The sequence below is a fragment of the Tauraco erythrolophus genome, chromosome 2 (assembly GCF_009769465.1).
Source record: "Tauraco erythrolophus isolate bTauEry1 chromosome 2, bTauEry1.pri, whole genome shotgun sequence".
In the NCBI taxonomy this organism is placed as follows: domain Eukaryota; kingdom Metazoa; phylum Chordata; class Aves; order Musophagiformes; family Musophagidae; genus Tauraco; species Tauraco erythrolophus.
The window spans coordinates 126,691,084-126,979,441 of NC_141466.1; the positions used below are offsets into that span (position 1 = coordinate 126,691,084).

Below are 288,358 nucleotides of genomic sequence, written 5' to 3' on the forward strand. Positions count from 1 at the left end.
GTGAGAGATAAAATAACATGGCCTTCTGATTTTTCTGCTTTTCTCAGTCTTACAATCCATGTCTTTATTCCCCCATCCTGTAAGGACTTCTGCATATGCTTAACTTTCAGCACATCAGTAGTCCCACACATTTCAATTAGTCTAATAGGTGTAAAAAAGAAGCTCATGAAGAAGGGAATGTCCTTTTCTCCCTTTGTTTATGCAGTGCCTAACGTGGTAGGATCCCTCTCCATAGCTTGAGCTTCCTGCCACTGTGATAAAAATAATACAATACGTTCCACTTCACAAGGTTAAACGATTGGCATTCTAGATACAGGGCTGGTATAAAGTGGCACCACTATTGATCTCCATTACTGCGCCGAGCCAGACCAGCTGAGGATCAGACCCTGCCGAGGGTGCTGAGGAGTTTGCAATATGCAAAGGAACTAAACAAACACACCTCTGTAGGGAAAAAAATGTGCAACTGGACAAACGGTTTCTGAAACTCATGTCAGTTGAAATTAATTACTGAAGAATGTCCTGCATGAGAAATTCTTGTTCTATCGTTTGCTATATTACAATACAACATAGCTTTTGCAAGACAGACTTCATTACTTTTCCCCTGGGAACTCCTCCGCTCTCTTTTTGTGCGTGTGCATGTGAGCAGATCCATAATTACACAACCAAAAGTCAGATTTGCTTAAAATGAACCATTCTAGAACTTACTCCCTGACAGTACACTCCTGTGAAAAATACTTATTCCCTGCTAAGACAACAGAGTCAAGGCAAGAAAAAAATACTTTAAAATTTGTTTCTTTTCATATCTAGCATTTACTTGTGATGGACTTGGATCAAGAAGCAAACATGTCAGGCCTGAAACACAGTATGCTAGGTGCTGTACCAACACGTGAAAAAAGAGATGGAGCCTATTCCTGAAGATTTCCATCAGAAGTGTGTCTGTGTTACACTACAACGCATAACTTTTAAGGGAAGGGATTGCGTAGCAGATGTGCAAGGCTCGGTGGGAAAGGTCTGCGTGCCTGCCAGGGGCTGCAGGAATGCAGATCCTTCCCATCAGTGCTGGAAGGAGGCGATGCATATCCTGAAAGCACCTGCCTGCAGCCTTCTGCCAGCCCTCTCGATGTGGTGGGGATGGCTGACACAGCTTGGAGAGTCCTCCCGCGGAATCTCCCTGCCTGGTCAGCGGTCTGGAGAGGCTTCTGGCTGCCCTTTTAATATCGTTAGTGATTTAATCATCCAACAAAGAAACAAAATTCAAAACAAGGACTCTCACGTGTGAATTCACTACCCTTCAGCACTTGCCCAGCTGCCATTCTTATGGCAGGTAAAATATTTAGTGGAAAAGAACAGACTTTAATGACCAGGCGTCCTTGTGCTCTGGAGGGTGGGCTACAGCAACTAATAATAGATGAAGGTTTACATGTTTTTCTTGTGTTTCTGCTGGGGCTGCTGTGTCATTAATTCAGCTTGTGCGTGGCTACTTATGTTAAACATTCCCTTTGTGGCTTTCTCTAAATCTTAAATTTTGCATGTGACCACATGTAAATGTAAATGTGTATTTTTATGGTCCTGGGTGCTTTTAAATCCCAACTGCCTGAAGGCATACAGGGAGCTGAAGCAGAAAAGCTTGGTCAGTTTGTGATCATTTAAAGCTCGTTTATTTGCTCTTTCTGAGTGGATTCAGTTCCTGTAGAGGTTTTTGCCTTTAGTGTAATAGAGTAAAGATAAGATCTAGGAACCTAATTAACCCTTCAGGGCCTGTGAACAAGGCTCATTAGAAAACAGTCAAACACATTTATATTTAAATACCTTATTTACAGGAATTCATATCATATTTCTGAAGAGCAGATATACATGCCACACACTCATACCTTTAGCCACTGTAAACCATTTCCTTAAATAAAGCTGAAAAATGCACCAAGTTTGAGCTCAAAGCCATCTGGATTATATGTGTAAATAGTCTATAGTTTGTAAGACTACTCAGTAATAAATGAAAGTCCTGTCTGCAGGACGCTCTAAGCTACAGGGTCCTTTCACCTGTACTCAAAAAAAAGTGCACACATTCCACAAAACCAGCATTTTTGCAGCGCACATCCTGACCAGTAAACACCACTCTGAAGCAATTTCTCTGGGAACTTTCCCATCTATCCAAGGCATTGACAATAATATATGTGACCACAGACATCTCTGAGGACTTCTGGAAAGGCTTCATAAAGAGTCAGAATAAGGTTATTAAAAATCTCATTCCGAGGTTACTTCTTATCTCTGTAAATACTGTGGATCAAACGGTAGCAAAGCATGGGTTCCAGTACTCAGTGCCTATGAATACATAGGTACTTGTCATATAGGTTCTGGTTACTTGAGAGCAGAAATATCCTCAGCAATTCTGAATTCTCCTTCTTTCCCAACCCTTCATTCCTTCCACCCTCACCCATTATCACAGAGACACCAGAAAAGCCAAGCCAAGAGAGATCTTTGGAAATATCTGACCCAATTTACTACTCCGAAGAAAGGTATGGGGAAAAAAAATGTTTATTTGTAGGCACAATTGATAGTTCAAATCCATATCCCCAAAGTGCCAGCACATGATACGTCCTGCTGATTGAGGATTTCAGGAGCCAACAGTCTGATGCTGGTGATTAGCCCCTGCCTCATATGCTGGTGCATTACTTGGTGCTTCTCTACATACGTACTTTGTTCACAGCTGCCTAAAAGCCAGAAGAATTAGTCTTGCTTCTCGTGACATCTTGAAGGGCAGCCTGGATTCAGAATTCGGTCTGGTCAGTACTTAACTTTGTTGTAAGTGACTGCCTGACCAGTGAGTAGGATAAATGATGCCACTGGGACTGAAATGTATCTTAAAATTAATCATTTGCTTAATGGTTTTCCTGGAGAAGGATGGGTTTAAATACAAATTTAAGGGCATTTTCTGTGCAAGGCTTGTGGGAGTGAAGATCCCATCACAGAGGGATTCTAAGCAAGACAGATCTTGTCATAGATATTTGAAAATAAAAGACATTATAAATGTAATTTATTTTAAATTTGTTATCCAGACACAATTGGTAAAAGCAACCAAATCTTTACACTATAAGTTCTTCAGGAAAGGAATGAGTTTTGTTTGGGATTTATATGGCATTTAACACAACAGGAACCAGTCTAGGATAAGGGCAACTGCACAGTAATGCTATAAAAATGAATATAATTGTGGTTTTTTAAAAACCTTTAGCTTAAAATTCTGTTCAAAGGCCTGAAATTAATATTTTATTAGCCAGTTTAAAAGCATGCTGTTTAAAATAGACAAAACCTTGACTGCTTCTGTAAGTAGATTCATGATTTATATCGTGAACCACTTTGGCAAGTGCAGGAAAAACCCAAATCAAGTTACTCCTCATCCTGCACTAATAAATTCTGTGTTGACATTAATTCTTTTTTCAGTGCTTCATTTTCAAGGAGTCATGTGGTTTTTTAATAATCAGTCTTGTTGTTTCCTCTTCATCCTATTCAACAAAGTAGCGATACCTGAAAAGCATCTTAGGCAACACACAGCAACTCAAATGCAGCACTGAGAAATATCTCTGTGAAATCAAGTTTAATGAGATATCAGAATATTACATCTGCAAATCTTGGCTGCTGGACAGTGTGTTGGAAAGGAAAGCCAGTTTCCCTAGTCCTGATTAGTCAACATCAGGCTCATTGGTCTAACATTTCACAAAATAATTTCCCACATTTGTCCAACTGCAGTTTGAAGAGTGTAGCTGACAACATAAATGTGCCCTAAGGTGAAAATCCCTAAACATTTCCCTCGGCGATCTTTGGGTCTGGACATTACCAATGCAGATGTGTGTAATCAAGAGATCTCTACGGATCTGCTAATTATTCCCTAGGCTTTTCTACTGGCAATAAAAATTCCATTTGTCGCAGCTTGTTTGCAGAACTGCTTCCATTTCCACAGTGGTGGCATTAATTAGCAAAAACCTGTGAAAATTGTTGGAGTTTATAGGTTCAAAAAAACCCTACTAAGCATCGCTCCTAAATATTCCTATAAATTCAACCATGGCAACAAGTCCTGAAAGTCCAACTTTCTCAGTTGGAACAATTTTTCATGCTTGTAGCAATAAGTGGGAAATAATGGGGGTCTCAGATTCACATTAGGAAAGTGGCTTCTGTGACCTCTTCATGCAGATGGATGGTGAATTTCTCAGATAATAAATCAACGTTTCCTGATGGTACAGTGGCATCTCTTGCTGAGGCCCATAGAGCTGCTGGCTGCCCTCCATTCAAAGGCAGCAGGCCTCTACTCTGCAGGATGCTTTCTCTACAAATCCTTCAGTCATAACCAGGAGATATTAGGGCCTCTATAAACTGCCCAGGCATTTTGGTGAACAGCCAGCATCCTGCTGGGAAATAGACACTTTTCAACTTCATTGACATCTGTCACACACACAAAGAATAGAAAGTGATCAGGAAAAAAAGCCACATTATGACTTTCCCATCAGCAGGGCCAGTTAGGTCTTTGTTCTTAAAAGACATTTAAAAGGTTCATCAGAGCTACCTTGCTTAATAGTATCTTTGCTAAGAGAATCCTACCTTTGCATTTTAATGATCAAAGAATGTTTCTCTGTTTCTTGATACTTTTTGTATTCAGCTAACTTTCCTGTAGAAATTTCAAACAAAACAAAAAAATAGCTGTGATGGCTAGTTTTTCCATGCAGTTTTTATTAACCTTCTTCTGAATAAGTCCCTCTAAGGAAAATGACACCAATTTTTATTATCAGAAATATATTTATTAAGTGACAATCTAACTCCTAGAATAGCAATGTATTCATTTTTTTTGGAGTTAAGGCTTTTTCCCAAATGACCCTAAAAGAAGCATGGGAAAGCAGTATTGTAAATACAGTAATGAACTTCAAGCAAATGTATTTTTTTCCCTTAATGTGTTGCCCATATTAAACACCATTTAGGGGATAGGGCTGTCAATTCCTGTGCTTATATAACATAAGGATAAAACTTAAGGTGATGCTCTCCTGCTATTTATAATCATTTCTAAGTGTCTTAAACACAGACGACAAAACTTCAATAGGAATTTCCTCCTCTCCGAGTGCGATGCATATACACAAGTACTTTTTCAGTTCCTTCTTTATGCAAGTATTTCCCTCAAAAAGTAATAGAATCCAGCAAGTAAAGGCAACTGGTAGCGAAACAAGAATTTTCAACTGTAGCTCTGACATACTATGGGGCCATGGGCATACTTCTGGGACTCGTTTTTTTCAAAAGCTGATGATACATAATGTAAGTGCTTTTATATGGCATTGTGATACCTAATGATAAAATTGAATTTTTAATTGCTTTTGCACTTATCACAGAAGTTAACATAATCTATTCATTCTGGGTTTTCTCTATTGACTTCAGTAGAGTCAGCGTAGTTTAAGTAACGGTGACTGAAAACATGATTTGGCCGCCTGGCTTCAGTCTTATTTCTAGTTGCACCCAAGTCAACTAAATTCAACAGTGAGGTGAATGAAACAAGCAGGACTGGGCAGGAGATTAATATTTTATACAAAGACAATGTTGAGTTTGATCCAGCAGAAGTGTGGGAGATAATGTACTTACCCAAATAAAATCTCAGCGTGTCTGCGCACCTGCGGTGACAAGGAGATGGTACCGCACGGGCACCAGGGGAAAGAGATTTAGCTGCTGTTGGCCAGACAAAGAGCAGCAGTGACAGGCTGCGGTGACAGGATCATCAGTCACTGAATGCTGACCATGGTATAATATTTGCAATTTAAGATTAGATGCAGGATTAGATGAGTAAGGGATAAGGTGGGTTTAGAAACAGGCGCTGGTGAGGCTTATGGCAGACCACTAAGCCCAAAGGCAGCTGGGGGCACTGGTTTCCCAAAGCAGCATGAGAGCCAAAGTCACACAAATGAGCCACACCTGCTTAAAGCCATCGCAACAGAGCACGATGAAGGGCAACCTGGTAATGGAAAGCAGTCTGGATCCATCCATTGGGTGATAGATTTTTAATAACCTTTTCCCCCTCTCTAGTTAGAAGACTTTTTGCTAAAGGCTGAGCCAGACTGAGCAAACTTAGAAGCAATGTCAAATTTAGGAAAGTTTTAATGGAAAATACCATCAAATTCTGTTGGGCAGAAAAAGTGCTTTTCCTGAAGAAAACCTCTTTGTTAAAAATTAACATACTGAAAGCATTAACATAGTGTTTAAATTACTAGGCTCATTCCGAACACCTTAAAACAAAAGTAACTACAACATTCCAGAAAGAAGTTTTCATTCAGGCAGGAGTTTAACAGTTAAATACTTTTAAAGGCCCAAAGTTTAATGATTCAGACCCTGGAATGACTTTTTAAAACTGCCTAATTCTACTAAAGCATGTAATTTTTTTATAGCAGCTGGGCTTTTCTGAAATAAAGCTGCAACTTCCATCTTTCCTGTTCTGATTTCATGGACTGCTCACAGAACATAGTTCACTGCACACCTCAGGTCTGGGTGTATGTGAACACGGCACAAGGCTGATGGTGCTCAGTTTAGCACCATCAGTCCTACCTGTGCTCAGAGCTCAGGTTTGGAGCACAGGACCAGCCAATGAAGTATTTAAGCATACACTTCATATTCTAGGATACAAACAGTGAAACCCAAGTCAAAGAGTCTGTTTGAATGCTTAAAACTACTCACAACCTCAAGCATTTTGCTAGGTGAGCCTGAAGTGCTCCCTGTCTTGCTGGATCAAACCCTGATGTAAGGGCAAAGAGGTGTAAAATTGCAACACAGCCAAATCGAGCCAAAGACAGCACCGAAGTAAGGCAGGGTTCTTCCCGGTTAATGCCAAAGCTACTCCGTACAAAACATTTAAAATGTCAATGCATTGACTCTACTTTGAAACAGGGAAACAATTCAAAATAATTCAAAAAGATCAAGAAGATGATCCCAGGGCTGGAGCACCTCTGCTATGAAGACAGGCTGAAAGAGTTGGGGCTGTTCAGCCTGGAGAAGAGAAGGCTCTGGGGTGATCTTATTGCAGCCTTCCAGTACCTAAAGGGGGCCTACAGGAAAGCAGGAGAGGAACTTTTTACAAGGGCGTGTAGTGATAGGACAAGGGGCAATGGCTTTAAACTGAAAGAGGGCAGATTTAGATTAGATATAAGGAAGAAATTTTTCACTCTGGGGGTGGTGAGACAGTGGAACAGGTTGCCCAGAGGAGTTGTAGATGCTCCATCCCTGGAAGTGTTTGAGGCCAGGTTGGATGAGTCTTTGGGCAACCTGGTGTAGTGGAGGGTGTCCCTGCCCATGGCAGGGAGGTTGGAACTAGATGATCTTTGAGGTCCCTTCGAACCCTAACCATTCTATGATTCTATGATTCTATAAAAAGGATCCTTCTATTTTTGAACACAGCTCAAATATTGCAAAACTGAGATTTTCAAAGTGTTATGTTGTTTTCTGTTTATTTTCTGGAAACTGTCAAATAAACTATTACACGTCTACTCCTATCAGGCTGTACCTTTTTCTGAACAGCTGCATCTTCTAACGCTATAGAGGGCATTTCATCACCAAGATTTGAAACAATCTAGGTATTCTGGAATATAAGCATCCTCAGCAATCTGCAAATATCTACATATACTAAAGATTTAATACTAACAATCAATGTCTTAAGGCAAACAGTACAGATTCTGAAACACAGGCATTTACGGGTTTTGATTTTATATCATCATGTTCACTTTCTAGCATTAGAGCTTCATGATGTTATTGTTCCCTTATGCCCTGTATACAAGAAGGCACTGCCATCCTTCTTTGACCTATTGTCTTATTCCACAGAAGGACTTCTGGGTTTGTGTTTTGTTTAGGAAAATCCTATAGAATGCTGAACTTGCCTTACCGTCATTCAAGCACATTTAAAAGATAAGGGATGTCTCTCCTCTCCCTGGATTGAATTATTTCCGCTGTGTAAACTATTTTAAAACTCCTTTTACACATCACAAAATCTGGCAACCTTTTTGCCAGGATTCTTTAAAGAAAACGTGAATACTTCATACTCCTTTGCTGTAAAAGGGAACATTAATTCATCCTCTGACATTCACCCTTTGCAGTTACTGCAGAAGATAAGCTAATGACCTAAGATTTGCAAAGGGACAGCCCCATGCTGCGACTTCCAGCTTTGTAAAGGCCACACGGAAGGTTTCATTTGTCTCATTAACTTTCCCACTGTACCAACCAGAAGTTTATTATCCAGTACTTTTCTCTTTCAACTTTTACAGTTCGTATACCTCAGCAGGAGCCTGGACACAATGACCCAGGACACCCCTTCCAGTCCTAGGTTCCTATGAGATGAAGGAAAACAAATCACAAAGGTCCAAAGCAGTATTTTTAGAAACTTTAGATTAGGTGAAGCACAACAATGGAACATATAATTACAACAACAACCTTCAAGGTACCATGACAGACAGAAAACATATTGTGTTGTATATAAACTATACAAACGTTTCCACTTGATTTCCTAAGGAAATGAGGCTTATGCAGTCATGCCGTCTGGCTCTTCATGTCTCCCCCTAGTAACTTTCAAACCCACTGGCACATTTCAATGCAAGTTGTCAGGGGAGAAGCAAAAGGCTTGGAGATAATTATGTTCCTACAGGTCCTGTCGTTGCACAGGGGAGAGAGACCTAAATTAGTGCCCCCAGTTGAGGAAAATCTCCTTGAAGCCGTGGGATCAATGGCTACTTGTCCAATCAGTACAAATCAGCTTATTTCTAGCCTTTGAATCAGTTCCTGAGGAGCTCCACAGCAGATGCAGCAGAAGCTGCCTTGTGCCCTCCTGGTCATTAGCGGTTCTGGGAAGGACCTAGGGGTCTCACAGAGGTCCTTAGAAGGTGTATGGGAGACCGAGGATATGGTTCCGTAGGAAACTGGGCTTCTGCTGGTCCTGGAACAGCTCCTTATATTTTTTCACAAAACTAACAGGATAGTTTCTGATTTTAATGCCTTGGCTGGACTATTTCTGCTCTGTTAGTTCTTCCATCGGCCTCACAGGGCTAGGAATCCAGTGCATATTCATTCAAGAATGCTTGGTCATGCTACTGGCTGCAGTTTTCATTCGAAATTGAGAAATTTATTACTGGGCTCAGGATTCCCTCAGACCTTTCCAAGAGTCTTCTAGAGAGGGCATGTCCCATTCTCCTAACCTTCCAGTAATTTATTAAACCATGTGAGTCCCTGTTGACATGCAAGGTTTGTTCTTTCTCACACCAAAGTTAAATCTACCTAATTTTATTCTTTTGCCACCCTTTGCTTCAGCGTCTCCTTTGGAACCAGTTCATCTTCCACAGCTACCTTCCTTTCCCCTCCCTCCTGCCTCCCTTTTTATTCCCCTGTCACATACAATAACGCTGCCATACTCAGAGGCATTCTGAGACACCTGTTAAACTCCTGCTAAGTGGAAAGCAAAATGAGAAGACGCTCTTTGAAACTGTGCTGCTGACATGCGTCATATGGAAAAGTTTTGTGAAAGTGGCTGACTTCAGCATCCCATGGAGCATCCTAAATCCTGCTGCTACACTTGAAAACCAAAAATTTTAAATTAATATGTCTGGGTGCAAGAAAAATCACCCTGAAAAACAAGAACTAATGCTCTAAAAAAACATCTGAGACAGTTTCCAGGCTGCTAAGAAAGTCAAATAGGGCAGGCAGCGCAGCAACTTGAGAACTGAGCAGAAGAAAAAGAAAGCTTTAATCCAAATGTACCTTGAATCACAACACTTACGGATTCAGCAAGGCCTGTCCTCTTAAGTTAACAGCTATTAAGCACTTACACACAGGGAAGAAGGACGGATTCATTGCATGTGAGACAAACAGAATACTGATGCCAAGTTGAGGAGTCTTTTAAAAGTCAGATCAATTCAGTCAATAAATTAAAGACTGCAATGCTTTACACACTTGGGATGGAAAGCTTCCTCCCCTTCCAAGTTATATCTGACACTTCTTTTGAAGAATTACAGTATGCATAAAGGATTTCTAGAGATTGTGATTTTGAAAAAGGTTTACACTTGCATTCTTTGCGAAAAATGTGTTATTTGCTGGGGATGTAGTCATATTTTAAAAGGATTCACCAGCAGACCTTATTTTTAGTAACTGTTTAACCACTCTGCCAACAGAGCATTATTCTTAAGAATTAATGAATGGATAATGTTGTTAAAATAGTGTTTTTAAAGAAGGACCAAATGAAAACAAAACTGCAATCAGGGCATCTGAACAAACAACACATCATCCTCCAAATCCGGTGTTATAACTCTGTTGGGCACTGTTGCCGAAGCCAGCCTGTTATTTGCATAGGTATGAATTGTGAGAATTGGGCTTTTTTCTTTAAAATGAGTTATTGATTTTAGAAAATCACTGGAGGCAGAAAATCCATACATTAACAGGCTGGCTTCACTCACCAAGATGCGTTATTCTATAGCACTACAGAGAAAATTCAATGCATAAAGTCCTTTCAGCTACTCTAGACAAGACAGATCGATGTGCTTCTTAGACAGAGATCAACGCTTTACAGTACTGATCAATAAGGAAATACCTGAGAGGGTCCTCCCTCAGAGGGGTTAAGATGTTTACACTTTTTCAGTAAGACCTGAGATGAAGACCTGAGATACAGAATGAGGGGGTGATGTTGATATCCTATTTATTGTACACAGAGCTTTCATAGATTTCCAGCAGATTTCCTTGTGTAAGAAATTCCACATTCTAGAAAACTAAGAGCGTGTGAGAATGTAAAGAAATATACTTTTAAATTCAATAGGATGTTAAAGATGTGTTTTTAAAGGGAGAAAAAATAGAAGTCTCTTAAGATAGCTAAAGCACACAAGCTATACCTCCAATTCAGGAAGGCATCCCTATGCTGACTAGGTGTTCCTGCACACAATTACGTGTTGTCCGTAAGAAGGACAGATTGCAGTACGTGTTTAAGTGTTGTTGAGTGGCAGCCTTCTATACAATAAATATAGTCAAATACATTTAGAGAATATTCCTGAACTTAGGAAATGGCATGGTAACAAAGCTGAAAAGGACTTTTGAGGAGGATTTTTTGTCTGGGCTCGCTTGTTTTTTAGATACCCACTCTACCGCACCCAAAAAAAAAAAAATAACTTCAGTATAAATTAAATTCCTACTTCAACTACCTTAGGTGTCACTTCTTTGTGACTTGTTAACTGACAAATATTTTCAAGTTAAACATTGATTTTCCTTTGCCTCCTTTCATTCCTGTCTTGAGCAACCTCTCGGATTGTGGGATTACAAAAGGAGTACATACATGTATCACTCATTTCAGGTTTCGTGGACTTTGGAATCATTAGGACTTTATACAGTAATCCTACAACAGCCAAGTCAGACTCCATCTTTGGAGAGTGCTATTGCCTTGAAACCGAAGTAGTTAAAGTCAGCAGAGGTACGATCTGGCCCACTATCTGGCAGGAAATAGTTTTGCAGAGATAACTGAGTGGAATTCTATGGCATGCAAAATACATATGGTCATATGAGATAGTCTTGAGTTTCCTTCTCATCTAAAATCCATTAATTTAGTTATGTTTTCTTGGTAAACGGAAGAGTAAGTTTTGATGAGATGCAGATATATTTGCGTCTTCACTAAATTTCTGCTGTACCTCTTGAACTTGATATCATCTCAACCTTGGACTAACTTCGCTGAGATTTTACTGTTTTCTCTTTATGAAAGTAATCATAGAAATGACTAAAATAAGCACAACATCCTATGAAAAACATTTAAAAAGTAAAATGTCAGTGGAGTAGACAAAGACCAGAACAAAAATCTTCTGAATTTGGGGTCTGCTTTGCTACTTGCTCCCAAGAGCTGAGTTACTTGCTTCATTTTTCTGCCTCATTTTTTTTTCTTAGAAGTAAGAGAAAAGCTGCCTGCTTGCTTTTCTCTCAAGCATATTGTAAAAATTAATTGATTTTGGTGCTTGCTTGGTTTATTTGGTTTACTCAAATTTAATAAGGTCCTCATTCAGCAAAGCTCCTAAGCATATACTCCACAAACCATCACACAGCCTCCTGTAAGAACAGAACACCTTGAACCCGACCTTCACAACTGTGATTTTTTGTCTTGCTTTCTGTGCACTCACTGAAGTTTACCAGTCCATTTAGGTAAAGTGTTAAAATGGATTTCACCTTCTGTGCTTGAAATGAAGCTATCTCTAAGAGCAAACCTGCCCTCCAGCTTGACTTTTCTGGACCTAGTGGAGACTGCACTGATGAAAGCAGGGAAGAGAAAAGCTTGTTGGAGAAAGATCTAATAGAGATGAATGGGCCTTTACGTTTCTTCTGCAATGAAAAGAGGAATGATATAGAAGGGCAGAAGAAAAGATTTCATATACTACTCTGGGTTCTTCAGGTTTAGGCAGGGTTCCCCTATCCTGGTTAATAAGGCAAAAAGCAAAAGGGGCCCAGTGGCCATGCACCATAAGGAGCATGCACACTCCAGAGTTTAAGTGCCTAAATGACACATTTAAGGCATGTGAAAACTGTGCCTTCAAGAGGCTCTGATATCTGTCAGTCAGATTCTCAGCAGCAAATCGGGCTCCAGCATTAAGTGATGTTTTTATTAGGAGCGAAGGAGGCTGTTGGTTAGGCAGAGTACTGTCTCCCTTTATTCACAACAACTTCTGAGAACTGTAAAATAATAGGAACAAAGTGAACAGAGACAATATTCCATGTGGAAATAAAGAAGAATTTAAAAATCCCACCAAAGTCAGGTACGAGACACAACATACAGAAAAAGAGATCTGTGGCAAAAATATCAGAGTCGGCAAAAACAAGACATAGTTTGTGAATAAGAGAAGCCAAGACAACATCTGATATTTGGAAAAAGACACCAGAACTGCAATGGCTCACATCATTTTGGCATCTGCAAACTCTTGAAGGGAGGTACTGGAGCAAATCCAGTACAAAGTCAATGGCCACTGCATGACTAGCCCAGAAAAGGTTGTATGACATTAGATAATGCTGCAGAGGATCAACTGATTGCTGAGAAAATGGATTGTTTCATTCAAGTTGGACACAAATGAGCAAGACAGTTTGATCCCAGAAAAAGCAATATTTGTGCTATCTTGTCAATATTAGGGACAACCAAGCAGCCAACAAATAAGAAAAACTTTTATCTTTATTAAAGAAATGTAAGCTAAGCATTGAGGTAGATAAACTAGAGAGATGTATATTGTGTAGCAGTACCGAGAGAAAGTATCTGCTGTGGTAAAAACATGTTCTGGAGTCTTCTTAAGAGCGTACATTCACTGCAAGGTTATGAGACAGAAACAAATGAAGACTTTGATGTAAACTTCCAGGGGCAAGCAATTTCTCTGAGTACACAAACTCAGAAAGCCCAAGCACGTGATATTTTACACTCCTGTCCCTGAAAGCTAGTAGAATATTTGAATAAGATTATGGTTTGAGAATGAGAGTCAGTTCAATCATCAATTGAGATCAAGAAAAAAAAACTGAGTTCTTCAGCTGTGTATTGGCATCTCCATTCTTGCCCAACAAAAAAAAAAAAAAAACAACAACAAAACACAAACCTTCAAAAGTGCTCACTCAAACAGTCAAAGAGATCAGATACAGAGATCCACTGTGAGCGTAGCGTGTGATATGAAGATAACACTTAATCTAACCATCCAGTCCTGATCTGAGAGGACAATGGCAGGGAACAGACCCAAGGGCAAATCACACTAAAAAAACAGGAAAAACTGAAGGAATGAATTAGAGGTACCGGACTCAAGGTGTGACTGCAAACTTAAATCTAATTCTCTTGGAAATTTCTATGGTAGGTACCAACACAGACTTGACAGTTGGGATGCTGAGGTTTCTGGAGACTCCCAGCTTGCTGTGGTGGCACAGAGCATCCTGAACACTGAATGAATATTACTAATTAGTTAATAGCTATCTAGACCACATAAAATGCTGTATTAGGTTAACGTTTTGTGGGAAACTGTCTTTAACATAATTTATTGTAAGCAAGTTGGAATTTCATACGTCACACAGTCTCATATTACGTAAAGCTGGGTCTGTCAGACACCTTGGCTCCAAATAATTTCTACGTGGCAGAGGACTGGATGCTACTCTTGCTTTTTACATGTTTCTCAGTGATGATAGTCCTCTGCCAAAACTTGCAAGGTTGTACCTATATCAAGTTCATGGTGAATGAGGTAAGGCTCTGCTCACTCTGATGTAACCTGAAATAAACGGGATGGACAAGTGATCAGATTAAAGAAGTGGGTCAGGTCTGCCGCTGGCGCCGCTCCACTGACGTCAGTCGAACTAAGCTGATTTACACCAGCTGAAGAATATCTGGCCTGGGGGTCTCAATGTATTTAGACAAAATAAATGAAAATGCACATAAAAAGCTCCCCTTGGAAGATCCCAAGTCCAAACCCCTCACTCCTAAATAGAGTAAATAAATTACAAGAAAGCAGTTACTGTAGACATCACTCGTTACAAGTCAACAGTGAACAGAATAAAGGTCAGGCCACACTAAATCTTTAATTGCCCCTTACACTCCTGAGTGAGAAATAAACTGATAATTCAGCACAAAATCACCTTAACTCTGACCCAAACCAAATACCTTAGCAGTAACCATTCCTGGAAAGAACAGGTGCTGTCCTTTGCCTCATGAAACATTAACTTCAATCCACATCAGGCAATTGAGGCTACAAAATCAGGTTTAGCTTCTGCTCTGAACTAGGTCATACCTTGATTGCTGAAGAAAAGCAGTGTTTGTGGTCTACATATAGGAACGCAAACACTTTCTGAAAACAAATCTAGGCGCACAGATAAACCTTCAGGTGTTCCTCAGACTTAAGTTCACACCCCCACATCCTTATCCTAACTCTAATGCAATTTCCTTTGGGAAATGTCTTTATGATTGCTGTTCTTCTAAATAATACTTTGAAAATATTACAGTCAGACAATATGTGTGCATTGTGATACTGCATAACTTCCTCCTTGATGAGGAAATATTTAGCTGTTCATAGTGTCAAACAACCATAATAAAAGGAAAATCAGGCTTATTATAACGAAATTATAAATCATACACATTTATTTGCATCTAGGAAAAATAGGCTGTATGCTCAAGTTGTTGGAAATCACTGTTACCCTGCAGAAATTACAGAGCTTTTTCACTCACATCAAGTTAGTGTTTACTTTGGCTCATTTATCATACCAAAAAAACCCCATACCCTTAGTTATTTAAGGATGGTGATCTAGAGAGGCGGCACTTGAGACAAGTTTAGATACACTTATTTTCACAAATGACACCAAGCTGTATGTTTTCCATACAAAAGCACTCTAATTCGTGTTTCCAGTTGACTTCAACCTTAGTAATTCCTAGGTGCTTCTGTTTGCACTGCGTTGACTTAAAGCACAGATGTTTCTGCTGAGGCCTGGAAGAGACCTGGAGACTTTTATCCTGTTTTGAAAGTCCATCGGAAATCACACATTTAGGAAGGAGTCAAATTGTCTTGCTGGACACAGAAACTTAGCCCGGCATCTCCCAAGTCCCCACTGCTTGTGTTTGCCACAGTAAACTTAGGTGTGTTTTACATATACAAACTCCCCATAAAATATTTGCGAAGTAAATAGATCTGTTTATATTGTTGGGTTTTTTCCTCATAGAAAAATAACTATTTTCTACTTCAACGCTTCAGCCTCAGGTTTGAGGTCTTAGTGATTCCAGCTTTCTGCTGTCTTGGGATCCAGCCTACACCTGCTTTGTGCTACAGAGAGCGTGTGCAAGGATGCAAACCTGGGAAGGCTGACTTGCTAGTTTCATCTTTCCTCCTCTACATGCAATTAGTGGTCTTCTGTCCTGCTGTGTGTTTATGCACTGGAAACCCTCCTCTCCAAACACCTACCCTGGCTAGTTGTATGCAAAATAAGTCTTGTGCTGAACTTACACTGCCAGCATTCCTAAAATGCTACAGCTAAGCACAAAATTTGACCTATAGCACAGCGGAGGAAAAGTTCAAACACAAAAACGAGATATCCATTCCACAATCTGAATTCCAACAAGCAATTTCCTTTTCCCAGTGTATCACAGATTCTCATCAGATAGGCAGTAACAGACAGAAACATTGCCGGTTTTTATTTTATTTTCTTATAACCCATAAAATTTCTACCAGCAATTGTACAGATTTCAGGCTTTCCTTTGATCGGTCTTTGCAACAATGACTCAGGGCTTTGCCTAGGTATGATTCCTCAATCCCAACACATACAATGGAAGTGCCCTAGCCCTCAGAAAGCCTTCTCATTAAAGCTCTAATCTGTTCCACTACATTCTTGCAAGACAGAATTATCCAGCTTTAAAGCATGCCTCAATAGTGAGCTGTAATAAGACTGATAGAAACAGCTTAAGTAATTGGATTGCTATATGGTATTGAATGTCTGACAACAAAAGATATCAATCTCTATTCTACCACTGAATCTTTGTTCCAGCAATGAATTCATTTAGTAATGCACTTGGAGGCTTGCAGTCCCTGCAGGAGAAATAACAGACTGCGGACACAAAAGCAGGGCCATCTGATGAGCACAGAGAAAGCGACTGTGCCATTCCAAGAAGTTAATTACAGTGAACAAAAGCACAAGACTATGACTTGTTGACCATTACCATAATCACATTACTATAGTCTTCTTTTATTCCCAGCAGCAGAGGGTCTATTCTTTCTTTCCATTTGGCACTGTGCATCATATTTGTGTTTTGTCACTTGAAATGTATTGGAGAACAGACCTCCCTCTAAAGATAGCGGGAAATGTCACACTTCTGCTTTGGTGCTGTTTCTTACAGGATTTATTCCTTCAAGGCTGATTTACAAATACTGTAAGTAGATCACTTTTTTTTTTTAACTTTGAACACAGACAACAGCTCCCAAGATTTTCTGCAAATGAAAATTTGTAAGAATGATTGCCTATCAAAGCTTCTGCTTATGACATATGATATACTTCTATGATTTATGTATGTTATTGTAACTCAGACACGATAGAATGGTTCATGACATATTGTTTACACCCACACCACTTTTGGAGCTGAACATATCCCATACTTGCACATATTTAACAATGTTTTAAATCTTTATGGTTACTCCTGGTTTACTCCACTGTAAGGTCCCTTCTAGTAGCATGTGACAAATATTTCCCTTCAGACAGAAGCAACTTCTAAGATCTTTCAGATGGATGACTTGATGGAAATAGCACTGGGACCCAGTGTTTTCGTACCTATTAGACATAGAAACATATCAAGGGGACAAGGATACCTAGAATCAAGGGAGCTGGGTGGCATCTTTGTCTGAGAAAACCCTCAGCTTTCGATTCCATATGCCAGGAAATAAATTTTTAACTGGTGTGCATCAGCCAAGCACAAAGTTAATCTTTCTGGTTCCAATAACTCCACACATTTCATACAAAATATAACCAAAATAAAATATAACTAGATCTCTTCTTCTTCAAAGTAGCTTAAATGGCACAGTGAATTAATTCCCAACCACTTAGAATTACTCAAATGGTGCTGTGCCAAAAGCTGTATGAATTTGTTTTTTTAACGCTATGATCAGCTTCAGTAGAGCAGGAAGTACTTCCCAGTTTGGAGGACAGGGAGGAATGGGATTGTTTGCAGAGGAGCAGTGTCCATTCCTCCCAGAAAGCTCCAGAAACAAGATCCACAAGTGCTCGCCAAGAAAAGAGAGAAATGAACAAAATCATGGGAGAATATCAAGATCACCAACTTTCTGTGGATATTCAACCAGTGGCCAGGAAGAAAATGGGTTAAGTAGCAGGAACCTGCCTGCACTCCAACTTGGATTCATGGTTTCTGTACAAAGAGCCCAATATCTCTGTTATTTAACTTAACCTAAGGATCAGAAATGAGCTGCACCACATCTTTTAACTAACCAGTCAGGGTACCAAGAGAGCTGTCACAGCAGCAACTTAATTGCCAAGTGCTAACTGAACAATCAAGCCTCAAAAGAAGCTCTAGTCTATCCAAACCCTACCTCACCCATGGTTGGTCACGGGACACCTTAGAGTCATTACAGCCCACATCCTGCCTCTGCAGTGACCCATCTCTGTCACAGTGCAGCTCCCAAACAAAGGACATGGAGGTTTGGCAAAGCATGGTTCTCCAGACTTCAGCTGAGCAGTGTAATTTCTACTTTACTAGAATGCATCTCACTCAAACTGATCCTTTTCACACTCCAAAAAAAAGTCCCTTGTGGACCAGCCAAACCCTGGAAAATTTCAACCAAAGCAGGACATGCTATTGAACAAGAAACTCCCCAGCAGAGCCCTGGGAAGCCCACTGGATGACCACAGGGCAGTCTGATAAAAATCACCCACCATTGACTGGAATCTTTCTCTGTGGTACAGTCTGACACACCACAGCACATTTCCTGTCATACGCAACCCATATTCCAGCAACAGCCCATCAACACCAAGAAACAAAAATACTCATCTCTCCCAAAGCATTTCTCCCCTCCAGAACGGCAATGCCCTACAGAGCGCCGGCCACAGAACCCAGTGTTCAGACATGGAAAGCGAGGCACCAAACAGGAGTGTGGTTTACTGGTTAGTTAAACCTGGAGAGGACCGTGGGGTCTCTGCTCACCAGGCCTCTCCTGTGAATTTGGCTCCTCCAGCTGTGAATTTGGGAGTCCCCAAAAAAGTTTCGTTTGAATTGTGACAGGTTCTAAATCCAGGCTTGACTTTTTAATAGCAGCACTGCTGGTTTGGAAACACTAAGCAGGGTAGACACTTCCCTATGCAGAGCAATGATTAAAATCAGCAGTGCTGTAGGCTCTCTTGAAACTTGCCGAAGATTTATCCTTTAAACAAGAGAATGATTTATTTCAACAATTATCTTCAGGCGGATTAAATTATGTGCTTTCAGGGCTCTTATTCACCACAAAATTAAGAACACTGGGTGCCAGCCATGGGAGCCCCATGATCCTTTGAGACTCGGCACTGACGGAGACTCATCCCGACCCAGGAGAAGGAATTGTCTCTTTCCCATGGCCACAAAATGCCATCCCTGACCTTCTCCTTGGCTCCACCATTTGCACAAATCCTTTGGCTTCCCCCTACTTGACCTCCTGCAAGTTGCAATGGACATATAAGGCACATGGCTCCCCAGGACCACACCAGGCATGCTCTGGGTCGGTGTCGTGACAGAAGAGCTAGGCTCTGAAAGGACTGACTGATTACAAGCCAGATGCCCCAAAGCAATAGCATTTCCTAAGAGTATCTGTTTTAAAACACTCTAAAAGACCAAAGATTTTTCAGGGAAGCAGTAGCTTTCAAATGAGCAGGAAGACTCCACCAGAACACTGAAAGTATTTTTTTTTTAAGAATAAAATTTAAGAAAGCTTTTCCTGCATCTTACGAGGGAGGACTCTAGCTTCAGCTAGCAGTCTAGGAGTATATCTACCATCATGTAAGGCTACTTTTTGGCTTTGATGAATCAGGCTGGAAGTTGAGAGGGAGGGAAGGTGTTGGTGAATTCTTGCTGATAAATAATCTCTTCACCTCCAAGAAACTCAAATACAAATTTAAATAACGGGGTTCTTGGGTCAAGCAAAGTTTTGGAAGAATGACTCATGCCTTTCCCCCATTGCCAGAACCCAGATCTCTGTTTTATACAGAAGAACCACCATATGTTGATTCTCCTTTTCCCTTCCCACTCCATTATTTCTGTTTCCCTTGATTTTAGCTTTTGCTCCCTTTATGGTTTTACAGCTTTGACTCAGTAAACAGCAGCCAGTTGTTCTGTGTGTACTGGACTTGCTCCTGTTCTTTTCACCACAGACCAAAATCACTTGAAGTGAGCCATTCACACTGCCTAATCCTCAGTGTCAGCAGCAAGACACGCTGAAATATGGAGAGTGCGAGCCTTCCTAAAACACGTACTCCAGAATTAGAGTTACCCAAACGTACAGAAAACATTAAAATTGTAATGTGATCATTCTGTAGAAGACCACAGGCCCTGAACCAATGCATTTTCAGTACCACCATGCTATGAGTCACCACCAATCTACCTCCAGCATCGTATGAAAGATCATGCTCAGGCTGAAAAGTCATGCTCAGTGCTGCAGCTCTCCTGCAATTTAAATACCTTTTTTTTTTTTTTTCATTCAGCTGTAATTATTAAGTAGTAGCAGCACAGCATGTCTACCTGGTTCAGCCAAGCCATTGTTTTCTTAGCATCAGAATTCATTATACTTCTACTTTGATAATCTAAAACTTAAAAATAAGAGCCTCGGATGAGATAAGTGTTGTAAAATCTTGTCTACATGGTTGTTTACAATATATGGGCACTTAGTATAAATTTTATTACTTTCCTACTACAATAATATTGCTATGTAAGTTCCTTGTCTGAAATACTGAATCCACAGGAAGGAGAGAAGAGAGCAGAAGCAAGAGAGATAAAGAGATTGGCAAGTGAAGGGCCTAGAAGCTTAAAGAAATGTCTGGAAAAAACAGGCTGAAAACATTAGGATTATCAGTGTTAAATGAAAATGAGATGAGAGTTACATAATAGATCAAACATACAGAAAACGAGCTGTGTCCTCTTCAGCCTTTCTCATAACAAAAGACAAAGGTTCTGCCAATGAGGTAGAAAGATAATATTTAAAAGTGGCTTAAGAAAAGTTTCAAAATGAATAATTAATCTATGGAGCTCTCTGCCAGAAGACCCAGTGGGAAACAAAAAGTTGCATTTCCAAATGAATTAGTGTTATTTATGACAAGATACAACTAAATAATTGTAAAGCCTTGCGATTCTGATCTAAATTATTAACTAAAGTCTCAGGATATTTTTTTCCTTTAGGCAAATAATTAATTGCTTTCTAATTTCTTTGTCCGTTGTACTGACCAATACCAACGAATGGTATTGCACTGGGTATCTTAACTGGCATGACAGTGGTCATACCTCTCCATTGCTTCCCTCCTTATGTAACTGACTTCTCTACAACATAGTGATATTAATAGCATTTTCCTTTTTTAAAAAAAAGTCACTTTCAAGCTCAGAGTTGTTAGAAATCTCTTAAATGCAGGACTTTCATTGGGAAAGTGATGCTTACATGAAAATTACTCTGAGGATGTAAATGTATTTTGACTCAAAATGATTATTTTGAGTGAGAATACAATTCTTGCACTAATATACATAAGCGTAAGAGATACTGTGAAGGAACCACACTCTAATAAAAGCAATAGCTATAGTAACAGTTACGTAAAAGCAGCTGTTTCTAATGTTTAAGGATCTTCTTTACAGGCTTGTGATCTTCTGAAAGTTTGGGGGCAACTATTTATTTTTGAAAAGCCTTGAATTATAGACTAATCAGTTTTAATTGTGGTCAAAGTAATCAAATATTTAATCATGTTTTAGAAAGCTGTGTCCCGATGAAAAATGTGTAAAATAAAAACCCCCGGGGTCCTTTTAGATCAGTTTTCAAGCTATGTTTATCAACACTGGTTGAGTCATCGGAATGAAAGAGTAGCCCTGTAGTAGTGGGCACGCAGCAAGGTATTTCAGCAAAAGAACCTCAAGATAATTGATGTCTTCAGTTTCATTATAAAGTATATATTTCATTTCCTGCCTGAGTTGTTTTCGTGCAAGGTCTAGGCTAAGTGCTTATTCCTAAGAAGGCTTTCTTATGCACTTTAATTCACTTTGTCTTTATGTGTCTATGCCATTGTTCTGTCCCAACTACTCAAACTCAGTTTTATGGACTAGAGATTGTTTCCTGATTAATATAATTAATCTCTGATACCCATTATCAGTGCTAAGCACAACCACCACAACCGTACTGGACATTGTCTCACAGGAATCCATCTTTCACTCTTCATCTCTGTACGAGGCCTTCACCAAGCAATTTCTTGTCCTTAAAAAAAATTCCAATTCCAACACGACCTTCTATATATCTGAGGACAGTTAAACACAGTGGGAACAGTATAAAAACTCCTGGACTCACGAGAGATTTTTCTAGCAACTTTTAACTCTGTATAAATACTCAGAATTTGTTCGGCCTGCTTTAGGGCTGGTTTACTCCAAGCCTTTCATCAAGATCTCTTTAAACTTTCTCCCATCAATTAACTTCCTCTCAAAACTCTGCAAGTCCAATATCTTCTCCTCTGGTGACCAGCATCACCCAATTAGCTACTGGGCGCAGAACACTGACTGAATTTCAGATCTACTGCCCATATATCTATCAAGAACAAAGGAGGTCAGAAATTTATATTTCTTCTGTACTTGGAAGGCATCACCTTGGGAATAAATTTTGCAAAAATCCTCCTTTAGTAACAAGTTTTCCTTAGCAAAGCTAGCTTGGGCTTGGAGATAATCCTCTTTCAACAAAAAACCTCCACATTTTTTGTAACCTGAAGTCACAATAACAAAGACCGCATTTTAGCAGAGAAACAGAAGTCACTGTATGGACACACTCTTTGTAGAACATCAGCTTTGTTTTGCTGGTTTGGGTCTGACAGCTTTGCGTTTTGTCACTTGATGTGGATAGGTTGAAACAACCTAAAACCAAGCCATGCACAAACTTGTGTAGAGCAACAAATCTTCCCAATCACTTGCCATCAATGAGTGCAGTGCACTCACCCTGCCTGCAGAGCACCATCAGCACCCTTTCTAAGGGAAACATCGTGCTTAAAATCACAGCAGAGCGGACTGTCAGGTCTTATTTCCCTTCTTAACGGGTTAGCAAACAGCCGACTTTTTTTTCTACAAGCATCTAACTTGTGAATTGACGGTGTTTACTCTTGGCTATTATTTTTAAGGTAGCCTACTCTGGCCACAGAACAAACATCCCTTTTGCTGCAGGCTGCCCTTTTGTCTAACAATCTGATACATGGAGCCTATTGACTGGCCCACTGCTCACACAGAGATGAGCTTCCCCGGATAGAGAGCTCAAACTTTCACTAGTCTCCATTCAGGCTAAAAGTGGCCATGTTAAAAAAAAGTTCAAAAAACTGGCAAACAATTCCAGAATCCTAGAGAAATCAAAAATTGCTGGAGGGAATTTTTGTGTGATGCACACAAGCCTCTACTGATATAGCAGCAAGTATTGTTCTCCACCGACTCCGTAGCTATCCCAGTGAGAGTCTTCAGAAGAGTAGCATTTCTACAGTAAACTGCCCCTCACACAATGAGCAGGCACAGGCAAGGGGAAGATGGGAAGGTGCGACATATATCCTGTGACCTGCACAGGATGGGTGCAGTGGGGCCTGCCCTTCCTGATGGCAGGCTGCTCTGGAAAGCAGAGAGAAAAAGGGCTGCTCTAAGTGTAAAGAAAGAAGGAAATAAGAGTCTTTCCAACTGCCAAGACAGAGTCAATCCAGCTTGCATCTTGTCCTCACATCTGTAGAGCCTTGGGGAACCTGCTCTGCTCCAGCCTTAGGCAATGTGAGCCAGAATGCTTTCAAAGATATATGGCTGTAGAAGAGATGGGGGTGAGAGGTGAGGGACACATTCAGTGCTGCGTAAAGAATTGTGGCTCATAAAAAATGTTGCCTTCTCACTTGTTGGCCTAGATGAAATAAATTACCTTCTGCACAAGAAAAGAGTTGTTTCCTACCAAAGGTGAGGTAGGTGTCACACATGCAGCATCTTCAGCTGGAGAGGCACATGGAAGTTGCTCACAGGATGAAAGAGACAGTGAGAGGTCTGCAGGACCCACGGGAAGGAACACAGCTATCCCAGTAATCCTCAGTCTATTAATGGCTGTTGGACAAAGGACCCTTCTCCCTTCTGCAAGGCCTTTCCTCTTGTATCAAGAATTCTGTGAATCAAAACCCTGAGGAGCTCAGGAATTTTATGCCCATCACTTGAAGAGGCATTCAAGAAAGGACTAAATAAGGATAAGTCAACCTAAAGAGCGACTTCACTGCAACACTTGTAAAATCTTTATCGATTCAATTTTTACAAGCATTGATTATTGCAGCAATATATTTACTTCGACAATAAGTAAAACAATGAGTTTAAAAATATTTAGCAATAACTTTATATTTTCTGTTAAAATTAGTTCTGAGGTAGATTTGTACTCCCATATACAACACATTAAACAAATGCATTCCAACTTAACCAGCTATTACCTATACGCGTCCAGAGTGGTTCCGTTCTGAAAATATGCCAGTTAAACTACCTAAATATTGAAATTTTAGCTATGGAAGATGACTTGGTGATGTGTTTTAACAGCGTTATGGGCAAGCAGTAAAACAAACATGCTTTGCCACAGACTTGGGCAGAGGGAGGCTCAGGGAAGCTAGCGAGAGAAGGAGAGTAAGAGATAAGACAGAGGGATGAAAGGCAAAAGTTGGTATCAGCGAGATCTGATGCTAAGTATGTTCCTTATATGTTACTTTGCAAATATAATAGACATGCAAAAAGAGGCTGGAAAAAATCCTCTGAGGAGAAAAATCTATAGCCTTATGTGCCCCTCTCAAGTATCTTCTTCAGCAATCTTGCATTTGGTTTCAGTGTAATATGAACAGACCTATCTACTTACAAAAGCTCCCCTCTTCCCACCAGCCTTGTTTGTTATTTTATGTGTTTCTGCATCATTTGCAGAGTTTGCTTTGATCTACATTCCTCCTGGATGTGCAGTTTCCTTTTCGGCTACCAAAAGGAAAACTGTTTGGTTTGAGAATTTGCTTATTTTGAAGATCTGCTGGCCCAAAATACCTATTTTTAATCCAAATGAACACAGCTGAGTGCTTTCAGCTCTTCAGCACTGGTTGCCTTCCTTTCAGGAAAAACCTTTCAGGAAAACAATAAGTGACCTCTTCATACTCTAATAAAATTGCCAAACTGTAATTCTAGCTGGCATGAATGAGAGCACTCTGTTTGCTACAGCTGAGTTTGAATATTTACACTCATGCATAATTTGATCCTTGAATTGCTTTTATTTTAGCACCATCCTGAAATGGTCAATATTTTGTTCCACATCTGACACCCAACAACGTATACCGTGCTGCTCTAAAACATCATCAGGACAGGTAATCACGAATTCTCTCAGTATTTCTCTATTACAGACCCAATCTGTCTTCCACTGACGACAGAATTCCTGCTGCCTCCAAGGGTTGGCTGGGCTTTGGTGAATTTGTAACACGACGGTAAATCCTCCTGCATACAATATATGATGTGGAATGTAAAGTCTGAGCCATTTTAATCCTTCCTCCTTCTCTAATAAGGATCACAATGCCACCACACTAGGAATAGTTCATAGACAAAACACAGTTCATAAATAACAGGTAAACAATCTTCAAATGAGAAGAGAAGACAGGACACATCCTTGGAATGACTCTTTGACTGGGAAACAGGATATATTCTTCAAGGACCTTGCAGGAATAGTCCCAGAGGACAATTAGAGATTAGATCTTCTCTTCTATGGGGTTAGGCCACAGCAGTTAACTTGGGAAACAATTCAGATAAACAAAGCACTAGCAAGAGGAAGGACACTGTTAGATTTTGCTTCTGTGTCTTTACTAGACATGGGCCTTCTTGTGAAGCTCCACATGAAGAACTTAGTTTCAAACAGTAACAGAGCATTAACTGACATCACCAGTACTGGAAAGTTGCAGCAACTCCCTGTAATTCTGGAGACTAATTAACTATTGTGAGAATATTCTTAATGGCATAGCCTGGAATTAGAGTATCCTGATCCACTGAGTGAAAGTAAAGGCATATGTGGTACCATCCCTCAGTGAATACACAACTCCTTCTATAAGTTGCAAGTGCAACCAAGCTGGGACATTTATGCACTTTTTTTATCTGCAGTCTGGTGAACTACACGCAGCCAAAGGCAAGCATACTCTCTACGAATAATTTTTAGGAAAAGATTGAGGAAAATTTGTATTCAAGCGCATGTGCGCACACAGACATCACCACATGTAGAGCTGCACACGTAGTGGAAGAAACAGGGTTCCTACTCTGCAAGAAGAAAAACATTCCTCATAAAAACACAGCTATGAACACTTTACCAGAGTAAATATTAAGAAAACTGTTATCAAGGATGAGTAACTGAAATGTCTAAGAATAGATCCTTTTTTTCATACAGATATATATGAGGGAAAAAAGAAGCAAATACATGGAGCAATGTACATGCCTACTCTGGTAAGCCTATACGAATTATGAAGAAGCTTTGCTGGAAGAAGAGACATATAAATAGAAGAAATTAATTTCTAAGCTGCTCTGTACCCAGTCTAAAATTAAGACAATGGAAGTTTTTTCCTGTTAGGTGTATGTGTATTGCAGATTCTAACGTAAAACACAGTGGTTTTCTGTATGCACGCTTTTGAAACCCATTTCTCTGTATCTTTGAAATGTAAGACTTCAGTAACAACAAGGACGCGTCAGAACATAGTGATGGTGCTCTGTGTGGTTCATTCTGTGAAGGTAAGTTCCCCATCTCAGAAAGTGAGAAGATTAAAATATGACAGAAGAGCATTAGCGCTTGAGGCACCCAAATAGTTAACCTCAGTGGATGATCCAGGGAAATACCTGGTTTCTTTTCTCTAGATTTAAATTTTCTAGAAACATCTACAATTGTAAATCTCAGATAAATAAGCTAAAAGCAGGAAACACCGCATGGCTCAGTTGGCAATGCATAACAAAAGCAGCACGTCAGGGTTACCCCAAAGCAGACCCCTAAGAGCAGGGTCTGCCCCGCTGCCGGCACCGCAGTGCCTCAGCTGCGCTGCCTGCCATCTTCTGCATTGTCAGTACCACAGCTTGCATCGTTAAGTCTTGAAACTGATCCACTTCAGTGATTAGGCTGATCCAAGGACACGGACAGAAGAGCAGGATTTAATGTGCAGGCAGGCAGGAAAAGTCTTTTAACACTTTAGAAAACATTGACTTGGTGGAAGGAATTGGCTAGCTCAAGGGATTAGTAATGAGATACTGAGCCCCTTAGCTCTAGGTCACCACACTGAATCTGGTCCAGGTCAGTAGAAATCAAAAGCTGTTGCTGTTCAGTGGCCTTCAGGAAGTCAGTTGGTGGTCCTACCCCAGCTACAACTGGCAAAATATCTGTACCGTTATTACCGATTAACAGTTGGCAGCACTTACACGAAAGGTTTAGGACTGGCACGGTACAGGAAAAGACTGAGCAGAGAAAGATGTCCCAGCAAACACACTAGGCTGGGACTCCAGAAAAATGAGAAAACAAGCTCCCTGATCATCTATAGATTTCCAGTGTGACATGGGATACGAGATTAAGAACAAAGAAAACTTTGTTTTCTCACTGGTATGGTCTTCACCAGGTGTTTGTGGCCTAAATGTCTCTGAAGGGCGCAGCAATTGCTGAAGTTCAGATCCCCACCTTTAAAATGGGAGTAACTGGCTCACAGGGTTGCTGCAGGGAGATCCACCGTAAAGGGGTGATTAGATACAAAAGCTAAAGAAGAAACCACGACAGGTGAGCAAACCCTTTCTGCCTAAAATCAGCTCCCCTAACTCCAAAGCAAGGCATTTGCTGAGTATGCACAAGGCTCCTATTCGCAAAGCTCTGTGTTTAATGCCCTTAAAAAGAACAAATTTCCCTTATAGCACAAAGTACCCCCGAAAAACTCCCACATTTCCACTGTTGCCCAGCAAAGCAGCACCAAAGAATCCAGCTGCTTCTAGCTTTTATTCCACCTAGGATGAAATTCTAATGTCTGTGTTGTGCAGGAGGTCAAATAGATTATCATAATAGTCCCTTCTGGCGTTAAAAACTATGAAATTGGAGAGTGAATCGCAAGATATCGGTCACTATTGAAGGCCGGATGGTAGGCGGCATCGCTTGGTGACGGGGTGTGATATGGCAGAGTAAATCCGATGTTCTTAGGCCGTGTGAAGCTGGGAAACTGACATTTTGCCTTCTTTGTTGCCCCTCTGGGACACTGAGAGAGATGCAGGTTATTATAATAATAAGCAAAGTTCACTCTCAATGCAGCCTGAGAATATTGCCTCGTACGGGAGCGAGTGCGTGAAGGATTGAGAAACACTAGTTATTTTCAAACTGGATTAAGTCTTTCAAAAGCTAATAGGTTTCCAATGAGCTGTGGTGTTGCTGCTGCAGCTGCTCTAATTTGAGAATAAAAGAATGCAGGCTTTGTGCCTAGGGACCTGTTATTGATCTGAGCAAGGAGGATGGGCAGGAAGGGGGTAGAGGAGGGTTATCCTCCTTTCAGCTGGGGTGGGGGCGTTCTTTTCAAAGTCACATTATCTGCTAGTAACAACAAAGCCTAACCCCATGACATGCTGCTCTATACAGGATTGCACTTGTTGAGAACTAAAAGCATTAGAGAAAAGAACCTCCTCCGGCAACCTTGCGCAGCTAACTTCATAGAGGGCCCACGAGACTCAACAGATGGGTCTCGGGACTCCCTCATTAGGAAACGCGCCCATCCCTTTGCATCTGGTGCCCTGCTCTGCTCAGTGCCATGCACTCGTTAGCATTGCAGGCTCACAGATTCCTTAGCACGTGCTTTCAATAAATATTGGAAAGAAAGGAGGGGTGGGAAGCCACTGCTTGGAGCAGCAAGATGAGGGGTCACCCACTAGGCTGGGAAATCCTTCTCCACACACACACACACACTCTTCTTCAGCCCCAGAGGAGGAAGGACAATAAAAGGCAGCCAACCACAAATGTGCATTTAAAGGGACAGGTGTGGAATTGCTTCTATTCAAGTTGTGGCAGATCCTCATTCGTTCCCCTCTGCCACAGTAAATAAAAATCGTCATTACAGATATAAAAAAACCAACAACCCAGGGCAACACACAGACTGGGGATCTGCGAGAGTCGGTGGCCCTTTTCAGACATAAAGCGGATGCACACTGGGTAATGCCATTACCTTCCAAGAAATTAATTGGTTTTAAGGGTTTAGCTCTACAGCCGGGCTCTTTTTCTTTTGGGTCTTCACCGAGCGTGTCTTGCTGCCACAGTGCCACAGATCAAGGATGTCCTTCATCACACTTGGAGTGGTCCATGACTCAGGGTCGAGATGAGGAGCAAGTGAAGCAAAAATCAACTCCCGTGTGTTCGAAAACATTGTGAGACGGAACTGCTAACAGGGAGGCAGGAATGCAGAACCTTCCAGGTACTGTAGAAAGAGCAAAGAAAAACCTTTAATCAGAGAGGCAGGGTGACAGGGCACTGGATCTTGCTCATACTCCCAAGAATAAGGCCATTTTATTTGCCATCTCTCCATCATGCCCCTGGCCTATTCTTACTCCATTCCTTCTCATTCACTCCTGTTTCCACTATCCTGCTAGGAGTTGCAGGCACTTTGATCACAGCTAACTCAAGAGAGACTGGGAGAGGCTCAAGTGATTTACTGCTGAAGTTGATGCAGACCTTGTTCAAAAATGAAGTGTTTCAACAGCAGAACTCCCAAACTCGGGCAGACTGAGACTCTTCTGAATGCTGCTGGCTCTAACGTACAGTCCTGTCACGTCTCTCACTGGACGATCAGTGACAGAAAAGCCCTCAATGCACCTACAGGTAACACCTGCATGCCAGCAGCATGTTGTAACACGCAGAATGGTCAAAGACTTTTTTTAATTCCTATGTAAATGACACAGAGAAGGCCATTTTTAGTCCCTTTGTCTAGGACCTTATCTATACCAAGGATGCCAGCCACCCTCTGGGGCCTGTGCTTTATCTAAAAATATTTAGCTGATACCAAAAGGTTCCTTCTACCAGGGAGCAGGCAGTGCCAGGGGACTGGGTGAGCACAGGCTGTTGTGCCTCTATATATACCCCCTAACTCCCTGGAGAAACGTTTTCCCTGTAGATCCGCAGGGTCACTCCCATCCACCCAACTTTGAGGCTCAACTCACTGGCCATTCCAGCAAGTTACTTAAGCACATCCCTAATTTTAAGTTTTCTGTTCCTTGACTTAGGAACATTTATATTTTGGGCTGGATCTGAGTTTTAGTAATCCTAACTCCTCTAAACATTTCTTCATGCCAAATGAAGCAACTCCCTTTATATCTCCCAAGCAGGACTAAGTAAACTCAAGGCCCAGAATATGAGATCAGCCATGGAAGAAGAACAGCAGGCGATGGCAAGAAGTCGCATCCTGTACAGCCAAATTTCAATTTGCTAATCACAGCTCTCTTCTTTTTAGTAATTTCCTTAGTTAAATGACATGCCTGTGTACTTCAGTCTTGCACCCTTAGGATAGTTTGTGATTGAGAATATGTTGAACATATACTATCATACCCATTTAACAAGGAAAATAATCTACATGAAAAGAAAACTTCAGATATTTTGGTGTTTTCACAACAAGAAAATGAAACTTGATCTGAGTGCTTACTCAACAAAAGTGGCAAAAAAGAAGCACCCTTGCAGAAAGCTGTGAGGAAAACCCTACTAGAAACTTGGAGCTCTCTTGAAAGCAAGAGCAACGTTGTTTGTTGGAGACAGGGCTCAGCCCAGGTTTCTACGACTGACAAGAATAGCTGAGGTTCCTGCTTATCAAATGAAAGTGTCATCTTGTCCGTGACAGACGTGCCAGCACTGCTCAGTGTCATAGTCTTTGCACCTACTGGAAGCTACTCCAGCTTGATAAGCTGCACCCCTACTCAGACCTAAAACCGTAGTCTCAGCTCTCCCCCATTTTTAGAAAGCAGGGATTTGAGATCAAATCACTAGTGGATAGGAATCCCACCACTGGGGAGGATAACTGAAGGACAAAGCAATCAGGTTCATGAGTTAAAGTGGAGGTATCCAGTCCTTGAAGAGTTAACAGAAACAACCAGAAAGTAGGTTTTATATGCATGTAAATAAAGGAAAATGTAGGAGAAACAGTACTATTCCCTGGAATGGAGTAAGGTCTCAATTTTAAGCTGTGACAGAAAGCAATAATGTTATGGATTCAGTTAATTACAGCTGGATAAAACTTAAAAGCTCTACAATAGACATATTTTTTGGCTCTACAACTTTTAACTCTTTAAAGGACTTTACTGGTTCTCACTATAGCCATTTCCAAGTACCACACAGTCGTTATTTTTTATTGTTCTCAGAGTATCCTCTTAACTAGATTTAGTGCCTCATTTTAATTCCAGGGAGCTAAGGTACAGAAAAACTAAGGTGGGAATTTCCAAGTCACAAAACACACATGCACAATATATACAAGGGGGCTTTGAAATTTGAATTCTTTTAAGCAATATGCTCTAGGGAAAGAGGAAAGTAAGTGCTTGTAGCTGCAAAGTGAATTTGGGTCTCTCGTCGCTAGAGCATCTTCTTCTCCAAAATCTTTTGCCACATCTGGAAAGCTTGCCCAGAGATACAGCTTTAAGAAATTACTCCAAAGAACTGAAGCTTTTATGGAAGTAGGTCTGCACTGCTCAATGTTTGGTAAACTGAACTTTTTCTGCTAACCTCTGCCACTTGCTCAACTTTCTCGTCAGAGGTAGTTTTCTCTCACGATCCATTTGTGAAATAGTCTAACGCGGGGTGTGGCCTCGCCACAAAATGCTTTCTAATTAGTTTCTAAACATTAAATAATTATGGAAGTGCAATTCCCATTCCACTCAGGTGATGAAAAGCTTTACAGGAGTTCAGTCTCACTTTGTAATTAGAGAAATTAGCTTTCTAAGTTTAGATCACTCAACTGTGCAAATGGGTTCATCCGCTGGAATGTGTTGCTCTGAAATGTGTGTCAGCCGAGCCGCACGGCACAGTCCCTATCTCTGCCTCCGCGACACTCGCCCAAGTGGGGAGGCCAGTTCCAGTACAGCAAGAGGAAAATAAAGTGTTATGGGTGTATTATAGGAAAGGCCTTATCTAAAAGCTCTCCTCCGTGATTGACTGGAGCGATACGTTCTTCTCCTTGCAATAGGGAAGCTTAACTCCTAGATAAAGGATTCTCCCAGTAGGTGAAATTTTCACTCTTTCAGTCAGTTTGTTCAGAATTATATCTAAAATTGCAGCAAATGAATTTTAGAGGGTGGTTAATTTTGAGAAGCAAAGCTACTTTTATAAAAATCTACGGAGAAACAAAGGGCTCCTCTATCTTCTTCATTTGCTGTGAAACGGGGCCATCGAGCTTTATGAATTCTTTATGACTACAGATTCCACACTTCCACAGATTCTTTTCCGGTAGCCCTTTCTGCTGGTTTACTGAAGGCTGATGCAGGATCAGGCCCCCAAGATTAGGCAACCGTCCTGATCTGCATTACAGCAGTGAACAGAGGTTTAGTCACTGACTTGAAAATGAGAGGGATCAGGTCCCTGAACGAAAAATTTTTCCAGGGGCGCCATTCCAAGCTTACCTTCAGGTATCACAAATCTAAGGAAATCCTGTGGGATTGTTCACAGCCATGATTCAATGAGTCACCGAGTTTTAAAAGGAAATTACAACTTTCCTAACACAAAGAATTGACTTCATGACACCTGACCCTCGTAAGCCAGGCGCTCCCTCTAAAGGCTGTGATCCTTGTCCCACCAAAGTCCTGGGCATTCTCCCAGTGGCTTCAACGAAGCGAAGTATTGCCTGTGACACTGGACCTTGGCACACGAGATGTTTATAACGGCTCCTAATGTGGACATAATCTAATTATGTCAGAATAGGAAGATTAGCAGGAAGTAACTTTACGCAATGTAAAAAGCTGAGCGCCAGACACTGAAAAGTTCTTCGCCAGCCTCAAAGGAAGACACGTCAGCTCCACACCTCGTGAGACACGGACATAGGCAAGCAGAGCATTGCAGCAAGAATTTTACACGCACCGGTCTCGGGCTACTCAAAGCAAGTACAATTTAGGCTCCCTGTGTGCATGCAGCAATTGGTGCACTGCTGTACACGCAGTGAAATGGGCATCTTAAAAAGATCCTCGGGCTGCGTAACGCACCACGCTCAGTTGGTTTTCAGTGCCGCTGTGCAGTGGGTAAACATCTGGCTTGGAGAGCTCAGTGAAGAAAAGCAGGAGATAGGACTCCAAGGGTGAAATTCTGGCCTTCATAAGCTAAGGGGATTTTACTCCTGGCTTCCATGAGGTCAAAATTTCTTTCAGGGCTGCAAGGGAGAAGATTTGCATGCACTCCTGCACATGACTCACGCTATGCCTTGGTTTACCTATCAGTAGTACTTTGCGTCTCGAGACATTGGGAGGTTTAATTCATCAGTGCTTGCAAAGCATTTCAAGTTGTTGGACAAGTAATTCTGTTTCAGGGCAGCTACACTGCTGAGTCACAAGCACTGTGGGAACCAGAACTCTGGATTTCCTAAGCACTGGAGTCAAACAGGTGGAGTAACCTTTTGCAGAAAGGCCAACTCCAGACCTGCCCTTAAGGTACGAGGCATACCAGCAAGCAGCAGGGTATTTAAAGGCCCAGAGGAGCACATGTGTGGCACTTGTGAATGAGTAACATTTAAATAGGTTGCAGAAGCTACACCCACCAAAAAAGACATGAGAGGCACTGGTTCCCGTATCACCAAACTGCAGCCGCTTTGTGGATAAAACACAGCGAAGGTTTACCAGCCTAAGAAAAGTTAATGACTCCAAGTAAGGAACAACTGATACTGTTAAAACTTCGAGGTCGAATGGGGCTGGAAGGAGTATTCGGCAACCGTGTACCTCACAGGCATGCCAAAATTGCTGGTATGTAATCTCAATTTTCGAACTCTCACATGGGAAGTGATCTGCAGGAGTCTGATGAGAATATGAGCATGGTTCTAGTGCTGGGGCACAAACACTGCCAGCTTCACGGCCTTAGACACTCCGTAACAGGACGGACCTTACCATAGCCAAGAACAAGCATGCACTTTGCTTTTGCCATAGGAAACGAAAACAAAGGAGATAAAATTAGGTCAGAAATCTTGTTTTCCTCTATACCACTGACTGACGTATAAAATAGAGACGTTCATGCATCTACTGTATTAGATCAGGGTGGAATAGGAGATGGGGACATAAGAATAGCTGTTCTGGGTCAGACTGAACGTCATGCAGGCCACGTTCCTGGCTCCAGCGCCTGAGGAAGAAAGGGACAGTGATGCAGTGACAGCTCCCAGCATGCTCACCCAGCTTCTGGATCGTTGCTCAGGAACTTCCCGAACCAGAGACAAAGTTAAGGGTGGGGTGGATTTTTTTGTTTGTTTGTGGTGTGTTTTTTTTGTTGTTGTTGTTCAATGGCCTTTGATAAGTGACTCTTCTTCTGGGAGCTAGTCCCAACGCTTTTCGTGCAAACTGTTGTCCTTCTCAGTGTCCCGTGGAGAGGAGCCCCACTGGTAACCACCTCACTACGCGCCTCCAGGCTTTGCTCCTGAGAGGACATGGCTGACAGACCCCAGCACTCACTTGGAAGCTGGGCGGCAGGCACCTGCCTCCAGCGCTGGGAGCCCCCGCAGGCTTCCCTGAACCCATCAGCCTGGAGCTGGAGCTGGGGGATGCGCCCCGCTTCCAGCTCTTTTCCGTCCGAAACGCGGGAGATCCTCGGCAGCGCGGCCTCGCCTTAAGCAGGGGACGACGAGTCCCACGGGGACGACTGCCGCCTCCGCTTCCCTCAGGAGAGCCGCCGGACAGGGCGGCGGCGGCGGCCACCGCCTCGGAGACCGGGCCGGCCGTCCTTCTTTCCCCCTCGGGGAGGGAAAACCCCGCTCCCGGGGAGCGCCGTCCCCTCAGCGGCCCCGCCGGACCCTCAACGGTCGCGCCGCGAGCGCGCGCGCGCCCCCCGCCCCGTAACGGCCGCACTGCCGCAGGTAACGCGGCGGGATGGCGGGCGGGCGGCCGCCGGCGGGGAGCGGGGAGAAGCCGTCACTGCAAAAGCGACCCCAAAACCTTCTTCTTTTTTTTTTTTTTCTTCCCTTCAACCAGCCCCGGGGAGGAAAGGGCTGCGGCTCCCGGGCGGGGAGGACCCGCGTGCTCCCTCAGCGAGCGGCGGGCGGGAAAAGCCCTTTCCTCCGCGCGGCGCTGCCTCAACGGCGGCCACCGCTGAGGGGACGCGCCCGCCGTTCCCGGGCCGCCTCGGCGAGTCCGCGGCGCGGCCGCTGCTCCACGTTATCCCCGGAGGCACCTGCGGCGCGGGGCTTCCCGCGGGAGGCGGGGCGGCGCGGCGGGCTGCGACCCTCGGGGCGGCCTGGGGCCGGGACCGCCGCCTCCTTCGGGAGGAGCAGCCGCAGCTCGCCGCCGCCCGCGGCCGCTCAGCCCTCCTCTCCTTCTCCGCCTCCTCCTCCTCCTCTCCTGCTGGTACCTGCCTTCCCCTGCTCCTGCTATTCCCCTCCCTCCATCCTTCCCCCCTCATGCATATGGATGGGCGCATGCGCGGGCGGGCCGCCTCCCCGCCTGCCGCCGTGGGCTAGATGAAGCCGAGCGGCGGCGGCGCTCCCAGACGGGCGGCCGGCTCCCGGGCGGTGTGTGTGCTGCATGTGCGTGTGTGCGTGCGTGTGTGTGTGTGTGTGCGTGTCTCGGGGGGGCGGGGGGGCTCGCCGCGCCTCCGCCGCTCGGTGGCTGGCGACCTGAAAGAAATAAAAGGATCGGGATAATAATCGCAATAATAAAAGGAAAAGAAAAAAAAAAAGAAAAGAGAAAAGAAAAGGGAAAGAAAAGAGGGAGGCGAGAGAATAAGGAGGATAAAAGGAGGCCGGGCTGCTTTGCATTGAAGACCGGGGCGCTATTGAAAGCGCTTGAAAAGCGGCGTTGTTCGGCGCGGGTGCGCGCCGCGGCCGGCGCGGTATATTAGAGCGGGGCGGCGGCGGGCAGCGGCAGCAGCGGCGGCGCCTCCTCCTCCTCCTCCTCCCCTCCTGGCCCTCCCCGTCCCGTCCCGGAGCGAGCGGCGGCGGCGGCCTGCAGGCGGGCGGGCGGGCAGCGCGGCGGCGGCATGCGTGCGCCCCGGCGGGCAGCCGCGGCGGCGTGCTCCCTCGTCCTCCTGGCCCTGCTGGGGCTGCGGGCAAAGGTACGTACCTGCGCGTCCCGCCGGGCGGCAGCCCCCCGCGGGAGGGAGGGAGGGAAGGAAGGAAGGATGGAGGGAGAGGGGCAGCGGCTGTGAGCCCGGACGGGGCTCTGGGGTCCGCCGCGCGGAGCGGGTGCGGTGATTTTGCCGCTTTTCCGCGATCGCCGTAGGTGGCTTTTCCAAAACCCGAAGCTCGAGTGGTGCGCAAGGCGCTTTTGCAAAGCTCCTCCGTAAGAACGGAGTTGCTAACTTTTCTGCGGAGATGGCAAACGCAGAAGCCTTCCTTTCTGCAAGGCTTAATTCCCTGGGAATGAAAAATGAAATTGCTGCAAACTGCCTTTTTTTTTTTTTTCTCGAAATTACTTTTTTTTTTTTTTTTTTTTTTAAATCAGGGCTAATTGCAGTACTCTTGGAGTGCCTAATAGGCAAGGGCTGAATCCCAGCTGGGCAGCCTTGAGCGGGGAGGCTGTTTTCCCTGTCTCAGCTGCACCCCGGTGAAGGCAAAGGGGTTGCGATTCCAGGGTAGTTGAGCCACATCGTTTTATCGGGTTTGCCCTCGCGTATGCGCTCTTGGTTTGAAGTAGTTTTATTTCCTAACTATTTAGAAGCCTTCCCCACACACACTGTTTTTTGGAGTGGGCTCTTAAGGTTCTTTTTTAGCATTAATGGCATTATTTGGTTGGGATGAGTTATGAGCCTTTCTCATGGGTATCTGATAGGGAAAGGCTTGGAGTGGTTGGGTTTTTTTCATGTTATGTGTGTGCTTCTTGATAGCACACTTAAAATGACTTTCTCCTGTCTGTAGGGTTGTTGTAGCTTGTGTTTGGGGGGAAAAAAAGTGAGGTAACTGTCTGTTTTTTGTTTCTTGTTTGTTTTTTTTTTTTTGTTTTGTTTTCTGCTCCGGTTCTTTCTTGGGATTAACAGGTGACTTTAGCGTCGGGACAGTTTGAGTTGGAGATCTTATCCATGCAAAATGTGAACGGTGAACTGCAAAATGGAAATTGCTGTGATGGCATCCGAAACCCAGGAGAAAAAAAATGCACCAGAGACGAGTGTGATACCTATTTTAAAGTTTGCCTGAAGGAGTATCAATCACGGGTCACTGCTGGTGGTCCTTGCAGCTTCGGATCCAAATCCACTCCTGTCATCGGAGGAAATACCTTCAATTTAAAGTACAACCGGAATAATGAAAAGAACCGGATTGTTATCCCTTTCAGCTTCGCCTGGCCGGTGAGTTGCGTGGCCTGCTCTGGCTCTGCTTCTGTTGGACGGTGCTCTTTGAGATGGTCACAGGGAGCTGAGCTCTGACTTCTCGTGCTGGGGGAGAGGGACCAAGATTGGGGAGGGTGCAGGAGCTCTTGGCAAGAGCGTCGGGAATCCGCAGCACAGAAACAAGTAAAATGTGGTGGTGTTTTTGTTTTTGTTCCCTGGGGCTCACAATGCACAGCCTGTTAAATTTGAAAGTCAGATGTGCAGTGAGGGGGATCTAAATGGGTCAGGGAAGCAAACCCAGTATCTCTGCACTTTACAGCATGAATAAGTCTCTTGAGACTTAGAAGGTCAGAAGTTCATTTATTTTTTTTACATTTTTTTTTTGTTTATTCCCAAACCAGTGAAGTCTTGGGCTTAAGCCAGAAGAGCAGTGGGTTAGGGGCTGTAGAGGAATCCCGTGTGAAAAGTGTGTGTCATAGCTGGCCTCCTTCCCTGGAGCGTGTTTGGGAAGGCTTCCTGCTTCTCCCGAGGGGAAATCTCACTGCACTGCTCGGTGTTGATGGGAGCTGCTGTTGCTGCTCTTGATGAACTAGTTGCCAGCTTCCCTGGGAAGCTTGCTGTGTTTTGAGGTACTTGTGAACTCCAGAAGCTAAAGACCTAGAAAAGCCTGGCCTTAGCTTTTGGTCCATTTCTCCCACTCCTCCCCACAGCACACCTTTTCCTGGCTACTTGCCTCTGTGGTCCATAGATTCTGGCTTCCCTCTAGTTGTGTGCAAAACTCAATGGCTTGAGGAGGTTGGGTCTCTTTGCCAGGCACTTTCCCAGTGTTGTCCACTCTATCAAATACTGGTCAGCCTTGTAGAGCGGTGAGGTGGAGGACAGGTGACTCCTTCATTAGCTGAAGCCTGCTTTGTTGTTGGTCATGTAAAGAACACTCGCTTAGACTTCAGTGCTGCTTGTTTCTTCTGGGGTGCTCGAGAGAGTCGAGGCTTTGATATGGTCAACTCTGCAGAGGAGTCCTTTACTCGCTGCACAGAAACTGGGGACCATCTTTCCAAAATGGCCATCCCCCAGGACAGACCCACAGATGCAGAGGGTTTCTGGACATACAAGACTGCCATGGCCTTGGATGGCAGGAGATGCGTTGTGTTGTGCCCAGCAGTGCTGCGTGCAGGCAAGCAGAAACTGAGAATGACTGATGTGGGGGCTTGTACACACACAACAGTTAATCTTCTGTGGTGACTCTCTGGGATGCTATGGTATGAAAGCTGAAAACTCCCAAATTCATGCTCCTAAAACTTATATTTAGAGATCACCTAGGAAACAAAACTGTTTTTCCCCCCTCCCCTTCTCCAAAGGTGCTGAGCAGACAGTTTCCCACTGACTGCCTTGGGATATGTTGATGCTCAGCACTTTTGAAAATCCAGTCATCCTAACCTAGATGCCTAAGGTCATTTTTGCAAGGGGAGGAGGGCTTTTACGTGCACGCAGGGGAGGGGTGAATCTTGTTTCCTGTCCTCTGTCACTATCACTGCTGGTGAGGTGGAAGCATGTGTAGACTTTCTGCTCCCTCCAAAGTTTGGCCCTTCCAAGTCAGATAAAGACTGGTTGCTGGGAGGGCCTGGACTTTTTTTTTTTGGTGGTGGGGGGGGGGGGGGAACCCTCCCCAAAAGCATTCCTTCTCCAGTTGTAGTGTAGACACCCACTTTGTAGTCCTATAGCCAAGTGCTGCAGGCAGCCATGTGTTCTTGAAATGTCCTGTGCTGCCTCCTACCTGCCTCCTCTGTCAGTTGTGACTGCTGGAGAGGCAAAGAGTGAAATTAAGTCAGCGTTTTTAGGGAGGTAGTATTACAAAGTACAATAGTGGAGTTAACAAAAGTATTCTCTGTTGAGAGTACAAGTCCTTCCTTTCTTTCTTTTTCTCTCTTTTCTTTCTCTTTTTTTTTTTCCTAATGTGAAATGAGATAAAACTGTTATCAAATATGCCATCAAAGGGATAAAGGGCTTTGTAAAAATCTGAGGTATTTGAAGCTCTGCCAATGACTGCAGTGCTTGTGTTGCAGATTTTGTCTTTTTTTCAGAAAAGTCAGGTTCATCAAGGACTTTTTTTTTTTCCCAAACTAGCCCCCTACCCTGCTCCCAGTAATTTGAATGCTTTGAATCTGAAGATATATGTATGTATTTATATAAAAACCATGTGAAAACTGAACACATTCCTTCAAACAGCCCCTCCCTTCATAGGGGATTCTGTGCGTAGAGGGTGGATTTGGTGGGGAGGAGACCCTGGGAGAAGTTTCTTAAGCTTGCCTGCATCTTAGTAAAAGAAATGCTTCTATTGTCCTGCTGAATCTAATTGAGCACTGGAATCGTAGAGCAGCAGCAAAACTCCAGTGCAGCCTATGAAATGTGTAAAACTTGACAACTTCAGGCACTCTGGTTCCTAAGACTGGCATTTTTGGAATAAATTCTTGCGTGTTCCCATGCAGGAATGCACTTTTTGAGATTGTGATGATAGTCTGTTTGCAATTACCAAGCTTGCCTCCCAGCTTTAACTTCCATAGGACACAGCTTTTATGCTAGCCTTTGTGACTTCCCAATGGCATTTGAACAAAAGAATATCTAATGTGGCAAAGCTCTTGTTTGTACTAAAATTGTGTACACAAATCATTTGAGGCGTTTGGAAAGCTCTACAGATAAAGTAGTAAACTTAGTCAACTCAAATCTGACGCTGGAATTTCAGAACTTAAAAAAATTTCTTTAGGTGGGTGGATACTGTTGACTTCAGTAAAAGCTTGAGACTAACATTGCATTTACCGGTGTGGCTAATCATGAGAGTTGTCTTTGAATACATCCAACTGAAAATTACAGTAAAGGTAATAAGAGCTAGACCAAAATGTTAATTATATTGCACTTGAAAATTCATGGCATCTCTGAATATGTATTGTTTGTATTCTGCTGTCTGAGGGAGGCTTTTCTTGGATGTTCCAGCTTGAGTCAGTAACATTAAAGCAGTCAAGGCAACAAGACTTCTTTAAAAGATTTTTTTTTTCAGAAAAAAAAAAAAAATCTCTTCCTGTGTCAAGTTGCCCTTTTAAACTGTTTGTGAAAAAGTTATCTTGCATTAGAGGTCTCTATTCCTCATGCAAGAGGGGAAGAAAAGGGAATGGTGTGCTTTAAATGCATTGTTAGATTTGGCTCATAGTTGTAATGCAGATTGGAAGTGTCGGAGTCTTATTAATAACTTATGTGGTTTGCTTTTGTCAGTTTTGATATGTACCCCTGTGAGTAATGGGTGTGGAGGTGGTGGGCCATGAATTAATTTAAGTGATGGGAGGCTTGAGTAAGTTGCTAGGAAACGGGGCAGCAGACCAGCATAAAGGAACTAGAGTGCATCAGAAAGCTGCTCCTGCAGTTGCTAGCAATTCTTCAGTAAATTGAAAGAATAATAATAAAGATGATTAAAAAAAATACACATAGTCTTGCTTCTTGCATTTGTTTTGAGACTAGTGACTTTCTTGACAGGCAGGCTTGGCTTATGAAGGCACATAGAAAAGTGTAGAACAAAAGAATTTCCATGTTCCACTTGTCAAAGTCTGTCTCAACAAGTTTTGTTTCATGGTAGGCACATGTTCTTCTCAGACATAAATCAAATCTCTTGCCTGTCTTAAAGACTCCGAAGCGTGATGTGTGCTGTACCTTGAGGGAGCTGTGCATGAATTAACTGAGCCAAGCTTAGCACTAAACTTTGCTTTTATGTGAAGAAAGATCTTTTGGGGGTTTGGCGAGACTGTGAGCAAGAAGGAGGTCAAACTTGCAAATCCTTTGGTATGCATAGTTCCAATTCAAATGGCTCGTTTATCCTGAAATTAGGATCCTTGTAATTATTTAATATTGGGGCCAATTGTGCCAACACACCAGGAAACTACTGAGGTGGAAAAAACCCTCCAGCATCTAAATGACTTTAGCATAAAATACAATTAAAAAGAGTTTTGAACATCTTATTTCAACCTTACTCTAAAAAACCAAATAGTCAGCCTTTCCCCTTTTTAATGACAAATCTTAACTGCTACTGGTTCCTGAAGATGTAAGATATGTTTTCTGGGTAGGCATTGTTTTTTCTGGCTAGAAAGACATAATGAAAGCGCTTTAGTGTTTTTTAAGCTTCGTGAACTTTTTCCCCCTGTCTTGACACAAGAGGCTTCCAAAAAACTAATCTGCAGCTGATATTAAAGTAACAGCCTTTTGAATCTTAGAGAAAAGGATCACTTCATCCAACTGCTTTTTTAAAAAACAACAACAACAAACCCCACAAACAAAAAAAACCAGTAGGTCACGGTCATAAAATTAAAGCTTGGTTTTTGATTTTGTTTTTTCCCTCCAGTTATCTTTTTGAAAACTTGCAGAAGCAAATGCTAGATATTGTTCAAGCTTTTCTTAAAGAATGCCCGATAAGTCATCTTGGAGCATAGGCAGATCAGAAGAAATATTTATAATAACAAAATGCATATTAATCAAATCCACACTGTGCCATTTATTGTTGACTAATAATTTAAGAATAAATGTTCAGCACTCTAAGTGCAATGTTTTGCCTAGGATTGCTATCCAAAACGGAGCTGAGAGTATTAAGTGACATCTGAAGCATAATTAGCATCTACAAGGCTGTTTTTTCCCAGGACTGCAGAGAAGGGACGCATTCATTCGGAGGTTTTGGACTTCTTACATGTTCTTAAGAGTTATTTATGTTCCAGTCAGTTCAGAACTTCGTCTTCCTGGTAAATCCATTTGACTATATTACCATAATATGTCTAAAACTAAATCTTCATCCTGCCTGCTCCTAAAATTTGTGTTCTTGTTATAATAAAGGCCTGCTCCAATTTAACTTCAGTGGCAGCTGGATTGGGCCTGGCATTGAAGCTTATTCCTAAACTTTCTCAGACTACGCACATTTAGCACTGTCAGCTTGTTTATGCAGCTGGAATTCTGCATGCGTGAAAATGAATTGCATAAAATTGATGCTTTATGCTTAAAATTCCAGGTAGCTCAAGGAAACCTACTGCTTGGTTGCGAACTGAAGGCTGGAATAGAAGTAAAGTAGTTCTGAAGCAAGTAAAGTTGGGCCTTGGCTGATTAAGTGAGATGATGTGCCATACCAGAGGCTTCCACTCGCCTACATGGCACTTACTTCAACTTCAGTTCTTAACTCTGCTGTCCTGCAGTACGTGCAAAAACCTTAAGCTACTGTTCTTAAAAGTATTTCTCTGTAGATAATACTAAGAACAGGATTGGTTTAGAAAAGTCCCACTAAACTTGACTTTCCGTTTCTGCTGATGGATAGAAGTTTCGTATGTTAATCCACACAGCTCTAATAATTTTAGCTGGTAACGCATATGCCTTAACATGGGGAAAGACGTCGAAACTAGAAGCTGCTGGTTCATTTCTTGTTAGTCTGTGGAGCTCATGGTTCTGTGGTCACTGTTGTGCAGCATAAATTACACTCGTTACTCTTGTCGTATTCAGAAGAAACTGTAAAATGTGGGTAGAAGTGGTTGAAGTGGTTTGTAAATAGTCAAACATCCCGAGTCCTTTACCAGCTCAACCCAGTTCTTGCGCACTTAGGTAAATAAGTAGAGAGGCTTCTTGTTCAGGCTTGCTCTATGTGAACCTGACTGTTTTGCTTGGCTGGCTACTAGGTATTCTCTCTATTAACCTTGCCACCCTTTTGTAACTGGCGCATTTAATTATCAGTGGGATGCTTTAAGCAGGTAAGGAGACTGATAAGAGCAGGTAATCTGCTTGTTGGGGAAGGTTGAAAGCAACCATTGACATTTTGGCCTAGCTGCTAGTCTTTGACAAGTGGGGCTCCATGAGAAAATAACTCAGTAACGAGATAAGGTGCTGATTAAAATGCTCTTGTTGTATGAAGCACCCTTGTAGCTGAGATCACTTAAAATCATTAGTTTAAAAAGAAAGAAAAAAGGAAGGAAAGAAAGAAAAGATGCTATACGCTTTTCTTTTTTTTTTTTTTTTTAAAAGAGGGGACGATGGAGGACCCCAAGTCTCCCCGCTCCACACCAGTACAATGTTCAGTTAATGCATGCTAGTTTCATGATTGGAATACATTGTAGTCCGGCCACCCAGACAGAGGCATTGACTGCTAATATTAACCAAGAACAATGGCGTGGCCATACTGACTGCAGTGAGGATTACAGAACATAATGGGGCCTATCCAAAAATAATGCTAATACAGGACAAGCAACAGGAAGCAGCAGTAGACTCAGCATTGCTCGGCTCCCAGACAAACCATGGACTTACTTCACACAATGGCAACTTCAGCACATTATGTATTCACAGGATACTCATTATTCCAGTAGGCTTGCCAGATCAGAGATCAGCCTGGTTTACTGGATGCTTAAGCGTATGCATAGTTTGGATAGCGGTCCTTTTGCGTCCTTCATCATTTGGCAGGAGGGTGGCAGTTGTTTCGCAGCGAAGGTCTTGACTTCGGTTGCTGGTGTGGCTTGTGCCAAGGCAGAATGGAGGGGGAAGTCTCTCCTGGAAGCTGCTCATACAGTTAAATTTGTTTTTGTGTCATTGTCTTTATGTGGCACTATGAAGTGTTTACTGGCACTAACAGCAAGGAAGGAACTACTCAAAATGAAGACAAGAGGAACAGTGTGCTCTGTTTTCATGCAGGCGTATTCTGATGAGGCTCCTGCTGGAGGTTCAGCCCAGCTCTTGGCTCCGAGGTGTGAGACACTTATGGCTTAGACTTGATACACAAAGGGCTGAGAGAGTAACAGCTGTATAGGGGGTTGCCTTATGCTTGTGTAGGTTGGCCTAAAGAAGAGCTTCCTGATGACGTTGCGTTTGACAAAGGGTTAAGAGGGTTACGTTGTTTCCCTCTTTTTCCCAGATATGTTTGTATCTCCTCTGGATGAGGAACCAGTTGTCTTCAACTCCTTTGAAGGCATATTCTGTTGTCAGAGTTGACTGGCTGACCATGACATGACGTTGTGAGGCGTCTGTATAGCGTCATCGTGACTTGTCATGTGGCAAGAGAGGTACCCAAGTGAGTCCTGCAGATGTTTGCCTCAATTCTGCTCTGAGATGCCCTCCTCCCTGGTCCTTGGACACTTTGAAATATTCCTCAGCTTCTCTCTTCCCTGTCTCACCCCCTTCCAGCTGAAGGGAGGAGGGGTTGCCGGAGCTCTTGGCAATCTGCTGTGGCCTGCTGTGACGGCGTGCCAGTCTCCCAGCCTTCTCCCTAGGACACAGGCAGGGTGCGAGCACCATTCTCAAACTGGTCTTCACAGCTGTGCGTGGCTGGCGGAGCGTGAGGAGGAGGTTGCTGGGATTAACCTGCTCTCCTTGTTTGGCAGAGGAGGAGCAGGCGCAGCACTCAGAATGCAAACTTCCCACTGCGTTTGTCTAGTCATGGTTTCACAGGCTCAGCAAAGCTCCTGCATGGTTTAACCACAAGGACAGGAGGGAAAGAAGTTTGACTAGTTGCAGCCTCTTTCAAAAGGAGGCAGTCCTTTCACTAATGAGCCTGATGTTTTAATCTTGCTCTGTCCCACTGACTTGCAGAATGCCTTTAGAAGCCAAAGTACAAAACCACCTCTTTTGGGTGGATGTCTGGATGAAGGGAGGGAAGAAGGTAATCAAGCCGAGAGCTTCAAACACCTTCCGCTTACCTGGAGCTGCTAGTGTTTCATTTAAATAACCAGAAAAGAGGTTGCGTTGCCCTTTCAGACCCTTAAAAGGGAGAGTTTCTGATGGATTTCAGGGTCTTCACAGTTTTTCTTGAGTTGTATTGTCAATGGATCAAGACTAAATCGTGGTGTCTTTTCACTGACGAAAATAGCTCTTGCGCATTCGTGCTTTCTTTGTTTGTTTTTTGTTTTTTTTTTGGTTTTTTTTTTTGAGCGTGAGCTTAACCATTTCCATCCTCTTATAGCTTAACCCTCATAGGAGTTTTGCTTAAATTTGACCATGCTGCCTTTCAGTCCTCTGGGCTGATGAGACTGCGGATGTTCTGCGAAGCGTGCGGGCTTGCTGTTCCCTTCAAGCTGCCTTTCCTCTCAAGCCAGAATCCCTGCCTTCTGGTCAAGCTCACATTTACAGTGGCTAATTGGGTGTGACTCTGGAAAGTTCACTGTTGCCTTGTTGCCTAGGACATTGCTTTGATGGAATAAGGTGCATGATGTGGAATTCTTGTGTCTGGATATATATATTTATTCAAAGATGGGCAGAGGTCGTCTGTGGGCATGGGAAAACTTAAACCTCCACGCTGTAAGTAGTCATTCCTGAGATATCTGAATTGTTGATCTATAGAGTGGGGATGATATGCACTTAAAAAAAAAAAACCTCAACAGTGCAGTCTTTGCACAGAACTGCTTTTTTGAGGAGGGGTGGGAATTGGCTAGAGGTATGTGATAGTTGGATTATTGAGGCGGGCTTGCTGCTCTTGTTCTGGGGCTGTGGGTGTCTGTGTCTTTTGTGTAGAAGTGTCCCATCTCGAACACAAAGTCTTGTCCTTTCTTTGCCCCGTGCTGAGAGGGACAGAGCCAAGAGATTAAACTGCCATTCTTTGTGCCATCCCTTTTCAGGACAGGGATTCTTCATTTAAAATATTCAGATGAGGTGAGAGGGGGCACATAGATACAAGGGAATTGCTAGGGTAGGTCTATTCCCCTTGCATTTTTTTTCCATCCAGTGAAGCAGAAGCATCTCCTCTCTTTAAACAAACTCCTGTGTGGTGTTGGAAAGTGGTCACACAAGTATCTAGCAACAGTAGCACTTACAGCTGGGATTCAGCCTTTCCTTTCCTTAAGGGCTAGGTGTGTTGGTAAACAGTCCTGAGAACCAACCGGGAACTGTTGCTATGAGTTTAGACAAAATATCTTCCAAAACAATTATGCAAGGCCGAAAGGAAAACATCCTTAACTTTATTGGAAGTAGTGCTAGTTGCCATAAGTCATTCTCTATATCATAATATTTATTTTTTTTTTGTCGAGCTTGCAGTAACATGTTGTGCTTGTGCTCCTCAATGTTGGTAATTAAACCAGTGAGGAAGCACCCAAGATAGTGCAATCTCTATCTGTAATATGGCTCCGGAGTTCTATTCTGGTTTTGTTTGATTGTTTTTTTTTTTACCTCTGATTGTGTAAGGACTTCTTAAATCTACTTCAAACAGTGTTAAACAATCATGTTGTGTTTCGGTTTATTTCCAGAGTTTCTTTCAAGTTGACAGACTTGGTCTAGAATAGTAACAAATAACTTGTAACTTTCATGAAATATTAACCAAAAATGGTTTGAGCCAATGGAGCCTCTGCACAGAAGTTTGGGCGCATGTCTCAGCTTGCCCAGCTTTGCTTACTTTTGGAAGCGTTTTCCCACAGTTATCAGTGAACGAAATGGAATCCTAGTCTGCTTTGAATATGAAACATATTTAGGCTATATTCCAAGCCGGTGTCCATCACAAACTGGGTTTTCATTCAGAGGCTGCATGCTGTGTCCAGTCGTGAGAAAGCAGTCTGCTTCAGCTCTTTTTTTTTTTTTCTTTCTTTTTTTTCTCCTCTTCTCTTAAGGAATTTAAGGTCTGCCTTAGACTTGCACCTTGTAGCAGCCTACTCTCAGAACTCTGTTTTGGTTTCTGTTGCAGAAAAGGTGTTGAGCACTGCAGACCACAAATGAGCAGACTGCAACGAAGCACAGATACAATTAAGAATAAATAAACCTTACGATACACAGCTTTGATGGCAAAGCATCAAAATCCTTCGTGCAGAGTTGTCATTTGTTCTATTATTGTTCTGCTCACCAGAAAGATGTTACATTTACTACCTCATTTATAGTTACTGTTACACTTTTTGCTCTTCAAGTTGCGTTTTTTCTCATTTTTCCTCAGCTTATTTTTTTTTTTAGGGGGTGGGGGGAGATATGTGTTTTGTGTTAGAATAATTCTGTAAGTTTGGATATGGCTGGCTAAATGGCAATTTTGAAAGGTACAGCCTGCGTAATAATATCTCGGAGTAGAGTTGGCGGAGGAGAAGATGTTTTAATGGCTCTTGTTCCCAAGTTAGGACGGAAGATAAAGGTGGCTTAGATGTAATAACTGGCATCTTTCCAACGCGTGGAGTCGCTTCAGTTAGTTTGTGCTTGTGATTATTATTACTGGAGTGCTGGCGAGCTCATTGGCAGATTAGTGCATCTGTAAATGCGACACGGGGTGGATGGTGTGTCTTCCCTTTCCCTGCTTGTCCCAATAGTCTCATTTTAGCCTTTGTTTTATGATGCTTCTCTCTCACCCCACCCCCTTCCCTTAGCCACCACCACCTCTTCCCTCGGTTACCTGATACTTGTGGGAGCTGCAATGGCCCTCGTGTAGACAAAGCTTTCAAAGGGGGTGCTGAAAAGCAAAGTCCCTAGAGATCCGCTGTCAAGGCAGGGCACAGTAATCTTAGCAACACTTCTTGCTTTCACCGTGCTTGGGGGAAGGGACATAAAGGCTACTTTTCTGTACCTAAAATTCTTCTGAAGCAGTTTTTGAGGGTGGGGGTGTTGGGAGTTTTTGGTTGTTTTTTTGATGCTGCTGTGCTAGCCTGGTGCATTCTGTCTTCCATGTGCAATTCTTCCACGCGTGCTTTATTGTGGCTACAGCATAGTGTCAAAGGCTGTGCTTCCTGGTTAAGTACCTAAGATGCATTAATGATGACAAAGATGAGCTAGCCAAGGTGAAAGGTCTTCTAAGTCAGACTGGATAAGGTAGCTTACCGGGCTTCAAGAAGATCATGTTTGTCTCAAGTATAATCTATTACCTATTTATGTTTTTCAGTATTCCGTTGTAGGGCAGAGACCAGGATTATTTTATCTTTTTTTTTTCAAGTTAAATTGTGTATTTTTTTTCCTTACAGTCATATGTGGCTTTGAAACTAACTCTTATTTCTCTTTTGCAGAGATCCTACACATTGCTTGTGGAGGCATGGGATTACAATGATAACTCTACTAGTAAGTATTAATTTTTCTGGTTTACTTAGTTCAGACACCTTGATTTCTTGTCCATTGAAAGGCCTTTGGTAGTTTAACCAGTGCACTGTGAGTAGGGCATGAGGAGAGGGAAAAGCTCTCCCCCAGATGATTCAGAGCAACTACTCCAGGCTCTGCAGGAAGCCTGTCTCCCTCACATTGCCTGTAGAGGATGAGTAGCTCGCTCGCCGCTCACCTAGGCACCAACAGTTTGATGCCTAAAAATAGATGCTGTTAATTCCCTCTTTCTCCTTAGGGAAAGTAAAAGGCAAGGGATTTCTTCAGGATTTTTTGTTTAGATTTTTTTTTTTTTTTTAATTAGGAGTGATACTCAGAAGCCTAAGTCTCTTGTTGACTGGAACCTCTCTGTAAACTATGTACTTCTCAAAACTGAACATGCTGCTTTAAAAAAAAAAAACAACAAACCTCTATAAGACTTGGTATAGATATCTGTCTAATGACTGTAGATGAGAAACAGGAGTGACTACCAGCTCTTCCTTGGGAGCTGGATGTCTAGGGATTTATACTCAGAGGCTGAGACATACTAGATGCCACCTGGTAGAGCTGGCTGGAAATCAGGAGTGGAATCTTTCGCCTGGAATGTCTTTGGTTGGCTTCAGAAACTTTCTGCTAAGCTTTTCTTGTTGGCTAGAGGAAGCTGTATAGAGTCTCTTGGCATATGAACTGGTTTGCTGTTACTCAGGCAGGTGGGCAAAATTGACTCTATGTTCAATCTAAGGCTTTCGTAGTGTGTGGTAAAAGCCACAGGAGAAAGTATGAATCTGAACTCATAAACCTTTTGTTGACACAACAAGCCTTTTTCTTTAACAAGGAAGCGGCAGCACTGTGGCCCAACTTACATAAATCTTATAACAGCTTCTTGTGGTCCACTTTGGAATGCCAAGTGACAGCTGCACAGTAAGGAAATGGACATCATGCTTCATGAAGGAAAGGCCTTGTAGAAATGTGCACAGTACTGAGGCTTTATGTTTTAATTGGTGAAGGGTACGCTGCTTGGAATGGCCTTTTGAGTCTGGAAACTTTCTGCTCAGATCTGCTTTTCAATTTTTTTAAAATATACATGAGATGTCCTATTAGTCCTAAGATCTAGAAGAGGAGTTGTTCATTGCAAATGATTCATGGGACCTGTCAGTGATAGCAATGGTTTGCTTTACAACCTGCCATGTTCAACACTGTTGTAGTACCTGTGATTTCAAGCCCTACCCCAACACAGTTGTGAAGCGGTGGCTGGGAAACTTCTTGGCTCTTGACTATGGAGTGGTTTAGGGAGGAACAGAAAATAGATTGCTACAGCAGCAGAGTTGTATTAAAAATGGAAGATGCCTGAATTCAAAATGAAGGTCTTGTTTACAGTAGGGTCTGAGAGATTTTTTTCAGACTGGGTCTCTGCCACTTTTACTATTATTAGAGCTCATCTTTTTTCATGAAACAACTGCGTTTCCAAAGCTACACAATGAACCCTTTCTTTGCTTTCATGTTCTGGAAGTACAATTGTCTTCAGACAAAATTGCCTCATTTCTCAGCAGTGCGTTTGGCCAAGTGCAGACATGTTCTTACACATGTTCCTGATTTGCATTCCTGCTCTAGCTTTGCTGTCACATATCCATCTGTAGGTCACTTCAGTCACAACTGCACAATGATTTTCCTTTGTACTGCATCACTTTGCTTACAGTGAGCTTTCCCACAGCTGAAGAGTAAGCGTTGAAGAACTAGTTAAGGAAATCATTAGTACTAAGCAATTGTCATCATATGAAGCGATGAGTATTTTTTTGATGTCCAGGTTTTTGTTTTACCCTAATTACCACTGAATTGTAAGGACTCTGAGAGCTGTCAAAAAAAAAAGCGGGTTTAGTAGGCTTTGTGTAACTTTTCAGTAGCTCTAGCACCCTCTGATCAATGCAGTCGCTTGGAGATCCTCGAGTGGATGCTTCCTTCCCCCCTCTACATTCCACTCCTCCTACGTTCCCTTTACCGCATACTCTCTGTTGTCTCACTTCCAAGAGTGGCTTGCAGTTAAATTCTGGCCCTGGTGAAGTTGATGAGAATCATGCTTTCTTGGAGCCAAGATTCAACTTAAATGGTTTTCTAACTCTGGTTCTTGTCTAGATGCCATCTTGCCACTGCTGCTTCACACATAAAGCTAACGGGGCTGACGTTGCATCTCAAACTATGTCAAAGAACTATTGTAAATTACTGGTATCAGTTGCATGTGAATTCCAGTCAGGCGTAAGAGACTTCAGCACGATGTAAACCAAGCCATAGCTGGGAGTTGTCTGAAACAAAGGCTTTCAAAAATAACTGCGGTGTTCTTGGCCACCCAAACTGCTAAGAGGAGTCTGGGCTGTTGTTGTTGTTTGCTTTCTGATGATGAGTAGTTACAATTTCCAGAAATTGGACCACTGAAGAGCAAAGGTGGGCAGTCAAGATGGCTAATTTCCCTGTGCTTCAAACCTTTGATACAGTTGCCCACTGAATGAAAAGATAGATTAATAGCTCTGAAGTGTAGCCACAAAAAGTGAATGAAACCAACAAACGGACAGGGAAGTGCAGAGAGGAAGCTAAAGATGTAGAGAAAGCCTCTCTCTTCCACTTCATCAATTTCTAATTGGTTAATGTTTCCTCCAACCTTTCTTTCAAAGCATGGGATTCCGAGTCAGATGATGTCAGGGGAGTTAGGAAGATGGCTTTCTCTCAAGCCTGGCTGCCTGCTGCTTTTTATTTACTTAACCAGTCTGCTGCTTTGGGATTGCTTACTGTAAAACTGAAAACGTTGTCGGTGCGGGCTAAGAATGGAAGAGTTTTTGCAATGCCTCCCCTGTAGTCTGGGTCAGCGCGCTTGTGTAACCGTGCGTACTGACAGGTGGGAATAGGGAAGGGCGGAGAAATTTTTTTACAAGAAGGAACATGCCAATACTTCATTGTGAAAACTGTGGGTGATGGCTAATGGAAAGGGATCTTAAGTCTGTGAGGCCGTACTTGAATTTAGATGCACGGTGGTAGCTTTATGATGTGTATCAAATGAAAGGCATTTTAGCCGTGACCCGAAGTGGGATCGCAGCTGGTTTTCATCTGAGCCCTTAAAAAAAGAAAAATAAAGTCCAGTAGACTAATAAGGATGTTTCCATTTGAGTTCAGCCTGTGGTTAAGGGCTTAAAAGAGCCGGTGGCTGGATTGAGATGTCATAGGCATACAGCAAGGACATGCTTCCTAATGAGCTGGCAGATAGAGGGAGAATGACAGAGCAGAGGCAAGAGGAAAGATCTCTTTTCCAAGGCGATTGTTTTTCTGGTGCCAAGGACTGAAATAGCTGACAGTGGTATGTTCCCAACGGGGAACAGGAAAAGACTGGAAAATTGAGTGTCATTCCCCTTTTCTTCTACAACTTACAGGAGAAAAGGATAGAGTTGTTTTACTTGCAAGAAACAGGATGTCTTTAAGCACAGGCTCAGTGTTTGGAGAAATGCGTTTGCTTTCTGACTGCGCTGTAGATCATTGGGGTGTAATCCTGGCAAGAGCAGCAAAGCCATCTCCAGCACGCAGGAGTGGAGCTATAATCGCTTGACTAGTCCCATTCAAGGCGAATAGATATGCATCTGCTTAAGTACCTCTTAGAATTAGTCAGTAATCATGCTGATGAGATCTAAGAGCCTTCCACCTGCACAGTACAGGCCATGATATTGCTCTGGATATACCAGTATGGAAAAGTCCTTAGGCATCTACATTACCTGTGGATGGGATTTAAATTAATAAAGGCCTGCGTGCATTTGAAAGTCTTACCCATAGATGTGGGGTTGGGGGCTTAGTGCCAATGAATAATAAAACCTGATTTAAATGGAAAACATTATAGAACCAGAAATACCAGAAGGTGAATAACAAGTTGTTGCCCTTAATTTCACACTGTAAACACTTAATGAATGCTCTAGTCTCAAGCCAAGAATACCCCCAAAAATGGTAAATGCTTACAGTGTCTGTGTATTGACACTCTCCTGTGGTTGTGCAGCAAGTGCTTTGACTTAACTTGAGTCAAAACCGCAGACAAGCAGGCAGGATCCGGTGGGGAATTGATCATGGATATCTGAGGCTTGAGAGGACTGTTTGGAAGTTCTTTTTGAAAGCTACAAAGCGAAAGTCCTTAGCAATATGTTCAAAAGTATTTTAGATCAAAAACTGCCCATGTCTCATCTTCAGCTTTATGTGGCAGCTTCATTAGGCTTCAACACTGCCTCATATAAAATCCCCAGTTTCATTTGTAATTGTTGGAAGAACAAGCTGAACATCGGTACGTTTTAATTCTTAAATTCCTAACACTCAAGTGTGCCAGTACTTCACACGCTGCTTTCTAACACGTCATTGGCAAACTGCCCTTCTACCTAGAATTCCTCTGTCACTGGATTATGTTCCCATATACAGACCAGTGTAGCCTGGTACTTATTTTTGTTTTTGCACTGTGTCTGCAGGGATATTTTGGCTGTTTTATGATAAACTTTCACTCGGCAGTCAAGTGCTTGCTAGCAGCATGTCGTAAGGCAGTGTCAGATCATTTAAGTCACAAGACCTGGACTACAAAGTGAAATACCACAGATATATACAATGTTCCGAGCTAATGAGAAATATTATTATTTCAAGCCATAATTTAGACAGTTGTAGGGCTCTAAAAGCCAGAAGACTTTTGCTGGAACTAAATGTCAAGTACAAAGTCTAAACTTTGAAACGCTCTGTAGAGAGAAGGGGGATCTGTAGCACATGTACGCAGTAATTTTAAGTTCTCCGCTCCCAGCTCTGGTAGTCTTGAATTTTTAGTGTCAGCTAACATCTGAAGAGAGAACTTCCACAGGATTTCTCAGCCAAACCTGGTGAGATCACTGATGTCATCAATGCTAGAGTTGCTAGTTAGTTTTCAATTTAGTGTTTACACCGGAGTCCCAGAAGGCTGTAAACCTTTTGCGGTGCTTATGTTCAGTCTGTAGACATTGCTTTATTAGGCTATTGTAGTACGATGTTTTCATAAATATTCCAGTTAAAAATAAGAGTAGTACCATTAATGGAGAAGCCTGGAAAACCACATTATGTACCAATCTGTTGGAGCTAGAAGTAAAAGCAGCTGAATTTTCTTTAATCACGAACTCTCTGATTCTTGTTGGATGTCCTTGCAGTTCAGAGAGATAAGTGATTGGCAGTAACCTACCAGTACCTTTTGATTTCGAGCTTCGTTCAGTTTGATGTTGCTGCATGTGTGTGTCAGTTAATGGTTTGTAGCTCCAGGGCAGCCTTATCTTACTCTCTAAAGCAGAAAATTAATAAAAACAACCGGCTGCCTCGGAGAGTCTTGCTTGTGAAGCTAGAGAGCTGTGATGTGGGAGGTAACAACACCTAAATGAAGTTTTGACTCTGACATGTCTTCTGACTTCCAGATCCCGATCGCATTATTGAGAAGGCATCCCACTCTGGCATGATCAATCCAAGCCGTCAGTGGCAGACTTTGAAACATAATGCAGGAGTTGCCCACTTTGAGTATCAAATCCGTGTGACTTGTGCAGAACATTACTATGGCTTTGGCTGCAACAAGTTTTGTCGACCAAGAGATGACTTCTTCACTCACCATACCTGTGACCAGAATGGCAACAAAACCTGCTTGGAAGGCTGGATGGGACCAGAATGCAACAAAGGTTTGTGATGAATGCTTGATCCCCCAGCTGATCAGTGGGCTTGGATGGGGTTTGAGTGCATCATATCCAGGTTACAATTCAGTGGCCAGTTTGCGCAGACAAGAGGGCTAAGGGCTGGTGGGACAGCGACTAATTCGGGGCAGGAAAAGACTAGTTTCTGCCTTGTTTCGAAATCTTGGGAGAGGTCTGACAAGTACTGGGCACTTAGCAGATGTGTTCTTTCTTTGATTATCCACATCTTTGCCCTTGGGAAGAAAACCCAGCCCATTGACTTCAATGGGAATTCTGCTGCTGACTTCAAAAAGGATTTCCCCTTTGGTGCAGAACTTCAAGACAAGCAGGAAGGAGAGACTTGTTTTAGAGCTGACCTGGCAAGTGTGAAGCTTTGGTGTTTGAAAAGTCCCAGGCTGTTTGTTCTACCTGAGATGGTGTTTAAGATGTTTGTTAGGGAATGGCAACTTCCTAGGTAATTTCAGAAGGAGAAAACAGGACTCTGAATAGGAACAGACTATCAGTGTGTGACGTGAGTTTACCTGCAGTATGAATAGACGCTCACCTTAATGTCCTGTCTGTTCAGAGATACAGCTCAAAAGTGAATCCAGGGTAGTTAAAAGTTGCTTGGAATTATATGTAAAGCCCGGGAGAGTGGGCCAGTTCACCTGCAGAAGACAGAGAAAGGAAACTAGACTCAAAGTGACTCACAGCTCTCTAAGGAGAGATGGTTTCTCTGGTGTAGAAACAACTCTTTGAACAGCATTAGGTACGATTCCTCTGCAAAGCTAGCTGATAGATTTCCCATCACAGGGAGCCACCTTGGCTTTCCTTCCAGTAGACTCGATACGAGAGACTCGTTAAAACCTTGGATTTAGTAGGATTACAGTGCTGGTTACAGATGAAAACATTCCCATGAGTGTGAAGATGCAGGAAGCGGGCAGCATGCTGATACTCTTCTTTTTTGTTTTAACAGCTATTTGTCGTCAGGGATGTAGCCCCAAGCATGGTTCTTGCACAATTCCAGGAGAGTGCAGGTAAATGCTCCCTCTCCCTCCTTGTTTCCCCCCACCTCTACAAATAATTAAACAAGTGATGCTAAACACAATAGGATCGGGGAAGGAGGGTGGTTTTGGGAGTCATGTTTTTGACCAAGGCGCATTATTCATGCTGACTTGCCCAGAATAAGGAGGGAACAAGCTTTTAATGCACTGATAATTTTAAGAAGCTTTTGATTTGTGAAATGGTGGCACTAGGGGGGAGGGGGGCATGGGATAAATCGTGTGAATGCTGCCTAATGAGCACTAACTAATTGTTTCTGCATAAATAGTGCAAATGTTTTGTGGGTATGTTTTTTTTCCAACAGCCTGATTAATAGGCTTTTTCAACTCCAAGCTTGAAATACAGTGTGGCTTTTTTTTCCTCTTCTCCCTTTCACTGTTTCTCCCTTACTCCTTCCCACCCCCTGGTTTCTTCCATCAGTAGGCAAAAGTCAAGCGTTCTTTAGAATGGGATTAGTTAAATCTCTCGGTTCCTTTACCATTGTGAGCCAGGCTCCCAGTGCTGAGAGGTTAATAGCTGGGATGAAATCTCGTCAGTAGGCTCCGATGAATGCAGAATTTTGCCTCTGTGCTTTGAAGTCCGTTCTGTCCTGGCAAGGAGACAGTGAAAAACAGAGTTTTTCCATAACCCAACAACTAAATATTTCAAATGCTTCAAAATATACAGCGTATATTTACATCACAGGGAAGTTTTCTCCCCTACTACTAGAGGGTTAGTGGATATTAAATGTGGACATTCTTTATCAACAAACAGGTTTTAAGTCGCTTTATGTAACCCTTTATCATATCTATTTACATGTGATAGGCAACTGAGGACTCATGAGGTTAGAAACAGTTGATATTGATCCTGTGGAGGAAGGGTTAAAAGTGAAGCTTGGGTATTCATGAAGAGAACTCGGAAGTCTGAAGGAACAGAAAGGAATTTTTCTGCCTAACAAACGTATTGGTGGATTCTGTATTGCTGGAAACTTTTGCACGACGCGGACTGCTTTTCTTTCTAGATAAGAACTAAATCTGAGGTGTCTGACAGACTCTATTACATAATAAATCAGCCTAAATAGTCACAGGGGTTCGTTCTTTCTCTCTATCCCTGTAAGCTACGCTTCAAAACCAAAACAAAACAGTCATCAAGGAGCACTCTGAAAGTAAGGTGGGAAGTAACTTCTCGTCCTCCACAAGAGAGAGACATGGGAAAGTGAAAGTCAAGCCACAGGACGGAGTTTAATGCTTAGCAGCACGGATATAAGCTGGTTAACCCCCAGAACACAAAATCTAAATCTTTTTTTAATTAAAAAAAAAAAAAGAAAAAAGCCTAGCAAGTAGTAGGAAGTATTGGGGGGCCAGATGGTGAGAGGAGCGTATCAGTCAAGACTACCAGTGATTTGTGCTTCTGTCATCAGAATAAACATGCCTTGGTAGAGGTTGCTGTCTCCTAGTCAGAACAACAGGCTTTGTTTCCAGATTTTTTTTCTTTCCTTTCTCTTTCTAAGTCTTTTACCTCCCACTCACTGCCCAGACATGCACTAGTGCTCTTATTTACTTAAGGTGCAACTTTCCCACACTTGATTTGCATAGTCTTGAAACAATGCTGTCCTTCTGGTGCTTTCAGATAACTTCTGCTTGCCAAGTTAGACCAATATCTTTAAAGTGAACACAGAAACAAGATTTTATTTTCTTTTAAGTTTTGATGAGTCATATAGCCTGCATGTTACAAATGCAACAGAGGTTAAAAATAACATCCCAGCAGAAACTGCTCTGGGTTCTGGTACAATAGACAACTTGCAAACGTTCTTAAAATATCTTTTTGCCTTTTGGTGCGAGTCACTTTCTTTAATGCAGGCCAGCCAACAAAACCATATTTACTCCTGGATTGCTACACAAGGAAAGTTAACTTTAAATTTCTCATGAGAAACTGCTGCATACTTGTTATTGAACAAGAATTATTACCATGAATCTTTTTCTGGAATTGCTATCCAACTTTTTTTTAAAGTGCCCATAGCCTCATCCGATTTTGTTTGTTATACTTTGAAGCTGATGTTTGAAGAAAGTCGTATCTTTGGCTCTAAAGCTCATGGCTCTTTTTCCTATGTGGTGCTTTGTGTTTTGTTTTTTTTTTTTTTTAATTACTTGTTTCTCTTTATGCTTGCTTTAAAGAAAACAAAAAACCACCCCTTTGATTTGGCAGAAATGAGTTCAATTCTCAGTTTGGATACCTGTTTTTGCAGGTGAGGTCCCTTAGTTTTGCTTGTGTGCAAGCTCACAGGCAAGTTGCTTTGAACGCAACACAAATTAAAAGGTGTGTGCCTGAATTTTGATCTTTGTGCATTCTTAATATATTCCCTATACAGAAGGATTTTCCAAGGGCTACTTGAGAGGGGTTGTTTTGCCTGATGTAGTTTTCTTTCATGTTCTTTGCACACAAAGACACATAAGTTGGATTAGCTTTTTAGCTTTTTTTAAAAAAACACACAAACTAGTAAGAATTTCCCATTGACTTTGAATAGGCTGCTATTGAAATAGCTATTTTAAAAAGCAGTTAATTAGGATGCAGCTTGTCACCTGAGATTTTTAGAAGGGAAGTCGGACTCACCACTTGCTGTGTGTGATTACCCAATGGATAGATCCCTCTAGCTTTTTCCCATGAGAAGAAATTGCCAGTAGGAGAGTGGTGGGGGGTTTTATAAATAGAAAGCTTAGCTGACTTCTGTAGAGATGAGGTTTGTTTTCATAATTTAGTGACAGCTTAGTGCATAATTGCTGGTGATCAATTACTCTCAGGACCTGTTAATGAAATACAGTACTTCAACAAACCCTTGCTTTTCATTTTCAACTTGTTTTCCTTGTTTCTATCTATAGAGCCACTTTCATTTGAAGAATCCTTGGTCCGCCTTGCTAGTGAGAATTAAAGGAAAGCCAAAACGAGCGTCCCTTTTTAAGGGGACTTTAAAAGAACATCTTCCTTTTAAGTACAGAATTCAGGTAGTTCATTGATAGCGGCAATAAGTAATTTTAATAATAATAAATTCTTCTCCAGACATGAAGTTAAAGTTTCTCGGAGTCGGATATGTTTTAGTTATTCCCTGAAAAGAAGTTAGCATAAATCAAACTCTGAAATTCACTGACAACTGATCTTCTTTGAACACATGTAAAAAAAAAAAAAAAAAAAATCCCAATGTGTGCTGTTTTCTTTCATCTCTTACTGCGGCCCGGTCCATACTTGCTTGTATGTCTCCAGTTCAGCATGAGGTTGGCTTCCGATAGAGCAGAGAACTCCCAGTGCTTTGCTGCTGCCTGGCCCAGAGCTTGGAGTTGATGTTTACGGTTTTGTTTGTCTTCCTGCAACCCCAGCATGGCTGAAATGCCTGGAACCTTGGATTCACGAGGATCTCTGGATAACTATTGTTTCCACTGACTTTTTCTTCCCCCCCTCAGTTTATAAAGCACCCTGTCAAAGTCCAGAGATTGATTTGTAGTGCACACCCACCCTCTCGGCCACATTTGTGTGAGGTTCCAAAAGAGTATTATTGTGCTGGATGGCCTCATGCTGGTTCTCTCAGAACAGTTATTCTTTTATCAGGAGGCTGGCTACAGAGACCTTGGCAAAAATACCAAAATGTTTGTTTACAAGAAACCATCAAACAAACTTTGAATAGCTTCTCCCCTCCCCTCTTCCTGCCCTTCTCACCCACCTTCCCAGACTTTCTCTAAGCTTTGGAATTCCACACTCGTGTCCACACAGAGCAATTCTAACAGGTTTTTGGTTTGTTTCCCCATTCTGATTTTCTTTTTTTTTTTTTTTTATTTCTTTTTTAAACGAAGGTGTCAGTATGGATGGCAAGGCCAGTACTGTGATAAGTGCATTCCACACCCAGGATGTGTCCATGGCACTTGCATTGAACCATGGCAATGCCTCTGTGAAACCAACTGGGGTGGTCAGCTCTGTGACAAAGGTATGCTAATCGTATGGAGAGCCAAGTGTAACACTTGAATTTTAACACTGGCAGACTTAGCAAGGAGAGGGTGCACCAGAGCCTCCAGTGAGTGAGTGAGCCTCCATTTTTTTGTCCTTTGGCTACTTAGCGTTGTCTCCTCTGCTGTTCTGGTGGTGTCAGCATGTGTGCTTAACTCTTCCCTGTCCTGCTCTTGCGTGGGGATATATCCTGTAAAGGCTCAGAATAATGACACAAAGCATGCACATGGTGATGTTTGTGTTCTTTTTTCTTAACCGTGACTTTAATGCTCCTCACCTCTTGCAGATCTGAACTACTGTGGAACCCACCCACCCTGCTTGAATGGTGGTACCTGCAGCAACACTGGCCCTGATAAATACCAGTGTTCCTGCCCTGAGGGCTACTCGGGGCAGAACTGTGAAATTGGTAAGTGTTTGATGCAGCCACTGAGCTGCCACTTGGCAGTTAATTCTTGCCAGCTTTTAGTGGCTGGCTTTGAATGTATGTTACGAGGCTGGAGAAAAGTCAACTTTTAATATTAATTATGATGTCGGGTCTAGCTACAAAGATCCAGACGTGCTTGTTCATGCTTTATCATGAACAGCTGGTGTCTCTGAACATCAGCCGCCTTCTCACCAGAGAGATCTCTCCAAATTACCTTGTCTGGCTCTGACTCAAACAGGTGCAAGTCAGTGTGTTGATGAGTTTAGCATGGAAGATGACTTCCTGCTGGCTTGCAGCTTTTTGATTCACAGCTCTCACAGGAGTGCAGTACATCAAGAGTAACGATGGCGTGCCCAGAGCAGAAGTGTGTGGAGGGAGCAGGGGTTGGCTTCTGGTGATATAGCTGTAGTCTGTACCGTGCTGTGCTTCTGTCCCGGTGCAGCGGAGCACGCCTGCCTCTCTGATCCTTGTCACAACGGAGGAAGCTGCTTAGAGACGTCTACGGGATTTGAGTGTGTGTGTGCGCCTGGCTGGGCTGGACCAACTTGCACTGACAGTAAGTCCTTCCAGAATCGAATTTAAAATGTGCTGGTTGAGATCAGTCTTTCTAATCCCTGATAAACTCACAGGGCAGCCTGCCTAACCTTTCCCAGCTTCAGCATTGGTTCCTAGCAGCCATTTATACCTCGGTGCACCTCTTCTCCTTCGTACCAAGGTTTGTGTTAAATGCCAGGGGACAGAACGGCCAATGGCTTCTCGAAAGAAGCAGAACACTGAGTTTTTGTAGCTTTCTGGCAAGTTGTTAAAATACTGTTTTGAGAGACTTGCTGGATCAAAATCTGACTTCCACAAAGGCCACAGGTGTAAATGTCTTCCCCTGTGCCTTGAACTCCCTTTCACACTCCTATTATTTCTAAGGGAGGTTTTGCTGAAATCATTGGAGACCTCGAAATTCCCAGTAGAAGTCCTGTTGGCCTTCTCTTCCTCAGGGCAAATCCTAGTAGCAGCAGCCATTTATTTATCCAATTTGTCAGTTACTGACGTTGCCTGTTTGGTAGCAGAGCTAAGCCTCTCCTTACTTTGCATTACAGATATTGATGATTGTTCTCCAAATCCCTGTGGTCATGGAGGAACTTGCCAAGATCTAGTTGATGGATTTAAGTGTGTTTGCCCACCTCAGTGGACTGGCAAAACGTGCCAGCTAGGTGAGAGCTGCTTTTCTCTTCATCCAATGTCACTCTGGCAGGGGGAACATAAATGCAAAAGGGATCGTAGCCCAGCAGGTGAGGGCAGTTGTGCCCTTTGCGTTGGGCGCGTTTATGGTTCTGAAGCCTATGGACGTGTTCTGGCACACTGAGAACAGTAAATGTCAGTGTTTGCAGCACTGGGGCCTCAAAGCATAGAGTGGCTTCCTTCTGTCGTCGTTCTGCTGAGGCATGCTAGCAGTTGAAGGAAATGGTTAACTAAGCCAGGGAGACATACTTTAAACCATAAATGAGCCGGAGTGGTGAGGGTGCATGTGTGTGCCTTCCAGTCCCACCCCCACATGTATTTCTCCCTTTAGCCTGTGAGAAAGTTGCTGTATCTCTTCAGCCATGTCAACTCCTCCAGACCAAGGAGTTCACAGCTGGGTTCCAAAATGTGGATGATCTCACGAAGAATGAGCTGTCTGCATTCTTTACACAACACACTAATCCCAGTGACCAGGCTGCAGCACTCCTCCTTCAAAATGCTCCCTTGAGATGTGCGTGTGACGGGGGGAAAAGTTGCTCTTAATGAGTGGCTGGGTAATTATCAAACAATTAGCGTAGCCTGTATGTTCTAATTGCAGAGAAATTGAAAGAGGCTTCAGAGACTGATGTATGATTGACTTTTGTTCGTTCAAGTCACGCTAATCCGTACTGTGTAGGAAAAGTTCCTCTTGGATGTGAATGAACTGCTGAGTAGGCTTTTTTTCCCCTTCTCCCGTGCCCTACAAGCCCTGCATTTGGCCATTCACATTGTTTTTCCAGATGCGAATGAATGTGAGGGCAAACCCTGTGTCAATGCCAACTCCTGCAGGAACCTGATTGGCAGCTACTATTGTGACTGCATTACTGGCTGGTCTGGCCACAACTGTGATATAAGTAAGTGTCTACATCCTTGGGTTTACTGCGGGCCAGTTGTGTGTGTGTGTGTGTGTAAGTGTGCCACGAAGTTCGAAGCTCAGATTTAAACACCAGGCAGAGTCTCAGCAGTGGATGTTTTGAGAAAGGGAGTAGTTGGTGTGGCATGAAAATACACAATTTTATCAAACTCATTAGTCCATAACATAGCTATATTCTGATAAAGGGACTAAAACAATGATGTGAAGTTTCGCTGCCTCTAGTAGAAGAATCGCTAAAGGTTCCCACCCATTATAGCCACCTTATCTCAAGGAAGGCATGCAGGAAACTTGACAAAAGGTTTATCTAGCTGCAGTTTGAGAAAGACTTGAACTCTGTATCTAGAGTAAATAGATTTTTTTTGCCTTCTAACCACACTAATTTTATTACAGATATTAATGACTGTCGTGGACAATGTCAGAATGGAGGATCCTGTCGGGTAAGCCTTCCTTGTTTTATTTTCATTTCCCTGAGACTTGCAACAGTAACTAAACCTTTTGAGTCTAAGCACAAATAGTGTGGAAAATAGCAATTAGCTGGTATAAATTGTTATTTCTTTGAGTTGGGGGGAGGGGCTAGGCCATGCTATAGTGTGTAGGGGTATGTGTGTAGAACAGCAAGGGCAAAAAACATGACTGCAATAAATGACTCATTTTCATTGCCAGTGTCACCAATGGGCTGGTCGTTGTGCAAACTACCTACTGTAAATGCAGATACTCCAAAATGTGGAAATCAAGAACATAAGCCAGTACTGATGTGTTTCTGTGTGTGTTTATTTTCCCCCCTTAAAAATTCTTGCCTTGATTTAATTTGAGCTAGTTTCCTGTGTTGGTCGTGGTCATAGTAAGAGGATATTTTTTTTTCTTTGTACTATCATCTTTTGTTTTTTTTCCTTTTTTAATAAGAATATATCAAGGGGGAGGAAAAAACCTTAACTCTAAACTTTCTTGTTCCTTCCCAGGACTTGGTTAATGGTTATCGGTGTATCTGTTCACCTGGCTATGCAGGAGATCACTGTGAGAAAGACATCAATGAATGTGCAAGTAACCCTTGCATGAATGGGGGTCACTGCCAGGATGAAATCAATGGATTCCAATGTCTGTGTCCTGCTGGTTTCTCAGGAAACCTCTGTCAGGTAAGAAGCACGAGTGAAAGGCAGGCCCTCAGCCAGCGGCGTTCCTACCGGCACTCTGGATCTGTACACGGAATGCCTCGCACCCAGTGAACCATAGTATAAAGTTGTACTTGATATCGCTGTCAGCCTGCCAAAAAAGTGCTTGATTAATATATATTGGGGGGAGAGACCAAGAAAAAACCCTCTCGGGCTGCTGCGGATTCGTTTCGTTAAGCGGGCTGCAAGTATCTGCACGCCAGGCTTAGCTGGGCGCTAACGATTAACTTCCAGGGGCTGTTGAGTATCCAGTGCTGTCCGCTGAAACAGTTGCAAGTCGAACTAAACTCGCTGCCTTATGAACAATTCAGTGAGGCAGCAGATAAAAAGGTCAGATTCCACAATGGCTGCCTGCTGTAGTGAGGGAATACCACCATAAAACTTCTGTTTCACTCAGCCTTCCCCTCCCCCTTTTTTTTTTCCTTCCTTTCTCCCCCTTTCCCCCCCCCCCACCCCTTCTTCTCTCTGCACTACTTACAGCTGGACATAGATTATTGTGAGCCAAATCCTTGCCAGAACGGTGCCCAGTGCTTCAATCTTGCTATGGACTATTTCTGTAACTGCCCTGAGGATTACGAAGGGAAGAACTGCTCCCACCTGAAAGACCACTGCCGCACAACTCCTTGTGAAGGTCCGTGTCACTCGCAGGTGAACGGGAAGCACTGGCAGTAGGTTCTGCCTCTTCCCTGGCCGAAGCCATGATGCAGCTCCAGTAACGTAATCAGTAGAGTAGCTCTTGTGTAAAGAGGCTGAGTTTTGCCCTGTGCCTTATGCCTCTGTTTGTTTGAGAAGAAGAGTAATATTTGTAAATATCAGCTGTTTGGCAGACAGTGTTACGTCCATGTGGACAGAAAACACACGTAGCAAATAGCCTGCTTTGCTGAATTTGGTCCAGCAATCTTCAGTTAAGATGCTGTGGTTATTTTATGCACAAACACTTGGTATAGTCCTTTTATTTTAAAGCAGCAAGCACATTTGGTACCATTAGGTTTACGGTTGGACTCGATCTTAAAGGTCTTTTCCAACAGAAATAATCCTATGATGTGCATATCTCTTAAATGTCCGTCACTGGAAATAAAAACGTTGCTCTTAGCTTAAGAAATCAGGTAGAATGGGCAATCCTCACTCAGGTCTCTGCTTTTTCTGCAGTAATTGACAGCTGTACCGTGGCAGTAGCTTCTAACAGCACACCGGAAGGGGTTCGTTATATTTCTTCAAATGTCTGTGGTCCTCATGGAAAATGCAAGAGCCAATCGGGTGGAAAATTCACCTGCGAATGCAACAAAGGATTCACTGGCACCTACTGTCACGAGAGTAAGAGCTAAAAAGATAATGTGTTGTACCGTCCCTTATTCTTTTCGGAAAAAGATTCCATCTTTTCCTCCCAGACTGCTTTAAGTTTTCTTTCTTGTAACACAGTGAACCTTGGAACTGCTTTAAGTTTTCGTATCCCGCTTGGGTGAGGCAGGCTGGAATTTGCTAGGCCTTGGGGAAAGGTCACAGTAGCGAACCCTCTGGCCTTGAATTGTATGGTTTTTAAAAACCTTATGTATACAAGGGCTGAGGGAGTTAATAGTGGGGTTTAACACGGATCTTAAGGACTCCTGGTTTTTAGTTTTTAATAGTGACGATGGAGTGACAGGCTCATCACTGTGAACAGCAATTTCTCATCTTGCTAATAACCCTTCCTCTCAAAAGGGGCTTAGAAATGGAAGTAGCATCAAATAGTCTGCAGTAAGATGACTTCTCATAGCTGTACTTTAGGTTTGATGGCTTTTTCCTTCTTTTTTTTTTTCCCCCCTCCCCTCCCCTCTCCTCTCCTCCAAACTGTTGCAGATATTAATGACTGCGAGAGCAACCCCTGTAAAAACGGTGGCACTTGTATCGATGGCATCAACTCCTACAAATGCATTTGTAGTGATGGATGGGAAGGAACGTATTGTGAAACAAGTGAGTTAACCCTTCCTTGGCACGCAGAAAGATCCCTTGGAAAAACACCAGGCAGGCATGGCTGGTGCTGTCTTTAAGACGATAGCGACCAATGCCAATTCAACATAAGCTCTGCTTCAAAGGCCGCAGAGGACAAGGTCCTGTTTGTTTTTTTTCCAACTGAGCCCCAGGCTTTTGTATCGGAGCTAAACCCAAGTTACAAAGCTGGACTGGGAGCAGAACCTGGCTCTCCTACCAATCAATTTTCTGCTCTGCCCTTTGGTTAACTTCCTGTAAGAAACCCTTAGCATTGGCACGCACCGTTTTAGGAATGGCATAGCTGCATATCACGCTCGTATGTTGTCAGTCTCGGGAAGGGACGAGTGAGTACTCAGCTCCTCTCCTCCAACTGATAGGACACTTTATGTAACAGGCCTTTGCGCTTCTTGTTTACTGAAACAAGATGACGAAATGAAAACAAACTGGAGCAATGTGGTGGAATAGTCGTCTTCTCTGTGACAGCACTTAAAACTTTAAAATCCTGACTTAAGTGTTTAATCCATGACTGAAACACAGGCCAAAACTAGGGATGGGACATGCACCTCTCAAGCATTAAGTGTTTGTCAATTCTGTAAACATTGCTTAGCTTGTTTTCTCTCCTTAATGTATCTAGATATTAACGACTGCAGTAAGAACCCTTGCCACAATGGAGGAACTTGCCGGGACTTGGTCAATGACTTCTTCTGTGAATGTAAAAACGGGTGGAAAGGAAAAACGTGCCACTCCCGTAAGTCCACCATTTCCAAGGCACAGCAGGCGTGCTCTGTTAGGCTGCTTAAACTGGTTGCATTGCATTAAGAAAGCACTGGCATTAAGGATAGTCTGGGTTCTTCACAGGTGACAGCCAGTGCGATGAGGCGACGTGTAACAACGGAGGAACATGTTATGATGAGGGGGACACTTTCAAGTGCATGTGTCCTGCAGGATGGGAAGGAGCCACTTGTAACATAGGTAAATACCCGGCACGATCTCCGGGAAGCAGACACAGTGCCGAGTCGGTGACCTCAGTTTCTCCTCTTGGCTCGGTTCTGACGGCTTTCCAACAACTTAGTGGCAAATCTTGTTTCTGTTACAGCAAGGAACAGCAGCTGCCTGCCAAACCCCTGTCACAACGGCGGTACCTGCGTCGTCAGCGGGGATTCTTTCACTTGTGTCTGCAAGGAGGGCTGGGAAGGACCCACGTGTACTCAGAGTACGTCCTCTCTGCTTGAACTCTTCCAGTGTTGCATGATGAGAACATGAGCTCATCCTGTCGCCCTCGGAGTCGAGATTGAAACCAGAAGGGAAAGCTTGTTTGATGTAGGCTTTAGCATCACCTGAATCTTTGTTTTTAATGACTTTATGTGATAGAGCCTTGACCTGGGCATGAGAAAGTTGCAAATGAGCTAAGTGGAGACAGATGTTGTTTTGTTTTCTCCCGCATTCTTTTTCAACGAGCAGCTCTGTCTGCTTCCACTTTTTTTTTCTCCCCCCTGTTAGATTCTTTACAAGGCTCTCTTCCTGTGTACATGTGTTCCACAATGTAGTTAACAAATTTTGTGGTAGAAGCCTGGAATCAATTTAGTAGGGAATTTCGGCATATTTTTGTTAAAGTTGAGCTAAGTGTAGCTCGGGCATTAGGGGAAGCTGGATCGTTCTTTACTGACAGTTGAGTTGTGTTAGCCAAAATCTGCATGTTTCACGTTGTCTGTCTTTGCTTTGCAGACACAAACGACTGCAGTCCTCATCCTTGGTAAGTTTAATATGTTTATCTTTCATCTTTTGCTTTTTTGGTTGTGTTAGAATTCCAGATGCTTTTTATCTGTGGCAGAGTTTTACTATTTATAATGACTTTTCTTTATAGTTACAACAGTGGCACCTGTGTGGATGGAGACAACTGGTACCGCTGCGAATGTGCTCCAGGCTTCGCAGGTCCTGACTGCAGGATCAGTAAGTGTTTCGATGGCGCTCCGCCTCGATTTTTGGCTGGCTTGAATCTTGTTGCGAGGCAATCATCTTAATTGAGTTAAGTGGTAGATGAGATTGATGATAGCTGTCCTGTGTCTTCTGTAGCTGTACCCAGAGCTGTAGCAGATGTGAGGAGGACAGGAATCGCACTGAAAATGGAAGAAATCAAGTCCTCCAGCTAGGGCTGAAACCTCTCGGTGCAGCCCAGTGGGCAAAATGCCCTTCAGGGCAGTCTTCCCAGTTAGAATGTGTTTGTGTGGTGTAGGATTCTGCCAGCCAAAAACCTTGTCAATTAATAATCCACCTACAAGCCCTGAGGTGATGTATGCGCTTCCCTGTAATTTAATAATAATTACAGGCAGGAGGACACTAACACTTTCACTTAATAACAGCCATGGAAATAGAAGTTTCACAGCAGCAATACAAATAGCACTGGAAAGGGGTTTAACATTGTCATCGGTTGAAGAATCTAAGAGGGGACAAAACTGGAGTATGTCGAAGGAGAGGAAGCGTGTTTGTGTGAGAAGGAATGTGTCCTTGCCCTTGACAAGCTTAAGTAGCCATGAGGGTCAGGTTTTGATCTCTTAGTGCCACACAGCAGAAACTTCAAAGAACTTGCCCTGAGATTGTACTGGTGCTGCTAACGAGAATCTGTCTCCGAGCAGATGCTAGAAAATGAACGCAAAGCTCCGCTAGGCAAATCTCTCATTTGTTTTTCCTAACAAAACAGAGAATGCTATAGAGGAACTTTTTTTTTTTTAATTTCCTCTCCTTCCTATCATAGATATCAATGAATGCCAGTCGTCACCCTGTGCCTTTGGAGCTACGTGTGTAGATGAAATTAACGGATACCGGTGCATTTGCCCACCAGGTCGCAGTGGTCCAGGATGCCAAGAAGGTATTCCAGATGTCATAGGTCATAACACTTGTAGCAACATCTGTATAATTGCATGTTAACAGCTTTGTGGTTGTACAGGGTTTTTTGAGGGAGGGGCTGTTGTTTTAAGGCAACTATCTATCTTTATTATATCTATCTATCTAACTTATCACAAAGTTTAGATGAACTTAGGAAAGAGTTTTTTTACTTTTTTTTCCTATTTTAAGTTTATAATTCTGTTTAATCTCCAGTAACAGGAAGGCCTTGCATCACCAGTGTTCGAGTAATGCCCGATGGGGCCAAGTGGGACGATGACTGTAATACCTGCCAGTGTCTGAATGGAAAAGTCACCTGTTCTAAGGTATGCCCGTGCTGTGTTTTGGGTTATACCATCTTCTGTCCTGGAACCAGCAGTTACTTACTGGCATTTATTCTCCTCTAGGTTTGGTGTGGTCCTCGACCTTGTGTCATGCACGCCAAAGGTCACAACGAATGCCCGGCTGGACACGCCTGCGTTCCTGTGAAAGACGACCACTGCTTCACTCACCCTTGTGCTGCAGTGGGTGAATGTTGGCCTTCGAACCAACAGCCTGTGAAGACCAAATGCAATTCTGATTCTTACTACCAGGACAACTGTGCCAACATCACCTTTACCTTTAATAAAGAAATGATGGCACCAGTAAGTAGCAGAACTTGGCTCGCTGTGCCTGCGGCACACGCTTCCCAGAGCGTGAAACAACTTTTTTGACTGGTAAAATACAGTAGAAGCTGGCACTCCCTTATTAGCTCAGAAAATGGAAGGTATAGAAGGATTAACACAGACTTCTACCCTAAATACTTTTGTGTCCAGAAAAGAACAAAAGCTGATTTGGAAGGAATTCCACCCCCTCTTTCCTCAAGCACTCTTCCTTCAGGGCAAACAAACCCACTTTCTTACATCTGTGTGTTTGTGTGCATGTATATTTAAGGAAAAAACACAACATCTTTTTTGTATCCTCCAGGGACTTACCACAGAGCACGTTTGCAGTGAATTGAGGAATCTGAATATTCTGAAGAATGTTTCTGTGGAATATTCTATCTACATTACCTGTGAGCCTTCACACTTGGCAAACAATGAAATACATGTTGCTATTGTAAGTATTCCTGGAATATTTTAAAATATCTTAGTAGTTAATTGCTTGGATATGTGCGCAACATGTGGATTTCATAAAAATCCTAATTCCTGGCTTCATCAGCACTTCTCATGCTTTAGTTTCCATCCCAATCCCCTTTAAGAACAGGGAAGAAATCCTGGTTACACGTGCATACCTGAAAGCTACCATCTGCTTGCAACTGTAAGAGAGTAGTAAAATGTTTTTCTCTTATACTCTCTCGAGCACTGCTTTTGGGTTGGCTTGGGGTTTTTTTTCCTCTTCTTTTCAAAGATGGGGACAGAAATTCTGCATTATTAGGTTTTGCCCACAGCTGGGCTTTTTGCTTGTTTCTGTTTTGTTTCTTAAGTATTAAAAGCACCGAGAGCCTTAACTGATTGTGAAAGTTTATAAACAGCAGATTACCCACGCATCCGATCTGGCATTTGGCATTAATCTCATGCCTTCTTCTGTAGTCTGCAGAAGATATAGGGGACGACGAAAACCCTATCAAAGACATCACAGATAAGATTATTGACCTCGTCAGCAAGCGCGATGGCAACAACACTCTGATTGCGGCAGTCGCGGAGGTCAGAGTGCAGCGGCGGCCGGTTAAAAACAAAACAGGTGAGCTTTGCCTTCTCTCTGAAAACTCCTACGCCTGCCGTGACTGGGAGAGCCTTTCCAAGTGGGCAACGCTTTTCTCACTTTGGAGTTTCAGAGTGAGTCTGAGAACCTCTGCCTTGTGGCCCTGGGAACTGGGAACAACACGGAGGCTCTGAAAGCTCCCATGGATTTACCTGGCAATGCCACTGTCCCACGGTGGTGAGTTAAATAATGCCAGATGTGTCCATCATTGGCTTTCCATGTAGCACTGGGTGTGCACTGACAGCCACCAGTGGAGAGAGGAATGACCACAGTGGGTGTGGAGCCAGGTGCCCTCGGGGCAGGAGATGTTCCCTCTGGGCTGGGAGCGTAAGGAAGCCTGGGTCGCTCTTGTTGGCAATGGCTGGCTCTGTGCGTATGAGGAAGGGTTTTCCACAAGGGCTATCGGACGATATTGCCGAGTCTCAAACTCCCTTTAAACACCCTGTATTCCAAAAGAGCCAAGATTATCCTTATGTTATTTTTTCACCGAGGTCTAGACAGTCAGGCTTGAGAGCTGAGATTTGTTTTCTTTGTAGAAAGCCTTGACTGGAACACTTGGTTTGCAGCAGGGTTAACTGGTCTCGTATCTCTTCCAGATTTCTTGGTGCCCTTGCTGAGCTCGGTCCTAACAGTAGCCTGGATCTGCTGCCTGGTAACTGTTTTTTACTGGTGCATTCGAAAGCGCCGAAAGCAGAGCAGCCATACTCACACGGCGTCCGACGACAACACTACCAACAACGTAAGGGAGCAGCTGAACCAGATCAAAAACCCCATCGAGAAACACGGAGCAAATACTGTCCCCATTAAAGACTACGAGAACAAAAACTCTAAAATCGCCAAAATAAGGACACACAACTCGGAGGTGGAGGAAGACGACATGGACAAACACCAGCAGAAGGCCCGATTTGCCAAGCAGCCAGCGTACACTTTGGTAGACAGAGATGAAAAGCCCCCCAACAGCACACCCACAAAACACCCAAACTGGACAAACAAACAGGACAACAGAGACTTGGAAAGTGCACAAAGCCTCAATCGGATGGAGTACATCGTATAGCAGACAGCGGGGTGCTGCCGTGCAGGGCCTTGAAATGTCGTTAGAAAGGCACTCGAGAGCTTGTAGTTCTTCAACCGTTGTGTAATATTTGAGTCCAAGGCTATTATTTACTTAGAATCCCTGTGTTAATTTAAGTTTGGACAAGCTGGCTTACACTGGCAATGATAGTTGCTGTGGTTGGCTGGAATACCAAGTGCTGCATTTCACATCTATGCAAAACTAGTCGAAAGTGCCCTCGCGTAAATTCAGCTGTAGCTGATGCACCATGGAAATGTTTCATAAGGTATTACGTAGCCTTATTACCCTTCCTTAGTGTTAATTTTCTTCTTTTTTTTTTTTTTCCAGATGTCCCGATTTATACAGTTTCTTTAGAATAATACATTTTATTTATATTTATTGAATTTGAGTTTTTTGTATATTGGTTTTATGGTGACGTACAACTAGTTCTGTATTTGAAAGTGCCTTTGCAGCTCGGAACCACAGCAACTATCACAAATAAGTTTATTATTTATTTTTTATTGTATTTTTGTTGGGGGCGGGTGGGGGGAACTTGTCAGCAGTTGCTGGTAAATGAAGAATTTAAAGAGGAAAATGTGTCAAAAATAGAAGTTTGTATAGATATGTAAATAATTCTTTTTTATTAATCACTGTGTATATTTGATTTATTAACTTAATAATCAAGAGCCTTAAAATATCATTCCTTTTTATTTATATATATGTGTTTAGAGTTGAAGGTTTTTGATAGCATTGTAAGCTTGTGGCTTCTCTATTTCGAATTTATTTTCTTGTTACATGTTGCCTATATGCCAAAACTAAGGTGTTCTAAAATAGTTTATTTTTAATAGGATGGGCTTTCACGCCTTGATGCTGGTTTTTGTACAATGTCAAACGTTTGAAACACCTTCCATAGTATCACTTTAAGACTATTTGTAAGTACTGACTGAGGCAGTTTAGATAATTAGACTAGAAAATTTTTTTTTGCTGCTTTAGACTTGAAAAACGAGTGACAGGCAGATAATCTGCTAAGAAGCAGTTTAAGGGAACAAAACTGAGCTATTACTTTATGTAGATGAAATGTGAGTGGTTGCATGTAATTAAAATATCAAATTAGCGTGTGAAGTTGGAAACACAGCAATCTTATTTTGTAAATTCTGATTTTTTTTTTTTTCTCACCATGAATATGTAATACTGAACCACTTGTAGATTTGACTTTTTTTGTAATCTACTGCATTTAGGGAGTATTCTAATAAGCTAGTTGTTGAATACTTGAACAGTAGAATGTCCAGTAAGATCACTGTGTAGGTTTGCCATAGATTACACTGCCCGCCTTAACAAGTGAGGAAATCCAAGTGCTATTACGACGTTTAAGATCAAAAGGCTTATGAACATAGTCATCTCGCTGGTTAACCATTGAGATCATGAAGATACCTTGTATTGTGATATTAGTGTTACATGAAAATGCATCTTTGATGTGTTGTTCCTGGCAATAAATCTTGAAAAGTAATATTTATTAAATTTTTTGTATGAAAACAGAAAAGAGCGTGGAGATTATTGAGCTTGGAGGCACCCTCCACTAGGTAGCTAGTTGTGCAGAAACAGGGGCAGGTGCTGATTTACGCTTCCAGGACCTGCAGCTCGTTTTGGTGGAGGCAGATTTTTGGGAGATGATGACATGTTCCCCTCCGGCTCTAAATCAAATGGAAGGGGTTTGAAAGCAGCATGTCCCTTGTTCTCAGTGTCTTCTGGCTAATGTATCTCCGTGTGCTCCCACCTAAGAGGAGGATGATGATGGTGTGACTGGAATTGTGCAATGAGTTTCCTGTGCGTGGACCAATGAGCTACTACCAGATAGTAACCAAATCTAAGTCGCTAGGCAAGATCCAAACTGCTGACCTGGATGGGAAGGCAGCCATAGATTACACTGATCTCGAAGGGGCAAAAAGTGCTTGGTAAAGCATAAAATAAACTCCAAAATATTCAACACAAGCACTAAAAGCTGTTAGTTAACACGCTCCCAGCCGCAAGGGGCTGTGGGTGGCAGTACGGGTCAGCTGTCTGCCAGTCCTATTTCAGCACATTCTCCTGGTGAAGCTGCTAAGGAAGTGACAATTAACAGTGTGTAACAAACTCAACTGAAAAATATTCTAAAATAGGGTCAAAAATTGTACCTCAGCTTAAACCAACCCACTGCTCCGTTAGGCCTTTCCGTCCATATTTTAATTTTAGCAAATAGAGATACTTCAAGATAAAGATTGCTGTGATACGAATACCAGGAACGCTTAAAAAATCTGATAGCAAGACATCCTCTGTTCTGTGCCTTCTTCACAGCTGTCTAAAAGAAACTGATAAAGTCTATTTAGTGCTGCTTTTTATTTCAAACTCGCTTTGAAAGGCGATTTCTAACTCGTCGCTAAGTGGCCGTGAAAGGGGGACTGCTCTGGACTCCTCACACACCACTTAAGTACTGAGCATCACCAGTTCACTGCCTGCTGAACGGCCAGTCAACAAGATTAGCTTCATCTGAGCACTCCAGTAATTCCCCATCAAACAAATCCCATGAATATTTATTTCCCTTTGCTCCCTGATTTCTGCAATACAGCAAACACGTCATGTCTAAAACAGCCACTTAAGGATAACAGAATCTTCCACCTGGCTTGGAAGGACCAAGTGAGGCTACGAAGGGGATGTTTTCCTGTACTTTTAATGTGGAATTACCACTTTCCTGACGTCTACTGTCACGTAGGTCTCAAATTCGATGCTGCAGAAACCAACTGCCTCTTCTAAATGACTGATGCGTTTATGCTGGAATTTGTAGGAATAAATCTGTCTCTGTTAAGTGAAAGAGAAAAAAATGAATAGGGCTTTTGCTAGTCCTGGGAACGTGTATTTGACAGGCTACTTCAGCATCTACTGAGGCAAATTCTAATTACAGACAATCATTTAATATAGTGATGAAGCTGTTGAAGTCTCTGAAGACTGTGCAGGGCAAAACCTGAGTTCCTCAAGCTTCAAAACTTGTCAATGCCTCGAGCGGAGTATTCAGTTAGTCATTTCCAGCCTTTCCCGTGCTGCAAAGTATGCATCGACCGTGCAGGGAGTTCGTTACTGCAGAGTTTCTCCAGACACAAACGATTTTTCCCATAAAACTCATTTCTTCGCTACCTCAGGGTGTCAGAAAATCAGAGCCGCAGAAGTTAGACAGGTGAAGGGAAGAGAATTCTGTGAAATTGCTACAATTTTTTAAGTTATGTCCTCTTATCTCAGTGGTAGCTTCAAAATTTAAAACTAAAACAGTCTTCCAACGGCCAGGACCGCCACCAAGCTGGGGGCTGCTCTATGAATTGCCTTCCATTGTCATGGAAATTAACCAGAAACATGACATTTAAGGCTTTCCCATTAGAATACCGAGGCACATTTATTTGTGTGGAAATTACGCTTTGCCAGCTCACGGTTTACTACTCTGGGAAGATACATTCTGTTTAGTTGGGAGAAGTTTCCTGCTGCTAGCGTGCATTTGTTCTTTGGATCCTTATTCATCCAAGAACTGAAAAAGGTGTGCTTCCTGAGCTGCCATTTAAACGTAGGAGCTCTAAAAAAAAAAAAAAAAAAAAAATTACTCCCCTTGGCACCCTCAGCTTTGCTCTACCAACAGCTAATTGAACCTGTCAAATCTGGGCTTGGTTCAACTCGAGCTGAACGGAGCCACATCAAAGCCGCTGCACCTCCGCATGGAAAGGGCCCATCTGAGCGCAGAGGTAACGAGCGAAAAGGCGCTGATGGTGCACGTTACATCAGCCTTCACGCCAATATATTGCTGTCACGGGGCAAAAGACAGCCTTGGGAACAGCTATTTCTGCCTTGCTAACAGGAGCAAACGACAGCCAGCGAGCGCTTGTACATCTGGAGCCCAGCAAGCGACCAATGGAGACCAGTTCGGGGCCGCAACACAAGACCAGCATCTTCAAGCAATTTCGCTGATGAAGCTTCTTCCCTTTCTCCAGAAACAGCCCTTGCTTTTCCACCAGCTACACACCTGCACAGCAAGGGTTAACGTTATTCATCAGCTCTCTGTCAAGCTAGAAAACCTCCAAGGTTCCGTTCGCCCTCGCTCCTTGAAGATGGCGAGATTCAGCTTCCGCTCTGCCAGCCCCCAAGCGGCCGCCCGGCTGAAGCCACCCTTGGCCCCCTCAGCTCCCAGGAGCCCTGCCCGTGCCCTTGGCAGAGCCCCTCTGGCACAAGGCACAGGGCAGAGGCTTCACGTTTTTATCAGCGGCTGCAAAGATGAGAAGTTCTGACAAAGGAAGTACCAAATTCCGCCTTTTCCTCCCCAGAAGATAGAAGTGATTGCGTAAGCTCCCCCTCCCTTCTAAAAGGAGCAAGAATATTTAAGAATATTTAAGAATTTGTCAACTTCCTCTTTTTCAGTATTGACACCCGTGATCGTCATGGTGACTGTTTACTAGTGCACGCAAAGTTTGCTTTTAGAAGTTAACTATTGCTCCCAAAGCAGGGAAAATTAATTCCAATTTCTAGGGGTGAGGAGAAGGAGGAGGAAGAAAGCGGTGAAGATTCTCAACGGTCTGTTGGCCACCAGCTGGAAGTTCAGCAGATGGTCTACCCAGCGCTGGGGCAGCAGTGGAGTGATGTGGTATCAGATAGGGTGTCAGACAGGAGGTTCCAGCCCGGATCTTCCAGTGAGCACCTTCTCTGTGATGTGCAAATTGTTTCAACCAGTTTCTCTACAGGGTGGAGAAATAAATCTCTATTCTTTTCATTCTAGCACTCTGAGATCATATTAATATGGAAAAGAGGCATGCCCATCTCTAGAATTATAGCTCAAGACACTTTTCTTTAAAGATCTGATGCATAAATCAAAATGATAATTATTATGGCAGCAAATAAAGCAGTTATGGAGCTAGATTAGCAATTCCTACTGCTGAGGCGCTACGTCTCAGCTACACCAAAGGATTTAACTTGGACAGAATAGGAGCAAATCAGTGAAATTCTCATTCAAAAATGGTGCATCGTCAGCTCTCACAGAGTCACTTCCAGCTCTGGAATGACTGAAATAGATAGTAAAGGAGGTAGGACAGTGGAGGGTAATTCCCTGGACAATTTCCAGGTTACAGCTGAAATGCCCAGGGACACTACACCATTTTCACAACTCTCTTACGATTCCTCGGCATAAGCCGACGCCACCCAACTAACAAGTCTCCTTCTAAAAATGTCACCTTATTGCCACTGTGGAAAACACAAGGTCACGCACTACCAGGTTCCATTTTAATTACTGGGGCGGGGGGGAAGGTGAACGAGATGGGAGAATTGTGTTCAAAAATGCTTGAATGAGTGGATGAAAGAATTGGCAGCACGAGTTCCTTAACCAGCTTGCTTTACCTCGAAGGAATTGCTTACCCTCAGTGCTGCCTCAACTGTCCAAATAAGCATATTCATATCCCTCCCAGGAGAACGCTTTGATATCCCTTTGATGAAAGGCTCGGCGCGCTGCTGTTCCCCCATCCCACGTCTTCTCGTTCGCAGAGGTTTTTGGATGCTGGTTAATGCTTCTCACAGAAGGAAAAAGCAGAAAGCAAAGAAGTGAGGAGTGCCTTTTATTAAAGCTAATTTCTGAGGCCAACCCACACTTCCCACTGCTGGCTACAAGACTCTTGATACCTTTAACTCTGTCTTCTCAGGCTTGCATTAGAGTGTTTTAACACAGAATGAAACCTTTTATTCGATACTGACATAGGCAAGGAGATAACTACTCATAACATGCAATCTGGGATACTCTAACTACATTTTACATCTTTCTTATTCCAACTGCAAGCAAAAAATTACTTCCTCCATCTTTTTCCTTAAAAAGAACCCATCTTCCAGTCAAAAGCCAATGAGACGATGATATAAAAACGTCAGTTAAAACTCAGCCAATGCGACCCACGTGCAGAGCGGCACGAGGGAAGGGAGTTCCCACCAACCAAAAGCCTTCAAGAAGGCTCCTTAACACCTCACTGGGTCAGAACTTCCTGTAGGCAAGGAAAGTTCTGGCTCTTAAAATTTTCCTTCTTTGTTACAAACGAGTGCTCTTGGAATCGAACCGAGTCAAGCGCAACTCAAACGCGGCTGCGCAATCGTAATGACGCGCTGACGCACGCTGCGGACCCTGGTGTGCAGAACTGCCACCTGACAGATGACATCACGCCGAGCACAAAGCTTACCACTCAAAATAACCCTTGCGATGGTGAAGACCTTCCTACTGATCAACACCGGGCAAGGGAGATTTTACATCAGTCTGTTTCCTCTTTATAAATAAATATGTAAAAGGCTGGTCTAGCTTTTGATGTGTGTTTAAACACAAAAGTGCACTAAATAAATATTTTTAACTACTTTGATGTAAAGAATAATGGAAACGATAGTCTGCACGCATTAGAAAGTGTTTGGCTAGGAAAGGACTGTTTCATTATCAGCAAAGAGCACAGACCAAATTAACCAGATGATTCATTAAAAAAAAACCCAACAACAACAAAGTTGGCTGGTTTGGAATAGACAGTTATTTCTCTTTAAGATAAACATATATTCTTACAAGTGAGCTCTGCACTGTGGGCTTTAGCCAGTCTCAAACCTACACATATTTCAGAGGAGTTCAAAGAAGCCGTGGAAAAAAAAAAAACAAAAACATAACAAAGACACATAAAAGAAGAAAATGAACCAAAGAAATTGTTTCTGCGCTTCCATGGCAGTTTCAGAACAGAGCCTTAAATATTTATTACTTTTAACAGAAGGGTATGCTAATGCTGCTCTGAAGCAAATTGGTCATGGAAAGCCACAGCCAAGACTTGCAAACTGCTGATTTTACTGTAGCTCAGTTTCCAGCTGCTTCCCCCCATCCCCAACCCCATTCAGGAAATCAGGCTTGTAGTTCAGGAGCATGTCAGCCCACACCTCTGCCAGCCGTCGGGGTGCAGGTGGATTGTTGATAAAGAAAAAGGCAAAGACTGAGAAGACAACCCTGGGCTTAAAGCACAGAGATAACAGAGACGCAGGGTAATGACACAGCCTGGGTGTCACGTCAAGCACCCATAAGGTTTGCAAAAGGGAAACTTTTAGAGTAGTCCTGCTGTGCTGACAAAAGTAACGAAAGGTTTTGAGCAGCAACACCATCTTAAATCCAGAAATGACCACGAATTCAACACTTTTTCCCTGAATAACCTCATTTCTGAGAGCATCCAGGAGACAACTTTTTCAAGTAACTAAGCTGTAAAAATACAGAGCTAGAAAGAGCCTAGGAACCTAACAAGGGAGTAATTACAGTAAGAATGATGCAACTAACCCCTTTTGAGAAAGTCCCCTTGTCTTTCTTCTGAATCTCTAGGCTCTAACACCTTTAACCAATCTAGCCCCACGTTTCTTATTGTTACAAGATCACTATTTTAAAAAGAGGATGTTTCCATGCTATCAGTGAGGTGATGGAAAACAACACTGTAACGTAACAAAACATCCGAAAGGAAAAACCCAAGTGTTCTCAGCTACCCAGACAATGATTTAATCTACCCAAGCCCCCTGCAAATGTATGCCATCCATTTGTAAGGGTGCATGCAGGTATGTTATTTGATTAATTAAAACTAAATTGTAATTACAAGGTTGAACTATACATAACAACAGCATGCAACGATACAAACTCAACGTTGTTGCCCTCTGGTTTTTAATACTCAAGTTAAAAGATTTGGAGAGGAGGGGATAAGAAGAATGGAAGCTTCAGAATCCCAAACTGTTAGCAGTAATAGTTTGGGGCGTACTTGCTCGAGACCATCCACACTTTTCACAGATACCATCGGGGTGTTCTCCAGTTTGCAAAAGCAAGTGTAAGGTCTTTTTCTGAACTGGAATGAAATGAAAAGAAAAGAAGTAATTGAAGTGATTTTGTAAACTCAACATGTGTCTGTTACTGCATAATCACCTAAAGCTCTCCCGTAGGTATCTGTTACAACCAAGGACATCACTGGAAACTCACAAAGATCCAAGCAAAGGCAAAGTAGAAATAATGGCAAGTTAAAACTGCAGCCTAGAATATGTGCTTGTACTGCTTTTTATCGATGCATTCGCTGCAAGCACTTAAAGAAGCCATCCAGAAAACACACACTAGAAATTTAATATAAACTAGTAAAATGATTCTATTTTAATTACTTTGTTTTTTCTTACAAATACTTAAGTAAACATCCTTATCCCTCTTTTAAATCCGTCAAAAAGGTGCCTTTTACTTCCTTCCTGGCCCAGTATCTTAAGCCCATCCAAAAGACAACAGTAAACATACCTCAGGCTATTCTTCCTCCAAACTCAGGTTCATTTGCAGCCTCGGTTTTGCTTTTTACCAGGAAAGACCTTTCTGCAGAGCCTGAAGATTGGTAAGCATTAGCAACCTTACTGCAAAGCACTGTGAGAAACATCACACACACAGGCTGGGGGGTAAAAAAAAAAAAAAAATAGAATTTGTCTTCTAACAGGCACACAGAATCTTTTTCATTTATAGCAAAAGCAGAAATGATTTATAGAAGAAAGATGCTGTTCAGTTGACGGTGTCCTGCGGTCAACTGCGGAGCTGCTAACTCTCATGAGGACCTGGATTACGCTACCAACTCTAATGATTATGGATGCGAATCTTCTCCTTCACCTAAATGAGGATATCCAGAGTTCTAAGTACATGCCAGTACGATTTTTCAAAACTGCTTCACATAAAACGTCTGTGGTCACACTTATTTGGAGAGAACGATGAAAGAAAACTGCTTATAATTTTATTTTCAACATTTTAAAAAGATAAGCACGAAATAAAAAGTTACATTTCCTTAGCCCCTTCGTATACAAGTTACAAAAGCAGTATCAAAAAGCGCTGTGCTGTTAAAAATTACCTCCATCTTAAAAAAAGAAATGACTTGAGTAGCGCTAACACCTGAAAAACAGTCCTTCGTTTTTCCAAAGACTGAACGCCACGATCCCGTGTATCCACTGCTCGGATATATCCACAGAAACACGTGCTCGTATCAAAACCGCGCGCGTACGACGATAGTTATTTTGAAACCCCTCTGAAAAGGTGGGCCCTTAAATTATCAGCAGCATTAAATCCTGGTAGAAGATTTATTTGAAATAGCCTCAGTTCGCCTTGCTGTTGTAAAGTAAATATATGTGAATAAATCGTGAATTTCCTAACCTAGAGAGAGAAGGGATTAATTTTTACTGAAATAAACTGTATGTTCAGAAAAAGGAAAACACTGAATAACTGCAGCTGCTAACAGATCACGAAAGTGGTTTTAACTTTTGCTGTCACCAGCTGATATGACTTTTTAACAGTACTAAAACATACATAGATCCAACGCTACGCTTAGTAAATATTATTTTATAAGAGATTTTTCTTTCTATAAATACCACACTGGTTTGTACAGCATGTCTAATTCCTAAAGACTTAGAATTATCTTCATTACAGTTCCAAATGACTAAAATACTTAATTAACTACATGTTCTTAAAAAGTTTTATCTAATTTTGACTTTATAGTTTTATTATTTTTCATTATTTTGAATTGCTTCCTACTTTTTGCATATGCTTTCTGAACACAGACTTGGCTCTCCACCCATGCCATCAAGGTAGTATTTCAGACTTTATGACTTCTTAAGCCTTCGCAGTTTTAACTTCCTGAGACCACTTTCAGTTTCTTTTTTTCTTTTTTGGGTAAGCTGCTCTGAAGGCACAGGCTGCAGTTCTACACAAGATGATGGCATCACAGGCAATTCTTCAGTGGTTGTGCTTGGCTCATTTTCACTTGTCTGCACTATATTGCTCCTCACAGAAAGAGGCTGGGAAAGGTTTTTTCCCAAAGTTTGTGACTCCTCATCAGACACAGTCTTTGCCAAGTCTTGTTTAGAAAACAACCTGGAATTAAGTGGGGTCTTCACCTCTGGGAATGGACCTACACAATTGTCATTGCACTTACTCATTTCTGTATTGCTAGGAATTAAAGTACCACCTTGGGAGGATATTTTTTTAAAATGCTCTAACTTTTCTTCTGAACCACAGCTCTTTTGTTGAGCCTGTGTTTCGGTCACTTTTTGACTTTGTTTTGGACCCGGCAGTGCTGACTCAGAGCTACAAGGAGGGTTCTCGCTTAGAAGACTTGACTTCAACCATTCCACAGAGTGAGGTTTTTGCTGGCTGCTAACATCATCTGGCTGTCTCTGATTAACATAATTTTCCAGCTCTAAAACAGGAAGCTCCAAGTTGCTCTCAGCTGTATTTATGCAGTCCTTTAGCTGTCCCATATTCCTACATTTCACTTCAGATTGAGGATTGGGACAAGTTTGACAGTCGTTCTTTCTGCTCCCTGTCCGTGAGTCCACTGAGCCAAGACACACTTTCTTGGAGTCCTTGCTGATTGGAGGTTTGCTTGTGCCACCTTTCCTTGTTTTTGTCCTTTTCATGCTGCAATAAAAAGGAATTTTGATTTTAAATTTTAAAAAGTATCTTTATTGCCTCAATTTACCCTTCTTATAAACTCCGAAAGACCACTGGGGCAACTCTCTTTCCGAATGCAGGAAAAAAACCTTGTATATCATCTTGACAAGCAGTAATGTTTGTCTAGCGTGGATAATATCAAGTGTTATCCATCTGATTTTCCACTGCACTAGGGGAACCCTGTTTATTAATGACTAAGCCATGAAGGAGTTCACATACTATTCCAAGAGGCAGAACGGGATTCATTACAGATGTCAAAGGTCAACACTGCATAAGTATATTGAATTCCTTCCCAAAACGGCTAGATAAAACAGTATTTCATAAGTGCCTAAATGATTTCAAACCATTCCCATATAGTCACATGCATAATGTGCATCTAAAGAATAGAGGGGGACAGACGGGAAGCGGCAGCATGCGCGTCTCTGCGTGAGAGTTTCTAATCTCTATTTTAAAATATTCCTCTGGAATTTTTCCCAGGACATTTCAAAGCGTTACTTTAAAGTTAACCACTACTCGTCTAACATCAAGCCCATTCATCTGGGAAGGACTTAGGTAACGCAAGTAGATGATATTCTAAAAGGAATTATACAGGAAAATGGAATCACAAGGGACACGATGGAGTGTCAGCACATAAACGCTCCTCAGCAGCGTGTTACCTACAAATTCAGATTTAACACGGGCTGTAAGATGAACTTGACACACAAGAACTGAAGGTGCCTATGTAAGATTTCCAGTCTAAAGATATTGCTATAGATCCTGCCATGCTGAGACCGCTTTCTGCCGCTCTGCCGATGCTGAGCAGTTCCCAGGTCAGGATATCTAACTCTTCAGAAAGGGGGCCCTCCAAAATAGGTAGAGCTGGCATACCTCCAGATCTCATCTCATTTCTAAAGACAACTCAGATGAGACAACATGGATAGAAAGAAAAGCTGCCAGGGTTCACAGCAAATCCCCAAGTCTATAGTTGACTTGGGGCTACTGGCAGCTTGTGTAAGAAAGAATGGCATCCTGGTACAGCAGAAGACCAGCAAAATGTTCAGCTGTCCAACTAACCCTCCCCTTCCACTACACCAGCGACACTCTTTAATTGCGACCAAAAATCCCGACTAATGACATGGCACACTTTAGAATCTCAAAATGAACAACAACAAAAAAAATGTTGGCAAAGTGTTTTTTCATCAGATTCAAACATCACATATTTATTTTGGCTCAGAGCTTCATTCAAGTAAAAAAACACCCTGTTTTGATTCTGCCTAGCGCTATGTGAGATATCTACGTGGGTTGTAATTGCTTTGTACAGCATGAGAAAAGCTATGTTTTATGTGCTTATCCACTCTAGAGTAACAGTATCTTAGTAATTTAAAATAATCTTTTGTAAAGGAGTTTATATTATTTGAAAATTGATTACATAGGCTAGATTTTATTTACCCAGATTTTACCAGATGATAAGTTTAACACCTTAGACAGAAGAGTGACATACATTTCTTTCAAGATGTCTTGCTTTATTTGCTCATTCAGACTAATCTTAAGCATCTTGTCCTCAGCAGATTCAGTAAAATATTCAGATGTCCCATTGGAAAGTTCTTCTTTCTGCTCCAAAAGAAAATACAGGTTTAAAACATGACACATCAAGCTATGATTACTCAACATAAAACTCTAGTTCTAATACTAAGACTTACAGATGTTCTTTATTATTCCGATCTGAGCAGTCTAAGAGAAACAGAATTATTTTTAATCTTTTAATATTTGGGAGTCTAGTCAGTTCCCTCCTCTTTCAGACTCTCAACGAACATATTTCATATGCTAAAATATACCGCAAACAAACAAGACTGCAATGTAAAGGATGTAGCTTTCCAAACCGTCTGAGGAAACTGTTGGCAAATATTTGACATCTTTGTGGCTCAAACTGTGACAAATGCCAGGAATCTCTCTTGCAGACAGGAGCATGTTTGTCAGCTTTTTTTTTTTTCTGAAGAGACTGACTGGCGCAGCGGTCTATACACTTATTCTCAGAAGAATTCCCATAATTTTCCATACTTCAAAAAAAAAAATATGGAGTGTTATTTGCTCATTTAAGAAGGCAAGGGTTAAAACTTTTAATACTAACGTCCAAACGCTCACAGCTTGTAGTGGTTGGCTACTACAGGACAACAGGGGAATTCTTTCTGGTCTCAGCTAACAGCAGCACCATGGTTTTATATAATACGAGATTGGGGCGAGAGGGAGGGAAGGAAAATGCTCTTTTTCTTCAAGCTGTGAGCACTTCCTTTCACAATGAAACAATCTCAATGAGAGAAGGGCCATTTGCTGGCTTCACTATTAACTACCACATACTTCAAAAAAGTATTATCTCTGAGGCTATGGAGAGGAGAGAAGAAAAACGCCGCAAAGTCAAGAAGAGAAGAGGCTTTGTGCGTCTCTCTCTCTTTGATTGCATTTTTCTCCATCAGCATGCACGATGCAACTTCTGATGGGGGCTCACCAAACACAGGGAGTGCTGAGTTACACCATTCCCTGCGCGGCACCGCGAAGCGCGCTGGAGCCGGGCGGCAGGGAAGAACTGAAGAAAGCAGAGAAAGATTCAGGGGCGCAGGGCCAAAGGGCGTACATGACCCGCGTCCGGAACGCCCCTCTGGAACCTGTCACTTACGGGGAATTAGGCTCGGCCCGCTTTTATTTTTATTTCTGTTTTAAAGGAGAGGGGGTAAAACCTCACTGCTCTTTCCAGAAAAATAAGCCAGTGAAAACAACTTCCTGTTTTGCGAGCAGGAGGCGGGTAGTCGGGCAAAGCAAGAGCCATTTCGACAGTTTCAAAAAGCTACAGCTGTTTCCAGCCTTCCTTTCAGAGGCGAATTACGCAAATGTTTTTCCCTGTACTGACAGATGCATGAAGTTCTGTCCACTCATGCTGCAACACATGTGTTTACAGCAGGCAGAAAACACACGGGACACACGCGCAATGCGATTTCAACCTCAGAAATCGAGCCTAACTAGGTTAATCTGAGGGATTAATTGCTGCTTCTATTCCTGTTAGAGGTATGGACTCCCCTAATTTGACTAAACATGTTTTCCTATTTTGTAAACTACTAAAGAAGGGAATATTATTAAGATACTTAAGAGCTTTGCTAATTTTAAGAGAAGACAGAGACTCTTAACTGTAAAGTCTGTAGAAACTATTGTGATTTCCAGTAACATCCACATAACTCAGACTTGCACAACCATTCTGCATCAAAGCAGCTGGAGAACACTCTTACTTAGCCAGAAAACAGGAGCACAAGCAGAAGTATTTGAATTTCTGCTGTATGGTAACCAGTAAGGCTAATTCTATTACATCTTCTTCAGTCCTCAACACAGCAGATGGTGACAGGATCGCCAGCCCACTAAGGCAATTCTTGTAGATGTGGTAAGCAACGCGTGGCAAGTAGCACTTTGTACAAAATCCAGAGTAGGACTGGGGACGGCTCCTGTCCACATGTGCTCAGCTACTGGAGATAAGCAATAAACCTCAGTTCTAACTCGCATCTGATTATGAACGGTGCCTGATCGTTGCCTGGAGCGTACCGTCATGCCAGGGTGTGAAGAGCAGACCCTGGAGAGACGCGAAGATGACAAAGTCATGTCACTTGTGAGCTGAGCCAGACTGGAGTTAATGGTCCAGAGCTGAAGGGCCAACACCTTCCCTCACTATGCCATCGTCATTCTTTTATTTTGTTTTCACAAAACTTATCACATAATGCAGTGACAGAAAAGAGTTAAGGCGTTTAAAAAATTAAAAATCAAAAGGATTTATATGTGAAACACTTCTGAACATGCCCTCTAAGTACAGTAGATTTTCCCCTTGGAACCACACCCTGTAAGTGCTGTATTTTGAGAGCTGAACAATTAACATAAGGCATATGAGTCAGTCTTTGAAAGACTCTGTGGGAACCAGAGAGCCTTTTGCTATTAGGAGTGATGTAAACTCCCTAAGGCTGGAATAAGTCCACAATAGAAGGCAGAGAGAGTCATAAATAACAACAATGGGCACTCCATATACTGCTAAGACACTCAGCCATTATTGGTGATACTTCCTTTATTTTCTTTATTAGACTTAATAATTTTAGTTAATTAAAAAAAAACAAAAAACACTGTCTGTTTTGGGAATACTATTTATTTCCTATGGGAACTCCAGGACTTGTTAAAGAAAGAAAAAAAGCTAATCTGCTCTCATCCTGTCTAGTAATCCCAAATTCCTTTTAGGCAGTGAAATAATTAAAGAAAAATATTCCAGGCATAAAAAGGAGGACAGCAGAAGCAGACATCATATAAACAATGACACCACGACAGAGAAAAACGTCAAAGCACCGCCAGACTTGTGACTTGACTCTGAAAGAGCTGCAGGGAGTGGGATTGCTGCTAACAAATTAAAACCACATTTCTTGGCAAATTGTTAAAGACAGACATATTTACATTTGTATAGAGACTGGGTGGGCACAAAAGATTAAAATGCTTCTTTAGCCCTTGAACTGCCAAGTTCTATTAGAAATATGTGCTCTTAAAATCCTAGGGTAAGCTCATTCCTTTTTGTCACTAAAACTCAGCAAAGAAGGGCCTGCAGAAATGAAGCTTACAAAGTCCAACTACCCTACCTGCCTGCTCGTAATACTGGCCTCTCAAAACCTGATTTTAAGATCCTTAGTACTTATCCAAAGAGATGCCTGGGAAAAAAAATCCTCTATTAAGACCTACAGAGAAACATAGCTCTCAGAAACACAATATCCTTACTTTAAGGCTTATCAAATTGAAAATTCATTCTTTTACTATATCTTACTCAACTTACTATCTCACTCGAAATGAAAAAGAAACCCTAAAAAATGTGAAAGCGGTGACTGCCGTCTGCGGCTCTCTCCAGGACAGCTGAATTCAGCAACATGGCATCAAATACCTGTAAAAGAACTACTCGTGGATGGGTGTTTGTGAAGAATCCTTAAAACTCGTTATCCTGAAGAAGACTGAAAAGTTTGGCCTTTTCAGCCTGACCATAAGACTCTACAAATATGGATTTTTTTAATTCCCCCCCCCCCCCCCCCCCGTCTAAAGTTTGGGATGTTGGGCTGAAAGAAGAATTTCTGAAGTGAACAATGCTGCCCTCCCTTCCCACCTCTCATTTGGTTTCATACTTTCTAGTGGTCTCTTACTATGCTCAGGATAACAGTTGCACATGCTTGTGTAAAGTAACACTAAGGGATAATTAAATTTTGGATCTGGTTAACAAAAGAACCACCACAATTAAAAACACACATTATTTCTGAATTGCATTTATCAGTGTGGCTCAACTTGGTCATGAAAAAAAACTTAATAGAAAACATCAATGGGTCCAATAAATCAAATTTAGTATTAGAGTGGCATAAGGGAGGGGACTCTGAATATAATAACGTAGACAAAGCAATGAAATAAAGTATTATCCCAGGCACACACAAGTGAATAAAATTAAAAGTGGTAAAACGAATCAGACAGAAACACTTACCTAGGGGAGCTTTATGTGAGCTTGCAACTGCATGATTTCTCTTAACATCACTCTAAGCAGTATCATGAGCTCAAGCATCTAAGCATAACCTTCAGGTTTCAGAACTGTTCTAACAGATGAGTGGCAGATCAGAGGGGTCAGAGAGGACTCTCTCCGATCTGAGACACAGAAAAGGGCTCCTAAAGCAAGTGAGGAGGCTTGACAGTGAAGGATGAATCAGATACTATAATGTAACTGATAGCAACTCGACAGAGACAGGACTTTGGGTCTAGTCTTCTGCCCTCTCCCAACCCACATGAAGGAAAAGCTTCCCACAATTTCACAATGCAAATTTTTCAGTGTTTCCAATGCAGTGATGCATCTATCACAGAATCATAGAATGGCATAGGCTGGAAGGGACCTCAGGGATGATCTAATCCAACCTCCCTGTCATAGAATCATAGAATCATAGAATGGTTAGGGCTGGAAGGGACCTTCAAAGGTCATCTAGTCCAACCCCCCTGCAAGGAACAGGGATATCTCCAACTAGATCAGGTTGCTCAGGGCCTTGTCCAACCTGGCCTTGAACGTCTCCAGGGATGGAGCATCCACCACCTCTCTGAGCAACCTGTTCCAGTGTTCTACCACTCTCATGGTAAAAAATTTTTTCCTAATATCCAACCTGAACCTACCTCCCTCTATTTTAAAACCGTTACCCCTTGTCCTATCATAACTGGCCCTCCTGAACAGCCTCTCCCCATCTTTCCTGTAGGCCCCCTTGAGGTACTGGAAGACCGCTATAAGGTCACCCCGGAGCCTCCTCTTCTCCAGGCTGAACAGCCCCAACTCTTTCAGCCTGTCCTCATAGGAAAGGTGCTCCAGCCCTCTTATCATCTTCGTGGCCCTCCTCTGGACCCTCTCCAACTGGTCCATGTCCTTCTTATGTTGGGGACTCCAGAACTGGACGCAGTACTCCAAGTGAGGTCTCACGAGGGCAGAGTAGAGGGGGAGAATCACCTCCCTCGACCTGCTGGCCACGCTCCTCTTGATGCAGCCCAGGACGCGGTTGGCCTTCTGGGCCGCAAGAGCACATTGCCGGCTCATATTGAGTCATGGGCAGGGACGCCTCCCAACTAGACCAGGCTACTCAAGGCACCGTCCAACCTGGCCTTGAACACCTCCAGGGAGGGGGCATCCACAACTTCTCTGGGCAATTTATTCCAAAGTCTTACCACCCTCGTACTGAAGAATTTCTTCCTAAGATCTAATCTAAATCTGTTCTCCTTCAACTTAAACTCACTTCCCCTTGTCCTATCAGTGGACGCTCTTGCAAAAAGTCCCTCCCCAGCCTTCCTGTAGGTTCCCTTCAGGTATTGGAAGGCAGCTATTAAGTCCCTCCGAAGTCTTCTCTTTTCAAGGCTGAACAATCCCAGCTCCCGCAACCTGTCCTCGTAGCAGAGGTGCTCCAGCCCCTGGATCATCTTTGTGGCCCTCCTCTGAACACGCTCCAACAAATCTATATCCTAACAATTCTACTCACGAACTCTTACCACACCATAAAGCATTCATAGAAGTTTTCCAAGTAGAGGAATGGATATTATTCTCAACCTGAAATACAGTTCCTTGATTGGACCGGCAGAATATTGCTCTACATTTTAAAACAGACTGTCCTGCTCTATATGTCAGTAAGTTCCAGTAAAAAATATTAAGGATCATTCCATGTTACATATGGGAGTACTGATTTTTCATTTGAAATAAGTATTTTTAAGGATTGCTGGTGATTAAAAAAAATACATTCTTTTCAAGATCGAAATTGGAGAAGAAAACCAGAGAAAACTGCATCTCTCTGGTAAGGAGCAGAACCGTATAACCTACCCGTGGCCTAGCACAGAAAACAAAATCTAACTCTTAGATCAGTACAGTCTTCATTATCTTCTACCAAAACTTGTTTTGATCTTAACTATTAACTTTTTGCTTGCCAAGAGTCACTACGGTCTGTACTGTTTAATACAAGAGTTGGCCCAATCTGTTACAAATCCCTGTGATGCACATTCCACTTTCTCAAAATACAAGGTGTGAACCCAGGTTTCTCACTCAATACGTAAGTCCTGGCAATTCCAAACACTCCAAAGGTCCCCAAAGCATCATCAGATTAGCTTAAAGCTTATGACTTCTACGAGGAAAACACCTTCTTGCTTTTGAAGTCTTTTGTTTGGATTTTAATCATATTTATATATAGCAGGAATCCCAGATTATTCTGAAAGAAAAAAAATCCAGAGTTCTCTAGATTTGCATTTGAACACTTGCTAGATAATAGAAAATAGAAAAATTCTTAATAAACTGTAAATGGCATAAACTAAATACAATGTGATACTTCATAAAAAATCTCAAGTTGCAGGCAGGCCTTTAAAAAAATTGATACACATCTGTAACACAGATAGCAAGAATATCCGTAACACTTTCTAAAGCCACAGCAGGTGCTCCTGAAGCAAACAGTTTATTTACATACTGCGAAGCACATGATACATGCTGTGTGTATTTGCTTGAAGGCGAAAAGCATTAAAATTAATGTTAAGTAATTGAGCTATTAATCATTCTGATTTTATATACTGATGCTACAAGACTCAGATTCTATCTTCAGAGAAAGTGTCCACTGATAAGAAACAGAAGACAATAGCTTTTCAACCAAAATAACTTCTCTCAATGACACTAAAGAAAAATGTAAAGCAGATTAATGCTGAAGAATTTTATTTTTTTTAAGAAAACCAATGTCTTAAAATCATGCATCTTTAGCTAGCCTTTCTCATCAATTTTAAGGTTCCTACCTCCAGTAGTTATGAAACAGAACATGCACACAAGATGTATGTTCTATGCTTTAAAGACTTTTTTATAAAATAAGAGGATAGCAAATTGATGTGGTGCTCAACTTCTTTCCCCAACTTATAAACCATGAGGGAAGAAATCTACTACTCAATTGTCACTGAAAAAGCAAGGCACTCCTGTAATCCTGTCCTACAGCTTTTATCAGCGTGGCACAAGGATCCTCTGTCTACCTACCAAATCTAAATGGCTAGCAGAGTCAACCAGTGCAGATGCCTGAACACCTACCAGTAATACTGAAGTAAACTCTGCATTTATCCTTCCAGATATAGCATGGGTTATATGACATAACAGAATGCCAATTAGGGTACATGATGTATACAATAACATGATTCGTATACTTAAAACTTCAATTCTTACAGAAAAAAAAAAAATCTGGAAAAGAATACATGAATTTTAAAAACAACAACTGTTGTCTTTATACAATTATAATAGTGTTTAACAACTGCAGGAGATCGTGGAAAGAATAACTAATACTCTTGATCTTGCTGGTTATACAGAAGCAAAATATGTAAAATAGGCTGAACTTCACAGCCCAGGAGATAATTACTGTTTGACTTAGTCAACGTTTTAGCTTGGTTTCAAAACAAACACCACTGCCACCCCTCTCAAAGTCCCCAAGACTTCTGAGCTTACACTGGGCATCTGTCCCTCCAAATAATTTCAAATCATTACAAATTGTTCAAAAATCCTTCTGTGAACTTTACCATCATACATTTCAGTTTACTGTTCCGTCAAGTTATGAAATTTCTATCAGTTGTAACAGATTTCTGCTGAAGGCTGAGGAACAGATTGCTCTTTAAAACAATTTTTTTTAAAAGCCATCAAATACTCTTTGTCCAACAGGAATAATGAGAATTATTATCAAAAACTGAAGTCATTTAAACCTTTTTAAGTCCTAGAGTCATCAAAATCTCGCAGATGCACAGTAGCTAAATAAAACCTTTAGCTCACTGCAGCTTTAAGCATTATCACTGCCAGCCTTCCACCACACACCTTTGCTGGAGGTGCTCATCCTCAAAAGTCTGTCAAGAGGAAAGAACATCACTCAGTGCAAAGTCCTGAATTTTAGCTCAAATCTGCATTAACCTCCAGCATCAGCTGTGGCAGAAAAAGAGTGAGAGGGGAGAGGAAAATGAAGGAGGTGAAAGGATGATGACGGATGATAATATCTTAAATAACCACAGGGCTTTGACAAATGAGATCTTGTGAACACTGCTAAGTAGTTACATTTAAATCCACTGGATCACTCTTATAAGAAACAACTACCAAAATCAGTAAAAGATTACTCAATTTGTCCCTACATTTTGAAAATTGCTTCATATGGAAATCATTTTAAGTGCTTAATCATTTATACTGCAGTTACAGGACCTTTTGTATTTCTGCTCTCCTTGCACAATGAGAGGTACGTAATCTTTTATTATATATTATTATATATTCAACTTACTTATTGAATTTAACACAATTTAAGTATTACTTTTTCTTTCATTCCATATATACTCTAATAGTCTGTCTGCTTTTCAGATAACTAATGCCATACAGTAAAGATTTTCAAATCGGTTCCTTGTAGCAGTATCTTGGCCTTTTTCCAGAGATTGTACAGTTAATTCACTCAGTGGCATGCACGAACTCTGGAATTGCTCTTTTCAGTGCAAACACTGTGCATTTATCAACAGATGATTTTCATTTACAGTCCTAATGCCCCTCCACCCATCTCTGTGAGGTTTCTCTGAAATTCTCCACAGCCTTCTCCAGTCTTCACTAATTGAAATAATTGTGTCAGATACCATTTCATCATTTGTCCACTTCTCTGGATCATTAATGCAACAAACAGCAGACAGCTATTAGACTTTTGCCATGCAGAAAATACATCAGTCCGTTCGTAAGCTATAAGAAGAAACTAAGACAAGTTCAGACAAACCTCACTGAGGCAATTCACAGCATTACTTCTCTCAGGTATCCTCCCTCCCCTTTTGCAGGAGGTTCCTAGCCCCATTGCAGGGTTGGCAGAAGGGAGCACACACACACATGCCCCAGCTGCTCCCACCCACAATTCAATGCTTAAAACCCAGGGAAGTTTGGTGTGCATGAATCCACAAGACTGATAGGCAGCAAGATGAGATGCAGGCACACAGCCCTTTTGGCACACGCTGCTATAGGAGTGGTGATCTCCAAGGAGAAGAGGCAGACAGCTGGGACAAAAGGGAATATTGTAAAACTGCTGAAGTGTTCTTTATGACCAGGTCAAAGACGTCAGTATCACCGCTTTGTGATGCAGTTTCTCAGAGAGCAGTCTTATGATTCGAGCTAACTTAAAGCTATTCTGACACTGAAAGGGAAATCTCACCCTTAGCCAACACATGGTCCTGCCAAGCCTCTGTATCAACACTAGGGTTTATGCAGCCACACGGTGAGAGTCTGACTGCAGTGATCCATCTGAAAGCTAACCATGCAAACAACAACAACAAAAATAAATAAAAAAAACACAACCAAACAAAAAACACATCGTTTTCAGAGGGATCAATGAATTAACCCAGCTCCCCACACATGCCAGTACTGACAGACACTGAGGACAAGAATGCATGGGGAAGAGAAGGTAGGAGGGACTGCATGTTTCAATATCATTAGTCTTGCATCAGCTTGAGCAGAATATGAAGGAGAAGTAGAAAAAAGTGCCAGAAGCTTGAAGTGTCAAAAGTGAAAACTCACCAAAGAAAAAAACAACTCTTTACCTGTTGCACTTTGTGGTATTTGCATAGAGTTCATTAGTCTGCACTTTCCCCTCTCTACCTTGTTGAAAAACATGGTGAACCCTGTTCATACAGTTACCAAACTAGAGCTTAATATTAAAAGTTGTTTTCCTCTAGCTATGTTTCCTATAATGACCGAAAAGAATTAAGCATATTATCTGAAAACACATGAACACTAGATTTTATGAACTTTAAAAGAGGATAATGAACCATCAACAAGACAAACACTACAACAAATATAACACTAATGCATGTTTTGGATGTTACTTCCAAACCAGGGTAACCATCAGCTGCTACCTAAAGGGGTGGTTCTGCCCTCTTCATCCAAATCCTGGCTGCGTGCTCCTGTGACATTTTTTGTGTCACAATTGGCAACTGCGTGGGTACAGGACGAGTTGGTTCAGTGAACTGACATGACAGAAAACTAATCTTCCAATAAAAAACAGAGAAACTTCACAAATAAATCGTTTTCTGCTGGTTCAAGTCAATGACCTAATTCATTCTCGACTGAAGAATCATTTGGTCCATTGTAACCAGAAAGGAAAGGAATATGTAGCTGGAACTAGAGGGGATGTGAACTGACCTTTTCAGTCGTAGCCCACCATTACAGCAGTTTAACTGCCATATTTTATTTATATACATATATATTCATACACATACACACACACCAAGTTCCATGCCAAGATCAGCACTTACACAGTGTGAATTGTGCAATTATATTTCACCGTGTTTCCTTCTTTCTCTACCCAATCTGATATCACTTAACAATAAAAGTCTTTAAAGTATTTAAGATAACTAAATTCCACATAAAGTCTTCTATTAATCTTTACAAATTGCTGCTATCTGAAAAAAAGTTTTCATTCTACCTTCCCACAGACACTCTATTCCAGCAGCATATACTCTGATGTTGAAAGTCTCCTGTTAATTACAGCTGAGTGTACATGTTTTCACAGAAGAACCAGAAGCCTCTTCCCAGCATAATCAAAATCCAAGGAAATCGTATCATTTATGCTCTTATGAGTCTTAGGGAAGAAAATTCTCTAATGTACCTGAAGTATGCTACAATGACACAACTTATAAAATCAGACATGTATGAAGAAGATGCAATAGTTTGCTTTTATTTCTCTGTTGGAGATTGAAAAAGCACTGGGCATATCTTTAGGACTTTTATTCTCCTTGTGTACCTACGCAGTGTTTTTGTTTTGTTTTGTTTTAAAGAGTAATATTCTGTTTGGAAAAGTTCTTTAGTTTTGTATACTATTCTCTGTAACTTAACAAGGCTCAGTGGAAACGCTGAGACCTTTTTAATCGAGACAAGATCTCCTACCCCTCACTTTCTTTTCTGATTTCACACGAACGCTAATTTCAACTTCCCACTTTAATATCATCATTAGCTTAACCTTCTTCATGCTCTCCCTATAACTGCTTCCTCTCACAGATTCTAGTATAAAGCCAATGTGGTTATCAATGAATACTCCATTGTTAGTACATTTTCAAATGCTCACAAGCCTCCAATAAGCCTTCCTCCCATTTCCATTTCCACTGTTTCTTCAGATAACCCATTTCCAATTTTCCATTTTAGCTCTCCACATAATAATCATCAAGAAAATGTCGTCATTGACAAAGATGACTAATCTCGCCAGAGCTCTTATATATTTCCCTGGGTTTCCTCTTTTGCCATGTTCCCAAAACTGTCCTTTTCAAGATAAAACTATCCAAGATTACAAACATAGTTTGGCAAAACAGGAAACAATGGTTTTATGTTTAAACTTAGCATTAATCAGCCAGACTATTCTTCCATCTTTTCCTTGAGACTTCTAATTTGCCTATGTATTTTCAATAACTTGCTGTATTGTTTCTTTAATAGAGATTTTCCTTCTTCCAAAATGATTATTACTGCCTGCAGCCTGATTTTTAAATGTGACCTCAGAAACACCCATTTCTAAATAGATTCTAGAAAACAGAAAATTACATATCAATAGATTTTCTTCTAGTTTATTTCAGCTCTACTCCCGAGAAATCTTTTATTAGTTTATGCTTAAAGCTAATTTGACAGAGACTGCCTAATTCACCTTTTCCTTGGTCTTACAAAATACATCACAGAAGGCTTCAAATTGCTTCTCTCAGAAATCGATGCTAAGGTTTGTGCTTGTGAATATCTTAAAAACAATCTAATTATGATCTTTCCTCAGATGTGGTACATAAGAATTTCATTTCAAATCTGGCTACATCCCTTGAAACTTTTAGTTGAAGCACAGTCTATTTCAGAGATACAGAGAACAGCCTAAAAGGCAGTGAAAAGGCAAAGAATAAAGTGCTGAAGATAGGTGGAAGAAAGAGTTGCAATGAGTGAAAAAACTCTGTCTGTATCAGGCTGACATAAAACTGGTTCCAAGTAATGGGAAAGCAAGGCATTGAGCCTGACTTGTCTTGACAGAGCTCAGGAATGAAAGCTTGACCCAAACCATAAACCAGCATAAAAGCAGTTTAAAAAAAAAAAAAAAAAAAAAAGATTGCTAAGTCAAGTCAATCGCAGTGACATTCAGCAACACTGAAAAGTGACGAAGTCTCCATTAACATATAGTCAACTACTTTTATAAAACACAGATCGGCCCTCAAAACCAAGGGTGTGAGCTGATTAAATGTTTCAAAGAACTTGCATGCAACATTATGAAATTACTCAAACCCAAACAACACACAGAGGAAAACAAAACACATGCCTCATTTTTAGCCCGTGACAGAATACACTGGAGTATATCAACGGAAAGGTCTTCTGGGTGGTCTTTCGTAGTCTAGTTTAGAGTTCAAGCATACTCGCTGCTAAATTGCATAGAGAAAAGTACACACACAAAGTGCACATCCTTAGCTTTTAATTCTGCAGTGCCAAAAACTTGAAATTACCTCTCAGTGGCAATCAAACATTCCCTCAGTTTGGCAAAGGACTGATCTGGAGTATATGACAAATTTGGTACTAATGTGCTGTAGAAATTCTGGACCAACAAAACAGACTGGAGTGGACCTTTTAAGTTAGAGTGGTAAGAATTAAAGATATAGTCCAGAACATTTGCTGAAGGTCTGTTCACATCTTGTTAGTTCTTCAAATGAGGGAAGATGCCTTAGGGATTATCTTACTCTCTCCTACCAACATGCTACACTGACCACTCCAGCCAGTTCTATGTACACATATTACATCTGTAAGTGAAGTAAATTCCCAAGACATTATTATTGATTAGGTGATGATCCCACTAAGAGATTTATTATTTTTTTAAACATAAAAGTGTTTAAACTCCCTTTTTAAACAACAAGGTGTTTCCATAGATCAAGATCAAATTTTGAAATAGTCAAGCTAAAGTCCATAACGTTGTATTTTTCATTTGCTTTCTCCTTACCAGAGAGAATCATGTGAACGAAACTAAAGGAAACTTCTCATCTTTTATTTTATGGAAAGATTAAAAATACCAAATGGGAGAATTGGATATCTCATAGGAGATACTTAAGCAAGAAAAAAAAAAAAAAGATAATTATTTTTCAGTCAAAATGCAGACAGGATTTTCTACTTAAAGCACCTAAGTAGTTTTCAAGGCAATACTGAGACAGTAATAATTTTCAAAATAGTAAAGTACTTCTAAAGTAGTTAGGTTTTTTTTCTGAGAGAGAAAAACATTTGCTTGATCCTTTGATATTTAAGGATACTTACCAATCTAGGAATCAAGATAGTAAAATCTGCATTTAGTATAATAAATACAAACACCCTGTTTGATATTAAAAAAACCTGTAAGTTGAATAAATAGAAGAAAAACTTCTTTTTCCAAGGGTCAAATATACTTGAACACATCTAAGAAACTACTAAAATATACATAGACCTCGGAGCGTAATTCTGACTCTTGAGCACTCCTGAGACAATCAGCACTTAACTGCAGCATGAAACTCGTAAGCCTTTGACCCTGATAAAGCCTTCAGGATGAAAGTAGAATTGTTTATGGTATTTAACTACACACCAGTGCCTTTTTCTCCATAAATGTTTGGGGATTTTTTTTTTTCCCCCAGCAGGGCTAGCACTGATCCATTTGAGTTGTTCTGCAGAACAAGTGCTAAGAAAACATACAAGAAACCCATGGACATTAACGACTGCCCCATTATAATTTTGGAAAGTAAAATGTTACAAGGATAAAATATAAAGGAAAAAAAGACCCTTAAATCAAGGTGCTAAAATCATACCTAGCTTTCTAAATATATCACCTTTTTCTCTGAGCCTCATACAGCTTTTCAGACTCACTTCAGGATGTCCTTTTGAATACTTCAGCCCAACGGATAATGTGACTTTCTGGTTCCAAGATGACAGTCAAATACGTGAAAAACTACATTTCTATATAAACATTCATCTTACCGCTATAAAACAAACCAGAAAACCTATAGAATGGTTTTGTACATACCAATACACCATTTTCACATGTCCAAGCACTTGGATCAAATTCAAGTTTACTGACGCAAACAATAAATCTGTCTGGAAACACACGTAGCTCTACACAAAAATAATTGAAAAGAAGATTACAAAAAATTATAAGCATATTCAAAACCACACATAATGACAACATATATACACATTATTTTAGTAAACAAAGTAATTTATTTTTTAAATTGCACACTAAATCACTTCATGCACTCCACTAGTTTCTTACCTGCTCTCTTCAACGTCCCATTCCTCCTTTTGCTTTGCTTTTTTAAGCCATTCAAAAAAAAAAATCAATAAGTCAGAGTAAGCTTAGTTCCCAGGAGGATAGTCATGGCTGCAACCTAGTCCACCTGCACCCCTGGACAAATATCCCAGACAGATCCAACAGACAAACCACTTAATGATTTCTTTTGTGCTGTTCTGGTGATGAGTCTTTCCACCACCAAAGCCGTAAATTATGTTTGTAATACAGCACAACGTATTCAATCAAGACCTGGCATAAAAACTCAGCATAAGGCTAAGTGTTTCAAACTCTGACTAGAGTGATTTTTGAAGTCATTAAACAAATTGTTTAACTCCTGCCAAATTACATATTTTACTCAAGATCACATGGTTTGTTATGAACACAACAAAGTTTCTGTTTACAAAGGATGAAAAATCGAAGGATTCTCAGATTGGAATAGTCCAGACAAAGCTTTATGCAGTACCTAGCAATGCAATGAAAAGAGCATGGCTGGATATTTTGTTATTTTACATGTCAGATTATTTCCAGATTACCACCTTCACATTTTTCAGCTTAGGTCTTTTTTGTTGTTGGTTTTTGGTTTGGTTCTATAAAAAGAGAGTTGCTCATTTTTCGAGTCTGGTATACTCCAAAAGCAAGTCATAACACTGTTTTCTGGGACAAGAAAGGGACAAGGCATGCAGAAAAAACACAAGGCTGACCTCAGATTTTTTTGGTAGAATATCTCCTCACAATGAATTGAGTATAGGCATGATGTGCACCTGTGACAAAGCAGGTCATCCATATGGGTGACTGCCTCTCTACAAGGTACTGCTTCTTCACCAACAGCCTATCTCCATTAGCATCTGACAAACCCCTCTGAGTGCGTACCAGCTGGGACTCTTCCAGAGTTGTTACCATGAAAGATGGAGATGTTGAAATAGATTACCTTGCCTTTGCCATTGGCTGAAAAAGCCTACACAGAGACCTCAGATGCAGCTGTACTGGCACAATAGCTTGGTAAGCTACTATAACTTGATAATGAATATAAGCCTCTCATAATCCTCTCAGAAATATCAACTCTGTTAGAAAAACTGCGTCCAAGGAAGTATTCATGCTGTGCCTTAAGTCCAGACTATTCTTTCTCTGCTTGTATCCTCAGGACCTGAAAAGCCACCCGCAAAGGTCTACTACAATGGCTTTCAAACTGCGAGCAGTCTGCGGGCATCTTCCGAACGGGCTACAAAAGAAAAGCCAGACAACTGTTGCAAGGACTGAATTTGTTAGGTGGGGTTCCAATAAGAGCCTCTCAGGTACGTTTACTTTAGATATTGAACGAGCATCACCGATTAAAATATGCAAGATTCTTCTTCTATTAGGCTCAATGCCTGGTTTTGTTTGTGAAGTACTAGGTGCATCTTACAGAAAGGAAACATCGGTGCCAAATTATTTATTTTTTGAGGATATGTGCTTATTTTGGTATTTCTTGGGAGCACAACCCAGCCAAATGAAGGTCCTTTCTTGTTAGGAACTTCATGTGGAAGCAAAGCTTTGACTGTAGCATCAGAGCCTCTCTTTTTGGCAGTGCTAGCAGGGCAAGTTCATTCCAGTTAGACGTTTTTAAATTTACATTTTATAACAATCTCACTTGCTGGTTAACAGAAGGAAAGTATCTTTAGGTATTCATCAATGCTTAGGAAAAGTTCAAATTTAATACATAAAAACCAATGTTGAGATACCAATGCAGACACTCTGCTATTCTATTCTAACTATTCTTCTAGGAGGCTGGGAACAAGTTTGATGAAACATTTAAAATCAACCCTCCAGTCTCTTCAACCAATATGGACTTAGAAAACAACTAGCTAGCATTTGAAGAGACATTTAAACATTTACAAATACAATGAATTCCTATAAAAATAAGAAATTATTTTAAAATGTCCGTTCAAGTATTCAACATTTTTAAGGGTAATTGATTTATTTTGCTTTTTTTTAATACAAAAAGCTCCACGCAAAGATCAATGATCATTATAGCTCGTTTTTATTGTGGGACAGGATTGATATCACTTCCTTACAGAGCATCTTGGCTTGAGAAAACATAAAAAAAAAAGATCTGGTCCAATGACATCACCTATGCAAAGATTTTATAGCACTGAGGTGAATGAAAGCCTTTTCTTGCATACACTTGTACAGTACAGTTGATGTCACAAGACACTCGAGCAATAATGAAGTGATTCATGCTGCAACCTCTGGTTGCTTCACCCTGCAGAGACTCAGTAAAACGCTGAGTCTCATCATACTTACAGAATTTGGTGTGGCTTAGCTGATTACCCTGAGGCAAGGCATATACAAATTTAAAATTAAGTTTTAAAAAAATCCATCATATGTTAAGAAACACCTTTTTTTTTTTTTAGGAAAAAAAAAAAATCAAGTTCTGAACGGAATTTTAAGTAGACCAAAATCTGACAAAGTATTAGTTTATGTTCCTTTTTTTTCTACCAGAAATGCAAAATTCCAAGTAACACTAAAAGAAACTGATTTCTTACCACGATAACGTTTCCCTACAGCACAACGGAGGTTAACCCATCTCTTCATAAAGTAGGCAGTAATGTGAAAACCGTTGGCTGCAACATAAAACAAAGGGATAATAATAAGTGTACAGGTATCTTGGGCTTTCTGTTCTCAAAGCGCTGCACATCTGCAAAGACAGGATTGAGAGAAAGCAGCAGCAGCTCAAGAATATGAAAGAAAATGTAACTTTAAAGGTATATTTTTTAAAAAGAAACTACTTGTACCGAAATCTCAAGAAATTAGTGTCTGAAACAGGACAAAAAATCTAAACAAATTACTAACCACCAAGTTAGGGTTAGTAACCACCACAGAAATATATTTAAATCGATTAATTGCTCAGAGATGTCATCCGCTTAATAGCCTAGTGTCATGGTCACTAGTCCAATAGGCTAGGATCCTATTCACTACAATGTTTTCATACATATTTTACAAGAACACTACAGATGACCACTTACTTAACTGCATTCTAGAGAAAGGGGACATACTCAAAGCTGACAGAAACAATGCTGGCTATAAAAAAAACCCAACAAACAAACATGAAAGGTCTTAATAATCTACAATTCCATTGAATTAAGTGAGAAAAGCATATGTTTAAACCCCTCAGTATCTACAGACAGAGCTAGCCTGGCTGACCCAGCAGATACCTGTAACATACAGAGAGGCTTCTTCAGTTTCTATTCCTGAGAACGACAGAAGTCCTTGTGCACCAGGAGCATAAGAAAGAGAGAGAAAGGATTATACTACGGTGAAGAGACTATTAGACTATGGCCAAGGAAATCAGCTTTTACTTTACTTCTATTTAAACTCCCAAATGACCCTGAGTAAATCAGTCAAGACTTGATTCATAAAGGTATTTAGCAACCTAACTCCCACTGAAATCGAAAGAAGTTAGCATCTGTGACTCCTCCTCCATAGTCTCCCTGTACACCTCACTACAATGAATGTGCAAAAGAGGGTTAGTAGTATTTCCCCTAACTCTGATGGGTTTTGCAAGACTTAAATTATTGCTGCTTCCAAGACAGTCAGACACCCTAGGTGCAATTACCACAGAAAAGTCAGAAAATTAAGTGCTACTGCTGTTCTTCTAATCTAACCATTAGAAAGAAGGAAAGCTTCTTTGTTCCAGTCTCAACCTTTACTGAGTGCCAAGGCATGTCTTATTTCTAATTATAAGCCCCAAAATACATGTCCTCTCCTGCATAGTCTACAACTCTCCTACTCGTACAAGATCTCCTGGAGCTCACCATCGAGTGCTGTTTAGCATCACCTCTCATTAAGAACTATAGTTATTGATCACAATCAATCCCTTTGAAATTTATCAGCCATCTTTTTTCCTTCCCCTCAGGAAGATACCTAAAATTTTACTTCCTTTTAGAAAGCAAGTCAAGATGTGACAAGTTGAACCATCCCTTAAAAATGATGAGCGCTAGAGAAAAAATTGGATGTAATCCACCAGCTTTATTAACTGTATATTTACGAGCACAATTAAAGAAAATTACTTTTACCTATTTCCAGTTTGGCATCCACAATTCTCTAACATTGTTACTAGGGTTAGCCAAATCAGAGAATTTGCCCTGTATATAAATAAGTTATTAGTGTGATAATGGCATCTTCCACTGTGACCTCCATAAAAGCTGAAAACGTAACATTACTCAAAGTACAACTCTGCAAACAAATCTTCAAAGAGAGAGTAAATATTCAAAGAGTCTTTCCATCTCCATTTGTCGGGGATATTCCAAATGGATTTTTCTTGAGAGGAACTTAGAATGAAAAAGTGTGAATCTTTTGATTTTCACAGGGAAAAGCATGATATTTCATTCCTGAAATTCTTTTATGACTCAGTGACATGTGTATCTGTTTATTTTTCTTGCTATCCTGGTATTCTCTGAGAAGTTAAGTGTTTAATCATATTTGATTGACTAATGGCCTGAGCAAAGTTTCAAATTCCTCTTAAAGGCTCTTGATTCAGCTAGCTACTGTTCTCTGGAAGGGAACACCTACCTCAAATCTAACCAAATAAATAATTAGGGAAGAGATCGAGACACCTCTACACTATTCTGCAGTGTCAGCTCAAGTCTGAAAGTCTTATGAGGCCTTCACAGGCAGTTGCACCCGAGCTAATAAGCTCAGCCCAGAGGGACTAACACCAGAAAATAATTTTAGTTTCCATGACTATTTACTACTTGACTTTGCTGAAAAAGCTTGAACAGCTGATTTGCTGTTCCTTATTGTTAATTGCAAAAAAACGTTAAAATGCATGACATTCAAGATACCTATATTTTGAAAGTATCACACAGCTACGCTCAAACGTTTTGAAATCCTCTTGTATGTGACATCTGATCTAATCCATAGTCATCTGGAGTTTGCAAAACTTCCCTAGTTTTAAAGTTGCCAGAGTTACTGCAGAACTAAAAAAATTTGATATCCTCTTTCTGCTTCCTTCAAGAGAAATATATTATCCAATTAAGCACTCTGCTTCACGAAACAAGAAACTAAAAAATAAGCCCCACAAGAAAACCTTCTAATCTGACAACCTCATGCAACTTGCAGCGTTTTAAACTTTCTACACAGTTACTCAGCATGAGTCTAAGTCTGTTCTCAATTCCAGACTTGTCCACCATCAGCACTGTTTATATACCAGCATATACTAATGTTGGCTTTGGGCAAACTGTGGATTAGGCTCCAGGGAAGACAGCCAGTGTATACTCAGCAAGGACTAAAAGCTGCTGTTCTTAGTATCTGGAAGGAGGGACCAACTGGTATGTACCAAATGATCCAGCACTAACTCCTTTTAAGCACATCATTGAAGTTTTAACCTCTCTAAGCACACCATCGAAGTTTTAATCTCAAGCTACATAAAGTGCTTTGCAGAAAGTTCACAGATCTTAGGCTCAGCAAACCCAGTTGGCTCAGTCTTCAATTTTCTCTTCATCATGAAACTTAGACAAATGTTCATTTGTAGATTACCAGCACAGAAGCAGAAATTAAATTGTTGTTAGTGATTTGGAGTTTTGCTTTTCTTACTTCAAAACTGTGCACCTAAATCATCAGAACCAGGTTCAAAAAAAAAAAAAACAAACAACAAAAACACCAAAAACACCAAACAAGAAAGGGGAAAAAAAAAAAAAACAACTAACCACCAAAAAAATCAAACTCAACAAAATAAATAAACCCTGGAACCCAAGATGTGACTGAATAAAAGTGGTTCTAGAAAAGCCACAGTTCAGTTTCAGCTGAAATAGGAACCAGCAAGTGTTGCCTTTTAAGGGAACGGTAATTTGCCCTGTTTGTTATACTTCATAGTCCCACGACACCGAGAGGAAGTACCAGACACTGACTCTTCACCGTAAGACTATCCAGCAACACTTGTTTTCCAAAGGAGTCACAGCCAAGCTGACTTGTGCTTCCAGAAGGCTGCCAAGAAGAGGCTGTGGTACAGCGTGGAGCAGTGGGAAGCCCTCTCCCACGGCTATTACGGACCATTCATCTGGGAGCCTGGGAAAATGCCTCTGAGCTGCTGAGTTATCTGGAGCAGCCTGGCAGGTGTTCACTTCCCAACGCAATCTGGCACCTGCATGGCTCTAACTGAATCCAGTCGAGTCTTCTCCAAAGCCACAGCACGAGTTGAAGAAGGCCGATCACCCCGCAGACATTTCCATATCTGACAGGCACCAGATTTCTCATCGCACAGTATTTTTATACCATCTTTAAAAAAACCCACCTATTTTTCCTCCCAGACTAGATGTTTCACATCTCTGCCAGGTTGGTTGGGAGTAGGACTGCCTCTACGTTTGGAAAGTAACAACAAAGTAAATCATTGCAACACACAGATACTAAAAAAACAAGAGGATGAACTTCTTATGTTACAATGTGAAAGTAAATACATCGGTGAGGTAGACTTTCTAAAAGACTGTATTGCACATTTAAAAACAAAACGTACATTTTGCTTATGCTAGATTAATTATTCCACACAGATTAAGCTATACTAATAATAATGTTTACAGTATATAGAGCTTTTCATCTTCAAAGTGCTCTACAGGCATATTATTACATTGCTTTTCAGCAGTCATATTTCTCCACTCAAAATTATTCCCCACCAAATCCAAATTCCTGATTGTTTGTAAACAAAACAAAAAGGAACATTTTATTCTAAACCTGCTGTTAATTATGCAGCTTTCTTTCCCCAAAACAAACATTCACAGCATGTGCTCCAGAGTAGGCTGCCATTTCCAGTCTAGAAGAGATTCAGAACTTACTGGCATGTAAGATTAAGTCCAAGTCTCGGATAGACCAGGGACAGCAGATGCAAGATGTCAGATACAAAAAGCTGTCGAGACTTCCTGAGCCATTTCTGGTGTTCAGGATGGGTATATAATTTCTGTATCATCTCAGACACATGCACACCAAAAAAAAACCCTCAAAAACCAAAAAAAACCCCACCTCATAGTTAATGACAGCAAGCATCTCTACCTAGTGCAAATTTTTATACACCGAATAGTGGTTTTCAGAAAACTGAAACAGCTCACGATGTCATTCTTTCTTCCCTCCATTTTATCTCAGTTTTATTTTTTTTAAATTAATTTTAAATTTTTTCCAGTTTTTTTTTTTTTAAATTGTCTTTATTTGAAGTGATAATCACAAGCAAGTACACAGGAAAATGTACCGATTAAAGTAAAATAAAGCCCATAAACTTTTAAAAAATGCCTAATACTTACGAAAAAATTCAGGCCATTAAATTTAAACACATAAAGTATGGACTTTGAAAAAAAAAAAAAAAAGACTTGAGTGCAAATATTGAGTGAATATTGCTGCAGGGTCTGATCTTACAAACGCTTATACCCGTGATGTAATTTCCCTGTGTCTTTTTCCAGGGTGCCTTACAGTCAGCTTAAACCAAGTATAGACAAAAACAGATTACTGATTTTTTTTCTCCTTACTCTTTCACAATTTTATTACTATTAGTGCTATTCTTCTATCTGCTAAATCTTCTGAACACAGACCAATTGCCAACACAAATAGGTGAGAGATCTATCCCATCAAGGAAGCCGGGAAAGATTCAGTTCCTGTCAGGGAACGGGGTCCCTAACTGGAAGAAATACATTAACCTTTAAATGAATCTGATCAAGACAGGGTGAGATACGCCTAGCAGAATCCTCTTTGCTATCAGGACAACGATAGCAGGACGTGGCACAATGTCTAAAACCTTCAGAATATGAGCCATTAACAGTGAAACTGGACTGAGCCATTTTATGAAATCCAAGAGCAGGGTTGTAGGGCTCTCTCTAGCAGGAGTGGTGTGGAATTCACTCCAAAATCAGAACTATACTGGCCAAACTGGATCCGGCATTTCTTAGCCTGCTTGTCATGGGTATTCTGGAGGAAAGAAGTGAGTCAAGAAGCATGTATGAGACCATCTGGCTGCTAGATGAGAAATGCACCTGATGGAGGTCCTGAGAACACACCAGCTCCGAGAGAAAAAGCCCATCTTCCCCTCATAATACATGAGATGGAGAGGCAGGCTGATCAATCTTGGAAAACAACTCTTCTCTCAGTCCCCATTCATAATGTACAAGCAATCACAGCCAGCACCACCTGCCAGTGCATCCAAACAGATAAAAGGAGAGCGATATATTTGATGGTCAGTATCCCACTACCACAGACAACTGTTTCATAGTAGGAGACAAGATTGGATTTCACCCTTTTGTTGATCCCAGACTCAAGGACCATAGCATTAATTGCATGTGATGGGCTTTAACACAAGAACTGAGAGCTATTTAGGAATGCTCACTGTTTTGAACATGTAAACTATTCCAGAGAGAACTGGAAAACAAACCCTATTGTAAACGCCTGACAAGTCAGCGGCAGAGGAGAATCTAAAGACTCCTCGAAGTGGCTGTATCGCCATGAAGGAGCAGCTTAGTTAAAAACTGTCTGATGCCACATTTGCATACCAAGCTGAGCATCTCCCCCAAACTGGCCAGACACAGTTGTATCCAGACGGAGCAATGTCACTTACTTACACCACTGAATTCCTCGCAGGAATAAAAGTAAAAGTTCTAGCTAAAATAAAACACAGACACTGTGACGGCGACAAGTTTGACTTCCAGGGCACTAAGGAATACATACAGTTGCCTCTAAAGCACATGCTTCTTTCAAAAAAAATATGTTGTTTCAGCCTAACTGTCTCCGTGTTTTTTTCCTTGAGCTTCATGAAATTTTTTGATGCCATGAAATACTTGAAAGGGAGGATTTTGTATTTTAAACATCAGGAATCTCCACAAAGCAAAGTCCCTTCTAGCACAAAAACTCAACCAAAATGTGGAAATGAGCCTTTCAGAATTTAACGGACACGGCTGGTTCACCTCATTGATCATTAGATTATCATGGGTGTCAATACTACGATGCTGAAAGACATTCAAACAAAGTCAATCAAACCCTTCTCAGGTCTCCAGGCTCTATTTTTTTTTTTTTCCTGGTAATAGGAAATAATTTCTGCAAAACTTTTCAGAGAGTAAAGGGGTTTAACCCTACAGCTCCCACAGCTGACAAGACTTTTCATCTTCTACCAATAACAAGGTCCCTAGCCAAGGGCCACTAAAAATGACATATTGCATCATGTGGCTATAAAACCTATGGGTTTGGTGAAAAAAGCCTGACAGTGTCTCTGGAGACATGATGGGAGACAACGAGAGGGAAAGAAAAGCTAGTAGCAGGTATCTGTAGCAGAACTTTAAAAACATGGCTTGAATGTGAAAAGGTAATGTCTTCAAAGCTGATCCTGATACATGACAGCAATAAATGTTCTTGTCTTTCTTTTTTGGGGAATCCTGTTAGGACAGTCCAGTGGAGCTAAGAGGTAGATGTTGATGGTGGTGACTCCTCTTTTCTTCTACCCTGTCATCCAGAGGGCACTTCAAAAGTAAGAGACACACGTGGACTCGAACCAGCACACGTTCACGCTGTTGTCTGAATAAAGCAAGTTGTGCCAGATGTCCACGGGTTTTTGTCTTTTCACACAACAGACTCTTGTAAGGTTTAAAACAGCTCAGAATATAAGGAAATCCGGAGCTTAGCAAATAGGTGGAAAGTCACCACAATGGAGCCTTTTCTGGAGCATGGAATATTTTCTCTTTGTAAATGCTGGCAAATAAACCCTAACTAAGTCAGCTGCTGAAAGGCTCTATTTCCAAATATCTCTCAATCTCTTTCTGCTCTCTCAAACTCTGATGCAAATGGGATACCAGCAAAAAGACGAAGAACAACCCATGACTGTGATCAATTGACCAGTGCCACTCAGCTCTAGCAGCAAAGCAAGTGCCTGATGTGGTGCAAAGAGCTGGAGACTGACTGCAAAGTGGTTTGTAACCGCTCATTTTAGCTTACTCAAGAATGCAGGAGAATAAGGGACCATTGGAATTACGCAGCTCAGTATTTTGCAGCTTCTGTATCAGAAACTGTAACAGATGCTAAGTGAAAAAAAAAAAACCACCTACACAGAACATTCTCTTTCTTGATATTAAATAGCAAATTTAAGGTCATTTATACACAAGACCAAAACCCGTGAGCCTGCCTCATACCACAGGAAGACAACGGAAAAGAACAGACAGGCATTGCCCATATCCTGTGAGCCACATGCACACACACACACAAAAAAGAGAACTAAATATCTTAATCAAAAAAAATACAAGAAAGAGACTCTGTAAACAAATACAAGATTGTCACCTTCTATCCTCTCTAGAGCAAGCTTTGTTGTTTAAACAACTTGGTTTTCCATGGGTTTGTAGAGTGGATATTTCACAGGTAGAATGTTTTCCTCTGAATTAAATGTAATTTGCTCTGCATTGGAATATCTCTTATCTGTTCGAAGCTGACGGAATACATCAAGTTCTGTCACTAAGCCCACAATGCATATTCCAGATTGCACTGGACTTTTTTTGCTCCTCCTTTCAAGCAGAAGTCTTTACTATTTGCTGCACTACTAAATTTTTATTTACTTCTACATGCTTTTAATAAATTAAGGCCCAGGCCCTGCAAAGCTTTGCTGGTGTAGTTTTGTTTATGGTTTGTCATTGGTGCCTTCGTAGTCAATAGAAATACTCTGTGTAATAAACACAACATATCTAGTACCGTTGGTGGTGAATCAAACGCACAAAACTGCTCTCACTGAACTGCTTACACAAAGAAAGTATGCAGAACTTTTGTCAGGAATTGGCTCTCCATCTCCATCTGGATAGATTTCTGTAAAGCCTTCTAAAAATTTTCCAAATATAAATAAACCCACAAAAATGTTTGCAATTTAAAAAGCTGTATTTTCTCTCTACCTTTGTCATACGATAGTGAAACTTAAGAACAAAAGAACACAAAGGAGGGTATTACTGTGTAATATGGTAACATGGAAAGTTTAAAAGAAATTCCTATTCATATTTAACCATGAAATTACACCCACAATTACTTCCATTTGTAATGAAAATAGAAAGGACATCCATACCAGCACATCTCTCTCTCTATAGATATATAAAATAATTTTTTTTCTTAAAATGTAATGACAATTTTTGTTTTTTATGAGCTGCTGGTGATAGTTGGAGACTCTTATATTGAGACTTTTAGGGAACGCAAGGGTTAAAGACGTGTAAACCAGATTTTCTCACAGTTTAAAGAGAGCAAAACAACACATTTAGGAAACCAGACAGCTAAAAGGTCAAAACGTTACACTTCCAGGTCAAACTTCTGGTTGCAATTAAGTAAATTCCTCTAAACATTTCTAGGGAAATCATGTTTCTTTTAGGTTTTATTTCAAATCCGTATTCTTTCTTGCTTACATTGTAACCAAAACAATATTGCTCTCTTTAGAAACACTTAACAAAGAGTATTTACTTTTTTTTTCATGGAACTTGACATGTCATCTCCAAAAAAAAAAAAATCAAATTCTTATTTTTGCCATCTTATCTAATACACAGTTGAACTACATAAAAAGGCAAAAGAAGCTATCAGATCTACTCAATTTTTTAAAAGAAAAAAATTGATACAGTCTTTCTTTTCCCCTTAGAAATCATATTTCCCTTTTTATCCACTTTCATTAACTGTATTTTCATAGAAGGGTTTGGTTAGGTTTCCTGGAGTTTTTTACCAAATCAAACTATTTCCCCCTTCCCATGCAGTTATACGAAAACCCCTCAAACCTGGGATGCTGGCAATGGCCCTGCTGTAAACGCTGACGTGCCTGCTAAAACACACCAACGATCTCCTGACTCCTAGCACTGCCCAACGAGACCAGTCAGGTCTGAAAACACACCATCTCTGTCCCAGTAGCACACACAGATTTTCAGAGGGTTTTTTTTTCACAAGTCCCCAACACCCAGCCACCACAGCATTACCTGCACACGGACAAGCAGCACAACAGGAATGCAGCGTACGTGGTTTTTGGAACGCGCGAGAGGTAGACCTGGCGTGCATCTAAACAACCCGCTGGGTATGTGCAACCGTATGTACCCAAGCTGAAAAACTTAAATCCTAAAGGAGTATCCATACTACACTAAAAATTTAGCCAACCCCAAAAGATATGACAGATTCAGACATTATTTGCAAACACTTTCCTTCAGCAGAACGCACGTATTCCATTAAACTGCTCTCACTACTTTATCTGTAGCATATCCCAGGCAGCAGAGTCTTCGAGCTATCCCACACACATTTCTGAAAGATCAGACAGTTAAGGAAAGTGAAGTCTATCATATTGACCAAATAATTTCTTCTCTGGTATTTTAGACATTCCAATGCAAGGAATTTGAGCATCCATTAAATGCAGACCGCAGAACCTATAAATGCTTCTAGCAGAAATCCTGTTTGCCACGTTCACAAAGGATGGGAGAAGACAATTTAAAGTCAAACTTAATCTTCAGAAAATTTCAGCTGGAACAGTAAGCACTCAAAAAACCCCCCCCAAACCTGTCTGCTACCTATTCCAACTGTGCCTAGCGCTTAAACAGGTCCAAAGAAGCTGTACACTCATATCCCATCCTCTGTATTCCTGCTTCCAAGTGACTACAACTACTCAGAGCACACAAGAGGAACAGATGTTGCACAAAAGAATCAGGCAGTCAAATAAGAAATGGCAAGTGCTTAAGGGACAGATTTTCAGAATCACTCCATGTGGATTCCGAAAATGCTTAATTCCCACTTGGGACAAACCGATGCTAAGGGCTCTTTCAAGAGGTAGTTGTATGTGCCCTGGCCTAGGTGAGAGTCACTTCGATATTCTCAAGTGAATATCGAGCCAGAAATTAAAGGTGGGGTTCATCTTGCCTGACTTGCAAAACCTACATCAAGCCAATATCCTAAACTTCATTTTTAACTGACAGAGATTAATTGCCTATTAACTTCTAGCCAGCACTGATAAACTGAAAGAGGAGATATAATTTGTAAATACATGAGTAATGGATACTGACTTTTGGCCTAACTACATAATGAAAACTCTGAAGGCGAACTTTAAATTTGCATAAATATATGTGTGTCTGCAAAAACTCAAGTGCTAACAGCAAAATTACTATGCAGAAGTACGAGGATGCTACAGAAAGACCTTTATAGCTTATACAGGTGTGAAAGACAGTAGCTGTCGATGTTTGTGCATGCAAACACTTCTTTTTGCACACACGCATACTTATGAGTAATTTCTATAATATTTTTTATGTTCATAAAATGAAAAACATCATATGGAAAGAGGAGACACAAAAAATGGAAAGAAGTGGGAGCAAGAGAAACAGAACAAATTAAGGCAGATAGTAATTAAAGGGTAGAGGTCAAGGCTGTTTTCAAAACCAACACCAAACTCTTTCTTTTCACAAAAATACACCAAATTAAACAACTCTCTTGTTATTTAAATAAATGATTTTTTTATTCAATACAATACTAACTATATAAATCACTTTATTAAGGGTATCTTTAAAAGAAATACACTATTTCATTTCCTATCCAAGACCACAAATAGCTTCATATGGGAGCTGCAACTAGGGAAGAAGTAAAATATGGCCAGTGCCTTCAACCCACCTGGTGCTGCAGCTGCAAACGTCCCATGTAAGACAGGGATAGCAATTGCTGAAGCGTCTACAAAAATCAGTGCAATAAAAGGAAGACTAGGGTAGATCCTTCAATCTAGACAGTGTAGAACTTTCTCTGACAATCTTTGAAACACGCTGACTCTCTCTGACACAGCAACGCGTTTTCAGTTTGTAGAACAGGCTTCTTCCAGAAAAGTGCAACAAGCAGAAAGGCCATACTGGGAAAGATCAAAGGGCCCTGTAGCTAAATGCCTTGTATGGAAAAGTTGCTGTAAATGGCTGCAAGGGGAGACTCCATACAAGAGCAAGGTGCATGTGGTTTTCCCCCAGTACTCTCCCAAACTCCAAGCACTCCCAGCTCAGGACCTTTTTGAACCAAAGGAGATTTCCGTGAATCCGGCACCCTCTCCTGTTCTTGTCCAGTTCTGTGGACTCAGCATAAGCTTTCACCATACTCATCCTTTGGCAAAGAGTTCCACAGTTCTGCTAACTACCACAGCACTTCCAATACCTTCATTTGATTCTCTCTTGTTCTCAAATTAGAAGAGAAGGAGAGAAGAAGAAAACTTGTACATTTCTGTTGTGTTCTCCCTAATGCATATCTTTTTCGGGCTGAAGAATCCTAGTCCACTGAACTATTCCCTGTATTCTGTGTGTTCATTGTATTGCATTTCCTCATCTTGGACAATCTTTGCTGCCCTTCTTGGAGTTTTTCCTAATTCTGTTGTATTATAACCTAAGGTAAGAAAAAAATAAATCACTAAAAAGAAAATAGAGAAACAGTGCATAATTAAGAGGGGTTTTGTTGTTGCCAAATATCCTCTACCCTGAAAAAAGAACAAAAAAATTTCATGTATGTAAACTTGATTTTTTAAAATTTTGGGGTTTTTTTTCAATTCATAAAGGCAAAGAAAAATATTTTGGTGAAAAAAGGGGCCTTTATTCCCCATTAGCTGGCTGTAAAAAATGGAAAAAAGTAATCTAAAGCAAATACAGGAAATATTAAGTACAAGATACTAATCAAAACATTTTTCATAAGTTATTGCATAAGTTACTGCATACTTCAGGGAGTTATCAGGCTCTGTTGTCACAGACAGATGAATGTAAGTTTAAAGTTCACAAAGATCTGCAGGACTTGGCCACAAATCATAAATGAGTCCATTGTAAAGAAGCTGCACTATAATTCTTTCGAGAGACAGAAATTACAACGTGCCACTGCAAACATCAAAGCTCATTTCAAAGACTTCTGTCCTCCTCGGTCCCCTGTGGTAGCTTCTCTGCTAGAGCTTACTTTCTCTCCAGTTGCGCCCATCAAATTATTGTGGAGTTGTTGTTTAAGCAATATAGGTGAAATGATTCCAGTTAAAACCAAACAAAACACTGTTCCACAGCAGAGGAGTAAGAGTTAACAGCTGGGAGGGTGGGAATAAATCAGATTTGCTGCTACAGGATTGTAACATGGAACATACCCTACAAACATCTTGCACAATTCACGTTCTACAGTAAGAGTGAACACTCCTGAAGTAAACCAGAACAGTCTGAAAAGGATCTTTTCATTAAAAACATCATAACGTTCAAATTAAAATGCAAGGCCAAAACAGTTCAGAATATTTACCACCATGATTTATTGTATATTTTTAATGTGCTTACAAGAGCCAAGCAGTTTCATAAGCAACAGAAATGTATTATCTTATGAAATTGCATCTTATGCATTATTTTTATACTAAATAAGACGTGAACTTTGATTTCAGATTTTTGGAAGGCTGAACTATTCACAATAGCGCTTGTATTTCTTCCAGCTTCTTATTTTAGTAAGCTTATCAGAAGTTAATGTCTGAAAATTTAATATCTGAGACGTCTACCTGTTAATAAAGTTCAATCACATTTGCAAAAAGCAAATGGGGGAAAAGATGGATGGATAAACAGACACACACAGAGAAAACATGATCACAATAAGCCCCATTTCCTTAGAAAACTAGGTTAAAAAGATAAAAAAATATACACAATCCCAGAGAAAGCAGATAAAATCAAGCTGGGAGCTCATTGTGCCATGTGACAGCATGCTCTCTAATTATTTTCACTGTAGAAGAGACAGTACAATAAAAAGATCTGAAATCAGAGCAAAAACGTTCCACTTTCAAGCCAAGAAAAACAACAAGGATGCTAGGGAAGGAACGAGAAAAGATCTGAAAATTACTTTTAGGATAAACATAATTTGTCCCACTCCCTCAAGAGGGGGAAGAAGGTCAGTTTACAAGATATCTTCTTCCTTCCTTCCACTTCTACCGTGGATATTTCTATCAGCTGTATTTTCTTTCCGCATCCTCCTTTTTGTTTCCTCTGTGCCCATGTAAACTTTGCCTTTCTCCTTAATTTTCTACAGTCCTCCCTTTGTCATTCTCCTGTATTTAACATCTCCACTCAGACCTCTTTATAGCCTCTTGTTACTTAATTCTCATTGCTCTTAATCAAAACCAGCCACCTTCTGTGGAACACGAAAAAACAGGCTCTGCTTTTAGCTTGTTGAAGCCTACAGTAGGCGAGCGTTCTGACACACGGAGATGCTTGACATCACCACTAAAAACAAGTACGAGATACTGAGCAGCACAAGTGGTGCCAAGTGAAAACATATGGCGCAGATATATGAAAACATAAGTTCTAGTTTTAAAGACGATACATCTGTAAAGTGAAGGAGTGGGGGTTTTTCCATAAATGACAGAAATTCATTAATACACGGGTTTTGTTATTGGATGGCGCACGCTCACTGAACTTCAGGTAAAGCAAGTGAACCATGCCTGATCAATGCTGCTCTTGCATGATTTTGGCCATGAAAATTGGCTGCAGGCAAAATTAAATCTTTGAAAATCTACCTTATTTTAATTGTCTCTTAAAAAAATAAAACAACCCCAAACCAAACACGTTTAGACATTAATTAAACACAGGAAACAGAGAGTTTATACTAAAGCCTATGTCCAAAGACTAAATTAAAGCTTACTTTGGCAAATTGTTCATACTGGCCATTTGGGAGGGGTGGGGAAATTGTTCAGACAGAAGGAAGAATAGGAAGAACTTGCTTGTCTTGGCTACTTTCTCTCATTTTTCCATTCTTTCTCTCTTTCTTCTCCTGTGTGTAACACCCACAGATTTCCTAATGAGATGGTATGCGACCCACCGCACACCGCTGTGTGGGTGTAACTTAAATGGAAAAGAAATGTAAATTAACAAGTAACATGCACGGATATTTATATTAAGCGCCACAAAAGTGAAAGGTGGTATTAAATGATACTAATATTAAACATTAATACTAAAAAGAAATTGTGATAGGTGAAAATTTTCTCTTCAGAATAGTTATCGTAGTCAGTTTAACAACAGCCTTCTCTGCTCAGCAGATCTAGGCAGCAGGATGAGATCTGCTCATCGAAGAAAGGTAGCTTGGCTTCTATTTCTGAAGAAAATCCTAATACAACATGCTTTGATATTAGAGGTAGTGTAAAATCTTACTAATACTGGTCTAATATTTCTGATTCTAATAAATTTGGAATACATCCTGCAACATGAAGAGCAAACTAATGAAAACTGACCTGAAAATATGCAAGTTCAAACAGGGGTGGAGTGCTGGCCTGAGATACTTGAAGCAGTAAATAACCAGCTAACAAGCATGTTAACGTTCCTTCTGCAGATACACTATACCTTGCAATAGCAGGGGGTTACAGCAGTGAAACTCAAGACACAGACTTGCATAACTCTGAGCAAAAGCCACCACATTCTGTTCGAAGGGCTCAAAAACTTTTAATCACCTCCAAAAGCAGCAGTAGCTGCAAGCTTAAACATTCCACCAGCAGCACCTACAGTATCTTGCACTTCATCTGTCTGTGAAAAAACACAAGAACATATCATTGTACTCTACAAACAGAACCTGTGATCCCAGGGAGGAAGGCAAAATACAAGAGGTTTTGGAGCCACGTTCGAGTGATAACTGCTAAAGACTGTTAGACATGTGGCTCACCTGAAAGGGCCAGTCCCTTAGAGGTAGGTCCCTGTTGCTCTGGTGAACACCCACCTATTCTGCTATTTCCTTCTCAGGTAAGAACAGACTTGAATGTAACTTGAATAAACTTGATTTTTGGGCTTGAACAAAGCACTCCTTTCTTACAAATTACAGCCCTGAGCAAAGCAGGTTGAGAGAAGAGGAAAGAGATGGATTTGGAAATTAAGTTTGACATGAATGTTCATTATCACACTGTTTTCTTCCTTTATTTCTTTAGTGTTAATTAATGACAGCGAGATTAACTGCAGAAAACTGATGGAGCAGTAATTGTGCCTCATCCAAAGCAAATATTCTTTAATCTAAAACCGTCACAGATATTACTGATGACCTCCTCAAACACATATCCTTAAGTTTTTCATTTTCAGGAAATAAGGGGAAGAGTTAAGCAGAAGATCAGTTCACAACCCTGGCACAGCATACCAGTATTTTTACTGAAAACTTCATGATATAAAGAAACTGTAAGACCCTAAAATCTCATGAACACCCTCAAATTAGTGTTGCATCTGTCTACATATATAGAAACAATTATCATCTCTGGCAGCTGTATCTTACAGAATAATCATTGTTTTTGAAAACCTACTTTTTACTGAGGCAGGAAATTGTAAAAAAAAAAATAAAAAATACCACTCAGTAAAAGAAAACACAGAAAGACCTCAACAAATCTCAGAACTTCTGATCCCACCCTCTGTAATGTCCCTCTCCTTTCACCGTAAGAAAATTTTATTTGTTCACTCAAAACCAGAAAAATACAGGGATCTGAAAATCCATGTGTTTTACAAGCATTTATAATAATACTTTAAAGAGATAAAATGTAGTTACAACTTGCAAGGGGAAAAAAAAGGATTTGAAATTCCTTTAGTGTCCTGAAGTACTTTTTAGTTATGTGGTATTGTGTTCTTGTGGGTGGAAAAAACGCTCCTGTCATGCTATTACAATTTGGCTCCCACATATGCCTAAGATTTTGCAATAATAAGCCAACCATGCAGTATTTAACCTGTGTTTTCTTTATTAAAAACACTGATTAATATTGATAATGGTGTTTAAAGCTGCAGCTATCAACTAGAATTCTATAGGGATATACTTTTTCAAAAACTGAAAACATTTTGAGAGGCAAAGAACTTGTTCAGAATTAAAACTGTTAATATAACATACATCGAAGTAAAAAATCTCTATCTGTATCCTAATTGTATATTGTAAGTACGCAAATACATTCACTGCAGAATCCATATTTCTGTAGAGATCTATTTCAATATATTTAAGGAAATGTGAGAAACCATGGCTAACAGAGGGCTTTACTATTGCAGCCCTTCTTTTCTGTGACAAGTTTATAACATGCTCGAGGCTGGTAATAAAAATAGTCATTATTTCCTAAGAACAATTTAAAAATAAATTGGTGTGATATAACACCAACAGATAAGCCTATAAACTGCTAAAACCCACCATGATGACCAGGACAACCAGTGAAATAACATTAAACAAAAACTGGCAAGCCATTTAGCCCAAAGCTGATCTAACATTAGAGCACAAGCTGCAGTGATCATTATCAGTAGTTTCAAACATGCATGTACTGAAATTGCACCTATTAGTCTCACCACCCTCACATACACAAAAATAAATTCCACTGGGCAAATGCTTAGTGCTGTTCTCTCCTGCACAATAATTACTCCCAAGGTCATTGACACTACTGCCCAACCTGCAGTAATACCAGTGAAACGACAAATGTCTTTTATCACATCATAGCAACTTCTTAAGAACCAATAGACTGTCAGAAGAGGGAAAAGTAAAGATATTATTTCTAAACTAAACATTAAAGTGGAAATGAGAATTCCAAACCAGCAAGACTTCCATCACTTTTGGAGGACCCAGGAGTACACCATTCATTGTTTTTAAATCTAACGATAGGCTCTCACACTAATCGTACAAGTGCTATGTTGATTTTCCAATGGCATGGAAAATTAAAATCCACTTAATTTTTTTTCAAGGCTGAAGTAACTTCAGACTGAAATACCAGCTATTTCAGGCTTACTGGCTTTCCTGATGGCAAATTTCTGAGGGGAAAAAAATAAAGAACTGCAGTTTCTAACATACTTTATCTTACTTTATTTCACGATAAGTTAAATAATTTATTTTACCAGTAAGAAACAAAGGACCAGATGGTGGATGTTCCATTGACTTCCATTGACCACGTTGTTTAGGCGCTTCCAAGAAGTGCTTGACCCTTGAAGCAACAACTTCTTCTAGCAGCATGCAGACCTCCTGAAAGAGTAACCATTGGCCCATTTAGATATAAATTCACATACATGTCCACAGACACACAGCAGAAATCAATACAAAAATCACTCCCTTTCACATAAAAAAAAGAAAAACATTATCTGCAATTAAGTACTGATGTATTACATAGAGGTGAGAAACGCACCATTTAGGAAATGAATGGGAATGAGGTGGTGGGGGAATCAAACAATTTTGCTACCAAACAAAAGAGAAAGTACATTATGAAATTCATTATATGACAATACTAATAATTTCTGAACAGCAAATTAGTTTAATTTGTATGCAAAGTAAGGAAAAAACACGTGTTAAAAATTTATCATTACATTAGGTATTTAAGCAAAATGTTAGTAAAAATCCTCGCAGGAATTGTCAACACACTATTTCTCTGCAAGAATCCTTATAAACCACAACAGATATTTTGGTTTATATTCAGTGTAATTTTTGGAGGAAGACTCAGAGCTAATTAGGTCACAGAAACCTAATTTCTCCGGTTCCTTTTGTTTTTTCTGCTCCTAAACAGAACCGTTCATATTCTTCATACTTCTTTTAGCAAAGCACAATAAAAACCACATACAACTCAAGCAGAACAAACCCTTCAGCCAGAATAACCATAGAAAAAGACTTGGAGTGAGAGCAAAAAATTAATCTCTGGAATACCAGAATAAGTGTTCAGATTAATACATACACACGTTTAAGACTTTAGACCTCACTATTTTCATTCTCCATTTTGCATAACGATGTGCTCACAGAAACAATACTTTGTGGCACACAAAAATATCGTTTTACCTTTTTTACAGTGTTTGGACAATAGACAAAATTATATTAGTACCATCTAAACTAAAAGATCTTGGCTCGACATTTACTTTAGATTAATCTAGAAAGTATGCAGAGCAACAAATTTTTCAAGTATTGCTCTAAATGAAAGCAATGCCCATATATTGGTCAACCACAAACAGTATTTTCTCCTTACAGTAAGAAATACATTTTCCTTTCTGCTCCAAGAGTACAATTATAAAATACTGTATCTACTTATTCTTCTGTTTAACTCATTAAAGTGATCTCATTGCACATTCCTTCACAGGACTACGCATTCAGGTTAGAATGAAAAGGTCTAGAAAGCAGTGGAAACACAGTGTGCGTTTGGTTCCTTCTGCAACAATAAAGATGAGCATGCACTTCCTTAATTTACATGGAAAATATTCTAGTTGTTATGCTTATGGAAATATTATTCAAATGGTTCTCCACAAAGAACTAGAGAGCGCTATATCTAAGAAACTATAAACAGGAGCAGGCTGCAAGAGAATTGTCTCTGTACTTTCCACTGGTAAAAAGAACTTTTAACCAAGATCTTCTCTGTGCACATGGAGCGATCATAGCAATGACATGAAAAGAAACCAGTTAATAAATGTTTCTTGAAGTACGAAGATAAAACATTTACTTGTTATTCCAGGGGGAAAGAGACAGGACAGAAGGAACAGGGAAATTTGAAAGAAAGAGAGAAAAGCTCCCAGATGTCTCAATCTCAAGATGACTCTGTGTACCCCACGTGACAGCAGTGCGCAAACCGCGGTCTGGACAATGCCCAGCGAGACAACACGCACTGTCTTTCTTATGCCAGCCTCATGCTTACAGGCGCTCACTTCATTCCCAGTCTGCTCTACACGCTCCAGCAGGAGCTGGCAGCTGCCAGGCCAGCACTGCTCCCTCCTTCCACCTGGGATGGCATCGCCAGCGGAGTCCCTGCCAAGCAGCTCCATTTCACAGCATTCCTTTTCTGCAGCAGTGTCTCTGCCCACGCATCCACCTAACATCCTTCCAGGGCTCTTCGTCTCCCCTGGAAAGCCACCGACTTTCATCCAGGGTAAGCAGAGGATCAGCAGAAATCATGTTTGTGTTACAAGAGGTCTGAGACATATCTGCTTTTCCCACAGACAAGCAGTACCACCACTAGTATTTTCCAGAATTCGGAAACAACAAAAATGTAGAAAACTGCTTGTGATGAATACGTAAAAGCTCTCAAAAAAAAAATTACATAGGTATAATTTGTCTCTAGTATCCTACTGACCTTTTTTTCCCCCCACTTTAACAAAGGCTCCGCATAGGACTTTCAGGAAGCGAACTGTAAAGCCATTGGAATCACACTGTTCCAAAAAAATATGCAACCTTTGTACTTCACTCAAAACGTGCAGTCACAGAAATGTAATGAATGCTGCCCTGTCATGCCTTTTTATTAAATCAATCATGAGCTAATTTCCTGAAATTCATATCTTTTGTTTTGGCAGTCTTACAATATACATTTTGAAAACACTTAAAAGTCAGATAACCGGGATAGTAAAACTGGTTATAAATAGAAGGGGTAATAAGTATTCATTTAGTCAGAAAAAAGAAATCTAAAATATTTCCCCTATTTTCTTCTTTCTCTGCCTAATAAAGCACAAATCAGATGAACCACATGCTGTTAAATATTCTGCTTTCGCTCCCCCAGGATATTAATTTATCGTTTCTTTTAATTTTATTCAAATGCATTACTTTGGGACGCACGGGGATGCTCTGCAGTGACAAGTTAATTACGCCATTATTAGGAAAGCCATCCGCTGAAAATTACCGTAACGGAGACTTGCGGGAAAGTCCACAGGCATTTGAAACACGTCCTGCATTCGTTTTCAATAGGGAACTTCTCAAGTTCCCACACCAACCGAAATAGGGGAAAACTCCTGCCAGTAACTCATCACCAGATTGTAACAGAAATCATAAATAATCTGATGAAAGTTACATTCCAAATTTTACTGCTCATTGATGCACTGATTTTCCAAAATTTGGTCTGTTGTCAGGATATACAAATGATACATTTAAAAATAAAGATTGGGAGTTTCTTTCCATAAGGTACAATGGTTCTACTATACTTCACCGTGCCCACTCATTATGTTTTCCTGCACTCTCTAAATGCAGCATCATTCATGCTTCTCAGAAGGAGAAAAAAATGAATAGAAAGATATTTCACCAACAAGGTCTGCAAAAATGATACCTGTCCCAATCTGGTTTATATCACTTTGGATAATTTACAAACATTTATGAGAGACATGTTTTTAAAATTAAAAGTTAAGTCAGAAGAATCACGACAGCATGCACACATGCATGTATGAACACAAAGAGTTTAAAAATTAAAAGGCAAATTGAAAGTGGTCATTAGTGACCCAAAAAGCACATGTGGTTGACTTAGGGGTCCCACACGGACCGTTGACAGTTAGGTATAACTAACGATATTCTCATAACACCGAAAAATTGTGAACAGTTCAAGGCAATCCAAGTTTTTCCCTGCAGCCACATGCTTTTGAAGTAGAATTGATATTTGTTGTACCTCTTTCTCATGATCTGAAAACCAGCTGGTGTCTTTACTGGAGCCTTGAGGCAAAATATGAACATCCACCAAAACAGCGAAGTTCCCACACTAGAAGAAAAAAAAAAACAACAAAGAAGAAAAAGAAAACGTTCAACTGTAGCTGCTAGGAAGCACATGTCGAGCAGACATGGGGGTAAGCAATCAGGTAAGCATATGCATCTGATTCAGAGATACAGTAGGCAGAATATAAAACTGTGAAAGATTATCAAGTATGGAATTACAAATTTGCCATTGTTTGTGAGCTTAATGAGAAACACAAACACCAGATAGATATCTTGGATAGCACACTGAAAAGTTTAAACAACAACAAGAAGCACAAGTACATGGAATTATCTCCTGCTATCTATATGCCACTTTTAAATCTGAGTTCAAGCAAATTTTAACATGTGAGAAATTGGCTATTCCTTCGCCAAACTCCCATCATTCTATTTTCTGAGAATTTAGCACCATATTAGTTATGTAGTTTGCATTTTAAATTTATTAAGTCCTTACAAATTCAGCCTTCTAAGAAGTCTTTTCCTCTCTCTAAACTACCTAACACACAGAACAGTAAGTTTGAAGAACTTAACTACCTAATATTCATTGTTGTTCAGCCAATACTATGAGTGGCTAAACGATAATAAGGCTAACCTATTCAGAAACACTATATTTAGTTGTTAGGATGATGCAGGCTACATCCCAAGACACATCAACTATTTCTGAAATTCCTTGATAGGTTTTACTTGAGGGCAGCGTGACATCATGTGGTTTAATTATTTTCTTTCATCAGTACATCAGTCCTTCTAATACAAGGAAAAGTGAACGGCACTAACACATCTTAGCTCCGCCATGCACTAACTGATCCCTAGCAAGAGGACACTGCCTCTTTTCCTGCACAGAGGAATTACACTGTGCATCACAAGCTAATGCTTTCCCTTTCTTCTACAACAACACAGCATCAAATCTCACCCAGACATTCTTTATCTAAACAACTTGCAAGGTAAAAGCCAGTTTCATCGTTCTGTTTTGGCAGCTTGTGCCGTACTTGTGATGCAATAAACTCACTCATTCAGAGGACTGGACATGTGTGGTCACGGCAATTGTACATCCGGAATGTCTGATGGAATAGAAACAACATCCTGATTCCAGACAAATCTCAACCGTGTGTGTACAATCCGGCGTTAGATTGGTCTCGTTTCAAGTGGACGTTGCAGCGCACACTTCCTGTCCTAACTCGCTCTCTCCACATTTGCTCCTCACTGCCAAACATCCAAAAACCCCATGCCAGAATTCCAATTGCTAACAGAACTAGTTCTAGAAGTAGTATGACATCTATTTTTACACTATAGTTGTACATCACCTACAGTCTAAGAGGTACATCTGTATCTTAGGCTCATGGTAGAGCAGAAGTACAGTCTTTGTGTATCCTCACCTGTACAGTCAGTACAGACAAAGAACAATGAGATTCAGCATCGATTTTATTAACCATGACAACATCTTTAGTAAATTAGAAATCCCTGGGTTTACAAAACACATCTGTAAATTAGCCATGAGCAGAACTATTTAAATAATGATTTAAATATAATTAAAATATAATTAATGACTAATATTGTATTGTAACTAGAATGCAACAGTTTGGCAAATGAGACGGGCATTGTGAAATCCTTTTGAGAAACTTCTACATTACTTACAGGTATCAGTCACTGAAACAGCAGAATGCTTTGATCTATTCTATCAAAAGGCTTCTCTTTCCTCCAGAGAACCAAGAATTACCAGATGGCTGCAACAGCAAACCTCTTCAAGCTTTAAATTGATGACAAAATATCTCTCAAAAATCTCTAGTGAATCATTAGTCAGCTCTAACAAACTTTAGAGTTGACTACCGAACTTCAAAGTCAGCAGACACTGCATATTTTAAAAAGGAAGTCAATAAATTATTCATGATTCAGCACTTGTAACCACGAATATGTATTTGATACATCAAGAAAATTCAAATTGTTAAATTGCATCATTTTCCATTGACTACAGAAACTTTATATACAGACACAGATGCAATGTATAGATCTGATTTCCAGGACAGATAATGTTGGTAATTATTTTGTTTTGAATGGCAATATTTGTCTCATTTGCCGATCTTGAAACAACTGGAAAACAGAAAATAACAAACCATGTCTGAAACTATAGAGTGGAACCATTCAAAATTATTTTAAAAATATTACAAACAGATCAAATATTTGTAGTAGTTCAAAAGAAAAACAAATATATATGAATAATGCTTAAATCCTTGTAACTGACAAGCTTTTCCAATACACCTGTATTTATCCTTGACATGCCTTCACTCGGTACAGCTTCATGTAGGATATTTCCACTAAGCAGCTCAATACAGCTTTGGCTGCTCCAGCAGCAAAGGAAAATTCTCTCTAGAGACTAAATTCCTATACAAATAATTGTGGGGAACAGAGGGAAGTGGAAAAAAATGTATACTATTTATATTAACAGATTTGATGATCTTATAAACGTTTCTAAATAATTTTTATTCTGAAGATGTGCAATTCTGTGAAAATACTAGCTTTTATTTTAGAGGAAATGAAGCATTTCCAATCATTGCAGCTGCAAGAAGCAACTCATGACTCCTAAGTACTGCAACTGAAAGGCAAACAAAAAAATCAGAAATTTTTCATTTTATGTTTTCAATCTCAATCTCAAAATTTGCACCAGAAATTATTTTTAGAGGTGCGATTGCCAAAACTGAAACCTGAACGCCTGATTCGTCGGGAAATATTTTTGTTAAGAATCAATAGAAAAACATTTCACTGAAAAATTTAAGACAGAAAGAGATGCACCCATTTGATATTGTCCATAATTCTAGAATTCATAAAACTTTTCATTTTTACAAGCTGCTTTTTAACACTAATGTATTTACTGTCACAGTCTAATGACATTCATTGTGTTATTAAACAAAGAGCTCTAAATGATTTCCGAATGTTGTTAGTGTATTGTGGAACAGTAAGGGCATCTAACTGAGAACACATTTTCAGGAATCAAAGTGTTTATACAAATACATCAAACGCTTTTTAGGGTCTGCACATGGAAAGATAACCAGACATGTAACGTAAACAGAAGGAATGCCGACGCAAAGTGGTCAGTCAGGCCAGGAAAGTCATCTGCTCATAACCTGCCAAAACCTTGGCCCAGGATAAGCACATATGGATGGTGGGTTATTATCTCAAATCCCCCAATGAGTAGATAAACTGAGACAAATACTTTTTATTGCTATACTCGTTTTTACAATCAGGGAGCTCCTGCATGGGTACTCTCATTTCTTTAAACTGCATCACTTCAAATAGCATAAAGACACTCATTATAAACAAAAATACTTGGGATGTTGAGGATAATCATGGTGAGTTTGTATCCAGTTACATCATTCCAAATGTGCTGTATCATTAAACCAGACAGGACTGGAAAGCCAGCCTCCCAAGACACATATTAGCGTTTTCCATTTCTGTGATTACTCTACAGATGTGAGCTGTAGGGTCAGAATTAATTGAAGCTGAGTTGAAAAGGAAACGTCCGACAGTTTGGGTAGCTTTTGGGGGCAGGCAGGAAGGAGGCTAGCTCCAACTGTCACACATGCTTTCACTTTCCAGAAGGATAGCTGCAAACATAGGTGACACCATCAGCGTAATAGTAGTAGTTAGCTTGAAGTTTGCTATCTCTGCTTTAGATCAGAATCGTCTTTGTAGTACCAAAAGCTTGGGAAGTTTGTTATATTAATTGGTCTACAGAAAGACAATACCTTTCCCTATAAGCCTTGCTGTGTTCATAATCAATTTTCATTAAAGATAACTTTGAAACATGTTTCCCAGTTCTACTGGGAGAGAAGCATGCCCTACACTGTAAAGCTAAGTATACAGAGATTGTTTCTTTCTAATGTTACCTTGTCCCTGAAAGGCGTGATGTTTAGCTGCAGTGGTAATTTTATTCCACTCTCAGATGATGTCAATAGAAAGATAATAGAAATAGATTAGATCCTGCTGACCACTCAGAAATGTCACAATGCTGAAAAGGGCCTCCAAAGACATAACTGATAGGTGGTTTCATCAGCTCCCAGATGGCAAAAGCACGGCTGAGAGATTTTGTGGAGAAGAGAAAAAAGAAAAAAGGATAAGTGAAATATCTTCTCTTATAATAAACAGGAAAATTTTAATATACTCCATCCTTTCCAAAATCAGTAAATGGTCTAAGTTCAGTTATGCAAGTTCAAACATCTACAGCATAAGGTACACTTATATATTGTCACTGGTCAGCTATATTACGACTATATAGATATTCACTTTTTCCAGGCTTTTTAGTAGCAAAAGTTTGTTCTCCTTCTTAATCTTTCTGACTCCAAAGAAAATTACACTACTTCTTTTTGTTTATACACTTAGCACCAATGATTTTCAATATTTTGACTTTTTCTCTTCTACAGCAATAGCAACAGGCAAAAAGCATCCTAGCAAGTGAGCATACAGCACAGAAAATATATCTGTCATTATACAAATTAATTTACCTTTCATTTACAGTCATGTCTAGGAGACTATGATCTAAGGTAACATACAGAGATTCCCAAACTGTAGGATACACTTTTCCAGTAGTTAAATACCTCAAGTTGCATAAACACACGGCTCAGGATAGCTATTTATGCCATCACCACTGCTGATGGCACTCTGGGAGCAAAGGAGGTTTGGTGACACCTGACATCATACATTTCTTAATCTTTCAAGAAGTAGACGAGGTTACAATTTGATATGTGCATATATGATTTTCCATATATTTTTTTCAGAATCTCCAGGGTTTGTTTTGGGTTGGATTTTTTTTGTCCTAGAAAAAAAAAAAAAAAAAGACGGAGGAAGGAGAAAAGGAGAGAATTATTTGTCACCATACAGTCAAGTTGCAGAGAAATAGTGTCTCTATAGTTACTGTTCAAAGCAAGGTGGTTTTTCAACTTTGAATTTCAGGACAGTGTTTAAAAACAACAGGTCACCAGTGATCAGTTTTACTGTCATGAGATTAATCACACTGTCACCTGACAAGAGGAACTGGTGATAAGTAATTTCTCACCAGTTGATTCAGAAAGAGAACAGAACAGAGAGAAGGCTCTGGAAGAAGCCACAAGCAGGAACCCTCAAGGAATTTACGATTCAAGTCCATTCTTCAGAATGGTCAAGAATTAAGAAGCAAAAGTCAGGGGTGGTGGGTGGGTGTGAAATCCACTTTTGATATTTTGTCTTTTCTGGGTAAGAACTGCTTGGTTCTGGAAATTTTGAAAATCTTGTCATTTGTCATCAATATTGCATTGAGGAGATAAGTTGTAACCCAAAGCCCTCCTCAACGCTCAGCCATTCACTCTATTATTGGGGAATCCACAGCTGCTTGTATTAGATGCAAAATGGGACTGCTGGACCATGAATCACAACAAGGGGAAAAGATGGAAGATGTGCACAACTGGAAGAGTAACTAGAAACTCATACCCACAGCCTAAGCTCTGCTGTGTTTCAGAAAACTTTACCACATCTAACTTGTATATTGCAGTTTCTTGAATGTCCAGCAAACAACCAGGCTGTCCTTCAGAAATCTCAAATGGGATTCTATTTTATTTACTAGAGCTCCAAAAAAGTTTTAACAATTAGCTGGTGGTATTAAAGAAGGACTATAGCCATCAGCAGACACTGCATAAATCTTTTCAGTCCTCTGCTTTCAAAAAATCTATGGGATCACTCTGCAACCATAAAAAGGGAGCAGCAGACCAACAGCAGCAGCACAGAGGTGGGGCGGGTGATCAAACTTGAATATCTAGCCTCAAAGATAGCTGTACTAAATTATACACAAATTAAGCAGGAATCAGTCAATTTAAAATACATTCAGTCTTTAAGCTGAATGAAGTTCAGCTTAATAAGTTAAAGTTCAATAAATTCTTAGTAAGTTAAGAACTTAAAGTTCAGCTGAACACAAGTTAAATCTAAGCAGTCTTTTGCAAGTGGCTAGTTTGCTTTTTTCAGGAGTATAGTCCATGTATGAGAAATTCCTAAAGGGAAGAGTGTTCAGTTTTCTGATGTTTTAGTGCAAGGAAAGTAGTAGTGTCTGGGAATTCAACCAATGAGCTATAGCAGTATTCAGATCACATTCAGGGATTCCCATGCCAAGCAAAGAGGTGCAAGCAAAGAACAAGCCTTTAGAACAAACTCCTGAAAAAAGTAGTCTGAGAACACAAGAAGAAACTAGGATGCATCATCAAGGCATGTTAGACTCCTAGAAGATGCAGATAGACAGAATATTAAATGAAAGAAATAATGGGAAAAAGTAAACAAGAAATACAAGTGAATGATTCAACCCTAGGAAAATGTAAAGAATCGAAGTAGTTTCAAACCTCATGGAGCTGTGTATAATGGAGACTTTCAAATTAAGGACTAACATGCTGTTGTTAAAGCACTTAACTGTGAGAGAGCCACCCAAATCAACAGATTAAATTAAATTAATCAAGGCAACTCCTTCAAGAACACCCTAAGTATCTGTCATGGTAAAGGATCTACATGTTTTTTAGCCACATAAGAATGCTTCAGTGCAAACAGAGCCCTTAGTTCATCACTCACAGTCAGGCTAAGGAGTAATTACTGAATCTAAACATCTGAACTGGTCTTGGAGAACTGCTCTATCAGGTACGATGTTGAAAAAGAAGTCTAAATTGCATGAGAGAATTAAGCTTAATTTAGGTTGTCAATCTATGCTGGTCTGGTCCCAATTCCGTAGGAGGTTTTGTAGCCTACACATTGAAAGGAGCCATGAAGCTGGAGCTCAAACAATCGCAGAAAGCAAGTTTCTCCTCAGGGCAAAGTCTCCAAGTAACAGCGCAATCTCAACCTTGTTTTGAAAGGATATACACCATGTCCCTGCCTGTGGCAGAACTGATTCAGAAAAACAGAAATAGCAGCACGCTATTTGTTCAAGATAGTAAAAAGATAATTTGAGATTCCAACAAGCTGCTTTCACCCTTTTGTTGTAAAACATTATTATAAAAATGATGGTATTTTTGAAATCATAGCTAGCAAGCGATGAAGAAATCCTAATCTCTGCAGTAACCTGCATTTATGACACTTCGGGTTGGGGAAGGTGAGAGGCCATATTAACTGGAGAGCTGAACACATTCACAATCTATGTAAATGCAATTCATTCCTAACTGTAAATTTTAAGGAAATTTCCACTCCAACAGAGTGCCACAGGATAACATAACGCGTTATTGTGTATCACCTGATCTTTGATAAGCAAGTGCAGATAAAAATTAGAACTACATTACCCAGTTCTCACTCTAAGCTATCAACAATAAAAGTTTGCTGTTACGAAAGTGATTCATGACAAGAACAGCCTTGGCACTGCTGTACTAAACTGGAATTTGGGACATCCTTTGTGGTTCTAGAAAAATCAGTGCTGGGATTTAGTTTCTTACCCAGGTGGAAAGACAAAAACTAGTATGCATCCTGTACAAAAAAACTCTGCACATCTGAATGATTCATTTTGTAACAATCACATACTACAGTAGTAGGTATCATCATATTAAGAACTGGTACCCTAACAATGATCGTCACTTCCTTTGATTTCTGCACTGTACATCAGAGAAGAACCTGCTTCACTATCAGCTTCTTCGATATTTCCTCATAGTAACTAAATCGAATTTCAAATTTAGCCATTTCTAACTATTACAGGTCTAGCAATCAGTTAAAACAACTAGAATGATTAGAGGTTCATAATACACACAAGGGCTTGCTTAAAGTCCTGCTAAGAAACACCAGGGATGACCAAAGCTTTCAACAAACCTAAAAATCATGAACAGTAAAGTGACAATACAATTTTCTGAAGAAATTACTGCCAGTAATAAAAAGGCTTGAGGGCCTTTTTCAGACCTTTAACTTGTTAGATAATTTTCCCAGGTTTTCACCTACATGCTCTGTTTTAGCATTCACAAGCCAAACTTTAAAGCATAAACAACGGACCAGTAAGTGTGTATGGGCAAGCTACTGATCTGTTTTTTAAGCATTGGAGAAGAACCACCATGCAGGATGGCTACGGAGCTTAGTAACCTACCACCTGACTCGATGTGTTTCTGCATATACTAGTTGTGACTAGAAAATGAAGTGCAATAAAAATTAAGGTAAAAAGACACCACCCTCACTATATTTTCATGCAAACTCTGTCAGAGGAAATAAATCCAGCCATTGGATAGCATGGAAAACACACTTTACAAAATTCTTGTAAGGTGAAGAAGAGATAAACCACAATGTCTGTTTGGTAAGGTAATGTGCACATGACTAAGATGAAGGGAGCAGCAGTTCTCAAGCGTATGATGCATCCAGCAACATATTTCTGGAGTTTATTGTAGAACAGCTGCAGGGATGGGCCCACTTCCCTCTCACAAAAACAGAACGGGGAAGTGAGGGCAGGTCCCACGCAGGAAATTGTTCCATGTTTCCCAACTTTGCAATTATTTCACAAAGCCTCTGATTCCGTTTTATACTAAGAGACAAGGTCTCACCTGCCCTAAAATTTCCTTCCTTCCCTCCCTCTCACGAAGATGTTACCTACCGCAGCACGCAGCTACTGAAGTGAGAAGCAGGAGGCAACAGAAAACCAAACCAAACATCTGCAGCCCATGTTTCAATATAAAATATTTGCAGATGTTACATCTTTATGCCAAAATAATTTAACAGATTAAAGATACATTGATTACACATGCTCAGACTTTAAGACAAATACATAAAGCAAAAGTGTTTTTTATTTGCAAAAAAGGACTAGCAAGCCAAATTTCTCAATCTTGTTAAATTTGCTTAAGTGGTTGAAATGTTACGTTTTCCAAGTGCATAAAAGAAGTACTTTTTAACTCTGCATTTTAACTAATTTGTCTTTGAAGCGAGGCTAAGCCAGGAAAGTTTCAGAACTGCATGAAGGCTTTTTCAGAAATAACGTAAGAAAAGTGATTCACTTCTGAAAAAGGCATCTTACAAAAGTGACACCCTTTGGACAAAATCCTTCTAGTAAGTGGTAGCATATGTAGACAACATAAAGCAGAGGAAACCTCAACAAAATAATCAATGCTTTATCGATGAAGGTAGAAGGGAAGAAACAGATGAGCCTTTCAAGCGAAGAAGTGATGCTCTAAATCTTACTGCTGGAAAAGCAGAATCAAATGGATGGAGAATACATGGTATTTCAAAATGGAAACAGATCAGCAAAAACTTCAAGGAATTACCAGCTGGAAAGCAAAGGAATATAATTTATTTTCTTTAGCATCCAAAGGAAAAAATTGTTTTCATCTGGCACTGGCAAGAGTATATAATAAATAGACTTTGTGCATACATAAAAAGAAAAATGGATACAAAAGGAACAGGAGCAACAACTGATTTATAAAAACATGTAAAATATTAACATAGTTGAACACTGAAGAGAGAGACGAGAAAGAATGAGTTGTGAAATGCACCACTGATTCCTGGTAGAGGTGTTTGTCACCAGAAAGGCAGCTTAGACTGAAACTTAAGCTGCTAAGAAGCTATTTCCCCATTTGTCTGTCCTTGCCCATTCTGCCCCCATCTTACTTCTTCCGGAGGTTACCACTTCCAGACCTGAACAGCTACAACTGTCCCCTAACTAAACCAGTTTTGAGACAACATCTGCTTTAAAACACATACTACAAACTACTGAGTTTGACAGAAATAAATAGGGAGTGACTATTCATATATCATAGAATTCTAGAATTTCTAGGTTGGAAAAGACCTTAGAGATCATCCAGTCCAGCCGTCCCTAATCCCCCATTAAACCATGTCCCTAAGCAGTTCATGAATCCTAGTATCTCTCCTAGTAAACTCAAGGAGTGGTAACCTCTGGTGGGAGAATAGGGCAATGAAAAGCAGGTGGTGGATCACTAGACCTTTAATTCAGATCGGAAGCAGCTGAAGAAGTACACCTGACTCTGTTCTAACATCAGGCCTTCAGGAGGCACCCAGGAACTCATCACCTACCTAGAAGGAAGGCAGGTGTGTACAGCATTAGATCCTACACATGTTCATCAGTATTTACATGCACATAGCAGGCCCATCAACAATTTGGAAATGAAAAATGTGAATCCTTCTGCAAATACTCCTTTTTCTACAACTCAGTTTCTCAGGTTGGGGAATTAAGCACCTACCATTTTTCTTCTAAAGAGCTGTAAAAATTGTTAATCAACTCAAGTCTCTTCTGACAGGGGAAAAGAAGATCCAAACTAAGTGTGATTGTTTTTAACATGAAAACAAACATTGAATGGACATAGAAAGAAACAAACTCAGTATTTTACACAAGTATAGTTTAATCTGTAACTGGTTTTGTCAGTTTCTATTATTCTTTTTCTACACTAAGTGCATTGATAGGTATTATGTTATACATGTGGTCAATCAAGTAATGTAAACCCAAGGGAAAACACTTGTTTTTAATACAATTTACAGACAGTATGGGTAACACTTTGCTCATTTTCACCTATTATGAAGTATAATAGAAACAATATGCTCCCAAAATCTCAGAGAAGTCCTATTTTAAAGCAGGGGGTGGGGGGGGGACAGCAAGAAGGACTGACTTATTCTCAAAAAATATTTATCTATTTCACTGAGATCAAAAAAACTGCTGTCTCAAAGAAGAAACGACATAATACTGATAAAAAAAGACTACCAGTACCTAGGATTTCAACTGATATTTGAGAATGTATTTTTAAAAAGTTGAAGTTTTAAATTTCAAAGCCTTTTTTTTCAAATTTCCCGTGGATTATGTTACTAATTGGGAATATGTGGGAAATATTTCCCACAATTACGTTTATAAAAGTTCCAGTGATAATTAGCAGCAATCTTAACACACGTGGAAAACATTAACATCACCGAAAATGATAAATAGTGTTGATTTTACGTAACAAAATGTACACTTTAAATACATAAAAAATTATATTGGGTCAATCCAAAGGTCCACAATGACCCACATGCTCTGACAGCAACCAGTAGTAGATCTCTACAGAAAAAGGGTAAAAATGATGCGCAAATAATGCTACTTTCCTCAATAGATGCATTAGACATTGGGCAACATGAGATTATGGGGCTTTATATCCCATAGGCTATATCTGTATTTAGAAGTCATCAGTGATTGTTTTCTCCCAGAATTTGTTAAACTGGTTTATAAAACTGAGTGAAATTTCCTGCTTCAGCAGGGGGACTGGACTAGATGATCCTTTGAGGTCCCTTCCAATCCCAAACATTCTGTGATTCTGTGAATTTTTGCATTCACAATATCCTGCAGCAAGCAGTCCCACAAACCGATCACAAACACACGAGGAATCGTATCTTCCAGCTCATTTCAAGTTATCATGTTGGTTTAATTAAATACCCTCAGTTGTTAAATTAGAATAAACAGTAATTTCCTATTTATCTCCTCCCGCCATCCGTGATTTAATAGACCACTATTATTCCCCACCCACCCACCTCCAGCTTTCTCTCTTCCAGGCTGAAGAGTGCCAAACTGTTCCTCATACTGAAGAAGTTCCATACCTCTCACTAATTCTCTTAGTTCCACTAAGGAGAACTACAAGCATACGTAGTGTTTAAAAAGATGTGCCCTTCATTTGTACCAAGGCACAGCGATGGTATTACTTATGTTTTCATTGTTCTGTTCCTACTAATTCCCCAAATGGACTTTGTCTTCTAAAACGTTGCCGTGAATTGAGCTGATGCTTTCTGAAAACATTATGAACTTTAAGAAGTCATTCCTGTGTGGTGGTCCTGTGTTCAGGACCCATCGTTTGCATCCATGAGTTTGTAGCTCTTCTCCCTCACTCCCACATAGGTGGCACTTACCTATTCATCCATCATTTAACTGCACAGTCACTAATACTCAGATTTTTTCACAGTACTTCATTGCAAGCCTTTGTTATTCAGCTCCCTTCTCAGGTCATGTACAAATACAGTGTCCTCCCCAGCGCTCCCTGTTCAACTCCAGTATCACCTCCATCCACCTTCATCCTTTAGCCAGGCAATCTATATAAGGACCTTCTTTTTGAGCTCACTTAAAGAGACCTTGATGAGGGACCTTGTCAATCACTTTTGGAGAATCTAAATGGGTTATAGTAACTAGATTTCCCTCTTCCTTAGACTCAGCAGTTGCTGTAAAGAAGCCAGAAGGCTGTGATGCATGACTTCTCTTTACAATGGGTGGTATGATGTTTTCTCAACGTACTACACAAACCTGTGCATCCATTCATTCTGCCTTAATGGAGTTTGTGCTAATTTGCCTGCTGCAAATGTTGGAAATTGATCTGACAACCTTCTAGTCCTATCATATGAGGTACTCAAATACATGAAACTAGAGCAGTATAAAAGAACAAGATCTGCCAAAGTTTATTATTCACACATATGCTGGAATTTGGCTTTCTGTGTACTTATTCCAGTGCAGAGTACAAATTAATCAAAATAGGCAACTATATTAAAACTCATTGTTTCTTTTGCAGCTAAGAACACCATGAAACTAGAAAATCAGTTTTCAAACTTAGTATGTCTGTTTCAAATGTTTCAGCTTTTTAACAACATCTCAGTAAATAGCAAAACTCTACAAATGCATCTTAGCACCCTCTCCTCTGGTGTGCAAATACAGAGAATCATGCTCAAACTAGTGCCTTCTCCCTCAGGAGACTAATTTTGCTTCACTCTTCTCCCAGATTCCCTCCATACTGAGCCAAACTGCTGAAAAAAAAAAAAACACCTTCTGTACACAAAATGATAGTCTTGTGTAAAACAGCCCTGTAACACTTTTTAATTTTTACTGTTTTCTAGCCAAAGATACATATATTCCTACATTTATCAGATCCTTTTTCTCCTTGCTCTATCAGTAAGCCTATTGCAAAAAATTGCTATAGGTCTCCTAACGCTTCATGACATTTTTCATAAATTCATCATTCAAGACTTTCTCTACACCTGCCCAAGTCACAATTCCTCCTTAATGCATCTTCTAAACGGGTGAGTGCTACAGTGAAACCGACAGAAGAAAGCAGTTCAGTACAGTAAATCATCTAACAACGAGCGCCTAAGATGTCACCTAGCGGAACGGGACCTTGCTTAAACGCAATGTGTATGTCTAAGCCAGCAAGATGTTACAACGGAAAACTAAAACTGAATTACTTAACGCATCTGAAGCACACCTAATTTTCCGTAATCTGTACCTACCTGCTTAGCTTTGTGACCAGGAAAAAAACATGGTTTACATGCAAACATCCCTACTTGCTGTGTTGCAATTTGATGCTCATAATCAATAAAAACAAGACAACCATCAATGTCAACTGCTTCATATCCCACAACGAATATATAATTTTCGTCAGTGTTGACTTTGCACCTCTGAAAAATGAAATTCTGAGAGTGATACAGCATTTTGCATTAATAAAACCAGTGTTATTTTTCTTTAAAAAAGTCAACAATCAGTTGTCAGAGCTAGAAAAACTGGGCCCAGTTTACACTACATGCCAACAAAAACAACTGTTTCTTAACTCACTAGTCCTTTTAATTTATTACCATATCAAGGAGATATAACTCAAATTTGTACTCAACAAAAAAATTATTATTGGTGCATCAGTTTAAGAGAAGACTTTTTCCCTGCTTGCTGAAGTACAGTTCTGGTCTATATCACTCTCAGTTCCCAAGCCTCTTTCCACTTCTCCTTATCTCTGTCTTCATTTTCCCACTGTCAAAGCCTGTTTTTCCAGGAAGGAAGTTATGGTAAAGATGAGGAATATTGTTCAGCACCTCTTTGCCCTTTGGCACTGCTATCAAACTCTGGGATTTTATCTGCCACATTAGCAGAGATCTTACAAAAAACACATTCCTTTTTGTATAATGTACATGGTGGTCACTCAAACAATAACCAGTAACAGATGTCTGAAACGAGGAGAATGGACTATTTAAATAGAACTTTATAAATTCTGATGATACTTTCCCAGATTTGGAACCTTGACACTTAATTTATAACTATCAGTATGGCCATAGACTTTCCTTTGCGTGTTTATTTCCAGTTCCAACCTCAGTAAGTATACTTTGTCCATCATGCTTTAAGTTTCACTGTGACCTTGCAGATAATCTTACCCTCAACTTGCTTTCATTTAATAGCGTAAAGATAGTGGTAAAAAATGAAAAACCCTTTGCAAAGAACTCAATACCCTAATAAGGAATTCTGACAGGGGCTATGAACTTAAATGCTTACATAAAATTACTGGTCACATTCAGTATCCTGCAATGACCATCTGGGAAAGCTTTTCTTTCAAAGGAAACACAAAAGTATGAAAGAAATGTAACCTGCCAGAGTCTTTTCCATTGAAGTTTTAATGATACAACATTTTTATTTAGGTCTGCTTTCCAAGGATTTGTGAAAAAACACTCTCACCCAATACAAATGGGAAATTAAATAATAACTGCTTTAAATATCCTTACAGTTTAATATTACGAGAAAGCATTAGAGGTTTTAGATAGATTCATGGAGAATTTTCTCCTATGTAAGCCATATCTGCCAATAGCACTTTTACTTACATAGAAACAGGAGAAGTAAAGATCAATTTGGCATAATACAGAAGCAATTTTTTACGACTACAGTCTTTATAATGCTGCATAATGTTTAATTACCTTGTTTTTCACAATTCTTTTTAATAAGTAAAGATTTCTATATGTATTTCTGGTTACGGCTGCTTAAGAAAAAATTTTAATTTTTTTAAAATGCCATTAAAAAAGATCCATCTCAGCTACAGAAAAAAGGATACCACCAATTGTAGCAGCAAAGGAAAAGAATAGATTTTAGAAGACAAGGTCAAATTCTGCCCAGATACAGAAAAGGTTCACAGACACACACTTCGAGACAATTTGTTGGATTTGAGGACAAAACATATCCTTCAGGATCCTTAAACTTGCCGATACGTAAAAACAAGAAGATCCAGCAAAAGTTTCACAATCCTGATTAACATTTGTAAAATAGTTGAATAAGATGAAAAATAATCCCAGAACACGCAGCTCTAACATTTTAAAGCTTTGCAATCAGCTTCAATAGCATAAACCTACTTGCATTTTGCTCAAGACATTCAGCCATGAATTTAAGGGAATTCATTTTTAGGGAATACACTTCCCCTTTCATCCAAAGGCAGTGCAACAGCAGTATCCTATGTAAAGGTTTTACCCTCTGTGGGCAGCAGATAAACAGATCGATGAAGCATTCTTTCAATAGACAGATTGTATTACAGGTCAGAAAGTTTCTTTTCTACCTGTTACAATACTCACCTGTATCCATGTTACTGGAAACCCACAAAATTCCAAAAGACAGGTTTACAAGATGGAAAGGCCTCTTTGTATACAGCAATAACATTTGTGATGGAACTTAAGCAATGCCTACCAGTAGTCAGAAATTTTATATTAAAATACATGCTGATAGACGCTACTAATAAAACGTGATTTCATTGGTTTAAGAAAGCTACAGCTGTCACACAACTGTAAGTGTGAAAATCACAGAAGCAAAACCAAAGGATGAATTCTCACATGCTGCAAAAACCACTTACCAAAGACAACAGGTGATAAGACTATGCCAACTAAGAATCTTCAACAACATCTGCAAAGCTAAATTGCTATCGCAGAGTTTTCACTTTCTACACGTCTGCATCTTTTTAAAGAGCCAATGCAGGGAAAGAGTACACTTCATAAATTAAGTAAAAAAAAACTCATTTTTTTTTCCATGGATTTCAACAGAAGAAAAACCTGCATTACAGACTGAGAGGGAATTACCCCTTGGAAAGCAACAGTTCTTTTTTTAACTGAAAAAAAAGATAGCATACTAGCCTCACAACCGTCTTAGTTACAAGGAATGAAGAAACAGAGACGACAGCACATGACGGATTACAGTTCCTGGATGTCAGACACGCAGAGCACCACTGCGACAGGAACAAGCAAACGCACTGGACATTTTATCTGATTCACATTAGTAAGAGGAAGACAAAAAAAAAAGAAAGAACTTTGCTTTAACATGTTCGAGAATGCTGTTAAGCTTCATTATACTTACATATAGCCATGTATTTATATCTTTATATTATTTCATTTTGCTCAAACTTAATAACAAAGGTCCACTCAGAGCTTTTTAAAAAGAAAGTCAAGTATACAGAAATCACAGAAAAAAAACATATTATTAATCAACTAATAAGAACTACTATGTTGGCTAAGAGACACAGTTAAATGAAAAGGAAATATTTCCTTACTTCTCTGACACCAAGAATGAATATATGTGATCTACTACAATTAACATCAAAGATAACACTAGAGACTAGGGTGTGTAAACATTTTAATTCATTAATATTAACAGTTATCATATGATAAATGTGCTAGATGCTCCAAACCTTGCTGGCTTTAAAGTTTTTCAATATGGCCTTCAACCTTCCTTCATTAGGCTGAAGATTACTCTGAAATAGTTGCACTAAAAATTAATAGAGAAAAAGTCATCCCAAGCTTAACAAAAGTTATATCTTGAAATTATACAATTCGTCATGAATAGCTGAGTAAGCATGACTAGCAAAAAAAGTTATTAATTGACAGTATTCAGTGAAAAGTCTTTCACGGACCAAAATTTTATATTTGATGCTTCAGGAAAACAATGAAAAATAACAACCTACAAAAAACCTGCAATTTTATCAACCAAGCATTTTTGAAACATTCAGGCAAATACACAAGCGTTTGAAAGTCATTAAGAGAAATACACACTTTTTGGATAAAGTGTTAGATCTTGTATACAACTGTAGATGACAAAAACATAATGAAAATCAAAATTAAAAAATCTATTAATACAGAACTGTTTTAAAGGGGGTCTGATTGTTTTTTTAAAGAAGCAGTGTCTTCCTCTACTACTGAGGATGTGGAGATGATCCAAAATTAATTTTATCCTCTATTGACTGATTAAAAGTAGGAAGAGCTAGGAGATAAACGTTCAAGATCAGGTCTGACCTTTCTAACAAAGTCTTGGAATATTCTCCTGGAATAGTCCACCTATATTCCAGTTAATTAAGAAAGGACTTGCTCCTGTAAGAATACCACACTGAAGTGAACTTTTTTCCAGCCTTACATAGACACTGTTTACCTCTTTGTAAGAAAAAAGGCACACAGTAAGGCAGTGAGACACTAAAACCAGAATAACCATATACTATTTTGAAAGACTTCAAAGAAGGTCAAGGACGTCACACGTGCTCCTGGATGACTGCAGGTACATTTGTTAAGTTCAACAGTTTCTGAACATGACCTTGGTAAGGGCAGGCAGCAGCCTGATTAAGTAAAATCTACCGTATGGGGACACGCTGACTCCCACAGGGAAATTAGCAAGATTGGAAGCACCACAGAAGTCTCCGCCAGTTGAACCAATACAATTAACCTACAGTAAATCATCATCCTTTCTTTGGATTAGTACTGGAGAAGGATAAAATATTTTGTGACTTTGTTTCACTTCAGGGGCCTTAGGTCCTCCTTCCGAGGCACAAAGGAGAGCACAGACTATAAAGCAGACAGTTGTGTCCATCGTCCCCCAAAAATGACACTTTCCAGCATCTGGATATTCCTAATCTCTTCCCTGTTTGAAGCTACCAAAAGCAGTCTTTTGACCAACTAATCTTGCCTCTCAAGATTTCCCATCAGTTTGAATATTGTTTACTACTCCTAATCCTCATCCCATTACTGACTCATTACCAATTCCTGTCTTACTCCCCCTGCTCCACACTTTGGAAAAAGAAAGGGCAAGCAAAAGACTATTGCCCTGTTCCTAATCTTCTCTCCATTCAACCTTTTAGCTCAGCTTTCAGTTTGACACTACCTGCACATCCCTGCTCCAGTGTTGATGTCCATCATGAATTTTCTCCTTGTTCCTGCTCCACCGTTGTCATAACGACCTCTGTTCCTCACCCAAACTATTGAATCCCTGTAGCCTATTCCCATGCCAGCAACTCCCAGTCTCTGTCCCATAAATAACAAATATCTTCAGCAGGTTTTGGGTTATTTGCCTGTCGTTGGGGTTTTTTTTTGTTTTAAGTAAGTCATCCCACCCCTTCTCTTCCTTACTTTCGAATTAGATTCCATCTTCACCCTTCTAATCTCCAGTCCAGCAAGGATCACTAAGATCACAGGAGATTCACTCTCAGTAGAGGGTTTTCTTAACTAAAAATCAAATCTACTTAATAAATGTAAACTGATTTTCCCAGATGTGTGTGACTTGGTGGGGAGATTTCCAAACCAATGGCGAAGGGCTTATCACAAAACTCAACTTACGATTACTGCCACTTCTTAAAGCCTGTGATTTGTTACCATTCAAAAGACTACAACACATAGCTGGCAGGGATGTCCAAAACTGCCATTTGCAGGGAAAAAACGAGTAAAAATAAACTTATTTTTTAATATATGTACTAATATAGACACATTATATAAACATTATACAGTACATATGTATGTATGTCTGTTGAAGAGGTGAAACATGTTGTCAGTTGACATTGGGGAAAAAAAACACCAACATGGTTAGGAACAGTTTTAAAGGAGCTCCTTTACTATGCCATAACATGCACTAGAAGAACTCCACTGGTTCTGGAAAAACTTTTCCATTCCAATAACTGCACTAAACAAATTCTTTGCATAAAATTCACAATTTAAGTTAAATGTTTAAAATCTTGGAAAACAAAACTGATATCAAGAATTTAGTTTTAACTAACAGATAAAGATCATTTGCTGCCTCACTTTAATTTATATTTATCATTTCTCCATCGAAGGAAATGAAGTTGAGCCAGATAGCTGAATAGGAATGATGAAATACATCAATTCTCTTTATTCATACATTGTTTGGGAGAACGGTAAGTTTGGTTTTTACTGGGCAAAAGATTCATTTGAATTTTAACACTTAAAAACCATTTTCTCTGAGTGGTATTCAGTAACTGTAACAGAATTTAAGCAAAGAGCATTTAAGTCTTAAAAATGAAAAGATAGTGATCCACAAACTGAAAGTTTTACTAACCTCCTATATTAATAGTGACACATTTATTAAATACTTTATAATATTGACTTTAAAAATACAGGTTTGCCTTTCAAGAGTTTCATATAATAGCTTATTCCATCAGCTGACTATTCCTAAAACTGAATTTCCCCCCCAATAAGCTCATCATCCCCCCAATTAGCTCATCCATATTGCAATTCTGTCTGTATTTTGAGATTTTTAAAGTCTTATAGAATGCACACCAGTCCATACTATGCTATTAGTTTTATCTCTTCAATAAAATACTTCTAGAAAAACAAATGCTTTAGAGTTGCACAAACTTGTAAGAAAAGCTCAGGTGAAATATTTTACCAAAGTACCCCTGAGATCACAGAATTAATTAGTGGTGACCTCCTCAGCACCACTGGCAAGTTTTAGATAGTGATTACACATCCTACTTCTAAGTAAACAAAAAAATCCTTACCAAAGTTCTGTAAATATGTCTGGTAGATTTTGGGGTTTGTTTTCGTTTTTTTGTTAACTGTGAAATGTCAAAGATTTGCTGAAACTAAACTCATAAATATATTAATAAAGACTTTGAGAACTGAGAGAAAAGACAGTATATAAAAACAAATATTATTTGACTAGATATAGAATCATAGAATGGTTTGGGTTGGAAGGGACCTTAAAGACCATCTAGTTCCAGTTTTATGAAGTCCACAAAAACACTTCTATGCCATCTTACTCTTATTAACTCCATACTACAAACAAGTGAAGAACAGTCTATCAGAGCTTGTAGTCTTCACAGTTCTCTGTGATGAAGATGATACGGTGTCTAGATAATATCATACATGACCACTGCACTTGCAGTTCTTAATGGTATCAAGAATTCTGAAAACATGCATTAATTACAAAAAAATAAATTAAAACACAAAATCCTAGCTATCTTGAAGGCATGCCAGGTCACACAATAACTGAGGCCTCAAAGAGACGTACATTCCTGTCTCTACAGATAAATTCATGTCAAATAGTAGTTACAGAATCTTATTTAATGTATTGTACCTGTGCCTACCAACAGCAAACAGGTATAGCAACGGTATTTATTAAATTTATTGCTCCAATGTCCCTTTAAAAAGCCCAAAGCCAGCTGAAAAAAAGATAATCCTTTGTTTTACTAAAACCAGAGTGATGATGCAAAATAATTCCTTGATCTATTATCTATTTGAAAGTACTACGCTAAACGCAGACGGCAATTGCTGACAAATCCCAGTAGTAAACAAACCAGTTTCCCATTTTACATATTATCAAGAGGCTACAGAATTAATGGTTACAGCCAACGAAATGTTGACACAGTTGCAGATTGAGTCTTAACATGCTGATCATGTTAAAATACTGCACAAGAAATATTTTTCCACTTTGTAAAAAGCCAGACTGTTTACACGCATAAGTGGCTAGAGATCTTGTTGGCTGTGTGTGGTCTCCATGTTCCAGTATCATAACCACGAACATAAAGAGAAGCAGCATGAAATAAGCCATTATGCTTACAATGAATGCCAGACTGCCAATATCAGATGCCTTGAGATCTGAGTTTCTTAAAACGAGCATTATAACATACAGATACCTACATCTTTACTCCCTTTTATAAAAGTAATTAAGAAATAAATTGAAACAAAGCTCTTCTAAAAGTAAACAGAGGTCTCACATTTCACAAAAGTTAATTTTTCTTCCCTTTACATTGTTTACAAAGGAAAAGATTTGGGGGAAAAAAAAGATCAAGAGACAAAAAAAATCACAAACATCGTCATTGTTAAAAACAGAAACTATGGTAACTTCACTCATACTCTCTTAGCACGTAAGATGTATTAAATTACTCTAATTTTTATTACAACTATTATACCACAGCTCTAGTACATTAATGTCTTACATCTCTAATTTGCTGATTTTTAGCAAATTTTCACTGCAAAACAATGCATTGCAAATTTTTGCTAAAAATTGTTGCTAATTTACTTAGAAATCACCAGAAAGCCTTCTGCAACTACCAATAACATGGTGTGGGGTTTTTTGAGTTGTTTTTTTGGGGGTTGGTTTTTGGTTGGTGGGGTTTTTTTGTTCAATAAAAACCAAAGCCCTACTGCTTTCATGGTTTACTGAGGACAGCACTGTGAAACCATTAGGGAAAAGAAGATGCAAGCTGCCTGCAACACAGGGAGCTCAATTAGCAGTAGCTTTACCACTCACACACTTACATCTAAAGACAGCCATAGCTAAAGCATATCAAACTATTCCATCTTCCCATTCTGTGTCTAGCAATAAAACCTACAATTTTAAAAGGCGAGTATGCAGTATAAATCAAAAATATTTTCTTCAAGCACTCAGTACAAGAATTCTCAATATTTTTTACACTAATTAAGATTTTTCTCCCACAGTCAGCAATAAAAAGCAGAGGCCATCATCTTTCCAGCATCTCTCTGTGAACCTCACTACCCATGGCTGAAATTCCTAAGATCTCATTGAAAAAAAGACATTGAAAGTACAAAGTTATTATCAAGAAAATGGATGGAAAAAGGTTATAGACAGATTTTTGGTTATATTTGCCTTTTTTTTCTCCTCTTTCTCTTCTAATGTTCATTTGCATATGTGGGAAGGTGAAGGGAGGAGAAATTGACTTTTAAGTTCTCCATATGCTTATACCCTATTGATATTTTTAATGTGTACATGGAAAACAAGGCTCTTCAAAACAGTTTCTTCTCTAACATTACAGGATTAAAGTTAGAAGAGAAAAAACTGAGAGATATAATGGATGAACAGAATTAACACTGTGGGACCATTCTAACTTCACTTGGGACACACACGTCTCATAAGGTTGTGTTTCCGTAACATAAGCATTTAAGGAAAATAAACACATCACCCAAAGACTTTCAAAGTATACTTCCCAAATTAGAGAAACGATCAAGAAGTCATTAGAAAAGAAATATGTACGAAGGGCAATTCGCTGTAAAAACAAACAGTAAATGACCCTTGAAAGGGCTTCTCCTGGGTTTCCTCAAAGGAAGCGGCATTGCTCTGTAACTAGGCAGAACCAAAACAAGCTAACACCGCTCTCCATCTAGCTGCACTTGAAGAGGAAGACTAGTTGGCTAAACCACATGTTGTGGGTTAGGCCGCTCCAGCAACCAAACCCTACATAGTCGCTCACTCACCCTCCCCCACCCCAGGGATGAGGGAGAGAATTAAAGGAGAAAACGGGAAACCCATGGGTTGAGATAAGAACAATTTAATACAGATGAGTACCACACAGTGTAGATGCTCACCACCCCCTCTCATCCGAAGCCTGTCTTATCCCAAAGCTGCAATCCCAGACGAACGCGAGGCCCCGAGACAGAGAGCGAAAGAGAGAGAAAGCACTCAGAGTCCAAAAGTGAGAGTCCTGGAAGGGCAAAAGCCCTTCTTTCCAGCTGACCCTCACTTTTATACTGGGCATGACGCTGCATGATATGGATACTAATTGGCCACTTTGGCCCTCAATCTTAAGTTCAAATACAAATCACAAGGGGAATCGCGGCCCCTTGTCCCGGCCATGCTCTCCCTTATCCTGCTGTGCTCCTGCACACTGGCAAGAACACAGCAAACTGAAAAGTCCTTGAGACCTCAGTGCCAACTACAAACATCAGTGCACTATCAACATTCTTCTCAGAGCGAGCCTCTGAGTAAAACCAAACCACGGAGCTCTTCCAGCTGCTAAAATTGGAAGAGCTGACCCTGTCCCAGCTAAACCAGGACCCCCCACCGGGGCGGAGCGAGCCGAGCGGCGCGGCCCGGAGAGGCGCTGTCCGGCCGGGGCTGGTGCTGAAGCCGCTCCCGCCCCGCCGGGGTCACCTCCCGGCCGGAGCGCGGGTTCTCCAGCACGGAGGTTCCCAGCACCTCGGTTTGGTGCCTGCTGCTTTGATACCACTGGCCAGGTGGATCTCGCTCCCTCACACCAAACTTCACCTTGCATCACATGAGGAACACGAGAATCGTAGCCCACAGCAACCGGACTCCTTAACAGAGTTTAGTTTCTTTTTTTTTTTTGGCTAAATTAAGCTTTATGCTAGGCATTTCTTCAGCGTGGAATTATTTGTAAACATTCAGCTTTTGCTCGAGTCCAGAAACATTAGCACATTTCCTGAAGACAGCTGCAAACAACAAAGGCCAAAGAATTTATTTTGTAGAAAACCAGATGGCAGAAGCTTCCTATGGAATTCACAGAGGGAAACTCCAGAACGCACAATATTCAAGCGACAGATTTTCGTTCCATTTAGGCAGCAGCGTAATCGTTCCAATCCCATTACCTGTTCACATGCAATCTGTCCCTTAGAATATTAATGGTACATCACTGCACCTCCATGCTGATAACCTGCAGTTTCTCTGCAATTTAAAAAGTCTCTGCAATTTAAAAGTGTATTTTAAATACACCCCTGCTACTGGACAATTACAGGGGTGAAAGCTGATCCTCAAGTTGCTCCCCCCATAGGACGCTGACCTTCCATAGCCTGTTCCACAACTCTGCCACTTCTTATTTTACTCTTCCTTTCCCTAGTTCTGTCTGACGTCTAAGTCTCTGTAAGGTGCCGTTATCAACATAAAAATGAAAGCGAAGGAGATCTTCACTGCTGAGGATGAGCTCTCACAGAACAGAATTTTCATAGTCTTTTCACTTTGTGGAAAAGCCTGGAATCCTCACCTTACATGCATGGGAACCTCCATCGTGCAGCCCACAATGGAACTACCATCTGAAAAAGCCCTTGCTGGTTTTTACCACCCTAGTAAGATAATAGCACCGCATTTAAACTACATTATATTTTAACAGATTTGGACTAATGTCTTACTACTTTGATGTTTAAACATGTACCATACTGACTTTTGGAGGTCAAAACCAAAAGAGGCCCAAACTATTACTGAAAAGGGAATTAATCTGAACATCTTGAGGATCACTGAACTCATTTACAGATGGTCACATCAGAGAAATGACGTGCCACTTGCTGATCAAGGTCTATTCACCAAATCTGTGTGGCAATCCAAAGAGAAAGAAGTAGCATTCCAAAACCAAGGCCCAGTGTGATGACAGCCATCATCAGCAGAGATTTTTGATGTGGGCATCACTACGAACTAGATGTTCACGTTCAATGAGCTTACCCACTTAAATACCATCATGTTGCCTCTTGTGAAACTATCATGTGATTCAATTTAAAGTCACTAGTATCTACGGAGATAAAGTCTGGCGTCAAGGACATAACCACTTCTTACATGGAACAGAAATACTCTGGAGGAGGATACACGCCAAAGTTAGTTCAGGAACACCTGTACTCTCTGAAGAGTAGCCACAGCTCTGTGCTACTGCTCAGACAGCATTTCAAAAAGCTCCATATAACAGACCCACAGCTAACAAGACTTAATGGTGATACTGAAGTCCATCACCTTTTCCTTCTTAATAAAAAAGCTGAAGTATTTGACAATCTACTATTCCTAGTATCTCCATGCGAAGGAGGAATATCAAATTGGCAGAGCAATAGAATGTGAAGTGAGGCTCTACTTGCAGGAGTCTCCAAGGAACATGACGAGCAACGCTGCTGATTCCAGAAGTATTTTCTCCTTCTAAACTAGTTTTGAATTTGTAGTCCACTGTGACAATCAAGCTTTATTATGTTTTAACAGCCTGTGACCATCAGTGGTATCCATGACACTTTGTTACAGATCCAGCAGGCTGGCCAACTTACAAAACTGGTAATTATATTTTGCCACCTTCATTTTCTCTGCTTGGAGTAGGAATGCCATCTCATAATGGGACATGAATAACAGTTGCCTCACACTGTCATAATGCAGGCTACCAACAACAAAGCTTTAAGTGATTTTCTAGGTGTACAGTCTGAAATACTGTGAGATATCCTGATGCTTGCAAAAGGTACTCTAACTAAAAGGTAGGTTCTAACAATACCTGAACATCATGTCACTTCTGAACCTACAATATTTTTTATTGTATTATTCATCACTGGATTTTTCCCTCCTAAAATCTGTATCGTGGTTCAAATAGGAATTAACAACACCAGACTAAATCCCAACATGCTTAATAACATAGCCCTCTATAAAACGATGACAACGACAACATATGAACCATCTCTAATAGCCCTACAGAAAATGGCTTCAAATTAGTCAAGAGTTTTCTGAACTATGTAGAATATGCTGAGCATCTGTAATTAAATCTCTTTTCAGTTTATAATCAGCAAACATCCCTAGTTATCCTCCAAACATTCTGCAAATCAAATCCCAATTCCTGCCAATTATCAGGGCAAAGAAAGGATATAAACAAATAAACATTTTCCTTAATAGTTTTTTCAGGTCTTTTAAGGTCATCTCTAAACATCAGCCTCTGTTTTCACCAAGCAATAAAAGCAAAACTTACAAACAATTTAGATTTGTGTAAATTAATGATTTAAAACTAAAGACAAATTCTAACAATTTTCTGAAGAAATCTATAAGCCGATGATGTTCTTTTATTCCAAATCCTCCTGTAAGATTCCTCTTAAAAGATTTCATGGCAACCAATGATGATTTAAGCACCACTCACTGCTGTTCAGTCTACTTCACATTGTACCACAAACACTCAGCACTTCTTTGAGGGGAGAATAAGTTCTGGCTGATCGCTTTTTTAAATTGTGGGCTTCAATTTCAGCTTTTGATGTGTCAGACTAACTCCTGTCATCTAAATCGTTTGTAAATTCACTGAGACACGCATTGCCACTCCGCGACAGTTCAAAATCCAGCAAAATAAGAACCAGAGACTTAGAGACAATATCACAAAGGGAATAACCCTTTATAAGCTTGCTTGATACTCTTTTACTGAGTATCACCTTATTATGGCAAGACAATGCACTACGGTAGCACTACTTATATGACTCTCCTTCCTATTTTTGTACTACAGGAATGTCAAAATAAAACAAGCAAATTTATACACTGCATGACTCTACCAACTGTCACATCCTAGGATCTTGGCATTGAACAGATCCTCTTTAATGGCCCAAGATTTCGCTCTTTCCTAACTCTTTAGTTCAGCAAATATTTTACGTTCAGAGCTATACACTCCTCTTCCCTCAGCCTTTATCTGTGTGATACAAAGCAGGACAAACCACAACCACGTATATTTGGTTAATTATGAGTGCTATTAAATCACTGGTATATTCAATGAACAAAGACGACCCTCTGAGTTTAAAATAGGAGAATATTGGCTCGAACTTGAAAGGCTGTATTTAACCATGTCTTATATAAACTATTCTTCCACCAGCTGAGCGCTGTCAGATACGCCAGGCACCTTACTACTTCCTGGAAACTAAGCAGGGCCGTGCAAAGCGGACCCTGCATGTGGGATACAGCTTAGTTTAGTTATCGCACAGGTTTCTAGACCAAAATAAGGACAGAGTCACCACCAACATGAAAATGCTGAGAAAGTGTTCTGTGGCTCTGTCAGCTGCGTGGAAACTACTGATACTATGTCAGTCTTCCTTACCTCTGCTCTTTTCATCACTCTCCCTCAAGACTAACAACTAACTATTCTTCAATGTGCATCTGATGCAACACATTTATAATGATTCTCCACTTGAATGCTATTTAGTATGTACATGAAAAGTGACATAGAAAAAGGAATAAAATCTTTGTTTTGCTGAAGCTTGTAGATTCAGGATTTTGTGCAAGAGGATCTGTCTGTAAAACACAGCAGAAACAGCAAAGAAGCCTCAATGAAGGAAGTTACAAAGACAAGAAAGTGAAAAAACAAGAGAAATGACACTTGCTCTTAAGGCTTCTTAAACAGACCATACTTCCCTACCAAACTGTACACAGCCAACAGGAAACTATCATCTTGAAGCACTCAAATCATTGAAGTTAAGACTTTGGTTCAAAACCACCTGTACATGATCAAGACCACAAACTATTCTTTTCCCACTTTCCCAAGTGAAAAGTTACTGTTTTATAGTAAACAGGTGAAGTTGTCTTTCATATAGGCCTCATTACAAATACCACTTTCTATGAAGCAAGGAAACAAAAAAGAGGTTCGTTTGATATGGAAAGGCACAGACACCATGGCTTAGCAAGACTCATCTTCATTTGCCATTTCTTTGTATGCCTAAACGAACCTATACAGCTAATCTCATTTTTATTCATTATGTAAAGGTTTTTATTCTTCCTGTTCATTTGGCCAAGCAATATCACACAAAGGCAAAAGCAGACAGATTCTGCTAAAAACCAGAAGGACAGAACAATACACAACTGCAGAAGGACTAGAATATGGACAAACTCTGCAGAACTTGCCTTCTATAGTACAAGTTCTTTTTATTCAATTAAGATACCACTTCACTCCATATTGTAGGTCATTTTTCAAATGTATTTCTGGCATTATTACTAAATTTCTTTATTAAATCTGCAACTTTTTGCCTCTTCATTACCACACTGCTTCTGGTAATGAAAATGGTGCAGAAGGATTCAGGGATTTAAAAAAAAAAAAAAAAAGCAAGCCAGGACTTTCCCATATGTAATTAGTTGACATAGTTTGAATGACTGATATGACAGCATCTAAGAAATTTATCTTGTTTTTACCTTTTTACTTCACATCTTAAGTTAATTTTCAATTCTGATCAGACCATTCTTTTTCAAACTAGATGAGTCTCAGTTTTTAGCACAGAATAAATACACAAGATTCATCATCTAAGTTTGAAATGACTCAGCTGGAAAATAAACAGAAAAATGAACAGAAATACAGATATAACAAAAACCTGTAGGAGTCTGCATCTTAAATTCTAAAGCATGAATTTTACTTAGTCAACACCTGTTTAAAAAGAGAAAAAAATATTTTTTTATACTGGTCCCATACACACACCAATACTATACATTCTAGCAAAAGTTTCAATCGTATACATTTGAAGTCGCTTAATAGTATTTTGATTTTCTTAAGCATGACGTCTCACAAAACTTCAAGTTAGAAATATTTCCAGTCAAAAGACAGAAAACAGTGTAAGACAAAAATCACCAATGGAACTGAAGTGCTGATCATTTAAGAATGAATGTACCATCCCGCACCACCTTACATCCAGTTACTTGTTGAGCACGTTTCTTGCTTTATAACACAGAAAAATACACACCTAAAGTTTAATGTAATGATTTTTCATGATTGTATTTTCACTTTTCTTTTCACAGTTGCCAGGTAATCACAAGTTGGCAACACAGGGGTTTTCCTTTTACTCTGTTCATATTGAAAATAAAACTGATTTATATTTTATTATTTGGTTGTATCACTTTTCAATATTTCTCCAACCTAACTGCTTTAGACATTGACATTATAGACAAACAGACTGCATTTAAAAAAGACAGATAAATTGAACGGAGGAAGGCTGTTGATGAAATAAATTAGCATATTCTTAGTTAAGCTACAGTGTCCTACCAACATAATCCTACAGGCTCTGATCCAAAGCCCATTGACTTCAGTGAGGTTTGGGTCAGATCCACTACAAAAACAACTTAATTTGGTAGTGGTACATGACATTTAAGATGTGTGATTTGATTAGAAAACACTCCAAGGAACACTGCAAATATTGTTGGTGACTTCTTCACAGCTCATACAGATTTTTAGTTCCTTAAACTACTATTAAAAAAGTCTGGAATTTATCGTTTTTGCCAACCACATTGTCACAGCTTATCTGAGCAGCTGTCAACTGTTAGAAAATAACTGCATCATCATCCCTTTTAGAAGAACTAGTGTGGGAAGTGAAACGCTTACATGGGATCTAAAGTTTCTGGAGTCATGGTAATGAATCTGTTTTCATCAGGTGACCATGAGTCATCATTTTATCAGCAGTTTAAAGGGTTTTCACAATAGTTGAGCGTCATCAGTGCTCATGCTTAGCAATGACTGCAGCAGAACACTGAAATAGGGTGCCACGTCCTGTGGTACCATTATTTAAGGAAAAGTTTAGCCATTGAGTCAAGAAAAAATATTGCAAAGTCACGGTTGAATAAGCGCTGAAGTGAACACAAAACGTCCAGAAACTAAGCTTTTATTTGAGAACAGAAACCAAGCAATAATTTTGCTTGTAAAAATAGATTCCTTTTAAGGAAGTTGTGAACCATGGATGAAACATAAGGAAAGAATAAAAACGTGTCATCAGTCTCTCTTCTCCCTTTTACTCCATAGCCCAGTCAGAACACACTCATATATCAAATACTCAGATAACTTCCACATACCAGAATCCATCTACATTGTCCAGGATGGGGAGAGGCCACACGAAACAACATGAAAATTTTTATAGCAAATTTTCATGATCCTAACATCAGAGGCAAAAACTGCATCATTAAACTGCTTGCATATGACATTACCAGGTGCTACACGAAACATGGATCCCTTTACCTCCCAGTCTACTAACCTCCGTCTGAACTCACTGGAAAGAATTGAAGAATTCCACCTACAGCACAAGCTGAAGCCTCTCCCAGGACCTAAAGACACCCAGTGACCCCATGCAGCATCTCTGCTAAGCCCTGATGTTTTGCTCGACTCAGAGATTGAAGCCTGCTTCTAAGTTTCCCATCCCTTCCTCCTTCACTGCTGGACTCAGGGGTCAAGCAGGCAATACCACCAAGATCTCCAAGAAGCAGAAGAGCAGAGGTGTAAAATATGCAGTGCTGGTCAGAAATAAGTCACATGGCAATCACATCTTTGAATTAATTACAGCTGGAAAAAAATCAGTACCACTTGGTACGGTGCATGTTTAGAATCCCATACAACCATCACAGTAGCACAGGGATCACAATCAGCAAAAGCTTCATTTTCTGCCACAGCTGGAACTTTTAAAACTGATCTGATTAATTTATTTGAATTACTAAAAAAAAGCAATGCAAGTTGAACCATTCTTTTATTCCTTATTTGAAGTGATCCCCGTGAAAACAGTGTTGCCACTATTGATGTTTATCCCTCTGGCTTCCTATTCCTTTCTCCTTCTGCTAACACTTTAATCTCTCAACTCTTCATCCACTCATCATTTCCCTAGGCTTGAAAATTTATCCTCTGAGGTCAGTGAGGAAACTTCCATTGACTCCAGGAGGTTTAGAATTAGACCGTATACTTAATTTTCCTCCCCCTTCTACCTCCCAATTTCCTCTTTTCTTTCTTCTGGAACTTATTTACTCATCGCTTTAGTCATTCCATATCTGGTCCCATGAAATTGGGAATTAAATGCAGAATTAAGAAAGAGAACTACATAGATGTCCCTCCATCCTTTACTATTGGTTTCTGCTTCCTATTTTAAACCATATTTTTCCCCCAGGTTCCTTGTTATTTTCTTAAGACATTTAAGCCTTTTTAGCCAATTATCATATTTTATCCCAACATCACAGCTGAGTGAAGTGTATGATGCTACATAATAACAACTCTAACCACCTGTATTTATAGCTGTTGTGAGCAATGTTGCTTTAGGAGAACACCATCCCTAGAAAACCACCATTAAATAGTCAATATAACTGGTTTTTAATTTTTAAAGACCCAAAAAGCAAATACAAGAACATCCAGTACACGTAAAATTCAACAACCTTCAATCAGTTTGGAGAATTTTTACAAATTCTATCTGACTGTAGAAAACTTAATCTTAGCGTATTTCTGTTCAAACACTTTTAAGTACTCCAACTACAGGAATTTCACATACAAATGTCTTAGTTTTGCAATAAAGAAAAAGAAACGGACATCAGAGAATAATGTATGTATTAGTTATGAAGCACTGAAAAAAAACCTAGCTCTCAAACTAGAAATCGGTATGCTAAACAGTTCAAAACTATGTATGTAAACAAAGCATTTGTAGTATCAATCGAGTAACTCTCAGCAGTCACAACATATGAAAAAATTATTTCAAATACAAACAGTATTCCCTATTCTCACTCTCCACTTGAGAGCACTGCATTCATGTATCTATGGACTTAATACTGCAGTAAAACACATTTACTACCCTCTATTGCCCATTATGTGGAACCAGAGAAAAAATTAAAAATTAGAGAAGAAAATCTACTCATCTCCCTAGTTTTTTTTCCTCTACAAACACCACTTTCTCACAGAGCTAAATATTTACAGAAATATTGATTAGCTAATTCAATGGACATACTTCACAGAAACGTGAACTTTAATCTGCCTTGCCCACTTAGACATCACCTAAGAATCATCCAGACAGACATATCCGATACAGAAATCTTTGTTGACGTACTAGCACTGTATCACATTTCAACTAGTAGCCAAAAAAAAAGCAGCACACTGGAAAGGCCAGAGACATGGTGAAGCTTTAGCACCAGAAATCTATTCACATATTTAAACACGCATGGAAATATCAAAAAAGGTGCCTTCAAAATAAACTGCTGCTTTTTTCATTCCAGACCTTCCACGGGTCTGTGAGCAGACCCAAAAACGATCCGTACAGCCCTCTAGGCACATACTAGCATATGGCTGAAAGGAAGGTATCTCTCCATTTCTCTCTTTCTAGGGTCTACAATCAACATTCTTTCTAGGCACACTTTCTTTCATGAAGCACTAAGACATGCAAAGACAAATATAAAGATGCCTTTGGTTATAAACCAGTATCTTAACGATTACATTAAGATACATCAACCTAAAAAAAGTAAAGTATACATACACAAACAAAACAAAGAGGAAAACTGACCACATTACAGTCATACTGTCATTTTTCTGTCCAATCATTTCCAGTACTTCCATCTTTGTTTCAATATAAAACAGAAAAATATTCTCACTGCTTCAAAGGAACTTGCAATTTAAAGCACGCAAAAAGTTTGAAGCAGAAAGGACCAAAAAGTTTCATATACACTTCCAACATGCAATAATTTAAATCGACAACAAGGAACACTGCTGAAAAATCAATTGCAGAGTGTGCTGGACAACCAGAGGGAACATTGAAACTGTAACTATTTTAATCTAAGATAAGTACTAGTAAAGGCCTACAAATCTGAGACAGAACAGAGCTCTTAATTTCTGAAAGTAGGAAACTGCAAAGTAAAAAAGCTTCCCTTTGAGCCGAGCTATTGAAATGTAGTAATGACTTAAAGTCTTCATGTTTGGCAAATGAATGAATTGCAGAAAAGAGTAAACGAAATTTTTCTATTACAGCCATAAAAAATACTATATTTAGTTCTGCAATTTGGCATGAATAAAGTCAATTTACACAATTCTAGAAGAGCAATTCTTTCTAGTTTGTCCAAAGTTTTAAACAAGGCCTTAGTGATATTCTTTTTCAAATCCATATAGAGTTCATGATTTTGCTTTAAGCCTCACCAATTAAACTTAAGATTTATTTCTCAGAACAGCAGTAAAATATTTTAGCAACACACAGAGAAAGCTTAATTAAATTCGTATGTATTATTTCCAAGATTTGGGGGTATTTTACCATGCAGCGCTTTATGAAGTATCAGTATTTCCTAAAATCGAAAATTGCTGATCGAATTCACTTGCATAAAATATCTATTGCACATCACACCACTATGGCATCCAGCCACTTGGCAAGCAAAGAAAGTGTGTTTAGGACCTAACTGTAGTTTTTGTATTAAGGTTTAAAGCTATTTTACTGCATCAATTATTTTATTTCAATCTTTCGTAATTGCCCATAAAACCAAGCTTGGGATCAAAAATAGGCCAACTACTCCCTCTGCTGAAAATAACTGGCCATTACATCGGAGGAACTGAGATTTTCATAAAATACGTTGTTAAGAAGAAAAGACATTAAACACATTAAAGGTGTTTTCCTCTTAATTAGGTTCCAGTCAGCTAAGACTTGAAAGACCAGTAAGCTTTACTTTCCACTCTCTTACCAAAAAGATTAACATACACATGCTTACAAAATCTAAAAACTTAAAAGGAGAGAACGTAGGAAATGAGGCATGTGTGAAACATTTTCAAACTCAGTAAAATACCCCAAACAGTTTCAAACACAAGGAACCTCAGAAGAAGAGTATAGCATTTTCTACACTTCCCCTGCAGAGAGGAGCGAGAATATTTTCTGCCTTTGAATGGAGAATCTTCCTTGATTCTAAGGATCTTCCTTGAAAAACCTATGTGAAAGTTGAACAATCTTTAAAAAGGGAATATGCACATTAAATACAAATCAAATGAATGTAAAGAAGCAAAAAGTCACCTGCAAAATCCTCGATCTAACAAGTAAAATGCTACGCATCTGTGCACAAAGCGAACTCCAATCAGCTTTTCACATATTTACATCATATATTTGATACATTTTAGACAAAGTTCATTTTCAGCATTACGTACATGCAAAAACTTATCATCTCTCAAGTACTATCAGAAAGAAAGTCAAGTAATGTCTCCTCAGCGCTTTCCAAACTTGCATCTGTGATAGTGCTTACCTACAAACACACGCTCAGCGAGAGCCCATCCGTTTGCTCAGACAGTCCGTGACGTTAAACTACTTAGAGACTGCCAGGGTACCTGCTGAATACCAGTAAAGTGTCTGCTGAACCAGCAAGCTGTAATAATGCAGGTCAGTAACGAAATATCTTAAGGCTTTTTATCTACTGAAGACACTTCAACTCACACCACTTGTTTTCTTGGGCACTTAACATTAGTATTGATGGATCAAGAGTTCTCAGCTGAGAAAAGCAATGCCCTCGGCAGCGCCTGTTGTTCTCCACATCAGCGGCACGTAGACTCAGTATCAGCTAAAATGTGCTCAAAATATTGCCCTGAACTCCTAAAACAATTCAGTAATATTCAGCATCAATTCAGCAAATAGTACAGACATGATACCATAAATTTAAGGTTTACAGTCAAAAAGTTAAGGCAAACGTCCTACAAAACGACGGCAGTGTTCCTTGGAAAAGCACACACAACACGGAAAAATTGTTTGGTCTGCCTGTTGAACAGGTTGGTTACCCACAAAACCACGCTTCAACAGCTTCCACAGCCTGATCAGTCAGGAAGGTTTTTGTAGCTGTTCTCCAAAATACCCAAGCTTGTCCCACAGACAAAAAATTCTCTTCTGTAAGAAAACTCCTGGAAAATACATTTCCAAGAGAGTAATATACTGTGCTAATCACTTTGAAATGTATGCATTACCTAAACTATCCTAGAAATACAGAACACAGAATCAAGAGAAAAGGTCCAAAATCGAAGGTTTCACAATTTTTACTGAACAATTAGTTGTATTTATTGATAACATGATATAGTTACAGTAGAAAAATTGTGAAGTGCTATGTTTACTCCAGAATGTTTTGAAAAGCATTACTCTTCAGATCCATAACCAAAAGTCAAAGACTGTTTGCAAAATAAACTGCAATGGCATTTTACTGGCTGTAAAACAACTACTCCCTGAAAACGCGAAAAGAGGCAAAAAAGATGCAAATAAAGAGTCAAGTGTGATAAATAGTTTAAGAACATTGCTACACCTTAAACCAGGAACTCTTACATTATCTGGTAAGCACACAAATAATATTGCAAGATCACAGTAAGAGAAAAATCAACTCTAAATTTTATTTCTGGTAGCAAATACTATTTTACTGAGAATTCCTGCAGCTTCTAATTCTAACTACACGACTAATCCCTTTTCCATCTTCACTGACCTCCAACACACTATGATACAGCAGCGATTCAAGAAGTTTGCTTACAAGAGGAGAAAAGCTGATACAAAATATGCTATTACCAGAAGCATGAAGGAGGCACCTCTTCATCATGACCTTTTAAAATCAACGTACATACGTTCTAAGCAGTATTATAGATTTTTTTTTTTTTAATGAAAACTATGACATTCTACTTACCTTAATGACAAATTTGTTGGATGCCATGATAGGTCAGCGCAAGCTGGTCCTATAAAAATATCAATTAAAAGTGATCAGCACTATAGAAAAACTCGCATCTCTACAGCAACTAAGAAGGATTTTTAAAACGTAATACTCATTTTTTTCATTGCTGCTGTTCTTCAAACTCTATATTCCACTTTAAGGAAATCAAGGAAAACTCTTACTTAAAGGAGAATTACTTAGCTTCCTGCGTTGGTTTCTTTTAGTGAACCTCATAACTGTTCAGGCACTTAGCATCCAATACATGAAATACAAACTATTTTTCAGACTAGTACCAAGAGAGAGACAAAACCACCTAATGTATCCTCAAGAAGCCTTTCAGAGATAGCAAACTAAACCCGGAATATTCCTTTACTACCGTCTCAATCGCTGTTCGCTAAGTATACAGCCTCTGGTCTAATTTCTCTTTCAGAACAATAGCTTCACATCAAATCACTTCGCATAGCTTAAAGAAAGAATGAAGAAGAAAAGAGGGAAGAAAACACACAAAATTAAAAAAGGTATTGTTTTCAAGAAAAAACAATCTTAATACATGAAACAAAACCTGCCCTAGTCAAGAGGGTCCTCAAATCTCTACATGAAGCTCATCCCTTCCTAGATACTCCCTTTTGACTGAAGTAGGGAGCCCCCAACAGCGTGCATACAGCAATGGCCCTATAAAAACAACATCCTCCATCATGCTCTCTTAACACCGGCTCAGCAACACTAAGCAAATTTCAAAATTTGCTTTCAGACCAAGCAGCAGTAAGCAAACTTCAGAATTAAGACACCCATTCACTACCTGCAGTTCAGTAGTATCAGAGTTCAAACCAGTTCAAGAACATGGCACAGTCATTATAATTTTTTTTAAATAAGAAACTATGGCTTTGGGTACACCTAGTATGCATATATATATAAAATATATACACATTATGTATATTTAAAATTTTATACTGCTACACACAAAGAAGTGTGACCTGAGCATTACTGTGGTTACACAAAAGTAAAGTGAACTTTACACATCCTCCTCTCTTACTTATCCCGAACAGGATTTAGAGTGCTTGATTTGGGATACTGAGTGAGGGACATTTAGCTGCACAGACCTTGACCCTGCCTCAGACCATTCCAAGTAATTCAGGAAGCATTAATTCACACTGGAAGTTAAACACTCCCTCCATTGGGCATAAGAAGAAACCTTCAATTAATTGCTAAGATTTTTTTTCCCCTCCTTAGAAGAACGCTGTATCTCACTCAAATGACTACAAGCTTCAAGTTGGCTCGCAAGCCAAACCACAAGTCTAGTCACCTTTCACACTGACTTCAGCTTAACTGCTTTTTTTTTTTTCCAAACCAAAACCAATTACGGTCACAGCACTGAAACTACTGGGGAAGCTCGTCATTCTCCACATAAATGGGAGCAAAGCATTCACTTGTCAAAAGGTAAAAGATTAGGTTAAATTCATTAAAACTTTCCAGCTAACCCCACAATTTTGGGATTCAGAAGAGACATGGAATGGGCCCCATGGTACCAAATTAATACCTACAAAAACCTAGGAATAAAAAAAATAAAATACATTGTATTTTTAAAACAGGACAGAAACAGAGGCAATAGAGAAGAGACTTGGATTGGACAGAAAACCAGGTGAACAAGGGTGTCAGTGTATTGGCAGAAGACAGAGTACAGTTCAAGATTCGAAATCAAGAAAGAAAACAAGTGTCAGGAGCTGCTGCCTGCAATAGACCAACTGCAACAGACACTACACTGGGAACAGACCTGCCTCTTACACTCTAAAGTTTCCTAACGAATTAATCTCTTAAGATGGACAAATCTGGTCAATTTTGCAAGAGATGGTATAGGAAAATAGTAAGAATGCAGGAAGACATCCCCATTTCTCACTGCATACTTCAAGTTATTGTAAAGTACTGTGATAGAGCTGTCAAAATTTCAGGATACAAGTCAGGTTGGTGATACATGTCTCTGTCAGGCACTACACTTCCATGTTTCAAAATGCAGTCGTTATCCTTATTGAACTTCAAAAAAGTACAAAACAAGATAAAGACCCACTTTACAACTACATAGCACAGCAGAGATAATTTCGATGTTAAGATTCAACAGTAAGCATTTTGAACTAAACAAACACATACAATGTTTCCATTCCAAATATCCAAACACTGAGACCAAGGATTTCAAAACAACTACGAGAAAATGTGAAAGTAACAAGGGCACAATTCCATGTACCGGCTCAAGGAAAACCCCCAATTACTTCCATGGGTTTTTTTATCCATCATATCAGTATTCCAGCAGTAAGAAACAGAAACAGTAAAAGCATCAGAGAGAGAAGTAAAATGATTGTTACTGTAACCAGGTTAAAATGAGTCTGAACTGAGAGCCATTCTGCAAGTAACTACGGAAAATTAACACGGTTAATAAAATATTTCAACTGTGCTCTGAAAAAGGTCAAAGTTAGAGCTTTTATCAGCTGCACAGCAATAGTAAACAAAGTTAAATAAAGCAAACTGAATTTTCAGATAACAGTCATGCAGATTGAAGCTGGCATACCACGCCTTGTGCCACACGACTGTCATTCTTCCTCGCACAAAACAGCCCTAGAAACTTTTCTGTCTTATTGGAGTAAATTTTGTCAACTTTACCAATAGCAATTTTGAGAAACACAATGAAAGGAACAGTGCTCTGGACCACTCAGAACATTGTATTTCAATTCAGTCAGGTAGTAAGGTGCTACTCTATACAACTAAACATAGTACAACAACTATAAGAAGAATCTTAGCAGGAGATGAAATTCAGAAATTCTTGAAACAGCAGCTGCTGGACCTAGGTCAGAAGAGATGCTAAAGAGAAATGGCAGCCACCAAGTGAAAAACAACTGCACTTCTCAGTTCCTTATAACTGTGTACAACATTTTATTCTTGGTGTTCAAGAACTCCAAGGAAGGACTACCCACCCCATCATGCAAAAACAAGAAGCAAACAATAAGATATATCACAGCCCTTTTAAAACACCACAAAACCTGGGCACGTACAACTCATCAGATTCTCTTACCAAAAAATAAAAAAGGCCTCACAGCAACATTTCAGGATTGGGTGCTTAATTTTAATGACAGGTTAGTATATAGAGCTCTACTTATGATCCTTACCTCCTCCTCTCAACCAAAAAAAAAAATAATCAAATATCAAAAATAGGAAAAACAGTAGGCAAGAAACAGCAAAAAGCAGGAGAGTGTTAAATGCTATAATCTCTTCTCCAAGTAGCTAGAATCATGACCTGAGGTCAGGAACCCTGTAATTACAAACCCAATTTGCTGTGGAGTGCTTTATCAAGCAATGACAACATTGAACAAACCTAACATTTACACGGAATTACCTGTATCTTGGGAAATGGTAGAACACAAGGTACTTGCCTCATGCTTCCAGGAACATAGCTCACCTGGACTGTACATCATTTCTGAGCTGCATATGGCACACAATTCACAATGGTGCTGCAGGCTTGCGAACTGAAGAACAGTATTTGGACAGCTACTGTTTTATCATTAATCCTTGCAGTAGCAATAATACAAAGAAGAGTTCCAATAAAACATGCCAGAGCATCATGTCTTTTCCAAATGCTAATGTTATAGTAGAGAACAAACAAAGCACGAGGATGAATCAGTTGAACTTACTGTGGCATCACCAACCTCTTTTTTGTAACAATTTGCCAACCGGAATACTACTGTTGCAACAAGTCTGCTACTACTGACGTGAGAAGGACTGCTGGCAGGCAGGCAGTCTCCAAAATCCTCTCCAAATGCCATTTACAAAACAACAGAAGAAGAGAAAAGAAGGAGAAAAAAAATAATAAAGATGGACAGGAAAAGTTACCTTTGTTTCAGTTGGCTCTTCATGGGAATAAGCTGACTTTGGGAGTTTGCTGACTACCCCATTCTTTTCACTGACCATATAGATAAGACAAAGGAAATCCAGTAGACAGAATAAATGCAAGTAAATCCTTAGAAAACCGAAAAGAATATGCCTAATGTGTGAACCATCAGGGAAGTCACAGAACTGTCACATATTAAAAGATATCCAAGAATTGGAAAACGAGGAAAAACACCCACCAATTGTACAAGAAAAAAAGCCAGCAAACCACAAAAAACTTGCCATTTTTCCCTGTCGGGGAAAAAACCCCACACAAAACACAGATCTCTTACAATTGCTACTATTTGGTAACAAGAATCTCTTTCACAGAACACCGTATCTGTTGCTAACTAATGCAAACCTCTAAAGAAAACTGTAAATAAATGGGAAGATAAGCAAGTAAGGCAGAAAAAGTCGTTTCAGAAACTATATACATTTAAAAAAAAAAAGTGTTGCTATGGTATTTGTAATATTACAACATCTAAATTTTTGATAGACACCCTGTACAAGAAAACATGATCTAGAATTAAACACATAGAGTGTGCCCCACTTCAAAAATACTGTGGCAGAATATCTTTCTTTCCTAAATTTGATGTCAAGTGGAATGGTAGACACTCAGGAGAAGACAGAATACACGGCCCCCCAGAGAGTGAGCTAAAGTGTTTTCTGCCAGCTGATGAACAGTATCTTACCTTAGCAAAGAAGTAGTTTCCTGTGGTGAGGGAATTTGGAACTCAGTGAGAAGGTGGAACTGAAAAACTCCAGCCTTACATGCCCACTTAAGATACAGCAGCTTCTAACACGACAGCTACAAACTATTCACACACTGCCCATCTTTGAGTGCCTTTACCATGTGTGCAGAGAGTTGGGCACCTGAAAAAGACAGAAACAAAAACACAAACGCTAACGAAGGAGCACCCTAGGATAAGTTAACATTAGCTAGTTTTATAGTTCAAAATTAACTGTCACAACATAAAAGAGAGTTTTTCTGAATTGTCCAGTCCTTAGGTATTGGAATCAAACCAATCTCCAGCCCAGATTCAACACTGATTTTAGTCAGTTTCAGAGAGCTGATCCTAAACCTGGAGGAGCAATGTACTACTCAGCAATTCAAGTATTTACAAAAGCATTTTTAATTCTGGAAAGACATACCAGAAGCTTCACATTTTGCAGTCTCAGGACTTTAGGCCCACTGTTCCCTATTTTTCCACTTAACCTTTGGAAACTACTCTTCCACCAAGTTAGCATATTTTAAACTCATGGCTATCTACACTTCTTCATTCATGAACTGTCAATTCACCCTCAAGGTTCAATAATCCCTTTCAAACAGGTTGCCCATTCACCACACACCTGCACAGAATTCGAGGAATAAAGCACTGAGGAATATCGCAGTGCTTATTACAGACAGGTGCTGGCTATTATATTTTTGCATTATGAATGCCCATTTTTTTTAAAGTTTTTCTTTAAGTTTTGTTCATCGCACTAAGCTGTTTCACAAAACTTAAAAAAAAAAAAAGTTTTAGTCCTTCCTATATGAAGATTAGGCTTTAAAAACTTTTATTTTAGCCACAGCAGCTACGCCCAAAACTAAAAATAAACCCATACGTTAACACATGATTATAATATCAAGATATTCTTGACAACGACTGCAGGAGTAGGGGGAGAGAAGAGCGAACACAAAAAAGGTCCAGAAGAGCTGGCAAATAAGAAAAGGTGAGGCAACAAAAGTTTTCTTGACTTTGTTTTGCTCGGGACAACACTGCCCGCCTGCAAGAGGGCTGAGACAGAAACATGAAGGATTAACGCAGAGCGACTGTCGCAGGAGTTAAGCAAGAAAGAAAAAACAGAGAGACGTGTCTGTTTGAGCCCGGCCGGTGCTGCAGAGGCCCGCCAGGCGGGGAGCGGGTGCTCAGGGGCGGCGCGGAGGGAACGAGCCGAGGCGGTGCCTGAGGGAAGCGCGGCGGGAGCGGGCGGGCACCGCCACAGCAGCAGCTGTCCCCGGGCACCCCCTAACGCGTTTATCTAGGGAGGAAGGCGAGACCGAACCCCGCAGCAGCCTCCCGGCTAAGGGTCCCCGCCGGGCAGCGGCAACGCTGCCGCCACAGCCGCACCGTACCTCCGCCCCGCGCCGCGCCGCCTCCGACGGCTCTAACGGCTCCTCTGCCCCCAAGTAAGATGGCGGCCGGGAGCGAGCTTCTTCTCCCCTATCCAAAATGGCCGCCGGCTGTAGCCCACTGCCCGCCCTACCCTGCCCAAACGCAAAATGGCCGCCGGGGCGGAGCGAGCGCGCCCCGCGGCCACGTGACGCAGGGCTTGGCCAATGGCAGGCGAGGCCCTTGCGGACGGGGAGGCGGGGCGCGAGCGGCACTTCCGGGTCCCGCGAAGCCGCTTCCTGCCGTTGGGGGTTTAAACGCGCGGGGCGGCGGCGCGCGCCCCTGGGGCCTTTCCCGCCGAGGCGTCGGCGGTCGTGTCCTGCCTGAGGCGAGCCCTGAGGTGAGCGCCCGCTGTGTGAGGAAAGGGGGAAGAAGCCTCCGGTGCGCCGTTCTCTTCCCTCGCTCCCGCCGCGCGGTTCTCCTCAGCCGTCTCTTGCCCGAGGGGCGCCGCTGTCTCCTGAGGCGTCCGGGCCGTGAGGCCGCTGGGGCGCGGGGCGGAGAGTGCCGGCTGGGGACGTGTCGCTCTGTGAAGAGCTTGGTTAGTCATTGGGTTTCATTGCTTGTGGGGGAGAAAATGGTGTATTTTGAAACTGCTTTGCTTCAGGCTTCAAGTATTTCCCGTCTGAAGCAGCAGTGTTTGTAATTAGATAAACATAACGAAGGAACAAAGCTTTGAGATTAAGCCTGCCAGACCTTGAAGCAAATGCAGCAATTAACGTTTCAAGATGTCTGTATTGAGGTTATTTTTATAGCTTTTTTTTTTTAAGTTCACAGAGTAAGACTTTCTTGTGTCGTTTTGTGTTTTAATTATCTGCTGCACTGTAATTAAAGATATTAACATTCAGGTTCATCTGTTCTGTGCTGTTATTATAGAGCAAAAAAAAGGATTTCTAGAATATATTTAAAATAATAAATTGTCTTTACCTAGGTAGATGCCAGTTTGCAATGGGTCTTAAAACCATCTGGAAGGACTACAAAGTTCTGATTGTTATGGGAATTAGCCTTGGGCTGGTGCACTGGGGGTGGTTTTCCATCAAGTCCAGTCCTATTTTCCAAGTGAAGAGAGAGGAGGTTGTTCCAGAACCTGGGATTGTGGCATATGTGATGCAAAACGATCACAAAAATAAAGAGAAATAGCATCAGTGCTATGTATTGTGGGTAAGTTGCCTAATTAGTTGTATCTGTATCTTTTGAGGCAGGAGATGAGTCAGTTAAATGAGAATTTTCTAACAGATGCAGTCTTGCTGCTCTAACTTTAGTCTTACAGAGTTTTATTCATTTTTGCAGCTGAGTTAATCTGGTAGTTACATGGACAAAAAAAATGCATCATGCATCTCAAAAACTGCTGCTGAATCGCATGCAATAGGATGATATTATAGGTCTTAATGGAAAAGAAACTGCAGTAACTCATCCTCTTGTGGCTGACTGCGCCTGCAACAGTGTCCTTTCAGGTTCAAAACTGCCTAGAAATAGTTGTGACTTTGCAAAGTAACATGTTCTGTGTTGTTAGTAGGGATGGTAATTACAATAGAAAACAAACAAAATTAAGTATGAGAGAAATCTAAATACTGTAGAGATTGCATAGATATGTAAATAAATGTCCTGTTAAGTTTTCAAGTGTTTAAGAGCTGAAAGAAAAAAGAATTGTATATTAGGTATCTTGAAGAAAGAAACCTTTCTTTCAGAGGCAGAGATTTCTTAAAGTTGTTTGAAGGTTAAAAGCTCTTGTTTCTGAAGTGGCTGTCTAGAAAGTTGCTGGGTAGTTCAGTTCTTTTGTTCTCGAGTAAAAACAGGTTAACATCACTATAGTTTTGACTATAATCACTTTAATACAATTCAGTGCCGTTTATAGTGGCTAGTTACTTAGAGCTTTACAGGTAAAACAGTATATAAACTGGTGGACAGTATTGAAGTTACTAACAAACCTGTGTAATTAGTGTACTATGCTATACTAAATATATACTATATGTACTATATATACTAAATATATATCATATTAATGATACCATTTTCTCCAATAAAAAGCATTATAGTTTGGTATTTGTCCTTATGTGAGTTTCTTGTGAAAAATAAAATAGCAGTTGAACCTATGTGATATTGTTACAAGATTATCCTAATACCTTTCCTTTTTTTATTGCAGGTATAACTAACTTTGAAGCTTCTCATCTGTGAGTGTTGCCAGAAGAAGAGATGAGGAAAGCTAGCTGGAGTCGAAAAAACTTTCTGCTTGTGGCAGGACTGTCAGTCATAGGTGTCCATTTTGGAAGCATGCTCGTAAACTTTGTTGCAAAAAAATCTGCTCGATCTCATTCAGAAGCTAAGAAAGAAGATCGTCATGAATGAAATAGCTTACTACTGTCATTGTGTGTCAATTTCACAATGGATTTTTAAGCCTTGTTTTAAGAGATAGATCATGAGCAGTCACAGGAATGTCATCATTGTCCTGTATGCAGTTTCACATGTGAAATAATCCTTAGCTGCAAAGAATTCAAATGTACTACTTTGGATTTGAAAAGTACTTTGAATTATAGATCCAAGTAAAAATGAAATCTGTTTTGTTGGCCAGAATTAAAATCTTACTTTGAAAATGTCTCGTCTTGAAGCTAAAAAGCCTGCGTTATTTATTAGTGAACCTTTAACTAAAGGTACAGTTAGTCAGTCACTGTCCCTGCTGAGGGGGATATTAAAATCTTGCTATGGTCCCACTGGGAGACTCAAACAACTCCACAATGGTGTGGGAGGCTATGTTTGTACAACTTCTCAATCTTCAGCTATACTCAGTCGTCTTCCTGTGGGTCATCCTGTGTTAAGTGTTTTGACAGCCTCTGTGCAGAACCATATATCCCGCTTCAGTGACTGTGGCTTATTTACTGCCATTCTCTGCTGTAGCTTGATTGAAAACTTCAAAAGCTTAAATGTTGCATCTTGCACTGTTGTTAAAATAAGCGAACATCTTCTGAGTTTGTGTATGGACTACCTCAAATCTGAGGCTTGTGGTTGCCGAGTACCTGTGGATTTTAGCAGGGTTGAGACTCTTCTTTGTTTGGTACGTAGTGTATTAACAAGCAAACCTGCTTGCATGCTTAATAAACCAGAAGTCGATCATCTCACTGCACTGATTCTAAAGGCTTTTATATTCACAGTTCCATGTCATGTTGAGACTAATGCTGTTTTAGGAAAGTGTGTAATAGTACCTGTGAAAGGCAGGAGAGTTGTGGATTCTACAGTTCTTCCTGGGCTCCTGATAGAAACACCAGAAATTCAATTGGCAAAACCACTTATCGTCAAAAGAACTTGTTCAAACGTGATCAAGGTAGCACTTTTCTGTGTGTCCATGTCAGGAGACTCCTTCAGCCCTGAAGAAGGAAATGTAACAGTCCATCAGGGAATTTCTCTAGAAATGTCAGAGCTGAATCAATTGCTTAATGTGGGAAAGCAGCTGGTTAATGATGAGGTCGGCCTTGTAGTGTGCCAGAAGGTTATCCATCCATCCTTGAAGCAGTATCTGAAAGAAAACCATGTCGTCGCTGTGGACAGAGCTGGGCTATCTCTGATGGAACCCCTGAGTCAGATGACAGGTAAAAAAACTAGTTTTCTCTACTAAATGGTTGTCCTTAGTGCTCATTTCGTAATGAGAACCTGTCTAGGTTGGTGTCATTGCAGAGTAAGGATTCTCTTATTTCTGTGTCCTACCTTAGCAGCTGAGCAAGAGTTGTTCTTTTCTAGTGTGAAAAACATTTTCTAAGGTGGGGTTGGTCTTTTGCAGGCTCTAATGATGACATGCTGCATGCGTGGTTACTGATTGCTGCATGAGGAATATCCAATTTTAGTAACTTTGCAAATGTAGATTATTTTCAAGCTCCTATTGAGAATAAAACGGTTACTGTTTTTATCTTAAACTATCACCAAGTCCCACACTTCGAAATCACGTTGGTCTGTTTATCGTTTCCTGTGTAGATTGGAATGTTGGGTATTGAATATATATAATTTAGAAAGTTTGTGCTCTATGAAAGGCAACAGATAGCTGTTCTGATGGCAGTAATACATACTGTTCTGTGCTTTTCTTAATTGGACAGGTTCAAAGCCTATAGCTTCCATACATTCCTTGTCTCCCAGTTGTTACGGCAGTTTGAAAGACCTGTGCATTGAAAGTTTTGTTGCAAAACGTTTTGTGCATCTAATTCCTAAGGACACAGTTGTCTGCAGCTTGATGCTGTGTAACAGGAATGAAACAGCATGGGATGAATTGAAGGTAGGCAAATTTTCTTGAAATCTTTCTTGAAAAGTCATGTTTTAAATGAAAAAATAAGAAAGTTATGGGAAATATACAGCGAGTTTAGAAAAGTGATTTTTCAGTACATAAATGGAGCTTAGAGTTAGGTATACAATTTCAAGAAAGCAATTCCGAAATGCTCTCATTTCCAGAATTTCAAAATCCTTTAAATGCTAATGTTCATTTAATGCCTGTATTTTAAGACAGGGAGTTGTTGAGAAACGGAAAGATTTTTCACTTGTTCTTGAGGCCTGTGCTGAAAAAACATTTTCTTTCTCATTACTTGGACTGAGAGCATAGAGAAAAAGTTGCCCAGCAAAAGGCCAGCAGCAATCCTGCAGTGGTAGTCAAGCATAGTTTTGCATTGAATAGTTGTTCTAGAAATGTCATAAAATACAGCGCTTTTTTTATTTCTACTTTTCCATACTGAGTGTGGACAAATAAAGACAAGTTCTCATTAAATTAACATGGTTTTGGAAATCACTCAGTAGCTTTACATCCACACATAATTCAAGTTTATGAAGTCTGTACCAGAAACTACTTAAAATTTTATTCCAGTATTTTTTTTTCCAATGGGAGCAAATCCTGTTACTCATGGTATGTCTAATGACAATATGGTTTTCAGCGTGCCTGTGAAACTGCAGAACACGTGTTACAGTTAACAATCAAGGAACCTTTGGCGTTGTTGGGAGGTGGCTGTACAGAAACTCACTTGGCTTCATACATAAGACACAAGGTATGTAAGACAAGGTTTGTTAAAGCTGCTTGATGTACTTAAGGAACATGTATGTAGAATCATTGCTGCAGTAAAAACACTTGTCTTTTCTAGGTTAATGTTGCATTTTTGCTACCTAAGTACTAAAATAAAAGGGTTTATTTGAAACACTTGGTGCTAATTACACCTTTACTTGTTAATCTTTCTTAGGTTTTTACTATAGTGATGCTTTTTTAAGTGTTAAAATAGAAATGTGTAGAATCTTTATATTGTAAGAAAATCATGCAGAGTTCAGCTTTGGCTTGTCTAGAGATATTTCCTGTTATGGAATAATCATCACATGAATAATTTTTGTAGTTAAGACTGAATCATCTGTTTAAAAAAGAAAGCAACAGTATGATACACATTCAATTAAAATTATTTCTGTAAAAGTATTTTAACTTTCTGTTTCCCCGATTTTGTTTTTTTTAGAGTTGTAGTCTGTCCACCAGTTGTCTTAAAGATATGGATTGTTCTCGGACACAGTACCAATTGGTTGCTGATGGGTTTTGCCGTTCCCTGGAGTCTGTAGCTTGCTCTCTGAATCATGATGATGGAGAAATTCTTACAGATGTGGTTTATGGACACTGTTGGTTTGTTCCATCAGGTTTTCCCTCTGTCTCTAATTGGTCAGATTTAGTTTCAAAATGTGGCTGTGGGATTAATGGTAACACTGAGAATCTCAACTGGAGGCTTTTGCACAGCCAGTTTGGCTCTCCTATTATGCAGGGCTGCCCTAAAGAGCCCCCAGTAAAGGTTGCTGACTCTCTGACTTTGGACTGCTTTGCTGCGAAGTGTAGTGGCCTCCAAGTAGCTCTGGAGACAGCCAATGTGATTTTGGATCTCTCATATGTAATCGAAGATCAAAATTGACTCTGATCCTATGTCAGTTGTATTGCACAGCAAGATACTTAACTGGGAGCAGAGTAATATATAATGTGTTAAGATACTTTAAGTGGTTAGAATATGAGCAACAGACAGAAATTTTCAATCGAACAGTTGGCCATTAAGTACTCCTCTGATTGTTAGTCTGCTTGTGCCCTCAGGCATTTTCAAATGTTTAACATTTTGTTAGGAGCTGTTAAATGATTAGCCAAATACACAATAATAACACATGACTGAGTATTAAAATCAGGATATTCAAAAGAGTGAATGACACTTTGATATTCCCTCTGCATTAAGCAAAGTTTGGGAAGTTTGTTAGCTCTGGCATCTTCAAAGGAATGGGAAAAATGGATTCACTTGCTGAGAAAACATATGTTATGGATTAGAATTCGTCATCTCAGCAAAAGTTTTTACACAAACAGACTTTGGTATTGCAGCAGAACTTTATCACTGGTATTTTTAATTTTGTAGGTGAAAAAGAAGGCTTTCTTCAATAAATGTCTTGAACCACTCATTTTGAAATTTTGTTCTGAAGATCTTGTTGCCATATACTGTATGCAGTTTCTGTTTCTAAATGGCTGGAAGATTTTAATTCATATATGTAATTTATTTAGCAGGTTGTTAAAACTCAGCCTGGAGACCTTAAGGTAGCAGGTAGGTAATAGATTTGAAAAGAAGTGGCAGACTGTGTAAGACTTGCGTAAGGTAGAACTTTGATTGTCTTTTGGTTTATAAAATGTTTGTATCATTTAAGCAAAGCTGCAAGAAAGAATGTCCCACTTACCATTCAATTAACTTTCTGACTATGCATGGCTGCTTTTCTTTTAATGAAGTAAGGCCTTCAGCTGCTCAGGCTTGTTTTGATCTTTAAATTTAAATGTGGACTGAACAATCGAAACTTTCTCATTTTCAGCTTGCATGCAAGATCAAAAGGGGTGTTACAGTTTCTTGCTTAAACTCATTTTCTTTGTCCCTTTTCTTCTCCCTCTTTGTTTTCGGTCACAAGAGACAAATTGTTCATGATGTGTTTTTCCAGAAAATATCCGAGTTAGTTATAGACTAGTCTGCTTATTTGTTTCCTGGTCTCTTAAGTTTTTTAATATGTTTACCGAGTATAAGCAGTAGAATTGTGTTGTGTAACTCGGTTTTGAAATACGTAATTAAAACCAAATCTTTCCAGACCTTTTGTACAAAGTCTCTTTCATTTTAAGAGCACAAATAATAATTTTCTCACTGGAAAAAATGAAAAGTTATTTCAAGTTCGTTATCTTTTTATGACCTGAAATGATTGCTTCAATGCTGTAATGCATCCTTTGGGAATTTGTGGAAGAATGTTACAAGGATTGAGATGAAGGCTGTTCAAAGTTGGTTACTGAAAAGTCTACTTTTATGTCTTGATCCTTCCATATACCATGAACCACATGAAAACATCAGGATTAATGAAGCCAAATGATGGTGTTTATCTTAAGGCACAGAAGAATCTTGGTCGTACTTCATCTAATAATGAGTCTCTAACTCAGAGTGTCAAATTAGAGTATTTTGCTTCCTAGAATAGCAGCTTGTTATGCAGTGCAGAAATGTTGAGTTTAGTGACTACAGCTGTGAAGTGGAAATCAAAACAATATTTAAGTAGAAGTAGTTGCCAGTGTTCTTTTGTCTTGGTATCTGAAGGTTGGTTCACATCTCCTACAAAACTGTTGTTAGCTGTGATTCTATCCTTTTCTTTTTTCCCTCCCCTCACAGTTTTAAGAAAATTACACATTAAATAATGGTGAAAAAAATGAGTTCAGTTTTTGGTGAGTAGGTAAAAATTCATTTATAATTGAAATAAAGGTTGTTTCCTATATAGATAGTTTTAATAACAAATTTTTGTCTCCCAAGGTGACTGAATAGGATAGATAAGCAGCTGGCACTGCTGTTTGCGGGCATTTCAGGTTCAGTTCTCAGTTGTGCTCCAGTCTTCCTGAAACTTTAGTGGTGAGTGTTACCCCACCTTTAGTGGGTAACAGGAGCAACACAACTCTGGATACTGTTTAAAATGCAAGTAAATAGAATTTTGACTCTCAATCCAAGAGCAATGTAAAAATAACTTTGCTGAACTCCCATGTTTCCTGATAAAACTTAAGTGCAAAAATGGTGGATTCTCCCCCTCTGTTTTGAAACTGACAAAATGAAATATCCCCAGTTGTTAAGTCCTCTGAGAAACTACTGTGGTTTTATTCCTGCTCCCCTTGGAATGGAATTTAAAATTTGTTCAGTGGGAAAAATTGGCATTACACAAGTATTATTAAGAGACGAGTGTTTTCTGATCATGACCTCTGTCATGTCTGTTGACTTCCACAGATTGCTCAGAGGCTATTAATTTAAATTTTAATAATCCTACTTTGTAATGTACGAGAAGTAAGAACATTCGTCTCCAGCCTTCTCAGCTGTGTTAGTGCTCCAGGCCTAGCAGGAGTAAAAGGAAGTGCTGATACTGTAGTCACCCAGGTCAGCAAGTCTAAGAAAGATTCCAGTTTAATATAGTTGCTCCTCAGTTCAGTATTTCAGTTTTCTTTTGATATTTCAGTTCCTATTTGGTATTTACAGCTTCAAAGTGAAGGTGACCTGAAAATGGTGATTAATTTAGGGATCTTTATTTCCATTATTGTGTCCTGTTTTCAATAGACATACTATTAAACATTACTGTTTCGGCATTGTTAAAGAATGCAGCATACCTGCTTTTCACTGATTCTGCTACTGATTTGTGAATTCGTAGAGTCAGTCTGAGCCATATTTGAAATCTTTTTGTTTGTTTCCCTATCTGTAAAATGGGAATGAAGGTAACTCCTCTTAAGTCATGGAGATTTTGTGGGAGAAGTAAGATCCAGATGTAAAGTGAAGAACTACCTGCTGTGCAGGAACAAAGAAATGGAGAATTCAAAATAAACTCAAATCCTTGCTAAAATATTGTAGTCGTTTCATTACAGGAACTTTGGCCAGGATTTATGTAGACTCCTTAAACTAGTCTGCTAGGGATAACTCCCCTGTTCTCCCTGTATATTGAACCTGGATGCATTTTCTTTTTCTCTGAAATTTTTGCAACACGATATTACTGTTGCTAACAGGAACCTAATTTATTGCCTTACATCTTCAGTACACACCTGGAGATACATGACCTTAAAGCCCTGTGCAGAAATGGTTAAATTTGAGACGAGCATTGTGCGACACCTCAGCAATCCTTACGGTATCGGTATCGTACATGTCTTCAGAGTCTGTGCTCTGCATGCATTCAGGTGTTCAGATGATGCTAATTCTTGAAGACAGGGTAGAAACAGATTTATGAGTTTGGGAAATCTAACCTTGCTGTAATGGTAGTGTAACACTGGATTTTTTTTTCAGAACTGTTTGGGCTTTTCTAGGCTGACCAGCTGTTAGAGCGTTAGATCCATCCCAGTAAGGGAAGAGAGTACTTACTGTTGTCACAGCTTGTAAGAAAAATACCGCCAGGAATATCGCAAGCACAGTAGAGCATGTACAAAACAATTTGCCTTACCCAAAAACTGAATTTCTAAATTTTACTTACGCCTTTATTTTGCTGTGCTGGGTAGTAAAATGTAGTTATTTGTCACGTTTTCAGCAGTGCCACGTGAACTGAGTCATGCAAGTACTACGCTCTTCAATCTCAGAAAAATCAATATCCATGAGTCAGTCAATGTCATGGGAAGAACTTTAACTTTGCGTTTACTACTGTTCTGAAGATGCAGACACAGTCTGTTTTTATTGCAAAGAGACTGCCTCCAGTGTGCTTAGAATCTGTGCAGACTTTTTGAGAAGTCAGTTGCTAGTCACATGACAATGTTTATTTTGAGAGCTTTAGTAGCTTTTATCCAGTAATGTGAATACAAGTTATTTTTACCTGCTTATTAGCAGGCACAAGTTGCGCAGTGCCAATAAATAACTTTTTGGCCAGTAACACTGGGATCTTAAATTCTCAGTTAAGAAATATCTTTACTTTTTGTCTATATACATTGCACTGTGTAAATTCGTCATGCACATTATAGGCTTGAAAGTATATACAGATTTATTCTTTATTCTGGAAGCAGAAATGTAGTCCCAGCATATGTAGGTAGAACTGCCATGTCATTAGTCCATACACCAATAAAATTAATTGCAGAATAGGTTCCAGGATTGGGCTGGGCACTTTGTACCTTTAATGGTGCTGACTTCCATTATTCTTGACCTAGATTTACCTTAAACATACATAAATATCTTGTAGACATACCTCCTGCAGAATTTTATTTTCATACCTTACTACACATGTTTTTATAAACTTGAACTTTAAAGTCTGCTTGCACATGAAAACCTTTTTTTCAAGCTTTCATCATGTGCCTTGAAGGCCACAGCTGCGTAACTGTCTGGCTTCTGCAAACTGGTTACTGGTGTCTTTATTATTTTCTGTCCTGACAACATCAGCTCTCTTCAGGTCCATGTTAAACACACATTAAATACTAGCTGCTTGTTACAACACTATTACATGTTGTCTGCTAGGCGTTTGCATGGCAGCATGCCACAACATCAATGACTGTTCCTTATCAATAACTCTTTATAAACCATTCAGTCTCTTGTACAAGTAGAGAAGCCAGATCACCTCTTGTTAATCTCCCCAAGCCCCTGTTAGCATCTTTTCTCTGAAGGCTCGTGATACTCTTCGTCAGATCTGTTACACCTGGTGAGAGTACAGGGTAAGGAAAATGGGAGTTTGGGGGAAAAATGGGTTCCCTACTCTGCGTTTATGACTTGGCGAGTATCTGAGTCGTCACTCGTGTGTGGGGCTGCGCAGGATCCCCTGCGGATGGATGGTGTACTGGAGGGCGGTGACCGAGTGGTTTTCAGGGAATCACGGGGACTGTGGTAGCTCCAGCTCCTGAAAGACTTACTGACTTGGAGAGGCAGAAGCAAAACAGTGACACCTTCATTTATTACTCCTCGTTCGTGTGCCAGCGCTGCTACAAAGCTCTAGCAGGGTTTCTGGGCATGAACTTTTGCTGGTGGGTCTGTGGGTGCTGCCAGGTGCCCACCCAGCCGCTCGCTGCCCGGCTCAACAGCACAGAGAGAGAAAACAGCACGACAACCTCTCCAGGGTCGGCATGAACCTTCCCCCTTGCCTTTCTCATACTTCCCACCTTGGGCCTCGCTGAGTGGTGTTTTGCCCTTCCTTAACCCTGTTCATGCTGTGGTGCCAGGCTGTTGGCGGCAGCCGGAACCAGTTGGAACTGGCCAGAACAGGCCTCTTGCCACAGTGGCTTCTCTGCCCCTCCTGCTGCTGCTGCCTCGGGAGCACCTCACAGGGCGCCATTTTGTGAGCCCTCTTGCTTGTCAAAGGATGTGGAAAAACTGATTTTAAAGAAATGTCGTGGAGGGGGAAGAGCCAAGGAAGAGCGCTAGATGTTAGCAAAGCCTAATCTCAGAGGGAAGAGAGAGAAAAGAAAAAAAAAAAAGAGATTTTTCCTGAGGGAAAATATAAAAGAGGTTTTGCTTGTGAAGTGAGTGCTTCAGGAGGGACACCTGCTGCTCCTGGAGATCAACTAGCCAAGATTGACCTCAAAAAACAGGCAGGAGCACAGAGAAACCCAACTTCTGTTGGGTGTGGATGGTGTGAGGATGTGGCTGCTGATGATGGCTGTTACCCAGGGCAGGTGTGACAGGCTGCCATGCTCTCCCAAGAGCCAAATCACTGGGACCTACCTGTGGAGAAACAAAGATTCAAAGGTGTGCTTGAGGACTGAGGAGCTTCCCGAAATTGGCATTTTTGGGGAAGGCTGAGATGGCTTCTCACTGTCTTTGAGAAGGGGAACGGCCCCAGGAGCCATTTTGTGTGCATCTCCCTGGCTGCAGTTCAGGTGGGAAGACCACCCACCCGTGCCCATAAAAGCCCCCTCAAGCGTGGTCTGAGGACATGAGCTGGTACGTGGTATAGCAAAGGATGGACCCACAGCCCCTCTGTCATCGCCTGAGCGTTGCAATCCACAAGATGACTCCAAAAAAGTGAGTTTTTCTATATTTACTTTGCACTGGCACAGTGCCTACAAAATAAGGGGGGGTGGGGGTGGTGGTATGGCTGGCTGTCCATGCCAGCCTATTTTTTTGCTTTTCGTTGTGTCATTTTTAAAAAAGCAAGCAAGCAAATATTTCTTCTGTAGCTAACAAAGGTAGGAGAAATTCTTCACTTGATTTTACATGCCTTAACCCTGGCCTCCTGTTTTTCTTCCTTGTTGGGTCAGCCAACAGGTGTGAGAAAAGGAAAATGAGATTTTTAGTTTGTACCTGACGTTTTTTTGAAGTATTTAAAATCATGATCCCAGACAGTGCCTCCTGAAACTGTCTGTCCCTGTATCACTTCAGTGTCATGTAGCTCTGTGATCAGTGTTGCACTGACTTCCGTGCTTCGTGTTTCCCTGGATATCTTTGCTGAATCAAGTCTTGAACTGTCCTGTCATGATGCTTTACTTGTAAACATGAATTTGCCCATGAACTATGCTTTTTCAGTATTATACACAGGCACTGAAGTGTTTGGTCTGGCCATTCAAATGTGTTAATGTTTCCTAGCTGGGAATGTTTCTAATTGAAAGTTGCTCTCAGCTGAAATGTGATTAATCAGGCAGTAGCTAAGACAGTTGAAGATGTCCCTGCTGTCTCTTACCTTTGAAATAAACTGGTTTATATGCGTTTGTAATTAGAAGAATATAATGCAAAATGCTGAGAAAGTGGAATACTTAAACCCTGCATTGAATAATCCAGTCTTCTTAATGGGCCTTTCCAAGCAAAGTATTCATCTCCAAAGCAAGGCAGCAGAGAAATTAGTTGAGATTTTTAATAATGAAAATTGCTGTGTAAAATCCTCCTTTGAGTACCGAATTACTATAGTTTCGAATAAGAAAAGCTGAATGCACTTGATGCCTTTATGTAAAATCTCTTCAAGGACTTCTTTATACCAAGTGTTCAACAGAATAGCAGCATCCTGAGGAGTGTGAGTGCACATACATCCTGGTTTTTAGGTGTTGAGAAGATCTATTGCATCTGTTTAATCAAAATGGCTAATAAATGAAAAATCTTGTTCCTAAAACTGCTAGTGGAACAGCAGGTGTCACTCCTGTCTTTCTCTGTGTGGGCCAGAGAAGAATTTGCTCCTGTACAAGAATAAGTTCTGTGTGATGTTACTGCTTATGTTTAATGTAGTGTATGTTAAGGAATAGAGACATTACGGAATTTTGAGGTTAATCATGGATTGCTGTTTTACCTACTAGAGAAAAACTCTGTTTCTGGACTGTTTCCATTTGGATCTGTGTATGTTGGCGTGGGGTGGAACCAATTTATGAAGAGATGTGGGCAATGAGTAGCAACATATACATTTTTCTAGTGCATGGCTATTTATTAGAAAAAAATATACAGTTGCATGGCTGATTTGTTCTAAGCAATTGCTTTAAGATTGCATTAGGTTCTTAAGTTCAGCAAATAGTTTGAACAAGCAGTTCATTTCAATGTTCATAGTTTTGTCATAACAATTGCTAAATTTATAATAACCTTGTATATATAGGAGCCCAGAGTGAAAGTCTCAAGCTTCTTGAAGTAGCGCTGATTTAAGTACACACGTATTGTATGACTTTATATGTACTGTATGCTGCAAAATGTAGGCCAAAATTATCATGGCAAGATGGCAAAATTAGTTTCTTGTGTTGCAAAAAAGTCATAAGCATCCGCAAGCTCCAGAGTAGATGCTGTGAGTACTCAGTGCAGTCTCCAGACTGTGTTTTTTCCATGTGTGGGTGTTTTTGGTTGGTTTGGTTTTGCACACTGGTAGAGATCTAAAGCCTACTTTGCTATTAGCTCTAAAGAGACTAGAATAGAAAGCAAGTTATATTATAGCCCTATGTCATTCTGCTTTAAGAAAATTAGACTTAACAAGCCTGTGTTGTTACAGAAGACAAAAGCTTAGGAATTGTAGATATCTGGCGCTGCTCAAAAGCGTAAATTTTTTGTTTACCTGTAACTTCAATCCTCAATTATTAATTTTTCTCCTGAGACTTGGTTATTAGTAATATAAAAAGTTCTATTTTTAAAAGTTTTGCATATACATCCTCTGCTCCAGTAACTGCACAATCTGAATTTTGTTACCAAATCTTGGTATTTTAAATAACTGATTTTTCTTTCCCATCTTTAAACCCTAATTTTTTGAATCTCGTGATATTTTGAGAGGGACGGGAAGGGAAGAACTCAGTTATCTTTTCCCTTTTTTGTTTCCTCTTTTAAATATGCAACACCATTAAGCGATTGAAAAGACCTGAACTTACCGTTTTTAAAAAGTAATTGTAAGAAAATTATCTTTGGACATTAGACATGATTTTCCGGGGAGGCAGGGGGCAATTCTTTGAGTGGTTCTTAACAGTTCCTTAAAATGCCTGTGAGCAGTATCTGAAAATTTTGGTGATGTAATTGTTGACTGTGAAATACCTGATCTCATGTGAACTGAACAAAAAAACTGAGGCTTCACATTTCATCGAGGAATAGTTCCACCCCTGAGATAAAACAGAGGTGAGTTTACATTTTGCTGACAGACGTTTTGCCTGAAGCTTTGCGCGGTGAAAGATGTTGCAGATCGTTCTCTTTTTAACAGGGTAATATTAACCTCTCTTGAATATGCCTACCAGCCTTAGAAGGACTACTTGTATTATTAGGAAATAGGAGGTTATTTACCATGATGCTTTGGTCATACATAGCAGTTGTTGCAAGGTGCCAGGCAGGTGATATTAAAAAATATAAAATAAATGTGCAAATCTGCTTTGGAAGTCATATATTTCTTTGTTCTGCTGTGAGGCTGTGTGGCAGGGCTGCCTGGTTTACTCCAAGTTTTGCCTTCAATTCATCACTGGCTTGCCATTGCTAGAATCCCAAGTCTTTCCTACTTATCTGTATTTATATTTATAGCTCCAGATAGAGAATATTTGCCAGCCTAAATGCTGACTAGGCATACTGACTGGCAAACACAGCAGTAATTGCAAGGCACAAAATCAATTCCATAGCTCTAATAAATACAACTTTTAAAACAGCCAAGAGATGCAGAGGAGCAAGTGGATTTGGATCTGAGGACTGAAAGATTATTTCTGTACAGGAGTGAAAGAAAACAGTCAATTTTGTCATACTGATGTAGAAAGGCTCCCTGAATAGAGAATCAGATTGATATTTCCAGGTAATAAAACCAGAATAGTTTGTGGCAAGTGCACTATGGTCTTTACTGTGCTTTAGTGGAAAGAAGACCTGAACAAAAAAATCATTGCACATATAATCTTGAACTTTTTTTTGTTAAAATGGATAAGCTATGTCCCATATGCTTGTCACTTGCATTCAGTAATGTTTAATCAAGAATTTGTCTAAATTCCTACACAGGCATACTCTTTATAGCTGTCACAGTTAGGAAAAAAGGATTGGTCCTACCCAGGGATCTGGCTATTGGTAGAAGTCCAGCTGAACGTGATGTTTATCTTTGCTGTGGGCAGGTCACTTAGATATGAACTTTTTGCCATAAGGAGACATCCAGAAGTGGAAACGCTGTGCTTCAGCCTCTTCCTGGCAGAATCCTCAGGGACAAGTTGATAATAAATCTGGTTGAAGAAATTATCTCAACAGAAGTTTCTTCGTGTGATGAATTTGAAGGCAGTCATAGGTCTGTGTGGTTCTGGTTACCATCAGAGCATGGCAGGCTGTGCTTGTGTGCGGACTTTGATGGGCAACCAGGAGATTTTTCAAAGAGTCAGTGTCTTCCAAAGAGTTTTCAGCTTCAGCCTGACAGTCGGTGTAGGAACTGCTGCGTTCCCAGAGCTCACAAAAATGCTTGCTGGTTTCTTTCGGCCTTAATGTGCCAGGAAATATTGTTGTAGCGCTGGTTGCTCAGCTTAGCTTGCAAGAGCTGGAGTTGCTGAGATACTGGCCTTTTGGGAAACTAGCATATTTATTTTTCTTTTGATTGTCTGATATGTGTTAAGCTTTTTTTTCTTCTTTTTTAATGAGGTGACTACAGTGACTTGTATATTAAGAAAAACTGTAAATCTGATTAAATTCCAGTTTTTGAAAAGGGAAATATTCAAATTTGGGGCCAGATCTTAGGAATGTCAAGGAGACTTTTGTCTGTTCTTTGTCCCTGGGAGTGTGGATAAGTCTGTCGTTTCTCCACCACCACATGGTCTGTTCTTTCATGCTGTTCGAGTACAGAAGACACAAAGCAAGGTACAGACCAAAAAGACAGTCCCTGCCCTCAAAAGGTGTGACTGGAGATGAGACAAAGCAAGCACGCTCTCAGATGAGATACAGTTATCTTTGTTCTCTACAGTGGCCTTTAAGTGCTGAGGGAAGAACAGCAAGAACTCTCACGGACTGCTCGTTTACCTTCTAGCAATCAGCAGTTTAAGGACTTTCTGGGTCAGGCTGCATCTGGATTGTCAGTTTTAATAGGTGCCTTTAGGACTATTTCTCAGTTATACCTAAATGTGTGTTTCTTTAGGTATGTCCATGTTTGGAGCAACAATAAAATCTCACTCAAAACCAAGTAAGTGCTTAGTTGAGACTTCAGATTGTTGGCGAAGGAGGATGTCCAGGACTCAGCCTTGCTTGGGCTAATTCTGACTAACACTGGTACCTAAAACCCATGGGGAAAATACTGAAATGGCAGGGTAAGATAGAAAAGTGGTTATACGGACTGTCTCCAGAACCCTGGGCCATACTTCAGAGAGAGATTTTCAGGCTCTGCTTTTGGTCATAAGATTCATGAGATTATGGAGGTCATTTTTTATCTGCTTCGGGGACAGAGCAGGAAGGGCTGAGCTTAAGATCCAAACTGATTTATTGTGTGACAGCAGGGAAAGAAATCTGAAAGATGTACATGTCCTGTTCTTGAATTCTCTAAGTGTCCCTGTTCTTCTGCCCACCAGTACTGAATGCCATCTCTTCTATAACTCACAGAATCAGATGATAACAGTTATAACGCTGAATACAAAAGTTTACAGGTGACATTGCCTAGGGAGCTTATTTCATAGTAAAGGTACTCCAGACTGGTTAAATATTCTATAATAGCAAGTATTTTAAGATGGTTTAGAATCCTGATGCCTAAATGGTCACCTTGCTCTGTGTAAACCAAAGTGCTAAGGTGTCAGAAGCGTGCCAAACAGCTGCAAAAATACACCTGCAGAGCACAGCGCAGCCTGGACAAACCACCCGTGACAGAATACCGTCCTCTGCGGCAGGAGCAGCCTTGAATTATTCATCGTGTAAGTAGTAAGAGACCACAAGATGAATTTAATAGATCTTTTAATGTACACTGGGGACTTAACTTTGGACTTGTTTCCTGTTGTGATAATAAATACAGTAAAATAAGCCCTAGTTGCTTTTTTTTAAAAAAATGAGGATGAAGGAAGTTAGAGACCCACTTGAGTGTAGACAATATTCTACTGATTAGGTCATTCACCGAAGAATCTAGTTAAAATCCTTGTGCTGTGTGGCAGTATCCCACAGCTTGTGAGAGTCCCCTGACTACCAGGATGAGTTTTTTGAGAGGAAAAATCTCATGTGTGTTTCCTGGTTTTATTTTAAAAAAGCAAACAAAAAAAATTATTCTCCAGTCAGAACTGTCTGCATACAAAATAAAAGGCAGAGTCAGGCTCACTTTGTTAGACAGAGAGATGCAGCTTCCAAACAGATGAGAAGAGGAAGTCCAATTTAGGATGCTGTAGGTCATGCTCTGGGTGAGAGAAGAGGTGGTATTTGATCTTTTTGTCTCATGAGCCCTAAATTCATGGCTTGTCTACAGAGGGCCTGAGGTTTTCTGCTTTGCATCCACATCCTTATAAATTAAAGAGTAAGGGTTTGTTTGATCTGGACATTTGGGATTTTGCTGCTCTATATCACAGTTCTCCTATACCTGCGTGTGAGGTTAATACTGAAGTTCACATTGCGTTAGATGTTGAAACCTTTGAGATGTCCTTGATATCAAGGATGAGAGAGTCCATTCTTCTAGCATTAGCTTTTTTGGCAAATTGTTAGACTAGGGAAACCATAAAAGAGAAGAAATCTGTGCCTTTTGCTGAATTTATGTCTGGAGTAACTATGCAAATCAAAGAAAAGATCTGCTGCTCTGCTTTTGCTGCTTTTCTTCCCTCTGCTATTTGTATACTTTAACACTTTTGTCAGCTGCAGATGGGCAATAAGTGAAGGACAGAGAAAGTGGCAGGTGTCCAATCCTTCCAAACCCAATCTCATTTTAGCAAAATAAAATAAAAAAATCTAGTTGCTATGATAAGACTAAGTCATCAATTACTCTGGCTTGCTGCAATGCTGTCATGGGACTGCAGTCAGGCTGCTGTGGAAAGGCAAGCACCTTACTCCCAATCCTTTGCTTTAATTTGCACAAAATGCTTGTAAAATTTGAAATTATAATAAAGTTGGGTTGCAAATGTACATTTTACATTTATCTTGGTATTGGACATGTCTATTTTGTAGCAACTCAAACCTTAGCAGTATTCCTCCCCCGCTCCCAATACACTGGTGAAACACTGCAGAATTGCTTGTATAGGTTCATGAAACTGGCACGTGAAATACGCAGGGCTCATCCCAAATCCTCTGCAGAACATGCTGTTGAACTTGGAATTCTCTAAATGTTTCAGTTCTGGCTGGTGGGCGGAAATAGCAAGACCAAAGGAGTCAAAGCCCCCAGTGGTCTGACTGTGCTTCCATTGCTGAACTCCAGCAGTTTAACCCACTGCCCATTAGTGCAAATCAGTGACTGACACTAAAACAATACTGCACTATAAATTGAGGATTTCAGTAGCTAATTCGTAGATGTTTGTCTGGTATATTGGGTCGACCAGCTGGGCGTGCTGACCTTTGTCACCATGCCATGTCTGCTCATTGAACAGGTATCTTTAAGCCATTGCCCTTGCCAGCAGTCAATCTATCCTTTCTCTTGCTTGTTATCCCCTTAGAATAAATGATCATTTGGGTTCTTTGATGTTTTTTTTGTTGTGGTTTCTTTTTTTCTTTCCTTGTTTTTTTAAGAGAAGTGGATTGTTAGAGAAAAATAGTCAGCACACTAGAAGTAACATTGAGGGCTTGACACGATGGCCACGGACAGTTCTTGGAGAAGGGGAGCCAGAGCAGTCAGCAACAGGGGAAAGTATGAAGCCAGTTTTAAACAAACAATAATGGTGCTCTATAATAGTCTGCATTAATATTCAGCCATTAGCTGTCCATGTGGTATACAGCGCTCTAAGGAAGAGCTAGCCTGAGTAAACAAAGGAGGTAAAGCTGAAGAGCTTTTCCCACTGAAAACTGTTTATTTGGATCTATATTTGTAACTGTTTTCTTTAATAAATACCTTTGTTTAGGAGATACTGTTATGCCATACGTTTAAACGAATCTAGTATGAAACAAGTCCTGGCAGCTGAAAAGCATTTTATGAAATGTCTAGTCTTATTTTTTTGCCTTTTCAGTAGGTAAAAGCAATATATGAAGTCATGCACAGTGTATCCAGATGCTACTGTTCTTCTAAGATCTATCTAAAACCCATGCTTGTTCTGTGGTTTTAAAAGCAGGAAAGTTAGAGATCCAGGTTGGTTTGAACTTTCCACTTTACCAATGTGTCCAGGATGAGTGCAAATAGCTCTTTCCATAATGACAGTGTGGTGTGAATTCCATCTTTCATCTTGTTTCGTAAGGTCAAGCTAGTCTATTGCTTTGGGATGACAGGCACTATTTCTTTCACTCTTAAGTTTTATTGCTAAAATGAGGATCTAATGAGTTTAACTTTTTTTTAAAAAATGCAATGTATAAAACATTTTCCACCAAAAGCACCAGTTTTCCCTTCATATCTGGCCATGGCTGTGTCTCAGGATTGCTATTTTTAAGACAAAATTTTAAACTTACTTTCGCTATACAAGTAAATGTATCCTGGACTATGTCTGAAAATGTTCTTGTATGATTATTTTTTTCTAATATATTTGCTAGATTAACCTATTGGCCTGTCCTAATTTTGGTGGGAGATGAAGAGTGTGGGGAATGACTGACTTTTCCATGAGATTAGCTGGAGTGATTTCCAGCAGCAAAATCCAGGGATGTGGTTTGTGTAGTTGGAGAAATTGAGAAACTTTTTTCTTTAATGCTTACCTGTTGGTACTTATGTGAATTGCACAGCCAGGATTGTCACTACATTGGGAAAACTGAGTTACAGGAGTGTTCAGTGCTTCCGTCATGTGAAGGATAATTATAAAGTCCTGGAGCAGTGCCATGTAACATGCAGCATCTCGCTACATGGCATTGTCATGGCTCAAGCAAATCCCCTCCGTGTAACCCATCATTTGTTCTCTGTTTTAAAATGAGAAACGAGTTTAAAATTTCCGTAAGAGAAAAAGTCTGGAGTAGCTTCAATAGGTATTTGCTGCTGTGGTTCAACACTTAAATTTCCATATTTATTACAAAGCAAGTAGCTGGCCATGAGCTATAAGTCCTGTGAAGACACCTCACATCTTGGCCTCCTGTGCTTCACAGGTAAAGTGACTGTGACTTTATAGTCATGTGCTGCAGCCAAAGGGACCTGATCTCCAAAAGGTGCTAAGCGTTATCTTTTATAAAAGCAGCATTCAGATTTTTGCACTAGTCACGAACAGTTTTATAGCAAAAATCACTAGTCACCTCTGAAAATCATCATTCTGTGGTAGATTTGTGGGTTTCTAACTGCTTCACACCTACTCACAACTCCCTGTTGCTGTGACTCAACAGCAGGAGTGCTTCTGTGGCTGGCCTAGAGCTACACTAGTCATGGTATTTTTTTTTTTTGTCAGTTCACATTTAGGCAGTTGTCTTGGTTTTGATGTATTTTGATCACTTGACGTGAGCTCTGAGCACTGCACAGGCCACTGCTTGTCCTGAGCTTACGGTGAAAGGGAAGGTGTTGGCTGTTGAGTGGTTAGTGGGCTTCCTACGTACTGCCAGCCTCTCTGCTTCTGGCAGGCTGTCCCTGCTGCTTTTTATCTCTTCCAGCCAGCTGGGTCTGACAACAGATAGTTTCCTCTGAAAAATAAGGACTCTTTTCTCTCTAATCTCTTGCATGTTTTCTCTGTGTGCAGTTCTTTGCCAGTGGTCCCAGAGTGTCTTATCTCTGTAGCTGATCCAGTGCTTGGATGTCTTCTGTGTCATAGAATCATAGAATGGTTTGGGTTGGAAGGGACCTCGAAGATCATCTAGTTCCAACCCCCCTGCCATGGGCAGGGACAACTTCCACTAGTCCAGGTTGCTCAAAGCCTCATCCAACCTGGCCTTGAACACTTCCCGGGATGGGACATCCATAACTTCTCCGGGCAACCTGTTCCAGTGCCTCAGAGTGAATTTCTTCCTTAGATCTAACTTAAATCTCCCCTCTTTCAGTTTAAAGCCATTGCCCCTTGTGCTATCACTGCACACCCTTACAAAACGTCCCTCTCCAGCCTTTAAGTACTGGAAGGCTGCTAGAAGGTGTCTCTGGAGCGAGGCTGAAGAACATGAACTTTCTCAGCCTGTTTTCATAGCAGAGGTGCTCCAGCCCTTGGATCATCTTTGTGGCCTTCTCTGGCCTCACTCCAACAGCTCCATGTCCTTCTTGTGTTGGGGGCCCCAGAACTGAATGCAGTATTCCAGGTGGGGTCTCACAAGAGCAGAGCAGAGGGGCAGAATCACCTCCCTCGAATCTGCTGGCCATGATTCTTTGGATGCAGCCCAGGCTTTCTGGGCTGCCAGTGTACATTGCCGGCTCATGTTGAGCTTCTCGTCAACCAACACTCCCAAGTCCTTCTCCTCAGGGCTGCTCTCAATCCATTCTCTGCCCAGCCTGTACTTGTGCTTGGGATTGCCCCAGCCTACGTGCAGCACTTTGCACGTGTATGGTGTCAGCAGAATTCTCTTACGTAAAAAAGGAGGAGGTGTCCTTACATTTTACCTGGCTATCTCATTCCACCAGATTGGTTAATCAAATGTGAGAATCTTAAGGGCAGAATTGATAGAGGGAACTATTCAGCCAGTTTTCAGAATTCAATGCTGTAGTGTGTAATCCACTTGCTAAAAGAAAGCATTCTCAGAAATAAAATGTTTTTTTGTTACTGAAAAGTTCTTGTAATGAAAATATGGGAGTTCCGCACAAACAAGAAAAAAAGTAAAACAAAATACTAAAGCCCTTTTTGTTGTCATTTAGTAGCACAGAGCAAATAAATGTTTAACATGAAAGGAAATATGGATAAGATTAAAGTAATTGTTAACTGAACTGGTTTCACTGCAGGAACTTGATTGAATCCATTTGAGATTATTGTGTTATCTCTTCTCTTTTCAGAGAGTTTTAGGTTAAAATACAATGAAACATTGCTTGATCACCCAAGGATATGACGAAAATAGAGTTACTGCAAGGCTTTTGAGGAAAAGAACTGGTGCTTTTTAGTTTGAGTGATTAGATAAGTGAAATGGGCTCACTGAATTAAAGGTTACTCAAATTTTACTGCCTGTCTTAAGTTATTATATAAGTTATTATATAGCAATTAATGTTTTTTAAAATATATTTCATAGGTAAATTTGGAGTTAATATAATACATTCCTAAAATTCTGTTTAGAAGTCAAGCAAGGAACTTATGGGGAATAGAACTGTACAGGAATAGAAGGAATAGTCAGAGATCGCAGGACATAGATTTATCTTAATTTTGCCTTTCATAGGACTCCTTAGTGTGCTTGGTCCAGTAGTTGACCAAGAGATTTCGAGGCTTAGCCAGCCAAAGCAAGGATTTTTTTTTTTCTGGAGACAAGTTACCAAAATAATTTGTGCCACAGTCTGTCACTAGCTTTCTTTGTGTTCTCCTATCTCAAAGCAGCAAATAAAAAGAGCAAGCACTCTTACAAACACAGAAGGGATTCTTTGTTCTGGCTGCTATACACAGAGACCCCGAAATTCCTTGGCTGGCACCCCCAGGAACACAGAAACTCACGGGCAGTCACAGAATAAATTACCAGGATTTCTGGCCCTTTGATTTGTTGTAGAAATGGCGGTTGAGTATTCTTCAGTCTTCATTTCTTACAGCTGATTTCCTATGTTGCTTCTGCTTTCTATCCAGATTAAACTAAGCTTTGCAAATAAAATTTTCCAAAATACTCCTCTTTGTCAGTGACCCTGGGAATTTAGACACATTTTTAAATGCTGCAGTTTCTTCTCTAAAGTGACTAAGCTGTTTTGTCTATATTTTGGGACTTTGGTAGTTGCTATCTTGAATTCAAAGTCAATGTCCTCCTTTTCCTCTTTGCATTATTCTGACTTTGTGAAAGACATTCAGAGGTATAGAAAGCCTGAAAAAATTTAGAGCTCTCCGAAGATCTGATTCACTTCATCCCAGTAGTGTATTGACTATTATTAGTCCAAGCCCTGTTGTACTGATCATTATGTCCCTTGATCTTTTTAGGGAACTGCTTCAAGTGATGTTCAGTCTATCTGGATTCGCAGAAACCAATCGTGCATGTATATTTTGTTGCTCCTAGGAAGGCTGTCTCTTAACCATTGTGGTGGTAAATGCGGTAGAAAGTTGCTGGAAAGGTCTGATAGAAAGGGAAATGTCCTGCGGGTGGTTTTTGTTTTATACACAGCGATGTTTGAGGCAGTAAGTGACTTTTCACAACTGTGACTGTAGAGTGTGGACCACCAGAAGACCTTTGAACATAAGACTTTTCTGAGAGCTAGGGCAGAGGATGAACACTGAGTCTGAGACCTCTATCAGGAAACTGGGAAATTCATGAGTTTGGATGAGAGATTTTACTATTCTTTGAGAAAGTTCCCTGTTGGAATAAAGCAAAACAACAACAAAAAAAAATCATAGTTGCTGTACTCTGAGGTAAAAAAAAAAAAAGCAAGTCTGGTTGCTTAAATGATAGGAATGAATGGTAAAGATCCAAATCAACCTCCAAGAAGTAACAAGTGAATTATTTCCCTTTGTTTCAGTTGGACTGTTTTAGCCTTGTTTCATCTTGTCCTGTCAGTTTTCATAACACCAGACAAAGGCTTTCCTAGGCAGCCATCCACTTCAATGGCCTTCCTAATTTTTATGTTTTAATATGCTTTCGTATATATGCATGTATATGTATGCATATAAATGTTTTTTGCTTGGAGGTCTACTCAAGAGAAGTGGCCATCATGAAGTGTTAATCTCAAGTTGAGTCCAAATCATCTCTACAGAAGTACCGTGTAAAATCAAGTGACTACTCTTTAGTTAATCTGCTCAAAAATGTGATATTATTTTTGACATATTTGGATCATACAAACATCATACAGCAAGAAACACGTCCCGATCCCTAGTATTGGGGTAAGCTGTAGCCTTAATTTCTGCTAAGATACTCTTACCTTCATGCACATTTACTGATCTGGAGTGTCCTCTGGGGTTTCAGAGCGTGCATAAACAGCCACAAGCAGTTCCACCCTCTGGCAGGAGGAGTTTTACTGTGTATCTGGTTAATAATCATAGAGCACGTGTCCACCCTTCTTGTCTAGGAAGGCTGGAGTATTCCTCTACTGCAATATTAAATACTCAGATATAATGATTTAATTTGGCAGATATACAAAATTTAAGTCCTGAAATTTCTGTCTTGAAGCAGTAGGAATAGGCATACCTGCACTGCCTGCAAGAACTTTTGTGAGCTTGACTTCTTCCTGCAGTTACAAATGCCTGGAGTCCCAGTTTTTAGGCTTTTTTTTAAAAAACAAAAACCAAAAGATTAAAAAAATTAATCCATGTGTACTGATTGCAGTACAGAGAAGCTTGAAAATATGAATCTGACAGTTTCCAAGCAGGTGAAAAACTCTAACTATAAAAACAATCTTTTGATCTACTTTATTATAGAGAGGGGGCATCGGACGGGGTTTAAAGGTTTAACATGACTAAGATTGGGTTTAAAAAATGTGGGTTAGATTGGTGTATGTGCTAAGGGACTCAAGTGGGGAGTCAGGATGAATTTTGATCCCAGAGAGGCATAAGGAGCACATTTGCTTTCCCCACTAATGTGCACAGAGAGACAAACTTTCCTGTAGCACAGTCGGTCATGTCTATTAGCTCTGTAACTGCTGGGGGGGGGTTTAAATTGATTTTTTTCCTCCTCTAGCCCTTGGACTTCCTGACTTTGCCATGTCTATCCCAGCTTGAGGGATTGGACAAGCCACCTTTCTTCTTTCCCGTGGGCACTGAGTGCAATTCTTCCTGGAAGTGTGAGCCATAGGAAGCCTAAGGAACAGCCTGTTCTCATCCACTGTAGTGTTATATAAATAAAGGGCTCCTGAGACCTCTTGCCATCTCTGCAGTGAGAGGACCAGCTGACTGACATTGCAGCCAAAACACTAACTGGGAGGTACAGGGGTAGAAGATCCCTCTCCCTGCCGTTTTGGAGGGGATGGCCATTGTTATCCTGATGCTGTCAGACCAGATCTGTGGTTTTTGTCAGGGCCTCATCAAATAACAGGCACATGCTAATTTATTTGGCAGTTAACAAAGTAGATTTTTCTCAGTGTCTTTCACTTTTTCTTCTGGACATGAGGAGATTAAAGAGCAGAAGAACGAAGAAGGAAAACAGCCAGATCTCAGTAGTTGTCCACTGTCAATCCTTGCTGCTTTTCCGCATAATCTGTGTGGCAAAGGTAGAAGGCAAAACACAGGACAGGTACTCAAATCTGCACTGGTGGTTTGTTTTTGTGTTGTGGTGTTGGTTTTTTTTTTTCTTTAGAGGGAGAAGTTGCTGGTTGTTGAAGGCATAAATGGGTCATGTAGCTGCTGCATCGTAAAAATAAAATCGTTGGCAGGCTTCCCTGCCTGCAACGTAGCGCGCTGAATTTCAATGAAAATCACCCAAATGTACAGAGCTCATAGGCAGCTCAGAATGCTGCAATATAAAATGCTGCAGCATACATTTCTAGGCAACTTCCGTGCCATTTGATTACATACACGATATGCTTCTTCATAAATCTTTTCTCAATCAAAGTGCTATTATTTTTTTTCATACAAATATCTAGATTCCGAACTGAGCAGCATTCGTAATATTCTCTATTTCCTCTTCCATACTCCTACAGGAGATGATGGTTACTTTGAAAATACAAAGTATGTTCTTCTGGAAACAGCCAATTTAAAAGGAAAAAAAAAACAAATACAAAACCTGTGGTTTTGAAGAAGTGGAAAAAATAGTTTATTGTCACTATTTATTTCAACAGACAGGTATGAAGACTGTCTTGCTCAGATTGTTGAGCATTTTCTTTTCCCGTTGATCTTTTTTCCTTTTTCGTAGTGCTTCGCATGTGCCAAAAATCTCACAGATGTGAGATACCAGCATAGGATTGTTGGATTATTGCTGTTTAACCAGCCCCTTGGCTGGTTAACAGCTGCTGGGCTGGTGCTGGCATTGTTCCTCGTGCTAGTTAGCCATTAGTTTTTCTACCACTTGAAGTTTCTATCATAGTAATATGTATAAACATACTGCAAAGTGTGTGTGACCAAGTCTAAATGATCACCTGGGCTGGGATGAAATCTCTACAGCCTCTCTTAGATTTTTACACTGATATCTCCTGTTGGCATAAAGCGCAGACTGAACAAAGCAAGCACCAAATCATCTTATTTCTCTATTCTTCATACTTTGGCTGTTCTTCATCCACAAACTCATCTTATTTAAAGGACTAGCATTAATAGTAAATTGTATAATGTGAAGGAATAGAAGAATGATGCGTGCATACAGCTGATGGTGGAGTCTCGATCTGTGTATCTCATCTTGTGCCTGAATCTGTATCTCATCTAAGTGCTGAAAGAGCAGGAAGAGGTTAGGGCAACCTGATTAGTGGAAGGTGTCCCTGCCCATGGCAGGGGAGTTGGAACTAGATGATCTTTAAGGTCCCTTCCAACCCAAACCATTCTATGATTCTGGTGTGATCAGTAAGTGAATTGCTTAGTGGAGGGTGTGCATCCTTTTCACAGGGAGGAACCTCTCTCCAGAAGGGCTAGAACAATTTCAGTACATTCCCAAAAAGCCCTGCTCCTTATGTCTGACACAGCAAGTTCTCACTTCTCCTGCTGCTGGATAGTGCAGCAGCATCACAGAAGATGAAGGTGAGAGTCTGTCTTCTCTCCTTAGACAATGCATCATGGACGAATGACACTAATGTATTTTCAGTTCTGCGTCTCGACGTAAACCCGGACAGTGGCAGACCTAAAGTACAAGCTTTAGAGAAACTGCTGGCTGTGGTTTGGCAAGATCCTTTATGAGGTAGCTTAGGAACGACAATCTTGGTAGTGGTCAGCAATTGTGGAGCTCCCTGTGGTTCATCTGTCTAGAAAAACAAGGACTCTTCTCTGAACAAATACTTAAACCACATGATTTTACCTTTGCTGACTGTACAGAGGATCTAGCTGCCTTGACCATTTTATCTGGCCACTGTAGATAAATTATTCCTCATGTGTTTTTACATCAGTTAACACTTGCTGGTGTGAAGTTTGCCTGTGGAGTCAAATACTCTCCAAATATTAATGTTTCTATGTGTAATATCTAAAGGGGATGTTGACCACATTTCAATCTAAATTAATCTCATTTATGTTTGTTTTGAAAACATTAGCTGTCCTGTCTTTCCTTCTTCCTGGTGGTTAATTTTCCTGTATTTATTCTTGCTGGCTTATGAATGCCCCTGTGCTGGTCGTTTAATTGGCAGTTGGGTTCATTTAAGTTGATAGAAGACCTGACTCTGAAGGGAAGCATGTTATCAAAATGCATAGACTAATCTTATTAGGTGAAAGCATTTTTTGTTTAAATGGAAAATGATTATTCTATCTTCAGTATCTCTTCAAGAGTTGCTGTAGCTGATGGCTGTTCCTGGAGGCTCATATGGTGTTTCCTGAGTCATGTAACTGTGAACAGAAAGGCAAAGGAAAATGTTTTCCCCTAATTGTAAGTGGTGAACTCTGTCTTGCTTCCCATGATGAAATTGCTGCATTGTTTTGTTTTCAAATATCATTGGAATAAGTAGTACGATACAGCGCATGTTGAGAAGTATATGAAATCCTTTTCTGGTGGTTTTTTTTTGTTTGGGTTTTTTTTCTTTTCCAATCCTCCCCCTAACTGAATCCACTCTGTTTTATTCCTGGCTGTGCCTGCAGCTGAAGTCATGTGGTAGTACATCTGCTTTACACCAACAGGACCATTTTACATAATTCATTATGTGCAACCACAATGTCAGATGCTAATCCGGGCTAATCCAGCACTTCCCTGAAGAGCTGCATTAGCAAATCTTGCTTCAACGTTTTCAGCTAAGCCCTGGACGGCATGTGGCACGCAGAGCTCGGAGGAAGTCAAGCCAGGGTGTTCAGAGCCACCAGCCTCCATTCATCCCTGATGACCGCGGCTCCCCAGGGCAAGGCTGCGGCAGGCAGCCGTGGGGTGCACTGCTGGGCTTGTTCCTCAGCCCTCCGCAGAGGCTGCAGCCACGCAAGGAGACGTGGTGCCCGGGAGAGCTGGCGCTGAAAGCAAAGAGCTGATGTGCCAAGACGGGCAGAGCCCCCAGCCTGCATCAGTGACTTCTGAAAGAAACCCTGACAAGCACACGTCTGGGGGAGCGCGGGTTGTGGTGTGCGGGGTGTCCTCACGTCCCTGGACAGCCAAGTCCAATGCCTATCCAGGGATGCTGTTTGTTTCCCTGAGGGTGAGCAGGGCAGGGGGAAGTCACAGGAATTTCTACAGATTGCAAGAGTATAGTTTGGGGGGGGAGGGGTGAAGGTTGAGGGGAGGGGGGGTGTTTGCTTTTTGTGGTTTGGGTTATTTTTGCTCGTTTATCTGTGTGTTTGTTGTTGTGGTTTTTTAATACCTGTGCTGTCAGGAGATGCCTCTTGGCATTTGGGGAAAAGAAGCTCTTCTGAATGGCAGTGAACACCTGAACGTATGCTGCTCAAGTGGAGCCAGCAAGAGCTAAGAGGTCAGGCTGCACTCCCACAGAAACTGTTGAATTTCAGGCTGCTGCTTCAGAGCCCCTTTTTTCACTGCTATGGATCTTAGCACCTCTTTGTTGAAAATGACAGACTTAAGGCTGTTTTTTATTTAATTTACCCTTAAGTCCCTGTTTATGACTGAATTTTTCTTTTTTACCTACATATTTTTATGACCCTACTTTCCTGTTACATGCTCTACACATCTTGGCTCTGCCCAGAAAGAAAAACAGAGCTTATTACTTTTAATTTCTCTTTTTCTGGCAAATATAGATGTTTAGGTCTGATTTTTATCCTGAGACTCCTCTGATGGAGATGATGACAAGATCTTACGACTCCAGCATCGAGAGAGCACAGTCTGGCACAAAGCCATGCCATGGATATGGATGTGCAGAAGCAATCGCTCCGCAACTCTATCCGCTGTCAGGAGCAACTCCAGGTCACATTTGGTGTGTTTTTTTGAACAGCATTTGACCCAGAGCCACAGGGATCTCCTGAAGGTGCCCCCCATCCAGTCACCTAAGTCCCTTGAAGCAAAACTAGATGGAATATCCATAAGGGTTTTCTCAGCGTTGCTGTAAGCATCCTCACATCCATATGGCTGCGATATGCTGTAGCATATGGAGGTCAGCATCAGAAACCAACCGACAGACAAAGGGTGTGTGCTTTGTTTAACACTTAGTACTGCTGATTTCAGGGGGCTGCTTGAGACCGGGGGGGTGAGAAATTTTCTATCCTCCTCTGAAGTATTTGTTCAAAAACCAGCAACAACAAACAACCCAAACCACAAGCCGTGGAAACATGACTTCATCTTCTCGGTTTTCTCCACGCTGTGCTGGGCAGAAGAACAGCTAAGGCATTTGCAGATGCAAAAATATACTTCTGGGACTTCTCCCTGTGGGAAACCGTTGCTTCACAGAGGAATGATTTAAACAGCTGTAGCTTGTCTTGACAGCATATTTTCTTTACTCTGAGCTGCAAAATAACCTTTTTGCCAAAGTTACTCTCAGCTGAGAAAATCAGATGCTGCAGTATATGGCTTTGCAGGTGTTGGGTGTTTCTTGAAAGAGACAGAGATGGCTGAAAAAGTGGACAAACTGAAAAAAATTATTTTCCTGCCAAAAATCCAAAAATATGAATGTAAAAGAAAAAAATAATTGTAATTCACCTAGAAACAAAGATAAAATTTACAGGGAAAAAGCACACACAAAAAACTGCACAATGGTATTCGATCCAGAAATGCTGCCGGTTTGTTCTATGGAAGTTGCTGTCCAGGAGTTTTGTGCACTTTCTGGTTTGAGGATTTGTTGGGGTTTTTTTTTGTTTAGTTGGTTTTATTCCTCACGCCATCACCACTCTTCCACCCAGGGGAAAATCTTTCTTGTCCCACAGCACTTCCTATTATTTATGATTGCACCAACACTGCATTATATCCCATCAGCACTGAAATTCAGCTCATAAAAAACAAGAACCAGCAGTGGTACTTTTAAGTTTTGAAATCACTAGGCTTTGTTTTAGACTTGCCTAAACAAAGTGGTGGGGTTTGGGGTTTTTTAATAGAAAAATGCAAATTCTTTGTGGGGAAACACTTCTTAGGGGAAAAAGTTGCTCAAAAGTCTTCATTTCTTTAGTGTAATAATAGATTTAATGTAGCTGGTCATTCAAGTAAGCAAAAAGAGATGTTATAGAGAGTACCACGCATGGTGGGGAAAACATCTGCAGGGGTATTCTGTAAAAGATGAGCCAAACCCAAAGATTATACCAGACTCGAGTTTGGGGTTTTTGTATTCTCTTAAGTGTTCAACTCAGACTGAAGTTCTGCCAACCATCCTTCAGTGAAAGGATCGACAGGGCTTGTTTAGAGAGCTGTCTCTTCCTCTCCTTGCTTTCTGTATTTTTTTTTCTTTTGCTTGCCTCAGTTATTAACATTTTCTATGTTTGTGTGACTCACTGGCAGCAAGTCAGTGTCCTTGTGTATCACGCAACCATTTGCTTGTACATTTCCATCCTATTTAATTCTTGTAAATTCCATGATACATTGATTTTGGGTGTTTTGTGAATCACTAACTTCATAAAAAGCTGATTGTATCATGATGTTGTACAAGATATAAAGTGGATTCTTAATCCTAGAGGATTTTCACAGCACAGTGACAGTTTTTTTGTTTGAGGAGGTGCGTATGTTACAGAGCTGGTACAGACCTACACCTTCTCTGTTTTTTAGATTAATTTTATAGTTGCCTGTGTCACTTCACTGACTGAAGTTGTGTGTCCTAGTTCCCATTTAAATAAAATAGGACTGAGGAATCCAATTTCAGACTTAATATTGAAACTAGCTGGTTTGCCGTGCTGGCTCAGGATTGAATACTTGGCTAGCAGTCACTGTCAGAAGACTCGGGAAATAAAGGAGAACAAATGTTCTGCTTAGCATTCTGTCATGATTTCATAAAAATCATAAAATCTCTGGCCCTATCACCCTCATCTTACACTTTCTTTACATTCAAAAGATTTTCTGTATTTCAAAGGATTTATGGAAATAATTTCGAAATTATGTTAAAATGTTTCCTACCCCTCATGGTATTCAGAGCTTCAGAAGTTTGTGTTGGGAAAGACCTATTGAACTGAGCATTTCCAGGCAGTACTGAACAGGATCCAGCAAGAGGTAAAGATCTCTGTGCTGACTGCAACCCCACTCATTGTTTCTCAGTTTTCCTTAGTATTTTGTTAGACCGGAACTCTAAATGACTAGTAATGTACTTAGTTGGTTTGGACAGTTAAGTAAGGAGTGAAAATCAATGCTGATATATAGCAACGATATTTTTTATGTATGTTACTCCTTTAATGATGAGCTCAAGTCTCAGCAGCCATTCTCAGCTTTAAAACTCTGCAGAAACACACTCTACGTGTTGGACCATGAATGGCAGGTGGATTTCGATTAGTGTAGGATGACTTGTGTCGTTGCAGAGTCTCTAGATAGCCATGAAAAAAAGAACTGCCTTCGCTCCGACTTCTGTACTGTCAACACATTTGCCAGCCAGACTCGACCAAAATGAACCTTTATTGGTAGAGATGACTGAAAGAAAAGAAGATAGCCCTGTGCCGGTTCAGTTTCTCCCTCCAACATATGGATTTTGGCTTTCGAGCAAACTGCCTACACACAGTTCCTTTTCTATAACTAGGATCTTTGCCCAACTTGTCTGCTCAGGCTGTAAGCTTGTTGGGGCAGCGACGGGCTGTGCGTGCCTGGATGAAAGGGCCACTGACCTCAGGAAGAGCCTCGAGGTGCTGCTGTGACACAAGTGCTGTTGGTGCAGAGGGTTTGATGGGCAGGAAGAACATCTGGCTGGCACCTAATGCGTAACAAGTCAGACCCTTTCCTGCAATACACTGCTACCGACTCGTGTTAAGGTTGGTTAGTTCTCCTGATTGGCTTTAAACAGAAACATTTTAAAGGGAATTAGAAGCAAATATTTTGAATAAGTTACCGAGATACTTTGGTAGAGCATTCTCCCTCCCCTGGATCACTTTTCTTGGTTTAACTTTTACTATTAAGCATGATCAGAATGATTCTGGAGTAATTTCAAAATATAGTAACATGCAGTCTATAGGTTTCCAATTTAGTAGAGACTGAGCCCCTGAGCTTACTCAAGTGACTGTCCATGTGTACAGTGGTCTCTACTCTCAAGCCCTTACCGACTGCTCACTTTTGTGTCTAAATCAGGTCACTGCGGAGCAGAACGCTGTCACAGGGCTTTGCCTTGAGTTCCCGCTGTGTCCTCACGTCCACCGCAGCTGCTCTGCTTCGCAGCCTGTGTTTTACTGTGCTCGTTTTCAGCTTTGGTTTCTTGTCCTCTGCACCCTCCTCTGGCCTCTGCCCTTTCCCCTTCCCCAGCTGTCTGACTTACCAGTGCTTCTGATGTGTGTGTTTAGGGCTTTAAAACCTAATTATGCTTTAGTTTGAGGGCAGATAGGCTTTCTTTCTAATTCACCTTAAGACTCAGCAAGAGTCAGTGAATCTGGGTTGACTTCTGAGGGTAAGGCTGTAAGGATCGCCCGAAAGGAGCAGCAGTTCATTAAATTTTATGTTTCTGGTTAGTTTCCCCTTGTATTCTAATTTAATCCAAGAAGCAGAAATGTGCAGTGGACACTGAAAATATGTTTTAAGATAAGGACTTAAGGCTGAATGTCAGAATTATAGCTGCTGTTCCTTCAAAATTAACTTTTCAGCATGTGTTTTCATGGAGTTTATAAACTGATTCTAGACTTTTAGGGGTTCTGCAGAGCATCAGAAGTAATTGGTAAAATACTGTCATCAGCTGGATTTATTATCGTTGATATAGTGAAGTCTAAGAGTACTGTACAGTAAAGTCCAAATAGGTCTGGTTTTTAAAATAGATTTTGCTCGTGTTTGCATACTGTTGGTTTTCATACCCAAGAATACCCTTAGTGCAGTGAGATTTATGCATATTCATGCTCTGGACGTCTAATCAACCCCCCACAAATGTTGAAAAGAACCATTTTGTTCCTTTTAATGAACTTTTGATCAGAATTTAGATGGAAAACCTACTGTGCTGTAAGTGGAACTTACAGCTGCCTCTATTTAAGTTAACACTTTGCAAATTAACTTAGGACTGCTGTCCTGGTTTTAGCTGGGACAGTTATCTCTTCTTTTTAGCAGCTAGAAGAGCTCCGTGTTTTGGTTTTACTCAGAGGCTCGCTCTGAGAAGAATGCTGATAGCAAGTTGATGTTAGAGACTCCAAGGACTTTTCAGTGTGCCGGAGTGCAGAAGCACGGCGGGATAAGGGAGGAGCATAGCTAGGACAAGGGGGACACGATTCCCCTTGTGATTTGTGGTGGAACTTAAGATTGAGGGCCAAACTGGCCAATTAGTATTCCATATCATGCAGCATCATGCCCAGTATATAAGTGAGGGTCAGCCGGGAAGAAGGGCTTTTGCGCTTTGGCTCTTTCACCGCTTCTGCTCTTTTGCGCTTGCTGCGCTTTTGCTCTATTGCCTTTTTTTCTCTCTCTCTCAGTACTCCCACTCTCGGAGTACTATCTCTCTCTCTCTGCCCCTCTCTATTTCGGGGCCTCGCATTCATCCGGGATTGCAGCTTCGGGACGAGACGGGCTTCGCATACGAGGGGGTGATGAGCACCTACACTGTGTATTAAATCATCTGTATTAAATTGTTCTTATCTCAACCCACGGGTTTCCCGTTTCTCCTTTAATTCTCTCCCTCATTCCTGGGGGTGAGGGAGGGTGAGTGACTGGCTGTGTGTGGGGGGGTTCAGCCTAACCCACGACAACTGCCTGTAGCGAAGTTTACAATACCATTTCCAATACAGTACTTAATTTTAGCTTTCTTGTGCCAATTTGAGCTGGTATGGATTTTGGATGAAATAACCCAGTACTGGATATTTATCCCAGATGGGTTGAGGGAAATCTATTTCCTCTATCTGCTTTTTAAAAGTGCAGGTTTTGAAAGCTTCAGTAAAAAACAAACAAAACTGAAATCTTGATGGTTTTAATGAATGAAATTTGGGGAAGAGGGAAGAAGAGTTTTTTTGCCCGTGTTACAAAAGAGCCTCCAGCTGTCTTGAAGCCCTACTACCCACTAGTGCTGTGAACCAGAGACATAACATTTAGCAGGCTTGGAGGGTCTCTGTTATCCCTGTGAAATACCTACCCAGTGCTTGCCTGTCTATCCTCAGCTGTCCAAACAGCTTTGTTTGCATCAATCTATGGAAGCTTTTTAGATCCTTTTGGATAGGCTATCTGAAGAATTCCCCTGGGATGCATATGCTGCCTTCTGGGACTGTCAGGGTTGAGCAAGACTTTATTGCAGGTGTCCCTCTGGGTGACACTGGCACAATGCTCAGCTGTGGAGCGGAAAGTAGGAGGCTGTTTGTGTCTTCGATGCTTCTCCTGCTGAAGTTGTGGAGGAGAGAGCCTGGCTGAAAGCCCAGGGGTGAAAAACATGCAGGTGGAGGGATGTGAAGCAAGTGAAATGAAGGACAGGACTGAAGGCAGGCTAACTCAGCACAGAAAAAGGTAAAACAACAAACAATTGGGTAGATACCAGCAGATGTAAGAGGAAGAGAGAAGAGCTGAGAAACCAGGGGAGAAAGGGACAGAGGTGCAGAGTGCGCTGGAGTAGGATCAGTGACCTGGCAGGTGGGGAGAGAAGACAGTCCAAGGCTGGGACTTATCAGCAAAAGATCCCCACAGCACTGTGTGAACCAAGGCAGTAACTGAACCCTGACACCCTGCTTGCCACTCTTCACTTTCGGCAAGCAGCTGTGAAGCCTACCAGGCAAATGAGTCCCCCCTCCGTCTGCTACCCATTGCTGGACCAAATTTTTAGCCCATTATTTGTAGTTTTTGCATGGGCAATAGCGATCTTGGAATAGATCCTGAATGTGTGGGAATCGGCATTGTCTCACATAGTGATTTATTTTCATTTTTGAGGTTTTGGGGGGTTTGTTTGTTGTTTTGTTGTTGTTGTTGTTGTTTTGGGGATTTTAAATTAAAAAATAACATTCAAACTGAACATTAAAACTGCTTGGTGTTTCCCAACACAAACATAATCTCTCTGAATGCTGTTACAGAGAGGATCCAATACTATTTGGCAAGTGCTTTGCAAAATAAATCAGCCACAACTTGCCTTCCTCACCCCCATCGAACCAGCCCAACACCCTAACTTCTCAGCAGGGTTTATCTCCTTTGTCTGCATTTCTTGTAGCTGTTTGCACGTTTAAAAATACTCTGTTTACGTTCTACCAACTTGCAAACAAGCCATCCCCATCTCTCTCTAGAAAGGCAACAAAATGGCTCAGAAGACAGCAGTCACATCCTGCGCAGCTACGCCCACAGGCGCACACGGCGGCGGTGCATGTACTTAAGCTGTCTCTGACACACATAATTTTCCTTATTACTAAGTGCTCATCTCTTCAATACCTTTAAAATAAAAGATTTATACGTGCATATGTACACACAGTAGAAGAATGAGGGAGGAAAGCAAGTGCAGGAGTTGATTTGTCTGCCTCTAGATCCCTCAGAAGCCTTGAGCGGTCTCTCCAGATACAGGTCCAGATCCGAAGCCTATGGAGTTTATCAATTACTAGTGTGGCACACAGAATATTTTGGAGAGTAATTGTAATCCATATTTCCAGAGGATTTAAAGTATATTTATAATAAGTGTGTCATGTGGCACAGGCATCTCTCTAAGGGGCTGCTTTACAATTTGCCATGCAAACTCTGACTTGTTTAGTTTTCTTCAGAAATGAAGGATGCAACATATTCAACCTGTGTAAGCTAATAAAATTTACATTTCTTAAAAAACGTATGTAGAATACTCATCACTTATTTAGAGTTATCATTTTCTGTTGCATACAGTAATACCACCAAATCTTCAAGGAATATTAATCAATTATTTTTTACTCTGTACCTTTCCGTTAAGTCCATCTGCTTTTCGTAAGATGTGCTCTATCAAACCACCATGTGCTGTGTATGATCTGTAGATTCTTTTCTTGCATTTGTTAATCTGGAAAACTGTAACAGTCTATCTTGTGTTTAGCAGCTGCATGTTTATGCTAAACTTGGGAATTATCAACATCCTAAAAGTTTTAAGGTTTGTTTCAGATAAGCCACCTTGATTTTACTCAGCTTTTCCAGTTTTCTCTCTTAATTTCTTACTGCTGAAATCAGGCCAGGTATTTAATGCAGGTGATTTTTTTTTTTTTTTTTTTTTTTTTGCATGAGGTATTGCATTAATGAATTTTGTTCTGTTGAGGGATAACATTCGGATATCCTTCCTTGGGATTATTTTCATATTTCCATTTCCAGCCTAGACTAGGAAAGGAAGAGAATGCATGGTATGAAAGAAGTAATTAACTGTGGATTTGTAGAGCTCCATAAAAATTTGTCTTTTACTTGGACTTCAGTTTTTAAGCAAAATTTTAAATAATCCAGCTGAGTAGTTCATTCACCTTTAGCACTCGAGAATATGAAAACACCTTTTCCCTATGACCACTTCAAACCAACACGAGGATTTTTCTATCTTACACACAAACTGTTGGTGAAATTGCTTTGAAAGTCTGGAAATAAGTGATGTTTCATGAAGCTTTGTGTCTTCAAACACTTTTATTTTTTTTTTCTCTCTCTCAAACCTGGATTTCCAGATGGCACTGGACAAAGACCAATTACTGTTTGGAAAATATAACATGGTCAAAGGGAAATTTCTTACCAGGAAGAGAAGGCTTTGCCTTCAGCAATACCTGGGTGGTTTTTGTTTCCATGGTCAGTGGGACCATTTTATCTTCTAGGAGTTGCAATTCCAGCTCCTTGCTGTGTCCCTTTCCATCTAGCGAGCCTTGCCCTCAAGCAGGTAACTGGTAACTGTGCACTGCACTTGTTCACCCTCGGGAAAAGCCGGCAGCATATCTTGGCAAACTGGGGCTGGCCAGAGGAGGAAAGAAAGGAAATGCCACATTTGAGGCAATGTTCTGGTTAAAACGTCTTTTTTTTTTTTTTTTTTTTTTTCCCTATTGAGTCATCTGCTACATCAGGGATTTGGTGTGCACAAAACTTAACGAGCCAAAGTGGATTGTTCTAATAACAAACTGCATGACATTGAGCCTTTCTTTGAATTATTTCAAGAATAATTTTTCCTAGAAAAGTCTATTTCCAAAGACATCAGAGAATTGCAATGTATTAAACCTATTTTCCGAAGTAATTTTCAGCCAGCTCCTAAGAGACCCTACATACAGCCGAGGAGGATACAAAGACAAACACAATGAAACATTTCAATATTTCTATCCTTTAAACTTTCCATTTGGCAAAAATTTCCAATAGTTTGGTTTTTGATCTTGGTTCAAGACAAAAACAGATGTCAAAACATAGTGACTTCCTTCACAAGCAACGGCTTATAGTTTTGATCAGCTTTTGACTTTTGGAAGTGTGATCATCTTCAGATAAGGTGCATTCTTGTCAAACAGATAAGAATGGTACCTCCATTAATATTAGTTTCTTATATTTTTCTGACCCTTCTCAAATCTCCCTGTGTTTGTATGTCCCAATGCATTTTCCAGTACGCTTATTGCCCTCCTTCAGTAGGCTGTGACATTGCAGAACGATAGTGCTGTCGCAAATACCAGAATCTCTGAACGAACAGGACTGGAAATGGCCAGCAGATTAAAAACGTTTGCTTGAAGTTCACTCTTTGGTTTGAAGTAAGGGGAGAAAATATTTGCATAAATGAATTTTTAACAGATACTAAAAATAAAAAGCTGCTGAAGAAAATATAGCTTGTCTGCATTATCATGAGATTTTAATTATGCGAGTATTTATGTTCTTTGTGTATTTTGACTTAGGGCCATATGAGACACACAAGTGAGCTGTCACTCATGCAGAGTTGTTTATAATTTGTCTGTATAGGGGAAAAAAAAACCCTGGAAAAATACGATAACACTTTCAACTGGCAGTAAACTGTAGTTGTTGTTAGTCATTTGAGAAAATTGTTCTTAGCAGACTATACAAACTCTCTAGTTCAAAGTATTCCCTGAAAAGAGGTGTGTTAGTGTGTGGCTAGATCCACTAAAGGAACAGATTTTATTGACTAAAGAACTGTGTCCTTCTGTACCATAGCATTTATTTCATTTTTTCTTTCCCTTGAACAAGAGAATATATTTTGATTCAATGCTTCACAACCCAAGCCAGGTTATTTAAAATAATATTCACTTGGAGCGCGCTGAGTGTAAAATGCTATTTTTAGAGTAGTTGCTTTTATACAGTATTGCAAACAGAATTCTTTAGCTTCCCACGTGTAATACAGAATCAGTTTGTAAAGACTCTTTAGGCTTCTTTGCACTTCTCCTTTTCCCAGGAAAGTGGCAAATAACTAGTTGTCACTGACACGTAGGGCGACAAATGGATAAAGCAAGCATGGATTCTGAGATCTATAATTTTTAATAATTTTTAAACTAGCTACAAAATGTCAATCACTTCACAAACTGACAGGAGACATAAGGAATTTCATATTACATGCTGTAAATTATATTTATCTCACAGTTTATCTAGAGTTCATTCATTTAGGTTTTTTATTATTTTTTAATTGTCAGCTACTAAACATCTCAGCGATTTGGTGTGCATAGCTCTAGGTAAGCAACAGAGAACTGTACCGATAACAAACCACATGGGGATAGCTACTAGTAAGAGAGAGCCTTATAAAAATTACATTTCTTTGCACCATTTCATATGGTAGTCGTTTCCTCCAAAAGATAGTCTTCAAAAGCAGCAGACAAACCCAATATATTACACTTGTTTCTTTTTGTCTTTGACATATTTTCAGCCAAGCTTTTATTTTGCTGGCAATGGCTAAATGGTGAGTGCCAAATCCCTCTTTTTTTTTCATAATTAAAAAAAATGATCATGATTAATAACTATATATATATCAACAAGAAAAAAGTGGCACGACTGCAAACTTGCTGGTATAACATAGTCCCAAAAGAGTCCGAATACTGAGCATGCTTTTGTTGTCATCGTTGGTGTGCTACTGCCATGGGAAAAGTCTTGTTTAAGTAGGAGTCTAAAAGTCTATTTATTCCTCATGCATAAATGCATAAATCACATCACTTTTTAGTGCAATGCTTGTTATAGTAATATAATTCCACATTGTCTAATCATGAAATCATAACAACAGATAATGGCAATGAAGAACCGAGGACAGCAGGTTTAAGTGCTTAAACATCATGATACCCAAAGACAAGAGCATGGCAGTAGCTCTGTGGAATGTCACAGTTTTACAAGAACAATACTGTATATTTAAAGGTTAACAGCACGTTTAGCATTCCAACAGTGTTGTCATTCAGCAAACATCATTTAAAAAAAAAAAAAAAAAAAAAGAAAAAACAAAGAGGGGGAAAAAAAGGAAAGGAACCCAAAACAGAAAGAAGGAAAGGAAAAATCCTGAAAAACATTATAGTGAGCTATAGCCATCAAATCAGCACTATGTACAACCTTTGGAAAGAAAGATATCTAGAAAAAAAATAATTACAAGTATCATTTTTGGAAAGCTGACAAACTACACAGGACAACATTTACAATGGGGCCGATATGTGCATGTGTGCAAACCTAGTAGGTAAATACCATGATAAAAGCATGAAGGTGCTGCCCTGGGGGACAGTGGTGAAAGGAAATGCACTTGACTGCATTTAACCGCTGCCCAGCATCTTTGTTGCACGCTGGTTGGCTTCATCAATCCTGGTTTTGTTGGAATCAGCCTAGGGAAACACAAAGGAAAGAAACAGATGAATATGAGGCAGAAAGAGAACATTTGTAATGCTCAGTAGACACTTCTCTAGCTTTGGCTAGGTAAGGGGAAAAAAAAAAAAAGCAGCTCGAAAATACTGGAGACCTGTTTTTTATAGTGGTATCAGGGGCCCAAAAGGAAATTACAGATTTGCTGGTTTTGTGACACTTCAGGTAGCCTTCGAGTAGAGCTTTAGGTTTGTATTCAGCTTCACTGGACTCTTGTAAATGCCATGCCAGATACGTAGCTGGTGCTATTGACAGTGGTAGCGGTGTTGATGGTAACGGATGGCAGGATGAGAACTGGTGATGTGCACGTGGATTTCACCAGCGGACCTGGGCTCTGTCCTAATTTAGATCACCAGGCATGCAGTCAAAACTAAAATTTTGGTCAGTGTACTGGAGAATTGCTAGAGCTGGGAAGCTAGATCATCTGATGTAGGGAATGCTGGGAAAGACAAATTTCTTTGAAAATACATCAGTTTGGATCTCTTGGCTCTACATGTGAAAGGAAGGAAACAGGAGTGATGCCATTATTCCCTTCTCTCACCAAAGTTCATCAGTGTAGTTGCAAGACAGGGTGACCTCTCTCTTTGGGCAGCAGCATAAACAGGAATTAAGAAAAGGCAGAGATTCAACCATTAGTTGAAGCAATCAAACTGGAATTTAGTCCAGTGTAGGCTGAACCATTAGCTTTACTGTCTTCCATGGGTTAACACTTGCCACACTTACAAATTGCTGTTATTAAAATGGCACCACTAGGGAGGTTTAGGAGTTCTCTGTGAGTGGGAAGACGCTTAACCGTGGCTTTCTGTAGCTCTGCAGAAGTTGGGTTTGGAGATTAAAGACATTGTTTTAGCTGACAAAAACTGGCGAAGCGCCATTCCAGCCCATGTTGCTATGCCGACTTATGCTAGCAGAGGGACTAGACAGAAAATGTTTTCAATTTTTGAAATCAGACCTGTGGGAAAGGTGAGGATTGTGTTACTGCTTTAAAAGAAAGAACTCAAGTAGCAAACTCTTTTTTGAGGTTTGATGGCTGCGTTTTGTTAGCTTTGATGATTGTTCCTACATCTCTGGGGTGTATCCAAATCGTACAGATTTATTTTAAATCTCCGATTTGCAAAGACAGAACGGTGAAGTAACTTTCCCACACACATTTAAAAATCCTTTAAAAATGGTTATACTGATGTGCAATAAATCATTCTTAAATATCTTGGGCTTTTCTCCATAATTGTTTTGGCAAATGCTACGCAGATCTGTATTTTTAGCACAGTAGCATGTGCCAGATCCTCAACGAGCGTAAATCAGTGTAGCTACTCGTTATAAGCCACGCTCCTTTATTTCAGCCACAAGTTTGACCTTGTCTACCACAGTGTAGTTTTGTGTGCTTTTGCCAAAAGACTACCTAAAAATAAGTTAATCATTTTGGAAGCAGTTAAGTTTGTCATGAAATACATAAATATTGATTGAATATTGATGTAACATAATGTTCCCAAATAGGAATACTAAGATCTAACTCTGGTGGAGGATGTTGCATCAAAGTCAGTGGGACTCATTGCCCAGACCTTCCCATCTTGGTCAAGGCAAAATGCTTTGAGCCTTTTCTACTTTCCTCCCAGCCTCCTATTTATGGAAGAATTTAGGGCCAGGGTCTTCTAGTGATGAGGTCTGGGCCATTTGACCTACTCATCACATCATCGTTTTCGGTTTTGTCCATTTCTCTCTGATCTGAGGGAAGAATAAAGCCTTTTGTTCATCGCTATCCTCATTACTGTGGATAGATCAGATTACTTCTCCGCATCATGAGATTGCTCTGGTTTGAATGCACACATCCAGTTTAACGGCAATGCTTTAGGAGCATTTGGGTTAGCTTTGTGATGCAGATCAAAAGCACACTGCTCCAGCTGGTCGGGAAAAGAAAACAACTCCAGCAACGCTGCATGCCCACCGCCAGCTAGGGATGATGGTCTATTGCCCTATTTCATTGCAAAATGGATGTCTGTGCATTTGTGATTTCAGTAGTATCTGGCTAACCATCACTTCTGTCTTTTATAGAGGGTTTTCCTAATACAGTGTGTTTCTTTTTCTAGTACCTCATTACTGTGTGTCCTTTCTCTTAGAAATCTGGCAGATTTTCACGAAGGCTGAAGACTGTTGTTTTGTGCTGCTTTCAAGACGACTCCTCCGTGTACCCTGCAAGTCCATCTTTCAGAAATGTGTCACTCTGTTCTTTAGCCAAGGGCTCTGCTTGACGAGGCCTGCCTGTGAGGCTGGATTTAATGAATCGCGGTAGCTTGCAATGTTATTTTTCTATTGCTGTATGAAATGTCTAACTCTGTAAGAAGACTGCATAGATGTGGAAGGCCAGTCCCTCAGTTAGCCAGCTGCTCTCAGCATGTACTACCTAGAGATTCGGACCACGTGCTTCATTAGCACAAAGGACCTGATCAGTGTTCTCAAAATCCAGATATTTGCAAGCCTGAACCAACAGGAGAACAGTGCCTTTTCGGCTTGCTGCCGTTTGTGAAGGTATCCCGCAGGCACGGATAGGACGCAGCTGGTTTACATCCATGGGGCATGTCTCCTGCCACTGCGTTACGTCACGTATAGGGTAGCTGGTAACATGTACTAGTGCATGTCCTTGTCCTCGTTCTGAGAAAATAATGTACGTCCTAGGCTTCTTATTTAAAGGTAGTCATGAGGTAGGATGTACAGTCTTCCAGTCCCTTCTCTCCATGTAGATAGATGTGTTGCTTTCTAGTGCTTTTCGTATTAATAGCAACAGCAAATCCTCCCCTCCTCATGCTCCTGCTCCATTTTTCCCCAAAATATGAAATGCTGCAGAACAGCATCACAGTAATACAATACAGTCAGACTAATAGAGGTAGCTTTATAAAACAAAACTTTTGACCGATGCAAAGCCTTATGCTCTACTGTGTTATGTGGCTGTCTCTCTGTCAGAAACAAACTTCCCACCTTTAAGACAACATATATTTCATCCAGTTCTTTCGGGAATCAAACTCCAATAAGGAAAGCTATTTGAATGAATTCCTCAGTATTTTCTTTAATTTTTTCACTAGGTTCTGATGTAGTTAATTTATATGAAAAATAGGCATGGGCATCCTGCTCGTGTGAGAAGGCTTGCACGTGTAAGAAGCTCAAGAGCACAAGCTCTATCACTTAAGGTCAGCATTAACTCTAAGCAGCACATATAAGTCCCTGGGTTAGATCCCCAGGTTGTGTAAATCTCAGCTGAAGTCAAATGTTGTATTCATTTTACACCACATGAAGATCTAGCCTCTTACATCGCTTCAGCCTGGCTGTGCCTGTGCCTGGAGCTCTGCCAGCATGAATGCAGATGGCTTGCAGATCTTGGGACCTGAGGATGGCAGTGAGTTCCCAGCCGGGTTTGGAGGGTTTTGCTATCTGCTTCTGAAATCTGCAATGCAGGTCTGGCACCGGAGTGGTGCTCTCCGCCTTTTTAAATGGCGATTTCGCAACAGGAATGCCAAGCCTGAGTTTATATATCTATATATATGTATATATACATATATGTATGTATATATGTATGTATGTATGTATGCACACACACCCTTCAAGAGAGCTGGTAGATTTCTGTCCTAATGTGGGTATAAGTAGGCAGCACGACAAGACTGGCTGCATTGTTACCACACTGCAAAGCCTTGCTTAATAAACCCTCCTCCTCTTTTTGGGACTGGTCCTCCAAACAAGTGATCCAATTCTCAATTGCTCATGGAATTTCCAAGGGAAGGAAAGTCCAGGAAAGTTTAAAACTTGTCAGGAAGTGCCAGGGCATTCAGAACCAAGCCCTGTGGTTCTGCACAGCTCAGGGCATCTCTCTTTTCCCAAAGCTGTTGCAGAAGGAGCCTTGATTTGTGCTAAGGGGTTCCCCTTGCCAACTGTTGTCTTGCAAACCCAACGGTGTAGGTTCAACACGACCTGCGCTGAAGGTTACTGAAGATCCACAGCAGCGAGCTCTGCTATGGCCCAGTGATTTGGAGGGCGAAGAGAGAGGAACTCTAGCAGCTATTTCTGTCCCTTGTTCTTCTCTGAGCTGAAGAAAAACTGCAGCATGCACAGCCTGTGCTTGCGGAAGGGAAAACACAGCCTCTTTGGGGGTCCGCTTAGAAATGTCATCTCTTACCTTCTCCATGATCCTGTCAATCTGGCGATTCTGTGTGTTCGATCTCGTTGCCCATGTCCAGGGCCATGTGACGTAAGTTGCCAATGATGCCACTGACCTGCTCAAGGTTCTCATCCATTTCATTTTCCCGAGCATCGTTTGTTACCCTGGGAGCATAAAAACAAGTGTTTGAAGCAGAAAACAGAGGAGGTTCCCCCTGAAACTCTGGCTTAACCCAAACCTCCCCTGCATCCTCCTTTGCTTGTCACCTGAGGAGCACGCTGCTGTGCTCAGCTTTGAAGAAAAGGGATTAATAAGTAGCTAGCTTGAAAAAAATTACATGCTTCTTTTTTGGATGTTGGGATTAATTGTCTGGGGTCATCACTGCTCTGTTTATACTGCTCGTGTCTGCTGCACTTAGAAGTGTTGCTGCCAGAGCATGTCTGCACCACATACTGCTCCTCTCTTCTAGTGATGTGCCTGCTCAAACAAAGAATGAAATCATGCTTCATTTGGACCTTTTTGTGGTTAGAGTATGTGGGAAATGCTGGACAGTGGTGGAATCGAAGCTATATCAGCTCCCCTCCTTGAACTACGCATAGCTGATGGATATTGTCCAGTCCTTCTACACTTGGGGCTCACCAAAATATCGAGGAAGAGCTGCTTCAGCTGTGAAAGTTCTGACCCAACCTCCTATATAATGAAATGTATTTCTTGTAAAGGGCAGAAGCAGCTTCTCTCAGATTTACTGGTGTTACTAAAGATCCTTTGTCGCTCCTCTTAGAGCCATCTTCTTCAGTTGCTTGGTTTCTAGAAGAAAAAAACTTGCACTTGAGCCAAGGCCCAGTTCAGCTCTCCAGTGACTGGAGAGGCATGTGGTGACTGACACCGAGAAGAGCAAGGTCCACGGATCCCGCTCAGGAAATCACTACTTTGAGCCTCCTGTGCAATTTGTGTTCATGTAGGTGCCAAAAGGGTGCCACAGGCTAATGCAGAGCGACTATGGCGTAGCATACCTTCCTTCGCCGCTATTCCACTATCATGCCCCAGCCTTCGCTTTGTTGGGGCTGCCATCCAGAAATAAAAAAAAGGGAACGTCAGGCCCAGCAAACTTAAATGGCAACTCCATCCCACACGCCAGATTGCGTGACAGCATCCTTTCTATCGCTCTGATTTCCCTTTATCACAGCAGCCAAAAAAATAAGTGGATAATAGTTTTGGAAAGATAATTACTTATTAATCCAGCGTTCTTAATCTTCAGAGATCAAAGCTTTGCCTACTGGTATGCCTTTATCCATTCAGCTGATAGCATTGTCATCTAAATACACGCTCTTTCAGCACTGTAATCCGTAGGTACTTATTGCTGGATCCCTGTCTATTGCTGAAAGTTTGCAGTTTGGTTGCCATTGGTATAGCCCTGTGTTTCAAACTGCTTTTATTTGACTGCACAGGGGTTGCCACTAAAGCACCAACATTTCTGCATGGTTGTGGCTTTACAGCAGCTGAGGAAACGGGGCATCATTCCCTGTTCAATGAGATTTTCTGGATAGTCACGAGCAGCGAAGCAGTGTAACCTCTATTAAAGTGTGCTTCAAGTTCTGTGCTTGGCTCCCTGCTCTGGCAGGGAGCCTGAGGCTTTTTTTCTCTTTGAAAGAAAGGAAGGAGTGCTGGATGCTTTGGTACATCTTCTGGCAAGGACGGATAATGAGCAGTACACATCTTGAGACATAATAATAAACAACAAGTATTGATCTGACACTTCGTTTCTGAGGCATTTGACAGCTGTCATTAACGAGACCCATAATAAGGCCCCCAGGACAAGTGCACTGCTCACGCCAGGGAGCTGGAATGCAGAGGACAGAGTTGACTGGCTGTGACAGTCTGCAGCCTCACATCGCTGCTGTGAATAGAATAACAGATATTATTTATTATTGCCCAAATCTGGGCAGTTTCAAGGAGGAAGGTTTAGGACCACGTTTTCAAGCATCTTCTGGTTCTCAGTTCTAAGACCCTTTTTTCTGTGATTTCCAGCAATAACCATCCTTTGCATTAGCTCGGTCAAGCACCCACAGGACCAGAGGAAGTCAGTGGACGCAGTAACCTCTGGTACCTGTCTTAATTGCTGTCAACCGAAATTTGAGCACCCACTGCTTGGTGGAAACACTGGCTCTGTCACATTACCCAGCACTGCTGAAGGAGTTAATGAGCATCAAGAACTCATGGCCATATGGAAGAAATCTAAATATATCAGTGACGAGGAAGATAGAGAGAAAACAGTGGACAAAAAGGCTCACCTGCGGATAAAGCCACCACTGATGGCCATCTGCTCCCGTTCATCTACGACACGTGCAGGCTGGCTGGCTACAACGCCATCCTGATTATTTCCCCAGGCTTTTTTGTAAGCATCACTGATTTAAGCCTACGCAAAAAAGACGATGAGTAACAAAGCATCAAGTGGACAAGGACAAACGCAAAACTCTTTACTTCTCCAAGCTAAAAGCTGAATCAAGCAAACGAGGTTTTCAGATAGAGGGTCATTGGTTGTATACCGATATATCATACGCCTGAGTAAAAGGAGGGGGCTCGGTTTTGGTTTTTCACTTTACTGCCACAACTGTGATGGTCAGAGGTTTTGTTTCCAATAGGGTGAATTGCAATTTTCAAGCCTACAACACTGCACACAGGTGTTTGGATGTTGACTTAGTTTCCAGAAAGAAGGAAAATAAAATTAAAAAAGAGAGAGAGAAAGTAAAAGAAAAAAGAAAAAGAGAAGAAATACAGATAAGTAGAAAACATTGTTTCATTTCAGTGACACGTACGTTTTGACATCAAACACAGAGAACGTACTGGCAGACAGACACAAAAACAAAACTGCCAAGTATAGTGTGTTACATCACATCACAGCAACACACCCTTTTTAGAGAAAAGTGGATTTGGCTAGATTTTAACTTTTTACCATGCAGAAGACTGGGCCTTCTGTTGATATTTTTAACATATATGTGGCACAATAGGCATTTAAAGCCACTAACCTTTCCAAGGTCATCAGGGGATGATTTTGTCATAAAATTCATAAGGTTTTTTAGATTTTCAAATAATATATCGGTACTCGAAAATAGTAATCATACATCGACAGTTGATGTACAAACCTTGGTCCACAGAGACAAAAAGTAAATAGGCAGAAGTGAAATGAGTGCAGGAGAAAAGAAAAGATACAAGCAATCTAGCATCAGAAAGGGAAATTTTTCTACATTTTTCTTCATGCACCAGCTACAGGCATGAATAAGAAGTGAAGCATTCTCACTAAGCACAGTTGCCCCAATAGTTGATCATACTCTTAATGCATCAGCAGTAACAGCCTTCAAATAAGCAAGACACAGGCAAAAATGGATCATCACTTCCTTCAGGAGCTTTTAAACCACAGGACTTCAAATAGCCTAGCAACTTATTATGTTTGTTGTTATGACAATTGTAGTCGCTTTCAGAGAGCCATTTTTGACTGAGCTGCCATGGATAGAAAATTAAAATCCAGGCATACCTTCAGTGGCAGGTCATCATGTGCAGCATATTTAAGGTTGCTGTCCTTGGAGTCACCAGACAAGATTGAACTCTTTAACAGGAGAGTGTGAGTGTTTGGGATCTGTAGATACCAGTTCTTGATTTTATTCTGGAAATGGAGCTGTTGGGAACTGCAAATCCCCCATGGTTTTCCCTGTTTTGTTTGTTTTGTTTTTATCAGCTCTAACCAGTCACGTAAACAGCCCTATGGCTTAGATTTTGGGGGAGAAACTGAACATACTTCTGGGGGATTTGGGAAAGGACACAACAAACCATCTCTGGTGTTATGTTCTCACTATGATCCCTGAAGCAGCTCAGCTTCTGTTGAGCCTGAATATGTGTTGCATGTTCCAATATAGACCGATAAGAGGATCTTTCCTACTCATCTGGTTTGTTGCTTATTTCCTATTAAAATTTGTGAAGACCCTTAAAGAAGATGATTGGCTCGTTTGTTCTTAGTTCTCCAAAACTATTCATCAGCTTTGGTGTTTCGAAAAATGAGGTGAAAGTAGTTCTCTTGCTGCACACAAGTTTACAGGTGCCTGCCTGCTCTTTAGACCTGCTCAGCTTTGAGAGCGAGTCAGTCTCTGTATACGAGGTGAACGATTTATACGCCCAGAGCACGACCTCTCTTTTCTTGTGGACCTTCTCACTAAAGGCAACAGGCGGAGTCTGGGTCTACTCATGGTCGACAGTAGTTGTCTTTTCGAATACAAACTGGTCAAAGTCTCATGCCATGGGTATTTTGAGTCTCCTAAGAATGTAGAAGCAAGCCTTACATTTTGATAAGGCCCTGGAGTTGTATTTACAAGTAGCAGGGCATAATTATGTGTGAAGTGGTTAATCTTTTTGAAACATATGCCATTAATTTGCCACCAGCCAGCAGAGCATTAGGGGATCATGGTGATACCGATGCCCAGAACTGTATGGATTTCTCTCCCTCCTACACTCCACTTCTCAGAATATCATCTTATTTGTACCAGTTGAGTCCTGGCATGGCGATTCAAGGAACAGTCTTTAAAAGCATTGTTCATCCTTACTCTGTTTTTAAACACGTTGACTGATGAGCAACGCCAGTTTATGAAATCTGGCTGCAGACTGCAAAGGTCGGAATACTGCCTTAAAGCAGGAGGAGATACCTTTAATAATGAACATCCCCCACATCGAACGCATGCAGTATTTTTCCGTTCTTGCATCTAGTAATTTCAAGATACTGCAATCATAATGAGGTGGCAAATGTTTTTAGGGCCACGTGTCAGGTGCTAACTCCATTCATTGCCACAGGTCTGGCTGTCAGTTCACAGCAGCCTTTCCTACAGCACAGAATATAAAGCTGCTCTAACAGAAACGACAATTCCTGCAAAATACATTGGAATTTTTTATACTTCAGGGGTGAACTTTTGATATAGGTCTTATGCCAGGTTTCTCCAGGAGGAGCAAGCAAGAAGGGCTCCCTTTTAAGTGGCAATGGCTTTTCAGATGTGGGAGACAAAGTTTACGCGCATACTCTGGTACCTCCAGCTCTTCTGCCCTAGGTCCTCTGGTGCAGGGCAGCACAGCTAAACTGGTACCAGTTGCAGGCAGTCCCTCTGCCAAAGGCTGTGTGTGCTTGTAGCTCTTTCCATTCCTCCTTGCCTCTCTCCCATTGTGCACACCAAGGTAATATTAAACATATTCTGGGCAGAATGTTTACCCCAGCAAAGTGTGGCTTGGTAAGCAGAAGCAAAATTGATTTTTTTTTTAAAGCTGAGGCAGTATCTGCATTGTGTCCCAAGGGAATTAACTTCAAAATAAATGATGACTGATAAGGCAGAAACCCAGTCCTACCGTTCTGATTTCTGGCAAAATGCTCACTGAACTCCATGACAGCTCTCTTTCATTTGGTCTTGGTAATGGTGGTGGGATCAGGCCCTGGCTGTGAACAAAGTATCTGTGCCACTGAACTCCGCTTTGTTTCCTGCGTGATCTCTGGCCAACCATTCCTGAATGTTTCACTGTAACCTGGTTGCATGCCTACTCACTGCATGCTGGCTTCGCCATTCCTCAAGGACTTCTGGTTGGTCCACTTTGTCCCCGATTTCTTACACCCGCATAACTGCACATCACGTTTTCATTTGGCATTTAAAACAAGCTTTGCATCACTTGGAGGACGGTTTCGTTCAAGTGTGATGGCATGCAAGCAAATTCAATGCATTTCAACATTTCTGCTCAGTGTACGTGCTACCCAAATGAGAGAAATTTGGCACGACATGTTCAGGTTTTCCCAAATTTGTTGCCTATGGCAGGAAAAAAACCTTTTCAAGTTGGGTTCCATTTGTGAAACGTCATGTGTCTTTCAAGATCTCATAAAGGACAATTTCTGTTGAACAATGAGAAGAAGTGTGATTTTCATCCATAATTTTGAGTCATATTTATTATGACTTCTTCTGCATTTTTTCGGCTTTTTTGTTTTGTTTTGTTTATTAAACTTGTTTGTGAAAATATGCTTCAAAATTCAGGATCTCCAGGAATAAGGTAGCCCCAGTGTTTTGTTCACTGGAAAACGGAACCACTCAGTACACTTTGTGTAAAATGTTGAAACTTTTACCATTAAAAGGTATCGACAGTGAAGCTTTCACTGCAGTATGCCTGATTTTAATGCATCTACAGGAATTCCCAGTCAGTTGTCTATGCTATGAGATGAATGCATTTGAACCAGAATCGTTCTTTCTGCATGCCACATGCTCATCCTGTCCATGTGCCTAGCAAGGATGAGCTTCACAAGGCCTTTGGGATCAGCCTTAAGTGCTCAAAGAGATGAGGCAGGCAGCACCTACTTGTTACATGGACAGACACAAAGACCACAGAATTTTCCTAGGTCCGTCAAATTCTTTTCTGCTTCTTTCATGTCCTTATTGATTTGGTCCATTCCCTCTTCGATGCGTTCCAGTTGTTCTGATTAAACACAAGTATTTTATCCCCACAGAATGAAGCAGATGGAAAAGGACAAAGAAAAAAAAGACAAAAACTTCAGACATTCACTGTGACAAAAAACTGGACACCACATAGCAGAGCCGGTACCCAGTACCTACTTGTTACAAGGACATATGAAAAGGCCACAGCATTTCCCTAAATCTTTTAAATTTTTCTCGGCCTCCTTCATGTCTTGGTTGATATGGTTCATGCCTTCTTCAACACGATCGAGTTGTTCTGGTCAGGACAAAGGGATGACAGTGTGGAATGAATTGTATTTTTGTTTGTTTGCTTTTTGTCTTCAACAGAACATGAAAAATGACCATGTAGAACTGAATCAATAATGACATTACAATGCATTAATCTGAGCTGATGCATTGTCGGAAGGTTGTATGCCGCACTGGATGCCGAAGATGATATTTTTACTGATATGGGAAGAGTAAAACAAAGGAGGAAGATGTTTGAAATATAATTTAAACAAGATGTAGTGATGTAGAAAGGAAGGGTTATAAAGTTTAAGGTCCGGAAACATAATACAATACATTCACTTACTAAGACACCAATGACATCCAAGAGAAAGAAAGATAAAGCGTTATTATTCCGCTGTTATGCTATTATGTATGTTAATACAAGAGAAAAGGTGTCCTTCCATGGAAAATACTTCAGTTACTTACAAATCCCTTGGAATGAGGTGATTTTGGGCTGTATAATTGCTTTTATTAGTGGGTAACTGAGTGGGAGAGATGGGAGTAATGGTACCAGAAATGGTGCAAGCTGTTAAGAGCCGTGTCCAAATACTCCTTTTTCCAGAGGCTAAGGAAACCAAGACCTGCCACTTTGCTTGGCATTGGATATAAATTTTGAATCTGAGTATGGCCTCAGGGCTGGTTTTCTTTCTGGTGCAGATACTGCAAATCAGGAGTAACCCCAGCAAACACAGAGGAATCACAACCAGCACAGGAGCCTGCTGCTCACTGAAAGAGGACCACTGGCTATATGGTGTTCGTTGTCAGTGTCCTCAAAGGATCTTATGAAAACAAGCATTGGGTGAAGACTCATGTTTTCAGAGGGGTCACTTCTGCTTTGCTCCAGGGCGAGTTACTAAGCATCAAGCCCATTAACCAGCCATGTATAGACATTGTCTCTCCGCTGGCATCAGAATTTGGCTTATTTCCACCTAAGGCTGACAATGATGTAGGGTTTCTTAGTGACTTGGTAGCTCAGAATAATTTAATGTGTTAATTTGTTCACTAATAAAGTTGGGAATAAATGGCCTAGAGGAAAAAAATGCCACAACGTAAAATTATTGAAGGAACAGATCCTCTGCTGATGTAAACAGATACGGATCCAGTAGGATCAGGGGTCTTACATGGAGTCTGCAGTAGAGCCAGCATTTTACATGGGTGGAAAGCCTCACCATTTGTTTCATGAAGGATAAACCCAAATAAGTATTACACGGATGAGAAAGTTATTTGGAGTGGCATTTCAATCCATTAAAAATTATAACTGTACCTAAAGAGGCAAAGTAAAGCCATCCTAGTAAAACACAAATACATCCCCATTCCCTGTATTGATTAGAAAGAACTCTAAACATAGAATTAGACCTGAGAGGAAAGGAACTGAGAGAGCAGTGGTTATAGGAGAAATTTAATGTCATCTCTGATGTAACTGAGTGTCTGTTTTCAATAAGGGAAAAAAAAATAAAAGGCATTTTAGAAAAAAAAAGGCATCTTAGAAAAATGTGCATATTGACGTCAGTACAAAACTCCTCCTGACTTCTTTGGGAGCATGAATAGGCCTAATTTCGTACTTGGGTTTCTAATCACAATTGAGGTTTTGATTTTCAAAGCTTTCTGGGGGATTTGGATACCCATTTCCATTAAAATTAATTTTATTTAATTAATTTAATGGGAATTGGGCATATCACCCCTAGAGGGCCTTGAAAATTCTGGCCTAAATTATTCAAGCTGAAATAACACGAATATTGAACTTATGCTCTTTGTTTAATTCTTGCATGAGGCTGGACTTTGAGAAGGAGAGGTGCCACGTGGGTATTGCCAGCTGCATCTGCTCTTCAGCTATGAGTTCCCATTCTCCTCAGCTGGATGTGCCTGTCTCCTGATACCACAGATGTTATTGATCCCAAATCCAAGAATACATTTAGGGGATCAGAGTTACCTGGCAGTGTCTTCTAAAAGGGGTGTGTATAATGTGAGTAAAGGATTGGGAAGCTAATGAGGAAATCTGAGAGATACACTGCAAGAGTTCTGCCAGATAAACTGCTGAGCCAAGAAGCAGAAATACAAGGTTAAGTTGTTTTAATCCATGTTGTGATTTTACTTTTTTGGTTGGGAGGCTTTAACAGAAGCTTTGGTTCATGTTTGTAGCTGGGGATTGTCAATCTCCTCAGAAACATGAGTATGGGGTAGAAGGTGATACTGCTCTAAGTGCCCCCTCTCCTTGCTAACTCAGAGTCCTGCCTGCTCCTGCATAGCTGGGCAACACCGGCCCTTGCTTTGGGAAGCAGCTGTGGGAGTATGAGCTGGCTTTTATGCTGGTTTGTGCAGTGTGATGGGAATCGCTACATCTCTGTCGCAGGTTCCCACCTCCTGCTTGTGAGAGCTGTATTTGCAGAGCCTGGCTGGTTTTCAGGGCTCTCAGTTAGAAGAAGGCTATTTCCATGTGTGTATTTTGACACTGGAAGGGACAAGAGGTACTGACCTTTCTTCCACTAATTTTGCTGCCTGTGTTTCTCTAACCTTGGCTGGCCAGTAGAAAATGCCAGGTAAGGCTTCAGGGATCATTCCCAGACCTGATACCACTGGTGGCTTTCAGTCTAAGTGTGTTTCCTTGCTCAGATGCACATTCCCTGAAGCCAGGTAGGTAGTAAGGCCTTTTGAACTTTCTTTCCCTGTTCCTTATTCTGCCTGAATACGAGTGCTAATTGAAAAGTATATTGACATGACTCAAATATTTCATTTAAATTATAGCTCTCTCCAGGAACCTGACATAATTCATCCTGCTTCAGGATTTGTGTGTGATGCCTGTGTATTTCTGAATAGAAAAGGGACCCACAACTAATTTATCTTCCATTAAAGGAAACCTCATCAGTGTAAAAAGCCCATGTCATATTCGTAGCCCAGAAGTCTAGACAGCTGGCTGCTGCTCCTAAAACCATTTTCTAGTTGTTAATGTCATGGGCTGGATTTTTAACTGGTTTAAATTGGCCTAGTTATGCTGGCTTCATGGAGCAACACCAGTTTATACCTGTCAAAGATCTGATCTCACAGGCAAGGAAACAGATCCTTGTGTCTAACCACAACTCTTGAGGCATAAATATTAGAGAATTAACTTAATGGGGTCACTCTGGATTTGTTTTGGTCTAGCCGATATTAAAATCTGGCCCAGCATGAATCGCTGCCAGTAAGAAATCAGATGGCCATCAAAAGGTTAATTTAATATCTCTTTTCGTAGGTCTTCCCTGTTCCAACTTTGTGTATTATATTGAAGGCTTTAGGGAAACAGTCTGCTGTCATGTGCTGCCCGAACCTGTGCAAATTCACACCTACAAAGATCCTGTGTGTCCTTTATCTCTTTATTTAGATCTTGACGTTTTGTGTCTCTGCAGTATTCTTTCTTTCTAGCTACATCTATATATGTGTTTATATCATGTATATACATATAGAAACTGGCATCATTTGGAAGTTAGATACACATCAGAGGTGTTTTCATTGAGATTTCCATCATTTTTTTTCCAGGAAGCTCTGCTAATTATTAGCCCTTCTTACATATGATACCCTTTTATATCTGAGAAAGTCACTTTGATTCAAACACAGTGGCTATGTATCTTCTTCCAGATCTTAGAACAACTAACAGCATATTTTTTAGGATACAAGCAAGGGTATTTTTTAACCTGTATCGTTATATTTAGAAATAATTCATATTAAACCATAGGCAGCTGAGGGACCATAAGCTAGTCCTGCTAGCTTTATGGAGCGTTGTGGCCCTTTGCTGATGGGTCTTTGCCAGATCTTCCATAACGCCTGGCAAATCCCACTCTGTCTGACCTGGGAGTAGCTGGAGAGGGAAGCTGTAGCAAGGTCATCCCCCAGCTGCTCCTGTGCTCTCTTAGCAAACACAGCTGCAAAAGCATCTTAACACGGCGTTAGATGCAGGACCTGGACAGGGCAAGGGTGGTGTGCTCCACCTTTGCATCCCCATCTGTAATTTATACAAATTTCCTTGACTAGTGTCCAGATCTGAGACTTGGGCTTGGATGTCAGTTAAGTGCATTTGGAGGGGAACTTGCTCATTTGCCTGGATATTGTGCAAAGAAGTAATTTCCACCAAGACAATTTAAATAAAAAGAAAAAGAAAAAGAAAAAGGACTCTAAGAACACATTGTAATCATACTGCATACAAGAGGGCTGAATTTGAAAGAGAGATCAACTATTTCCAATGCTACTCGGTGATCCTATTTTCCTCAAAGGAGAATCATATAGTGCAAAGTACATTTCTAGGACAGCCTTTTCAGAAATCCTGATCCTGACCTAGCTCTGCTCTGAAAGGCGTTGCTGAGCGCAGGTACGAGTGGAAGAAGCTGGAGGGGAGTGAGCCCATGTGTAGCTGTGCTAAAAATTACAGACAAGGCACAACCTGCTTTTGGGGGGTTCGTTTGTCTTTTGTTCTGTACTACATTTTCAACATAATTAATGCCATTTTTGCTGTAGATCTGGAATAGTTTCATGTTTTGGGGTATTTCTTTGCTAATTAGTAAATCATTTCTGATTGCCATCAGCTCAGCTCATAGGTGTTGTTGGAGTGCCTCTAGCAACTCTACTTTTGGCATCTCACCGCCTATCAATTTTTGTGGTAGCTGTTGAGTAGGAATAAACTGGGAAAGGGGCCTGAGCAAGGGACTATAGTTTTGCTCTGACGGGAAGAAATTATAGTTAACTCTGTATTTACTGCAGTTATTTCTCCAGTACCATAGAAACAGGTCAGCCATAACTCATACAAAACTGTATAACTTGGCATTGCATGGTGTCAACCCTTTTGCTTGTAGGGTTGCTCAGTTATTCCAAAGTTTTATCCCATACTTCAACTTGATCTGAAGCACAGATCTGCTGGGTAGATCAAGCTGCTCCCCGTGTTCACTGGCATTGCTGGTTTGCATTTGCTGTTGGTGTAGTGTGGGGAGAAAATTTCAGTAGCCTTGATGGTTTTGTTGGGCTTATCAAAGTTATGGGTATTCCTCGATCTTGTCTTGGATGAAAAATGGCTGTGTTGCTACAATTGTTATTGGAAAAATCTCTCCCTCTCCTCCTCCATTACACAAACAGGAACAAAATTCTTTCTTTGGTAATAAACTGCATGAGGACATCACACAAAAAAGCCCTTGAAGGTCCAAATCTCTCTGTCTGCTGATACTCCCAGGTGATGGGAGTTTCCTTTAGAGGAAGAGAGCTGCCACTCTGGGACCCCTCCTATGTCAGCAGTTCAGGTTTATCTTCACATCCCTACTTTGTACTATCAGTTTCATTTCTATAGTCTGCTTTTAACCAATATGCATCCAAATATTAACATTTTTCTAAGTTAGCTATTTTAAAGACTCATTTAATGAAGCAGAGCAATTGCTACTGCTCAGTAATCCTTTGCAGCATGACAGTGTAAAGTGTAAAAATTAGAGTTTAAAGCATTATGTACTTATTTATATTTAAAAAACTAATTAAAGGAGCTTGACTCAAGGCCAGGTTTTAAAAAAATGCAAGCATTATGGATGCACATAGGGTCTGGGAAAGACTTTCTCAGTGATGGAAAAAATCTCAGCAAGGAGGATCTAACCATTTAGCTCCTTCCTGTGAGCCCTGCAGAGGAAGAACTGTGTTGAACTGGTTCAGGTGACAATACCTGGCTCAAAAAATAGTAACTCTTGGTATTACAGAGGGGCTACTCCAAAAGCCCACTCAGATTCCCAATGACTTCAAAGGGAACTGGAGGAGGCCTCTAGTTTTTATGGCAGTTCTATTCTCTGAAACAGGAGTAATGAAAGCTCTTGTGAAGCTCCACATCTCTGTGGGGTCTGTGGTCTGCTGCGCAGCCAACTGTGCAAAGCATTTAGGCAACAGGAACTAGCCAGGCTGGCTTTATTGTACAAATACCTAGCGTTGTAAAATTATGTTGATTTCTTTCCTTTTATGATCCCAAAGACTTCTGCTTATTGATGTCAGAAAATGAGCTCTGCTTTGCGTTACTTAGATCGAGATTGGCTCAAAGAAGTTTTCCTTGTAAGGTCTGTTTAACTTCAAAGCAAGCAATTTTGTAAGGAAACCTAGAAATAGAGCTTGAAGCAACTGCAGAGAGGAGATATTCTGCTTGCCGCCCACTGGAAAGATCCATGTCATGTTTTTGTCTGTTTAACACTTAATAATCTTAAGTAACTTGTGCAGTCAGCTGGAAGGAGATCACATGGCAGCGTTAGCAAATTATTTCCTTAATCTGATAATCTGCCGAGACATCCGTGAGTTGCACACATTGCACTAATTACAGAGGGTTCAAAGCCATCATTAGCGTGTTTTGCCCAATAATAAGTCCTTTATCTCTAAAATAAAAAAAAATAAGGAATTATTACGGCTGCATATGGCTAAAATGGACAAAACTCAATGAAACATTTAGCATAGTGCAGTGGTTTCAATATTCCCAGGGTCTGTAGAATTGTTAGGCTGTTTTGAGAAGCTCATACTGTACAGTCACAAGCTTAATTTACTGAACCACTTCAGGCATGACCATAACCAACGTAAAGGCTTTTAAATTGTCCGATTCTTTCCCATCGAATATCAACTAACTGCATCTCTGGCCGTACAACGTACGTTTCAGGTTTCACTGCCAGTGAGAGCTGAATACCGAGTTCCCTGATCTCCAAAGGGATCAGTGGGCCCAAGCTCAGCTCCTTGGCTCACACAGACGGTCCTTCCTGCATGGCCAGGGAGTTGATCAGACAACTTTTGTATACAGGGGTTTAGCAATAGTAGAACTCCAAAGTAAAAAAAAAAAAACACCAAAATTCAGGGTTAAAACCAAAATAAACCCCCCTAGCAATCTGTGGAAATAACAGTTAAAGAACAGAAACAGACTTTCCCAAGACTTTCCCAAGACTAAACATAAGGGAAGTTACAGGAACTGCTAAAGTTTCTGCTGATCTGCCTGTGGATTGCATTGCAAGACACCCTGGGTATTTATAGACTTTCTCTGACAATATTTGTAATTTATTTTAACTGTATAATTCACTTCTGAACCAAACCACATTATTTAGACAGATGCCATATCTGTTTCAACATAAGTAATTTCTGGGTTTTTTTTCTATATTCAGTGATAGTTCTTTTACTGTTGTTACTCAGGAAAAAACTTTCAAAGACAACAAAATAGTCTCTGTAATTTTTTTCTTGTCAAGACAAATTGATGCGACAAATTTGGTTAGGTTAAGTTCTTTTCCCTAAAGGAGGAGGTGGGGGGAAGCCATGAGACACGCACATGTAAAGTAAATGGAAGAAAATACTTTCTGTTTAGGTCTTGTTATTACTTTTTAACTCTAGTGCCAGAGAGGCAGGGACACAGACGAAAAGGGTCTGTCGGGTTCTGCAGACCATTTTCAACAATGCCGTTCCGTTGCCTGTAATTGTTGTCCAGGCTTGAGGAGTAATACAGCATTACCTCTGTAGAAAACATTTCCCAACACACTTTTGTATCATGCCACGCAGTCAATAATACTAAGGGCTTTTGGAGGCTGGTTTGATATAGAGCAGAAGAAATTTCTACTCTGTTGATTTAACTTCTCGTTGGAGATGGCATTTTGCTGTGGGTCTGCAGCAAATGAAGACTTACGGGTTTTGGTGTATGTGAGGAAGCTACCTGCTTCTTTGTAATATTATGAAGGGCAAAAATGTAATTTTCTGGAATCTATCGGATATATCTAGCTCTATCTTTGTCACTAATCCACAGACAGGGACCCATCTAAGCTCGAAAGCTTCTATATGGTCAATTGTAATGAGCTGATCGTGCCATAGCTTTTAGTGTTAAATTGCTGTTATCCTCACTGCCACTTCTACACAAAAAGCAACTGAATTTTACCCAAGCTAAACTGGTGTTACCTTCTCTTGGGTTGCATTTAATGCATGCTTTTCACTTGTAGCTAAAACAAGTGAGAAAATTACATAGCACCTGTGTAAATAATATTGGTTTTTTACACTTATGGAGGCAAATCTTCCCATTGTGTAGCTTGCTCTTGACCCGAAGCTTGCTGAAAAAGGATGGTTTGGATGAGTTCAACCTGTAGCGCGCTCTGACATTAATGAGAAACATCAAAAGTAGTACAGACTATATGCAGTTATTGCACATTCCTCTGTCAAAAACCAAAGCTACAGGCAAAGAGATTCTTGGCTTCTCATGTACACGTGTGTTTTGTGGCTCTCGTTTTCAGGATTGCACACAGTTAGTACAATACTTTGAAAATGGTTATACTTCCTTACTGAAGCAATCTGAACTTACCTCCTTGCTCATCCAACATAACCAAAGTCCTGATACCAGCATCTTTACTCTACATCCCAATAGTGGTAGCAAGGTAAGGAGAGAAGGGGAGAAGAAGAGAGAGAAAGAGATCAGTGAGGGAACACTCAGCCCTAGATATGGGACATAGGAAGACAAAAGAAAAACAGTGAAAGGAATGACAAGGCCATAAGGGGCTGGTGGCACAGTCTAAAGACCTTATGTGCCCGGACACAATACAAGGAATTGGGAACTCTCAATTGTACCGTCAGTCCTTCAGGATTCACTGGGATAATGAACTCCCGCACGAAACACCAAGTCCTGGACTTTGAGATTAAAATAATCACTTTACACAAGAGTCATTTCTAAAAAGAGAGGATTTGTCTCCAAGTTCTCTGAAGCAGGAGGAGGGAAGAAGCAGGTGTTGACATTGCAGATGTATGTTCATCCCACAGGAGAAATTTCCAAAAAATAGATATGGCACAAACATGTTTGGTAAGGAGGCACAGTGGTTTGCACATAGCCCTTGCAATACAGAAGTCAGAAAGCTTACCTACTTAGGAAATCCATTTTAATACGGGCTAATATTTAATAGGATTAAGCCATGTTTTTTGGCTCGGAGATCTAATAGATATGGGTTTGAGCCAAGCTTTAGTTCAGCCAAGAGACCCTTTAGCATCAATGGACTTCGGATCAAGCTCGAAGGCAGGATTTTTAAAACACCTACGTGCTGATCCTACTCCGGCTCCCACGGAGGTTAATGGGAGTCTTATCGCCTTTGCTGGACACAGGGCTTGAGCAAAAGCCGAGCAATTCAGAGCTCCTGCCTGCCTAAATCAGCAGCAGGGCACCTTTCACAGGTACAGTTTTCGCGTGCGTTATCATCACTCCGGGATGTGACCAGGTGTCTGGGGTTCGTGGGTGCTGTGATACTAAGCTATAGCATAGATCAGATTAGCTCCTTTTTAATTACAAAGGGGAAACTAGGTTCATCCTGCTTGGAGCAGTGATAACGTCTGTGAATAATTAACGGCCTGAACGATCTCCTGACTGCAGCATTTCAATAGCAGATGAAGTAAAGTCCTCTGTGGCTTGACAGCTTGCCAGTGGAGTTAGCTGGACATGTGCAGCAATAATATAGCTGTTTCTGTGAACATAAAGCCATTCGTACCCCTGTGAAGCAGATAAAGTTTGTGGTGTCGATTATCGCAGAGGGCAGGAGAGATGCCCACAGTTGCACAGGAACGTAAGGAACAGAAACCTGGAGTCCTGACCTTCCCTTTGGCTTTTTCAGACCATCTTCCCACTCCTTGAGGCAAATGAAGGACTTCCTATTATCCTTCCTCCCAACTGCCCTGCTCACTGCCACGGCTCATCTCTTTTTGAGAGCAGTGAAGTCTCTTTGACCACAGCTGCCCGGTTCTTGCTTGCAAGGTGCTCCCAGGCAGGCCGGCAGCGCGCTGCCCGCATTGGCTGAGCTACAAGCCTGACTCCCCGCCGCGCTCACGGGTGGGCACGCTGGTGCAGCTGGTGCTCCTCTGGTTTGCTTCAAGAGGATCCTGCTCGGTTCAAGAGGGACGCAAGATGTCTCTTGTTGTGCACTCATGCCCCTCTCTGTGCTCCTGTTCTTGTCTTTAATGCCTGTGTCACTGTAGAAACTGGGAAAAACATCAGATGTGTGCAGCCTGGTTTGTTCCCCTTGTTTTTTTTTTTAAATCCTTGTGTGAGTTGCCAGGTGGACAGAAAAAGCCTCCTGCTTCTCCCCACAGTCTGCTGAGCCCTACTGCCCCTGGGTCAGCTATCTACCGAGTACCCATTGCTGCTCTCTCTCCCTTCAGGCTCATAGTGCATTTACTTGAATCCCAGCCAGCTTTTATTTTTGCAACCTTTAGAAACTTAGGGTCCGAGGGTCATCTTAGATTTGCCTGTTTTGAATAAGGAAACAGCCTTTAATGATCTTATGTTTTCTTTAAGGCAGGTGTCAGATTTGCTAAGCACTGGATGTGCAGCAGCTTTTTATTATGTTCTTTCTGTGCTCTTGGTACCCAAGGATGTCTTACCCGAAAGATTTGTGTGTATTTTAAAAAACATGCCTCGTCTAAACACAAGGAGACTGCTCAGGTCCCCAGCCATCTTGTGTTTGAGTAAATATGGTGCAATTTGACATGGAGCCCTTCTAAATACTGGACTTGGAAACGCACAATTGGTGGTATGTTAGTTGTTGGCTTTCAGTGAGTCAAACACTGTCAGGCTGAGAAAATGTTTGCTGCTCCTTAACCCTCTGACCTTATTTCCCTGCAATTTTTAACACCTGAGAAAACTGCCTTCGTGCAGCTAAGATGTCCAGTGACCTGAACAAGACCTGTGCTGAGAGATGAATTCAGCAATTAGTCCTTATGGTTTGTATTTCGTATTAACTCCTTGCACCGAGCAGAAGAGGTGCAATTTTTTTTACTTACCTGACCATCAGTGGCATTTAATTTTATCAGGCAATACTGTATCTCTTAAGAGCAGCCTGCCACAGCATTAATACCAATATGAAAATATTAAAGGATGTGCACTGAATACACTTCTGTGCATCTGAGGTCTAATCCAAAGCATATCGAAGCTAATAAAAAGATGCTCACTGACAAAGATGAGAGGTGATTCAGACATCAAGTGACAATCTCCTCCTGTTCCAAGTTTCTATTAAGCATTATTTTTTGGCATTTTCCACAAAAAATTAACTGTGTAAAGCCAATTAAAAAAAAACATATGTGTGCATTTAGAACAGATCCAGACTTTTGTAAAAGTTCAGTATTTTCGTTGTGACTGATCTTTCAGGTAGATAGCTCAAAATCAAACGTGCCTGTAAGACAGAACTATTCTAGAAATATACTCATGGTCCAGATGTCTGAGCAGGAGAGAAACTCAGTAACTGACCCTCAGTGACAACAGACTGAGGCATCTCTGGAAGCTATAAAACCTCTTCATTCAAAGGAATAGAGAGGAAGAAACGTTTGCAAAGTGCCAGCCCAGAAGAATATTTTTACGACAGCTGATCATCAAACTTTGATAACAGGCTCCCAGAAGAGCCATGGTCACGGCAGGGGCCTGGTGACCATGCTTTGATTTTTCTGGTCCCGAAGGCTCCAGAAGGGTTCCCATCCACATCCAGTGCTCGATAGCATTAGTGAGATCCTATGTCAGAAGCCATGAATGGGCAGAACAAGTGAGGTCCATCTTGTTATGAAAACCTGTGCTAATGGTACACTCTCCCTAAGATTAGAGCCTTTCTTTCTTCCTGTGCAATGGAGGAATTTCTTAAGACCTCCAGTCCTTGCACAGGCAATCCTCTGTTTAGTTTGTTGCAAAATAAAGATTCTCAAACAATGGGATGCTTAGGGTAGTTCAGGCCAGAGAGAAGAAAAATGAATCTTTCATAGGGCCCAACAGAGTTCATGGAGAACATGCCATTTTAATCCAGGACTCAAATCTCTAAGAGTCTTCTCTCCAGAGCTACTTCTGACTCTCCTTGTCTTCTTGTTTCCCTTGAGAGGAGAATTTGGTCTGCTGGATTGTGCCATGGTACAGCAAACATCTCTCACTCTTGTCCTTTAGAAGAAAATGACACAGCATGAATTGCTTTTGTTGAGGCACTAAGCTGACAGCCCTGGAGTTCCTCTGTTTATCCATAAAGCAGGTGTACGGCAGACGGTAAAAATGTCATCTTTCCCACGCAGCCCTCAAACATGCTCAGCCCTAACTCCAGGAATGAGCAAGTTGACCGGCGTGTCCTCCCAGACTTTGATTTCCATGGAGACTGCCGTGGGCTGCTAGCTGTTTTTCTGCAAAGATCTGCCCAATTTTGCGCACCAGGTGACCCTTCAGAGCAGGAGGCCATCACTTGTGAGTTGAAAATTAATCACGTTGGATGAAAGAGCATCACGAATATAGACCCCACAAAGTTTATGAAAGTCAATGTCCTTCAACCTTTCAGTAGCACTAAGCTCTAATATTTAGAGAAAAGCAAACCAACAAGGAGTACTGGTTCGGGTTCAGGATGCTTTCTATGGAGCACGTGCCCAGGTTCTCCACTGGACCACAGGCTAAGCTGCTGACCAGAAAGACAGAACATATGATTTTAAAACTCTGGGCTTAATGCTGCTCTTAGACACATCATCCTAAGTTTGACAATGCTTCAGTGAGGACAATTTAACAGTATAACTGGGACCCTGTTGGAGGCTTTATAAACATTATCTTCAATCTTCTGTAACAGCTTTTTAAAACTTTTTTTTTATGAGAGTCTCACTCAGAGCATGTCAGCAACAAAGTCTTCACTGAAGTTTGCCCAGCGCTTTGGAGGGGAAATTTTGCTGTATCATTTCTTGTTATTGCTGTTACATCACTTAATTTCCCAAGGTGGGAATAAACTTGGAAGAGAATTGGGATGACTTCTCAAAAGGCCCATCAGTCCCTCCAGAAACAGTGTCTTGCATCCTACCCATGCCTGCTACAAAAGGCAGCTACTCCAACTTTGGTTTAGCCTGAGGGGTGATTTTCCTAACAGTATAAGGGAATGATGTATCAGATAGAGAATCCAAATCTAGAAATCCCTTTCTCTGCGTTTCAGGAGATACCCTGAGAAATAGATACACGCTTTCAGTTATGTGAAGAACACATAAACCTCCATCTCAATGAAGAATTTTTCTTTAATCGACATGGGTTATAGAATTTGCTTTTGAGTAAATTAATACAGACAATTATGTACCAGGACAGGCTGACATTGCTAGCAGTTCCCAGAGACACTAAACAGAAGTGTCAACACCCTAAAGACAAAAATGTGGTCAAAGAAACATTTTTTAGTCATCCACAGTAATGCATTTCCTCAGCTCCTGCTCCAAGTTCGCTGTCACCCTGTTAACACTGTAGTGTCTCTCCGTGCCTGATCAAAGAGCCGTGTTACTTCTCAGCCTGTTCATTCACCCTGAGCTTCAGACCCTCAACCCGTATGAATCTGTGAACCCCACCAGAATCCTGCATGCCTGGTTTTCATCTAGTGCAAGGACCCTGACTCCAGTGCTATCCCGTTGGTTTACATAGACAAAGGGGTCAAATCCTGCACAGGACAAACCGAGACCAGAATTATGAATCACCTTCCTCTGTGCCAGATATGTAGTTCTGTGGAATTACACAGATTAAAACGCTTTTCTGAGTAGAACCATTCCAATATCTAATGATGTCAAAGGGATTTTTCATATTAGCTTTGACAAGCTTTGGAACAAAATCTAAAGTAATGAATATTTTTTCTTTTATTCTTCAGACTAAGGAACATTTGACTATGATAATAATATCACAGGAAACTCACTTCCCAATCACGAATGAAGGAAGTCGGTAAAATGGCATACTGTGTGTTCAGTGGCCCTTGTAGAGCAGCATCATGAGGCTATCAAACATTTAGCTTACCATTTCAGCTTGACATGTTAGTAAACTTGACTGGAACTCCCCAGCACATAAGAGAAGATAATCCTGTCTGAATTTAAATGTACAAAACAGACCTTTGTCTGTACATGTTGCTAAGTGCTTTCCTGCTGGGCTTTCTGCAGTACCGATTTTGTTGATATTTTTTCCCTTGCTGCATCATAGCTAGGGACCATCTTTTTTTCCCACCCTACAATGACTGGATTTTCTTTAAAGGCTGTGGTGGTTCCACTGGAAGATGGTAGTAGACTCAAGGCTTCTTCCCTTACATGTGTTATTCTGCATTTCATGAAGTTGGCTCAGAGGTAAAAAGCTTGCACGAGAAAATAATGTCAGCTGCAAACTGTGTATTTAGTCTCACTTCTTCTGCCTCGGTTCATTTTTATTCTATGTTTTTGCCCAAACGTTGCACACATCATCATAAAGTACAGGTATTTATGGCACTGAGTAGCTCAAACGAGCATTGGCCAGTGTAGATGTAACTGTGTTGCACGGGTATGCTGGGCACCACAGAGCACACTGATTTCTGTAATCTGCCATCCCGGTATGTAGCTGCCTCGGGGCAAAGCAGTGGCGACTTTGCAACAGCCACTCACCACTTCTTCTTGCGTCCCCTGTTGTGCCAGGACTGAAACAATCAGCTGCTTGCAAAGCTGGGTTATAAAAATAAGCAGCAGTAACAGATTTGGTTTTCCTCGCCCATGTTCCCTGGGAACAGCAGCAGGGCTTAGTCTCCAGACTCAGCCTAGTCTTCTTGGGCAAGGAGGGCACGGTCCTTTGGAGACATTGGTTTTGTCTCCCAGGCTGTGACCTACATTTCAGCACTAAAGATGCCTCGTACTGCTATAGGGCTTCCCTGGATAGCACTCTTCTGTCTCTAGAGTGGAGCCAAGTCAGTCTGCTTATTCTGTATTTTCCTAGGATCTAACAGAGCAGAGCCAACCATGATAGGAATCCATACATATGTATGTAGTCATAATGCTTAAACATGGAGGCATCCTATTCTTGAGTAAGGAATAAAAGATTTGCTGTTTCAAGAGAACAGAGTAAAAAGCATCTTTGCTTTGAGAAAGGATATTTTCCATCTCTACCCACTAGACAGGTTCTGCTAAGCAAGGGAGTCTAATTGGATTTTTTGGGTCTATTAAATCAGAGCAGTGCGAGTTCAATTTCAAAGACACTCACCATTTGTCTTTTCAGTATAAAATGTCTCACTCCCTAAATGCTGCATTCTTTTAAAGCTACCTAGGAAATGAGGTTGGAAGAATCAACCAACTGTTTAGACAGAAGAAATTTAAAGGTCTTTTGTAGTCAATTAGTGAAAATAATATTCAGCTCATTGTAGAAGAATTCCCTTGACTACTCAGTGCTAGTTTTAGAAACTTCTCTATTTGGACAGGAAGATATTGTAGCACCTGAATAAAAGCCAGGTCCGGAGAGATGCCGAGCTCTTCCAAGAAGCGCTGGAGTCCTACATCAACTCATTGGTAAATTCGGCAGTCCCAGTTCTCCTCCCACTTTGCCATTTGCCGTGATTTAATACTGAAATTCCAGTGGCATTCACAATATGCTGGTTCAATATGTTAGGAAGACTCAAGCAGTGCATAGGTCGCACAAATACGGCTCAGGAGAGACAGGGCTGATATTTACTGATGGCTTGGCCCTGAGCAAACCACTTCCCTTTCCTGCGCCTCTCTTTCTTCCCACTCATCATCTGCCTTGTCTATTTAGATTACAGGCATTTAGGGGGCAGCAGGCTCTCCTGCCTTGCGTTTGTGGAGTTACCCATATGAGACTCTCTTCCATGTCATTGAATTGATTTCAGCAGGAGCTGCGTCCAGCATAGAGTATGGTTAGAAATGGCATGTCCAGGGAATTGAGCAGCAAGAGGGACAGATTGCTCATGAGACAAGAGCGTATTTCGGCTGCAAGGGGCCCAGATCTGAAGTGTTTGTGGAGGAGAAGCGATGCTGACGATGCTGAAAGATCCATCTGTCTGTCTATCTGTACACAGAAATTTAATTTTGTCTCCACTGGACTCCATTGATCACCACAGTCGTGATTGATTTCAAGGCCATGAAGCCTACGGCTGGGCTTGTGCTTGTTCCTGAATGTGGGACCTGATGTAATTTTCTTCCGTTGTCTCTGCTGGAGACTCCTCTGGTTGTCAGGAGTACTGGGACTGTCAGTGCTGATGACCCTGATTAAAAATGTCACCAGCTCCAGAGCCAAGGCTTGCATGGTGTCTGAAAATAATATATCTTGTCAGGTGGCAGTGAAGTTTTCCACCACCTGATGGCTGAACACTCTAAACTGAACTGAGTTTGGGAATTTCTAACTTTTCAACCCCTTTGTTAAGAAAAGGTGAAATGAAGCCTGACTGAATTGTTTTTTTCCCTTCTGGGAGTGATCCCTCTAGGCAGGACTGACCCTGGGTTCTCTTCCACAGCACCATGGAAAAACAGAGAACTTCCTTCTCCAGAGCTTTCGATCTAGGACATCTCATGAGCTTTGAAATCCTAATAAATGTTTCAGAGATACATAAAGAAGTGGCACTTACATGCTGCGGTGACTGATGCTCTATAAATAGATGTAAGTGTTTATGGAGAGGGAGGTATTTAGAGACACAGGGCAAACAGACCGAGGGCCTTTCTCACCTTCCCCACGTGCAATGTTACGGCAAGGACATCAAAGTGCTGCCGGCACGAGGCTCCAGGAGCTCTGCAGCAAACTCAGCCACTTGTCCTTGACTCCTGGTCGCCTTCAGAGGCTGTTTCCTTGGTTTATCTTGAGTAGCCTGTCTCGATGGATACTGAGGTATGGGCAAAACAGTGCCTCAGCAGCTGCTCTGCAGCGTGACACGTGGCAACTGGGGCACAGCGTCTTCGGTGACCCTCGTAAGGGGGTGAGGATAAGGGGGGACGAAGTGGCATGTAAAGCCGTGGCCATGCCCTAGAAATGTGAGTTAAACCCCCCCCCTCCAGCGTCAGACTCTCCATCACTTTTGCTCACAGCAGAAGAGCAAATAAAACGCGGGTCCTTACCTCTTCAACAAGCTGCAGCATTCGACGAGGGTGCTCTCGAGGGACTGAAAAAAGCAGAGGAAAAACCACTTAGATTTGGCAAGATCCAGCTTCCAACACTAATGCGCAGGCTCATGCTGACAGTGTGCTTTTCCTACGCTCTTTGCCTTCCCTCAAAATCAGGCCATCAGCAGGGCAGGGGTGATCTCTTCACCTTCAGCTCCCTGGCAGGGCTCGCTCATGCGGCACTGCCCACCGCGTCTCGGGGCAGCTGCGGTCTCTGAGGCTCGCGCTCCCCTTGCTCGGAACAGCTGGTGTTCCACTTTAAAAATAAAGTCTGTGGTTCTCAGCTAAGACTTTTCGGAGACCTAACTGCTGACTTTTAACATTTAATAGGTTTGGCAAATTGAAGGAACCCTGAGAAAATATTAAATTGCTGCTTTTTGCTGCGAGGCCAGTCAAATTGATGCAGACTCTAATACCTAAACTCAACTCACAATCAATAAATGCCTTAATCTAGACTAAACATGACACTAAATTTTCCCCTGGCTCATTTCATTTCTAATTCTGCTTTCGGTGTAAAACTGATGGAAAACAGAATCAGCTCTAGAAATCCTTTGGATCAGCTCCTATTGCTGGATGTGCCTCTCACGCCAAACCCAACCCCAAGTTTCCAGGTTAGCTATCGGTCTCACTTCATCAGCAAGCTGGTCGGCACGCCGCTGCATTTCTTCCAACTCATTGCGCATATCCGCGTCTTCCGCCATTTTAGCTGTGGGTGTGTTTGTGGAAGCTGCAGATCAAGGATTCGCGCTCAGCTGCTTGCGAGCCTGGAAGACAGCGAAAAGGGAAAGGAACAGTGTGGTTAGGCTCCCTGATTCACTGAATCGTGCTTAAATGTCAGTCCCATGAAAATGCTTTTATTACAGGAGTGCCCCAGCCAAACCCTTGCGTTCTGGATAGCAATTCCTATATAGTACAGAGCGCACAGGATTGTTCAAGGTCCTGCTTTGTTCTCTATTATTAATCACTCTCAAAGAACAAGGATGTATCCTTGTCATATTCTTTGAGGAAAATCCTTCCTTTTTTCTTAACCTTTCAAATGCTATTCATTTCAAAGCTGGAGACTCAGGAGGTGCTTTCTGCCACCAGAAACAGTCTTAAGACTCATTCATTCTTCTCTAGAATTAAAAGCCTTAACATAAAGGAGGTCAAGGTCAAACCTATGCCCCTTATGTCCTGTATTTCAACTGCACCGCTTGGAGGGCTGGATGCTGAGCTAATGCATCTGCAACGAAATTAAAGGTGATGAAACTTTGCAGATTTTTATCTGCTAATGACTTGTTCATCATGCTCTAGTTTCAACTCTTCAATAATATTTACAGCTGACTGGCAGAAGTTGTCTACCTGGGAGGATCTTCATTTCAGGGGAAGTGATGGCAGGACCTAACTGGTATTTTCAACTTCTCCTCAAAGTGGGTCAGATTCTGATCTTGGTTATCCCTCTCAATACAGAACAATGCCACTGAGCTCATCCAAACCAGAGATCGGGATGCAGCCCATTAATCCTCATTTGGGTAGGGTTTCTTTTTTGTTACCAATTCGAGCTAGCTCTGATTACTGAGCATGACTTGATTAAGAAAGGCGGGTCCTCCTACCATCTGTCAAGTCTTTAGAACAACAACACTGGCTTATTTCTCTGCTTGATTCAAGCATGGCACATTGCAAATTACTGCTCACTGAATGTTAGATTTGCTCATTGCAGGAAAACCTAATCCCAGGTGCAGAGGAGGTGGGGAAGATGTGGGGGACTGCAAATAAACAGCCATAAAGCAAATGCCATCAGGCTTCAGTACAGAAAGAGGACAAAAGCAGCTCCTTTCAGCAAAGCTGCTCTAAGAAGGCAAAATCCCAGGGGCTATTTTCTGTCCTGTCTTTGTGGTACATGCAGCCTTTATGAAACCAGATAAGTCAGGGCAGATCTTGGCTCTAAAATTTTAACGATAATAACGCCATTTAAATGGAAGTTATTATCTATTGGAGATGAATCTGTTCCTCTCTTCGACAGCGCTCACTGTCGGACAAGAGGAGTATGGGCTGAACAGGTACAGCTGAGGGGCAGGGAGATTTCCTGGATCACATCCTGTTTGCTTAGAAATGTATAAGGAAAGCTCCTTGCGTTTCCTCTGCAGCTTCAACAATGGATTTGCTGTTTTTCTTATCTACGAGGGAGTATGTGACCTTCATGCTTTTGCATTAGCTGTGCCCTTGCTTGTGGTTACTTTTCCTCTTTGAAGCTACAGCAGGAAGAAATCCATCCCGAAGAGTCAGCCCTGCAGCTACTGGCACGGCATCTTACTTTCATCACTGAGCACATCGCCACATCCTTGTCAGAGGGAGACTGACATTTTGTGATGGGTCACACAACACTTAGGAGCCAAAATGTCTGGAGAAGAAACCCACCCGGTTCTGCCAGCTGCATGGTCACAGTGGTGCAAAGGACCAAGCTTAAGTGAGTCGTCTGTAGTCCAGGCTGATGCAAACACAGAGCTTAATTTCATGGCTAATATTCAGACTGATATCAGGCACTTCAGGGATGCTCACAAACAGCAGTAAATAAGCTTGACAAAAAACGGCGCACTCTGAGGATTAGGAAGAAATGATGAACCAGGAATTGATCTCCTGCTGAAGAGCGTGAAAGTGTGGGGACACTCTCAAGGCCATCCCCAATGTTCCCACCCTGCTGCTGCACATCACATTGCCTTTTGTGGCACATCACGCAGCTCCAAGAAGACACTGCTCCTGATCAGCAAATGGAGCAGGCTCAGCTGGGATAGAAGGATGTTATTTCGGTAAAGAACTGCTCTCTGAACTCCTGTCCCACTTGGCACGGGCTGGCACTAGCACTGGTCACTGCTTCACAAATTGTGCTTTTTCCCAAATTGACAGAATTATCATTTAAATATTTCTGGCACAGCCTCCTCAACAGAATATCAGGATTAAGTCTGTGGACCTAGTTTTAGAATATTTTGTTAAAATACTCTCCTCTGCTGGATCCTTCGCTACACTTGTGCTGGTAGAATAACAGCACCGAGCTTTAGCAAAAATCAGGACAACTTACATGACTTTGGGACTCATCTAACTGGTATATACACCGAACTGCGAGGGGCTGGAAACTGGTGCCGCATTGTCTACCTGGTAGTATCTTACTAGCTGTAAAGTGAGAGGATGGTATGTTAGCAGGGATTTGGTCCAGTCTCTAAGCATATCCAGTGTGAGCTGAACGGTTACAGCCGTGCGAGCGAGTGAAGGGGACGTGAGTGCTGCTACTGACAACAGCAATAATACAGTCACCACAGATAACAAAAATCGCACAGAAAATTCAGTTCTTAAGAAGATTCCAGCCTGACTTTTGATGTTTTACTTATTATTTCTGATCATGAGCCAGCGGTGGTGTTGGGTGGTGCAAAAAAGCGACAAAGTGGTGAAACTTTGTGATTTTTCTTTAGAGTCACCCTTCTTGGTTAATTAGAACCATCAGTTGGCGTCTCAGTGACAGCCACATCCTATTTTCCATCAAGCTAAAAAAAATGTCAGAGGTTGTAACCAGAGAGATGTTTTGTAGCAAGTGATCGAACTTGACAGGTTTATTGAGATTGTTTGGTATTTGTAAAGCACTTAGAATGGATTGAGGAATAGCAAAAAGCATTCTTCCAGACAAGTCATTTTACATCAAGTTTTAGCCATAAACGAAAGTGCCCCGCAGCAGTGCTGATCCAACTTATTTAATAGAAAACCGTGTGCAAGAATCAGTAAAGGTTACTGATTTGCACACAGTATGATAAACTCATATATTTTGCACATGACTGGGAACAGGTTTAAATTTTTGGCAGATTTTGCGGTTTAAAATGTGGAATAGGACAGGTTAGAGATAGGATTTTCCTCGAAAAGCCCCATTTAGGCTGAAATTCCATTCCAGTGTCATGAACTTCCAACAACAAACCCTGTTATCAATAAAACCCTGTAGAGAGCAGATTTATATGTTTTAAAGGGAATTATTTCTCTACAGTAGAAATTAACAGTTTCCCCTCTATGGTGTTATATCTGGTCCTCTTGATGCATTAAAACACTGAAACTGAGTGATTACAGGAATGACCAAGAAATGGTAAACCGTCACGGATTTGCTCTCCCTGATTACTGAACAGACTTTCAAAAGCATAAGGTGTTAGTCTGTCTTGGGCCCACTGAAACCTGCTCTTGTTTTAGCAAAATAAGAAGAGAACAAAGCTATTATTCAGGACTTTGAGGAATAAATTCATTTAAAATAAAAAATAAATTTATTTTTTATAATAGCTGATACTTTGCATTCTGGTCTCATTCAAGAGGGACCAGAATTTGAATCAGGTATCAAAATCCTGTAATTGCCTTAGGAACTGATATAACTGGAAATAAACTCTCTAAAATATATGCTGTACTTTCAACATAAACTACATTTTATTTTGTCTACAGTCACTGCAGAGATGATAGATCAGAAAACCAAACTTGTGATGTGTTATGTTAATCTCTTTAGATCTAAAACTGTGATTTGCAAGAAAAAGTTGCTGCAGAAATTACAGGCACTTGCCCACACTCAGTCAATTTCTGGTTACACTTGCAATAACTGTATATATAAACGCAAGCTCAAAATTTCACCAGGACCTGGATCTTCCCATTTCAGAAAAGGGAAATCCTCTGGGTTCGCACACAGACATACATGCTGCTCTCTTACAAGGAGACAAAGCGTTGCTACAAAATACCGTGTACTTCATGTACCAAGCTGTGCTCTGTTCCTTCTAGACAACGTAAGTAACTTCAGGGACTCGGGTGACTACGTCAAATTCCCCGTGAGCCAGTCTTATACGTTACGCCAGTGCTCGTATAGTAGCGCAAAACCATTCTAAGGGTTAAGGAAAAACACAAAGAGAGACTGGCTAATGGGAACGCGCTGCCTATTATACTTTGAATTCTGCATCTGCTATTTTAGTAGCGCTCAGATGCAATAAAGAATCTCATAGTGGGAACATTATATATCCTCATGGAGTTATACTGAAGTCTAAGAGAGACTACTTACATCCCAGAGGAAGAGAGATACAACGAGTGACCTTTGAAAGCAAATATTTGCTTCACAGTGATATAAACACTTCAGTGCAATAAATACAGGAAAATGAAAATGCTGCAATTTACTGTGGTGAAGGCAACACTGCAATAAAGTGTTCTTTTTTAAGCGCTCTCCCTGTTATTAAAGGACACGTCTATTCTTCCCGTGGATATTTGTAGCCAGAGGATGACTGCACTGGCCTATTCTACTGAAAAAGTCAGAGTCGGTCAATACCACGCTTTATGCTTCTTTCTGTAGGATTGAAAGAGTCTTACCACAGTGGTGTAGCATTAGTACAGCCACAGAAAACCCAAAAGACACTTTGGATCAAGCATCTCAGGACAGATGTTGAGCCATTTAGAGCTGGATGTTGGGTTGCAGCTATTCTCCTTTCATTTCTAATCTGGTTGTCAGTAGCAGAAACACACGCTGTCGAAGGGGGAGACAAAGTTCAGCTACAGATGAAGAGGGTCATCCTTGCTCGCCAGCATTGCCTTGCAGCCTTTCAGTTGGCTCCCTGAGTGCTGTGCAAGGCACGTTCAGCCACAATGGGGCCAGGCACAAGGAGGTTCTGGAGCTGTATAGGATCCTCCTCTCAAAGTGCACATCCTTTTCCCTGCAGTACCTTCCCGGCAGCTATCACTGCCCAGCAAGGAGCTATCTAGAGCTCAACTGCCCAGCACGTTGGCCATGTCTTTCACCACCTTCACCAGCCTGCCCTAGATGGGCTTTTCACAGCTGGGTTATAAGAAATGCACTGGCATTAACCCCAGAGCTCAGTCTAGACTAGAAACTGCCTGCTAACACCAGCAAGGAACAAAATGACTTCAAAAGTGAGAACCTGCTGCAAAAGGACGCTTAGATACCAATACCTGTGTGTGTCACTGACACCAGCAGGTTCCCCCTGAAACTGTGCTGAGGATGCAATGTTCAAAGGCAGATCCCCTCAGAAAGCCAAGAAAGGCATCTGTGTGCTGCCCACAGTCGGTGTGACAAACAGCAGCTGGTGAGAAATTATTTAAGGGAGCTGGGGGCATAGCTTTTATAGATCGTGGACTCTCAGCAATGGCCCTCACAAGCTTTAACTCTTCTAGGTTTCGACTTCTGTCATCTCCATTCCACCGAGAGCTCACCACAATTAATACTGTCGATAAGAGAAGCATTTCCTGCTTTTGCTCTTATTGTATTTTAATTCGTTTGGAAGCACCTGGAGAAAAAATCAGCTACTTTTGTAATGAAAAATCCTACTTAAAGATTTTATACTATTGCATAAAATGTAACAATGAAAAATTACTCAAAATGATTACTTAGATTTAAATTTTAAAAAGCTCTGGAATCAAATCTTGAGGAATGTCTGCTCGTTATATCAATTCTGCAGCACAGCCTGTCGCCTGGATGTAATTTATTCACAAGATTTTCAGCAAAGTTCTCATTTCCAAAGAAACACCTTTGTTATGTTTGTGTTCCTGAGCAAGCCAAAGAACTGCCTCTGTGTTTCCGTGGGGTGTGTTAACATTAACCTGTGGCACAGACACCTCATCTCTCTTCTGTTGCCCTCCTACAGCAGATTGCTTGCAAGCCTTTTGGCCCAGGTCCACAGCCCAAGGCTGACAGAATGATGTTAACCAATTTCACTCTGGTTTTCACTTGATATTCAATAAAAAATAAAGTTTTCTGGTGAGGGCTTGTCAGGGAATGACTGGAAAAAACAGGCACCGAGGCCTTGCAGATCTGACTTGAGGAGAAGCAGGCAACTCCTAGTTTGCCACTGTCTTCCTGCCTCGCCTTAGACAACTTATTTTATTCTCAGGGCTTGCTCGCGTTGCCTGAAGAGAGGTCTCTAGAGCTATGTGAGATGCTGTAGGTATTTGGTCTCCTGCTGCCGGCTGTATCTGTCAGCGTCACGCAGATGTCTCGGATACCCTCTGATGGGACTGCTTGTCCGTGTTTAACAACTGAATCTGTCTCCCATCTACACAGTATCGATAAAATTCTTCTCTTCCTTCCCACCTTGTCCTTTTATTTGCTTTCCTACTTAAATTGCAGGTGTTTCAGGGCATGGGCTAGCACTCAGTTTGGGACTGAGTGGGACAGTGGGACAATGTGGGCTTTTGAATAAATGCTAGTGAGCATGACATCGTGTTCTCACGTTGCATCTCTGCATCAGAACCCGTACTTAGTTGGAATGAGAAGTCTCCAGTCAGAGGCCAAAATGAAGATGTTGAAGTATAATTGGACAAAACTATGACTCCTGACTATTTGCTGAATGCATTGGAAAAAATAATCGGAAAACAATTTTCCTATGGACTATCATGACAAAAAGCTCAATAAAATGATTTCTTGGAGTGAATGCAATTACGTAACATAAATGTGGTACCAAGGGAATTATTTCTTCTTGTAAACGTGGGCACCTCTACCCCTGGAAAGCCCCTGATCGTTAGTGGGTAAACGAGCACGATCGCGCGGACGCACAGTTGCAGCGCAGCGGACAAGTTGTGCCGACAAAACTGCTCCGTGCCTCCAGTTTCTGCAAACAGGGAGGTTGTGAGCGAGACATTCTGTACTTCCTGCCAGGCCCTGCAGCCAGGGGCAATGGCAGGTGGGAAACGTCACCGTTGAGATCCTGGGGAATAACAGGCGTCATAAAAGAAATGCCTGGAGCCACCCCATCCCAATACAAAGCAGGTTATTGTTGTCCTGTCAGTCGTCAGACAACACTGCTGGTTTATGAGGCTCCGACTCGTGCATGTCGCTTTATCAGGCTCCTGCTCTGGAAAAAAAAAAAAAAAATAGCACGGAGCAGCCATTTTGTAACAATTTCACTTCAGAGTAATAACAACTCGATTTTCTGTCCATTTTACTGCTAAGAAAACCGCTTTAGAAAACAAACCTTTCAATGTGTTATCTCTGTGCAGTCATTTCTACAACTATGTACCCACACATTTTTCCTTTTTTTCTTTTTTCTTTTTTTTTTTTTTGTTTCTGATAGCAACAGAAAAGCATTGCAGGCAGAAGCATTTGGTTTTTTTCTGTATGGGAGAGCAACCAGCCAGGGGGTGGAGGGTGAAGAAAGGAATCCTCCTACCAGGAGCGGGCACCTTGTCTGGAGGGATCTGCCAGCAGCACAGAGGATGCTGAACAGAGACCCGGAGTGAGCGGAGTGCTGTGAGCCTAATTCCCTGCTCTCACAGATAGCTGCCTCAGCCAGCTCCATTTCTAATTTAGCAAGCCGTGTCCTATGTTTCCCTGAGTTTGTTGTATTCACAATAGTTCTGCATCCAGACCTTCACTTCTCTGGCATCCTGAAAACATTTCACTTATAGCACAAATTAATTCACAGCCAGAAAATACCAGCTTGTTCCTGTGCCGGTCTTGTCCTGTGGCTTAAATGGTTCCTCTCCTTCCCTGCTCTCTCCCTCTCTCTCTCTGAGGTGTATAAACAGCGATCATAACCTTTCACAGCATTTCTTATGGCATAAAAGATCAGACTGATAGTCTTTTCTTGGTGGATGGACTGACTGTTACCCTGATCATCCCAGCAGCTGTCAGTTGTGCTGGTTCCAGTTTGACTTAGTCTTCTCTGGAAAATGGTGGCTGGCATTTCACAGGGTATTTTAAATGAGGATGTAGGCTTTGCTCGAAGGGCTTAGTGCTTCCCCGTGCCTCCAGGAGATACCCGCTCCAAAATATCCTACAACCTCACTTGCCATTTGCATAGCTGGAACTTGGTGGCTCAGGACAAGAAATCCAGGTATTAGTAGAGAGGATTAAAGAAAATATCTTGACATGTAACAAAGCCTGTCTACATTCCGAGGCCAGAATCTGGGAGAAAAAAAAGGCATGAGATTTCTTACTGTGTCACGACTTCCAGTGAAACTCACACTCTGAATTTGCTCAGGTCCTCCTCAAAATATTCACTCACCATCGCTGCAGCAAGGGCAAGTGGTCAGCCTCTCTTCTCTGTGATTACATTCCAACTTAGGTTCCTTTATGCTCTCCTAAGCCACTAAATCTGATTAATGGCCAATTTTAGAAGCTAGGGGTGAAAGTCACGCCCCATTTCAAGTTGAATGAAGTTTCATGACTGCCAGTAGCGGGGTCAGGCTTTCAGGTGGGACTACCAGCCAGCAACGTGCTGGTAGACACCGGCAGTGTGTGGAGGGCGAAGAGCGCAGTGTGTGCGTGCAGGTCTCTATGCAAACATAAAACAGGAGTATTTGGCATCTTAAATGCTTTTCTGACAGATTTGCCTGGGGCTCTACCTACCCTCTTCTATTTCTCTTTGATGAATAGATGGATAGATAGATATAGAGATAGATAGATAGATAGATAGATAGACGAAATATAAACAAAAATATAAAATAAATATTAATATAAAATTACATTATTACAAGACATTTATTGAGAGATTCAGAAGACAGTAAGGAATAAGAAAACTGCATGGCAGATATTCCTGGGGTGCATAACGGGCGTTCCCACCAGGCTGCACGAGAACTGTTGTCTGCTGTTCCCAGATTTGGAGGAAGAAACTATTCCCTCTGCATAGTCTTATCAAGAGTGCACAGAGCTCCTGGTCCAGCTCCCTGTGTCCATATATGCATCCAAGCCTCTTCCATCTCCTGGTTTAAGTCAATCGTCATTTCTGCTGAGCATCCCAAACCACCACATCTTTAGCGATGAGGAGGAGCCAAACCTGGGCAGTGAAGGGGAAACCAGTGTAGCACGCACAGATTTCCTGGGAAGCCGAGTGGCACCTGCATCCACCCTTGGCTTGTAGCACCCGAGGTGTTCAGCGCCCGTCTGCACCAAAGCCTTATTGCTCCTTTTCCTCACTGTTTAAGAGTTGCTCACGGACCACGACCGCGAGGTGCTGAGGTTTTGCAGGTGATATGAGACACTTATTTTCAGTGGGCTCCAGGAAAGGGGTCGGTCATAGCCTGGGAAGTCGTCGGGCAGTCATCGAGCCTGTTCGCTCACGTCTCCCGCACAGCGGCTGGATCAATGAAAGCCAACCGTGTCCTGGGCTGCATCAAGAGAAGCGTGGCCAGCAGGTTGAGGGAGGTGATTCTGCCCGTCTACTCTGCTCTCGTGAGACCCCACCTGGAATACTGCGTTCAGCTCTGGAGTCCCCAACACAAGAGGACTTGGAGCTGCTGGAGTGGGTCCAGAGGAGGGCCATGAAGATGATCCGAGGGCTGGAGCACCTCTGCTATGAAAACAGGCTGAGAGAGTTGGGGCTGTTCAGCCTGGAGAAGAGAAGGCTCCGGGTGATCTTATTGCAGCCTTCCAGTACTTAAAGGGGGCCTACAGGAAAGCTGGAGAGGGACTTTTTACAAGGGCATGTAGTGATAGGACAAGGGACAATGGCTTTAAACTGAAAGAGGGGATTTAGATCACATAAGGAAGAAATTTTTCACTCAGAGGGTGGTGAGGCACTGGAACAGGTTTCCAGAGAAGTTGTAGATGCCCATCCCTGGAAGTGTTCAAGGCCAGGTTGGATGAGGCTTTGGGCAACCTGGTATAGTGGAGGGTTTCCTGCCCATGGCAGGGGGGTTGGAAGATGATCTTTGAGGTCCATTCCATCCCAAACCATTCTGTGATTCTATGATCAACCTGATTCAACCTTATAAAGTCACTGTAACACAGAAGCTGAATCGTGTCTGTGCCGATTAACTACGCCCCGGTGCTGCAGTCAGTGTCTGTGAGTCAGGAGCGCTTCAACGACATAACAGGTGATGTGGCATGAGAAAATTACAGCAACTCAGCCCCGTCTGCTTGTTCTTTTGCTCTTAGTCCTGCCAGTGGATGTCTTACACATCAGCGTGGTGGCAACCAACCGGCTGCTGGTAGTTTGTGTTGATGGGTGAAGGGCCTCCCTCTGTACCTTCATAAATCAAGAGCAGCAGACCCAGTGGCAACAGAGAAAGCGAGCTGAGCTCCTACAAGAGGGCATCAAACATGAGTAGCTGTTCCAAAGGCCTCACTCCACTTTGCCTCAACTCCTTTCTAAGGCTTCTCTGCAAAACAGTGCAAAGTGCCACCGTGTCAGAAGAGTTACACGCACTTCTGTGACGTGCAGATCAAATCAATGGCAGGAAATGCAAGCCAGTAGATCACTCTCAAATTTCTTATAACGATCCAAGAAAGCACACAGACAACTGAAGAAAGACATTTTTAGGCTAAGGGAATGATGAAAAGGAAACCCACGAACTGCAGAAAGATTTTTTTTTAGGCTAAGTAGATGATAGAAAGGAAACCCACGATTATTACAGGAAGAAAAGAGAGCACAGTTTGCATTGGATTCTCTCTCAAACTTGAGCTAATTTCTGCTGTATTTTAGGGAAGTCTGCAAATCAGGGGAAAATTTTGTGGTAACTTTATTTAATTTGAAAGTGATTTTTTTTTTAATTAATTAAATTAATGAATGAACAACTCAGTCATTAAAACAGTCCTGAAATTCTTCATTTGTATGTTAAAAATTGGTGCTATCCCTTCTTTACTAATCCTGATGCTTTTAGGACTGGATGAGACAACTGTGAGTGTAACTAGCACTTTTACAAGCTTAGTATGGAATTGCTGATGATTTGGGTAGACGGGAAAATACGGAAAAAGATTTTGTGGCAAAAGAACAATAACTCAGTATTTCAGTTCGAAAGATTGGCAGTGACATAGTTAACACCATCAGCATTCAGTCTCAGTTTTACGCTCTTTTCACCCTCATAGCACTGCTTGTAACTGCAGTATTGCTTTGCCAGTGGAGCACGCACGTGCTTGGCTCCTGGGCCAAAGGGCTGTGGCTTCACTGTGGCTTTTGTGGGCAGGTTTCACTGGTTTTCGGTGCATTCGTGTGGGCACTGAGGCAAAGGCACAACGCCGAAGGACAACTTCTTCTAGCAAGAGTTGGTAGTGTACATTCTGGCTTATGCAGCTGTGACCTTAAGTTTAACGAAAATGAATGAAAGGCAATTAATGCAGTTATTGCCACATGTAAACATTTTAATAGGGGAGTGAAATTCTATATACTGAGGATATTAGGGATGTAAAGACAACTTTCCCCTATTGAGATGGATTTGTGGTAAACAAAGCTATTCATTATGTTTATAATATTCATCCTTTCATTTCTTTCTGCCTGATGGTAGAAGCGTGGCCATGTTTCAACCAATAGACTGATATATTTTTAGCAGAAATCTTCTTTAACTAAGTCGCCAGAGTCAAATCAGGAGCTGACAAAATATGAGCATTATGAAACTGGGCTGATGGTGTTATTTGTAGAAGGGGATTTTTACCCAACGAAGGGAGATTTTTTTCAGCTACAAGGGACAGCAAAAAAGATGTTGGAAAAAACTCTCATTGTCTTTGAGAGTCTTGATCATCACTGATTATTCTTTTCTCGTTCAAATTAAAGAGACAGGGCCTTGTCTCTTCAGAAACTATTTCATTATTCTATATCATGTCTGTCTGTCCATCCTTCCGCTCATTATATCATACAGCATTTGAAGCAGGTAGCAGGAAGGAAGGCAGCTTGCCAGCTTGAGGATTTCCCCCTGCGCACGCAGCCATTTGTGGCTAAGGCACTGTTGTGGAAATGCAACACCCTAAGTAAAATAGAAAAGGCACAAGAGATTATAGACCTGGATCAAAGCCCTATCACCTCAAGGAACTGCTCTCCAACATATATCTGAAAGGAGTTCGGGAGGCCATCTGCAACTCTCCAATACTGCCAGTGGATTTTCTGTAGGGCAACGGAGCTTCAATAATGAACAAAGAAAAGGAGATTGACCTTTCTGAGTTATCCCCGAGGATGTCTTGTGTTTTGCAGACCAACAGCCATGCTCTTGGCTCAGGGCTCAGGGCTCACTTTCTGCCACATCCAGGGCAGCCCAGCCCTGCCCCTGGCTCTGCTCTCCTCTAATTCGTGCTGTAGGCTCCGTTGGGAACTTAATGGCAAAAATAGGAGTTAAAGCTGAAGCAAGTCCATGAGGTTTGAAAAACTTACTTCCTTTCAAGAAAGAAAAAGAATGGCTACAGCCATATTATAAAAAGAAAGGACCCTACTTAGCTTTTAACTACCCTCTTTGCTTATGTATAGGTGATAGACAGATAGAATGTGAGCAGGTAAAATGTAGTTGGCACAACATCAGGACACAACAGAGTATTCTTTTTAAATGCAGTTATATGGGAAAAAGGCCTGGGAACCCATTTTAAACCAATAAACCTTTTACAGATGTAAATTTTATTATTTCAAAGCTCTTCTATAGAGTCACAAGGACAAAAAAATGTTGTTGCCATGAAACAGCTCATCTCCCTGAAGTGAAGCTGGACCCTTGGACCATGCCCAGATCCACTCCCAACGCCTGCAGTTTTGCAGAGGCCATTCGGAAAAGGAAGAAGATCTGGCTGCTCCCTTCACTGGGAGTTTAAATGAGAAGATCTTAGTGTCTTATCCACTGCTCATTGCCAGGGAATGTTTATATTAAAACAATAAATTGGGAATGACTGTTTAAAATGTAGACTTACAATGCACTTACAGTTGTACAAGTCAAATATTGAAAGCATCTGACATTTCTAGGCTAAGTAACAAATTATGTTAGCCACAGGAATGCATAACAGCACCCCACGGATATGCAAAACTTATTCACTCATTTTCAAAGGCCACTGCTGCTTTCTGATTCACACCTACAACTAATTCCTGGCTGCTACTCATTTTCCCAGGAATCACTAACACAAATCGACAAGGCCAAGGGCACATACGCACACTGGCCTTCCCTGGTGCGGGGTACGAGAACTCCTCATTATTATTACGGGCTCACGAGGCTGATTTAGAAACCTCTCTTTCCTCTGAAGTCCATTTCAGCCTTCGCAGGCTGATGAAAAAAAAACCCCAGCACGCTCCTCCAGTGAAGATTACCCAGACTTGCAAGGCGAGGATTTAGCTCTACTAATACAAGAGCACAACTTCTATTCCGTTTTTTTTCTCCTTTCTTTTTTTGTTGACCAATCAATTCAACAACGGGCTAGATAGTGCCTCAAGGGCATCGCTTTCAACCACGTGATCGGCAGATTATCAGAGAGGCTGCAAAATCCTTTCCGCTCAAACTGTTTTAACAGAGGATCAAAATCTTCTCTCTGCCAGGGGATTTTATTTAGCTAGTTCTTTTATTCAGTTTGCACATGTTTGCAAGGAATTAAGGCCTGCAAAGGCACGTAACATGGTCTGGTTTGGTTCTTAACCTTTTCCTTTTGGTTTTTGTTTGGGAGTAGAAAGTTTTCCAGCTCCTTCTGGGAACGGTGCCCCTTCCCTGGGTCTTACAGTTGCCTCATTATTGGTTGAATCTCATCAACCCACAGACGATGGCCCTGAAATGTCAGAACTTAAAACATTTTGCAAAAACTCCCCCTTTTCCCTGCTGAGGTTCATGTTCTCGTTAAGGGAAATGGATGTATTGAAATAGGCCACGATGCAATCTGTAGGGGAAAGAAATGAGCTGGGTGGGTCCTATGGGGTTACATGAGATTTACAGAGCTCTGCTGAACAATAAAACATGGCATTAAATTTGATCATGTAATAAATAAACTACAATTGACTGATTCTTGGCCCCAGCAGCCTGGCTGCCGGGAAGCTGATGTGCCAGCTACTTGCAGCATAGAGATATATGGGGATTCCTGTTGAAAGCCTTTGTATTCAATGCACAGACCTCCGAGGTATGCAGGTACCACTGCTGCTGATGGCAAGAGGGTGCGTTCACTGTTGGAGCACAAGAGTGTTTTTTGCTGGAAAAACAGGACTCAAAAAAAAAAAAAAAACCCCAACACAAAAACAGAAAACCAGAGTGCCTTGTATTCATCTAAGGCACGGAAGCACACCTAGAGCTATGCAGAGTGAGGATCACATGTGAAGGTCTACACACAGCATTGCCAAGAGGTTTCTTTGGCTACAGCATGTGTTGAAGCAAAACTACCCCACTTGCTCAGGTGCTGGATGATAAACCACAGCAGCGAGCTGGGACAAGCGCAACTCACGTACCACCAAAAGCAACGGCAAGAATAAACGCAGAAAAAAAAAAAAATTAATAGCTGACATCTGAGAGCAACCACAGTCTAGTCACGAACAAACTGCAGAATTCAGCAAATAGAGGATTTCCACAGAACTGTGCTTGGGTATTCCCACAGTCTCATTGTCAATATCCTACAGCTCCAGATTTCAAGCTGGAGAGCGGAGTGTGGGCTACCCAGCTGAGGGCAGAGGGACTTTGCTTCACTGCCTGGCAATGAAAGCTCAGGTTCTTTCTCCTCACTTAAAACTCTAAACCTTTTTCTGCCGCCACTGGGAGCTACATGGGGTGACTTTGGGCCTTTAAGACCAGAGGCTTTATAAAGAGCCATGCCAAAAGGAAGGAATAAAAAATTCCTTGCAGTGGATGAATAGTGACAGCCAATCTGATTCTTCTAAACATTAAAACAGTACTTCTTTACATCAGGAAAACAGGATTTGCCTTCCAATCTCTACCTTCATAAGACTCATTCATTTAGGCTCATCTGCATTCATTCACCCAAGCATAAATCCAGGGAAATTCTGGGTTTCAGCTGAGACAGTCTGCTTTTCCAACCCCCTAAAGGAGAGCAGAGCTTGTCCCAAGGACAGGCGATGACAACGACCAGCAGTGCTGCCTCCAGAGCATGGCAGAGATGACTCACCCAGACTCAGACCCCAGCAACCCGGGAGCAAGTGGCACCGTTGCTTACCAAGCTGCAGCATGACAAGGACCAGAGGGCAAAGGCCCGTTTTGAGACCAAGCTGGGGGTTTACAACTCAAAACGCTGAGCACATCGGCCCAGCACCATCTGTGACACAGAGGAATACACGAATAAGAGGATGGCAGCAGATGTCTTCCCAAAAGGCACGTTCCAGCAGTGGTAGGTGGCTTCTGGCCATGTCCCCAAACGGGGAGCAAGGAGTTGGTACATTGTGAAGCCTGTGAGATCAGGCATTGTAAAATAAGGAAACTCGACCCCACACGGTGCTTTTACACTTTTAAGTGGCCCGGGCAGTCAGTGTTCAAGGCTAGGTGTCTCAAGCAGGTGGTGTGCCCGAGGGTTTTGCTGGAGCTGTTCAGGAAACAGTAAATGGGTCTCCCCTCTGAGACCCACTGGCGAAGAGCCATCTTTGCAGGTTTGGTAGAAATGTTCTGGACTTCCAATATCAGCCAAACTCCCTTTATTTTTTCAGCTGGTTTTAGTTTTGGAGAGCTCTCCCTTCACTTCTGTCCCTTCTGCGAATGTATGTTTGAGGATTTTTAGAAATGAGAATATTTTAAAGACAAGAATAACACTGGCTAATGAAGTCATTTGGCAGTAAAATAAGTTCCAATCAAAAATATTGACAAGCTTTACTATCTATTTATAGATACTACTCCTGTAAGTAAAGATAGCAGGATGGGCATGAACTTCACTTGAATGTAATCCAATCTAATCTAAAGCAATCATTGTTTTCCTGTGCATTTTATGTATTTTATGTAATCTAAATTCCTGGATGAAGAGCCTTCAGCGAATCTTCATTCCTTGACTTAAAAATAATGTGGGAACAATTCTGTGTCTGATACAGAACTCGTTTCTGTGAGCGGACATCCCTCAGTTCAGATATTTCAGACTGAACTGCTTTCACGGTGCCACCACTTATTTCTCGATAAATGAATAAAAAGGAGGAGATGACTCCTTCTTTCATGAAATCTCAGTGACACATAGAGCAGAACATCCACACAGTGTAAGAGATCTTGTAGTGCAGCTGCTGCCTTCACACGTAACCCAAGGGTAAATTGCAGACCACAGCTTTAAATGAAGTTACCCTCTTAAGTCTTGAAAATACATCTAAAGAGCACATCTTGAGGACATGTCCCTGGACTCAGCTGGTAGAGTAAAAGCCCCTTGTTCAAGCAAATTAAAAAAAAAAAAAAAAGCCATTGTTGAGGAAAAAAACCCACAAATCTTTGTGTCACTTAAATCAGTTAATGGCTTAAGAGAGCTATGTAACTGTATTTCAGCCCCTGTAAGCACGGAGCCCAGTGACTGACACTGACAGCCAGACTGTTGTAATGGCCCAGGCTTAGCCCAGATACGACGTGCGATGGGCAAAGACAGCAAGCACCTCTGTGGCCACGGCCCTCAGGCTCTCTGGTCTCCTCCCTCAGTGACGAAATACCGACGTGCTAGTGGAAGAGCTGCACATCCAGGTGACCTTGAGCTGAAGAGAATAGGGGCAAGAGAGTTATTTAAGGAGCTTGTGGGAGGGGCATGCTCTATTTTTAAAGAAAAATTAGCTATCTGGGGAGTTTATTCCACTTCTGGAACTGGGTGGCTGCCAGAGAAAAAGGAGTGCTCTCCCCCTCAGAGGGATGTACTACCAACCCATCGTGGGCCTTCATGTTTTCTGCAGCACCTGGCTGTCCTCACGGGGCTCTTCTGCTCCAAAGCAGCCCTATCAACAGTGGGATGCCTTTCCCCCTCTCCCATCACTCGCTGCTAGACCACAAATCCTTCTTTCCCAAGGAGTCACCTCCCTGCCCTCAGCAACATCCCCTGGTCCCTGCAAACCAGAGGGCACTGCAGTCTCTGCAGTGAGTGACCTCTGCTGCCAGTGCTGCTTCCAAGGTTGCAGTGAAGAGACTGAGAAGGAGGATTCCTGGGTGTTAAGTCTGAGCCAGGAGTAAAGCCGGGAGGGAATAATGCAGTATCCGTTCTGATATTTGACGCAATGAAGGCTTCTGCCTCAGGGATTGCTGTCAGCTGCTGCAGCAGCGCAGTCTGCTGCAGGATCCGGCGCTGGAGCCCTGCGGGAACCAGACAGCCTTGCTGGCCAGGGAAAACCCCCAGCAAGTGTCCCTGGGGCAAGGAGAGGGGTCAGGTTCAGCAGCCCCCTTCCCCTCAGCCGGAGCCGTGCAGCCGTTAGCGAGGCTTTGCATTTGTTCAAAACCCCAGATGAAGGGACATGCAATGACAAACTGACAAATTATTTATTTCTCCCCCGTTCCTCACCATGAGGCTGCCTTGAATCCAGGTTAAGTAATGTAGAATAGCAGAGTCACAAAAAGACTATTTATTTTCTCAGGTTTCATTAGACACTGAGGGTCATCACTGTCTGAAACTTCAGACAAGCCCTGGAAGGACATGAACCACCATCAGTGCCCAGTAGTCGGTGAAGCAAACTTAACTTCAATTTGAATTTCAGGCAACCCAAAATACAGACCATGATTTAAACTTTGTCCTGGCGTACAGAATAACTGTAGCTGTGGTTGAAACTGGCAAATGTGGAAAATTCGTTTTAGATTAATTCTGTATTAAGAAAAAAAACACCAGCTTGTGAGGAAGGACTCTGCATGCCTCTTTTTCTTCACTGCTGGAAACCAGTGAAGTGCCTTGGGCTGGGTGAATAAACTATCGCTGGGTTCATTGAGGGAAGGATTTAAAATCTGTCTCTTCTGAGGACTTCGCCTAAGAGCCTGGAACTGGTTACTCCCTTTTTAATGAAACACTATAAAGATCCTTCTCCCTGTCAGGCTAAGGTGAGAAAGAAACTCCTGCAAAATTTTTCTCAGAGGAGTTGGCCTCACTTCTACTGAAGCAATGATGTCTTCCTTACGAAGCCAGTGGTAGCAAATTTCAGCCCATAAGGCTGATGTCACAGTAGCCCCTATTGATCACCTTGTCTAGCTATAGATAATTATTCATAATGAAGAGAACCAATATTTATTCATATTTAATAATCATTCTTGGAAAGCAGAGATTTTCCCTGTTTATCAATCTCAAGTAATAATCCCCTTTGGTAAAATAAAGTTCTCTGCTACTGAAATGCGGCGCTTCCTATGAGTCCACTCCATGCAGTCACCTGTCTCCATAACACTTGTGCCATCATCTTCTGAGGAATGTGTAAAATTCCCTGAGATGGAAAACAATAGAGCAACCCATCAGTCCTCAGTCAGAAGGTGATTAACATCAGGAATAGTCACCCACTAAGGAATTTCTTCCAGTTATTTATGTGTTTGAGCCAGGTTAGTGAAACTTCTCGTGACATCAGCGTTCTTTGGCAAGCCTTGCTGCTTCAAACCTCCTCTGACTTAAAACAGGAGCAAGAATTAAAAATCTACTCCAAAGCTTAATGAGGCTGTTGTGGTTCCAGGACATTTCAACAGGCCTTAAGCTAAGCACTAATACGAGCTCACCAATAAGATAGGTTGTTATGGTTTGATGTGGAGGGATGGGAGTCCAATCTGGTGGCCAGCTCCTGCCACCATAACCTCCCCCCCACATCAAACCATCACACAGGCACAGCAAACGGCACAGATACGGAGAACAGAATAGAAGCCACATGTCTTCACCTCCTTGTGTCTCAGTGCAACAACAAAATTAATGTGAAAGCTCATTCTTAGAATTAATAAACACATTAAGCAGAGGTGCTGGGAGCATTAGGTCAGGAGCAAATTCATGTCATTGAGCCAGTGAAGCTGGACTAGGTAAGGCACGTGTCAGGTTTGGGCTGTGGAGAAGGCTCCTTCGTTCCACTGCTGATTAACGCTTGCCCTTGGTTAGCAGATGGTAACAGTAATTGCCATAGTAGTGGGAAGATGGGAAGAAGATGGGAAGATGGCCTGTCAAAGCAGTCTGCCTCCTGAGGCAGCACATGAAATTGTTGGCAGAGCCTTTAAGGGCCTCTGCCCAAGAAGTTACCAAATCCACCACAAAATACCAAACCAGTGTCAGGTCACTTTTATACCCATTCAAGAGGAAAAGCAGTGAGTCCTTAAGTATACTCTCCCCTTGTCCTACCTTGGAGTAAAGGTCTGACCACTGGCATTTACTGCCTTAGCTCTTCCAGACATAAAGACCATAACCACTAAGGAGCGGCGTCAGCCACCCACTGTAGGTCCATGGGCAATCCTCAGAAGTTCATAGTGTGAACAGCTGCTCGCAGAGACGCAGGCACAAAAGCAAGTACCTGTCCTCTGACCCTCAGTAGTCATCCACTCCCAGGGTAAGGGCAATCTCGAAACATCATCAATTCAAAAGCTAGACAGAAGGAGATCACAAAATATGAGCCTTTCGGGCATCCTCAAAATCACCTCCCAGCAAGCACCATGACAATCTTCCCTGACTGATACATAGCCTCAGACTCTTGGTGGCCCCATCCAGGGCCACCAAGGAATAGCACTGCCTATTAGCTTGTTTTCTTTTGAGACACCCCAAGGCCCACAGGCAGAAGAGGCATGGAGCATGTGGAAAGCCAGGGAAAGGAGAACTGTGTTAAGCTTTCCCAGCTGCTGTGGTGGGTGCTTTTGTCTCATGAGAGCCCAAGACTTGAGCAGGTGCCCAGAAGGCACCGTAAGGGATCACCTGCAAGTGTATGCTACGATACAAGTAAAGACAGAATTCAGTAGGACACTAGTGTTAATTTCTAGCGTTAATATGATTTCTCCAGCTATTTGGTTTTTTAAAAAAGATGCTTCTTTCTGAAACATGGCACAGCATTTGCTATTCCAGACAATATAAGTTTCAAGGCCATACATTTTATGCTTAATGCTATTTCCAGAAGAGACAAGAACCCGCGTTACAGGCTACCAACCACAGCTTCCATATTACCCCAGACATCTGATGCATCATCTCCAGAAATGGCTCAGCTGTGGGAAGCCCAATCAGTCTTCATCTGCTTCATCTCATCCAAAAACGAGATGTAAACATTTCCACTTCCACTACATTTCTGTTGCCAAAGTTGTGAGGCTAGAAAAGCTTTTTAACATCCTCCAGAGCACACGCAACGAAACTTTGTCCCCTTCTCTCTCCAATTCTGATTGTATATCAGCATTTCTTGGCTCCGAAGTCCATAATCAGTGTCAATGCTTTAGGGGGTTTGGACTAAACAGCAGGACAAATGTCGTTCATCAGTATCGACTCTTTGGCAGGAGCTAAACTAGCCTCCTGCCAGACACAGGCAGTCAGAAGTAAGCAAAGGGACAGAAAAAAGTTTGCCGTTTCATTAGAAACATGCAATACACTGATTTTATAAACTAATCAAATAATGATCAAAAGCTTACTAAGAAGATTAAAACATTTCATTCTTACATAAATGGAAGCTTTGAAGAAAATGAAAAAAAGTGCAAGCATTTATTTCTAAAATTACACTTATCCTTTTCAAAGCTTTGACAAAAATGATTCCTGTTCTTTCTGCTAGCAAATCAAAGGTCCGTTTCCACTGCCTAGGGATCCGAATACCTTATCACACACTCTGTACCCACGCTTGTTAACCAGCTGCTAAAATAAATGCAGTAGGTTATGCTACTTCTGGAGGGAAGCGCTGTTCTCTTTGGTACTGGAACAGGTAGAAACCGGATACAATTTCTTACTTAAAATACTGAATTTCCCCCAATATTTCACATCCTGAGCTTTCAGATTTTACCATATAATTGAAATGTCCTCAATGTGAAATACTAAGTAGTTTAAGCAGTAATAGAGACATTTACACAAAGTCAGGTGGTTGAGTTCTAAAATAAATTAATTTCAGCAGCATTGATTAAACAAAGGTTCTATATTCTTTGCTGGTCTGATTTATTAAGTAAACAGTTTGTCTCTTAGTGACCCATAGTTAACATCTATACCAAGATAGAATCATAGATGCTATGATAGATAATCATAGAATCATAATCATAGATTCTATCATAGATTCTATGATACATATAGATATAATTCCATAGGACAGAGCAACAGTACAGATGAAAAAAGTTTACTGATAGTTTACTCAAAAATCTAATTAATCACAAACAATAATAATCGTATCTACTAGAACAAATATTTACGTTTTTACATACACAAAACTGGCAATATTGGTTTTCACAGTGACAACAAATAGTTGCAACACTTCCCTTCAATTTATCTTTTTTTATTGAGTACTAGAGAACCTCATCCTTTAACAACCGACTTGCTTCATTGTTCACCTCCGCAAAGCTAATTCTTCACGTGGTTTTACAATGTGCTTCCCATAAAAACAGTACTTGTGCTTTGCTTTTTTCCGAGTTCTAGGCAGAAAACTTCAAGAAAAGTTAGAGATGTTCGCAGCAATGGCCAACTAAGCTGTCGTCTGACCTAGAAATGGAACTTCTTGAATCACAAGCACAAGTGAATGGCTTAATTTCCTATGACATCTGCAGTTACATCTGGACATTTCCCTGTGGTCCATCTGTATTTGGCAGTCCTGCAGTGCTCGAGTTTGCTTGAAGAACGGCAGATTGCTGCTGACCCTTAGAAGTCTACATGCATACGTCTTCTCTTCCTTTGAAGAGAGACAGGTCCTGGCAGTTCTGCTAAGAAATTTTAAATAGTGGATCACATGCTTCTATCTCAGGTCCAAGTAATCCACCTCTAGCTTGGGATGGACACTTATTTGATCTCATGCATCTTGTTTGCTATGTCCCATCTCAGAGTGGCCATGGGGCCACTCATTCGTGAAAATGAGACTGTCACCCAGGCAACAAAAACTTTTTACACCTCATTGGTTCAAAGCCAGTTTCGTGGCTCTTCCATGTATTACGACATACGGCAGCAGAGAAAGGGATTTTCTAAAATTCAGGTTGAACGTTCTTGTTCCAGCATTCCCAGCAACTCACTTAGAATTTGTCATGTGGCTGTATCACACTATATTAGCCTTCCTGCAGTTGCTGTTTGCTCCTCTGTTTTACTCATGGCAGACCTGAATAGCCTGTCATCCTCCTTTAGGAGGCCTTTTAACAATGTTAAAGCATCTATGAGGAACCTTATAATCCAGACAAGCTAAATCACTGTCCTAGATATTCTTCTTTGCTCAGTGTGATTCTCTGGAGGCTTCATCTCTCGTGACTGTTGCTAGTGACAGTTGCTATTTCTGCAGAGGTGAACACGATAGCTCAGCTGAGAACTGTGAACAAAATACATCCAGCTGCAATTCTGCATTTTTAATAGCTTCTTCCTGATCCCTCAAATTAATATTATTTCACATGCCTTTGTTAAGATTCGTATCAAAAATCTTGTGGACAAAATTACTGGAACTTACGCTTGCCAAAGCATCACTTCAGAAATGTTTAATTAAGAATATTCACAGAGAGCAAATTCTGGATTTGAAACACACACTTTTCACTCTACCCAAGCCTGTAGCCCTTGCACACTCGCTAAGGGAGCAGAAAGTCCTCTGTACAAAACGGAAAGGATGCAGCACAGGTGGAGCTTCAAATGTGTGCAATGAACAGTTGGAAGATCTGGAAATTATTTTCTCGGAAAAGATTCATCAAATCACTTTAGATGAAAAGGAAGTCAAGAAAAATCAAAATTGGTGGTGAGCAATCCCAAAACAGAAAAATGACAGGGATTTCATTATATAATTGATTTGCTGCAAATTGTTCTCTTGCTTCTTCACCTGAATCACACCTTTAAAGTACCTCAGCCACGTGATCACTGAGGTGCTGATGAGCCACTTTCCTCAGCCTTACCCCTGCTTTGGGCTTAAAAACCTGATTCAGTAGAGGTGAGTCAGTTCTGCTCTGCCATGATGGAGAGAGGAATTGACCAAGTTGTCCTTTAGACAAGTGATGATTCACAGCAAAATTCCTATGACGCTCAAACTGAGGAAGGGTTTTATAGAACAGACTATGTTCCCGCCTTGTATAAACCACCGCATGTTTGTATATATGTCATTTTCTGCCTAGTTTCTCAATCAGTGAATTAAATTACTACTGACTCTGAGATTTAGGCAGGAGTTGTGCTGTTGGTTCTTTGTGGCATGCAGAAGACCACAAGCGCAGCCCCTGTTTCCTTAGGGCACATGAGGAATGGTGTTCAACGTTTCCTGAGCCTCCATCCCGCACTGTGCACTCCAGTTGCATGCTGCACTTCCCTTGGAAAGGAGGAGCAGCTCCACAGCTTGTCTTCTGCCTAATGCAGTTATGCATTATTAAAGTGTTTGCACTTAAGACATTTGCTTTCTGAATAGGCTCCTTTGTTACTGTGTCCAGAGAGTTAAAAAGTGCTTAATTACTACCAAAAAGACCTTCCTCTTCCTCTTAAAGTGTGTTTTAAAGTCAGTTGTTAGGATCTCCATATGGTGCCAATCAGGTCTGCTCTTCTGATTGTAATGGTTCTGTACTGATTGACCCCAGCTAAGCAGCTGGGGCTAAATACTCAGTTGAAATGGGAAGCATCCCGCCACTGAAACAACTTCCTTTTTTTGTATCTATTGTCTTGCTTATTTCAGCTTTGTAGAATGTCTTAAGGGTTATCTCTGGCTGATAGGACCTGTCCACAGCAGGTTCTTAACCATCCTGTTTCTAATAGAATCGTAGAATCATAGAATCATAGAATTGTTAGGGTCGTTAATAGTCTGCCCCAGTGTTTGGGGCATATACCTATAGGCCTTTATGCATCAGGACACCCCTAGTCCGAGTGCTGATCTAAAAGACTTTGCAAAACTGTTCTTACTTGATTTTTGGGGATGTCCCATTTTTGCTGAGGGGTTAGTATTTGAACATTTTTCCATAATCCCTCCTCATTTTTTTTCCTTGCCCTATTCATAATTAGCGAAAGTGGTTTTTTACATTCTCTTTGCCCATGGAAAGTAGGGATGAGATAGGAAGAAATATTCTTCCTAACCAAGTGAAACATAAATGAAATGTCTTGAGAAATACCTATATTAAAGAATTGCTTTCTTAATGTAAGAACTGCCATTTTTCAGAAATAACACTCTTAAACCTGGAATTTTTCTGGTGAAGCTCCCTGTTGCTCTGGAAGCCAACTCAGTTAGTGCTGTCCCAGTTCAACAGCCACATTTATTTGACTGCTCTGGCAATCTCCTGTGTCCTGGAGGCTGTTAACCAGCCAAGGAGACAAAGCTGTATGATATTAATTGTAGCTTGTGCTGCTGGGCAGCTTGTCCTGGGCAAAGCAGTAAACTATGAGACATGATCTTCAAAATGACTTTTTTCTATTCTCTCCCTCACTCTGGTCCATAACACCATTCATCTAAGCAACTGCTTACAAGCATGAGCACCGTGTTCACAAATCCCACCTCGCAGTGGGATCTCATCACTTCTGGTGATGCCCTTTTCATAGTCTACCACTTTCATTCTGTCTCATGTCTTCAGCTGTGAGGCAGTAATTTGACCCCCCATCTGGCGCTATTAATTTGCGCTGATAACTTCATGTCTCTTCTAAAATAGGCTTCTATTTCCCACACACTTGCAAAGAGTGCCTTTTTTAGGCTTCCTAGCTAAAAGAAAAAAGTCTGAGCTCGACCTCGTGATATCGCAAACACCGGTTTGCTTTTATTTTCAATGTAAGTGCTGCAGAGTGAGCGTGTGTCTCAAATACCGCAGCGAGTAGGTAGCAGTTGATCATGTTTTGCTCAGCTACCTGTCTTTGAAACACTAACTACAGGGGAACAGCTCTCACAAATACCACCATCCCGGTGCCTTGGTGTCTGTATATGCATCTATAAGACTTCGTTGTGGCTAAACTCTGGGTGGTTCTTAATTTCTCCTTTTTCTAGCAGGGGCTGGTTCATAACTTCCCCTTTTTATTAACTTGCTGCAACCCTTAAGAGTAGCACAGCTTGAACGCAAGAAGAACACGCATTGCCTGCACAAAACAATGTTTGATGTGTCTTTGCTGCCCCTAGATGTCATGCCAAGTGGCAGACCTGCATGTGAATGCCACCCCTCTTCTTCCCTCCCTAGAGTCTGCTCTCCCTCTGTCAGGCAGAAGGACGGGGAAGGAGGAGGAAGAGGAAGAGGAGGTTGTCCTGCAGCCAGGCCTTGCCCCTCCCCATCTTTGCCCAGAGCTGGCAGTGCAGAGAGCTTGACTCAAGAACCAGCCAGATTTGGGGTTATTAAGCCGCTAAGGCAGCTTTGCTTTCTCATTGTCCTGGCTTTCTTGCTAAGAGATCTGGTGCCGGAAAGGTTGGCACTTGAAGAAAGTGCCCAGCAGAAAAGTTCAAGGTAAAGGCAAACCCTGGAGTGTGAGCTTGAGGTGTGCTGCCTGCTGGGCAGAGCTGCTCTTTCTCAGTCTGCAGCAGCAGTCTGCAAAGCTGTCCGTTAGGATCCATGCCCACAAGCAGCTTTAGGTTTTCTTCTCTTAGTGAAGGAAGCATGAATTAGACTAATCCAGACTCTTCATGAGATGAGGAGTAAGGGCGTAGTTCTGTACTCTCTCTGCGTTTTAAAATGCAAAAGTTGAACAGAAGGTTGTGTCTGCTAAGGGGACGTAGACGGGACACCAGGAGCAAGAATGTTTTATAACCCTACATTTCCGGGCCCTTTTCAGATGCTCTTACCAAAAACTTGAGTATTGAAGTTTACTTTTTAAGTCTAGGTAATTGTCATTGGCATGCTGACAGGGAAAGACCAGCAAGAATGAGAATTAATCAAAAAGTCCGTCCTGTCCTTTCTCTTACTGCAGACTGCTTGGCTTTTGTCTTTTTTTTGTGTTTGGATTTTGTTGGGTTTTTTTTTCCCATTCCCCTCGTTATTTTCTTTCCTTTTTTTATTCTCTTGTTCCCTTCTTCAGCTTTATTGGTAGAGTGGATCATTGTTTGGTTAAGATACAAGTAACTCTTCCAAACCCAGGATTTGGCCTCCTGTGTCTGACAATAGTGGAAAGCCTGGTTAAATTTTGAAGGGTCTCTGACTTTATATGGGAAGTAGATTGTTTTGAGAAACAGACTCTGGTTGCAGGCATGAATGGAAGAGCTCTTTGTCTGCAGAACAGCTGAGTGTACAACACATTTCTTGGAAATATCACCACAAAAACAGGCCAGATCACGAAAAGAAGGTAAAGAAACAGAAATCCGTAAACAGCTCTGGAGTCTCACATTCTGTGCTTGAAGGTCTAACTTCCAGCATCAGAGAAAATGTCCTGGCCATTGGACCAGTGTCTTATCTCTTCGCTTGCCAGGCTGGGGAATCTTTTAAAAGCTTTGTGCATAATCTCCCAAGTACAAGGAAAGGCTTTCTGGGGGCAAGGAAGGAATAGAAATGTAACGGGATCTTGATTGGGAAAGAATGAAGCTCTGAAAAAATATGAATGTTAAGGAGGAAAGCAAGTGTTGTTCCGTGAAGGAATAGGAGTAACCATGGGAAAATCACAGTAGGGCAGCAGCAGAGCTGCTTGTCAATCTAAGTGGCAGTTTGATAATTTTGCAGATAAATGGTTGCATACACAATAAAAAAGTTATGAGATTTCACTGTTCAATTTAAAACTGTATATTGTCACATTGTCCACCATGGGCAATTCTTGAAATCAAGACTGGATAATTGCACTGCTGGAGAAGCAGTTAATACAGAGAAGCCCTACAGCCTGTGGGATGTTTGGTTTCATATGAGGTTCAGCTTGCTGATGGGTAACCTCTTCTGGCCTCTTACTCAGTGAACCAGTCAAAGGAGAGGGAAACATTGGGGTCCTTGTAGCTGAGGGTGCTTACATACCGAAGGGCTAAGAGTCACCTTCTCATCTCCACCTGCACTGTATTCCTGTATTCCTACTCTTTCCCCATTTGTCCCTTTGTGTTCTGGGTAGCATTCTCTGTCCATACCAGCAGCCAAGACCTCTGTCCTGAGTGGGATTGTTAGGTACCATGCTGTTTGTAGCTAACACCATTTTTGTGATGTCTGCAGCTCTCTCGTGTACTTATTTGTCAACCTGTTAGAAATGCACATCAGTTCTTGTTTACCAGGCTTAAAAAACGATCTTCAGAGCCTAAAAGTTGCTCCAGGAGTAGCTATATTGTACCATTTAGAACAGTTAATTAAGAAAAAAGGAACTAGATGATGCAACAATTTAAAAATGTCCTGCTAGCGTTGAAAATCCGAGGCCTGCAGATGGCCCTACTGTTGTGTTACAAAAGTGGTCTAGAGCATTTTCAATTGTGCCTTCCTGGTGCCTCCAGGGTTTTTCCACTGTCTCTTTCTTGACGTGCTCATCACTAAAATGAACTAAACTGACAGGGCTCCACCACAGCACAGAGCCATCCAGGCATTTGTTTGGGTTTTTTTTTCTCCCTCTCTTGTCTTTTTTTAAAATAAGAAAAACCTCTTAGGAAAATCAGACATGAAGGGACTTGCTGCCTTATTGAGTCCTGTCTCTCGTGCCTACCAGCAGCTACGTCACATAATCCCCTTCATGAACTCATCAAGCGCCATCTTAAAACCCTTTGCTGCTATTGGCCTTCCTGTCTCTTGTTCCTCTTGTTGGTATAATAAAAGACATATGTTTTCAGGAATTGTAAAAACGGGTACCGTATCCCAAGGACATGTATCTAATGACAAAAAAAAAAAAAAAAGCTAGGAAAAACCTTCAAAAGGCTACGCAACCAATACACGTCTCCATACGGCTGAGCAAATAAAACAAATGCTTCTCTGGGGAGAACGGCTGCCAGAAGTCAGCGATGAATTCCAATTTAATTGGGTTCACACCTTAGTTTGTTTCTTGAGGGCTTTTCACATACTTAAGTGTCACTCAGGTGAATACTCTCTGGAAAAGCAAATGTTTGGCTGAAATACTCAAATATTCACAAAACATATCCGGGTTGTATATTTAGCTGCCATGTTATCGGTTTGGAACCGGTGCTGTTGAAGAGAGAGGGCTCCATCCCACGCTCCCCCTGCAGCTTAATGCACCTCTGGCAAAACACACGGCTCCGGCAAACTCTTTGTCTTGTGTTCTGCCTGGCCATGAGAGCACGATCAAACACATGAAGGTTTCATCTGCCTTCTGGTCTGAGATCGCTTCCTTCTCTTGCTATCGTGAATGTAATACTAATAATCAGGGTTTATTTGGCACCTTCCAGCCAAGGTTTTGTCTCCACACAAGGAGACAAGCCTGTGTAACACTCCCTTGAATGCTAAGTAGATGAGAATCACCTGTGTGGGAAGGAGGTTGCATTTTAGGGGTATCAACTTTTAGATCACCAACCCCAGGCAGTGACGACTGCTACGCCCTAATATACATAAAAATATCTTTCCAAAGGTACGGGATACTTGTCCTGTGTCTGAAGCTGAGGAGTTGTAAAACTAAAAGTTGTTTTAATCTCAGTTCTCTCTTCTGTGGATGGAGGTAATTGAGGTGCTTGACAAAGGCTACATTTCTTTAGTGTGTGATACTTGCACCTGAATCCAGACATTCTGGGTGCAGCCTCCGTGCTTTAATCACTAAGTCACAATATCTGAATTTAAACGGACTGTTACTGAACATCTCTAGTCCAATAAATTGCAATAGCTTTCCTACCGCTTTCTGCAAGAACACATTATTCCTAAGAGATGTCTGTGCTCAATAACTAAAGAACAGAAATTTCTCTCCTGACAATGCCAGTCACCTACGAGGTCAGCGCTGTTTGGCACGGGCAGCCCTGTGCCCAGAGGTGTGCGTCCATGTGTGCGTACGCGGCACGGAAGCACACTGGGCAGGAGCAGCACTGGGTTGGACCAAACAGCGATTGCCTGAGGCCTACAGAAATGCAAGCTTGTCTGAATCCTTGTGAGGTAAATGGTGGGGTGTCTAAGGATGGGAATGAGGACCAGATTGGACCAAAAAATACCAACGTGGAGGAGAGAGAAAGAAAACTTTAATTTGCATCTAAAGCATGGCGAAGCTAATTTTAGTACTTTTTCTTTTAAAAGATGCTTAAATATGCATGGAAGAACTCTGTTCCTGTTTAAAAAGAAAAAAAAAATCAGTGAATGGTAACACTATTTTGACAGATCAGCTCTTCTGAAGAAGTATACTTTTGTTCCATGACATGTTTTAGAGTAGCTGGAGGAAATATATTTACCTCTGTAGGGCAGATCAATGAACTGGCATCTGCACAGTTCCACTGATAGCTATAATTTCCAGGAATGGGGAGGGAACCAAAGGAACAGTTGGCACATTGTCCAAATAACTGATCTATGTGAAAAAGAATAATTACTTCTTCTGGTACAACTGTATTGCAAGCTAGAAACAGAATTCCTTTCTTTTGCTGGAGAGTAATTATAACAAATGCATCGTGACAAACACCAGAGCTGTGATGTGATCAGAACATTTAATTTTTGACCCACTCTACACTAGTCTTCTAGTCTCTTCGATAGGTTTGTCACTGTGCAAACCTTTGGAGATTTGCTACCTGGGATTTTTAGTAAGGATGTGCTACTGAGAAAATGTGGGAGACAGAAGGAATCGATGTAAAATTACAAACGTGCCCTACCAAGCACTCTGCAGTGCCTTTGTATGTGCACCTTCCTGTTAACTGGCAGGTTTTGAGGAAAAAATAGCAAATTTTGCATCAGTATCAAAAATCACCTACAGGAAGCATCCTTTTTTAATTCCAGTTTAGGATATACATTTAAGATATTAACACTGACACAGGCTTTGGTAATTATTGTTTTGCTTATGAATTCTACCAGTAAACTCTGGCACAATAACTTTGTCGTATTAAAAGCATGAGGAAAACTATAATTATACTAAAAACATATGAGAATAGTTCCTTTTTTTCTGTTTTAGAAACGTGATCAGTGAGACTTGATTTTGCCTTTGATCTTTTATACTTCTACTCTACCAATGTTATGGCTGAGTAGTCAAATATTAAAAATGCTACATTAAAAAACTTGGTGGAAGAAGCATAATTTTCCCATGCATTTGTTGCAACGCAGGAAAACTTCCAGCTACTTTCGGATTTGGAAGAAAAATAAATGCCTGCTGCTAGGAAATGCAGACTATGAAATCAAACTGCGCCTGGAAACGCAGGTTTCATTTTGTTACACCTCCATGTATACAGTTCTGGGTTTTTTCTGCACACAAATGTGCCTCTAGGAAAAACTCAGCTGCGTTCCTGGGTTTTACACTATCTAAAAAGTTCTGCTGATGTTGTGTACCAGCAGAGTGCAGCAGAACCCAACCTGAAATACAGCCATAACACGCAGTATTCCTCCTCCGCCGCTTCATCGGCGCTTACTGTCACCGTTCCTGAGGCAGACTGACTGTGTGAACCTTGTCTGTGAGAATCTGCGACAATGAAACCAGGCTGGTAAAAAATAGACTGGGGGGGGGATGGAATTTCAGGTTACTTCTGTGTATAGAAAAACCTGCTCCTTCAGCAAGCGTACCCGTTTCTGTTTTAAAACATGAATGGTGAGCCCCAGCTGGGGAGCTCATCAGCCTGTAGTGCTGCACAGCACTCAGTGGTGCTTATTCACACCAATTGATAATTGATAATGCCCAATAATAAGTTAAATCCCATTTGAAACATGAAATGGAGCATAGTTAGCTCTAAAAAAAAAAAAAAAATAAATTTAAAAATATTTTTCTTTTATTTGCATAGCCAGACAGAACACAGATTGGTCAGCATTAACTTTCAGCTTTCAAAGGCCAGGAACAGCCATGATTAATTACTTAGTATTTCCTTTTTCTCCTCTCTGTGCTTAGAATTTGGCGTTCTCCAGTGGGTAAGATAAGATAGTACATCTCTCATTATTAAAAAAGAAAATAAAAGAAAAGAAAAAGGTTATAACGCAAGGACTGAATTCTCTTTAGAATTATAGCATACCAGTACATTTAAGAGAGGACATGCATGCATCACTTGTTGCCCTTTGAAAAACCTGAGCTGCTAAATGTTCTCTTTGTTACAAATCCCACAAAATGATGCGCAGCGTTTCCTCTTGCACTGCAGGGCTGGTCGATACGCACCCGTTGCTGGGAATGAAAAACTTTCCATACCCTGCATTCACCTCACGCAGCGCACAGCCTGAACAGTGAGTTTATTCAGAGCCAGGTGCGAAGTCTAACTCACCAGTGGAAGTATTAGAGTCCTTGGAAAAATCAAAATCAAAAGTCCATGGTTCTAATGGACAGGGTTCTAATTCTTCGCCCAAGTTTGTGTTTCTTTCATCACGGTGCTCTTTAAGAGTAGTCAAAAGAGTGTTGTAGGGGAGCATGAAGATGAGGTAAGCGATGAAGATGGAGCAAGTGAACCCAAAGACAGAAGTAAAGGCAAAGCTAAATTTCATACTAAAATAAGAGGGCAAGTGGTCCAAACAATTCCTCTAGGCCATTCAAATCCACTTTTGAGTCTCACAGTGTCAGCCACAGAGTCATTATAAAGCAGGAAAAAAACATTTTCAGCCTATGAAGTTGAGTCGTCTTTGCGTTTGGAGGAAAGTCCTAGAAAATTCAGTGGGATGTGGGACAGCGTATTGAAAATTATCATCGGATGAGAGGCAGATTTTGCTGGTGGGAGTGTGTATCTAAGTGTTTGTGGAGGGAGCAACGAAGGGGTGACAGACAAGAACCAGGAATATAACTTGTGTGTTTTGGAGAAGTGCTCATTGCAATACGATGCAGCAAGCGAAACGTGCAAGGTCAGTAGGGAAGAAAGCCAGAGTTTATTGAAGCTAAGAGCAGGAATATCAGTTAAGGCTCAAAAATAACGAGCTAAAAAGAAATAGACTCTTCTTTGACAATTGATGTCCTTGACAAACTGCATCCAGCACTGCCAGGAGCAGATATGTGAGCCCTGCTGCCCGCTCCAAAGTCCATCTTTCTAGAGGAAATGGTGATCTGCCTGAGATCCGCATCCTGCTGCAGCTCTCAAGCAACACGCTCTTCTTTCCTCCGTTAGACGCTCTAAAACGCTTGAACAAGTCTATCGTTACAGACGGCCTGGCACTCGCCCAGCCCAAAGGGGACTGCATCGGTAGCGGTGGATGAAACTCCACAGATGGAAAAATGCACTCCTCCCGATGAAGGCTGTGCAGTCAGTCTGTCTTTGCTGCGGTTTTGCCTGGCTTACAACCCTAGAAATCTCTGAAACGAATGTGCGTGTGTGTGTAAATATGTACGGATTAAAGTGCTGGGCTTATGTTATAAAGAGTTATGACAGAGATTCGGGAAAAATACCAGAAAAAGAATAGTTGTGTGACCAGCCAAGGCAAAGGTAAACCAGTTTCTTCTCTTCCCACGCTTCCCTGCATTCCTGGGAGAAGAAATTGTTAATGAAATGAGCCCTACGCTGCGCCGTACACTTTCCATTTTCCCCCAAGGGTCTCCACATACGCAGAAGCTGCAGCCTCGTGACACACAGGCAGGAAAATTGCTGAAGTTGTTCATAGCGACAGAAAAGCATTTTGTTTCGTTACGTCGCTCCGTTACAGCGGTTCAAGCGTTAGGTGGAGACCACGCTTTATTTACCTTAGCACTTCAATCTTGCTATTTGTTGCCATACCTAAAGCATCCAGAGACAAATGAAAAGCTTTCCGTTGACCTGAAAAGCGGCTCCCACCTCCAGTGCAACAAATCTGCTAATTGGAGCTGCGTCTCACTCGCTGTATTTTGAGGGTTCAGGACTGACTGGATTCTGTTCTTTCTTTCACTGCCCCCGTGAGTTCAATGGACACAGAGCCCGGTCCCGAGTGCTCTTGGAAATGCCACTCTAATTTGCCAGTTAGCTGTAGAAAGACCATTAAGCTGTGTTTATCTGGGGGTTGCTATTTAGCTGCATTTTGTTTCGTAACATGCTGAGTTTCTGCAACTCCTCTCGACTTCAGAGGCAGCCTCGAAGCTCTTGCTTTTGCCAATCAGGCCTGCCTGCACCTTTGCTTTAGTCACCTCTGTTGTCTTTTTGGCACTCATCCTAGGTATCAAACTCTTCACTGGTCACCTCCTGGCTGACCCCGTCCGCACTACGCAGAAGCAACGGAAAACCACTGCTGCTTTTTCCTAGGCTGGCGTCTTTGGCCATGATGCAGAGACACGCAGGGAGATGGGGGGCTGGGGAGAGAGTCCCTTTCCCAGCTGTAGCCCCCAGAGCACTCATGTCCCAGATGGCCTCATCCTTTCCCTTGCGACCCACAGGGATGGCTGCCCCACACCATCCCTGTGTTGCCACGGTCCATGGGTGAGTTGCTCCATGCCCAGAGCCAGGATGGAGTCGGGGGTGCGGGACAGGCACGTCCTTGCGGATGCTGCAGCCAGGGCTGGCAGCAGCCAGGTGTGGGCTGTGGGGCTGCTCCGCCACCCCCGGGCTGCGCCGCAGACCAGCCCCCCCTTCCCTCCTCTCTCCCCCCGCCCCCCCCCCCCCCTTTTCAGCTGGGAACGAAACCAGCAGCAATTATTCAAGCCGAGCACGTAAATCTGGCAGATCCCGCGGCCCTGGATTGACGCAGCCGCGCAGCGCAGTGTCTCGACGCGCAGCGCGATCGCCCCTTTCTCCCCTTGTTTATTCGCCCCGCAGGAGGCAGCGAAGTCACCAACTTCGCCAGCGCGGAGCCACCCCGAGGGGTCTGGGGAGATGGCGGTGCCGGGAGCGGGCAGGACGACCTGGGGGAGGATCGCGAGGGACGGGGGAGCCGAGACCGAGCGTACGGTGCGGCTTCGCCGCCGCCCCGCGCACCAGCCCGGCCGTGACGGGGCAGCCCGGGCGGCGCGTTACATAAGGCGGCGGGTTCCGCAGCGCGGCCACGGAGGACGGGGGGGGCGGAGGGGGGCGCACAGCTCAGCACCCCCGCTATCTCACGGCTTGGGAAGCCCCCAGACCCCGGCACCGGAGCCCGCGACATGCCGTGCCTAAGACGCCGGAGGGGCAGCGGCGCTACTTGGCGCGAAGGAGTGGGCGCCGAGAGCCCGGAGCGCGGAGCCTCCGCGGGCGCGGGGAAGCCTCAGGGGCTGCCGTTGGTCCCCGCGGGCAATGCCCGGCCCCGGAGCGACCCCGCGGGCTGGGCGTTACGTAACCCCCCGTTTCCTTTGCGCAAATACCTCTCCATCCGCGAAGGGGCAGGGAGAGAGGCCAAAGTGCTAAACGCCGATTAATTTCAGGAACTGAAGCTATTTGCTTTTTTTTTCCCCTCTTTTTTTATTTTTTTTAATTTTTTACTAATTTCTCTCTCTTCGCATTCTGAGCTGCCGAGGGACCCCGTCCAACCACAACCGTTTTCTGCCTGCGGTCCTGTCCTGGAAGGAGCGAGCACCGCCGCTTTCCAATGGGGGAAGGCGCTTCCCGGGCACCGTGGCGGGGGCTCTCCGGGGAGGGCAGCCCGCCGGGGGGGAGGCGCGGAGCCGCAGGGCGCCGCAGCGCGCCCGCCTCCGCGGCGCGCCGGGCCGGCTCCGCGGCCGCGCAGGGCTGCGCGGGGGGGGCGGGTGTGCGGCGCCGCGGCGCTCTCCGCGGTGCTGAACCGCTCCCCGCGTTCTCGCCGCGGTGCTGAACCGCCGAGCGCTGCCCGCGGAGCGGAGGGACGCGGCCGCTGTCCGCGGTGCTGACACCCCCTCTCGCCCCCCGCCCCCCCCCCCGCACCCTCCTGTCCGCGGTGCGGCGCGGCGCGGTGCGGGAAGGGCGCTGCAGTGCCCCGGGCGGCAGCAGCTCAGTCCGGCCGAGCAGGGCAGAGCGCCCGCAGACCCGTCTTCCCGTTCCGGGGAGGGGATGGCACCACTGGTTCCCCTTCTCGTCTTCCCCTTCTCCTCCGACCTCTCCCGGACTTCCCTTCTCCTCCGGCCTCCTGCCACCCGCAAGCGAGCCTGGCACGGCGGAGAGCCAGAGCCCGGCTCCCTCGCCTGGCTCCAGCCGGCGATGAGGCTGGCGGTGAAATTGCACCCCTCTCCCTGCCTTCCTTCATCCCCGTAGCAGCCCAAAGGCTGGAGACAAAAAGCCGAGCGGGTCCCTCTTTAAACATATCCTTTTTTTTCATTTCATTTTCATTATCATCATCCCCCTCCCCCCTGCGCAGCCAGTCCCCGCGGTGGTCTCCCACCCTTACCTCGGCTTACGGAGCGCTACGGCGGGCCGCGGCTGCGGGGTCGGTGGGTCGGTGCCGCAGCTGGGAGGCAAGGACAGCCGCTGCTGACCTCCGCAGGTCTCCTTCTTCAATGGACCGGGAGCCGTGCCCTCATCAAAGATGGCCGTCCTCTCCTACGTCAGCAGCTTTTAATAGCCCTCCCCGGCGGGGGGGGGGGGGGGGGAAGGGGAGGCGGGAGCGGGCGGGGGGCAGAGCGGGCCGGGCGGGCTTGAGTCATCGCCGCCGCCGCCGCCGCACCGCTCCGCGCATCGCGCTCCGCCGGCGAGGCGGCCCCGCCGCCTCTCCGCAGCCGCCCGTCGGCGGCCTCCCTCGGCGCGGAGCGATGCGGTGCGGGATGCGTCCCCGCGGGCCGGGGCTGGGGGCTGAGCGCGGCTGCGGGTGAACCGCCTGGGGAGGGGGGAAGGGGGCCTCCTGCAGCAGCGGTTTCCTCCGCCAAAGGGGTGGTCCGAAGAGGGTATCCCTCTGAAGTCCCCGGTACTCCATATATGGCCAATCTACGTGGGCTTCTATTTTTATGTGTGAATTCTTCCTTCTCTCCCTCTTTTTATTTCTCAGAACATCCTGCCAGGGGTCTGGGTGTGTTAATCTGATTACTCCCCCTCTTCTCCCCCCGCTAGGTAAGAGCAGCCAAACACAAGGAAATCCATGGTTAAAGACGTGTTGTAACTGATCGTTTGAGGGACGGGTTCAAAAAAGAGAGAGAGAAATTAAAAACAAACAAAAGCCCCGGCACGTACTTGCATACACACAGCAGAGTGAGCACATCCCACTGCTGCCGAGGAGGAAGACAGTAACTGTTCCAGGAAAGAGCCTGGCTTATTTATGATGGATTAATTAAAATATTCATTCAGAGCGTACCTAATTTGGAGCAAATGGAACTGTCTCTAGTGTGATTTCTAATGGGGAGGAAATCCTGTCATTTTGTACAAAACGTCATATTTTTGTAAAATCTGTCTCTTAATGGAGATTTTAATGAAGGACGGGGATTGCATCTGAAGTGCGACACTCTCTTTCATAACCTCAGTCGTCCCTTCCTCTTCATTCCGCAAGCCTTCATGTGCTCATTTATGGAACCATCCAGACCTACAGAGAAGCGGCGATTCCTCCCTCTTCCCTGCCCGAGCCTCTCCTGTGAGCATGAACCAAGTGCTGGCTGTGTTTAACTCCAACACCACGCGTAAGGGCTTTTCTAAATAGGCTGCAGATGCCACGGAGTCAAAACATCCGTCCCACATTAGCCATAATTCTACCCTCATCATATTTCCCCCCCCCCCGCTTTTGCCACGGCAAGGAAAACCGGAAGAGAGGGAAGGCTATGCAGCTGGATTTTGGAGCGCGTTCGTCTAGTGTTATGGTTGTATGAGGGTGGGGGAGGGAAGGGGAGGGGAGGCACGGGGTGTGGGGGGGGAAGGACAGAGAACTGCGGGTGATTCCTCCTCCCCTGCTCTGTAGTTCCCCACAGAAAAACGTGACTGTAGATCGTGCTTTGCAATTCTCACCCTCTCCTACGAAAATATGTCCTTCAGTCTCATTTGGAAGGAAGCAGTCAAAAGTTTGCTAAATATACGACAAAGGAATTCTCCGTCGAGAGGGGCTCCCTGCTGCATTAGAGTGTCTAATGAGCTGTGCACATGAAAACCACAGGGAAAGAGAGAACCTGTCGGGTTTCAGGGCTGTAAATACAGACTAACCCCACAAGAGTAGCACTGTGCAGACACCACCACCCCCTCCAGGTGAGGGATCTGGAACAGCAGCCTAATTAGGAAACAGATTTAGTGTCATAAATGGCACTTTGGGAAAGCAAACCTTTTCTGGCCGGCTCATGCATGGGTTAATAGTACCCAGCGCTTCGGTTAGGTGTGCACTGCGGATGGCAAAAGGGATCCCAGAGCGAGCCGTGGTCTGAAATCCAGGCTGTCCGTGCGCACGCATTGTGCTCTGCAAGTTCCTAGTAAACACGGAAAGTTAAAAAGAAATTTTCAGACAGCTTGTCTGATAGGCGGTTTTGAAACGAAGTATGATTTTCAAGAGAGCAATACTAGTAGTGATTAATAATTCATACTAACGGTAGATAAGGGAAGCAAAAGAGAAATTATAAACTGCTGTTTTGACTAAGCCACCAGCACTGCAAAATCCTGGCTGGGTTTGGATTCAGCCCAATAACGCCTTTGAGAAGAATTTCAGTCCATTGGATACCAGAGGAGGGAGGGAGTGGGCGGAGGATGAAAGGTAGATTTCCAGTGAGAAAACTGGTAAGATGCATTTTCAAGCTCTGCTGCTGCAGCAGAAATCATGTATTTTAATAAAACGACACAGAGCAGAATCATTATCTAGATCCCGAACATTGCCCGTTAAGCTTAGTGGGAACAACTACCTTTCCTACAGTTATTCTTAAAACGAATAAGGGAAGGGATGTATTTTGTGTTGTTTCGGAAGGCAGATGCCTCTATCCTGGGAGATGCAGAGGGGGGCAGCCTTTTGCACCGCAGCACTAGGATTTCTGTCGCAATAAGTGCCACTAAGCAATTTTAGCTGATTCTCTGGCATCTTTTGAGGATGGGGAGTTATATTGACTCTGTCTGATAGTATTTAAACAGGAAAGCTGTGAGAAGTGAAGCCTAAAAATGAAGTAGGAGGAGAAAGAAAACTGGAATTTGGTCTAAGAATGATTCAGCTCCCTCCTAATTGTTCAGACAAATATTCAGCGAGCTGAACAGCCAGTACCTGTGGGCACAGCTCGTGAATAATGGGACAGGGAAAACGCTTTCCTCTCAGTGAGTGGCACGATGTGCGTTCCCACGTTGCCAGCCAGGAGCTGGCGAAGGGCACAGCAGGCAGAGCCTGCAAGGGGTTAACAGGGAGAAAACGGCAGCTCCTGTTTTGTCGGCGACTGGAGGTCTGATGGTGTGATCGTGAGCGGCAGAAGCTTTCTGGCTGCTCACGGAATCACCTTCAGCCTCCAACACGCTGCAGAGCTGGGCTGGGAGGCAGCTGAGCGAACAAAACACCAAAACGCTGAGCAGTGCTGCCAGATCCGCGATGTTAATTCCTGGGCTCTTCTGGAATGGATTGTAACACAAAGACCGCCTCGATTCCCTCCACCTTCCCCAGGCATGTCCATATACATTTTTTTTTAGCAGAGAGGAAAATACCTTGTTTATCCAAGTGCTGCTCATCTGTGCCTCAAGTATGTGGATAGGAAATAAATTGAACTAGGGGAGAGACAGCAAAATAGAGAGAGGAAAAATGTACCTGCTTTGGCACTGAACACTTCACAGCCCTTCCGAGTTCTGCATTTTCCCAAGCTTAGATGCTGAGACATGCCTCAGTCTGCGGTCGGAGCAATTTGAGAATCGAGCCCTTTATGCTGAACTCCTAATTATTTTGTGTCATTCACTGCTGTTTATGTAACTACTGATTTTTGACCATCCGTGGCACTTGCCTCCGTGTGCCCCAGGCCACTTCTGATTAAATTTGAGGGAATAGCTAGGCCCAAGTTTCTTTTTTTTTTTTCCCCTGCATTTTCAGGATCTCTAGATATACAGTTAAGCCGTGTTTTTTTTTAAGGACCTGCCTATGATCGGGTGCTCCAGTTCAAGCCAAGCCAAGATTCATCTGAGGCTTATGTTCAAAAATAGAGAGATTTAAAGTACGATTTTAACATAAACCCTCAGAGATGAATCCCTACCGATTTCCTGATTACTCTCTTAGATGTGCAGAGCCAGATCCCCAAAGGTGTTTTAGTACCTGACTCCCAGTTAGCTGCTTAAAGAGCAACGGGGATGTAAATATTCAGTGAATCTAGGCCTCCGCTCCTGACCCCACCTTGTCTGAGCGCCCTCCCACAGCTACACTGTCCAGTTTGACTGAGTTGTTTCCAGCGATGCCAGACTTTAACATCTATTATCTGATGTGTAAAGGAGAAGCAGTCACAACATAATCTAATCTCTGGGGATTATAATCTAGCGTGGAGGTGTGACTGGTCTGAGGTCTCCAGGAGCCCTGCCAATGGGAGTCTTAGGCCAAGCTCAATTGCCATGAGAAGAAGGCTCTGCACAACTCCCGCTGGGCACAGAGAGAGTCACAAAGGTGTTGAACACAGAGGAAGGAGGAACAGGACCCTTTGGTCTGTATTTTATGGAGGGAAAGGGATATAGACACAGGTATGTCTGTGTGCCTGAGACAGAGGCAGCAGGTAAGGGTTAAACTCCATTTTTCACTGAAAACAATCCCTGCTTTAATAAGACAAACCATCATCAGATTTGAATTCTCCTCCTGTGCATGTGACCCCAACTTGGGAACCATTTCAAAAAGTTGTCTAAAAGCTTTGTGAAGAAAGGACAGAAGTCTCACAAAGCAGGAACGCAGGCTGAACTGAGAGGTGTGAGCATCAAACCATGGGTAGAACTCCTCCTGGCTCCTGTGCAAACCTGAAGGCACCTAAAATGCAGCAGGCATTTCTGTTTGATCCCCAATGCCCAGTGCTCCATCCGTTGCATTTCTGGGCATTGCTGGCACTGGGCAGGTAAGGCCTGTTTGGGTAAAGCTGCTGCCAAAGAGGAGCTACATTCAAGCCTGAGAAAAGGAGGGAGATGCCAGGCCCTTGGAGCTCAGCTCAGACTGCCTCAGGCCACGGGCTGCAGAGCCAAACTCGGAAAACTCGGCTACCTCCTCTGCAGCCGAGCAGGCAGCTGGAGCAGGGACCCCTGAGCTCCTGCCAGCCACAGCGAGGCAGCGCCTCACGCACACACGGTGCTCCGCGAAGGAGCCTCGTAGGCATTTTCTTCCTGTAGAAACAGCAACATCAAAGATGTGGGATAATAGTTGGAAAAATACATCTTCAAATCTGTCCTTTTACGGCTTCTTTAACATCCCATCACCGTGTACTGAGTAAAAGTGACCGTGGTTTGGTGCCACAGCCTCCACTTCACCTGATCTAGTTGGAGATACCCCTGTTCCTTGCAGGGGGGTTGGACTAGATGACCTTTGAAGGTCCCTTCCAGCCCTAATCATTCTATGATTCTATGATTCTATGATTCTTTTGCCAAACTTTTCTGTGAGCACGAAAATGCTGCAGCGCGTACAAATATATCGGCGTATGATGTCATGTATTTGCAGCTCCCCACATAATTTTGGCCACATACTCTGTTTGTCTGCTAATCTGTAAGTGAGCGCTACTTAACGTGCTGGTTTAACCCACGCTTAGAACGAGGTTATTCGGGGGATATTGCTGGTTTACAGGAAACACAGGCTATTTGAAACTGGGAGCAGCCTTTCGGAACGGAGCAGTGCAATTCTCTCTGTCTGGGCTTTGAAATTGGTGGAGCAGTGATGAGCTCAACAAGCCGGCTTGTGATTCACCTGGAGATGAGGGTATGGCTAGTCCTTCCTTTATGGTTATAATTGCCACCCACGTAATAGATGTATTGATTACATTCTTTATTTCACCACTTCTGAACGGTGCGAAGTGGTGCAGCAGCACCGAATTCATTCAAGTTGGGCCTGATTATACCGAGTGAGGTAAATATGATTGAAGGGAGGAAATAGAAACCTCACGAACCCTGAAGTAAGTGACAAAGATGTAAAGTAAATCAGAACACCTCTCCTCATCTCAGATACTGTTTTCTAGAAGACAGACAGCTCTTGGGCTCCCCAACAGAGTTACCAGTTCAGGGCCACCAGCTGTCACAGCAAACGGTGAAAGCCACAGCAGACAAAGATCTCCTGAAGATGCTGGCCCAAACCAGTGTGAAGGCTACAGCTGCTATGTCAGATCATGCCATCAGATCGTGTGATTTCCTCTGACGTTAGCACATGTGATGCCACTTGTTGGGTCTTTTACAAGGAGAAAGATCAGCCACTTCTGTAGGATCTTGATGTGGCTCCCACCCCTCACCTGTGAGGGACCCACAGCTGGCATAAAATGGCTGAGCTCTTTTGACCTTAATTTTTAGCACCTGGCCCTGATTTGCTCCATCCCAACCAGGATGCCTTCTGCTGCTCCACCCTTCCTTTACACAGGTGAAAAGACTGATGGGAGAGGCGCCTTCTTTTGCTGTGGAGCTTCCCCTGTGCAAACTTTGTCCTGGAGGAATGAGTTTGTAGCCCATGGAAATTCTGTGAGTGCTGAGTTTGTTCCTCTCCCTTGCTGTTTCCTTCCTTTAGAGTGTGTGGGAAGGTGTTGACTGTTAGTAGGTATAGTTCCTGCTCTTCCTTTAAAATGGGTCATTGCAATTTACCCTCCTACTTTCTGTAAGTTGCTTTTTTTTTTTCTTTCTCTCTCCCCTTTGATATTATCCTTCTGCAACTCTCTCTCTCCTCCCCTTCTTCCCCTTCCCCCTGTTTCCTCCTTACACTAAACAGGAGGAAAGTGGGTCACTTCATAATTGCTCTTCTCGATTTCAGAGAAACCCAGAGGCTTAAAACAGAACAAACAGGTAAGTGTCACCAACTCAGGGACACTTTAAAGATGTTTTCCTCTTGGCTGTCTCCTGGGCTTGCTTCATCTCCTCCTTTCCCTTTGCTTCCAAGCCCCTGATGTAACAGCTAGTGCTGCTGTCTGGTTGTGTAGTTAAAATTCAAGTTGAGGCTAAGTGACTTGGGAAGCTGAAAGTAAGGTTGCTGGATGATATTTTTCTCTTCTTTTTATATTTTTTGGTTCAATGGAATGACATAATTTTGCAAAGGGGTTGCATTGTACTTAGATATGCAAAGGAGGGAGTGATTCAGTGTTGATGCAATAGTTTGCAATAATCTCAGGCACCCAAAGGAATGGTCCAGAAAAAGGAGGAAAGACTTCCTCGTTTATTAACAGTCTTCACCTGGGAGCTGTTTGACACACAACAGGACTGTAGATTTTTCTCAGTTAAACTAAACAACAAGAGAGGTGAGCAGTCCAGGCAAGCACAGAAGTGTGAAGGGTTTTTCATATAGGTACGGTCCCAGGGGTTCTTTTGCCCGTGAGGCCTCGCTGTGTCAGGGCTATCTCAGCCATTATCTGCTGCTTTCAGTGAAAAACTTGAGCCTGAGCTGAGTCCTGCTGAGGAAAGAGTTGGAGTCTGGCTCCAGGTGTAGTGTTAAAGGACTTCCAGAGCCAGGAGATTCAAAAGCTGAAGGTGATGGTTTTGACAGATAGGCATAATTTTTTTTTTTTCGAGATCCAGGGTTTAAAGATCCTAGGACTGTACTGCTCACAGTTAGCTGTAAATCCAGATTACTTAGCTCTGTTATATATGTCAGGCGGACTAGTTTACTGTTCCTTATAGGGCCCCCAAGTGTTTACTGCCCATCAGAACAAGCTTATTGTACATCCTTAGTTGTGACTTTTGGGTAAATCCTCTCCCTCCAATTTGCACTGTTCTGTGCAAGAAATGGCTCTTTCTCCTTGGTGAATTCTCTTGCTAGTTGTTGTGCAAAGTGATGGAAGAGACCAAGGTCTAGAAGAAGGGTAGAGACCTGGGTTTTGCTCCTAACCTGGCTGTTGAACAGCTGTACCTTTCTGGAAAAAGTCACTTCCACCTTGAAAATTAGTGCTCTGGGCTGAGGTGCGAAAGGGACGGCCTCCCTGTGAGCCCTGGCTGACCCAGTCCTGAGGATGTTTTACAGAACATGCTGCATGTTTCTCTCTCCCTATTTAAATTGGGGCTGAACCTGTCTCAGCCTCTCTTCCTATTGCTTTTTTCCCCTATTAAGGTTGTAAGTATTTTCATCCTTACCTGCTGTTTACTGTGTATCTGCCCAGTGGGACTTGGTGCTGCCTCTGTAATTTACCTCTCCAAGGAGAGCCTGGAAAGCCAACAGGGCAACTGCCTGGAGAGGAGGTTTCTGTTTGCTAGATGAAGGGAGGACGTAAGCTTGCTGATCCTTTTGGAGGCTTGTTTCTATCACTAAGGGCTCTTGGGAAACCCTGATGTCTGTTTAATCTCTGCCCAGAAGGAGACTACATCAGATAGAGAACCTACTCGAGGGGAAATGGCAAGTGCTCCTCTGGGCTGTGATGTCAACTTTCCATCACGTGGATGTGCATCTGGAATAATTCAGGTGACTCAAAGGAGGCCAGGCTCATTCTATATGACAGAAGGACTGAGTTTTAAGGTAGATCAGCCAGATATTTAGCCTAAGGTGTTAACCCTTGTGTTCAGCTTCCATATACACAGCAGTAGGTTTAAAATTACTCCTTGCAGTATTCCTCAGCCTGCTTTGAGGCAAAGGACTCTTACGCGTCATCAGTCTAACAGAAAGTCTATCTCTGTGGATTTATGGGTCAGTGTCTTAATATATCTCTTAAATGGGAGTGAACACTGGCCTGGAAATTTCCTGAGAGTTATTTCAGTTTCCCCTCCTCCCATCTAATGTTCTGCAAATAATTGATTTTTTTAAATGGAGAAATTTGCTGAAAATTACAAATGAGAGAAGCTAGTCTGTCAAGAACTCCCCAACTTCTGATGTGGAACATTTTTTTTTTTTTTCTCTCCTGAAAAACTAATAAACATTCAAAATATTTTGAGGAACCAGAGTTCAGCTGAGGAACACTCTACTCCTCCCAACCTGATTGATGCCCCTGGTGTTTTAAGGAGTGCTCTTTGACCTGCCTGTTTCTAAAATATGCACAATATGGATTCCTCTTGAGTAATTAGGAAGCCTTGCTCCCGCATGAGCTACATGAATACTATGAAGCCGAATCTGAGGATGTCAGTTTGCTGCCTCGTGTACCTTTTTCATGCAAGTACCAAACACTTGAGTGTGACAGCACTTGACAACCTGCACTACTGTGAATCCCGATCCTGGCTTGGCAGGGGTGTGAAAGGTCAGGCCTGGGTGTGTTAGCGTGCTGAGGAGAAAGCTTTCATGTTGCCTGATCAAGGTGTGTAAGAAAACAAGAATAAAGGACTGGAGAAAGTGGAGGCCTGATCCAAAATCCAGAGTTCTCCTGTGGACTTCAATGCAGGTCTGTGGACGGCTTTGGACTGAGGGATGATATGGATTGCTGTTGGATGACTTAAAAATAGTTCCTTAGAGATTGTTTCCTGAGCAGGAAAAATTCTCATTACTTGAAGACTGTCTGAGCAACCACCCACAAGTCAGACCGCAGCTCTCATGCTTGCCAAAAGAAGAGACCCTTTATTAAGAGGAGTCTCTCAGGGCCTGCACAGACCACAAATGAACACCCCTGGGTGAACATGATGCCTACCATATGACCCCCATTAAGCCCACTACAGCCCTTGTTATCAGACTCAGCTGCCTCCCCCAGATCCCATCTGTGCCTACAGTAGTGCTGCCTCTCTTGCTGTTGGCCTTGGAGCAGGCCTGTGGCATTGCTGTCTCTGAACTATGTCAAAAAGCCTTGTGAAAGATGTCCAGAGACTTGGGCTTCCTCATTCACATCTCAGCACTTTTCCAAAGCACAGGGATGGAGCTGAAAGGTGATTAGAGAAATAATAATGTATTTTAATTATATATTTGCCTTGTTACTTTAGTGTTGCTACTACAGCTGAAGCAATGGTTCCTGAATCGTTGTTCGTATGTTTCTCTTGACCAGGATGATCCAGATCACAGGGAGATCAAAACAGGCTGTCACCTCTGGCACTTTCCTTGCTGTTACAGGTTCAAGGGATGCTGGGGACTGCTCTGCTAGGAGGTAGGCTGTTACTTTGACTCTGCAGCTGGGTAGAGGAGATGAGGGCCTCTCATGTCCCTCTCTGCAGGCAACATGAGTCTTGGTGGAGGAAAAGGTGCAGGGCAAATGGAACTGATGTCCCCTGTGTGGTAGCTTGCTTAGCAAACGGACTGTGGCCCTTTGCTGCTGGTCACCTGGGAAGTGAGAGGGGTGGTATGGGCCTTGGAGAACCTCCAAGGCACAGCGGGTGCAGAGCAGCTGCCTTCCAACATCTGACCTGATCATGATCTAAGTTTATGGTTTGCTATTTGTTGTTTCCTACATCCAAAGGAGTCTAAGCCTTTGCGGTATGTCTATTGACCAGTTGCTTTTCCTCCTGCTAAAGAAAGACCAAGAAGGAAGGTTTTAACATATAGGCTGGCTCTGCTGCTGTGTTTTGTCTGCTCAGCATAAAAGGTTGAGGGTGTGATTTGGTGTGCGGGGAGGGCGTTTAAGAAAGGATAGGAAGGAGATGAAGACTAGAGAGAGACTAGAGAAGAGAGTCCTGAACAAGCAACTGTGAGTTGAAGCTGTGCGGCCTGTCTGGTTGTAAAGAGACAGCTAATGAGATGAATCGTTTTGGTCTTTGCAATGGCACAGTGGCTGGAGGCATTGGGGTGATGTCTACTCAAGGGCCTAACCCTGAAGTGCTAATGCTACCTCCAATTCTCAGTGCAAGCCATCATGGGACTGTCGCTCAGTACCTGGCTTGCTTCAGTGTTGGCTTTTGTCTTGTCCTGACCCCAAACTTTGTGAGCACTTACCTATCAGGGGATCCAAAGTAGACATCTGAGTCATTTGCAGGAGTGATCTATTCCTGTGCAGTTTTCCATCACACAGCATCCATGCAAACTAGATTAGAGGTGATGAGGTTTGTATCTGACTCTTGTTTGTAATAGTTCAAGGAGGAGAACAGAAGCTTCTGTCTGTCCCAAAAGCAGGAGAGACGTTCAGCTGAGCAGTGCCCACAGTCATATTGCTGCTTTCCTGCAAGTGTTGGGACATGAAAATATCATCGTTGCAGCTTGTCTTTCTCCCCTCTTACCCCTGGATGTGCCTCCTGCCCCTCCAGCCATGCCCCAACATGGTGCAGAGCCCCTGGGGCCATCAGGACTGTGGCTGTTGTGCTGCAGAAGAGAGCTGAGCTGCTCTTGTTCCCTGTGGGCAGGACCTTTCGAAGGCAGTGAGCCTTTGTGGAGTATGAAAGGTCTGCAGGGAAGGCCCAGACAGAGTAGTTAAGCTCTTTTATTTGATGTCCAAGTGTCCCCTTGTTGCTGTGAGTCACCTGGCACATGGCCCTGGTGCCTTGCTACGTGCATTGCTTTCTGCCTCAGCACTGGAGTCTCTGCAGAACGTACCCTTCAGCTGATCTGAGATCTTCTACACAAAAAAAAACCCAGCAGGTTTGCAGAATCGATCATGCTAAGGCAGAAATAGCTCTGCGATGGGGCCAAGGTCCTTTCAAGGCAGGAATCATTCCTTTAGGAGATTTTTAGCAGCACTGGGTTTATTAGTGATCTCAGCTATTCGAATTCATTGGGAGTCCAGCCCCGAACACACACTACTCAAATTAAATCCGATCCCTTTGGAGCACGCTCTATTTGCTTTCCAGCTTTCAGCTCTTTAAAAGCTGTGCTTCCAGCGCTTACACCTCCAGCCGCAGGAGGTAGAAAATGGACCAAAGATCGCAACAGCACCGAGCTTGCCAGAGTAGGAGCTGCCCTACTGTGTCGGGGGAGCTGGATCGTATGCTAGGCTTTCTGCTTAATTAGCTTGGTGGGCTCCTCCCAGGAATTTTTCTTGGCTTCTCTGTTTCTTTCCATACTCCCTATGTAACTGAGTTTCCGATAGGAGCCAGGATGTGACCCTGCATGGATAGGGCAGCATTGCTGTGCCCTCTTGTGTTGGCACAGTGGCCATCCAAAAAGTCCAACTGTTACTGCTTTATGTAAGACATGGTTCCTTGCACAACCTTATTCATATTAAAAGCTGGAGAAGCTTCTGGGTGTGAGCAAAGATATTGGAATTTGACTCTTTTAAATTGTTCTGCTTGGTGATATTGATCGGTTTTGTTGCAGGGAGGGTCAAGGCTCTGTAAAATGTGCTGGTTTTCTCTTCCCCTGTAACAAACAAAAAAAACACAGCATAGGCCTGTGTGTATTAATACCTGGCATGGCATTTCCGTGTAGAAAAGGAGATGCCTCTAGTTTTACCTGTATGAAGAATTAGCACTGGCACTGTTTTCTCCCTGCATAGAGACTGGGACGGCTGCCATCCTATGCACCAGTCCCACTGCTTGTTTGGCAATAAGCTAGTGGAGCCTTGCCTGGTACTGGGTATGAATCCACAGTAGGGAGGAATTCTCCCACACACTGCCAGAGAACAGATTTATTGCCACATACCAGCACAAGGTGCTGAATTCACCTAAGTATCTTCTAATGTTCTAATTTAATTGCTCATCTCAGCCAGCTAATAATAAATCACTGCTAAATTTCCAGTGGGGATTTGAGGGGAAAAAGATTGAAAGAGATTTTATTGATATTATTGCAAAAGGCCTTTTCTGTCTGTTCTGGGTAAATGAATTCTACCCTTTTGGTTGTATTAAAGATCTTTCAAAACCAGTCTGCTCGCAACCCTCCCTGCACACTCTGAGCAATCACTGTGCAGACTGCTGCATCCCTAGCCAGCAAAACGCTGTGTGCTGGCTGGAGCCCTCAGCTCCACCTGCCTGCACTAAAAATCAGAATGCAGAGAAGGAGGAGAGGCTTCCAGCAGAATTTTCTTGTTGTTGCAAGCCATCCTTAGAGCTAAACTGTAGTTTTGCAACAGCAGGTGCTTATAGGACAGCACCTGAAGAGTAACAGAAAAACAGTGCGTGAAGCAGTTGTCCCTCTCTCTCAATGCAGGAGCATTCTGAAGGTCATAATCTGAATCTTGGAGTTACAGTTCAGCTATTGAGTTTTATAAGTTGATTTTTTAAAAACACTCTAGAACAATCTTGTATTTTTCTTTCCTGATATATAGCACTTTCCAAGAGGGGTAGCCCTGGGGCTTTTGAGAGGGGTGGGTGTATCATAATTTGAATATAACATTGCCATAATAAATAGTTAGCATGACAATAGTGCCTAAAGCAAGACTAAGCACAACTTCTCTTGCAAACATAATGACTGAAATACTCCATGGCCCAATGGGTTTGCAGCCTGGCAAAAGGCAGTAGAAAATAGCCATTTCTGGTCTATACTTTTCTGCTTTCAGTAGACTTTCCCTATATGCTGAGAACTTCAAGGCTGTACGAGGTAAAGATTATTTTTAACCCAAGAGACCTGAAAGGTATTTAAACTGATATGATTCAGGTTATAACTCAGCCCCTCTCTGAAGAAGAAATTTTGTGATCTTAATTTTTTTTCTAGAGAGTCTTGTAACTGCCTGACTGGGGAGATGATGGGAAGAGAAACCAGTTCACCATCTCTCCTTGTTACAATTCCTACTTGGCACGTTAGGCTAGACTGCTGCCAGCGTGGTGCAGCATAGCTTTCCTGTGCATGTACACTGTTGTATACAGACTGTATAACAAGTGTTCTGTGATAGGAATGCTTGGTAGAACAGTGTAGTCATTGACTTCTCACTGGCCCTGCAAACACAAACCAGACACCAGGCAGCCTGTTGGGTAAAGATGCTCACCCAGAATCCCCTAGGCTCCTAGCATCGCATTGCAAGCTGTACGTTCTATGCAAAATGCAACTGTGTGTAAAAATAAGACTTCAAATAGCAAAAACTCCTCATGTGAGAAGAAATTTTCTTGTGGGTACTAGTTCAGAACCGGTAATAAATGCCTGAGGACTCCTTTGGAAAGTGGTCCGAAACAATGGGGGAAACTCCCAATGGCCATTGAACCTAAAACGTCAGATTTAAGGAAGACTGAGCCAAAGACTTCAGGACCTGAACCTCTGGAATGCCAGTACTTTGCTGTAGGAGCTCTGAGCCAATACGCAGACTTGGAGACATGGTCCGAGGGTCATTATCCATTTTGCTATTAATTTTAGTGCTATGAAAAGCTGCTTACATGGATCATCGGGTTTTGGCTCTCTAGTTGTGTGTGTGCAAGTGAACTATCAATAGCTTATTTTAGATGAGGGGAAGGAAGGAAAGACAATATCCAAGCTAGGTGAGATTTTTATGTAGGAAAAGCCCATACTCCTAAAGGCATGCGCTTCATTCACAGTTCTGAAAGTATTTGCAGGAGCCTGGTTTGGCAGGGCAAAACCTGTGATTTGTTAATGTAACATTATTTTCTTATCTTAAAACATTTTTCATTATATGAGGTCTTGCATTTTTCACATGAGCCTACTTAGGTATCAGTAGTCAAACAATGTTAATAAACCCATGAATTCTCAATGCTTATCAAGGCCAACAAAGTGCAAATTGTTTTTCTGATGGCTCCTTGGGGCAGTGCATGAGGTCAAGATTGGATTCAAAACTACTTTCGTTCCCGCTGGGAGGAAATAGGAGAAAGGAGATCGTGACATTCCTGTTCTGCTGCAAAAAGCTTTGCGGGTAAATCTGTCTACCTGTGAATTACCTTTTGTCACCTGAGAAATGGGGATTAGATTTCTCTCTTGAGACCTAAAGTCTTTGCTTTCATCATCCTCATATCTTGGCTGGAAGGTGAAATAGCTGATGATTGTGTGCAAGTGGAATTCAGAGCTCTGTTTTGGGGAATCCACCTATGTACTGCAAAGTTCCCAATCTTATTCTTTCAGGACTACTGGTTATGATTCAGTAGCCATAGCAATCATTTTGTCTTTAATTTTTAAAAGGGTTGAGCTAGTTTCTCTACTTGTTCAGTTTCCATTTTGTGCAATGAAAGGTGAGGGCTCTTGAGAATATCTCAAGATATTGGGCAGGGTAAAGCAAGGTGGAGAACAAGTGTGTCATGGAAGGTGAAATGTTAAGTGAAATTTTGGGTGGGAAGAGCTAGTCAGGCTTGTGACAGAGCATCCTGTTTTCTCTGAGTATGAAGCTGGATATTCACCTCAATGGTTATTCTTGTACAGGAAAATAATGGGGCAGGGGGAGAGAGAGAACAGATGAAGTGGGAACGTGCTCAATTTTGCCTGCTTAACCTTCAGCAGAAGTCAAGCAAGAAATGCTTTGTGATACTGTGGAATCACTTTCAGATCTAGAGAAAAAAGACCAAGGATGCATGCATGGAGGGAAAGACTTTGGGGGATGGGAGAATACTCAGATATTACCCCTCAAAGGTGGAGGCAGAGATCGGCTAGGGCAAATGTCTGTTTGCTCTGCTTGGTGACACCTACTTTTTAGTGCACCACTGGAAAATCACTGCTTCGGTCTCCAGAAGAAGGCAGTAAACCATGATGGGCATGCTACTTATTGAGTGCAACCTGGGATTAACTTGAGCCTTCATCTTCCAGCAGTTTAATGAACTTCTGAGGCTGAGAGAAGACAGCAAGAGACCTGGGAGTAGGCAGATCTGTCCTATCAAACCACACAGTGATGAGGACTGTACCGCTTGAGCGGTACCAGTTTACCACTTGCAAAGAAGAAGTTGTAGGATGATGGTCTTGGCTCACCTTGGTGGGAGGGTGGAGGGAATCACAAAGATGTGTTTGTGGTGAGTTTTTACAGCTGCTCCTCTACTGAGACAGTGTGGTTAAAGAGCAAAATATTGCATAGCCTGGTACTTGTGGGCACTGCTGTTGCCTTGCCAAGCAGGAGGTTTCGATACGTGGTGTTCGATAGGCACTGCAGCGTATTTCCTACAGTGCTTCAGTCAAAAGTGAGAGACAAGTGTGATCGTTACAAGACCAGAGGTTGCTTGGTGGCTGGCTTCTTGGTTTCAGGTGGTGTAGTTTGCTCTTCCAGGAGTCAAAACCAACTAGGAATATTAGATTGGCAGCAGGCTTCTGCTTAGATTTCAGAAACACGCTGACTTCCTTGTAAGATGCAAGGGTGATCTGATGAGAAATTATACCAACAGTAGGTAACAGAGTAGAAGTCTAGTGGAAATGAACAAAAAATCTTAACTTGCTTGATTATCCTTTCTTCACTTCCAAGGCATAATTTATCTGATGGAAGAAGTTCCAGTGCACTGTTTGCTGCATGTGCTCTAAGACTGGTTTGTTGACTTGTGCTGAGGGAAGGGATTGACTTTAGCGTAACCTGTGCCATAGCAAGATGGCCTAACTAGCATCAAAACCCTGGTCAGAAGAAATAGGACTGCATCCACAATGTGGTCGTGCTGTCCTTGTAATTTTATTCAGAAGAAAGTACTTTTCAGAAACCTGGTGAAAATAAATAATAAAAAGGGTTCTGAGATCAAGAGAAATAATCTGTCCTGATATTTTCATCTGGGGATACTTGAAATACCACAAGAATGTGAAATCCACTGGGGGAAATGAGTCTAAAATGACAAGAGTGTGCAGGAGTTGCTCTGAGAACTGGAGGAAGGCGTAGAGCTTAAAATAAAACAAAAAACAAAGCAAGGGAAGATGCTGCAGTAACTTAGCCCACTCTCTGTATTGCTTTTGTATGGGTGTGGGGGAGATGGCAGGCAGCAGCTGGCTGCTTCAGAAAGCCTATTTTTATTAAGTCTTGCAAGTATTCAGAGGAAAAGACAACAATTTCAAAAAGCTAAACCAGTCAATATTAGGTGAAAAACCTTTAAGACCTCTTCTTCTGATGGTGGTGCATTTATTTTTCCTCTTTCTCTTCCCTTATACTTCCAGCCCCAACCGGAAAGGACTCAAATGACACTTCCTACAGCATCGTTTTCTGGAGTCCTCTTTGGTTGTCAGTGTACGCAACATGTTACTGAGTCTCCCCTTCCCCTTGGAGAAGCCAATAAGAGATCTGATCCTGAATGAATTCTTAATTGCAGAAGAAGGAAGGGGACTGCTCTTATTTAGCCAGGAAGGGGGAAAAGCACCAGTACTGGCAGCATCTTGTAATCTCAGTTCTTTGCCATGGTGACAGATAGTTTTCCTGGGAAGAGTGGGTGACAGCAAGGCTTTTAATGAGGGGCAGGTGGCTGCTTGCTGTGTGCAAACCCAACTGCATTGATTGGGCTGGCTATAGTAGACTACATGGGATGTTGCACACACTTTTTGTCTTCTATTCCTTTTTTGAACGGCTGTGCAGCTTTTAGCTGTAATCCCACACCAGCTGTAGGAGGGTGGTGCGAAGCGGGGGGGAAAAGCACTTCGTGCTCCCCTTGTACCCACAACAGGTTTCTGTAAAGATCTGCTGGAAACAGTTTAACTGAGCTTTCAGGAAAACCTGCTGGCAGTTACTAAATAATGTTGAGGCAAGAATACTGTTTTATTTTCTGGGGAAAATCCATCATGACAGCACCTATTTCTGTGATCCCTATTTTTGGCAATTTTCTATTTCCTTATGTTCATCTCCGAAGTGGTCTCAGTCTAGGTAAGAGGTGTCTTTGAGTTCCCTGTGGCTCAGTAGAGCAGATCGCACAGGTTATTTCATGTGCAGAGTCCTCAAAAGCAGCCTGGTTTGAACAAGCCCATTGCTTTGTTCCATCTTGGAGCAAGAGAAGTCCTTTGATCCTTTAGGTGTTCCAAAGCACACTGTTGATGAGGGATGGCATATGAACAGACTGGGAGAAAGCTGGGGAATAATCTCTCTCTTGAGGGAGGGGTGTGGTGCTGGTTCCTTTGTCATCATTGTCTGCTAACATGCCTTATCCTTGTTCTCAGCTCATAAAGTGAGGAGAGCTCACTACTCACATCCATTTGGTATTTCACCTCTCAGAGAGGCAGTCAAGGCTGGTAATGAATGTTTCTATGGTGTCTCTCCTCTCAATTATCTCCAGATAATTTTATCCATTACTGAATGGACTTCAATGACCTTGGACAGATTGAAGTGTTGTCACAGGTGAAAGATCCCAGTCAACTTTCTTCAGCAGCTGTTTCCTTTACAGAGCACCCCATATGACAACTAAGCACAATATTAGTGTCTGAACAAGAAAAATGAAGCTGCTAGAGTTCCTGTGCTGGTTTAAAAGGAGCTGCACAGGTGGCATTAAAAGTGCTTATTTGTGCTCTCTGGGGGAAGGGGCTTGGTGGATTTTCTCCTCATCTGTGTCAGAAGCAATGTTGAAAGCCCCTGTGCTCTGTAGGGTACCAGGGCTGAGTGTTAGCTTACATACAGGTTAGCTGAACTGGCCCAGTCTCCTTTTGCTGAGCCAGTTCTTAACTTCTAAGCCAGATCATCTGGCAGACCAAAACCAGTCCTGGCTACCTGCAAAATGGTAGTATCAAGGTTTGACATCTGTCTCTTTCAGAGGACAAGACTGATAAAGATGGAGTTAGGCTGGTCCTGAGGCAACCCAAAACCCTGGGCACAGCAGACCAGTGAGACTAAGCTTTCTAACCAGCCTGGAGGTTGAAACATTCAAGTGGGCTGAATCTTCTTGGATCTCGTTTGGTAGAGGATCTCAAAGTGTTGGTATATGTATATGAAGGTAACTGCTGTCTTCTCTTCTGAAGTTATCCAAATCCTGAGAGTTTCTAATGCTCCTATGGAAAGCAGAGTACCAAAGGCTACTCTGATACCAGATTTCCTTAGGTGGGCTACAAGATGCCTTATCAAAAGCAACCTCATCTTGTTCCAAGTGATAGTTTGAGGATGAAGCTCAGCAGTGCTCCTTCTGCTGCTCACAGGTAAATCATGAGTGGCAGGTGAAGACACCAGGCTACAAGTGCATTTAGCTAGCAGTCTTCTGCCTTTTTAATAGTTATGTTTGCCCTATAAAAAGGGTGAGAATGAGTATTTTTCCTTGTTTTGCACCCTTACTCATCTTTTCCCATGTGTTAGAGCAGCTGTCCTGTAGGGTGGTGAGAAAGTGTGCAGGTAAATATTGATCATCTCTTTCTTTGTAGTAATCCAGCAAAGAGACATTTCTCTGCTGTTCACCTGAATTGCATCCATTTTCTCAAATGAATTAGTTACTGGGGAGTATCCTTAGGAGGGATATCCTTACATTTGTGAATGGAAACAGGCCTTTAGAGATAGAATTTCTGATAAGTGATCCCCAGAGTCCTATAACCATTTTTCTGTCTTCATTAGTGCCTGAACAACAGGGAATGTCGTGTGGGGGAAGGAAAAGAAGGTGGGAGGCAGCTGATGAGAGGAGCGATGTACCCTGCTAGCAAAGTAACTTGTCTGAATCAATACATCCAGGACCTCTACGTTTCCTTTCAACTGCCTCATTCTGAGCAACCGTGTTAAGAAGGAAGAAAAATATTTAAAGCTGTGCTAACCACAGGCCTGTGGAAAACCAAGATGCATGGCAGCAGAGCTGGTGCTGCTGTGGATGGGAAACCCACACAGCACTGGGACCAACACGTTGCTGCCATGTGGGAGGCATTGGCTTGCTGCAGCCCTGGCTTGGCCCATCTGCCAGCACTCCTTTGCTCTGGTGCAGTGTTCAGCAGCAGGCACTTGCCTCATTTTATTATTTTTTCCCCTCTATTGCTGAGGAAAATAAGTGCAGCTGGAGGGCGAGGAAGAGCTTACTTTAGACACCAGGTATGGGGAGAGGTGTGGTGTTTCTGGGAGAAGTCCCAAAGGATTGCTACCTGTTCTCGGGGCTTTTCCTATTCTCTCTGAAGTGCAGCACTTTCTCAGGAAGGAGCTAACCCTGGCAGACACCAAGGGCCGCTGAGGTGCTGATGTGTGTGAGTGTTTTGAGGCCAGCAGCGCAGCATGGTTCAGCAGAGCCTCATCCCCCTCTCCCTCCCCTTCCACCCTGTCAAAGTCAAGGCTGCTTTTCCTGCAGCACTGCCCTGCTGGCAACTGTGAATCTCTACTGCTTGACATCACCTAAGTCTATCATCTGGGAATGTAGTAGCTTAATAAGTCTGAGCTTCTGCAAAACAACTGTGATAGTCCCTCAGGCAAACAATGCTGCTTGTTCCCTCCTCAGGGTCCAGGGGAGCAGACGCAATGACTACATAAAGGACTCTGAGGACAGCAGTGTAAAAGAAGCTCATGCAGTCATTAACAGGCTTCAGGTTTTTTGGCAACTGCCTGGTGCTGCATCAAATGCCAGTGTAGGGGAGGTGAATTTTGCAAACCAGGAAAGGCCAGGAGAAACATGTCTGTCTTGTGAAGGAAGTGGACATGAGGAAAAGACCACAGAGTGTTCTCTAACTGAAAATCAGCTGAAACAGGGATACAGTTTTAACCTAGGTCTCTGTATAGTCTCCATGGCAGTGGTTAATCCTCAACAGGATTTCTCCATCATTCAGTTCTCTCTTGCAACCTTGTCTTCAGGAAGAAGACATCCTCTTCCTGGTGCTTGTGATGGAAATTGTACTATTGGTACTCTGGGGATGGTTTTCCCTCAGGCAAAGTATTGACTTCCCTAAGGATGGCCTTTGCCTGCTGCTTGTTTTCTTCCCTGAATGCCTGCTTCCAAGGCAAAAAGCTGGGTTATGCCTCACTCTTGCCAAAGTCCTGGTAAGGGCTGTCACAGTCTGTGCTAAACTGTCTGCTGATGTGGACGCAAGCAGTGACCGCTTCTTACACTGGGTGTTCTGTGGGGTTTTCAGGAGTACAAACGCTTTCTGCAAACTCCAGCAGAGCATAGGCTGTACGTTTAAGTAATCAGCATCCTTGATCTCCACTGAGACCCAGCAGTTAGCTTATTTGCACCCAGTTGTGGCAAAACCACAAAGCTATGAAGAAAACAAATACGAAAGATTTTTATTTAATGAACTCTGGAAATGAACAATGAATATGTCATTTTAAGCAGTTCTTCAGTCTGCTGCAGAGTGCTATCCTGAGAGGTGAGTGAGCATGAATCTCAGGTAATGTGAAGGACAGCGTTTGGTTTCTGAATGAACAGATCACAGGATGAATGGAAGAGTTAATTGTTTCTTGAGGCAAACTTTTTAGACTTTTGTGTGTCTAAGAAGAAAACTTGGCAGTGGGCTGAACCTCGATTTTTAAACACAAAGGGAAAGATGGGCTTGAATTACAGTTGCTTTGAGTTGCTGTGGTGCCATTGACTTCAACAGAGAATTTACAACCCTCACGTATCAGCTCCATGGCAATTTGTCGGAACTGCAATGAGAAATGAAAGACTAAGCAAGGCTTTGCAGCAAGATTCCAATTTTCTGGAAGATCCCACGGTGACAGAAAAGTAGAATATATGACTGAATTAAAGTGATTTGTTACATGTCTTGTGTTAAATGCATTAAGTATCTTTGCCATGATGTTTGAGTTTAGGCTTTATTTAAAAACCAAGAAAGCTGTTTGGGACCTTCACCTATTGTGAGACTGGCTCATATTTCAAATAAGTCATACAGCATTTCTTACTAGCCCTGAAAGCTTCTTACAGGTTGGTCTTCAATTATTGCTTATGTCTCAAAAGGTTTTTAGGATAGCTATTCATTCTGGGTTTGATCTCCCTTGGAGTCCTTAGTGGATAGACTCATGATGGTGAAAGCACTTTAGGGACAGATGACTCAAGAGGCGTTTCCTTTTCAGAGTGTCTTTAAAATAACTTCAAATTATAGAATCTGAAGGATTCTATAAAAATGTGAATGTATATATAAGTATGGTGTCTGCTAAAAAAGGCCGATTTAAAAATTAACAACCCAGGAAAATTAAACCCTTGGATTTCCTATAGGAAAGGTGCAATATTTTCAAGTTCTCGACAAGGAGAAAATGTGCGAGTAGCCAGCAGTTCAGCTTTATCAAGGGAACTATTTATTGTAAAGCCATCTTTCTAGTCTGTGACTTTCAGACTTGTCAGGAAACTGCAGGGAAGGTGATGATGGGTGGTGGAGGTCTAGGAGCCTCAGTGAGGATCAGAGTGCTGCCTGTGCTAGTCCTCATAGCCCTTTCTTCCCTGCCCTCACAGTGCTATGCCTGATCCCCATGATGGGATAGCTGTGTCTCTGGAGCTTTGACAGGCCCTTTCCTATAGAAAAAAATTCCTTACTGAGGCTGTTTTCTGCTTCCACTCATGAAAGGCAGCCAGTGGTTAGGTGGTGTGGAAGTAGGCACCTCTTGCAGGGCTTCCTGCCAAGCTTCGGGGCAGCCAGATGTTAGTGGCAAGTCAGTTTAAAGTAAGCCCTTTACTGAAGCACATGTGATGTGAGGAAGCTTGAACTTTTGCTAACTTTCACACTTGAGATCGTAGTACAAACTCTTTGGTGTAACCCATGGTTGTTACTGTTGTGTGTGACATAGATGTGGTCAATAGCCTCCCTTTCACATCAAGGTTTGCATCTCGTTTCAAGGTCAGGTCTGTCTGTTTTTCTTAAATCACTCTCAGATTACTCTCCTAATGCTTTTCTGCCAGCCTAAAAGTCAAGGGTTAAACTTGTGTATTGTTACATGTAAAGACAGAGGAATTTAATTTTTAAAACCTGTCAGACATCTATTTGAAATTGTTGGGAGCTAGGTCTCTAAGTATCTTAAAATCTGGAGTGGTGCACCAGATGGAGAATCAGCATTTCAGGAGTAATTTCACAAAAGAAGCAGAACATCTTAGTGAAATTATTTCCTTCAGCAAATAGTTGCACAGCATGAAGAAAGCAGAGCCAGCACCTTGCATGGGGGAATCATGTTTTTCTCTCCTTCTCATGCTTCTTTTCCAGTTCTTTTTTTAGCTATAGATGTGTTCAGTCCTCATCATGGCGCTCTGCACAGAGTGTAGCAAACTGGGTATCAATTGGTGTCTTGTTGGCATGTGCAGCAGGTCAGAGTGAACCCTTTGTGTCCTTAAGTGATTTTAATGTAGATATAAATGTCATAAATAAACTGAACAGGAGTTACTGGCCTGCAGGATTAGTCCAAGATGACATCAGAGGCTCAAAAGCAAACTGTTGATATGTCATGCTCATGCAATTGGGTGTTGAGCCGTGTTATCTATCTATGTACCTCAGGTTTTGTGCAAATATAGGGGCTGCAGCTGGGGTCGATACCCCAGGAAACAGGGAAAATCCCATCTGCTACTGATGTCTGAGTATCAAAGATTGATAATGTTTCCTGGTGGGGAGAAGTCAATCCCTGCTCATCTTTCAAGACAATAGTGACACTGCAGATTCTGGGTCAGGAATTAATGATGGTCTAGAACAAATCTCCAAAGTTTCCTTGTCCTGGATGCTGGGGACGTGTGCAATGCACAAGTTTGCAATGTCTGGGAGGGAAAGGAAACTTTCTAGACAGGTTAAGCTCATCAGTTTTCAAAAAACTGTAGCTTCTGCTTAGAGATCAAACAACTGCCATATGGTGCTGTTTTTCCTATAGCACCAACATATTTAGCTCTTCCAGGGGAAGTCTGGGGAACTGATTCTCAGTGGCCATGTAGGATATGGCTAAAATTGGAGTAAAACACTACCAAAGCACAGAACAGCTTTGGAGAAAGGAGGCTGAATAGCAAGTGTGGGAGGGAGTGATGCAGTGGGTTGATTAGGGAAGGAGGTACTGTTGAATTTGACCTCTGAGTTTTGGTTTATGAAACCCTGACAGCTGCAAAGATACAGGTGTAAAAAAAAAAAAAAAAAACCAAAAAACCAACACACAATAAATATGTAGAACTCTTTATATAACTAGATTCCTCCACCAAGCTCTAAATCAACATGATTTCAGTTAAAAAAAAATATTGCATGCTACTGCTCTGATTCTCAGCTGTAAGACCAAATCTCATTAGGAGCTGCAATAACAGCATATCTAGTTAAGAGTAAAATTTGGCTCAGAACCCTTTTGCTTCTGCGACACCCACTTTTCATTTGAGTGTTCAAACTTGCTGCAAAACATATTTTTGAAAATCAGCTATTAACAACACACTGTAGTAATTTTTCTAGTGGCAACTGTTGCAATAGTACATCTGCACTGTAATAAACTTTCTGCAGTACATTAAATTTGTCTTGTTATTGTCTATCAAGGCTTGTTCACTCTAATCTTGTTCCAGTGCTGACTCAGTTGATGAGCATAATTTTGT

General features: G+C 41.5%; 6 protein-coding genes across 13 annotated transcripts; 4 read left to right on the forward strand and 2 right to left on the reverse strand.

Annotated features, from left to right (window-relative positions):
* The first annotated feature begins 35,864 nt into the window (after window positions 1-35,864).
* JAG1 (jagged canonical Notch ligand 1) lies at window positions 35,865-70,266 on the forward strand. 2 transcript variants are annotated; one of them, XM_086631110.1, is made up of 26 exons: window positions 35,865-35,939; window positions 36,861-37,166; window positions 48,104-48,155; window positions 53,606-53,860; window positions 54,828-54,888; window positions 58,732-58,862; window positions 59,169-59,288; window positions 59,716-59,862; window positions 60,398-60,511; window positions 61,319-61,432; window positions 61,843-61,889; window positions 62,412-62,585; window positions 63,102-63,252; window positions 63,771-63,935; window positions 64,458-64,571; window positions 65,224-65,337; window positions 65,448-65,561; window positions 65,686-65,802; window positions 66,315-66,342; window positions 66,454-66,539; window positions 67,342-67,455; window positions 67,686-67,795; window positions 67,877-68,113; window positions 68,436-68,567; window positions 69,041-69,191; window positions 69,809-70,266. In XM_086631110.1, the coding sequence occupies exons 1-26, from the start codon at window positions 35,865-35,867 to the stop codon at window positions 70,264-70,266; spliced, it is 3,687 nt and encodes a 1,228-aa protein (XP_086487236.1). The 2 variants fall into 2 exon arrangements, with proteins under 2 accessions (XP_086487236.1, XP_086487238.1); XM_086631112.1 differs by having other exon boundaries at window positions 59,749-59,862.
* An 8,821-nt stretch (window positions 70,267-79,087) lies between these two features.
* On the reverse strand, window positions 79,088-160,897 carry SLX4IP (SLX4 interacting protein). 4 transcript variants are annotated; one of them, XM_086631887.1, is made up of 9 exons: window positions 160,800-160,897; window positions 159,376-159,556; window positions 154,751-154,799; window positions 119,849-119,938; window positions 116,352-116,475; window positions 99,096-99,173; window positions 96,310-96,398; window positions 82,242-82,351; window positions 79,088-80,728 (listed from the first exon to the last, which is right to left on the reverse strand). In XM_086631887.1, the coding sequence occupies exons 3-9, from the start codon at window positions 154,775-154,777 to the stop codon at window positions 79,912-79,914; spliced, it is 1,335 nt and encodes a 444-aa protein (XP_086488013.1). In that variant the 5' UTR covers window positions 154,778-154,799; window positions 159,376-159,556; window positions 160,800-160,897; the 3' UTR covers window positions 79,088-79,911. The 4 variants fall into 4 exon arrangements, with proteins under 4 accessions (XP_086488013.1, XP_086488014.1, XP_086488016.1 ...); XM_086631888.1 differs by having other exon boundaries at window positions 82,242-82,354; XM_086631890.1 differs by lacking the exon at window positions 119,849-119,938.
* Window positions 160,898-161,121: 224 nt separating this feature from the next.
* On the forward strand, window positions 161,122-163,015 carry LOC147529321 (uncharacterized). Of its 4 annotated transcripts, none has more exons than XM_086631115.1 (3): window positions 161,122-161,176; window positions 161,769-161,994; window positions 162,977-163,015. In XM_086631115.1, exon 2 carries the CDS (start codon window positions 161,782-161,784, stop codon window positions 161,971-161,973), a length of 192 nt encoding a protein of 63 aa, XP_086487241.1. In that variant the 5' UTR covers window positions 161,122-161,176; window positions 161,769-161,781; the 3' UTR covers window positions 161,974-161,994; window positions 162,977-163,015. The 4 variants fall into 4 exon arrangements, with proteins under 4 accessions (XP_086487241.1, XP_086487239.1, XP_086487242.1 ...); XM_086631113.1 differs by having other exon boundaries at window positions 161,143-161,176; window positions 161,765-161,994; XM_086631116.1 differs by lacking the exon at window positions 161,122-161,176 and adding an exon at window positions 161,315-161,374 and having other exon boundaries at window positions 161,765-161,994.
* A 7-nt stretch (window positions 163,016-163,022) lies between these two features.
* On the forward strand, window positions 163,023-163,419 carry LOC147529322 (uncharacterized). The gene has a single exon (XM_086631117.1). It carries the CDS (start codon window positions 163,027-163,029, stop codon window positions 163,177-163,179), a length of 153 nt encoding a protein of 50 aa, XP_086487243.1. The 5' UTR covers window positions 163,023-163,026; the 3' UTR covers window positions 163,180-163,419.
* Window positions 163,420-163,423: 4 nt separating this feature from the next.
* On the forward strand, window positions 163,424-166,977 carry MKKS (MKKS centrosomal shuttling protein). Its single transcript, XM_009985683.2, has 4 exons — window positions 163,424-164,414; window positions 164,913-165,088; window positions 165,735-165,845; window positions 166,296-166,977. Exons 1-4 carry the CDS (start codon window positions 163,424-163,426, stop codon window positions 166,734-166,736), a joined length of 1,719 nt encoding a protein of 572 aa, XP_009983985.2. The 3' UTR covers window positions 166,737-166,977.
* Window positions 166,978-200,980: 34,003 nt separating this feature from the next.
* Window positions 200,981-229,522, reverse strand: SNAP25 (synaptosome associated protein 25). The gene is given in 9 exon segments (XM_086626523.1): window positions 200,981-201,049; window positions 205,246-205,281; window positions 205,283-205,391; window positions 207,519-207,632; window positions 211,596-211,713; window positions 220,276-220,324; window positions 228,777-228,811; window positions 229,124-229,130; window positions 229,451-229,522. Coding segments are annotated over 9 exon segments (609 nt in total).
* Window positions 229,523-288,358: the final 58,836 nt, after the last annotated feature.

What these genes read in the sequence shown, in the direction of transcription:
- JAG1 (XM_086631110.1), top strand. Translation starts at nt 35,865, where the DNA reads ATGCGTGCGCCCCGGCGGGCAGCCGCGGCGGCGTGCTCCCTCGTCCTC. An exon ending in GGGGCAGAACTGTGAAATTG is followed by an intron (nt 59,289 to 59,715) that starts GTAAGTGTTTGA and finishes ATATAGCTGTAG; the next exon opens with TCTGTACCGTGCTGTGCTTC. An exon ending in AGGAAAAACGTGCCACTCCC is followed by an intron (nt 65,338 to 65,447) that starts GTAAGTCCACCA and finishes GGTTCTTCACAG; the next exon opens with GTGACAGCCAGTGCGATGAG.
- MKKS (XM_009985683.2), top strand. Translation starts at nt 163,424, where the DNA reads ATGTCTCGTCTTGAAGCTAAAAAGCCTGCGTTATTTATTAGTGAACCT. An exon ending in ACCCCTGAGTCAGATGACAG is followed by an intron (nt 164,415 to 164,912) that starts GTAAAAAAACTA and finishes TTAATTGGACAG; the next exon opens with GTTCAAAGCCTATAGCTTCC. An exon ending in CAGCATGGGATGAATTGAAG is followed by an intron (nt 165,089 to 165,734) that starts GTAGGCAAATTT and finishes TATGGTTTTCAG; the next exon opens with CGTGCCTGTGAAACTGCAGA.
- SLX4IP (XM_086631888.1), bottom strand. Translation starts at nt 154,777, where the DNA reads ATGGCATCCAACAAATTTGTCATTAAG. An exon ending in TTTCAGATCATGAGAAAGAG is followed by an intron (nt 116,476 to 119,848) that starts GTACAACAAATA and finishes TTACTCTTTCAG; the next exon opens with GAGGTCTGCATGCTGCTAGA. An exon ending in TGTAGGGAAACGTTATCGTG is followed by an intron (nt 96,399 to 99,095) that starts GTAAGAAATCAG and finishes ATTTTTGTGTAG; the next exon opens with AGCTACGTGTGTTTCCAGAC.
- LOC147529321 (XM_086631115.1), top strand. Translation starts at nt 161,782, where the DNA reads ATGGGTCTTAAAACCATCTGGAAGGACTACAAAGTTCTGATTGTTATG.
- LOC147529322 (XM_086631117.1), top strand. Translation starts at nt 163,027, where the DNA reads ATGAGGAAAGCTAGCTGGAGTCGAAAAAACTTTCTGCTTGTGGCAGGA.